At 43.1% G+C, this 232,195-nt stretch overlaps 9 protein-coding genes and 1 pseudogene across 33 annotated transcripts; 8 read left to right on the forward strand and 2 right to left on the reverse strand.

Annotated features, from left to right (window-relative positions):
* The first annotated feature begins 301 nt into the window (after nt 1–301).
* LOC139550426 (uncharacterized) lies at nt 302–17,037 on the forward strand. 2 transcript variants are annotated; one of them, XM_071361312.1, is made up of 5 exons: nt 302–601; nt 2,312–2,437; nt 8,003–8,122; nt 8,220–13,589; nt 14,393–17,037. In XM_071361312.1, the coding sequence occupies exons 4-5, from the start codon at nt 13,404–13,406 to the stop codon at nt 16,091–16,093; spliced, it is 1,887 nt and encodes a 628-aa protein (XP_071217413.1). In that variant the 5' UTR covers nt 302–601; nt 2,312–2,437; nt 8,003–8,122; nt 8,220–13,403; the 3' UTR covers nt 16,094–17,037. The 2 variants fall into 2 exon arrangements, with proteins under 2 accessions (XP_071217413.1, XP_071217412.1); XM_071361311.1 differs by lacking the exon at nt 2,312–2,437.
* Nucleotides 2,875–8,375, forward strand: LOC139551234 (cerebellin-1-like). Its single transcript, XM_071362724.1, has 3 exons — nt 2,875–3,063; nt 8,003–8,122; nt 8,220–8,375. Exons 1-3 carry the CDS (start codon nt 2,875–2,877, stop codon nt 8,373–8,375), a joined length of 465 nt encoding a protein of 154 aa, XP_071218825.1.
* A 1,289-nt stretch (nt 17,038–18,326) lies between the features above and the next one.
* LOC139550428 (chromodomain-helicase-DNA-binding protein 8-like) lies at nt 18,327–45,621 on the forward strand. Of its 8 annotated transcripts, none has more exons than XM_071361316.1 (39): nt 18,327–18,452; nt 19,394–19,537; nt 19,751–20,813; nt 20,983–21,252; nt 21,381–21,491; nt 23,178–23,668; nt 23,764–23,878; nt 24,027–24,251; nt 24,357–24,425; nt 24,542–24,597; nt 24,753–24,870; nt 25,024–25,101; nt 25,249–25,386; nt 25,499–25,620; nt 25,695–25,938; nt 26,118–26,294; nt 26,485–26,727; nt 26,856–27,015; nt 27,260–27,470; nt 27,854–28,049; nt 28,167–28,337; nt 28,441–28,734; nt 28,832–29,052; nt 29,213–29,415; nt 30,379–30,535; nt 30,622–30,711; nt 30,832–30,935; nt 31,051–31,174; nt 31,291–31,366; nt 31,450–31,781; nt 33,582–33,814; nt 41,041–41,697; nt 41,801–41,913; nt 42,099–42,326; nt 42,541–42,636; nt 42,822–42,965; nt 43,110–43,217; nt 43,331–43,435; nt 44,560–45,621. In XM_071361316.1, exons 3-39 carry the CDS (start codon nt 19,839–19,841, stop codon nt 44,905–44,907), a joined length of 7,803 nt encoding a protein of 2,600 aa, XP_071217417.1. In that variant the 5' UTR covers nt 18,327–18,452; nt 19,394–19,537; nt 19,751–19,838; the 3' UTR covers nt 44,908–45,621. The 8 variants fall into 8 exon arrangements, with proteins under 8 accessions (XP_071217417.1, XP_071217416.1, XP_071217415.1 ...); XM_071361315.1 differs by having other exon boundaries at nt 19,394–19,490; XM_071361314.1 differs by having other exon boundaries at nt 19,394–19,479.
* Nucleotides 45,622–45,892: 271 nt separating this feature from the next.
* On the forward strand, nt 45,893–53,572 carry LOC139550430 (TOX high mobility group box family member 4-A-like). Of its 11 annotated transcripts, none has more exons than XM_071361326.1 (10): nt 46,839–46,903; nt 48,862–48,921; nt 48,995–49,060; nt 49,198–49,494; nt 49,607–49,861; nt 50,003–50,353; nt 51,214–51,294; nt 51,501–52,271; nt 52,364–52,518; nt 52,687–53,572. In XM_071361326.1, exons 1-10 carry the CDS (start codon nt 46,898–46,900, stop codon nt 52,742–52,744), a joined length of 2,100 nt encoding a protein of 699 aa, XP_071217427.1. In that variant the 5' UTR covers nt 46,839–46,897; the 3' UTR covers nt 52,745–53,572. The 11 variants fall into 11 exon arrangements, with proteins under 11 accessions (XP_071217433.1, XP_071217429.1, XP_071217430.1 ...); XM_071361325.1 differs by having other exon boundaries at nt 46,883–46,903; nt 50,000–50,353; XM_071361327.1 differs by having other exon boundaries at nt 46,883–46,903; nt 49,201–49,494; nt 50,000–50,353.
* Nucleotides 53,573–54,269: 697 nt separating this feature from the next.
* On the reverse strand, nt 54,270–60,501 carry LOC139551235 (stonustoxin subunit alpha-like; annotated as a pseudogene).
* Nucleotides 60,502–65,824: 5,323 nt separating this feature from the next.
* LOC139551236 (uncharacterized) lies at nt 65,825–85,950 on the reverse strand. Its single transcript, XM_071362725.1, has 15 exons — nt 85,538–85,950; nt 76,450–76,543; nt 75,634–75,734; nt 75,359–75,470; nt 75,103–75,176; nt 74,869–74,999; nt 74,151–74,196; nt 72,947–73,001; nt 72,722–72,822; nt 72,507–72,581; nt 71,982–72,123; nt 68,855–69,292; nt 67,860–67,999; nt 67,344–67,428; nt 65,825–67,214 (listed from the first exon to the last, which is right to left on the reverse strand). Exons 1-15 carry the CDS (start codon nt 85,772–85,774, stop codon nt 65,971–65,973), a joined length of 3,075 nt encoding a protein of 1,024 aa, XP_071218826.1. The 5' UTR covers nt 85,775–85,950; the 3' UTR covers nt 65,825–65,970.
* Nucleotides 85,951–99,498: 13,548 nt separating this feature from the next.
* LOC139550432 (putative nuclease HARBI1) lies at nt 99,499–103,225 on the forward strand. 2 transcript variants are annotated; one of them, XM_071361334.1, is made up of 11 exons: nt 99,499–100,241; nt 100,329–100,505; nt 100,596–100,657; nt 100,740–100,826; nt 100,914–100,955; nt 101,024–101,197; nt 101,277–101,312; nt 101,411–101,965; nt 102,035–102,150; nt 102,247–102,358; nt 102,453–103,225. In XM_071361334.1, the coding sequence occupies exons 8-11, from the start codon at nt 101,494–101,496 to the stop codon at nt 102,821–102,823; spliced, it is 1,071 nt and encodes a 356-aa protein (XP_071217435.1). In that variant the 5' UTR covers nt 99,499–100,241; nt 100,329–100,505; nt 100,596–100,657; nt 100,740–100,826; nt 100,914–100,955; nt 101,024–101,197; nt 101,277–101,312; nt 101,411–101,493; the 3' UTR covers nt 102,824–103,225. The 2 variants fall into 2 exon arrangements, with proteins under 2 accessions (XP_071217435.1, XP_071217434.1); XM_071361333.1 differs by having other exon boundaries at nt 100,914–101,197.
* Nucleotides 103,226–104,062: 837 nt separating this feature from the next.
* Nucleotides 104,063–118,460, forward strand: LOC139550445 (DDB1- and CUL4-associated factor 8-like). Of its 3 annotated transcripts, none has more exons than XM_071361350.1 (13): nt 104,063–104,122; nt 104,962–105,032; nt 105,196–105,285; nt 105,538–106,169; nt 106,317–106,457; nt 107,234–107,328; nt 107,522–107,632; nt 107,724–107,854; nt 108,099–108,206; nt 108,356–108,486; nt 108,664–108,783; nt 108,915–109,031; nt 117,251–118,460. In XM_071361350.1, the coding sequence occupies exons 1-13, from the start codon at nt 104,067–104,069 to the stop codon at nt 117,356–117,358; spliced, it is 1,911 nt and encodes a 636-aa protein (XP_071217451.1). In that variant the 5' UTR covers nt 104,063–104,066; the 3' UTR covers nt 117,359–118,460. The 3 variants fall into 3 exon arrangements, with proteins under 3 accessions (XP_071217451.1, XP_071217452.1, XP_071217453.1); XM_071361351.1 differs by having other exon boundaries at nt 104,073–104,334; XM_071361352.1 differs by lacking the exon at nt 104,962–105,032 and having other exon boundaries at nt 104,102–104,334.
* A 2,350-nt stretch (nt 118,461–120,810) lies between these two features.
* On the forward strand, nt 120,811–158,534 carry LOC139550444 (complement factor B-like). 2 transcript variants are annotated; one of them, XM_071361348.1, is made up of 18 exons: nt 120,811–120,978; nt 121,272–121,475; nt 128,117–128,302; nt 129,012–129,185; nt 129,305–129,397; nt 129,523–129,665; nt 130,069–130,201; nt 130,354–130,479; nt 133,430–133,525; nt 148,880–149,017; nt 149,125–149,234; nt 149,353–149,476; nt 152,802–152,943; nt 153,029–153,105; nt 156,179–156,279; nt 156,639–156,762; nt 156,986–157,035; nt 157,343–158,534. In XM_071361348.1, exons 1-18 carry the CDS (start codon nt 120,837–120,839, stop codon nt 157,523–157,525), a joined length of 2,346 nt encoding a protein of 781 aa, XP_071217449.1. In that variant the 5' UTR covers nt 120,811–120,836; the 3' UTR covers nt 157,526–158,534. The 2 variants fall into 2 exon arrangements, with proteins under 2 accessions (XP_071217449.1, XP_071217450.1); XM_071361349.1 differs by having other exon boundaries at nt 120,836–120,978; nt 121,269–121,475.
* Nucleotides 158,535–167,987: 9,453 nt separating this feature from the next.
* Nucleotides 167,988–219,370, forward strand: LOC139550446 (complement C3-like). 3 transcript variants are annotated; one of them, XM_071361353.1, is made up of 40 exons: nt 167,988–168,138; nt 179,081–179,258; nt 180,142–180,304; nt 180,588–180,658; nt 181,093–181,184; nt 183,052–183,137; nt 183,255–183,342; nt 189,363–189,474; nt 190,850–190,973; nt 191,592–191,707; nt 193,771–194,124; nt 194,219–194,416; nt 195,959–196,120; nt 196,205–196,331; nt 196,540–196,614; nt 196,700–196,894; nt 197,033–197,147; nt 197,544–197,632; nt 207,510–207,649; nt 208,254–208,460; nt 208,566–208,626; nt 209,286–209,366; nt 211,114–211,317; nt 211,683–211,761; nt 212,200–212,356; nt 212,582–212,674; nt 212,884–213,046; nt 214,165–214,322; nt 214,472–214,645; nt 214,751–214,810; nt 214,975–215,059; nt 215,209–215,266; nt 215,625–215,712; nt 216,154–216,243; nt 216,763–216,874; nt 217,522–217,611; nt 218,217–218,297; nt 218,674–218,760; nt 218,872–219,013; nt 219,118–219,370. In XM_071361353.1, the coding sequence occupies exons 1-40, from the start codon at nt 168,068–168,070 to the stop codon at nt 219,221–219,223; spliced, it is 4,932 nt and encodes a 1,643-aa protein (XP_071217454.1). In that variant the 5' UTR covers nt 167,988–168,067; the 3' UTR covers nt 219,224–219,370. The 3 variants fall into 3 exon arrangements, with proteins under 3 accessions (XP_071217454.1, XP_071217455.1, XP_071217456.1); XM_071361354.1 differs by having other exon boundaries at nt 197,036–197,147; XM_071361355.1 differs by lacking the exons at nt 180,142–180,304; nt 180,588–180,658; nt 181,093–181,184 and having other exon boundaries at nt 168,043–168,138.
* The last annotated feature ends 12,825 nt before the right edge of the window (nt 219,371–232,195 follow it).

The following is a 232,195-nucleotide window of genomic DNA, read 5'->3' on the forward strand; positions in this document are numbered from 1 at the left end:
ACACAAACCGTTGCGCCTGGCACCTACTACCATACCCTGTTCAAAGGCACTTAAATATTTTGTATTGCCGATTCACACTTTGAATGGCACATATACACAATCCATGTCTTAATTGTCTCAAGGCTTACAAATCCTTCATTATCCTGTCTCCTCCCTTTCGTCTACACTGATTGAAGTGACAGCAATAATGCATCATAGACTGAGCAGGTGAATCTAAGTGAAGGCAATGTCATGAAAAGAGCATGTGTTCCTAATGTTTTGTACACTCCGTTTACGTAGGCTATTAAATTGAAAAGTATTCACTTGAAGATGGTCAAGGTATGACCTTCAACAAAATAACCTTCAATATTGAAACATCTCAGATGCAATACTTTCCCTGGCACTTTTCATTGTTAGAGAAAAATCGAGTGAGAGCGCAGTGGGTCCTCTGGCATGGCCATTTAGATGCCTGTTTCAAAGGGAGGTGTCTGATACTGTAGAATGGGAGAACAGAGAAGAGAAAGGTTACGAGGAATGTGTTGCTATCACTCTATCTCTAAGGACAAATTACTGACTTCAACTGATATGGAAAGCAAGGAAGACACCTTTCAAACTGAAACAGGTGATATCCTCATCTTTTTTTTTTATTAACATAAACATAGACTCCAGGATTGTATTACAGTATTCAGTGAATAAATGCCTAGTTTTGCAAATCCCTACATTTCTTGTGTTTAAAGTCTCAGATCATTCAGGAAGACTGTTCATCTTCTGACTGTTTATTGAATATTGGGGACCAACTCTATAAAACAAACCGTGTTGGGTCCGTGTGAGGGTCCGTGTTGGGTCCGTTTGGGTCCGTGTGAGGGAGTGCGTGGGTGTTTGAAGAGCGAGTGTAAGGTTGTTTTACAAGGTTGTTTATAACCGGGTTAATCACTAAAGTCGAAGAGAGTGTGATCATCAGAGATGTGTCAGTGTCTTTTTACACTTGAATTTACGAAATGTAGAGAGATTATTTTAGGAAAGGGAATCACATAAACAGAGTATAAAGTCTAAAATGTTGTTCTACATGTAACTGACAAAATAAAGGAAACACCAATTTAGTGTCTTAATAGGGCGTTGGGCTACGATGAGTTGCCAAAACAGATTCAATGTGCCTTGGCAAAGATTCTACAAGTGTTGGAGGGATGCGATACCATTATTCCACAAGAAATTCCATCATTTGGTGTTTTGTTGATGGTGGTGGAAAAAGCTGTCTCAGGGACCGCTCCAGAATCTCCTGTAACAATCTCCCATAAGATTGTGTGACTGAGACGGCCAATGCATATCGTGAAACATCAGCAAGTTAAGCAGTCTTTGTCACTAAAGCCACTGCCAAACGTGCACCAACAATCACCCCTCTTTCAAAGTCATGGATGAAGTGCCATCTTCTCTGTGTGATATACAGTAACCATATATTTAGATGTGAAAAGATAAACACCTGAGGAATTAAGTGAGTAAATGAAAGAGAAGGACAGAGACACTGAGTGATAAGTGTCCACCTGGCCGTGCTGCTGCTCCAGTTTCAACTGTTCTGCCTGCGGCTATGGAACCCTGACCTGTTCACCGGACGTGTTACCTGTCCCAGACCTGCTGTTTTCAACTCTCTAGAGAGCAGGAGTGGTAGAGATTCTCTTAATGATCGGCTATGAAAAGCCAACTGACATTTACTCCTGAGGTGCTGACTTGCTGCATCCTCGACAACTACTGTGATTATTATTATTTGACCATGCTGGTCATTTATGAACATTTGAACATCTTGGCCATGTTCTGTTATAATCTCCACCCGGCACAGTCAGAAGAGGACTGGCCACCCCTCATAGCCTGGTTCCTCTCTAGGTTTCTTCCTAGGTTTTGGCCGTTCTAGGGAGTTTTTCCTAGCCACCGTGCTTCTACACCTGCATTGCTTGCTGTTTGGGGTTTTAGGCTGGGTTTCTGTACAGCACTTTGAGATATCAGCTGATGTAAGAAGGGCTATATAAATACATTTGATTTGATTTGAATTTGATTTGATAACATGGTGGGTGAGAGGAGGAGGGGGGCATGTTGAACATCAGGAGGGAAATAGCACGTGAAAGATGGTCTCTCAGTGGACTTGCTCCCCCACTCCATCTTTCTTTCTCACTACCTCCTGGATTGTACATCCTCCCCTGCTCCCCCACTAACAATATTCTCCTCTTCATCCTCCTCTTCATAAGCTTTTCTGGTAGCCAATGCCAAGATTCCTCACAGGTGCCCTATCTTTACCTTTCTCAATTTATCCCTCCCTCCCTCCGTTTTTCATTCTCTCTCTCAGGTCTTGTGCAATGATGAAGTAGATTGGAACACACCCAAATGTCTATTTGTCCTTGCCATCCTGCCCCCTACTGCCGCAGTTGCAAACAAGCACAGAATCCACAGGAGAGACATCTGTGAGAACAGAGTGAGTGAGAGAGGGAAGGACAGACAGATCATGTGGGGGGAGTTAGAGGAAGTGACTGCATGTGTTCTGAATTTGGCTCCTGCTGCTGAACACTAATAACCCCAAAACCTCCTGGTTGTCAGTCCTACCTGACTCACCTCTGTTTTTATTACTGGGAGAATTCCTACATAGGGTCTACACTAGGTGGTATAGAGACTGCTGTCTTAGATCAGGGTGTTCGACCAAGTTCAACCAATTGAGGACCCTAATGATCCTGCTAAAAATCAGACACAACATCAACATCATTTAGGGCCAGAGTAAACAAAGGACAGAATATCTATTGATTTAAAAGCCGTACACCTCTTTTGCTTGAGCATGTGTATCTATGTCTCTAAGTAACATTCCTCCATAATTGAATCAATCACAGATTTACATTCAAAACATAGCCAATTAAAAGCATGTATCCCAGGCTGGTTCATCCTTCCAACTTCGAGTCCACAGTGCCCCTAGTGCTGCTGCTCCTATGGGGGCCTCTAGGGGCCCAGGCCCAGAATGACACAGAACCGATCGTCCTGGAAGGGAAGTGTTTGGTGATCTGTGACTCCACTCCCAACTCTGAGCCAGCGGGAAATGCCCTGGGCATGTCAGTACGCTCAGGCACGGGCCGGGTGGCCATCTCTGCCACCCGCCAGACCAACCATGAGCCCACAGACATGAGCAACCGCCACCATGATCATCTACTTTGACCAGGTGAACAAATGCAAAGAAACATTGACCATATAAAGTATCACATCAGCAGGTGAAGTTGACTCATGCTTTCTGATTCTGATTAATGAATTCCCTTTGGTTGTTGATTGATTTTTCTTTGATTGATCATTGATGAATGATTGATTTCTATACCTTATCAAAAACATGAGCTGGCGCACACCCAGATAAAATTATTGTATGTAGAAGTGCTGACTAACGGCGAATAAACTATAAGCTATAAAATAAAGAGAGTCGCACACTATAAAAACGTCTCTTTTTCAGGACCCAGTCTTTCAAAGATAATTTGTAAAAATCCAAATAACTTCACAGATCTTCATTGTAAAGGGTTTAAACACTGTTTCCCATGCTTGTTCAATGAACCATAAACAATTAATGAACATGCAACTGTGGAACGTTCATTAAAACCTGTCTAGGACACACGTTCCGCTAGCGGAACCCCCCCCCACATTCCACTGAAAAGGCAGCGCGGGAAATTCAAAAATATTTTTTTGAAATATTTAACTTTCACACATTAACAAGTCCAATACAGCAAATGAAAGATAAACATCTTGTGAATCCAGCCAACAGTTCCGATTTTTAAAATGGTTTACAGCGAAAACACAACATATATTTATGTTAACTCACCACCAAATCCAAAAAAGCACAGACATTTTCTTCACAGCAAAGATTTCACAAAACCCACAAATAGAGATAAAATTAATCACTAACCTTTGAACATCTTCATCAGATGAGTCATATGACATCATGTTACACAATACATTTATGTTTTGTTCGATAATGTGCATATATACAGTGGGGAGAACAAGTATTTGATACACTGCCGATTTTGCAGGTTTTCCTACTTACAAAGCATGTAGAGGTCTGTAATTTTTATCATAGGTACACTTCAACTGTGAGAGACGGAATCTAAAACAAAAATCCAGAAAATCACATTGTATGATTTTTAAGTAATTAATTTGCATTTTATTGCATGACATAAGTATTTGATCACCTACCAACCAGTATGAATTCCGGCTCTCACAGACCTGTTAGTTTTTCTTTAAGAAGCCCTCCTGTTCTCCACTCATTACCTGTATTAACTGCACCTGTTTGAACTCGTTACCTGTATAAAAGACACCTGTCCACAACCTCAATCAAACAGACTCCAACCTCTCCACAATGGCCAAGACCAGAGAGCTGTGTAAGGACATCAGGGATAAAATTGTAAACCTGCACAAGGCTGGGATGGGCTACAGGACAATAGGCAAGCAGCTTGGTGAGAAGGCAACAACTGTTGGCGCAATTATTAGAAAATGGAAGAAGCTCCATGCAAGATCTCACCTCGTGGGGCATCAATGATCATGAGGAAGGTGAGGGATCAGCCAGAACTACACGGCAGGACCTGGTCAATGACCTGAAGAGAGCTGGGACCACAGTCTCAAAGAAAACCATTAGTAACACACTACGCCGTCATGGATTAAAATCCTGCAGCGCACGCAAGGTCCCCCTGCTCAAGCCAACGCATGTCCAGGCCCGTCTGAAGTTTGCCAATGACCATCTGGATGATCCAGAGGAGGAATGGGAGAAGGTCATGTGGTCTGTTGAGACAAAAATAGAGCTTTTTGGTCTAAACTTCACTCGCCATGTTTGGAGGAAGAAGAAGGATGAGTACAACCCCAAGATCACCATCCCAACCGTGAAGCATGGAGGTGGAAACATCATTCTTTTGGGATGGTTTTCTGCAAAGGGGACAGGACGACTGCACCGTATTGAGGGGAGGATGGATGGGGCCATGTATCGCGAGATCTTGGCCAACAACCTCCTTCCCTCAGTAAGAGCATTGAAGATGGGTCGTGGCTGGGTCTTCCAGCATGACAACGACCCGAAACACACAGCCAGGGCAACTAAGGAGTGGCTCCGTAAGAAGCATCTCAAGGTCCTGGAGTGGCCTAGCCAGTCTCCAGACCTGAACCCAATAGAAAATCTTTGGAGGGAGCTGAAAGTCCATATTGCCCAGCGACAGCCCCGAAACCTGAAGGATCTGGAGAAGGTCTGTATGGAGGAGTGGGCCAAAATCCCTGCTGCAGTGTGTGCAAACCTGGTCAAGAACTACAGGAAACGTATGATCTCTGTAATTGCAAACAAAGGTTTCTGTACCAAATATTAAGTTCTGCTTTTCTGATGTATCAAATACTTATGTCATGCAATAAAATGCAAATTAATTACTTAAAAATCATACAATGTGATTTTCTGGATTTTTGTTTTAGATTCCGTCTCTCACAGTTGAAGTGTACCTATGATAAAAATTACAGACCTCTACATGCTTTGTAAGTAGGAAAACCTGCAAAATCGGCAGTGTATCAAATACTTGTTCTCCCCACTGTATATATATATATATATATATAAAAATTATCTCAGTTTACATTGGCGCGTTACGTGCAGTAATGTTTTGATTCCAAAACATCCGGTGATTTTGCAGAAATACTCATAATAAACATTGATAATGCAAGTGTTATTCACAGAAATAAAGATAAACTTATCCTCTATGCAACCGCTGTGTCAGATTTCAAAATAAACTTTACGGAAAAATAATAATCTGAGAACGGCGCTCAGAGCACAATCCAGCCAAAGAAATAGTCGCCATTTTGGCGTCAACAGAAGCTACAAAAACACTATAAATATGCACTTACCTTCGAATAACTTTATCAGAAGGCACTCCCAGGATTCCCAGTTCGGCAATAAATGACTGAAAAGTTCCACAAAGCCCATCATTTAGCCACTTGTTGTTAGCATGTTCAGCCCACGAATCCATTTTCATGACGCACGAGCAATCCCTCCAGACAAAAACTCAAAAAGTTCCGTTACAGGTCGTAGAAACAAGTCAAATGATGTATGCAATCCATATTTAGTATGTGTTTAACATTAATCATCAATAAGGATCCAACCGGAGAATTTCATTGTCTGAAGAAAGAGCATTGGAACGAGAGCACTCTCTCTCGCTCGCGCGAAAAATGGGACTGAGAATTTCTGAAGACCACTCAGTAAAATAGCTCCTATGAGCCCCTCCTTTATAGTAGAATCATATAACCAAAATCTAAAGACGGTGACATCTGGTGGAAGCCCTAGGAAGTGTTTGCTCATCCATAACTATAATGGGTATCATTTGGCACTGTTTTGAAACTCGAGTTCTCACTTCCTGTTTGGAAATCTTCTCAGGTTTTTGTCTGCCAAATGAGTTCTGTTATACTTACAGACATAATTCAAACAGTTTTAGAAACTTCAGAGTGTTTTCTATACAATAGTAATAATAATATGCATGTATTACCTTCTGGGGCAGAGTGGGAGGAAATTCAATTTGGGCACGCAATTTGTTCAAAGTGGAAACGCTGCCCCCTGTCCCGTTAAGACACTAACAGCTTACAGACGGTAGGCAATTAAGGTCACAGTTATGAAAACTTAGGACACTAAAGAGACCTTTCTACAGACCCAGGGTCCCTGCTCATCTGCGTGAACATGCCTTAGGCATGCTGCAAGGAGGCATGAGGACTGCAGATGTGGCCAGGGCAATAAATTGCAATGTCCGTACTGTGAGACGCCTAAGACAGCGCTACAGGGAGACAGGACGGACAGCTGATCATCCTCACAGTGGCAGACCACATGTAACAACACCTGCACAGGATTGGTACATCCGAACATCACACCTGCGGGACAGGTACAGGATGGCAACAACAACTGCCCGAGTTACACCAGGAACGCACAATCCCTGCATCAGTGCTCAGACTGTCCGCAATAGGCTGAGAGAGGCTGGACTGAGGGCTTGTAGGCTTGTTGTAAGGCAGGTCCTCACCAGACATCACCGGCAACAACGTCGCCTATGGGCACAAACCCACCGCCACTGGACCAGACAGGACTGGCAAAAAGTGCTCTTCACTGACGAGTCACGGTTTTGTCTCACCAGGGGTGATGGTCGGATTCACGTTTATCGTCAAAGGAATGAGCGTTACACCGAGGCCTGTACTCTGGAGCGGGATCTATTTGGCGGTGGAGGGTCCGTCATGGTCTGGGGCGGTGTGTCACAGCATCATTGCAGGCAATCTTGTTGTCATTGCAGGCAATCTCAACGCTGTGTGTTACAGGGAAGACATCCTCCTCCCTCGTGGTACCCTTCCTGCAGGCTCATCCTGACATGACCCTCCAGCATGACAATGCCACCAGCCATACTGCTTGTTCTGTGTGGGATTTCCTGCAAGACAGGAATGTCAGTGTTCTGCCATGGCCAGCAAAGAGCCCGGATCTCAATCCCATTGAGCACATCTGGGACCTGTTGGATCGGAGGGTGAGGGCTAGGGCCATTCCCCCCAGAAATGTCCGGGAACTTGCAGGTGCCTTGGTGGAAGAGTGGGGTAACATCTCACAGCAAGAACTGGCAAATCTGGTGCAGTCCATGAGTAGGAGATGCACTGCAGTACTTAATGCAGCTGGTGGCCACACCAGATACTGACTGTTACTTTTGATTTTGACCCCCCCTTTGTTCAGGGACACATTATTCCATTTATGTTAGTCACATGTCTGTGGAAATTGTTCAGTTTAAGACTCAGTTGTTGAATCTTGTTATGTTCATACAAATATTTACACATGTTAAGTTTGCTGAAAATAAACGCAGTTGACAGTGAGAGGACGTTTCTTTTTTTGCTGAGTTTATAAACTCCCAGTAAATGATTGGGTAAATCACCAACGTTTCGGCATCACTGTGCCTTCTTCAGGGTGATTTCTATACCACCACTCCCCATCTCTCTTATTCTCCTGTATTAGTTCTCTCCCTTTCTCTTCTTACCTCAGATCCTGGTGAATGTGGGCAATCACTTTGACCAGGAGAGCAGTGTCTTCCTAGCCCCCAGGAGGGGAGTCTACAGCTTCAACTTCCATGTTGTGAAGGCCTATAACAGACAAACTATCCAAGTGAGATACACACCACAAATACATCATATGTAGCAATCACACGTCTCACATACGGTTAGTTATTTGGCATTGAGACTCTGTGGTTCTTCTTCCCCAGGTTAGTCTGATGGTGAATGGGTGGCCAATGATCTCAGCCTTCGCTGGGGACCAGAATGTGACGCGGGAGGCAGCCACCAACGAAGGCCTGGTCATCATGGAGAGGGGAGACAAGACCTACCTCAAACTGGAGAGGGGAAACTTGATGGGCGACTGAAAGTATTTCACCTCCTCCAGCTTTTTGGTTTTTCCCTTATAGGGAGACAGTCAGCAGGAGGGAGAGGAGGACAGAGGGAAAGGACAGAGAGAAAAGGGGATGAGAGAGGACAGAGGGAAATACGGAGTGAAAGAGCGATAGGGTCGGAAAACGGTTCGACTGAGAAAGAGATAGGATTTCACGTCTAAGAGAGGCAATTATAGATGAGAGATGGAGCGAAACAGAAAGACGTAATGAACATTGATAGCTGCGGGTATGTGAATTGTCTCATACCGTGTCCAGTTTATGTGTAACTTGTCCTGTAGGATGGAGGATTGAGAGACTATTTTTGTTCAGATACCAGAGTTGATGATGAGCAGTATCTGCAATCAATTTGTATCTTTTTCATTTTCACTTTTAAAAGTAATAAGATAAGTAAATCATGTAGCCCTTAAAACATGGCAAGACCTGAATACAACATTCGATTGACATTTGGATCTCTGGTATTTTTACCTGTCAATCTGGCCAGCCCCGTGGTTTTCTGTTTTGTTTAACCTGTTTCTCTTGTGATGGATTATATTCCCTATTGGCATGTATGTGTTTTGCGGAGTGAATACTTCTTATGAAGATTTTAAAAAGTCATATTAAAATTAATATATACATTAGCTCTTTAGAAGTCAATAGAAGTACTATGTGAATTAGATTATTATTTTTGTTTTATGCATGTTACATTGCATGTTACATTAGGTTACAGAGTATCAATATTCACTCTTGTGTTCTTCATTGAACCAGTATCATGACAGCTGTTTGTAAATATAGCTCTCACCACCAGAGTTGGCATGGTGGCAGGGCATTGGCAAGTGTGGAGAGCATTAGCATAGTGAATAACGGATACTCCTCATAGGGCTAACAGTCATGCACAAACAGATGGAGGCTTTGGCGAGGACACAAGCACGTCCTCGCCGGACTCCTGTGGATCAAGTGTGGTGTGCTGTCACAACTAGTCAGTCACGCTTCCCTAGTTAGGGGTTCAGCAGCTAAACTGGTGAAACGCTATTGTATTTGTTAGCATTTATTATTATGGGTTCAGCAAGCATAGGCTGCTAAAGACCTATTTTTATTATTCCAGTTCATTATTATAATGTATATTTCCCTGAGATGGTAATGCCTACAAAGGTGCAACTTAACATGACGGTAAAGTCCCGTGTGCCACACCCTCTCTTGCAATTCCCTGCCAATTGGCCAGATGGTGGCACTATAACAAGCGATTAAAATACAAACTTTGGAAGCTCACACCCCTCACAACGTAACCTACGGTCATGAAATTCGGTACATAGGTCTCTTTCCTCACAAGAAACACCTTTTCCTCAAGGACCCATAACGTCCGCCATGTTGGATTTTCTGCCATTTAGAATTTTGTGAAAAGCACTTAAAATTCTACCACTCTGGCACCGAATGACAAATCTAAAAGTAACTTGATACATGTCATGTATTGGCCAAGGTCTCTGAAAGCAAATTTTTTCTAGACTATACTCAACCTATGCAAGCACATTCAGATCAACCCCACAGTGGCGCTATAACTGGCACATGTTTATATCACTTGATCTGTTTGACCGAGTGATGAAATTTGGCACACAAGCTCAGGGACATGCATCTAGTTAACCTCTAAAGCATGGTTTAGTTTGGTTTTAAGCTCTTTGCTCATAGTGGCCATATTGTTTGAGCTAGAGTCTTGGAAAATGTTGCGTTTAAAAACATGGGTACATGCTGTAGATGCTATGTACCAAATTTGATGCTGATCAGTCCAGCGGTCCTCAATATCATTGAAAATGTTCCAAAATACCTCAAAAGCATATTATATTGCATGATCAGTTTGATTTTTGATATTTGTCAAGTGTAATAAATAGTACAGAAGTAACTTGTCATTGGGGAATCCGTAAACATTTTCCTGATGGTGGCACAGTGGACGCACAGCTGAACCCTGGCAATGCAGCTTGCTGCATTAATTAGTATTCCTCTACTTCTGTAAAGCCAAATTAAAATGCAAATTCCTGTGAGATTATAAGGCCTAGGAGGATGCAACCTGGTATGACGGTAAAGGTCCAAGGGCCACACCCTCCCCTGCAATGTCTTGCCAATAGGCCACATGGTGGTGCTATAACAATCGATTTAACATGCAAACTTTGAAAAGGCACGACCCTCACCCCGTTTGACCTAGTCATGAAATTCGGTATGTAGGTCCCGCTCCTCACAATGAACAAATTTGCCTCAAGGAACCATAAGGTCTGCCATGATGGATTTTCCGCCATTTTTTATTTTGTGAAAAATACTTTAAAAGCTTCTCCTCTGGCACCGAATAACCGATCTGTATGTAACTTCATATGTGGCATCTATGTACAAAGTTCTCCCAACACAAAATTTTCCAGACTAGTACCTAAAACAACATGGCCGCTATTGACCAGTAAGCATTCACATGGGCGCGGTCTGGCACATAATTGCATATAAATCAGTCACGGATATTCATATTGTAACAAAACTTGGTACACATGTTCCAAACACTGTGAAGACTCGACATATTCAAGCACATCGTCCACACAGTGGCACTATAAAGGGCACATGTTTATATACCTTAGTCTGTTCGATTCAGTGATTACACTTGGCACACATGCTCAGGTATATGAGTCTAGCTAACCTGTAAAGTGTGGTTCAGTTATGCCGCATGGTGGCGCTGTTGGACATGAAAAAACATTCATGCAAGCTCATTGGCTCATCATTAAAATCCTGGAAAATGTTGCGTTTAAAGACATAGGGACAGAGATGATGGACACCAAATTTGGTGCCCAGCGGTCCTGAAGAAGATGTTTAAAGTAATCAACATCATTGAGGTATTTTGGACCATTTTCAAAAGTTTAAAACAGGGACGGGAAACTCCAGTCGTCAGGGGCCGGAGAGATGTCACACTTTTTCCTCATCCTTACCAAACACAGCATATTAAAGTAATTGTATTCTAAAGTGAAGATCATGATTAGTTGATTATTGGAATCAGTTGTGTTAGCTGGGGCTGGGGCAAAAGAGTGACACCAAACAGGCCCCTGAGGACTGGAGTTGCCCATACCTGCTTTGAAATGTCATTGGAGACAGACTATTGAGTCATGCCTAGATGGGATACAGTTTTTGTCCCCCCAAAAATGTGTGCCTTTTAGCTAACCCTAACTATTCTACTAACTCTTTAGCTACCCTCCAAGCTCATCATTAAGATCGGGGCCCTGGGTCTGAACCTTGCACTGTGCAACTGTGTCCTGGACTTCCTGACGGGTCACCCCCAGGTGGTGAAGGTAGGAAACAACACCTCCACTTCGCTGATCCTCACACAGGGGCCCAACAACGGTGCGTGCTCAGCCCCCTCCTGTATTCCCTGTTCACACATGACTGCATGGCCACACACGCCTCCAACTCAATCATCAAGTTGCAGACAACACAACAGTAATAGGCCTGATTAACATCAATGACAAGACAGCCTACAGAGAGGAGGTGAAGGCCATGGGAGTTTGGTGCCAGGAAAATAACCTCTCACTCAATGTCAACAAAACAAAGAAGCTGATCGTGGACTTCAGGAAACAGCAGAGGGAGCACGCCCCTATCCACATCGACGGGACCCAGTGGAGCAGGTGGAAAGCTTCAAGTTCCTCGGCGTACACATCACTGACGATCTGAAATGGTCCACCCACACACACGTGGTGAAGAAGGCGCAACAGCGCCTCTTCAACCTCAGGAGGCTGAAGAAATGTGGCTTGGCACCTAAAACCCTCACAAACTTTTACAGATGCACAATTGAGAGCATCCTGTCGGGCTGTATCACCGCCTGGTACGGCAACTGCACCGCCCTCAATCGCAGCACTCTCCAGAGGGTGGTGCGGTCTGCCCAATGCATCACCAGGGGAAAAATACCTGCCCTCCAGGACACCTACACCACCCGATGTCACAGGAAGACCAAAAAAATCATCAAGGACAACAACCACCCGAGCCACTGCCTGTTCACCCCACTATCATCCAGAAGGCGAGGTCAGTACAGGTGCATCAAAGCTGGGATCGAGAGACTGAAAACAGATTCTATCTCAAGGCCATCAGACTGTTAAATAGCCATCACTAGGTGGCTTCCACCCGGTTACGTAACCATGCACTTTGGAGGCTGCTGCCCCATATACATAGACTTGAAATCAATGGCCACTTTAATAATGTTTTCATATTTTTGCTTTACTCATCTCATATGTATATACTGTATTCTATTCTACTGTATTTTAGTCTATGCCACTCCAACATTGTTCATCCTAATATTTATATATTCCTTAATTCCATTCTTTTACTTTTAGGTTGTGTATTTTTGTGAATTGTTAGATATTACTGCACTGTCAGAGCTAGAAACACAAGCATTTTGCTACACCCGCAATAACATCTGCTAAACATGTGTATGTGACAAATAAAATTTGATTTGAACCTGCTGCATAAATTCTCTTAAACCTACAACCTTTGGGGTGGCAGGTAGCCTAGTGGTTATAGTGTTGGGCCAGTAACTGAAAGGTTGCTGCATCAAATCCTTGAATAGACAAGCTAAAAATCTGTCGTTCTGCCCCTGAACAAGGCAGTTAACCCACTGTTCCCCGGTAGGCTGTCATTGTAAATAAGAATTTGTTCTTCTTGATTTGCCTAGTTAAATAAAAAAAATGAATACAACGAAAAGTTATATTTGACAAAATATGTATCCCTTCTAGAAAAACTCACTATTGGGGAAGTAATTATACCCAGGTGCCACATCAATATCATCTCCTAAATTGTGATCATACACGACTGTAATAAAGACCATTTGGAACAAAGCCACAAACACACAGGGGGCTGGGTTACTTCGGTAGAAAGTAACCAATGGTAGTAACGCATTACAAGTAATCCGGATTACGTGGTTACGTAATCAGACTACCGCAGTGTGCTTTGTCTGTTTCCACAAATTGCTGTCTCGCTCTAAATGCAACACATTGTACGGATAAATTGTTAAAAATGGATACCAGTATGGATACCGATACTCTTGCCACATCGTTCCACGTCTGGCGATATCGACAACATTTTATTTTCAAAGAAGTAAAAGACAAGAATATAATCGTTCAATGTGTTCTATGCAAACCCAAAATCCGCATGCTGTCTACCTCCAAGAACTCGACATCAAATCTGAAGAAACATTTAGAGGTTAGTAAATGCTTTCAATTAACATGTTGTATGGCGTGTTAAAAATGCAGATAGTTTATACAAAATGTAGCCAAAGCCCGAATCAACTTTATATACCAGCTGTGGCCTAGCTACTACTCTGCTACCATCTCTTTCCCAATAAAGAATGAAGGCTTCACTGTGTTTTGATTGGGTGGCGGTGTATTTCGTCCAGCCCATAATAATGACATTTCATTGGTTCCCTCATGCGTCGCCATACCCACGAAATACAATTACACGATCAGACAAAAAAGTATATTGGAAATGTAATTCGAACATTCTTAAACATTGCAATGAGTTGTCATTTTCACCTACTGAAAAATAACAACAAAGACAGCAACCACAACCACAAAACATTTGGGAAGGGGTGCGCTCTCAATAGAGCCATGTTCAAGAGCATCACATTTGTTCATTTGCTGACTGACTGATATATTTTGTATTTTGTGACTTGGCTAAGATTGTGTTTTGCATACAAATAAAGAAAGAAAAGGGTGAAAGTAAAGGGATCTTGCTAGTTTCACCTAGCCTGTTTCTTCCTATAAGTAAAGCTGGAGAGGAGGCGAGGATGCCACTTGAGATGCATGAAATGTATATCATATGGGTAAACGGGATTCTACTGGTGGTCAGTGTGTAAGTGTGTGTTCACCTGCAGAAGCAATTGCATAAGGATGGGCTCTGTGTATATTGCAATAAATAGGTTGGGCAAATATTTTGGGCATTACAAATACAACAGATGTTCTGATATGTATGCTTCTGTATTAATGCATTTTATTTTTGTATTTCAGAGAAAGCATCCCAGCATGTATCTAAAGTCCCCTAAAGTTGAGATGAATGGACCAAATGGACCAACCACCTCAGACTCTCCTAAGGAGCCAAAGTACAAGAAATCCAAGCTGGAAAACCTAGTCCATCAAATGACGTCACAGCCAAAAGTGAACGCCCTGGTCTTCAACTTCATGGTGGATGATGTCCAATCGCTGTCTGTCTTGGAACAGCCTGCGTTCAGGAAGCTGATTGAAGGCTTAAGTGGAGGAAAGATGTCCATGACCCGAAATACATTTATCAATAGAATTGAGATGGCATTCTCCAAAATGAAGGATAAACTAAAGGAAAATCTGGACAGTGTACAATCAGTGTGCACTACAGCAGATATCTGGACAGCCCACAACAGAAGCTACATTGGGATGACATGTCATTGGATTGAGAAGAATGAGCTGGAGAGGAAGTCTGCTGCACTTGCCTGTGCCAGAATACGGGGCGCACACACATTTGATACAATTGCAGCCAAGATAAACGAGATTCATGTGGCCTACAATATTGAAAACAAACTTCAGGCTACTGTCACTGATAATGGCAGCAACTTCGTCAAAGTCTTTAAAGAGTTTTCAAAGGGGGACAATGAAAATGATGAAGATGACAATGTTGAATTTGAGGACGTGGGCACCATTCTTGACGGAGCAGATGAGGCCATGCACCTCTTTCTGCTGCCGCACCAGAAATGTGCATCACACGCATTGAATCTGATTGCCTCCCATGACCTAGCGCAAGCTCTATCACAGGGAGAAACTGCCCAAGTGTACTACAGCGCAATGGCCAAGTGTTCTGTAGTATGGAACAGGGTCCACCTATCCCCATTGACTATAGCAGCAGTGGAGGACATAGAGAAAATGAAATTGACTGCTCCTTGTGAGAGTCGCTGGAATTCTGAATACTGTGCAGTGGAAAAGATGGTTTCTCTCCCTGAAACAAAACTAATGGATGTTTGTGACAGCCTGGGGGTCCCAAGACTGCTATCTTACGAGATAGCATTTTTAAAAGAATACATAGATGTCTTCAAGCCACTTGCTTTTGCACTGGACCTCTTCCAAGGAGAGCAAAAATGTTTTCTTGGACTGGTCATACCAACGGTACTCACATTGAAGAAAAAGCTATGTGAGAAGAAAACTCTTACACTCTATCTCTTCGATGTAATCAACCCTGTTCTAGAAGCAATAGATTCCCGCTTCAAACAGCTGTTTGCTAGTCTGGATGCAAAAATGGCAACAGCGACTACTCCACAATTTCGTTTGTGGTGGCTACCAGAAGCTGAGAGAGAAGACATGCATTTGATGCTAGTAGCTGAGGCGACCCCAATGGAGCTGACTGATGGTGCACCAATCGGCAGCGACGACATGCAGTCAGAAGATGAATTCTTCAGTTTCGGACCTGGGACCGGCAACAGTGACACAGAAGAGGAAGTCCGGAGGTACCTAGAGGGAACCAGCAAAAATCTCAGCTGCCTGAAATACTTCCCAAGAGTGAGAAAGCTGTTCCTCAAATTCAACACCATCCTACCTTCAAGTGCTCCTGTGGAGCGCCTCTTCAGTCATAACGGGAACATTCTCACCCCCCAAAGGAATGGTCTGACTGATGATCAGTTTGAGCAAGTTCTCCTTTTGCGTTACAACAGCAAAATATGCATACAGGACAAAATATTCCCTGAATGAAAAAGGAATGTGATTTTTCTCACAGATTATGTATTAGAGGTGTATTCTTTGTTGCGTTTGTTAAGCTGTTTAAAAGTAATCAAAGGCTGTGCGTACTGAGGTTTAAACAGAGATTTATGTTTGAAAAATGTTTGTCTGCGTGACATATTATTATACTGAACAAAAATATAAATGCAACATGTAAAGTGTTGGTCCCATTTTTCTTGAGCTGAAATAAAATCCCAGAAATGTTCCATACACACAAAAAGCTTATTTCTCTCAAGTTTTGTGCATAGATTTGTGTACATCCCTGTTAGTGAGCATTTCTCCTTTGCCAAGATAATCCAGCCACCTGACAGGTGTGGCACATCAATAAGCTAATTAAATAGCATAATCATTACACAGGTGCACATTTTGCTGGGGAAAGTAAAAGGCCACTAAAATGTGCAGTTTTGTCACACAACACAATGTTGCAGGTTTTGAGAGAGCGTGCAATTGGCATGATGACTGCAGGAATGTCCAACAGAGCTGTTACCATTTAATAGAATGTTCATGGCTGTGCTCCTGCCCAGTAATGTGAAATCCATAGATTAGGGCCTAATGAATTGATTTCAATTGACTGATTTCCTTCTATGAACTGTAACTCAGTAAAATATTTGAAATTGTTGCATGTTGCATTTATATTTTTGTTCAGTGTATGTGTATATATATATATATATGTGTATATATTCTGAATATTGAGTTATGTACTAGTTGTTAAATGTCAACATAGTCTACTAGTTGTTAAATGTGAATGTTTACTTAACTATACTTGTCAGAACATTGAGTGTTCTTTACTAGTTGTTAAACGTGACAATCTACTTTTCTTTACTACTTTGCTTAAAAAAAATGTACACAAGGCTAATAGCCTACTTTTTACACGAGTACATTTGAAAATGAGTAACAAAAATAAAATGCAACGTGTTTATTTGTGCTTTTATTAAACATGAGGTTACCTTAAATATTTTAAAAGATGTAATGTAATTTGTATCAAGTAGGGTGGCAAAATTCCAGTAAATTTCCCAAAATTCACAAGTTTTCCAGAAATCCTGGTTGGAGGATTACAGATATCCTGTTATTCCTTCCTGATTCCAACCAGGATTTCTGGAAAACAATGGCATTTGGGCAAGGTTGCTGGATTTTTGCAACTCCAGTATCCAGTAACTGATTTTCTGTGCTCCTACATGGCTTTGGAGACCTCCAAACAGAGGAACAGGTTCACACTCACAGTTTACACACACTATCACCTCTAGGCGGCAATGTTGAGTGTGTGTGTACTGTGAGTGTGAACCTGTTCCTCTGTTTGGAGGTCTCCAAAGCCATGTAGGAACACAGAAAATACATTACTGGATACTAGGGCTGTAAAAATACAGTAACTGTTGGCAACCTATCTTTCATTTAGCAGGCCACTTTTACTATAATGTACCAGTTCAGTTTGTGTGTATCAGGAAAATAAAAACACAAGACAATACCCAGTTTCAACTTAAATAGAGAGCACCATACAGAAAATCATATACTTGGAGCATAATGGGGCAAAGGTGAGATGAGGGCATCTCATCAGGTGGCAGTTAATGGACAACTGGGCATTTGAAAGAATTGAGGTGAGGTGTCATATATTCCTCTGCTGCTAGTGATTTTGTTAGTGAATCCAGTGCTAATAATAATATATTTGATGGATGCACCTTCTAGAGACCATCACAACATAAGCCTCAAGGTGCATTTCAGTTTTGATTTAGTGTACAGAAATAATATAATTAAGAACATTTTAAAATAAGCATTGCATCTCCAGTCTAGGCACAGCTAAAATTTTGAGTGAAGGGTTATAACATTGAATCAACATGGTCACCTTTTGTAGAGGCTGAAAATATAAGAGGTCAAGTTGTATTATTGCCTGGATGGTTAACAAAACATTCCCCATTATTAGATACATTATGCAGGTAATAGGACATATCTTTACTTCTTATTCAAGTTAAACTTTCAGTAAACTGGTGGTTACTCGTTTATTTGGATGTTTGACAGCAAAATCCAACGTGTAGAACCTCTGAGCCAAATTGTCCCAACTAGGCCGCATTTATTGTTTTCTCAACCTAACTATGTCTATTACTGTCTCCCGCCCAGTATTCCGTTCATTATATGATGGACAGCCCTATTCAGCCAATGGTATATTAGAATCCTGCCGGTTTGTGTAAATTCAGACCAATGATAGTCAAGCGGATGGGATTCGATGGGCACACGTTCAATGTTTTCGCTGGCAAGAACGTTAGTTCCTGCTCTTTGCTGGCCGTTTCCTGTAATCGTACAGTGTTGTGAGACGGAGAAAGCCATGTGTGTCGATGGAAAGGTACATTTAGCACCCCTAAATTATAACTGAGAGTCGGGGCAGTGGATAGTATGGTTATTAGGGGATCTTTTTTCTGATGAACAGACGTAGTCCAACCCAAATAGCATTGCGGCCTTACCCGTGTCTGATCGTAGACAGACTATGGTTATTGTGGCACGTTGCCTTTGGTTTGGTCCGGTTTGTTGATGAGATTGAAATAGTGGATGGTAACGTTATGCAGTAAATTATGGAGATGCTGCTACCTATTGACAGATCTATTATATAGTACCGTTTTTATATACCATTTGAAATAGATTTATCCCAAAACAGCCTCATCCAATTCAAATAGCAATTTAATGCTAACGTTATATCTGTACTGAAGCGGGTTTGCGGAGAGCAACACGGTCAGAAAGAAACCATGTTATCCTAGACGGATGTTTTTCGCCCACTTGCCATTTAAACTATTACTTTCCATACAAACACTGTAATTAAAATAGTCTATGATCACAATGAAGGCATGTTTGATTGAAGGAAAAACAGAAACTACTAGTTAGTGTTTGTTGTTGTTATAGCTAACTAGCATCGATGGATCAACTTATGATTCCGGGAAACGGTAAACAATACGGGAATGACGATATAGATAGCTTTTCAGAACCCCTACTTGAAGCTGAATGCATCGATTGTTTTCGTATTATTGAAACAAAGTCTTTATGTTATACTATTTTCACCAAAATCATAAAAATAGGTCAGCAACAGGGCCCCGGTGCGCTAGTTAGCTTACTAACTACCGTACGAACTAGCTTACGTTACTAACTAACTAGATACCACATGACAACTCAGACAATTTCATCCCACAAAGAGCAGCGAGTGTCATGGCACACTTTGCCTGCTACTTTCAGTAAGTATATTGGAATAGTGATTTTCCCTGGTTAAGCTAACCCCTTATTCTCTCTCTTCTTTAGGAAAGAGACATCAGCGAATGATCTCTCAGATGGGGATCATTGCACACAGAGAGAAGTAGGCACTGAAAACAAGGAAGAGGAAAGGGGTGAGGAAGAGGTGGAAAAAATTGTGCGATTCTCCTCTTCCCTGAACCTCTTTCTCTGGTATCTAGCTTAAACATAGATTTTTTTCCACCACCACCCCAATATTTGTCATTAGAGGATACACTGACAAAGCCCAAGTAAATTGTCTGCACAGGACTGAAACCTCAGAATCCATTTTAGTAAGCGATTGACGTTTTGATAGAAATGTGTTTTGGTTATCTAATCACAGAAGGATATTTATGATCTTTTTGTTTTTCCAATTGTTTTTTTTAGGACATACCAGTCAGATCTACGGTTTCCCTATCTTTCTGACTGAGAGCAAGGCTGTTTTGTTCTCTATATCTTCTGTGGACTGGGAAAAATGGCAGATCCCATCATGGACCTCTTTGATGACACGCCACTGTTTAACCTGGATGCCCTGCCAGACGATGCCTTCACAGACCCTGTGGAGGAGGCTCTGAAACTGGCTCTGGGGCAGGTGGACCCCCCCTCCGAACCAACCCCAGACCTCTCCTCCCCAGCGCTCAGCATACCAGTGGCAGCTCCAACCATCCCAGACCCAGTACCTGTGCAGCAGCTGGCCCCAGTCCCGGTTGCCCTCCCTCAGACTGTTTCAATAGCTACAACAGTACCTCAGACAACACTCTCTGTAGCCAGTAACACCAGTGGGGCTGCCACAGTCCTGCTGGGCTCGTCTCTGACTGTCAATAGCTCTACTGGCACCACGCAACACATCACCACACAACAATTCACCACACAGCAGCTTACACAGATCGCACAGCAGCTTACTCCTCAGCAGCTAGCTGCCATCACCCAGCAGGCCGGAGGCCAGGGAGGTGCCAAGATCGTCATCCTGAAAGGACCCGGGGGGCAAGCACAGGTGCTGCAGACTGTTGCTGGGACAGGCTCCCAAGCGGGGAAGGTCACCTTTGCCAGGGTACTGTCTGGAACCCAACTCAGGCCTGGCATGCAGATACTGTCTGGAGGAACGGTCCTGAACCAAGCGTCTCCTGGGCAGGGACAGGTAAAGGTGGGAACTGGGGTACAGAGACTGGTTCAGTCGCCCAACGGACCCCTGAAGCAGGTACAGTTGATCTCCATTCCTCAGGGCCAGTCCCAAAGCCAGACTCAGACTGTCCAGGTGCAGATACCACAAGCCCAGCTTGCCCAGGCTCAAGTGCAGCTCCAGACCCAAGGACAGGCAACGCAAATCCAGCTACAGCCCCAGACACAGGTGCAGCTGCAGTCTGCCATGCAGACACAGGTCACCGCTGCTGCTACAGGCACCACTACAGTCCGACCACAAGGGGTCACCCTTACTACAGTACCACAACAGGTAAGATTGCCCTCTGAGCTCAATTTGGCCTAACCATCAGGATTGTCAAATACTATGTTTTCAGTAGTCAGTAACCTCCATTAACCAGGGCTCTTCACCTCAGGTCTCAAGATTGTACATTTCTAACTAAATTAGCATCTTTTAATTGATCATTTCTCTCTCCTCTCAGGGTGAAGCCAAGAGGATCACCCTGGTGCTGCAGCAGCCTCAGGGGGGTGCGGCCCAGGGGGGTGCTGTGACAGTCGGTGGGTCGGGTCAGCTGCAGCAGGGCCAGCAGCAGAGGCTGGTGTTGGGTAATCTCCCAGGGAAGCTGGTCCTCCAGGGGGGTCAGCTAGCTGCTCTCACCCAGGCAAGGGCAGGGCAGATGGGGGCACAGCCTAAAGTGCTCACCATCCAGCTGCAAGTGCAGCAGCAACCCAACCAACAGGGGGGACCCAAGGTAAGGAGGAGGAGGAGGAGTGGCTTGAATTAGTCGTTAGGAAATTCTCCACTCTGTTAACTAATCAGAAATACTGACCTGTTCTATGAAGACTTTGATCTGTAACTAGAACGGTCTCTGTCCTGCAGTTTCAGCTGGTGTCCGGAGGGCAAGGAAGTAGCCCACAGGTTGTTCAGATCTCCCAGGGCCAAGGTGGACAGAGACTAGCCGTGCCGCTCAAACTGCTGCTGCAACCACAGGTACACACAAACATATACACATACATATATATACATACATACATACCAGTCAAAAGTTTGGACACACCTGCTCATTCCAAGGTTTTTCTTAATTTTTTACTATTTTCTACAATTTTCATTGTAGAATAGTATTGAAGACATCAAAACTATGAAATAACACATGGAATCATGTAGTAACCAAAAAAGTGTTAAACAAATCTAAATATATTTGAGTTTCTTAAAAGTAGCCACCCTTTGCCTTGACAGATTTGCTTACTCTTGGCATTCTCTCAACCAGCTTCACTTGGAATGCTTTTCCAACAGTCTTGAAGGAGTTCCAACATATACTGAGCAGTTGTTGGTTGCTTTTCCTTCACTCTGTGGTCCAACTCATCCCAAACCATCTCAATTGGGTTGAGGTTGGGTGATTGTGGAGGCCAGGTCATCTGATGCCACACTCCATCACTCTCCTTCTTGGTCAAATAGCCTTTAGACAGCCTGGAGGTGTGTGTTGGGTCATTGTCCTGTTGAAAAACAAATGATAGTCCCTCTAAGCGCAAACCAGATGGGATGGAGTATCGCTGCAGAATGCTGTGGTAGCCATGCTGGTTAAGTGTGGCTTGAATTCTAAATAAATACATCTAAATAAATCACAGACAGTGTCACCAGCAAAGCACCATCACACCACCACCTCCCTGCTTCTCGGTGACCTACTCTGCGTTTCACAAAGACACAGCGGTTGGAAGCAAAAATCTCAAATTTGGACTCATCAGACCAAAGGGCAGATTTCCACCTGTTTAATGTCCATTGCTTGTGTTTCTTGGCCCAAGCATGTCTCTTCTTATTGGTGTCCTTTAGTAGTTGCTTCTTCAGCAATTCGACCATGAAGGCCTGATTCACACAGTCTCCTCTGAACAGTTGATGTTGAGATGTCTGTTACTTGAACTCTGTGAAGCATTTATTTGGGCTTCAATTTCTGAGACTGGTAACTCTAATGAATGTATCCTCTTCAGCAGAGGTAACTCTGGGTCTTCCTTTCCTGTTGCAGTCCTCGTGAGAGACAGTTTCATCATAGCGCTTGATGGTTTTTGCGACTACTTGAAGAAACGGATTGACTGACCTTCGTGTCTTAAAGTAATGATGGAGTGTTGTTACTCTTTGCTTATTTTAGCTGTTCTTGCCATAATATGGACTTGGTTTTTTAGCAAATAGTGCTATCTTCTGTTTACCATCCCTACCTTGTCACAACACAACTGATTGGCTCAAACGCAAAGGAAAGAAATTCCACAAATTAACTTTTAACGCGGCACACCTGTTAATTGAAATGCATTCCAGGTGAAGCTGGTTGAGAGTGCCAAGCATGTGCAAAGCTGTCATCAAGGCAAAGGCTGGCTACTTTGAAGAATCTCAAATATAAAATATATTTTGATTTGTTTAACACTTTTTTAGTTACTACATGATTCCATGTGTTATTTCATGGTTTTGATGTCTTCAATGTTATTCTACAATGTAGAAAATGGTACAAATAAAGAAAAATCCTTGAGTGAGTAGGTGTATCCAAATTTGAGTGGTACTGTGTATACACACACGTCTACATGATAGATGTATCGAGTTGCAAATCTCACTTGTCAAACCTTACACGTGTAGGTTATTTTGCCTCTTAACAACTTAACCCGTGTGTGTATCTATCTATATATATCTCCACAGACAAATGCCACCTCGACGGCAGGCAGAGCTGTCTCCGTAGTGAAGGTCATCAACACCTCAGCTGCCGGCTCCGCCCCTTCCACCACCACTATGTCGTCACCAGGGATACGGCTAGCCAAGGCCCAGGAGCCTGTACGTCGTTTGGAGACCCTGTGCAAACAGGAGAAGGCCAACCGTATTGTGGCTGAGGCCATTGCCAGGGCCAAGGCCCGGGGAGAGAGGAACATTCCACGAGTCCTCAACCAGGATGAACTGCCTGCCGGACAAAAGGCTGCTGACCAAGGGGCCGCTGCAACAACCACTGGCACACCTGGAGCCAAGAAGAAGGGAGGAGGGAGTAAGAAGAAGAGCCCAGCGGCGGCAGCAGGGAAGGGCGGGGCTGGTGCAGAAAAGAAAGGCAAAGCCAAGGCAGCAGGTGGGGCTGCTGGTGGGACACTTGGAGGGGCGGCTGGAACCGGCTGCAGCAAGAGCAAAAGCAAGGCAAAGATCAAGTAAGTTGCAATGTTCTCATTGTCTTTTTTGGGGGGTGTTGTATGTATTTCTCCAACTAATTCTCGTTCTCATCCTCCCCTGTCTCTCGCTCCAGTACAATCACTCTAGTGGGGGGTAAGAAGAGGAAGAGGAATGCCTCCTCAGACCACTCTGATGGGGAGTTGAGCCCCGCCTCTCCCTCTAAGGCCCTGGATGAGGACATGCTTGCGGTGAGTCACATCCCTCCTACTGACATACACTTACACACAACGCCCCCCCCCCCCCCCCATATAATACGTACAGTACTGCACTGGATGTTTGTCAAGACTTCCTGACCGATGTCTGACTTTTGTTCATGTCATCTCCCTCTTCCACCAGAAGAGGCGTTCTAACCGTCAGGTGAAGAGGAAGAAATACACTGAGGATCTGGACATCAAAATCACTGACGACGAGGACGAACCGGAGGAGGACGTGGACGTAACCACCACGACGGCGGCGGTGGCGTCCATTACCGGAGGAGGAACGGGGCAGCTGATGGGAGAGCAGCTCAAACAGGAGCTGCAGTTGGACGGGGACAGCCTTTCCAGCATGCAGTTCTTTGTGGTGAGTGGGAGATTTTGATCAGGTTTGAGCTGTTCTGTTGAGTGAGTGTTGGTTATCTTATCACCTGCACATGACAGCTGTATAACACATGTATATGTATCACAGGAAAACCCCAACGAGGAAGATGCAGCAATTGTTGACAAAGTTTTGTCCGTGAGGTTAACTAAAAAGGAGGTGAGTGTGCTTACTGTGCTTTTTTTCTGTTAATTGTTAGTATTTGGGGATTTTGCTAATTTAAGAAGTTACAAATCATTATGTATCATGTTTGTTCCTCTCTTCATATTTTAAAGGTGTCTCCAGGACATTACATCAATGCTGAGGAATTTTTTGTCAAATATAAGAACTAGTAAGTCTCACTCTTTCCTGAGGATGTCTATTGACTAAAATGTCAGTGTGAGATTCACAAAATTGTTTGTGGAGCATCCAAGATCAACAGTGCATGGGGAGTGTCTTCCTTTATATCCATGGCTGACCCCTGATCCCCCCCGTTCTCTCTCTCAGCTCCTACATGCACTGTGAGTGGGCCACTCTGGAGCAGCTGGAGAGAGACAAGAGGATCCATCAGAAGCTCAAGAGATTCAAGGCCAAACATGCACAGATGAGACTCCTCTTACAGGAGGTAAGGGAATAATATGCCGTCTTTCACAGAAACATTTTGGTAACCCTCCGATTGTGAAGTAGATGGGTATGTGTATAGAGGTGTATCATATCATAGGGATCATAGTCGCTGTGTTTTTTGTGCGTCTTATCCTCTCTGTGTTCCTGTCCTTAGGAAGAGGAGCCCTTCAACCCAGATTATGTGGAGGTGGACCGGATCCTGGATGAGTCCAACAGTGTGGACAATGGAGAGGTGAGAGAAGTCAATGACTGAATCTGATCTCTAAAGGACAAGTCTTAATCTGTTCTTGTAAACCATGAATTAAAACCATGAATTGATCTCATTGTGAAAATTCTGAGTTAGGATTATTTGTCTCTAAGTGTGTATTGTATCTCCCAGCCGGTGGTGTATTACCTGGTGAAGTGGTGCTCTCTGCCCTATGAAGATGCTACCTGGGAGCTAAGAGAGGATGTGGACGAGGGCAAGGTGGAGGAGTTCAGGAAGATCCAAGACCGCCAACCTCAACTCAAGAGAACGGTGCGTGTGGGTGTTCACTGGTTGTGTGTTCACCACATTCCATGTGAGTGTTGCCACTGCTTTAGTCCAATATGTCATCATTCCACAGTCTAAACCATTCACTCCTCATTAGCCCCGGCCCCAAGCAGCTGCATGGAAGAAGCTGGAGGAATTCAGAGAGTACAAGAGTGGGAACGTACTCCGAGAATACCAGCTAGAAGGAGTCAACTGGCTGCTCTTCAACTGGTACAACAGGTACTAATGTTTCTTTTATTGAAATCATTTCATATCCCATTCTATCCATATTAACACATCCTCTCGCCCTACAGGCAGAACTGTATCCTGGCAGATGAGATGGGTCTAGGGAAGACCATCCAGTCCATCTCTCTGCTGTCCGAGGTGTTTGGTGCCGGGGTCCAGGGCCCCTTCCTGGTCATCGCTCCTCTCTCTACCATCACCAACTGGGAGAGGGAGTTTGCCACCTGGACTGACATGAACGCCATCGTCTACCACGGCAGCCTGGCCAGCAGGCAGATGATCCAGCAGTACGAGATGTACTGCAAGGATGACAAGGTGTGTGTGTCGCATTCTGTTTGTGTAACCTTAGAACAGAAGAATGGATTACAGTGGTTGCAGTGCTAGTGTTGTTGTGCAGTAGGAACTGTCGGAAGACAATGATTCTCTCGTGTACCAAGAATCAAATTATCTGAACATCGACATCTAGTTCCTCTAACTAGAGTGTTGGATTACAGGATCATCTGATCCCAGGGGCGTATAAGTTTGATGCCCTGATCACCACGTTTGAGATGATTCTGTCCGACTGCCCTGAGCTAAGGGAGATCTCCTGGCGCTGTGTGATCATTGACGAGGCTCACCGCCTCAAGAACCGCAACTGCAAGCTGCTGGACAGTCTCAAGATGCTGGACTTGGTGAGTAATCAGGGGATAGATAGTCTAAGGGACAGGGTGACAAATGTATTACTTGTGATGTGACAACGTTTTGGTCTTATGTTTACAAAGAGGCATAATAACACCCTCTCTACCTCTTTTTCTCTCTGTTCATCTCCTTGTCTTCCTCCTCCACTCTCTATTCCACTCCTCTGTCCTCCCTGGTTCTTAGGAGCATAAGGTGCTTCTAACTGGTACCCCCCTCCAGAACACAGTGGAGGAACTCTTCAGTCTGCTGCACTTCCTGGAGCCAGCTCAGTTTTCATCAGAGTCTGAATTCCTTCGTGACTTTGGAGACCTCAAAACAGAGGAGCAGGTCCAGAAGCTCCAGGCCATTCTGAAGCCTATGATGCTGCGCAGACTCAAAGAGGACGTAGAGAAGAACTTGGCGCCAAAACAGGAGACCATCATTGAGGTAAGATTTGACACTCAAAATTAATAATATTGCACCATATAACCAAGGTGACCTTGTATATGAGTAGCAGAATTATGTTTTTCTTAATGGACCATAACCATCAATCTAATACAACCTTATTTACACAGGTGGAGCTGACAGATGTGCAGAAGAAATACTACCGGGCCATCCTAGAGAGGAACTTCAGTTTCCTCAGCATGGGAGCCACCAGCAACAGCAACGTTCCCAATCTGCTCAACACCATGATGGAGCTACGCAAGTGCTGCAACCACCCCTACCTTATTACCGGTACCTTACACCACAACAACACTTCAATACCCTTCCTCCTCCAAAAACAATACCCTTCCTCCTCCAAAAACAATAACCCCAACAGCGTCTCCTCTTAATGCAGCTAGCCTGCAATCACTTGATGCTTACCACAGCATCTGTTGACCTAACATCACTCCAACTGTTCATCTGTATACGCCAATGTCTTCATACCTTTCCCAGGATGCAGTGGGATAGTAACCCCCCTTCTGTCTGTTCTGTCCAGGGGCAGAGGAGAAGATTGTGGCTGAGCTGAGGGATGTTTACGACCCCGTGGCCCCAGACTTTCACCTGCAGGCGCTGGTGAGATCCGCAGGCAAGCTGGTCCTGCTGGACAAACTGCTGCCTCGCCTGAAGGCCGGGGGACACAAGGTGCTCATCTTCTCCCAGATGGTGCGCTGCCTGGACATCCTGGAGGACTACCTCATCAACAAGAGGTATGCGTACAGCCCAACACATCACTGGGGCCAAACTTCCTGCCATCCAGGACCTATATACTAGGTGTGTCAGAGGAAGGCCCAAAAAATTGTCTAAGACTCCAGTTACCGAAGTCAGACTGTTCAGTAAGCATTTCATGATAAGGTTGTATTCGGCGCATGTGACAAATAAAATTAGATTTATGACGGTCTAGATAGACTGCCTGCCTCATCAGCGGGTATGGGCATGTTGAAAAACAATAGATTTTGTTAGTAAGTTTTGTTTTACTACATTATCAGTCTGTGGTAGTAGACTAGGATGTGGGTGATTTAAAATTAGACAGACTGGATGTGAAGAGTAATCTAGATGAGTAAGAAGTTGTCTTTATCAACGTTCTGCCCAGATACCTGTACGAGCGTATTGATGGCAGAGTGAGAGGGAACCTGCGTCAGGCAGCCATTGACCGCTTCAGCAAACCAGACTCGGACCGTTTTGTCTTCCTGTTGTGTACCCGGGCTGGAGGTCTGGGCATCAACCTGACTGCTGCTGACACCTGCGTCATCTTTGACTCCGACTGGAACCCTCAAAACGACCTGCAGGTAATGTCTGATCTCCCGCTTTTGTGTCTGGTTCCTTCCAATGTTTCGTCCTAGTACCCTTACCACACTGTACAAATGGCATCCTATTGATGTACTAATCCTGCCTTCTCCCAACAGGCTCAGGCGCGGTGTCACCGTATCGGCCAGTCGAAGGCGGTGAAGGTCTACCGTCTGATCACCAGGAACTCTTATGAGAGGGAGATGCTGGACAAGGCCAGCCTCAAACTAGGTCTGGACCGGGCTGTACTGCAGAGCATGAGCGGTAATAAGGAGAGCAACGTCAATGGAGTAAGGAGGTCCAAGCTGTTTACTTAATATGGAGTTTTTTTTAGTCTGCTGTTTGTTTAGATGCTAACTGGTTAATGTCCGTCCTGTTCCACTCGTTTCGTAGCAAATCCAGCAGTTCTCCAAGAAGGAGATTGAGGACCTCCTGAGGAAGGGTGCGTACGCTGCCATTATGGACGAGGAGGACGAGGGCTCCAAGTTCTGTGAGGAGGACATTGACCAGATCCTCCAGAGGAGAGCCACCACCATCACCATCGAGAGCGAGGGCAAGGGCTCCACCTTCTCCAAGGCCAGCTTCGTGGCTACCGAGAACAGGACCGACATTGCCCTGGATGACCCCGAGTTCTGGCAGAAGTGGGCCAAGAGGGCAGACATAGACTTTGATTCCATGAATAGGAAGGTAATGCTGATGTCTCAGGCGTGTGTGTGTTTACTCTGTGCTTGTTTTTTGTGAGAAAAGCTAATTTTCCTTATGTTTTCTCACACCCTCCCTGTAGAACACCCTGGTGATTGACACGCCCAGGGTGAGGAAGCAGACCCGTCAGTTTGCCACCCTGAGGGGCGAGGGTGGGGAGATATCTGACCCCGATAGCGACGATGAGTACCCGCCCGCCAATTCCCGGCAGTCCCGGTCCGCTAGGCGCTCCGAGCGCCACACCGGAAACGGCTACGGCCGCACCGACTGCTTCCGTGTGGAGAAACATCTGCTTGTTTACGGGTAGGTGTATTTGGCTAGGGCCTGGAGTTGTTTTTATTTTCTAGACAGGTGTAGTTATAATACATATGATAGTAAAGTTGTTAACGGAGTTTCTAATAAAGTAAGCTCCACGCTATTGTGTTGAGCCTCCTTTCTCACTCTGCGACCTGTGTTTGTCCAGGTGGGGGCGCTGGAGGGACATCCTGTCTCATGCACGCTGTAAGCGGCGCCTCGGGGAGCGAGACGTGGAGACCATCTGCAGGGTCATCCTGGTCTTCTGCCTGCTGCATTACCGTGGAGACGAGAACATTAAGAGCTTCATCTGGGAGCTCATCACCCCGCCGGAGAACGGCCGGGAACCCCACACACTCCTCAACCACTCTGGTACGGACTGAACCCCACACACTCCTCAACCACTGGTACGGACTGAACCCCACACACTCCTCAACCACTCTGGTACGGACTGAACCCCACACACTCCTCAACCACTCTGGTACAGACTGAACCCCACACACTCCTCAACCACTCTGGTACAGACTGAACCCCAACCACTCTGGTACGGACTGAACCCCACAGTCTCCTCAACCACTCTGGTACGGACTGAACCCCACAGTCTCCTCAACCACTCTGGTACGGACTGAACCCCACACACTCCTCAACCACTCTGGTACGGACTGAACCCCACAGTCTCCTCAACCACTCTGGTACGGACTGAACCCCACACACTCCTCAACCACTCTGGTACGGACTGAACCCCACACACTCCTCAACCACTGGTACGGACTGAACCCCACAGTCTCCTCAACCACTCTGGTACGGACTGAACCCCACACACTCCTCAACCACTCTGGTACGGACTGAACCCCACACACTCCTCAACCACTCTGGTACGGACTGAACCCCACAGTCTCCTCAACCACTCTGGTACGGACTGAACCCCACAGTCTCCTCAACCACTCTGGTACGGACTGAACCCCACACACTCCTCAACCACTGGTACGGACTGAACCCCACACACTCCTCAACCACTCTGGTACGGACTGAACCCCACACACTCCTCAACCACTCTGGTACGGACTGAACCCCACACACTCCTCAACCACTCTGGTACGGACTGAACCCCACACACTCCTCAACCACTCTGGTACGGACTGAACCCCACACACTCCTCAACCACTCTGGTACGGACTGAACCCCACACACTCCTCAACCACTCTGGTGCGGACTGAACCCATTGTCTAAATATTTCTTGCCGTTTTGGATAACTTTGTGTTAATGTATTTTCTCTCACTTTAGCGTTGCCTTCCAGGGTCCTGCGTATATGTTTCAATGTGTTTCTCTGTCTAGGTTTGTCCATCCCTGTTCCTCGGGGCAGGAAGGGGAAGAGGGTGAAGGCTCAGAGCTCCTTTGATGTTCAGAAGGTGGAGTGGATCCGCAAGTACAACCCCGACTCCCTGCTTCTGGACGACAGCTACCGCAAACATCTCAAGCACCAGTGCAACAAGTCAGTGTGTATTCAGCCTCAACCTCTAGAGAGTCCTGAAGTGTTTGTGCTCAGTGTCAGAGCATTAACCCTTTCCTCGTCGTCAGGGTGTTGCTGAGAGTACGTATGCTCTACTACCTGAGACAGGAAGTCATTGGAGAACATGCTGATTCTGTGCTGAGAGGAGCTGATGCCAGGTCTCAACCTATTAAAAATCCTTGTTATCTGCTATACACATGCGCACACACATACGTCTACACACACACGCACACACTCACACAGGTGTATACTGAATCCATCTGTCTGTGTCCTCGTAGGGATATTGACATCTGGATGCCTGAGATGGAGCAGCTTGAGGTGCCATCAGGTTGGTGGGATACAGAGGCAGACCGCTCCCTCCTCGTCGGAGTTTTCAAACATGGTGAATGTGAAAAAGTATTTAGGAGTTTGTTTACTTGTCAAGAATATCTTGTTTATCAGTAGGAACGTGGTGTTTAGTGAGTGTGTTTTGTAGTAACTCCAGTGTGTTGCTCCAGGGTATGAGATGTACACCACTATGCGTGCCGACGACTGTCTCTGTTTCCTGGAGAGAGCTGGTCGCCCTGACGACCAGGCCATTGATGCTGAGCAGCACTCTGCAGACGCAGAGCTGGGAGACGGGTGAGCTACACTGGCTAATCTTATTAGCACCTCACCAAACAACCCGCTAACTATATATTACAGAATTATTTAGAGCTGGCCTCACCACCATTAACTTGAAAAAAAAATTCCCCCAGAGGAGACGATGACAAGTATTCTGAAGACCCGGAGTTCAAGCCTGCGTTAAGGCACACCAAAGACCTATACGAGGAGGTGTGAATCAGTGCTTATTATTCTCATTGATTGATTTTTGTTGCAGAATATTGTTGACATTAATGATAATCCCTCTCCCCCAGGCCGACTCCTTGAACATGGATGATGATATCTGTGTCGAGGACAAGGCAGGGCCTGTTAAAACCAAGGGGCTGCCCTCTGGCCAGTCCGGAGCCTGTGAGTGGCCGACCAGCTCATCACTTACCGCGCGGCTCCGGCGTCTGATCACGGCATACCAGCGCAGCTACAGGAGAGAGCAGCTGAAGGTGGAGGCAGCAGAGAAGGGCGACCGCAGGCGCAGGAGGTGTGAGCAGGCCAGTAAACTGAAGGAGATTGCACGCCAGGAACGCCAACAGAGGTACCAACTACTACCCTCAACTATTAACTCTGCAAGCATATGTGTCCTGAAACTGAGGTACAGTTGTTGATATGTTTGTTTAATGTGTCTGTATGGTGTAAGGGACAGTTCGAAATTTACTGGGTTGGGGGTCCAGAATAGCGGAAGGTTTCATAGCCGAATGTTACCTGCTTGCATGCTCCTCCCCTATCAATACTTCCTTTATGTACTACACTTCTCAGCATGCTTACTATACAGTCAACTCTATTCTGCCCTCTATCCAATGTGACAATAGTGGTAGGTGGATTGTTTGTCCAAATCTGCAATAGGTTAACTAGCAATCATATCAAACATAAAACCAATTTTCAATATAAATCCACAAGAACTTAGAGGACAAGCTGATGGGCAGTAGAGAGGCCATTGTGCATGAAAGAACAGTCAAGATGTGACATGCAGCTCAAAGGTGTCCTATTGATCTTGTTAAGGCTATACAAATGCAATATACTGTAACGGATTTTGTAGATTCTTAAAGTTGATTTGGACATTACATTTATGGGACATTGCAACTCAATAGATGCTTGTAGTCAGCCTGAAGTAAACATTTCTAAAGGTAAGATGGCTATAGCTTATTTGCTCTATAAAATCAGCAATGCGTGCTTATAGTCATTTTCAATGATTTTCCCCAAAAACCTTCCCAATTAAATGTTGACTGCAAAGTAGCAGTAGCATATCATGAGGATTTATATCAATCGGGTGCACATTTGTTTTGCATACTCTGCCATGTGCAGTACAGAAACACTGATAGACTAACACAAATGTACTGTGACTACAACTTGGCTGGGACATGCTTTCAATGGTGCTATCAACCGTCACAATCCTCGCTATATGAGCCATGATACAGTTCCTACGAAGTGGGTTAACTATATTGGCACGATGCAGGGTGTTTGGCTTTTACGCCAGTGACCTGGGTTCACTTCCTTGTCCTGCCGTTTACTACTTTTTTATTTAAAACATTTTTTTCCTTTATGTAACTAGGCAGGTCAGTTAAGATAATTCTTATTTTCAATGACGGCCTAGGAACAGTGGGTTTAACTGCCTTGTTCAGGGGCAGAACGACAGATTTGTACCTTGTCAGATCGGAGATTCGAACTTGCAACCTTTCGATTACTAGTCCAACGCTCTAACCACTAGGCTACCAGGTCTTCTACAAAGGGTGTTTAGTATTATTGTTTAGTATTATGATAAGTATTATCACGTGCGTTTTGCCTCCTTTCTGATCCAAGCAGATATTGATCGACCCTAACGCTTCAGTATAACCCAAATATTTCATTTAACTTTTAAAATGTAGTATCTTTTTGTATGTGGTATAAACACAACCAGTCACAATGTTATAATCTGATTAGGCTACTTCAAAAGTCTCTTGTAGGCTAAGTGCGCACATTCATCCACTCTAATATAATTCCAGCATCCAAACTGCGCAACGGCCATTCGATGAATGGAAAGAGACATCGAAGAGTGTCAAGCCGATACTGAGTGGGAGGGATGTATTTTCTGTTTGTCGAGATTGACATACTCCATTTGATTGAGGTGTTGAAAATGCAAACAGTCTATAATCGGTATGCAGTGATGTCACTTATTGGTTGTGTGGGGTGCATTGGCACAACCTGTTGGTGGAAAATGTGTTGCATATATTTAATATAATTATAAATATAGCGTCAATGTTAAGTCAAGGAGGGTGAGATTATTACTTTTTTTACAGTACAAAGGGAGGGTCATGTGAATTTCGAACTATCCCTAACCGTACATTCTGGTATAAGATTGGGAGTGAGTTTTTAGTGTTTTACTACTTTAACCATCAGTCTTTTGTCTCCTTGCTAGGTGGACCCGTAGAGAGGAGTGTGACTTCTACCGTGTGGTGTCCACGTTCGGTGTGGAGCGGATAAAGAAAGAGGCAGATGCCCCAGAGGGGGAAGAGGCTGAACTGGAATGGGCTCGCTTCCGGACATTTGCCCGTCTAGAAAAGAAGACTGACGAGAGTCTGAGCCGTTACTTCCGCTGCTTCATGGCTATGTGCCGGAGGGTGTGCAACCTGCGGCCCGCCCGCGGAGAAGGTCAGAACTACATCAAAAGTTATTACAGTCAAGGTGTTGATAAAGTGTGTAGTCACATAAAGGTAGACTCAGCAAAATGACATTGCCACGAGCCGCACCGCATATATTGAGATGTGCGAGATGCAAGACTTCGCTCTCACACAGTCACAAACAGTATCTGCGCATGTGCACGGGTTCACTTCATTCTGTACAGCATGCTAGCCACGGGACCCAAACAGCGGAGAAGTTGAGCCTTGCGCTTCAACGCTCTTAGTTATTGTGGAAATTCAGCCACTGTGCTGTTTACTTTCTGCGTCAATGTCATATCATTGAGTCTACCTTTTAAATCAGTCAAATACACCGAACAAAAATATAAACGTAACATGTAAAGTGTTGGTTTCATGAGCTGAAATAGAAGATCCCAGAAATTTTCCAATACACACAAAAAGCTTCTTTCTCTGAAATGTTGTGCACAAATGTGTTTACATTCCTGTTAGTGAGCATTTTTCTTTTGCCAAGATAATCCATCCACCTGACAGGTGTGGCATGTCAAGAAGCTGATTAAACAGAGTGATCATTACACAGATGCACCTTGTGCTGGGGACAATATAAGGCCACTCTAAAATGTGCAGATTTGTCAAACACAATGCCACAGATGTCTCAAGTTTTGAGGGAGCGTGCAATTGGCAGCCACCTGGACAGCTGATGAAACTGGGTTTGCACAACCGAAGAATTTCTGCACAAACTGTCAAACTGTCTCAGGGAAGCTCATCTGCGTGCCAGGGTCTTAACCTGACTGCAGTTCGCTGTCGTAACCGAATTCAGTGGGCAAATGCTCACCTTCTATGGCCACTGTCACGCTGGAGAAGTGTGCTCTTCGCAGATGAATCCCGGTTTCAACTGTCGCGGGCAGATGGCAGACAGCGTGTATGGCGTCGTGTGGGCAAGTGGTATGCTGAAGTCAACGTTGGGGTTATGGTATGGGCAGGCAGGCAGGCATAAGCTACTGACAACAAACACTTTTTATTGATGGCAATTTGAATGCAGAGATACCGTGACGAGGTCCGGAGACACCTTGTCTTGTCATTCATCCGCCTCCACCTCATGTTTCAGCATGATAATGCACGGCCCCATGTCGCAAGGGTCTACACAATTCCTGGAAGCTGAACATTTTCTAGTTCTTCCATGGCCTGAATACTCACCAGACATGTCACCCGTTGTTATTTTTTTAATGCTGCTCTTTAATTACTTGTTACTTTTATCTATTTTTCTTATCCATATATTTTTTTTAACTGCACTGTCAGTTAGGGGCTTGTAAGTAAGCATTTCACTGTAAGGTTGTATTCGTTGTTGTATTCGGCATGTGACTAATACAATTTTATTTGATTGAGCACGTTTGGAATGCTCTGTATTGACGTGTATGACAGCCTGTTCAAGGTGCCTGTAATAACGCCACGACGGCAGTCAAATTTCACGTGACTGTTTAGTTAGGGTAATTGGGCTTCTCCAAGCTATGATGCTGCTGATGGTCATTAGTAGCCTACCAAACTTGCTAACTGCCTGGTACTCCGCACTCTATTGTCTCTCTAATCACTCTGACATCAATGCAAATGTAATCGAAAATCTAATCAAAAACTTAATGAGAGCTAATGTTGTGTAACATTTTCTATAGGCTATGCAATTGCTTGAGAAAACAGTGATGTACTCTATTAAAAGGATCCCATCACCTTTTTAGAGGCTAGGCCTACTATATTTATTTTTCAACTTTTCTAATATTAAGCACATTGCTTCTCTTTACAATATGAGTATAGTCTACCTGGCTGGCATAAAAATTTACCACGGGAAAAGCGTCCTCCATTCGCAATTTAAGTGCATAGATGCAGTGGCGTGCCGTGGGCCTGGGGCCTGGGCCTTCAGTGAGGTACTACACAGTCCCACCCGAATTAATCCACCTCTTATTACCATCATTATGATGCCATGGCTCTAGACACTATACATTTAGACAGAAACGCAGTATAACCAGGCGTTGCGTCACCTTGAAATTGGGTAAACAGTGTTTACCCAAAAACATGACACAATCAATGAGTCTTTTCAATATTTCCCTTCACCTTTTCATTGTGCAGCTCCGTTGCCCTGCGCGCTTGTTCGTTGAGCTGTAGATCCACTCCGGTGTCCCCAAAAGTTTTCAAAAGCACCATTGCTTGTAAGTGCCCAGCCGTACTTTGGTGTCTCGTTGCTGCCTTGGTTAGACAACTCAAGTTTGCAAAGCCAGTGTGGCTCCAAACACCAAATCGATCACTTGCAAATAATAGGCATTCCCAGCAGTACAGTTTGCAGTGCTTCTCGGAGCCTGTGAGCCATTGATAGCGCTCGTAGTTGGAACCCCTTTCCCGCCTGTGACAGGCTTTGTAGCGTCGGCGTCCGGCGACCTCTCCTTACAATGTCTAACTTTTCTTGAAAAGTTCGTCTTGAGAATGGCGTTATAATTATATCCTCGACCAAATCGATATCTTCTCCTCCTTCCGCCATTGTGGGTTGAAAAAACAGCTTAGTAGTACGCGAATTAATTCGTTTATCAAATTCAGTTTCCTAGATCTGCATAGACCTGCCTCTCAATATTGGTAATCCAATCAAAAGACGTGCACGCACTACGCCTGCTAGCTGGCTCCTGTGTAACACTGGAGCCAGCCAGCAGGCGTACAATAGCCAACTCTAAAGCTGATTGGTTGACACAAAATTTTCATTTCCATTCACTATAAGCTACAAGCGCCCGCACTGTTGATTCTGAAGGCCTGAGGGCAGATTTTAGACCCCTGGCAACACGTGATGGCTGAATATGATTGGATAAAAGATCTAACATAAAGACCAGCCCTCCAAATCTCAACCTGGGGCTGGAAGCAGTGCAACCAAGAGGAAAGCTATGAAATGAAGAGTATAACTCTTACTCTGGGGAATAATTTAATACATATTTGTGGGAAAATATATTTTAAAAAAAATATTATATTCTGATGATGTTTAGGCCAGCAGAGAAGGCCTTGCTGGCCCTGACGGCCCACCACTGCATAGATGACATTTTATATAAACGTTTTCCCCTGCCCCTGTTTCGAGACGGGTGCATGATAATGATCCATTCTAAATCAAAACAAATTTCACACTTATATGATTTAGTACATGTAAAGACCAGATTAAATCAAGAATAGTCTGATGGGTAATAACATTAGCCTATCACTTGTGAATGATGACCAGCTTGTGTGCAGTAAGGCAAGAAACAGCGCATGCCATTTTTAAAAACGTTTTCAAATTGTAGTCGCAAACCTCATGTAGCCTAGCCCAAATGCCTATGTGTTTTTAAGGTTTGTATCATAACTGAAGTGTCCAAATAACTTCTTAAAATTAAGCACATTTAATCCGCTTTAAAACGAGTGTAGAGCCTAACTGGCATACATACGCAGCGTGTGAGTTTCAACTTTGGGGGAGAATTTTCACCATAAAAAGGAACCTTTTTTATAATAAAAGCATTAATGCATAATCGCATTTCCAGTCACTTTTGAGAATAGTGTTTTCCAGCTAATTGATTGCATTTTGGAATTTTCGCGCTTATAGCCTACTGCCGTGTGCGCATTGCTGAGCTTATGTGAAGAAATAGCCTAATAGTTTATCAAAAATGTTCAACTAAACGTTCTGATCTGTTGCGTCAGCCTAATAGAGTATAAAAGTTTTTTTGATGCTAATGGTTGTATTAATTTGGGATCTATCGCATCCCATAACTGTCCGACTATGTTTGGAATATATATTTCTCGCACAGGATAGAGTAGGTCAACTATTGTACTATTTATTTATTTATTTTATTTGACCTTTTATTTAACCAGGTAGGCCAGTTGAGAACAAGTTCTCATTTACAACTGCGACCTGGCCAAGATAAAACAAAGCAGTGTGACAAAACAACAACACAGTTACACAAACAAACGTACAGTAAATAACACAATAGAAAAATAGATGTACAGTCGTGGCCAAAAGTTGAGAATGACACCAATATTAATTTACACAAAGTTTGCTGCTTCAGTGTCCTTAGATATTTTTGTCAGATGTTACTATGGAATACTGAAGTATGATTACAAGCATTTCATAAGTGTTAAAGGCTTTTATTGACAATTACATGAAGTTGATGCAAAGAGTCAATATTTGCAGTGTTGACCCTTCTTTTTCAAGACCTCTGCAATCTGCCCTGGCATGCTGTCAATTACACATCCTGACTGATGGCAGCCCATTCTTGCATAATCAATGCTTGGAGTTTGTCAGAATTTGTGGGTTTTGTTTGTCCACCCGCCTCTTGAGGATTGACCACAAATTCTCAATGGGATTAAGGTCTGGGGAGTTTCCTGGCCATGGACCCACAGGACTGATGGTAGCGCTCACCTTGTCTTCTCCGGACAAGCTTTTTTCCGGATGCCCCAAACAATCGGAAAGGGGATTTATCAGTGAAAATTACTTTACCCCAGTCCTCAGCAGTCCAATTCCTGTACCTTTTGCAGAATATCAGTCTGTCCCTGATGTTTTTCCTGGGGAGAAGTGGCTTCTTTGCTGCCCTTCTTGACACCAGGCCATCCTCCAAAAGTCTTCACCTCACTGTGCGTGCAGATGCACTCACACCTGCCTGCTGCCATTCCTGAGCAAGCTCTGTACTGGTGGTGCCCTGATCCCGCAGCTGAATCAACTTTAGGAGATGGTCCTGGCGCTTGCTGGACTTTCTTGGGCGCCCTGAAGCCGCCTTCACAACATTTGAACCGCTCTCCTTGAAGTTCTTGATGATCCGATAAATAGTTGATTTAGGTGCAATCTTACTGGCAGCAATATCCTTGCCTGTGAAGCCCTTTTTGTGCAAAGCAATGATGATGGCACGTGTTTCCTTGCAGGTAACCATGGTTGACAGAGGAAGAACAATGATTCCAAGCACCACCCTCCTTTTGAAGCTTCCAGTCTGTTATTCAAACTCAATCAGCATGACAGAGTGATCTCCGGCCTTGTCCTCGTCAACACTCACACCTGTGTTAACGAGAGAATCACTGACATGATGTCAGCTGATCCTTTTGTGGCAAGGCAGAAATGCAGTGGAAATGTTTTTTGGGGATTCAGTTCATTTGCATGACAAAGAGGGACTTTGCAATTAGTAGCAATTCATCTGATCACTCTTCATAACATTCTGGAGTATATGCAAATTGCCATCATACAAACTGAGGCAGCAGACTTTGTGACATAAATATAAATTTTCATTCTCAAAACTTTTGGCCATGACTGTACAGTGTGTGTGCAAATGTAGAAGAGTAGGGAGGTAAGGCAATAAATAGGCCATGGAGGCGAAATAATTACAATTTAGCATTAACACTGGAATGACAGATGTGCAGATGATAATGATGTGCAAGTAGAGAATAGAGATACTGGGGTGCAAAAGAGCAAGAGGATAAGTAACAAAATGGGGATGAGGTAGTTGGGTGTGCTATTTACAGATTGGCTGTGTACAGGTACAGTGATCGGTAAGCTGCTCTGACAGGTGATGCTTAGTTAGCTGGAGGCTTCGATCTCCTTCTCTTCGGTGATTTTTGCAATTCGTTCCAGTCAATGGCAGCAGAGAACTGTAAGGAAAGGCTGCCAAAGGAAGTGTTGGCTTTGGGGGTGACCAGTGAAATATACCTGCTGGTGCGTGTGCTACTGGTGGGTGTTGCTACTGGTGACCGGTGAGCTGAGAAGGTGGGGCTCATAGACTTAGATGACCTGGAGCCAGTGGGTTTGGCGACGAATATGTAGTGAGGGCCAGCCAACGAGAGCATACAGGTCGCAGTGGTGGGTAGTATATGGGGCTTTGGTGACAAAACGGATGGCACTGTGATAGACTACATCCAATTTGCTGAGTAGAGTGTTGGAGGTTATTTTGTAAATGACATCGCCGAAGTCGAGGATCGGTAGGCTAGTCAGTTTTACGAGGGTATGTTGGCATCGAAATAGGAAGCCGATTTCTAGATTTAATTTTGGATTGGAGATGCTTAATGTGAGTCTGGAAGGAGAGTTTACAATCTACCAGACACCTAGGTATTTGTAGTTGTCCACATATTCTAAGTCAGAACCGTCCAGAGTAGTGACGCTAGATGGGCAGGAGGGTGCAGGCAGCAATCGGTTGAAGAGCATGCACTTAGTGTTTATTGCATTTAAAAGCAGTTGGAGGCCTCGGAAGGAGTGTTATATGGCATTGAAGCTCGTGTGGAGGTTTTTTAGCACAGTGTCCAAAGAAAGGCTGGATGTATACAGAATGGTGTTGTCTGCGTAGAGGTGGATCAGAGAATCACCAGCAGCAAGAGCGACATCATTGGTATGATTGGTATAGGCATGGATTTTTTTTAAGGGGCATTACATCCACACAAAGGTTGATGCCACCGGGAAATTCAAGGCATTGTCAAATTGTGAATTAGAGACTGAAGTGTGCTGAGGAAAAACCAAAGCAGAGCTCATGCCTTTTCATACGACTTTTTTCAAATCATCGTTAGTTGCTTCATGCAGCCTTCGAATGTAATAGAAATCTAAACATATAGCCCAACGTTTGTATCACAACTAAAGTTGCATAAATAACTCTAAATTAAGCATATAGGAGGACCTGTTTCTTTGTTAACCGTTCAACACGCAATAGCTGCATATGCGCACTCCTTCAAATCGTTTGGAGAAAATATCCTTTTATTTTATTATGCTATGTTCAATTGTATTCTTCATATTATAAAATAATGCCACGGAATTCTATGCAAATCTTGTCTGCTAAATGAACGAGTGTAATCTATAGCCTTATGGCATAGCCAGATCGGAGCATAATATTAGAACAATTGAGTATTCTGTTTTTCAACATTTCACAGGTGCAATCAACAGCCTGATCAACTCTGTGTGAAGGAGATGTTGCGCTGCATGAAGCAAATGGTGGTCATACTAGATACTGACTGGTTTTCTGATCCATGCACTTCTTTTTTCTTTTCTTTTTCTGTGACCCAACAGATGCATATCTGTATTCCTAGTCATGTGAAATCCATAGATTAGGGCCTAATGAATTGATTTCAATTGACTAATTTCCTTGTATGAACTTTCCTTGTATGAAATTATTGCATGTTGCGTTTTTATATATTTTTGTTCAGTGTATATTAATAAAGCATGGTGTTTAATATTTTGGTAGATCTGAAGAGAGACAGGTCCCTAACCCCTCTCTCCGTCCCCAGACCCTTCAGAGCTGGGCCAGTCTCTGGCCCCAATCACTGAGGAGCGGGCCTCTCGCACCCTGTACCGCATCAGCCTGCTGCGCCGTCTCCGTGAGCACGTCCTGCCTCACCCTTCCCTGGAGGAGCTCCTCCTGCTGGCCCCGCCCAGCTCCGAGCTGCCTGCCTGGTGGAGCACTCCAGCCCATGACCGGGAGCTCATGCTGGGTTCCACCCTCCACGGCGTCAGCCGCACTGAGCTCTCGGTCTTCCTCGACCCGCAGTTCTCATTCAGCCAGGCCCGCCACGACTACCTCGAGAACCAGCAGAACCAGCCCGCCCCCGCCACTCCCCTCCTCCAACCACAGGCAGAGGAGGGCTCAGTCGTCAAAGACGAGGAGGGTCTGGACAAGGAGTCCCGCATCCTTGGAGCCTCTGAGGCTCTCGGCCACTCAAATACCCAGATCACACTCCTCTCCCGTCCCGATGGGAAGGGCCGAGCCCGGCCCGGCTTGGGATGGAAGAAGAGCAGGGGGAGAGAGCCGAGAAGTGGAGAAAGTAAAGGAGAAAGAAGTGTAGGAGGGATTTCCGATTCGGACTCTGATTCTGGCTCGTCTACCTCCTCCCAGCGATCAGGCAGCTCTGACGGCAGTGGTGACAGTGACACAGAGAGGGAAAGAGGTGAGTGGGGACTGAGTGATATCGAAGTGTGAGGATTGAGATAAGACAACACATTGATGGGGTTGAACAAACATTTATGTTTTTTTTTTTATTCTGTTTTCAGCTGCTTTGAAGATGGAGGAAGATGGTGAGAACAGCTTGCTCTCAATGACTCCATCTCAAGATGGCGCGCCACCAGAGTCCCTTACCGACCCCTTCAGGGTTGATTGGCCCAAGGTATGTAGGTGGGGGACATTTACAGTCTGCAACTATAGAGTATGGATGGATCCAGATATGTGGATGATGTTCTGGTTGCTTGCACATTAGTACTTCAAATACAGTATTAACAGGAAGTTGAATATGAACTGTACAGTAGAAGGGATTGTTGTGTTGGTGGAGTGATTGGCTGGTTTCTCCCTCAGGACCGTGTGTTGATAAACCGGCTGGACAGCCTCTGTACCCTGGTGCTGTCTGGGCAGTGGCCAACAGGGCGGCGCTATGCCTCTGACGCCCAGCTCAACCCAGGCTCTGACGACCTAGGGGCAGGGGATGAGCTCAGCTTTGCACGGCTCATGCGGAAAGGCAACAACACGCCCGGTGGAGAAGGAGCAGACGGACAGGAATCTGAGTTCACCGTCAAACTCCTGAAGGTGAGATGAGAGGAACACAAAGTTTAATCAATTCTGGTGCTGGGGACCCACAGAGTAGTCAGTATTTTGTTCTAGCCTAATAATAACACCTGATTCAGCTTTTTAAGCCATTGAAGTACATTGGGATAAAGCTTCTTTAACTGAGGTACAGATGGAATGACTAAATTGTCTGTCTTTCTCCACCCCCCTTTTTTTTACTGTCCTACTCTCTTAGGAGGAGGGGCTGAAGCTGACCTTCTCTAAGCATGCCTTGATGTCCAATGGGTCAGGGGGAGAGGGGAGCGGACGCAGGAAGCGTAGGGACCAAGAAGTACACATATATACAATACTAGTGCACATTCTCATAGTCAGAGTTTAAGACTGCTCATAATACACAGATGTGCAGACAAAGAAACAAACTCGCAAAAACTGACTAAACAAACTCTGAAATCTACGTACTCAAACATTCATGTAATGTTTGCATTTATCATGCCTCATTCATAATCTTCCACCTAGTTGTCAGATCCAGACGGAGCAGTCCCGGTGGTCGATGCCATGACGGGCACAGTGCTGAGTGGGGAGCGAGCCCCTCGCCGCAGAGACCTGCCCAACTGGCTGAAAGAGAACCCAGACTATGAGGTGGAGGGAGACATGTTGGAGGTAGATTTACCTGGAAGATTATGTCCATGTCTCTCTGCGCCTATGTCTCAATTGAGGCTCTGGGCAGAAGTACTGCACTTTGTGAGAAATACAGTATCATTTGAGATTTTCAGTGACTGTCTCCTGTATCCCGCCCCCCCTCAGCTCCTTGTGAACCGGAAGAAGAGGAGGAGGAAGAAGAGGACTGAGAAGACCGCAGCACTGTCGGGCAGTGAGACGGTTAAGGTCATTGATATGAGGACAGGAAAGAAGGTGAGAAATGGCAAAGGATGAATTACATGGGTGCATTGGGATCCTCAGTCAAATATTTATTTATTTGTGGATGTTGATTGCTTAAGGGTGGATTTTCTTTCCTTTTTATTCAGGTTGGGGCTGCGTATGGACCTATGCTGCAGGATCTGAGGGAGTTTCTGGAGGAGAACCCTGACTGTGCAGTGGCACCAGAATGGGCTGAGATGGTCCAGAGCTCTGTGAGTACCCTTAACCTATTTACAGCACACGTTAGGGCTGGGCAATATGGCCAAAATCTCCTATCCTGATATAGGTAATTTCAAATCCTGATAACGATACATATCACGATATAGCACATTTTCTGTAAATTCAATTAATAAATAGTTTATATGAAATGACCACATGTAAAGGCCTATTTCTTATTACATTTTGAATTATACTCAACAAATAAAAGGCACTTACTCATATTTGATTATTTCTCCTTTTATTTAGAACCTTTGTGCAAATGTTCAATTAAGCATGTAACAAAATATAAAATATGAATGTATAAAATCTAAAGGTAAATAGAAAACATTTCAACTATATATATATTTATATTTTTGGGGGCTTGCCTGTTTGCATGTTATTTTGGCATTAATACGTGTCTTATCAATTTGCATTTGGTACCTTGGGTCGAGTGTTACCACCAACTCACGAAACCCCCGTTTCTTGACCGTGTATATTGGGGCCATGTCTTTGCAGATGTAAGTTGTAACTTCAGCTGTTATCTTCGTGATTCTTTGCCATATGGTGTGCCGCAGGCAAAACCCTCTTGCAACGTTTGAGTTGGGGGTTTGTTTTGAGCATTCGACTACTTTTTGGAGTCTCATCCGTAGACTCTCTTTGTACTGTTTCACATGATTCTTGCGTAGGTGGTAAAAGATGTTAGTGGTTTGAGCCTGTTGTTGGGACCGGCCTGCCACATATTTTGCAGAGGACGGTTTTCTGGTCCGTGTCAGACTTCATACCCAAACCACGTCCATACAACCGAAGTAGCCCCTCTTTTAGGTACGAGCTCTGTGTCTCCGTGCTCTGTGTCACGTTCACTCTCCTCCATGTTTGTGTTGCAAATTTCCTTCCACACGTGAACACAGTGTTGTCCAATTGACAAAAAATATTGCCGTAAAGAGTGTGATTTGCGACACAACGAAATAAACGATAGAGCATAATATTAAACGATAGAAAAACATCTATCGTCACACGATATATATCGTCATATCGCCCAGCCCTAGCACACGTCATTAAGTTCAGTGAATCAGTTCTGCTTCACATTGTAAAATATTTCCAAAAACTGATCCTGGTTCACTCCATTTTGTCCTTCCAGGGCTTTCTGCCAGACAGCCTCTTCCACCGGCTCCTCTCTGCACGCTCTGTCATCCCCAAGAGAGTCCGCCGCCGCCACCACCACCACCACCATGCTCCTCAGCCTGCCCCGCTGGAGGACCCAGTCCTGGGCGGAGGTGAAGAGACCCTGGTCTCAGACGGGGCCTACATGATGGAGGACGAAGACTTGGAGAATTCCCCTTTCCTGACTCAAGCTTTTGATGTTAAGATGGAAGGCGGTGACAGCTTGTCACAAGGGGGATACGAGAGTTCTGACAGGGAGGCCCTTTTGGACAACGTCATCATGGCTCAGAAGGACTCAGACTCTTCCTCCAGCTCAGAGGATTGACCAAGCCCATTTTGTCTGATATAGTCCCAGAAAAATCATGTTATTTTCCCTTTCATGTTATTGCTCACTGTTTATTTTTATCATGATATATATTGAATTTTGGATGAATTTGTTTTTTGTTCTTTTTACTCACTTGGTTTATGTAGATTTTTGGAAAGGACCAGGTTTGCACCCAACTCTTTCCATTCCCTTCATTCATGATATTCCCCCTCCCTCCATGACCATCCCCTTGGCACCCTATCTACCCACACAGTGAGTCCACGCCCAACTCTGTTTCTCAACCCACTGCTCTTCTTCTCCCTCAAACCCATTCCCAGTCTCAGCTTTAAGGGGAGCCCTGCTGTGAAGGCATTTGATCGAAGAACCTCCTAGCTAGTCCTCCAGTATAACTGGACGAGAGGACATGCGTACTGAGCAGACCAGAACTTTGCTCCCATGATGCCTGAGTCTGATGTCAGGCCATTTCTGCTCCCTGTTGAGTCAGTGAACTTGAAGGGGTCCAATTTGTGATGTACATTTTTCTGGTAGGGTAAAGGTGGGGGGGGTACCGGTATATAAGTTACTGATCCAGTGCTAGGAAGATGGGTGTATTGTACAATGTAGAACTGGTCAGTTGTGTGCTATGGTGCAAAGATGACCACGATGAGTTAATATTCTTGTTTTATGACCTGAATGTATCTGATATGAATAACAATCTACAGTGAAAGCAGCCAAGTCCTCTTGTCCTTGTGTATTTGTGTGAAATAGCTGAACACATGCTGTCAAGAAAAAGTAGTTTTTGTCAGGCATTTTCCCTGTTAATTTACAATCCTGAGTTTTAAAAAGGATTAAATTAAGATGTTTTTTGATGTATATTTGGGAAAATCCCACGTTTGTGAATGCCCCAGGTCGCTGGTTTTCAGGGTTCTGACTAGAGTACGACTTTTTCGTATGCAGGTAAGGAGAATTTACGCAGCAGGTTAGAATAATTAAGGTGGCAGGTTGAGACTACGGTTAAGGTTGGCTAAAATGCTTTGTTAACCTACTCCCTCTAGTCACAGGCGTATTTCAGGGGACACGAACAGTGTAAAATTACAATACCAGATATCCATCAAGTGGACATATGCTCTGACATAAACAAGCATGGTGCTGGTCACAATCTATTTACGTTTATACGTGGTCACCGGAAAGCAGTCTAAAGCGAAGAGTTGAATCTGGCGTACCTTATCTGGTGCCTATACTTGAGTGAATTTTCTCCTGCCTTGCAAGCGCCAATGAAACTTTTAGAGATGTCTTTAGTGTGAGCGCGCTGCCATGTTTCTTCAATTCTATCAACGAAAATGGAGAGGGGTATACACGCTGGTCAGCATGATTTTTGTTGTTGTTGTAAAACGTATTAGCCTCGATGTGAATGGTTTAATTACACGCGACCGGCATTGATTGCATAACTGGTTTTCATTCGATATGGCTTTATAACAAACCAACTATCTCTCCATCTCAGAAGGTGGACCTCGCGGGCTAGCCCACCAGCTCGGCCCATCCGGTCCGGTTCTTCCCCTGGACGACAAGTTCTCGCGGCACCGAGTGATACTGATATGCTTCGGGCTCCAATTCATGTGCTATAGTAGCAAATACTGGTATGTATTAGCTCTACTGAATACTCACGCACCCATTTCCGTTATATTGAATTATGTTGAGCAATATTAGTTGGGGTTACTTTTTAAATGGTTCAACTCGTTCTTCAAGATGACAATGAAAATAGTGAATAAAGTATGTTTTTGTTAAACAACCCCCTTACTGTTCTATTTTACTTAATTTGATTATGTGAGTTGTGTGTTGTAAATAGCATTCTTATGGTATGTTTTGTTATCAAATACATTATTACCGATGATAACCAGTAAATAAGGCCAACGGAATCTTAGTGACGTCATTTCCCTGAATCAAGGAAACCCGGAAACCAAGTGTATCAACTAAAACAATTAGAAAATAAGTGGACCGATGTAGTGCGAGGATGGAGGTAAGAGAGGGGACAAGAAGCGTAGGAATTTGTAAAAATGTTTTTATTGAAGATTGAGTATGATTAAGTCTACTGAACGCCTTGATATTTTGTACCGTCTTTCCACTTTTAATAGCCTTCTGTCTATGCTAAGAATTAGCCACGCCAGGTAGCTTGTTAACCAAAACTTCCCCAACACTCATTTTTGACACGTCCATCATGCTGGTTGTCATTTGTAAAGCTGATAAACAACTATCACAGCTATTATCACACCACGTTTTTACTATGACAATATTTAGCTAAGTACAGTAGTTATAGCCTCCCTGTAAACAAGAGTGTATGCATAACGCCTATACTGTGGCAAAACCTTTTCGAAACCTATTCAGTCTGTTGGTGTAGGTGGTTTCCAGTTTCCACTATTATCACACCAATCCATTCCTTAATAATCCACGAGGGGGTGTACAGTCCTCTCTTAGGACAATGGTGACATAATTCCAAATTGACCTATATCCCAACTGCCCAGACATGTTGGATAGGTCCCAGCAAAGTTATATTTCGACGTCCAGTAAGGTGAGATTTGACGATAGACGTTCCAGCGATATTTTCATCAAACTATTTAATGAGAGAATCCTGTCTGCTATCAGGAGCGCCGAGCCAGAGATGCTGTCTTACTCACTGGACAATGGGTGAAATAGCACAGTGTACAATCGCAGCAGCAAGATTGGTGACCTGTTGCCACAAGAAAAGGGCAATTATTTAACCTTTACCTAAATACCTATTTATGTTTATTCCCCCTTTTGTACTTGAACTATTTGCACATCATTACAACACTGTATATAGACACATGACATTTTAAATGTATTTTCTTTCGGAACTTTTGTGAGCGTAATGTTAACTGTACATTTTTGTTTATTTCACTTGCTTTTGCAATGTTTCCCATGCTAATGAAGCCATTTAAATTGAAATTTATAGTTTTGAGGAGATGGGAAATGTATACGTCGGCAGTGTGTCGCGCGGTGCTTTCTGGAACAAGGAGAGCTCTCCTTCAATTAGTGAATAGCAGTCAATTGGGCACTAGCTCAAAACCAAACATTAGCAATAATTTCGTCAAGAAGTACAACAGTACAAATCTTTTCCGATATATAATATAAAGAACTTGTTCTCTGTGATATCGTATAGCTTTGGAAACGTAACATTACGTACTTTCGAGGAAAATAAGCAGGTTTCTCGACACCCTGGTTTTGAGAAGCGATTGCGTGGCGATTAGTCTTGCAACCGTGTTGACGCAGCATGACAACCTGAACACGATTGGTCTACAGGCTGCTTGGTGATGTGTTATACGTTCCTCAGTTCATTGACCAATGGGATTCCTATCTCCTTTTTCTAATATCTGCCTAGAATTAGTTGTCGAGTTTGCTGAGTAGGGACCGAATGAACCCTAGCAACGTGATTTTGACACATTGCCTTATAGTTAGCTAAATATCACAGGGGAACCTAATTCTTATGGGAAACAAAGATTGTTCCCATAATTAGTTAAAAATAACAGCAAACGTGAGCTAAATCGGAATGATTCCCTGGAAGCTAGCATTAGCATTGTTGTCTAGCCTGCTAGCTAGTTAAGTACTTTATATTAATTTCATCAAATACTCAATTAGCTCTCTGATAATGCTGAACAAATCATTTACTTGCAATGTAATTTTGTAAATCAAAGTTACCTAGCTAACATTTGTCAGCTTACATATATTGATGTACAGCTAGTGGTTAGCTAGCTAGCACACCAGTTAAAGTGAGGCGATTGATTCGTCTCGTTTGGCATGATGGTGCTCTCTAACTAGTTTGGAGTTCTTATTGTAGCTCAGTGGCTAGGAGACTGCATCACAAAGAGCTCACCACTCTTGGTTGTTAAATTGCACAATTTTGATTGGTTTGTCACGATGGATCTTCATTTTTACTCTGACCTCTCTGATGGCACCGATCAGAATGCCGACCAGGAGTTCTTGGAAGCACAGGGTTATAATGGATACGACCCAGTTAATAAGGTATGGGGCCTATTTCTAAACAAGGGGAAAGAGAGAGTATTCACACAACATGAAAACAATGTGTGTTTTGCAGTTTCCGGGAGGCAATGATACTTACCTCACCATCTCTGGGGCAGGTCATCCTTTTCTCTCCTCTGAGGTGGGTGTCATGATCCTCAATGCCTGCACACATTCCACAATGCATATTATTCACATTGTGCAGTGTATTCACACCTAAAATGTTCATGTAATCGATTTGTCCCATTAACAGTTGTCCTTCTCCTTCTCTCTGTTTAGCAGACATTCCATACCCCCAGTCTTGGAGATGAGGTGTTTGAGATCCCTCCCATCTCCCTGGACCAGGACTCGGCCCTCAGTGTGGGGGATGAGGTGTCCCATTTTGGGGAACTATCGGGGGGAGCAGGGGGTCCTTCCGGGGCTGGAAGCCTGGCGAGGAATGCTGTGGTTGGGGGCAATGACCCCTCCTTTGCCTCCACCTATGTGAACCCAAACTCTCAGGGCCTGGAGCACCTGAGTCTTAGGGTGATGAGCCAGCCTGGAGGGGGGGCCCTGCTCAGCTCAACACTGGGGGTGGTAAGTGGTGTACTTATGAATATTACTAGAAGACTTTGTGCATCAAGAATGTTTTTTTCAAATTGTAATCATTTTAAGACTTGTGAAAACTCCTGTCTTTGTCTCTCTCTAGGAACTTGGCCACTCCATTGGCTCCCATTTCAGCAGCTCCTCTCCAATGACCATTGATGTCCCACTTGGTGACATGAATCATGGCCTATTGGGACACAATCAGCTAACCACGATTGACCAATCAGAGTTGAGTGCCCAGCTTGGGCTTGGTCTTCATGGCGGGAACATTCTGTCCCGTTCCAAGTCCCCTGACCAGCTGTCTGCCACGCCTTCTCCAGCAGGCTCCCTCCAGGATGATGACATGGATGACTTCAGGGTGAGTGTCTGTTTGTATGTTTGTTTATATGTGTAGGACTTGTTGGTTTGTCCTGTGTTGCTGAAGTCTTGCTAAGTCAACTGATCTGGCCTTGTATCTTTCCCTGTTTCTCTGTCCACTGGTCCCACTGTCACCCAGAAGAGTGTGCTGGTTGACTCTCCAATGTCCCTGTCGGTCTCCCCTGCAATTCTCTCCCACCTCTCCACCATGCCGGGCTCTGCCCCCATGCTCTCCTCCTCCATCTCCCCTGCATTAGTGAGGCGCGGCGGGGGAAAGCCGGCCATGGTGGCCGCTACGGCAGGGCCTGGAGGAGGGAAGAAGGGAAAGAAGAAGAAAGACCCCAACGAGCCCCAGAAACCCGTCTCTGCGTACGCCCTGTTCTTCAGGGACACCCAGGCTGCCATCAAGGGCCAGAACCCCAATGCCACATTTGGAGAGGTGTCCAAGATCGTAGCCTCCATGTGGGACAGCCTTGGGGAAGAGCAGAAACAGGTATACAATACACACTTTTACTAAAAGATATACCGTAAAACTTCAATTAATAGCCCAGGCGCTTATTTGCCTCAATCACTGAACACAACCGGCGCTTATTAAAACAGGGGTGGCAGGTAGCCTAGTGGTTAGAGCGTTGGGCCAGTAACCGAAAGGTTGCTGGATCGAATCCCGAGCGGACAAGGTAAAAATCTGTCGGTCTGCCCCTGAACAAGGCTGTTAACCCACTGTTCCCCGGTAGGCCGTCATTGTAAATAAAATAAAAATTCTTAACTGACTTGCCTAGTTAAATAACAACATTTTAAAATGTATTAGGTGGGTGTCTATTTTGTTCATGCACACAGCGTATTAAAAAAAATACAACCACACTGTTTGTGACCAGTATAAACATTATTAACAAATCCATCGCCGATCAGACTTACAAAGACTAGGCTGCCTATCGTACACCCACGATTTCACTCTTCATCACCGTTCTCTCACCCGTTCCACCTCGTTGCACCGGGCCCCACTGTAGTTGAGCCGGGCATGTCAAACCACACAGCTGTCTGATCCATGGCAATGATGTTGCTTTCCTTTATTTTCTTTTGCCAATCTTTACATTACACACTGCAGGAAACCCGTAAACAATTATTTTGAACCCAGCGTTTATTTGAAACGGGCGTTTATTTGTTGAAATGACGGGGTCCCTATTAAAAGGGACAGGCGGCTATTTGAGACTGCGTTTCATTCAAGTTTTACGGTACACTTAGAACAATTGAAGGACATTGTGGATAAAAGGATATACTGTAATTCATGTAATAAACAGGATTGGTGTTTACTCTTGTCTTAATCTACATAATTATACCCTCTGTCACTATTAGGTGTATAAGAGGAAGACGGAAGCAGCGAAAAAGGAGTACTTGAAGGCATTAGCAGCTTACAGAGCCAATCAGCTCTCACAGGTAAAATCTCTAGGCCTGTCTTTGCTTTGAAATCATGTGACTAGCCATGAAAATGTCTATAAGCTGTTCTTCTCAATTGTCATTTCTCAATAAATGTAATATACTCTTATCTCACCAATTCAATAATATATATATAGAATAATAATACAGAAATAAAATCTATTTTTTTATTATATATATTTTTTCCTCCCCTGGGTTCTCTTCAGCCCTCCATTGAGATGATGGACACGGCCTCTTCACCACCACCTCCAGTGCCTGAGCCAGTGAATGTGGCCCTCCTGGCTCCCGTCCGCCCCTCCCGCCTCCCCCAGCACAACCCTGACCAGAATACCATCACCAACATCTGCACCTCCAATATCATTCTGGACGTCCCCCAGGTCACCACACGCTCCCGCACAGGGGCTCACAAGCCCCTCACCCTGGGCTCCACAGCCACCCCGACCCTGATCCCAAACATCACAGCCACCCTGACCCCCACCATCACCAAGATCATCATCTCCAAACAGATGCTCCAGGCTGGGGCTCAGCTCCACCAGATCCCCACCTCCATGGTGACTGTGCTCCCTGGCGGTGTGCGCACCCTGCTGCCCTCAGCCCCACGCCAGCCCCCACCTCTGCAGCAGATGCAGCATGCCCCTCCTCCCCCGCGGCTCCAGCAGATGGTACACTCCCCAGCCCCGCCTCCCCTCCAGGCCAAGCCCAGAGGAAGTGCTGGACCTGGGCTTCCTGTGTCCATCACCGCGACACCTCCCCCTCCACTACAGATCACAATAGTCCCTGCTTCTTTGCAAGCAGACGCATCCTTGCCCATTATTGTTACGACAACAGCAACCGCCAACTCAATTTGTGTCACCAATTCCACTGTACCTACATCTGCTTACTCCACCCATACAGTGGCTCTGCAATTGGCAAAGTCCACTGACTTGACGGCCAGTGCAGATGAGGATGCGGTTACGGAAGAGTTCACGTCAGGAGAGGTAGGCTGAGGTTTTTCTTCGTAAATTGACCCAATGTGCATGTTAAATATGCTTGGTGTTTTAATCATCAACTTTTCCCTATTTTTCTTCAGATGGAAATGGAGTTCAATGTGTCTCCAGGTGCCACTGATGTGGCTTCTGGCCCTCTGACTATGTGTGTGCGTGCAGGATGCACCAATCCTGCAATAGAGAGCACGGACTGGGACAAAGAGTACTGCAGCAATGAATGTGTCGCCACTCACTGCAGGTGTGTGGGTTTGAATTTAAATGTATGTGTTCCTTTATTTCTGTGAGGAAGGTTGATGTTGTTTTTGGGACGTTTAAGTGAAAGTGGTGTTGGAGTAGGAAAGGGAACATGATTGATTATGTTAATAGACTTAAACACTTGTCTCCTTTTCTCCTTTCTCTCCTTCAGGGATATCTTCATGGCCTGGAGCTCCATCAGGAATCACAACACCATGGTTGTCAAGTAAAGACCAGCATTACCCAGACAAATGGAGGAATGTGTTTTGTTGGGTTGGGTGATAACAGACCTACGGTAGACTGATTGGGGTGAGAGGAAAAGATGGAGTTCGGAGGGGAAAAGAAAAGCACACAGTGTACCACGAAGCGATCCATTGGAAAGAATTTATAAACATTACACATGGGATTCATTTACAAATTCATGGATAGTTGAGACAGTGGCCGAGATGTTTTTATGTTTTATTGTTTGGACGTGCATACCTTTAACAGGTCTAGTCACACTGATGGTGTTAGAAGAGGATGTAGCCATATGAAGGGACCTAAAGTCATAGTGGGATTCCGAAGGGTTCTATTCCAGAGGGTACATTGGAACATAGTGCCACTAGTTGTGACACCCCCATTTGATAGGTTCATTGAAATCAGGTTTGACATAGAAAAATTAGGATCAAAGATTTTTTGTGATCCATGGCAGCCAAAAGCTTAATAAAGTGTGCTATCTTAACTATTTGGATAAATATATATTTGATACCCACCTTTTTTTTGTTGGTTGCCTTTAGGTCCTTGAAAAACATTTGTCAGTGTCTCTTCTTTTTAGAGAAACAGAATCAGGAAAATACAAAACATTTCAGTGAAACTGAAAATATGTGATTTGGAGTAGTGTATCATACAATACTCTTGTTTTCTTTTTACATTTAGTTTAGTGGCCTCTAGGGCCAATACTCTTACTTTTTCATTATTGTGATGGAAATGTTCACTGTGTCCGTGGTGAGTAAACGACAGCAGAAATCAAGGTAAATTTGTTATTTGCATTTTTAATAAAAGAGAGATGAAGATAAGGAGCCCAAACTCTGGTCTCATTTATTGTGAATAGTGTGTTTCAGTGCTAAAGGGGATGCTTCAATCACATCAGACAGAACAACAGACAGTATTCCAGTAAGTTATTTCTGAGCCTCACTGTATAATGCATTTCCCTAATACATCCTTTACAATGGACAATAAGCAATAGTTAAATACACCGATGTTTGTTCATAAACAAAACATTTAATCAAAATGCTATGGAGTCATGTCAACATTTGAATATAAAAGAAACCTGAGACATTGGAATTGTACATTTGGTTCAGTGCTTGGTGAATAGTGTGTCATAAACCTCATTTACACCTTGTGCTAACGTGTTCTGTGATCTGATCAAGGTTCGTCGCTTGTACACATTGTATTAAAATGTGCCTCTTATCCTTCCACTGTGTCCATATTGTGACCAGATTAGCTGGCCTGTATGCAAAATATTTTACAGATATTCTTTCAAAATCATATGAATCTCTTTTAAGACAATTACCTACAGTATGCCATTAGTCCAGCGCTTCCCAAACTCAGTCCTGGGGACCCCAAGGGGTGCACAATTAGCTTTTTGCTCTAGCACTACACAACTGATTCAAATAATCAACATCAAGTTTTGATTATTTGAATCAGCTGTGTAGTGCTAGGGCAAAAAGCTAACTGTGCACCCCTTGGGGTCTCCAGGACTGAGTTTGGGGAACACTGCGTTAGTTAATGGTGCTTCCTGTAACCAATTTTTAAAGGCCTGTATAATGATGATTTAAAGGGTTTGACAATCATATGTTTACACTTGATTGATATCGATGGGCTCCCGACTGGCGTAGAGGTCTAAGGCACTGCATCTCAGTACAAGAGGTGTCATTATAGATCCTGGTTCAAATCCAGGCTGAATCACATCCGGCCGTGATTGGGAGTACCATAGGGCGGAGCACATTTGGCCCGGGGTATGCCGTCATTGTAAATAAGAATTTTTTCTTAACTGACTTGCCTAGTTAAATGAAGGTTAAATAAAATAACCAGACAACGGGTTCTTGACTACCTCTGGAGGTTGTCAGGAAGATCAGATCACAATGTGTATTTTAATCTACACTGCTCTAAAAATGTGAGTACAATCAGAATGTGGGCAAGATCAGGACAAAGGGCACATGTTAGCACCAGGTAGAAACAGGGCTAAAGTAGAACCATTACCGTGTCTCTATAATTGTGACTCTACTTGGAGGATCTATGTGGTAGAGGCCGAATCCCAGGCACAGTCTGGCTGAGCTGAGCCTTGAACTGGTGTAGCTGGGTCAGTTTCATACCCACTTGAGAAAAAGTGATGGTTCCCTTCCCAAAGTCTACCATCACTGCCAATCTGTTGCCCTTCAGGGAATTGGCGATCTCCCTCTTCATCTTGTTGTGGTAGGCAACAGATTGCCCTTGTGTGTGATGCTCCAGGATTCATTTTGTGTGTGATGCTCCAGGATTCATTTTGTGTGTGATGCTCCAGGATTCATTTTTGAGGCCAAAAGTGAGGCCCTCAGTCTCCTAGCATTTAATGCTCTTGTAGGACACAACGATATCCGAGTAGCTCACGGCCTCCACCTCCCAGTAATGTCTCTCAGAGGAGTAGCACTGGGTGGTGAGAACCTCAGGTGCTTTGTCAAAGCGGGGGAAGGACAGTTTGTAACCCAACTCCACAGACTGGAGGTCAGTGGTGGAAAAAGTACCCAAATCTCATACTTGAGTAAAAGTTACCTGAATAGAAAATGACTCAAGTAGAGGTGAAAGTCACCCAGGAAAATACTACTTGAATACTACTTAAAAGTCTAAAACTATTTGGTTTTAAATATATTTAAGTATCAAAAGTAAATGTTGCTAAAATATACTTAAGTATCAAAAGTAAGAATAATTGAAAATTCCTTATATTAAGCAAACCAGATGGCACCATTTTCTTGTTTAAAAAAATATATACAGATAGCCAGGGTCACACTCCAATACTGACATAATTTAAAAATAAAGCATTTGTGTTTAGTGGGTCTGCCAGATCAGATGCAATAGGGATTACCAGGGATGTTTTCTTGATAAGTGTGCGAATTGGACCATTTTCTGTCCTGCTAAGCATTCAAAATGTATGGAGTACTTCTGGGTGTCAGGGAAAATTTATGGAGTAAAAACTACATCATTTTCTTTAGGAATGTAGTGAAGTAAAAGTTGTCAAAAATATAAATAGTAAAGTACAGATATCCCCAAAAATTACTTAAGTAGTACTTAAAAGTATTTTTACTGCTGGAGGTCCAGGGACACGTTGAGAAAAGGACTGGCCGAGTCTATGTCCAGATTCAAGGCACCTAAGAAGACAAATGGACACAGATCAGTGACACACACTGCTTATGTTGGGCTCCTCTGATGTCTGCATTTCTGTGGCCCTTTGGTGAATTTTAAACCATGAATTCTGTAAACAACTACATCACATCTCTTATTACCATGTGGCAGGTGAGCCTGGAATGGGAGGGTTGCTAGTTTGAATCCAGGGACGGACAGGAAAGATTTGGTGGGAAGTGAGCTGGCAAACAGGATTGCTGTTATAAAATCCTAGATGCCATTTCCTGCCATTGTGCCCTTGAGCAAGGCACTTAACCCCCCACAACAACAGCTCCCTGGGTGCCCAGTGTGGCAACCCCCCTCACTGCCAAAAAATCCCTGTGTGTGTCTTTCATGGGGGGTTGGAAGTCAAATTTCGGTTGGACCTTAATTGACCAATAAAGTGATATTAATCTTAAACAAATAATCTTAAACAAGTAATAAATATGTAATGACCTACTTATTACTACAGTACCAGAATCTTAAAGCTTGATTATCTACAAAGAACAACATATCCTTATTACTTCTCACCTGCCATGGAGGAGTAGACATTGTGGAAGAGAGTCTGCCATTTCTTCAGTGTATCTGTGAAATTCTGATTTTAAACAGAGGAACTATAGGCTATGATGTAGATTTTTTTTTCATCAGACAGACACAAACACCTACACATAGCTGCACACACATCTGTGCACACACTCAGGCATACAGGCACACGCCCACGCTCACTCATACACCTTGCCGAAGTCCAAGTGTATGCAGGTCAATGATTGGCAATGTTATTTGGGGCAGGTAAGAGAGCAATGACTCCTCGTGATGCAAGAATGCTATATTCAAATTCAAGACCATAATAGAGGACAATGAACCAGAGGCACAGCAGCACCACAGTAACTGTTAATGCTGGAGTCATTGATATTAGAGGTCCGCCTCTGTGCACAAAGAAAACTATGAATCTCAAAATAAATCAAAAACACTAAAAGCATTAGAGTGAGTATACACTGAACAAAAATAGAAACGCAACATGTAAAGTGTTGGTTCCATGTTTCATGAGCTGAACTAAAAGATCCCAGAAATGTTCCATTCTTACAAAAACCATATTCTTTCTCAGATGTTGTGCACAAATTTGTTTACATCCCTGTTAGTGAGCATTTCTCCATTTCCAAGATAATCCATCCACCAAGAAGCTGATCCCGAAGAAGAAGAAGTTAAACAGCATCATCATTACACAGATGTACCTTGTGCTGGGGACAATAAAAGGCCACTCTAAAATGTGCAGTTTTATCACACAATACTATGCCACAGACATCTCAAGTTTTGAGAGAGTGTGCAATTGACATGCTGACTGCAGGAATGTCCACCGGAGCTGTTGCCAGAAAATTGAATGTTCATTTCTCTATCATAAGCCGCCTCCAACATTGCTTTAGAGAATTTGGAAGTCTGTCCAACTGGCCTCAAAACCGCAGACCATGTGTGTGGGGTCGTGAGCAATTTGCTGATGTCAATGTTGTGAACAGAGTTCCCCATGGTGACGGTGGGGTTATGGTATGGGCAGGCATAAGCTATTGACAATGAACACAATTGTATTTTATTGATGGCAATCTGAATGCACAGTGATACCGTGAGGAGATCCTGAGGCCACATTCTTTTTAACACACAGTCAGTTTTCTCCCCAGAACATTGGACGTCAAGACGATGAGGTTCATCTGCTTCTTGTCCAGACATGGAGCAGTAGTATCTCAGCACCTCATCCTCATGCTCAGGGTACCTCCTCTTGCTCAGGTCTCCTAGGGGTTTGACCAGAGGATGTCCCACGTAGGCAGGGAGCTGCAGGTGATGCTGGACATGCTCCTGCCACAGCGACACCTCACACTTCAGACACGTCTTTATAGCCAGGCTCTGTTTCTCTGGACAGTAGTCACAATACACACTCAGTCCTCTTAGCCTTCAATGAAATCAGAAATCAATCGGTTAAAGCTGCAATATGTAACTTTTTGGGCAACCCAACCAAATTCACATAGAAACACGGGTTATAGATCTGTCATTCGCATTGAAAGCAAGTCTAAGAAGCTGTAGAGCTGTTCTACAGTGGCTTTGGAAAGTATTCAGATCCCTTGACTTTTCCACATTTTGTTACATTACAGCCTTATTCTAAATAAATAAAAAAATCCTCAGCAATCTACACACAATACCCCATATTGACAAAGCGAAAACATTTTTTTTTGCAAATAAAAATAAAATAGAAATACCTTATTTACATAAGTATTCAGACCCTTTGCTATGAGACTCGAAATTGAGCTCAGGTGCATTCTGTTTCCATTGATCATCATTGAGATGTTTCTACAACTTGGAGTCCACCTGTGGTAAATTCAATTGATTGGACATGATTTGACACACCTGTATATACAGTATAAGGTCCCACAGTTGACAGTGCATGTCAGAGAAAAACCAAGCAATGAGGTCAAAGAAATTGTCTGTAGAGCCCCGAGACAAGATTGTGTCGAGGCACAGATCTGGGGAAGGGTACCAAAAAATATCTGCAGCATTTAAGGTCCCCAAGAACACAGTGGCCTCCATCATTTTTAAATAGAAGAAGTTTGGAACCACCAATACTCTTCCTAGAGCTGGCTGCCCGGCCAAACTGAGCAATCGGGGAGAAGGACCTTGGTCAGGGAGTTGACCAAGAATCCGATGGTCACTCTGACAGAGCTCTAGAGTTCCTCTGTAGAGATGATAGAACCTTACAGAAGGACAACCATCTCTGCAGCACTCCACCAATCAGGCCTTTATGGTAGAGTGGCCAGATGGAAGCCACTCCTCAGTAAAAGGCACCTAAAGACTCTCAGACCATGAGAAACAAGATTCTCTGGTCTCATGAAACCAAGATTGAACTGTTGGGCCTGAATGCCAAGCGTCACTTCTGGAGGAAACCTGGTACCATCGCTACAGTGAAGCATGGTGGTGGCAGCATCATGCTGTGGGGATGTTTTTCAGCGGCAAGGACTGGGAGACTTGTCAGGATCGAGGGAAAGATGAACGGAGCAAAGTACAGAGAGATCCTTGATGAAACCCTGTTCCAGAGCGCTCAGGACCTCAGACTGGGGCATAGGTTCACCTTCCAACAGGACAACAACAGGTCTCTGAATGTCCTTGAATGGCCCAGCCAGAGCCCAGACTTGAACCCGATCAAACATCTCTGGAGAGACCTGAAAATAGCTGTGCAGCTACGCTCCCCATCCAACCCAACAGAGCTTGAGAGGATCTGCAGAGAAGAATGTGAAAAACTCCCCAAATACAGGTGACTTGAGGCTGTAATCGCTGCCAAAGATGCATAAACAAAGTACTGAGTAAAGGGTCTGAATACTTATGTAAATGTGCTATCAGTGTATGTTTTTTAGTTTTTAGTTTTATATAAATTAGCAACATTTTCTCAAATCCAGTTTTTGCTTTGTCATTATGGGGTATTGTGTGTCGATTGATGAGTGGGGGGGAAAGCAATGTTATCAATTTTAGGATAAGGCTGTGACTTAACAAAATGTGGTCTGAAAGGGGTCTTAATACTTTCCGAAGGTACTGTATGTGCACTATTTCTATGATTCCCGTTCTGAAGCTTCGTTTTTGCATCTTTTACTTTCGGTTTATGTACATCAATGAGCTGAAAATACAATATTTTTGGTTATGGAAAATATATTTCACAGTAGTTTAGATGGTACAATGATTCTCTACACTTTACTTGCTTGTTTTGTTACACAAACTGAAATTTGGCAAACTATTACAATTTTAGCAACCAGGAAATGGCGGAGCGATTTCTACATAGTGCATCTTTAATCAAATGGATAGGTATGACACAGTCATAGCAAGTCAACCAAACCAATCTAGTGACAGATAGATCAAGACACAAATGATAAATGCAGCAACAGAAGTCTTGGCAAAAGTAATAAACCAGAACTGTGAACAAAGAGAGAGGAGCACCTTCAGGTTCTCTTTAGCCCTCTGCGATGTTAGCCAGGGGTAGCATAGCTTTCCTGGACCCCAATGATAGCCCCCCAGTATGAGCAGTGGAAGGGCATATCCGAGGCGAAGTCTATCAAATCAAATTTTATTTATATAGCCCTTCGTACATCAGCTGATATCTCAAAGTGCTGTACAGAAACCCAGCCTAAAACCCCAAACAGCAAGCAATGCAGGTGTAGAAGCACGGTGGCTAGGAAAAACTCCCTAGAAAGCCCAAAACCTAGGAAGAAACCTAGAGAGGAACCAGGCTATGAGGGGTGGCCAGTCCTCTTCTGGCTGTGCCGGGTGGAGATTATAACAGAACATGGCCAAGATGTTCAAATGTTCATAAATGACCAGCATGGTCAAATAATAATAATCACAGTAGTTATTGAGGGTGCAGCAAGTCAGCACCTCAGGAGTAAATGTCAGTTGGCTTTTTTAGCAGGTCTGTTGAACAGGTCAGGGTTCCATAGCCGCAGGCAGAACAGTTGAAACTGGAGCAGCAGCAAGACCAGGTGGACTAGGGACAGCAAAAATTAAACAGTCGGATTCCCCAGGTCCACACCAGTTCTAAGTCAGCTGCTAGGTAGTCCTGACGCATGGTCCTAGGGCTCAGGTCCTCCGAGAGAGAAAAAGAAAGAGAGAAGGAGAGAATTAGAGAGAGCATACTTAAATTCACACAGGACACCGGATAAGACAGGAGAAATCCTCCAGATATAACAAACTGACCCTATCCCCCCGACACATTAACTACTGCAGCATAAATACTGGAGGCTGAGACAGGAGGGGTCAGGAGACACTGTGGCCCCATCCGATGATACCCCCGGACAGGGCCAAACAGGAAGGATATAACCCCCCCCACTTTGCCAAAGCACAGCCCCCACACCACTAGAGGGATAACTTCAACCACCAATTTACCATCCTGAGACAAGGCCGAGTATAGCCCACAAAGATCTCCGCCACGGCACAAACCAAGGGGGGGCGCCAACCCAGACAGGAAGATCACGTCAGTGACTCAACCCACTCAAGTGACGCACCCCTCCTAGGGACGGCATGAAAGAGCACCAGTAAGCCAGTGACTCAGCCCCTGTAATAGGGTTAGAGGCAGAGAATCCCAGTGGAGAGAGGGGAACCGGCCAGGCAGAGACAGCAAGTTGCTCCAGAGCCTTTCCGTTCACCTTCACACTCCTGGGCCAGACTACACTCAATCATATGACCTACTGAAGAGATGAGTCTTAAGTAAAGACTTAAAGGTTGAGACCGAGTCTCTGCGTCTCTCACATGGGTAGGCAGACCATTCCATAAAAATGGAGATCTATAGGAGAAAGTCCTGCCTCCAGCTGTTTGCTTAGAAATTCTAGGGACAATTAGGAGGCCTGCGTCTTGTGACCGTAGCGTACGTGTAGGTATGTACGGCAGGACCAACTCGGAAAGATAGGTAGGAGCAAGCCCATGTAACGCTTTGTAGGTTAACAGTAAAACCTTGAAATCAGCCCTTGCCTTAACAGGAAGCCAGTGTAGGGAAGCTAGCACTGGAGTAATATGATAAAAAAAAAAATGGTTCTATCACACCCTCCAGACACACCATACAGTAGCTGTGCCCACAGGGCAGCAGTCCTTATGTTCTGGCACACTGGGCATATCAGCATCACCTTCAACTGGGTTCTCCTTGAGGGAGGAATGGTACATTTATTGTCCATCTTGCTCCCTTTCTGTTGTTCAAAGACGATTGGAGCAGAAGGCAGAAACGTAGAGTGGAATCCCAGAGGGTTTAAGGAATTGTCTCTCTGCAGTCTGCTGTGGGTGGAGCTCAAAGTTGCCCGTTTCAATGGTAGCCACCTGCTGAAGTGAATGGCATGTTAACACAGTAGGTAATGAGCCATGGGAAGGTCTGTGCAGCTAAATCACACAAAATAACCTACCTATAAGGTCGTCCGTGAGTCCTTGCCTGTGTGTATTTCTCTGGGAGAGTCTCAGTTGGATACACCTCACGTCCTCTATCCTTGCCTCCTCCTAAAAACCAATTGGAGAAGGTCAGAGTGGAGAGACCTCTGCCTTTCTCATCCAACGAGTTTTGAAGAGGTCGAGGAGAGAGGACGCAAGGAGGGTGAAATTGAGATTCTCCCTCTCTCGGTGTGCAATTCAAGCATTCAAAAGTGAAAGCAAAGCTCACTCATATGTTGCAAAATGCATGACACCAGCTGTATTTCTGTATTTCGAAAGTAATACATCTTGAAAACTTATCGCTGACATGCAAAACATTGGGACTATATCAACAATGGACTAATGAAACAAATACCTTAAGATCGTTTTGGGGTTTTATCCCTTACCATTTAAATTTAAACTTCAACGGGGTAGGGATGTCCCAAGGAAACAGGATAGCAAGGACCAGTTATGGCATCTTTGCGGCTGGAATTTTTGAATATGCTATAAAATAGAATATGCTACTGTAACATACATGAACTTTTGGAACAAAGTGAACAGAGACTGACATCAGAAGTGTCTGGTTGTGTGAATGTTTAAAAGTCATTAGTGAAACCAAAAATACAGGTGATGTCTATTATTGCCAGGCAAAGGGCCAACTTGTGGCTGTGATTGTGTAACAATCAGGAATTCCCACAAGATTACTACAGTACTTACCAAAATCCATATAATAAAACACAGACCTTTGATTAGTATTTTCACACATATTACAAAAACTATTTTCCAGTAAAACATTATTTTTTTTTTAATTGGAACACAGATTACAGCATTTTGGGTTAGAATTTCATACAATTAGTTGACAAAAAAAAGCTATGTAGTAATATATTTCTAATATCTTCAGAAAATAAGCCAGAGACATCCGCTATAATTGCATAATACATATGAAATAACTCCTCTCTACACATTAAAAGGATACATCATACTTCCCATTTTGAACTAAGTCATGTGTTTTTAGAGAAACTTCCCTACTTCTATAAAGGAAAACGTAAGGAGGATGTTTACCTGACAAACACAGCAGTATGGATAAAAAAGAATGAGAGAAAGTTGCTGCATTACTAAAATATTTGGCATAATGGTTTAGTAAGAGTTAGAGATAAAAGTATCAAAGTTCACACCAATCTCTAAAACAATTTATGAACAAAGACACACAAAGGAACAATCTGTTTGTATTTAACAAAGTGAAGATATGTATCATGAACACAGATTGTGGTCTGAAAATAATCACAGCCCAGGTCCCTTGTGTTTTGGCCAACGAAATACAGTGTAAAGACCTAGAGCCAGTTTTCCAGACCCAGATTAAAAGGGATACTTAATTTTGGCATTGAAGTCTCATCTACTTCCCCAGAGTTAGATGAACTGGTGGATACCATTTTTATGTCTGAAGTTGAAGTCGGAAATTTACATACACCTTAGCCAAATACATTTAAACTCAGTTTTTCACAACTCCTGACATTAAATCCTAGTAAAAATTCCGTCTTAGGTCAGTTAGTATCACCACTTTATTTTAAGAATGTGAAATGTCAGAATAATAGTAGAGAAAATTATTTATTTCAGATTTTATGTCTTTCATCACATTCCCAGTGGGTCAGAAGTTTACATACACTCAATTAGTATTTGGTAGCATTGCCTTTAAATTGTTTAACTTGGGTCAAACGTTTCGGGTAGCCTTCCACAAGCTTCCCACAATAAATTGGGTGAATTTTGGCCCATTCTTCCTGACAGAGCCGGTGTAACTGAGTCAGGTGTGTAGGCCTCCTTGATCGCACACACTTTTTCAGTTCTGCCCACAATATTTCTATAGGATTGAGGTCAAGGCTTTGTGATGGCCACTCCAATACTTTGACTTTGTTGTCCTTAAGCCATTTTGCCACAACTTTGGAAGTATGCTTGGGGTCATTGTCCATTTGGAAGACCCATTTGCGACCAAGCTTTAACGTCCTGACTGATGTCTTGAGATGTTGCTTCAATATATCCACATATTTTCCCATCCTCATGATGCCATCTATTTTGTGAAGTGCACCAGTCCCTCCTTCAGAAAAGCACCCCCACAACATGATGCTGCCACCCCCTGAGCTTCATGGTTGGGATGGCGTTCTTCAGCTTGCAGGCCACCCCCTTTTCCCTCCAAACATAATGAGGGTCATTATGTCCAAACAGTTCTATTTTTGTTTCATCAGACCAGAGGACATTTCTCCAAAAAGTACGATCTTTGTCCCCATGTGAAGTTGCAAACCGTAGTCTGGGTTTTTTATGGCGGTTTAGGAGCAGTGGCTTCTTCCTTGCTGAGCGGCCTTTCAGGTTATGTCGATATAGGACTTGTTTTACTGTGGATATAGATAATTTTGTACCCGTTTCCTCCAGCATCTTCACAAGGTCCTTTGCTGTTATTCTGGGATTGATTTGCACTTTTCGCACCAAAGTACGTTCATCTCCTTCCTGAGCGGTATGACGGCTGCGTGGTCCCATGGTGTTTATACTTGAGTACTATTGTTTGTACAGATGAACGTGGTACCTTCAGGCATTTGGAAATTGCTCCCAAGAATGAACCAGACTTGTGGAGGTCTACAATTTTTTTTCTGTAAACAATTGTTGGAAATATTACTTGTGTCATGCACAAAGTATATGTCCTAACTGACTTGCCAAAACTATAGTTTGTTTACAATAAATTTGTGGAGTAGTTGACAAACTAGTTTTAATGACTCCAACCTAAGTGTATGTAAACTTCTGACTTCAACTGTATATACAAAATGATGTGGACATCCCTTCAAGTCAGTGGATTTGGCTATTTCAGCCACACCCGTTGCTGACACGTGTATAAAATCAAGAACACAGCCATGCAATCTCCATAGACAAACATTGGCAGTAGAACGGTCTTACTGAAGAGCTCAGTGACATTCAACATGGTACCGTCATAGGATGCCACCTTTCCAACAAGTCAGTTTGTCAAATTTCTGCCCTACTAGAGCTGCCCCGGTCAACTATATGTTCTTATATTATGAAGTAGAAACACCTAGGAGCAACAACGGCTCAGCCACGAAGTGGTAGGCCACACAAGCTCACAGAATGGGACCGCCGAAGCGCGTAAAAATCGTCTGTCCTCAGTTGCAACACTCACTACAGAGTTCCAAATTGCATCTGGAAGCAACATCAGCACAAGAACTGTTAATCGGGAGCTTCATGAAATGGGTTTCCATTACCGAGCAGCCGCACACAAGCCTAAGATCACCATGCACAATGCCAAGCGTCGACTGGAGTGGTGTAAAGCTCGCCACCATTGGACTCTGGAGCAGTGGAAACGCGTTCTCTGTAGTAATGAATCACGCTTCACCATCTGGCAGTCCGACAGACGAATGTGGGTTTGGCGGATGCCAGGAGAACGCTACCTGCCCCAATGCATAGTGCCAAATGTAAAGTTTGAACATCTCATTCCGAAATCAACGAGCAGGTGTCCACATACTTTTGGTCATGTAGTGTAGTTTCGCAAGCCAATTCTAACTAGCGTTAGAGCAATGACCGGAGATCTTATGTTATCTACTAGCATACTAGCAGTTACTATAGCCTTCCAGTCATTGTGCTAGTTAGCAACTTCCTTCAAACTGAATGCAGTCATAAAAATGGTATCCATGAGTTCATCTGACTGTGGAAGTAGATAAAGGGCTTCATTGCCAAAATCCCGAAGGGTCCCTTTAAGCCTAGTCCAGCATGCGCAATAGAAAAACTCCATTGAAATAACGTTTTGATTTAAAATTAGGCATAATCTGTGTCTGGAAAACCAGCCCTTACCGTATTAGAACATTATGACTGTCAACAACATCAGTGTCCACTGAAGCTTACACTCTGATGATCATTCTGGACAATCCAAACCTATGAAGGATGGTTGACTGTGTCATTTCAGATCTCTCCACTGTCCCCATCTCTCATAATGGCAATTTACCATCATAGCACCTTATCAAAAATAACCAACCGGGTTGGTTATAATGAGGAATGGACATTTAGTAGTTTCAGTTAGAGGTAAGACAGTTTTGTAAGGTGGCCTACAAAAGGCTGCTCATGCTTTTAGCACAGTTCTCTTTCGCCGGAAAATTTGCTATTTCGCTGTCGCTCCCAAGTGATCAATGCTGTGTTTCTCAAGATTCCGGAAGATTCTGAAGCTCTTGGAGCAGAAGGAGCAGGTGAAAGGTCTCTCACCAGTGTGAAAGCGCAGATGAGCCTTCAGATTGTCCCTGAGACGAAAGCTCTTCCCACACTGGGGGCAGCTGTGAGGTCTCTGCCCTGTATGGAACCGTTCGTGCCTGCGGAGGCTTTTCCGCAGGGCGAACGTTTTGGAGCACTGGGAGCAGGAGTAGGGCTTCTCACCAGTGTGGAAGCGCTCGTGCCTCCTCAGGATCTTCCTGCGCTTGAAGCGCTTCCCACAGATCTTGCAGCCATGGGCGCGGTTTGAGGAGAGGACCCCTTGCAGCCGCCAGACACCGTTCCCACACTGAGTGAAGCAGCAGAGGCGTCGACCCGTGTGGAGGCCTTGGTGGGTCTTGAGGTCCTTCGGCATGGGGAACCTCTTGTTGTCATGACAGTTGCTACCATTAGCCTTCTTCCCTCCAGAGTTCTTTCCTCCGGGCACCAAAAGCAGGTTCACCAGCTGGACAGAGCAAGGCCTTGTCAACTTCTGCTCAAAGGAGGTCTGGTCCAGCTTGAAGTCCACCTTCTCCTTCTTTGTCTGGTCCAGTTTGAAGTCCACCTTCTTCTTCTTTGTCTGGTCCAGCTTGAAGTTCACCTTCTTCTTCTTTGTCTGGTCCAGCTTGAAGTCCACCTTCTCCTTCTTTGTCTGGTCCAGTTTGAAGTCCACCTTCTTCTTCTTTGTCTGGTCCAGCTTGAAGTCCACCTTCTTCTTCTTTGTCTGGTACAGCTTGAAGTCCACCTTCTTCTTCTTTGTCTGGTCCAGCTTGAAATCCACCTTCTTTTTCTTTGTCTGGTCCAGCTTGAAATCCACCTTTTTCTTCATTATAGCAGAGGGAGGGTTCGTTACATCCATAAATTTCAACTTACTCTTAGCCTGTACAGGGGCCAAAGCCCCATCTGAGGAGGACGTGCTGTAGGCTGTCCCTTTGGCGGTGCTGTAACTGGCCTGCTGGAGCTCCACCTGGTTAGGCTTTTCTTTATATGTAGGCTGTCGTGTTATGTCCTCCTCCTCTGCCTTTGGGACCATTTGGCAGATGACTTTAGTCTCGCATTCTATGTTTATTCCATTCTCGGTTTCTGTCTTGAGGGGCTGGGGTTTCTGCTTAGTTGGGGAGCTTTGAACAGGAACATAGAGGTGGATTGGATCCACAGTGGCTGGAGGACAGAAAATAAAATAGTTGTTAAATAGTACCCTCAACCCTTTATATACAAAGAGTTTATAACAAATATATTTCAGTGTTTATAGCTTTACTACCACCTCCTAGAATAAATTTGTTTTTTTACCAGAATAGATCACTTGTTTTTCTTCTGGCTCAGTGGTTGTTGAAGATTTTGATTCTAGACTGCTCTCCTCCACCATCTCCACAACCTGACGACAGATGACAAGCCAAAAAGACAACTACTTAGGTTCTGTAATACAGGTGTCAGCTAATCAAATTAGCTTGAAGCCTACAAGTCAAAAGGGCATTAGTCCTAGTAACAAACAACAAACACATCTTATGGTTCACAATGAAGCCCTTTATCTACTTACCCACAGTCAGATGAACTCGTGGATACTATTTTTATGTCTCTACATCCAGTATGAAGGAAGTTTGAGGTAGTTTTGCGAGCCAATGCTAACCAGCATTAGCACAATGACTGGAAGTCTATGGTAACAGCTAGCATGCTAGTTAGCAACTTCCTTCAAAATGCACGTAAAGACATACAAATGATACGAGTTCATCTGACTCTAAGGAAGTAGATAAAGTACCTCATTACCAAAATCACAATGTATCCCTTTAACCCAAACAACTCACTGACCTTCTCTTCTAGAACAGAGCACTTGAGTTCAGCAGGCTGATTAGCCTTCAGCAGGGGGATACGATGTGCAGGACCCTCCTCCTCATTGCTCCCATTCAAAGAACCACTGCCCCCCTCCAAGGACAAGCCCTGTTTTGGGTCTAGAGAATGCATGGGAAAGGGGAAGGGTGGAAAACAAAGCACACAAACATTCCATTTGTTAGACTGCATGGTGCAGATCCGTACTGACAATAATAAAAATAAAGGGATTAAACAAATCAGTGTGTATTTCTTTGTTATTTTTTGCCTCCAAAATGTTGTTTGTTGACATTTTGTCAGTCATCATCATGTTTTGCAGTAACTCTGTCCAACATCAAGTCATAAAATAAATAAAAAATGAATTTTAACAGTACATTCAGAGAGAAAGATGATAAGAGTCATCATGCATACTAAACTGTGTGTATTTACTCAAATGTAGGAAAGTTTAACATATGGCTTTCGTGAGAACATGATTGTATACTTGCTTCAAAGTATCCAGAAGAATTGTTTTGATGAGATTGTGAACAATGTTTCACTGCACTCTCTGCAGAGCAACAATGTTAGCTACAGGACAATGAGACTCCAACGTTTTAATTAAAAAAATGTATGCCAAACAAAAACCATTGACTTCAAACCATACAACTCTATGCACAAAGGCTACTTTGAACATTTTACACAGTAAATACATAAACTGTGCAGATGCAGTCTGGTAACAGAATTATGGTAAAATGTCAGTTTTCATTCTGTTACCAAACTTTATCTGCAGTTCTTCCTGTAAATGTGTTTTTGTAAAATTGTCAGTGGAAATTGTTAAAATTAGTATTTGTGCATTGAGTTGTATGGTTTGCTAAACTTTGAAATCAATGGTTTTTGTTTGGTATACATGTTCATCTGAAAAAATAATCAGAATTTCTGCCTAATTCCGTTACCATGGATTTACCAGTGTAATGAAGTACTACTAAGGTTAGCTAACATACTTTCATGTAGCTCTGAGGACGTTGTTGTCTCCTCATCCACTTGAACTCCGATACTGCGAAGACATTTTTTGCCAGACTTTTTTGCAGCGTCCACTGTTTGCAGGGTTTCATTTTGTTCCCTCCGCCCTTCAATGAGAATAGTGGTTCCCGAAGCAAGGAAGCGACTCTCGAACAGTTTCGTTATTTCCACGACGGCCACCTTTGCAAGTGAATCCAAAACAGACGCAATCTGTGTTTCAAAATTCACATCGTCGGAAACAGACATGCTAACAGCTAATCGTGAGCGCGCGGTAATAAATCTAACTAAAGTCGAACAAATGTTAAAACCAAAAAGCTTAACATGGGGAGATATTAAACTGTGTTTATCATCAACCACATGGTCTGAGAAACAGGGGGCGTGTCTCTGACGTTTAATGATATAAAAAGTACGTGTTTCCACTAGTTACCACAGCCACAAAGTATATCGTAAAAATGTATGAACATTTCATTTAAGGTTAGCAGTGTCGTTAAGGTTAGGTTTAAAATCACATTTTAAGAAGATAAATTGTAGAAATAGGCGGGGTTTAGGATTTGGTGGCTGTGCTAACTAGTGACGACCACACGTACGCTTAGCGTCTTGTGCCAAATATTTTTTTTTCCGGGAATGCGTGGTGCGTAATATGGTAATATCTCATTATGTAATATGGGGGAAAATAAAATAATGCTAACAGTGAGAGATATTTGTTGTTATTATCTTATCTGAGTTGTATGGTACACACACAGTATTGTACAACTAACCTTGTGGGGACACACAATTCAGTCCCATTCAAAATCCTATTTTCCCTAACTTCTAAACCTAACCCATACTCTTACCCTAACCATAACCATAACCATAACCCATAAACCTAACCCTAAAACTAACCCTAGCTCCTAACCCTTAACATAATTCTAACCTTAACCATAAATCCTAGAAATAGCATTTGACCTTGTGGGAACTAACAAAATATCCCCAGTTGGTCAAATGTATGTTTGTTTACTATTCTTCAAATCAAATTGTATTTGTCACATACACATGGTTAGCAGATGTTAATGCGAGTGTAGCGAAATGTTTGTGCTTCTAGTTCCGACAATGCAGTAATAACCAACGAGTAATCTAACCTAACAATTCCACAACTACTACCTTATACACACAAGTGTAAAGGGATAAAGAATATGTACATAAAGATATATGAATGAGTGATGGTGCAGAATGGCATAGGCAAGATGCAGTAGATGGTATCGAGTACAGTATATACATATGAGATGAGTAATGTAGGGTATGTAAACATAAAAGTGCATAGTTTAAAGTGGCTAGTGATACATGTATTACATAAAGATGGCAAGATGCAGTAGATGATATAGAGTACAGTATATACATATACATTATATTAAGTGGTATTGTTTAAAGTGGCTAGTGATACATTTTTTATCAATTTCCATTATTAAAGTGAGCTGGAGTTGAGTCAGTATGTTGGCAGCAGCCACTCGATGTTAGTGGTGGCTGTTTAACAGTCTGATGGCCTTAAGATTGAAAAACAGCTTCTGTCTCGGTCCCTGCTTTGATGCACCTGTACTGACCTCGCCTTCTGGATGATAGCGGGGTGAACAGGCAGTGGCTCGGGTGGTTGTTGACCTTGATGATCTTTATGGCCTTCCTGTGACATCAGGTGGTGTAGGTGTCCTGGAGGGCAGGTAGTTTGCCCCTAGTGATGCGTTGTGCAGATCTCACTACCCTCTGGAGAGCCTTACGGTTGTGGACGGAGCAGTTGCCGTACCAGGCGGTGATACAGCCCGACAGGATATTCTCGATTGTGCATCTGTAGAAGTTTGTGAGTGCTTTTGGTGACAAGCCGAATTTCTTCAGCCTTCTGAGGTTGAAGAGGCCCTGTTGCGCCTTCTTCACAACGCTGTCTGTGTGGGTGGACCAATTCAGTTTGTCCGTGATGTGTACGCCGAGGAACTTAAAACTTACTACCCTCTCCACTACTGTCCCGTCGATGTGGATAGGGGGGTGCTCCCTCTGCTGTTTCCTGAAGTCCACAATCATCTCTTTTGACGTTGAGTGTGAGGTTATTTTCCTGACACCACACTCCGAGGGCCCTCACCTCCTCCCTGTAGGCCGTCTCGTCGTTGTTGGTAATCAAGCCTACCACTATAGTGTCAAACTGGATGATTGAGTTGGAGGCGTGCATGGCCACGCAGTCGTGGGTGAACAGGGAGTACAGGAGAGGGCTCAGAACGCACCCTTGTGGGGCCCCAGTGTTGAGGATCAGCGGGGTGGAGATGTTGTTACCTACCCTCACCACCTGGGGGCGGCCCGTCAGTACCCAGTTGCACAGGGCGGGGTCGAGACCCAAGGTCTCGAGCTTGATGACGAGTTTGGAGGGTACTATGGTGTTAAATGCTGAGCTGTAGTCGATGAACAGCGTTCTCACATAGGTATTCCTCTTGTCCAGATGGGTTAGGGCAGTGTGCAGTGTGGTTGCGATTGCGTCGTCTGTGGACCTATTGGGGTGGTAAGCAAATTGGAGTGGGTCTAGGATGTCAGGTAGGGTGGAGGTGATATGATCCTTGACTAGTCTCTCAAAGCACTTCATGATGACGGAAGTGAGTGCTACGGGGCGGTAGTCGTTTAGGGGACTTCTGGTCCCCACAAGAATAGTTAAACATGCATCAACAAAGTAACCCCTCTATTTGTTTGAAATATAAAAATCAGAAGCATCAGGTGTTTTGAGATTTAGTGCTAGTGAATATCCAATAGTTGTATTTTGAAAGTATTATTTTCACGGTCATTTTTTTGTATCCTTTTCATATTGTATGGATGGCAAAGTTACAGGTGTGGTGTGAATAAAAAAATGGGGCTCTGAGAAAGTACTGTCTTTTATGGATTCAAAGCAAAGTGAAAAAAATGAAACAATATTTTGACAAGATGCTCTGAACAAGGATGTTGAAAACATGAGGATGTCCATATGAGCGGACATATTTAACTTAATGACGTGTTACAACAGAGGACAAGGAAAACTTGAGGAAGGGGATGATGTGATTGGCCAATTCTATTATATTGGCCAGATTTAGACATAGGCCAGTGAAATGATGAGATCAACAATTTACTCATCATCATCGTCATCATCATCATCATCATCGTCATCTGGATCAATTTCATCTGAAAGAACATCTTCAATCCATTCCTCAAGCTCATCTGCACTTGGTAGGTCGTCATCATTGTCGATTTCCATCCATACACTGTCGGCCTATAGAGAGACAAAAAGCAATTCAGTGCCAAAGATAGACTATTGAATGTTTTTTAATGCTAGTGGAACTAGAAATAGAATGATTAGAACGGACGTCACCATTAAAGTCACTGAAAGCATAATGGGTGCACTACCGGCCATTGCGAGTGTAGCCATAGCAGCAAAGCAGGAAGTAAAAGCAGGAAATGTACCCATCAATCTGTGCTGTAATTTGTTGAATCAACTGAACAACACATTGACATTACAAAAAAAATACATTCAGAGTGTACGCATGAGTTTACCAGTTAAATTGCCAGCGTTAGAGGTTCCAAGCCTGTTCTATTCATTCTATTTCTATGAGTAGAACCTCATGACTCCTCATACATGACAGAAACATTACTCACATCTTCAACATCCACAACACCAATCTGGGGAGAGCCCAGGTCAATTCCAAAGGTCTTCTCCCAGTATGGGACAAGCTAAAGAGGATGGATAATATTTCAGGAAGAAATCAACAGCAATCAGAATCTCATATCACTATCCCCCATATTTAATGTGGGAAATTGGATAGATGGATTATATTGTATTGATAAGTGACCATCCATGACCATGATTTTACCAGCGGGAAGTCATCTGGATCAATCCAGACAATGCTGAGGTTGGGATTATCATTGTGCTCCTCTGCTACTTCCTTTAGGATTTCCAGGAACTCAAAACCATCTGGGAAGTCAAAGGTCAAGTGTCAAATGTACATAAAGCCTTATGAAACCCCTCTTGCTGACAATGGTTCACTCCTCCCCCACCCAGCCCTATTGACTCATTAGCCTCCCCTTTGGTTCTGTACCTGGATCATCCTCTTCTGCGAATGCAATGATGTGCTCACCATCGATGTCATCCTCCTAAGAAAATACAGACTCCTTAAACGCACTAACACCAGGTAAGAAAACTGGCATGGGGAATATATAATATATAATATAATACCTACAAGTGTATTTCCATCCTTGTTTGCACATTTAGGCCACATAAATACACTGAACAAAAATATAAGCACAACACGTAAAATGTTGGTCCCATGTTTCATGAGCTGAAAAAAATCCCAGAAAATGTTCATATGCACAAAAGCATATTTCTCTCAAATGTTGTGCACAAATTTGTCTACATCCCTATTAGTGATAATTTCTTATTTGCCAAGATAATCCATCCAATTGACAGATGTGGCATGTCATGAAGCTGATTTAACAGCATGATCATTACACAGGTGCACCTTGTGCTGGGGACAATAAAAGGCCACTTTAGATTGTGCAGTTTTGTTACACAAAACAATGCCACAGATGTCTCAAGTTTTGAGGGAGCATGCAATTGGCATACTGACTGCAGGAATATCCATCAGAGCTGTTGCCAGAGAATGTAATGTTAATTTATCTACCATACACTGCCTCCAACGTCGTTTTAGAGAATTTGGCACTACGTCCAACCAAACTCAAAACTGCAGACCACGTGTAACCACGCCAGCCCAGGAGCTCCACATCTGGCTTGTCTGTAATAAAGGTATTTTGTGGGAAAAAACATATTGTGATTGGCTGAGCCTGGCTCCCTATGCCATCCCAGGCCGCCCCATGGCTGCACCCCTATCCAGTCATGTGAAATACATAGATTAGGGCCTAATGAATTTATTTCAATTGACTGATTTCCTTATATGAACTGTAACTCAGTAAAATCTTTGAAATTGTTCCATGTTGCATTTATATTTTTGTTCAGCATGTTGCGTTTATATTTTTGTTCAGCATGTTGCGTTTATATTTTTGTTCAGCATGTTGCGTTTATATTTTTGTTCAGCATGTTGCGTTTATATTTTTGTTCAGCATGTTGCGTTTATATTTTTGTTCAGCATGTTGCGTTTATATTTTTGTTCAGCATGTTGCGTTTATATTTTTGTTCAGTATACTTAGGTGGATAACAATAAAAATTGGGGAGGCATGCTTACTAAGAAGACATCATCCATTTTGTTTTGTCGGATGATTTTTATGGTAATAGTTGGTATAGCTTACCCAGATCTCATACATGTTATCGGGCTCCATCTTCCTCAGGGTTGGTCTATAAAGAAATAGGACGTCAGATATTTATTTATTGTTCATTGAGCAAGGTTACACTTTTTAAACTTTGAGTCTTACTTTAATGGGAATAGTCAGTTAAGAGTAATTAACACAATACTTAGCATATTTATATGTTTTCGCTTTCTGTAATACACATGACTTCCAGTGACCTATTTGCAACACTCATTTGTGTACGGGTTGATGGTCACTAGACTTATTACTGTCTGTTATGGATTGTTCTCATATCGTTTGATAGGGATTGACGCCGGAGCTACTCAAGGTACAAGGACCGAGGACACACTGATTATTATTGTATTGATGACATTATGAACACTCTGTGATTCTGTAGCAGAAAAGTTACTGTCTTTTGTTTTGACTTTGTACAAGCCTCTTGGGCTGATGTTTAGAGAACATTTAGTACTGTTCGATTAGAATGTAAAGGGGCCCGTCTCCAACAGGCCCGATTATAAATTTTTTCTGGAGGTGTCTCCCTGTTGCAACTGTTGATTTTGATTGATATTATCAACGACTGCTCTCCTTTTGGTTCACCTGAAAATTCCCTTTACACCTAGTTATAGGGTTTTTACAAGTCAAATCACAAAGCCAGGAAAGAACACCTGACCCTTCTCATTATGTATTGTGCCATTCTGGCCACTGTGGCCATGAATCTCACCTGTCGTGATCCTCTATGTACTCGACAAGCTCCTCCTCTGTGTAGGGCTTTCCGGGGATAACTATGGGTTCATCTATAAAGGGTTCATAGAAGTCCACCTCATTCACCTTCAGGCCCAGATCCTTGGCAACCTGGAATACAGAGGATTGGACTGAAGGAACAATGGGATACTTTTAAAGGAGAGTAGAGCTCCAGTGTAATTTTGAGGATGTAGTTGTTAGTAAGGTTCTTCACCTTGGGAGTGAATGTAGCGAAGAACTTGATGTGTGGGTGGAACTCCTCAGCCGCGTCCACATAGGCCAAATAATCTGAAATGTTACGGGCATCTGTTAAGACCTTAGTAAAATCTAGATTTTTTGTTGACAAATACACTGTTAATACACTGTTTTATCCATAAAATGTACACATAACTTATAATATACAGTAAAAACACAGAAATAAAATGTTTTAAATAATACATTATATAATATAATACATTATATATTCTTACGTTCAGACTTTTCGCTCTTAAAGTAGCCAACCAGTTTGATATCCTCCTCAATGTTATGGAAACCTTTAACCTCCGGATCGTTCTCAATGATCTCAACTGGGTCTTCAAGAACCTTGAACAGAGTAAAAGAAGGATGGATGGAGAGAGGAAGATCATGGTGGGGGAAAAGAGTGTGAAACAGTACAGAATATATCAGTGGTGGATAAATAGTCTGTTTCCTACAAATTGTAGCCAGGTAAAAGAGAGCATAAATAGATGACATTACTCTCACATACATCATAGATGAACTCCACAATTGTGTCTGCAGCAAGCTCCCCATCGTACTCAATGATCTCGTTCTCGGTGAAAATGTAGATGCTGTCGGCCTCCTCAAGTCCTGAGGAGATAACAGAATTTCAACTCGGGGCTTACATATACAGTCATACCCTTGAATCCACTAGTGGTCAGGCTTGCTCATGGGTTGCCTTAGCACAGTGACACAAGATGTGCATCTCAAAAGTGTAGTGGCTTCTTCTCCTTGTTCTCCTTACTTCATCATCACTGAGGTGAGATAATTAAAAAGGTGATGTCTCAGTGGGCAATGGGCGTCCACCATATTGCTTTCTCCTATAATATATTTCCTAATTCTGGGAGAGTGTAAGTCTCAGTGACCCCTTCCTTCAAAATAACCTTTTTGAAAAACAGTACTCCGCAAAACTGTCATCGTAAGAGTGAGGTATCTTAGTCAGCAGCCTGTCGAAGTGTGACCTGCACAGCAGCTCGTGCACATAAACAAGTAGAAATGTGAAATAGTGTTCTGCAGCGCCCTCCACAGGGGAAATTATCTACATTGATAGTTGCAGAGGAAGGAGGCAAGACAAGGAGAGGAATCCATGGTTGACTATTGAGATGCATCCATTGAGACCGGTCAAGCAGTTTACTCCACTGAGCACATACCTGGTCAGTGGTGATGTCTAGATTTGATTGTGACACTTTGACAAATGGATCATGTTGAAAGATGGTGACAATTTCACCATAACTGGCCTCAGAACTATAAATAATCCCATGAATCTTGAATATCGGTAATAGTGTCTATTTCTGTGCGTATTTACCTAGTTTCTTAGCAACAACACTGCCCTTCTTCTCATCAACAAGGCCAAATCCAATATCCTCATCGTCAAGGTCACCAAGGACCTGAGCTGCAAGCTGTGAAAAAAAAACACTTTCACATAACTGAAAACACAGTGGCACCCTTATGCCTGAGCAGGAATATCTTCTGTATAATGTACGAAGAACTTATAAGGACTTTTGTGGAGTTTGTTTTTAAGTTTATTTATGAGTATTCTGTAAGGAAATTGATATGCATTCATTTCACCCTCAGCTTTGTGGGTTTGCAAGAGGGACAGGTGTCATTCTCAGTGCACTGTGTACACACTAAAGCAAACAGAAATGTTGTTGTTTTATTTCGCACATTTTCATTCAGTTCCTCCACCATAAAAGCCTGGGACTCAGAGCGCTGTCCATGCACTTTCTAAATCTGTGTGAAACTTGACCCTTATAACTGACAACTGGCTCAACCAACGATGTTGCCACATCCGTGGCCTGCATACGGAGGGGGTGGGATAACAGTTCTGCTGACTGCGTTGGGGTAACTGGGTGCTTGGATAGCAACAGGTGCAACCCTGCTTTCACATATCTCTTCTAGCACTTCATCAAGGAGGTGCAGGCACCCAAACATACATACACATAGACACACAGACTGACATGAAGGATAAGTTATCAGTGCTTCTGTGCAGTTAATTTTATTGCATAGCAAAATCCCATAACCAGGCTGTCATGTTCCACACCATGGCAATGATGATAGCTGGCACTGATGGTAGGCCTAGAGATCCTAGCCAGAAACTGCGGGATGCAAGCAATAGTGGCCCTTGCTTTATGTCTTGGTGTGCAATTTGATATTATCTACCTTTTGGGGGAATTTTATTTGTGAATAACTGTAAAACAGCGGCCCAAATGTCAGCGGTGAATTATTATACTGTATTATAATAGTACAATAGCAGGCTGTCCCAGGAAAGCTGATTTTCAGCTAAAGTCCCCACTATTTACTTGTCAGATTAATAGGTTTTACCTTGTAGACACTTCCCACTGCGTACAAACTGTTTTAAACAAATTTGTTTCCATGTCATTTCAACAAAAAAATTCAATCTGATGATGCTGAATCAACATGGAAAATTGATAAAATTTGCAAAAAGTCATCAACGTGCATGAATTTAGGGACTTTTTGTATTTTTTTCACCCAACCTAAATTCAATGACATGGTTTGACTTTTTGTTGTTTTCACTTTGAATTCACGTTAGATGACAACTCAATCAAATATGAATCAAAACTACACGCTGAACTGACGTCTGTGCCCAGTGAGTTATGTGTCCATATTTGTCATGGGGGGGGAGTGGTATTCATATGAAGAGGTTCTAAGGGGGTCAGGATCTAGATCGGCCTGTTAAATAGATTGAGGGCTAAACTCAGCTAAAGGCTTTTAGCCAAACAGACTACTACAGCTATATAAGGTTGCTGTTTGGGGGCATGAGTTGTGAAGCGGGCAGGTTTCTTGCCTGAGTGCAAGGGGAGAGTTTGCTTCGTGACAAATCAGGGAAGGGAGGAGGGAGGAGCACATACTGTACATCTAAATGAGATGACATGCTATCCTCATCTATCTCATTGCCTGACCTAGATTATACCATAGAAATAGAATAAATAGAATGGGTGTCTCCATTCAAGTCGATGATGGCATAATGGGTGGACTGGCATCAATTCATGAACTAGCCCACTGCAAAGAACATCAGGCTCAGCCTTTCATAAATATGTGGGACTGACTCATAAACGATATGTAAAATCTGATATGGACAGTGTTGTATAACAGTCTCATCGGTTGTTCCCTACAAATGCTGTTTTGAATTAAAAATAAATTGTACCTAGATTAGGAGAAGAAGGCTGCAAAGGCTGCAAAGCCGAAACGTCTGTGTATGCTATCCTGATGCAGTGAATTTTTTTCTCTCAAAATGAAGTAAGATTTGAGACATCTTTTTGAGTGCAGACCCATTACACCTTTTGTTTGTCCTAATTTGCGGGTTTTTTACACACTAGCCAAGCTTCTGGGAGAGCGCGATGGTTCTCTTTTGATTAGCCATTGAGAGTGTACCCATAGCAGCAAAGCAGGAAGAAAAAGCAGGAAGTGTACCCATCAATCTGTGCTGCGATTTGTTGAATCAACTCAAGTGTACCACATCAGTTAGCATCATTTGAATACAGTGGAGGCTCCTCAGATGAAGAAGGGGAGGACCATCCTCCTCAGTGAATTTCATAAAAATAGTGAAACATTATTTTTTTAAATAATTTTTAGATAAAACCATATGCACATCACCAAATAATTGATTAAACACACTGTTTTGGAATTAAGGTCTACAGTAGCCTCAACAGTACTCTCTGGGGTAGCACCATGGTGTAGCTGGAGGACAACTAGTTTCCGTCCTCCTCTGGGTACATTGACTTCAATACAAAACCTAGGAGGCTCATGGTTCTCACCACCTTCCATAGACTTACACAGTAGTTATGACAACTTCCAGAGGACGTCCTCCAACATATCAGAGTTCTTGCAGCATGAACTGACATGTTGTCCACCCAATCAAATGATCAGAGAACAAATCTAGTACTGAAAGCATAAGCTACAGCTAGCTAGCACTGCAGTGCATAAAATGTGATGAGTAGGTGACTCAAATAGAGAGAGACAATAGTTGAACAATTTTGAATAAATAAATATTCAAAATGAAGGATACGCAAGAGATAGAGAGAGAGCTAGCTATATTTTGTTGTATACATTTTTCCACTTCAAGATGCACTATGTAGAAGTCGCTCTGCCATTTCCTTCTTGCTAAAATTCTAATAGTTCGCTTAATTTCAGTTTGTAACAAAACAAGTATAGCGTAGAGAATCATTGTACCATCTAAACCGCTGTGAAATAGTTAGCTAGCTAGCTAGTTTAGCCTACTGAGACACACGGCTCAAACAGAGGGATGTTATGTTAGCTAGCTGGCTACGGCTTTCCAACACTGGAACTCTTCCAAGTCAAGGTAAACTTTTGGTTTTATTAATCTATTCCCACAGGGGCCCTGTATTACTTGCTGTACACTGTACTGCATGATTGTATCGGGTTTACTAACGCGTTAGTTTTAGTAGCTATGGTGACAACGATGTAGGCCAGCATTTCCCAAACTCAGTCCCTGGGACCCCAAGGGTTGCATGTTTAGTTTTTTTGCCCTAGCACTGCACAGCTGATTCAAATTATCAAAGCTTGATGATTAGTTGATTATTTGAATCAGCTGTGTAGTGCTAGAGCAAAAACCAAAACGTGCACCCCTTGGGGTCCCGAGGACTGAGTTTGGGAAACCCTGATGTAAGCTGTGTGTAGCGGTTATGGTATGAAGGTTTGGCTTGGAAAGGTTTTTTTCGCCTGGTCACAGAATAGCGTGTAGCTGCGAGAAGGAATTATACAATGAGCAAAGAGATCATGCTGTTTGTATGTGGCTGTTATGAAAGTGAGCTGTGGTTGGGGGTGATCATGGGTGTATTCATTCCGCCGATTCTGTAAAAATGAATCTTAAACGGAAGCAAAAGGAACAGAGTGCTGATAAACATACCTGAACTTGTCCAATAGAAACTCTTGTTTGCAACTGTTTGGACTAATGATTACACCCTAGATCATCTAGATGCAGATGAAATCTCGCGTCTTGTGACGGCCGGCCGCCCAACAACCTGCCCGCTTGACCCTATCCCCTCCTCTCTTCTCCAGACCATTTCCGGAGACCTTCTCCCTTACCTCACCTCGCTCATCAACTCATCCTTGACCGCTGGCTACGTCCCTTCCGTCTTCAAGAGAGCGAGAGTTGCACCCCTTCTGAAAAAACCTACACTCGATCCCTCCGATGTCAACAACTACAGACCAGTATCCCTTCTTTCTTTTCTCTCCAAAACTCTTGAACGTGCCGTCCTTGGCCAGCTCTCCTGCTATCTCTCTCAGAATGACCTTCTTGATCCAAATCAGTCAGGTTTCAAGACTAGTCATTCAACTGAGACTGCTCTTCTCTGTGTCACGGAGGCGCTCCGCACTGCTAAAGCTAACTTTCTCTCCTCTGCTCTCATCCTTCTAGACCTATCGGCTGCCTTTGATACTGTGAACCATCAGATCCTCCTCTCCACCCTCTCCGAGCTGGGCATCGCGTCCTACCTGACAGGTCGCTCCTACCAGGTGGCGTGGCGAGAATCTGTCTCCGCACCACGTGCTCTCACCACTGGTGTCCCCCAGGGCTCTGTTCTAGGCCCTCTCCTATTCTCGCTATACACCAAGTCACTTGGCTCTGTCATATCCTCACATGGTCTCTCCTATCATTGCTATGCAGACGACACACAATTAATCTTCTCCTTTCCCCCTTCTGATAACCAGGTGGCGAATCGCATCTCTGCATGTCTGGCAGACATATCAGTGTGGATGACGGATCACCACCTCAAGCTGAACCTCGGCAAGACGGAGCTGCTCTTCCTCCCGGGGAAGGACTGCCCGTTCCATGATCTCGCCACCACGGTTGACAACTCCATTGTGTCCTCCTCCCAGAGTGCTAAGAACCTTGGCGTGATCCTGGACAACACCCTGTCGTTCTCAACTAACATCAAGGCGGTGACCCGTTCCTGTAGGTTCATGCTCTACAACATTCGCAGAGTACGACCCTGCCTCACACAGGAAGCGGCGCAGGTCCTAATCCAGGCACTTGTCATCTCCCGTCTGGATTACTGCAACTCGCTGTTGGCTGGGCTCCCTGCCTGTGCCATTAAACCCCTACAACTCATCCAGAACGCCGCAGCCCGTCTGGTGTTCAACCTTCCCAAGTTCTCTCACGCTCCTCCGCTCTCTCCACTGGCTTCCAGTTGAAGCTCGCATCTGCTACAAGACCATGGTGCTTGCCTACGGAGCTGTGAGGGGAACGGCACCTCCGTACCTTCAGGCTCTGATCAGGCCCTACACCCAAACAAGGGCACTGCGTTCATCCACCTCTGGCCTGCTCGCCTCCCTACCTCTGAGGAAGTACAGTTCCCGCTCAGCCCAGTCAAAACTGTTCGCTGCTCTGGCACCCCAATGGTGGAACAAACTCCCTCACGACGCCAGGTCAGCGGAGTCAATCACCACCTTCCGGAGACACCTGAAACCCCACCTCTTTAAGGAATACCTAGGATAGGATAAAGTAATCCTTCTAACCCCCCCCCCCCCCCCCCTTAAAAGAGTTAGATGCACTATTGTAAAGTGGTTGTTCCACTGGATATCATAAGGTGAATGCACCAATTTGTAAGTCGCTCTGGATAAGAGCGTCTGCTAAATGACTTAAATGTAAATGTAAATGTAAGAGTGTGCAAGGTGGTATTGAATAGGCACACAATGTACTTACTCAAGTCCGATTTGGATTTATTTGGCAGTTTTTGCTCCATAACATGTAGAAGTTGTCCTTTTTTAGGTTTAGAAGAAGATTAGTTAGAATAGAAGCTGGTTAGAATAGCTAGCATACAGCAATCGTTTATGGTAGTCAAATTTGTTTTTTAATTGTATCTCTTTACCACATCTATTGCGAGTGTACACATCAGTTTACCAGTCAAATTGCCAGGGTTAGAGGTTCCAAGCCCGTTCTATTCATTCTATTTCTATGTAGTATACTCTCTCTCTCTCTTTCTCTGCAATAGACCAAAACAGAGTGCAGAGTGCACATTAATTTCACATAATGTCATGGCACTACTACCTTTCAAATAGCAACACAGCACTTTAGGATACACAAACATCCACAACAGCAGCACTCGATAAATATAGACCCAGAGCCACACCAACCAAGGACTATTTTGGCAAGGTGCTGATGACGCTCAAGTCTCTAGGATCCGCTGACAGGTACAGTACTGCAGCCGTCTGTCAGCCCAGTCCAGTCAGCCGACACCGCAGTACTGGGGCCTGAACCTCCTGGGCTAGGCCTCGATGTCCCATAACATACAGAGGAGGGGGCAGGCAAGCATTCTCAGATGATGATTAATATATCATTAATCAAAACACCCTGCTGAGTAGACATATGTCTCTCACACACACGGACCTACATACATACATACATGCACACATGTCGGACCTACATACATACATACATGCACACATGTACTAATATACACCCACATGCACACACGCAAGTGGATGTGTTCGTTTCCTGAAGCCTTTGTTTCCACCCGGGGAACCTGGTCATGGCAAAATTCTACAGTAGACTTTGGTATATTTGTTCATTATTCGTTTTCCAGGTGATTAAATGAGTAAAAGAAAAAGAAAACCATACAACTCCTTAAGAGGCACCAGTCCCAAAATAGCTCTTCAGCCATCAGAGCTGTGTTGTGTTTCTCTTCAGGGAATCCTGGGAGCTGTAGTCCAAAGTGGTTAAGTTGTAGTCCTAAGAAGTTGGGCCAGGCCTGGCAGAGCTGGATTTGAGAGGATTAGCTCATTGGCCATCTGAAGAGCATTTATATTTCTTTATAAACCACCAGTCATTCACACCCATTTGTCTTCAGTTTCAGGCCATCCAGGGGTACCTATGGGTTTCACTGCTGAATGAGATAACCTTTGTGCCTCCTGAGAGGGCTACTGATTTCACTGGAGATCAAGAACCAGTATCCCCTTTCAAGGGTGAGAGAGTGCAGGGGTTAAAGATTGAACAATGTAGTTAATTCGAAATGTAGGTTGGCACTTGCTTTGGTGCCAAAACTAATCAAAAAGTGTCTATGAAATCACACAATGCATACCTTCTTGACATCCATATTGCTCAGATATGAGTGAATTAGGAATAGCTGCACATCTCTCACTGAACGTATGGAATTGTGTAGACAGTAGGCCTATGTGGAGTTCTCTAAGTAACAGATTTACAATGGAGTGGTGTAGCCATTGAAATAGAATGTACACATTTTATTTATATGGGTACATTTTTCTTCTATGTGCTGAACGTGACTTTTCTGCAGCTGAACATCTTGAGTGACAGGATGGAGCTTTAACCTTTGACCTTTAGCCTATCGTGAGGGGTTATAGGGATGGCATGTTGGCTGGTAGGAAGGCCAGTTGGAAATCAGGGAGAAGAAAAAGGTCACTTGAGTGTGCGATGGATGTAGCGAGGGGCGTACTTCAAAGAACAGGGTCACATAAACAGCTGTAGTCTGAAGCAGACCTACGGTGTAACTCTGTTGAAATGAGGTGATGACACGTCTAAATGATCATGCTATGGATGTAACCCTCTCACCAGGCTGAACGTGACTGTTCTGCAGCTGAACATCTTGAGTGACAGGATGGAGCTTTAACCTTTGACCTTTAGCCTATCGTGAGGGGTTATAGGGATGGCATGTTGGCTGGTAGGAAGGCCAGTTGGAAATCAGGGAGAAGAAAAAGGTCACTTGAGTGTGCGATGGATGTAGCGAGGGGCGTACTTCAAAGAACAGGGTCACATAAACAGACACACACAACGCACCCGTGGTCACACATGGTCACACACACCCATGGTGACACACACATATCAACATGGACATATGGCCATGTACACACACATATGGATTTACTCCGCACACCCTATTACAATCAATACAAGAAATGTAGAACATTTCTGATAGATGTTAGGAAGATAGAAGAGATTATTCTTATGGATTGTAAATCAGATCAGTCAACGAGCTGATGAATTGGGGTCCTGCTACTTCTGTCCATGTCATGTTTGAGTCATAAATGGTCGACAGTACAGATAGCAGGTCGAACACCTGCTATCTGTACTGTCGACCATTTGCCAGGATTGGTGATGGGATCCCGTGTCCTCACGACTCAGCACCCCCTCCATGCCACAGGCATGTGACAAATGTTTTTGTCTCAGTTGTCAGTATTTCTTATGTCGCTGCACTAATTCCTGCCCCACACCATTCCTTAAAGACAGACCCATCCCTGCCATCTCCCATTTCATCTAAGACCACAAAATCATGAGTCAGTCTTAAAACAATACACCCCAGGGATATTTACAGGAACCCAGAGATTTCTGGAACAGCAGGTGAGTCAACATAGTACCCCTACAGTCCCCTCCAGGCACTAGCGCTTATTTGGCAATTTATAGTATCAGCTGATTATTAATTCCTGTTACTATCTCATGTCTGCCTCTACCCATTTACCCCTGATGACCAAATTCATTCACTAAAAAGCCTTTCAAATTCAGTAAACTGTCCAATCCATGCAATAGTCGGACCCTTGCAGCTTTTGCTTCTTATCTATTGCCTTGAACATCTTAATTTAATCAATGTCTATGTTGTGGCATGTTTCAAAGGCCACATTTGAGTTGCCTTACCCTTAACAACAACACTTAGTTATCTGTAAATACTGTCTGTATCCACGTAGCCCCTTAATACACACTATCATGCCTCATCCAGTTGATTAATTACAGCAGTGATGGTGCATCCCTACCCAGGCACTGTGTGTCCCACTTCTACCTCCCAGTTACCCATCCCCTCTCCTCACCATCCCCCACTCAGTTGTCTGAGTCCTTCCAGTCGCCTGACCCAGTCCTCCCAGTCCCCTGACCCAGTCCTCTCAGTCCCCTGACCGAGTCCTCCCAGCCCCCTGACCCAGTCCTGCCAGTCACCTGACCCAGTGCACTCAGTCCCCTGACCCAGTCCTCTCAGTCCCCTGACTCAGTCCTCTCAGTCCCCTGACTCAGTCCTCCCCACAAGATGTTGGTGACACCTTAATTGGGGAGGAAAGGCTCGTGGCAATGGCTGGAGCGGAATCAGTTGAACGGTATCAAATACATCAAACACATGGTTTGATGCCATTCTAGTCGCTCTGTTCCAGCCATTATTATGAGCCGTTCTCCCCTCAGCAGCCTCCACTGGTCCTCCCAGTCCCCTGACCGTCCTCCCAGTCCCCTGACCCAGTCCTCCCAGTCCCCTGACCCAGTCCTCCTAGTCCCCTGACCCAGTCCTCCCACCCCCCTGACCCAGTCCTCCCAGTCCCCTGACCTAGTCCTCCTAGTCCCCTGACCCAGTCCTCCCAACCTCCTGTCACCTGACCCAGACCTCCTAGTCCCCTGACCAAGTCCTCCTTGCCCAGTGACCCACCTCCAGGGCCAGTTCCTCGATTTCAAACTGTTTCTGGGCAACGGCATCGGATCCGGGATGCTCATGGTAGTACAGAACCATCACATCATGCGTCTTCATCACAGACTTGTAGTTCTTGGTAGTCAGCTCGATGACCCGGTCCATCCCATCGTACTCAGGGAAGTCCAAACCCTGCTCACCCCATGACAGTCCCCCGCAAGACAGAAGGACTGCCATAAGCACCCAGCTCCAATTCATGTTTCTTTGCTTATTTGGAAATTAATTGTAGTTTCAGTGAGTTAATTTTTTTTTTTAAATCTTAAAAATGAGGAAGGACTTCCGATCCCCACCACCCAGAACAGAGCAAGACCAACTCCTGAGCCCCCCTTATTAAACCCCCTCACACGGGGAGCTGGAAACAGGGCAGAGAGAGCAAGAGGGGGTGGGCTCAATTATGGATGTAGGTGTGTGTGTGTGTGTGTGTGTGTGTGTGTGTGTGTGTGTGTGTGTGTGTGTGTGTGTGTGTGTGTGTGTGTGTGTGTGTGTGTGTGTGTGTGTGTGTGTGTGTGTGTGTGTGTGTGTGTGTGTGTGTGTGTGTGTGTGTGTGTGTGTGTGTGTGTGTGTGTGTGTGTGTGTGTGTGTGTGTGTGTGATATAACTTTACAAATTGAAAGGGGAGAAGTGAATTATAAATAAAAGTCTGCTACATGATCTCCCCCTCTGTATTCAGTGACAAGCAGTGCTAATTCCTATTTAGTCACCCCCACCCCACCGGCTCTTGTGGAGGGATATGAGGGGGAGAGGGATTTAGAGATGGGATATGTGTACTGTAAGGGGACAGTGTGACAAGGGGAGTGTTGACCCGAGATGCCAAGCATATCTGGTGTCATTGACTGTAGAAAATTAAGGCTGTTTGCTTAACCCATGGTCTGCTATGTTTCGTTTGTCTCTGTGTTACTGTATCTGAGAGAACGAGAGGGAGAGTGTTTAGTGAGGAGCGGTCATATTAATACTTACACAATACGACTTTTGTAAGCATTATGTATTTCAAACAACTGTGGAGTCCTATCCTAATGTGTATTTGGGGGTGTTAGTTGTACAGGAGAAAAACACAATATTTTAGCTACATGGGCCAAGTGTGGTTGATGCGTAAACTCATGCAACTGAAATGCACTGCCTACTCTTCGGCAACAGCAGCCTCTAGTGGTGTAATATGGCAACAAATATGTGCAGTAATTTGGAGCCAAGCAGCCTCTCAGGATCGCTAGTTTTCTTTGATTGATGATTTGATATGTTTGGCACATATACCATTGTATTGTAACCAACAGAAACTGAAGACTTGGATTTAATTTAAGAACCTTTATTTTGGTCAGCAATTAACATAGAACAGATCAAGATTGGTTAAAACATTTTTTAAATATATATATATATATACAGGACCAGTCAAAAGTTTGGGCACACCTCCTCATTCAAGGGTTTTTCTTTATTTTTACTATTTTCTACAAAACGATGAAATAACACACATGGAATCATGTAGTAACCAAAAAATTGTTAAACAAATCAAAATATATTTAATATTTGAGATTCTTCAAGGTAGCCACCCTTTGCCTTGATGACAGATTTGCACACGCTTGGCATTCTCTCGACCAGCTTCACCTAGAATGCTTTTCCAACAGTCTTGAAGGAGTTCTCACATATGCTGAGCACTTGTTGGCTACTTTTCCTTCACTCTGCGGTCCAACTCATCCCAAACCATCTCAATTGGGTTGAGGTCGGGTGATTGTGGAAGCCAGGTCTTCTGATGCATCACTCTCCTTCATGGTCAAATAGCCTTTACATAGCCTGGAGGTGTGTTGGGTCATTGTCCTGTTGAAAACCAAATGATAGTCCCACTAAGCGCAATCCAGATGGGGTGGAGTATTGCTGCAGAATGCTGTGGTAGCCATGCTGGTTAAGTGTGCCTTGAATTCTAAATAAATCACAGAAATTGTCACCACAAAGCACCCCCACACCATCCCACCTCCTCCTCCATGCTTCACGGTGGGAGCCACACATGCGGAGATCATCCGTTCACCTACTCTGCGTCTCACAAAGACAGCGGTTGGAACCAAAAAGCGCACATTTGGACTCATCAGACCAAAGGACAGATTTCCACCGGTCTAATGTCCATTGCTCGTGTGTCTTGGCCCAAGTACGTCTCTTCTTATTATTGGTGTCCTTTGGTAATGGTTTCTTTGCAGCAATTCAACCATGAAGGCCTGATTCACTCATTCTCCTCTGAATAGTTGATGTTGAGATACGTATGTTACTTGAACTCTGTGAAGCATTTATTTGGGCTGCAATCTGAATTGCAGTTAACTCTAATAACATTATCGTCTGCAGCAGAGGTAACTCTGGGTCTTCCTTTCCTGTGGCGGTCCTCATGAAAGCCAGTTTCATCATAGCGCTTGATGGTTTTTGCGACTGCACTTGAAGAAACTTTCAAAGTTCTTGACATTTTCCGGACTGACTCACCTTCATGTCTTAAAGTAATGATGGACTGTTGTTTCTCTTTGCTTATTTGAGCTGTTCTTGCCATGATATGGCCTTGGTCTTTTACCAAATAGGGCTGTCTTCTGTATACCCCCTCTACCTTGTCACAACACAAATGACTGGCTCAAATGCATTAAAAAGGTAGGCCTCCCGAGTGGCGCAGTGGTCTAAAGCACTAGCTGGGGGGGGGAGAAGAGAAAAACCTGCATTAAAAGGAAAGAAATTCCACAAATTAACTTTAACTTTCACCTGTTAATTGATTCCATATGTGTTATTTAATAGTTTTGATGACTTCCCTATTTTTCTACAATGTAAAAAATAGTCAAAATATAGAAAAACCCTGGAATGAGTAGGTGTGTCCAAACTTTTGACTGGTACAATATATATATTTAGCTAAACAGGTGGGGCTCTGTCCCACCTGCCCTAAATGACGGGTCGCCACTTAAACTTAACAAGAACTTGCACTTGACTTGCAGATGTTGTCATAGGTTTCAAGCTCCAACAATGGAACAATATCTAGCAATACAATTACAATACACCCATAATCTAAAAGTTTTTTAAAAAAGAACAAAAAATGAAAACATCAGAACGAGCAATATCAGAAGGAGCAAAGTCAGAATCCTGATTTATTTTTATTTTATGTATCATTTTTTTTTAAATTGCATTTATTTGTATCCTCATTAGCCAACGCCAATGGAATACAAATGCATTCGGAAAGGATTCAGACCCCTTAACTTTTTCAACATTTTGTTACGTTACAGCTTTCATCTAAAATGTATTAAATGTTTTTTTCACCTTAACACATTTACATAAGTATTCAGACCCTTTACTCACTACTCTGCTGAAGCACCTTTGGCAGCAATTACATCCTCCAGTCTTCTTGGGTATGACACTACAAGCTTGGCACACCTGTATTTGGGGAGTTTCTCCCATTCTTCTCTGCAGATCCTCTCAAACTCTGTCAGGTTGGATGGGTAGTGTCGCTGCACAGATATTTTCAGGTCTCTCCAGAGATGTTCGATCGGGTTCAAGTCCAGGCTCTGGCTGGGACATTCAGAGACTTGCCCCGAAGCCACACCTGCGTTGTCTCGGCTGTGTGCTTAAGGTCGTTGTCCTGTTGGAAGGTGAACCTTCGCCCCAGTCTGAGGTCCTGAGCGCTCTGGAGCAGGTTTTCATCAAGGATCTCTCTGTTCTTTTTTCTGTTAATCTTTCCCTTGATCCTGACTAGTCTCCCAGACCCTGCTTCCGAAAAACATCCCCACAGCATGATGCTGCCACCACCATGCTTCACCATAGGGATGGTGCCAGGTTTCCTCCAGATGTGACGCTTGGCATACAGGCCAAATAGTTACATTTCGGTTTCATCAGACCAGAGAATCTTGTTTCTCATGGTCTGAGATTCCTTTAGGTGCCTGTTGGCAAACTCCAAGCGGGCTGTCATGGGCCTTTTACTGAGGAGTGGTGGATTGGTGGAGTGCTGCAGAGATGTTTTTTTTTCCGGTCACAGCTTGTAGACTTATTTACGTGCTGCTGTGCGGTTTGTTGCTAACGTTTCTTTGCTACCTGCCAACATTACGGTTTTGATTTATTTTATTTTTTCCCCTCGCTCAACTTTTTTAATTCAACTTTTTCACCCTGGATGTTTTATCTGGACATGGTTCTTCACGACCTACACCAGCCGAAGCTAAGTAGTAGCATTATCATTATGCCTTCTAACCGCAGTCGCTGTACTCATAATATACAGGAGAACGATCGGCTTATGGCGATGATAGCCATGCTGCAAGCCCAGCTTCAGACGCAATCGTTAGGCAAGGGTCATTTCAGTGTAGGAAAGGATGAAACAACGTCTGTGCCACCAATAAGTACAGATTGTAGTAAAAATCCCCTCGCACAGTCCCCACAACCGGACAATGTACTCATGGCTTCTGGGAGGAAATGCTGTAGGAATGCTCAACTGTTGTCGCTCATTCAGCCGACAGAAACTTTCAACCGGTTCTCCCCATTAAGCAACGAGTCGGAGTCAGAGGCCGAGCCTTCTCTGGTCTCTCCTCCACCCGTTACGGGGTCTGAGACGCCAAAGCCTCCCACCATTAGCTCTGACAAATTGAACACCCTAGTCATTGGCGACTCCATTACCCGTAGTATTAGACTTAAAAATAATCATCCAGTGATCATACACTGTTTACCAGGGTCAGGGCTACCGACGTGAAGGCTAATCTGAAGATGGTGCTGGCTAAGGCTAAAACTGGCGAGTGTAGAGAGTATAGGGATATTGTTATCCACGTCGGCACCAACGATGTTGGATGAAACAGTCAGAGGTCACCAAGCACACCATAGCTTCAGCGTGTAAATCGGCTAGAAAGATGTGTCGGCATCGAGTAATTGTCTCTGGCCCCCTCCCAGTTAGGGGGAGTGATGAGCTCTACAGAAGTCTCACAACCCAATCGCTGGTTGAAAACTGTTTTCTGCCCCTCCCAAAAGATAGAATTTGTAGATAATTGGCCCTCTTTCTGGGACACCCACAAACAGTACCGAGCCTGGCCTGCTGGACGGACTCCATCCTAGCTGGAGAGGTGCTCTCATCTATGAACATAGACAGGGCTCTAACTCCTCTAGCTCCACAATGAGATAGGGTGCAGGCCAGGCAGCAGGCTGTTAGCCACCCTGCCAGCTTAGTGTAGTCAGCTCAGCTACCCCCATTGAGACCGTGTCTGTGCCTCGATCTAGGTTGGGCAAAATTAAACATGGCGGTGTTCGCTTTAGCAATCTCACTGGAATAAAGAGAGATGTTGTGATATCTCACATCTCAAAATAGGGCTACTTAATGTTAGATCCCTCACTCCCAAGGAAGTTATAGTCAGTGAACTAATCACTGATCATAATCTTGATGTGATTGTCCTGACTGAAACATGGCTTAAGCCTGATGAATTTACTGTGTTAAATGAGGCCTCTCCTCCTGGTTATACGTGTGACCGTATCCCCCCCGCATCCCGATAGCAAATTTCAATTTACCCCCCAAAAATGACTGTGTTTTTGTCTTTTGAGCTTCTAGTCATGAAATTTATGCAGCCTACTCAATCACTCTTTATAGCTACTGTTTTACAGGCCTCTGGGGCCAAATACAGGGTTCCTCACTGAGTTCCCTGAATTCCTATCGGACCTTGTAGTCATGGCAGATAATATTCACATTTTGGTGACTTTAATATTCACATGGAAAAGTCCACAGACCTACTCCAAGAGGCTTTCGGAGCCATCATCGACTCAGTGGGTTTTGTCCAACATGTCTCTGGACCTACTCACTGCCACAGTCATACTCTGGACCTAGTTTTGTCCCGTGGAATAAATATTGTGGATCTTAATGTTTTTCATCATAATCCTGGACTATCGGACCACCATTTAATTACGTTTGCAATCGCAACAAATAATCTGCTCAGACCCCAACCAAGGATCATCAAAAGCCGTGCTATAAATTCTCAGACAACACAAAGATTCCTAGATGCCCTTCCAGACTCCCTCCACCTACCCAAGGATGTCAGAGTACAACAATCGGTTAACCACCTAACTGAGGAACTAAATTTAACCTTGCATAATACCCTAGATGCAGTCGCACCCTTAAAAACAAAAAACATTTGTCATAAGAAACTAGCTCCCTGGTATACAGAAAATACCAGAGCCCTAAAGCAAGCTTCCAGAAAATTGGAACGGAAATGGCACTACACCAAACTGGAAATCTTCCGATTAGCTTGGAAAGGCAGTACCGTGCAGTATCGAAGAGCCCTCACTGCTGCTCGATCATCCTATTTTTCCAACTTAATTGAGGAGAATAAGAACAATCCCCCCCAAAAAAATTATACTGTCGCAAAGCTAACTAAAAAGCAGCATTCCCCAAGAGAGGATGGCTTTCACTTCAGCAGTGATAAACTTATTTGACGAAAAGATCATGATCATTAGAGAGCAAATTACGGACTCCGCTTTAAAGCTCAGTTGTCCTGAGTCTACACAACACTGCCAGGACCTAGGATCAAGGGAGAAACTAAAGCTTTTTAATACTATATCTCTTGACACATTGATGAAAATAGTCTTGGCCTCTAAACCTTCAGGTTGCATACAGGACCCTATTCCAACTAAACTACTGAAAGAGCTGCTTCCTGTGCTTGGCCCTCCTATGTTGAACATAATAAATGGCTACCTATCCACCGGATGTGTACCAAACTCACTAAAAGTGGCAGTAATAAAGCCTCTCTTGAAAAAGCCAAACCTTGACTCAGAAAATATAAAAAACTATCAGCCTATATCGAATCTCCAATTCCTCTCAACAATGCTAGAAAAAGCTGTTGTGCAGCAACTCACTGCCTTCCTGAAGACAAACAATGTATACGAAATGCTTCAGTCTGGTTTCAGACCCCATCATAGCACTGAGACTGCACTTGTGAAAGTGATAAATTACCTTTTTATCATCACCAGACCAAGGCTCTGCATCTGTCCTCGTGCTCCTAGACCTTAGTGCTGCTTTTGACACCATCGATCTCCACATTCTTTTGGAGAGATTGGAAACCCAAATTGGTCTACACGGACAAGTTCTGGCCTGGTTTAGATCTTATCTGTCGGAAAGATATCAGTTTGTCTCTGTGAATGGTTTGTCTTCTGACAAATCAACTGTAAATTTCGGTGTTCCTCAAGGTTCAATTTAAAGACCACTATTGTTTTCACTATATATTTTACCTCTTGGTGATGTCATTCGGACATTCGAACATTCAAACTTTCACTGCTATGCGGACGATACACAGCTGTACATTTCGATGAAACATGGTGAAGCCCCAAAATTGCCTTCCCTGGAAGCCTGTGTTTCAGACATAAGGAAGTGGATGGCGGCAAATGTTTTACTTTTAAACTCGAACAAAACAGAGATGCTAGTTCTAGGTCCCAAGAAACAAAGAGATCTTCTGTCGGATCTGACAATTAATCTTGATGGTTGTACAGTTATCTCAAGTAAGACTGTGAAGGACCTCGGCGTTACTCTGGACCCTGATTTCTTTTTTGACGAACATATCAAGAATATTTCAAGGACAGCTTTTTTCCTTCTTCGTAACATTGCAAAAATCAGAAACTTTCTGTCCAAAAATGATGCAGAAAAATGTATCCATGCTTTTGTCACATGTAGATTAGACTACTGCAATGCTCTACTTTCCGGCTACCCGGATAAAGCACTAAATAAACTTCAGTTATTGCTAAACTTGGCTGCTAGAATCTTGACTAGAACCAAAGAATTTGATCATATTACTCCAGTGCTAGCCTCTCTATACTGGCTTCCTGTTAAGGCTAGGGCTGATTTCAAGGTTTTACTACTAATCTACAAAGCATTACATGGGTTTGCTCACCCATCTTTCTGATTTGGTCCTGCCGTACATACCTACACATACGCCACGGTCACAAGATGCAGGCCTCCTTATTGTCCCTAGAATTTCTAAGCAAACAGCTGGAGGCAGGGCTTTCTCCTATAGAGCTCAATTTTTATGGAATGGTCTGCCTATCCATGTGAGAGACGCAGACTCTGTCTCAACCTTTAAGTCTTTATTGCAGACTCATCTCTTCAGTAGGTCCTGTGATTGAGTGTAGTCTGGCCCAGGGAGGTGAACGGAAAGGCACTGGAGCGACGAACCGCCCTTGCTGTCTCTGCCTGGCCGGTTCCCCTCGCTCCACTGGGATTATCTGCCTCTAACCCTATTACAGGGGCTGAGTCACTGGCTTACTGGTGCTCTTTCATGCCATCCCTAGGAGGGGTGTGTCACTTGAGTGGGTTGAGTCACCGACGTGATCTTCCTGTCCGGGTTGGTGCCCACCTCGGGTTCGTGCCGTGGGGGAGATCTTCGTGGGCTATACTTGGCCTTGTCTCAGGGTAGTAGGTTGATGGTTGAAGATATCCCTCTAGGGGTGTGGGGGCTGTGCTTTGGCAAAGTGGATGAGGTTATATCCTGCCTGTTTGGCCCTGTCCGGGGGTAATGTCAGACAGTTCCACAGTGTCTCCCGAACCCTCCTGTCTCAGCCTCCAGTATTTATGCTGTAATAGTTTGTGTCGGAGGGCTAGGGTCAGTCTGTTATACCTGGAGTATTTCTCCTGTCTCATCCGATGTCTTGTGTGAATTTAAGTATGCTCCCTCTAATTCTCTCTCTCTCTTTTTCTCTTTCCCCTCTCTCTCTCTTTCTCTCTCTTTCTCTCTTCTCTCAGAGGACCTGAGCCCTAGGACCATGCCTCAGGACTACCTGGCCTGATGATTCCTTGCTGTCCGCAGTCCACCTGGCCGTGCCGCTGCTCCAGTTTCAGCTGTTCTGCCTGCGGCTATGGAACCCTGACCTGTTCACTGGACATGCTACTTTGTCCCGGACCTGCTATTTTGGAACCTCTCTCTACCGCACCTGCTGTCTCTAACTCTGAATGATCGGCTATGAAAAGCCAACTGACATTTACTCCTGAGGTGCTGACCTGTTGCACCCTCTACAACCACTGTGATTATTATTATCTGACCCTGCAGGTCATCTATGAACATTTGAACATCTTGGCCATGTTCTGTTTTAATCAGGTGGCCAGTCCTCAGAGCCTGGTTCCTCTCTAGGTTTCTTCCTAGGTTCTGGCCTTTTTAGGGAGTTTTTCCTAGCAACCATGCTTCTACATCTGCATTGCTCACTGTCTGGGTTTCTGTACAGCACATTTGCTAAAATTTCTAAACCTGTTTTTGCTTTGTCATTATGGGGTATTTTGTGTAGATTGATGAGGAAAATATTTATTTAATCCATTTTAGAATAAGGCTGTAACATAACAAAATGTGGATAAAGGGCAGGGGTCTGAATACTTTCCGAATGCACAGTATATGAATGTGAATAGTGTGCATGGACATTATATTAATAGAAGAGGTGTATGCAGCATTAGCTACATAGGATGAGCCATGACTAGAATACAGTGTATGATGTGGTAAAACAGTATGTAAATGCTATTGAAGTTACCAGTGTTCAATGAAGAGCTCCAAAAGTATTGGGACCATGACACATGTTTTGTTGTTTACATATACGTGAATTTGTCCCAATACTTTTGGTCCCCTAATATGGGGGGGACTATGTACGCAAAGTGCTGTAATTCCTAACTGGTTCACCTAATATGGATGGAAATATCCTAAAATTAAAGCTGACAGTCTGCACTTTAACCTCATAGTCATTGTATAATTTAAAATCCAAAGTGCCGGAGTACGGAGCCGAAACAACAAAAACTGTGTCACGGTCCCAATACTTTTAAAGCTCATTATACAGTTGAAGTCGAAAGTTTACATACAATTAGGTTGGAGTCATTTAAACTCGTTTTTCAACCACTAATTTCTTGTTAACAAACTATAGTTTTGGCAAGTCGGTTAGGACATATACTTTGCATGACACAAGTAATTTTTCCAAAAATTGTTTCCAGACAGATTATTTCACTTATAATTCACTGTATCACAATTCCAGTGGGTCAGACGTTTACGTACACTAAGTTGACTATGCCTTTAAACAGCTTGGAAAATTCCAGAAAATTATGTAATGGCTTTAGAAGCTTCTGATAGGCTAATTGACATAATTTCAGGCAATTGGAGGTGTACCTGTGGATGTATGTCACGCCCTGACCTTAGTTCCTTTTTCATGTCTCTATTTTGGTTTGGTCAGGGCATGAGTTGGGGTGGGCATTCTATGTTTTGCATTCTATGTTTTGTATTTCTTTGTTGTTTGGCCGGGTGTGGTTCTCAATCAGAGGCAGCTGTCTATCGTTGTCTCTGATTGAGAACCATACTTAGGTAGCTCTTGCCCACAGGGGTTTTGTGGGTAGTTGTTTTCTGTTTTTTGTGTCTGCACCAGACAGAACTGTTTCGGTTGTTCGCTTTGTTGTTTTTTGTATTTCAGTGTTCAGTTTTTATTTAATAAATGATGAACACTTACCACGCTGCGCTTTGGTCACCTTCTTCTTCAGACGGCCGTTACAGAACTACCCACCACCAAAGGACCAAGCAGCGTGGTAGGAGCGAGCAGCATTGGTTGGAGAGTTGGACATGGGAGGAAATCCTTGACGGCAAGGGACCCTGGGCACAGACGGGAGAGTATCACCGTTCCAAAGAGGAGCTGGAGGCAGCTAAGGCGGAGCGGCGACGCTACGAGGAGTTGGCTCGAGGAGGCGTGCACGAGACGCAGCCCCAGAAATGTTTGGGGGGGGAACACGGGGAGATTGGCGGAGTTAGGTCATAGACCTGAGCCAACTTCTCGTGTTTGCCGTGGGGAGAGAGTGACCGGGCAGGCACCGTGTTATGCAGTGAGGCGTAGGGCAAAGGACCTTGTGAAGATGCTGGAGGAAACCGGTACAAGAGTATCTATATCCACAGTAAAACGAGTCCTATATCGACATAAGCTGCAAGGCCACTCAGCAAGGAAGAAGCCACTGGTCCAAAACCTCCATAAAAAAGCCAGACTACAGTTTACAACTACACATGGGGACAAAGGTTGTACTTTTTGGAGAAATGTCCTCTGGTCTGATGAAACAAAAATAGAACTGTTTGGCCATAATGACCATCGTTATGTTTGGAGGAAAAAGGGGGATGCTTGCAAGCCGAAGAACACCATCCCAACCGTGAAGCACAGGGGTGGCAGCATCATGTTGTGGGGGTGCTTTGCTGCAGGAGGGACTGGTGCACTTTACAAAATAGATGGCATCATGAGGCAGGAAAATAATGTGGATATATTGAAGCAACATCTCAAGACATCAGTTAGGAAGTTAATGCTTGATCGCGAATGAGTCTTCCAAATGGACAACCACCCCAAGCATACTTCCAAAGTTGTGCCAAAATGGCTTATGGACAACAAAGTCAAAGTATTGGAGTGGCCATCACAAAGCCTTGACCTCAATCCCATAGAACATTTGTGGGCAGAACTGAAGAACTGAGTTTAAATGAATTTGGCTAATCTGTATGTAAACTTCCGACTTCAACTCTACATAGGGCAGCAATCTTTTTTATTTATTTACTTTTATTTAACCAGGTAGGCTAGTTGAGAACAAGTCCTCATTTACAACTGTGACCTGGCCAGATAAAGCACAGCAGATTGACACATACAACAACACAGAGTTACACATGGAATAAACAAACGTACAGTCAATAATACAGTAGAAAATTTAAAAAAAAGTCTATATCCAGTGTGTGCAAATGAGGTAAGATAAGGGAGTTAAGGCAATAAATAGGCCATGGTGGCGAAGTAATTACAATATAGCAATTAAACACTGGAATGGTAGATGTGCAGAAGATGACTGTGCAAGTAGAGATACTGGGGTGCAAAGGAGCAAGATAAATAAATAAATACAGTATGGAGATGAGGTAGTTGGATGGGCTGTTTACAGATGGGCTATGTACAGGTGCAGTGATCTGTGAGCTGCTCTGACAGCTGGTGCTTAACGCTAGTGAGGGAGATATGAGTCTCCAACTTCAGTGATTTTTGCAGTTCGTTCCAGTCATTGGCAGCAGAGAACTGGAAGGAAAGGCTGCCAAAGGAGGAATTGGCTTTGGGGGTGACCAGTGAGATATACCTGCTGGAGCGCGTGCTATGGTTGGGTGCTGCTATGGTGACCAGTGAGCTGAGATAAGGCGGGGCTTTACCTAGCACAGACTTGTAGATGACCTGGAGCCAGTGGGTTTGGCGACGGGTATGAAGCGAGGGCCAGCCAACGAGAGCGTACAGGTCGCAGTGGTGGGTGGTATATGGGGCTTTGGTGACAAAACAGATGGCACTGTGATAGACTGCATCCAAGTTGTTGAGTAGAGTGTTGGAGGCTATTTTATAAATGATATCGCCAAAGTCGAGGATCGGTAGGATGGTCAGTTTTACAAGGGTATGTTTGGCTACATGAGTGAAGGAGGCTTTGTTGCGAAATAGGAAGCCAATTCTAGATTTAATTTTGGATTGGAGATACTTAATGTGAGTCTGGAAGGAGAGTTTACAGTCTAACCAGACACCTAGGTATTTGTAGTTGTCCACATATTCGAAGTCAGAACCGTCCAGAGTAGTGATGCTGGACGGGCGGGCAGGTGCAGGCAGTGGTCAGTTGAAGAGCATGAATTTAGTTTTACTTGCATTTAAGAGCAGTTGGAGGCCATGGAAGGAGAGCTGTATGGCATTGAAGCTCGTCTGGAGGTTAGTCAACACAGTGTCCAAAGAAGGGCCGGAAGTATACAGAATGGTGTCGTCTGCGTAGAGGTGGATCATAGAATCACCAGCAGCAAGAGCGACATCATTGATGTATACAGAGAAGAGAGTCGGCCCGAGAATTTAACCTTGTGGCACCCCCATAGAGACTGCCAGAGGTCCGGACAACAGGCCCTCCGATTTGACACACTGAACTCTATCAGAGAAGTAGTTTGTGAACCAGGCGAGGCAATCATTTGAGAAACAAAGGCTGTGCCGCTCTGTCATCTTGTCAACTAGGTAGCATGATGCATCATTCAGAAACGTACAACATCTCTTTTCCATAAAATCCTAACCTTTTCCTAACCTCAACCAAATTATCCTATCCTGCTAAGTTAATTATCCTAACCTGCTGTGTTAGTTCTTCTAACCTGCTATGTAAAATCATTTCAGACACAACCGTAGATGCCATTAGTTACCAGTGTCACCACACATGTTCCAGAATGCAATCACTTCACCCGATGCAAGCTACACCCAACCCAGTGCCCGGGTGAGATTAATCGAATACCCTCAATCTTCTCTGCTGCCTTAGACTGTTAATTTAAAGGTTGGTGGTTTGAAATCACCCAGGCCCGAAAGCTTTTCTGAGTTACTAAATCGTAATAATAAATGGCATAACAATTGATAGGGTATAATTGGTATGTGGATCAATCAATCATGCGTATAACGATGCCATTTTGAGTGTCCTACAGGTGGGAAACAATTTTCACCTAAAATCACTTTTTTACATTGTAATGGGAATTTTAATGTTTGTTGCTTTTCTTATAACTAATTTCTGTGTTCTATTCATGTGCTGTTCTATAAACCAATTTCTGTGTTCATGCAAGTGGCTGACTGAATGAATCCTCCCTATCAGTAGCTGCAATTTGGCAGTGCGCCCAGACCTTGTTTTGAGAACGAAAGATATCTCAGTTTCAAGGTCTCAGCTTAGAGAGAAGAAGCCTCTTGAGCTATTGGTCTGCCACATGTTATGAACCTGTATTGGTCGTCACATGAATTAAACAAAATGGTAATGCTTAATTAATTATGCTAAATCATGCAAATATAGCTTGTCTGTTATAGCCGTGTAAAAGGCAAATGCTGGGACTGCCCAGGGAGAGCTCCTGATTGGCATGTGTACGATGGTGCATTGAGTTGGTTGGAACCTCTCCAGCGCGCTGACAAATAAACAATGATTCATTTCAGATTGACTTTGAGTGTCCCTGGGCCTGTTGCACAAAAGTAGAATTAAGACATCCGGGATAAATGACTCAGCTGAGCTCAATGAAGCCAAAACATGTGCGTCCAGGCTTAATTGGTTGCACAAAGACCAAGCCAGGATGAGCAGACACGGATTCATTAAGCCAGGTGAAACCAATCCTGGATAGGTGCGCGCTCACGGCTCACTCAAATAGACCCCGCCACAGATCACAGATTAACTGATTTACCATGGCAACTAGAGCCGCGTACTTTTCCCCGTCGGAAGCACAAATCCTCATGGAGGCATACGAGGAGGTAAAAGATATAATTAAGAAGAAAGGCAACACCGCCACAGTGATAAAGCAAAGAGAAAAAGCGTGGCAAAGTATTGCAGACCGCCTGAATGCGTAAGTAGTGCACAATTACACACTCACCGCTCCGCTGAAACATCACAATTACAATTCAAATATTTAATTCACATCTCCAAAAATGCAGTTGTACTGTAATTATGAAACGGTTAAATTTTTTATTGAAATGCACTGCAGATATGAGTGAAATTGTGTAAAGTAACTCCATCACACTGTATAAAGCTATGATACATTTTTTGATATTTTTACTGAAAACAAGACAAAAATACCAAGTAATTTTTTGCAGTGTGACTCCATTAAATGTGTGTGTGTGTGTGTGTGTGTGTGTGTGTAGATTAAACATGAACGGGCCAAAACGGACATGGCAGCAGGTCAAAATCAAATACAAGAACATTCTGCAGAATGGTATGGTCCCTGACTAATATTTAACAAAGCACAAGCATATATTGTACCCAGAAGGTGCCTGCTCACACATTGTCTGTACTGTTTTAGCAGTGAAAAAGAATACCCACAGACAAGGCACGGGTGGTGGGTCACCAAAGGCTGACCTTACCCCAGCAGAGGACATGGCCTTGGAGCTAAATAAAGGCAGGCCCGTCTTAGAGGGGATCCCTGGGGGGAAAGAGACGAGCATAGGTTCCTCCCAAGATGCCACCCGCTTCATTCAAGGTATGTCCTTCCATCTCTACATGGGATACAACCACATTCATATTGAATCAATTTGGACTGTCTGACTTTGGTTTACCTATTGCCTTGCAGTGTCTGGCAGCACTGTGTTCCTGTTAGAGCCACCAGCACAAGCACCAGACGATGCTGATCCAGTGAGTACTCCATCAAAGGCATACTGTAGGCCTGGCATGTCTTGTCTACTAGCTTCAATATGAATCCGATTAAATGTGATAGGGTGAAGGCCCCAGTGCAGCAGCAACAGCACATGATGGAGACGATGATGAGGAGGAGACCATCTCTCTGGATTCCAGAAGGCATGAGGTATCATGTTAAGACTGTGAAAGTACTATTTACTCTACAATGGTGAGGAGTCCTCATCAAAATCAAAAAATCTAATTTCTTTTACAGGACCCAGATGCTATACAGTGGGAAAACCAGCCTGGCAACATAGTGCGTATTAATAAAAGGACACCACATCCTGCCAAATTCCAGCTGCGCTAATTGTATTGTGTTCACAGAGCTCACAAGCTATCAGAAAGTTGTATGGCAACCACCTCCGGCGCCAAATAGAACTGGCAGACATAGACATTCAGTACAAGAAGAAAAAGATGGAAAATCTTGCACTGGAGTCCGAAATAAAAAAGAGGACAATTAGGAAACTGGACCTTGAAATAAAAAAACTTGAGAGGGAGGTGAGATATGCCTTCAATGTACACTGTATGCTAACTGTAACACAAATGTATTAATCATTATTTTTCTTTCCTCCCCCAGCTCCAAGAAGATGACACAGCTCAAAATAAAAATTAGGTATATTCTCGTAAAGTCAAGTGAGCCATGACATATGAGCTCTTATTGTGAGCACACAGGACGGTGGCATCTTTCTAAGGTTTTTTTTATTTTCCCAGCAATCAGTACAACCAAGTCATCGTTATAAGGCATCGCCCTCTTTTGCCCACCCCCCCAGCACCAGGTGTGGCCACTAGCCTATATGAAGGCCCAAAATTGTGTGTTCCTTTCTGCTCTGACAATGGCATGCCCATTCGTGCGAGATGTGGTGGATGAAGAAGCACTTGTGCTGAGGAGAGCCTTCAGGCGAGAAAGGGTCTTCAGGGACCGGTTGGACCCACTGGCCTTCCCTGATGACCATCTATATGAAAGATACAGGTTTTCTGCAGATGGCATCAGGTATCTATGCAGACTACTGGGTCCCAGGATTAAGCACCGCACTGCACGGAGCCATGCACTGAGTGTGGAGCAAATGGTTTGTGTGGCCTTGCGCTTTTTTGCTAGTGGAGCCTTCCTGTACTCAGTGGGGGATGCAGAACAGCTGAACAAGGCCACAATTTGCCGCACAATAAGGAGTGTGTGTCTGGCTATCAAAGCATTAGCAGATGTCTTCATCTCCTTCCCTGGCCACAGAAGACTCTGTGACATCAAAGAGGAGTTCTATAGGATTGCAGGTAAGAGGATCTACAAATTACAGGACAACTGTTAACACATAGTAGGATACTCATTACTTTGTGTGACAGGTTTCCCCAATGTCATTGGTGCAGTGGACTGCACACACATAAGGATAAAAGCCCCCTCAGGTGCCCATGAGGCCGATTTTGTGAATAGGAAATCCTTTCACAGCATTAATGTTCAGGTGAACATAACTTTTTGATATTGTCCATTGACGAACACTCTGCATTGCCAGTGATGTGCATTGATTGGTGTAATATTCCTCATCTTATGATTTCAGATGGTCTGCAATGCTGACTGTGTGATCAGCAATGTTGTGGCAAAATGGCCTGGCTCAGTCCATGACTCCAGAATCTTTCGGGCCTCTGAAATCTATCAGTGCCTATCACAAGGTAAGCCACACAACCCCTATTTATAACCATCATGGCTGTGTCAAGAATATCACTGTGTTTATGAGGTAGTAATGATGAGATTTTGTGTTGACAGGTGAATTCTCTGGTGTGTTGCTGGGAGACAGGGGGTATGGCTGCCAGCCTTTTCTCCTGACACCTTTCACAGACCCCCAGGAAGCACAGCAGGCCTACAACCATGCCCATGCCAGGACCAGGGCCAGAGTTGAAATGACCTTTGGCCTCCTGAAGGCACGCTTTCACTGCCTTCACAAATTAAGGGTCAGCCCTGTTAGGGCATGTGATATTACTGTGGCTTGTGCTGTCCTCCACAATGTGGCCTGCCTGAGGAAGGAGAGGGCCCCCAGAGTGCCACCAGCCATGGACTGGGACAATCCGGCAATCTTCCCTGATGACGACAGTGGTCGGCTGCTGAGGGACCAATATGTGTTGAATTATTTTAGTTAGTATGTGTGCTTTCAATTTTGGTTAAATATGTCCTGCGGTGGCAGAGGAATTTGTTTTTTTTTGGGTTCGTTTTTTGACGAATTTGGCCTCTTATGATGTTTGTGCGGTATACTGTGTGTAATACAAGGCTGCAGGGAGGCTACTGCATCCATTCATTTGTCTGTTCAGTTGATGTGTATGGATTTGTCCTGCATTTATTTTAGTGTGCAGACATGCAGGGTGTGTTATATACAGACCTTTGAATGTGTATGTATCATTTTGTATAATATGCTTGGATTCTGTGCTTTCCATCTTGTAGAGTCACTGTGACTTCAGTTTCGAAAGGAGCTGATGGTTTACCTGCTTTGTTTTGTCCTTATTCAATAAAGGAACATAATGTTACACATTGTGTTTTTATATTCATATGGAATGTGTATTTGTTTATATGACAGAGTACTAGGGCCACACTGAAGAAAAAGGATAAAGTCATAAATTTATGAGGCTGGTTCTTTCTGCAGAAAAGCTACATATTGTTTTTACAGTTTTGATACTTATGACAATGTGATACTTAATATTCTGGCACATCAGCATGTCTTTGTTTATGAAACCATACTGAAGTACAATTTCACGAAATGCCCCACATCTGTCATTTTAACAACTGTCCTCCTTTAAAACAACTGGTTACAATATTATGACTTGTGTTTTTTTCCCCTCTGTGGCCCTAATATTCTATCATTTTATATATAGCCTTATAGTCTATGGGAAACTGTAAATTATCTAATGATAGCAACATCATCTAAAAATCATTTTTTATCCAAAATCATTGAAATTAATGATCACAAACGTTTAAATAATAACAGTGGGTCTAGTTATATGTGATAACAATGTATAGTGAGCAGTGAAATAACTATTGGTTTCCATTTGTGGTGACTGCTGACTGACATTAGGGATGAGATTAAATAGATCCTGGAATTTAGCCTGGTCTGGAGCAGGCTAGCTCCACAGAATAAATCTCCATGGTAATTTATACCATAACATATCCTCCTGCCCCCTATCCATCTTTAGTGCAACCGGATTACGGATCAATTGAGCCAGGATCACCAAGATATCCTGGCTTAATCCCTTATCCTAGTTTTGTGCAACAGGCCCCCTGTGTAAGAATTTCCACAACAACATATTCACAATATTTACATTTGATGACACGGTACATTATTTATACACAGACCCACATTTCCGGCGAAAGAAATCCTTCGCCGGAAAAGGAATGACCGAAAAACAGAAGCTGAACAGTCAAAACATAAACAGAGCTAGCACACACTCGTGAGCTCACATAGTCTTTAATTTGACTGTTTCTTTTGACACGCATCCTTCATGTCGTGTGTTTTTACTCCAAGATTTTCTGTCCAAGGTGCTATAGCTAGCTAAGTAACGTTAGTATAGTAGGTTGAAGACAATAAATCTGCGCCGAAGATTAGAACAAACGACGTACTGTAGCTAGCTCCGCTCATCGGGCCTAAGACTTGTAGTTAGAGGTAACAGCTTTAGCTAGCTAGCTAGCATGCCAGCCATAGCTGTTTACTAATTTTAACTGGCGTGAAATTGGTCAAATTCCTGAACAAAGTTGAACTAAATGTACCAAAATATGTACATTTGCTAATCCAATCAACTAACAGAATAAGTAGTTAATATCTCTACAGCAGAATGGACATGGTGGCCAGTCAGCTGTTTTGATTTTTGTTAAATGTCAGTGTTGCTGCAGCAGCTAGCTAAGATTAGTTTGACAGCTAACGTTAGCTAGCTAACTTACTTCCAATTCCAAGCTACAGGCTGCAAGTCCTATGTTAGCTAACTAGAGACTGGCAGCTAGTTTCATGTTTTAGTGTGCACTCGATTTAATTTAGTTGCTGATATGTTAGCTAACTAGGTTGGCTAGTTTGCAAGATTTCCAATCATACCGTGACTTGAGAACATAATTCGTTCATCAGTCACAGCTAGCTGACTTGTTGAGTGACATGTCTTGCTACCTTGCTTTAACAAAGGCCATGTCAGTTGTTTGGACATATTGCAATTACTGGCAATATATATATTTATTATTATTAGGAGTCTTCAAAAGCAGCCGGCAGACTAATTCATTTGACCCTGCCTCGGTTTCATTCCAGGCTCTCCTCCTGTCCACACGAAGAGAGAAGCAGGATGGCTGAGGCAGATGGTAAATCCAGTGAGCTTAATGGTGAGGGATCACGTAGGCCTTACTGATCACCCAGGCCTCACTGTTGGCCGACTTGGAATACGAACATACGCTGTTGTTGAACTACTACTAGTAAGCCACACTACCAGAGCCAGCTATGTAAGACTAATGTGAATGTGTGGCCATATCTGTGTGTGGTTGTCAGGTGGGTCTGAGGAGCCAGATCCAGGAGAGGACCAGTGTGGGGAGGGAGATGCTTCCACAGCCACAGAGGGGCAGTCTGGCTCTCAAGCAGGTAATCAATCATAGACTCAAACCAGAGGGACAGTCTGGATCTTAAGCAGGTAATCATAGACTCAAACCAGTGCAGTATAAGAGGACTGTTGTTGTCATAGTCCAACATGTAGCCACAACACACAGGACACTATAACTTTGATATTATACACTCTACAAACAATTTGTTTTACAGTGGATAAGTTTCCTCCCTGCTTCTTGACAGAGGCACTTTTTTTGTCAATGTGTGACAACTTCCTCATCTTTCCCTCAGCTCCCAAAAAGGCAGGAGACAGCGCAAAGGACAAGCCAATGCCAGATGCAGAGGGTGAGAAGGTGCCTGGCGAGGGAGAGGAGGAGGAAGACACAGACAGCATGGACGGCAGCGGCCTCTACTCCCTGAACGAGGAAGGGGAGCGAGATGGTGAGGGGGGTAGAAGAGAGAGAGTGAAGGAGAGAGATGCAGGTAAGAGGGCCGCCAGAAAGAGGAACCGCCCGAGCGGTGGCACCGCTCACCACTCCTCCAGCTCTGAAGTGGAGGATGATGAGGAGGAGGAAGAGCAAGAAGAGGAAGACGAGCAGGCCATGGACGTGTGGCTGGGGGAGGAGCTGCGTGATCTTGGCAGGCCATCATGGCGGGCGGTGCCCTCCCTGCAGTTGAGGGAGATTGGCCGGGGCTCACACCAGTTTGTGAGACGTGTGTGTGGCGCGCGGGGGCTGGTCCAGAGGCTGGAGCTACAAGGGCGCCTGGAGAGACACACCGGCTGTGTGAACACCCTGCACTTCAACCCCTCAGGCACACGCCTGGCCTCTGGCAGTGATGACCTACGGGTGGTGGTGTGGGACTGGGCACGTCGTCGGGCTGAGCTGGAGTTTGACAGTGGGCATAAGAGCAATGTCTTTCAGGTGAGGAGGAGAGCATAGAAAGGAGGGGAACACTTCTGGTGTTGTTGACAACCATTGAGAAACCATGTGAAAAATATGAAAGGAAAGCTAGAAATATGGTTCAGGACCTTTTGAGAGATGTTGAAATGTACCTTTCTTCCTCCAAAGGCCAAGTTTCTTCCCCACAGTGGAGACTCAACTCTGGCCATGTGTGCCCGGGACGGTCAGATCAGAGTGGCTGAGCTCTCTGCCATGCAACGCTGCAAGAACACCAAGAGAGTGGCTCAGCATAAAGGGGCAGCACACAAGGTATGGAGACCGTGTGTATACCACACAAGGTATGGAGACCGTGTGTATACCACACAAGGTATGGAGACCGTGTGTATACCACACAAGGTATGGAGACCGTGTGTATACCACACAAGGTATGGAGACCGTGTGTATACCACACAAGGTATGGAGACCGTGTGTATACCACACAAGGTATGGAGACCGTGTGTATACCACACAAGGTATGGAGACCGTGTGTATACCACACAAGGTATGGAGACCGTGTGTATACCACACAAGGTATGGTTGTATTGAGTTCATGACTCTGGCTACTGGTCTTACTGGCCTGACTTTGGCGGCGTCTCAAATCAATCAATCAATCAAGTTTATTTTATATAGCCCTTCGTACATCAGCTAATATCTCGAAGTGCTGTACAGAAACCCAGCCTAAAACCCCAAACAGCAAGCAATGCAGGTGTAGAAGCACGGTGGCTAGGAAAAACTCCCTAGAAAGGCCAAAACCTAGGAAGAAACCTAGAGAGGAACCAGGCTATGAGGGGTGGCCAGTACTCTTCTGGCTGTGCCGGGTGGAGATTATAACAGAACTATGCCAAGATGTTCATAAGTGACAAGCATGGTCAAATAATAATCATGAATAATTTTCAGTTGGCTTTTCATAGCCAAATGACACCCTTTCCTCCGTACTGTGGGGAATGGGTTGTCATTTAAGATGCGGCCGTTCTAAGCCTTTTTTAGCTTTTTTAGCTGAAAGCTGAGTTGATTTAAGTGTGTTGTGTTTACTCTGTGTGTGTCAGCTGGCCCTGGAGCCAGACTCTCCCTGCTGTTTTCTGTCGGCTGGGGAGGATGCCGTGGTGTTTGGCATCGACCTTCGCCTCGACCGGCCTGCCAAGTGAGTGTCATCACTGTCTGATATGCAAGTGTTAACGCCATTACTGCAAGATCGCCTGGACGTTACTGTACTAAGGCCATTCGTTTTTCCTGATCATGTGACCAGTCTGGGAAAAACTTAAGTCAAAGTTTAGAACATAACAGCCTTTTAACCCTTTTTCTACTATTTGTTTCCTCTTTTCTTTTGATCTTAGTAAACTGGTGGTGGTGAAGGAGGGGGATAAGAAAGTGGGGTTGTATACCATCTTTGTGAACCCTGTCAACACACATCACTTTGCTGTGGGAGGGAGAGATCAGTATATCAGGTTAGACTCAAATCCCTCTTGTGTCCGTAAAGCAGAGGAAGTGCATTGTCTTGGATTCTCTCTTACCTCTCCTCACCTTCTATCTCTGTAGGATCTATGATCAGAGGAAGATAAATGAGAATGATAATAATGGCGTACTGAAGAAGTTCTGTCCATCTCACCTGGTGTCCAGCGAGTCCAAAACTAACATTACCTGCTTACTGTACAGTCACGATGGAACAGGTAAAACACAAGGACTCAAGCACACTTTTATTTGAAGTTGGAGTTTCTCTGGCTCTTGCTGTTATGACTGTCCTCATATTTGTCCTCCCCATCAGTGACCAGGGATAGAAATGCCATGAATAGAGCGGAGGTGATTCCTTATTCTACATATGAGAGGAATGTTTGTTCTACATAGAAATAGCCTATCTGTACGTTCCAAAATGTTGCGTCCAGCTGAATGCGCCCCATGTCTGTATCGCTTCAGAGCTCCTGACAAGTTACAATGATGAGGACATCTACTTGTTTGACTCCAGCCACAGTGATGGTGCAGATTACTGCAGGCGATACAAGGGCCATCGCAACAACGCTACAGGTACTGGGTTAAAAGGGGAATGAATGATTATGAACTAGTCAATTATAAGTAACACGAACACTGGTGTTTTACCATGCTATAACTGTGACTTCCAGTATAATACTCTCTCGCTGTCTTTTCCCCTCCCCCTCTATTTTTCCATCTCACAGTGAAGGGGGTTAACTTCTATGGTCCTAGCAGTGAGTTTGTGATCAGTGGCAGCGATTGTGGACACATCTACCTGTGGGACAAGGTCTCAGCTCACATAGTCCAGTTCATGGAGGGAGACAGAGGAGGAGTGGTGAGAGGGAGAAATGGTGTGTGGGTGGGAAGATGTATGATGGCCAAAGGAAATGGCTTGATAATGGGCAGGTGCAAGTAAAACCCTTAAATGAAATTGAACAGTATCAGTTTCACAGTTATATGCTCACTCACTAATCTGTCTGTCATTTGACTCTAGCTCAACTTCTTCTCCTAGGTGAACTGCCTGGAGCCCCACCCTCACCTCCCAGGTCTTGCCACCAGTGGTCTGGATCATGATGTTAAACTTTGGGCCCCCACTGCCGAGAACCCCACAGGGCTCAAGGGCCTCAAAGACGTACGGTGGTTCATACCATTGATTCCACACACACAAACCTCAACATATCCCAAACATCCCATGGCATATAGGCTTGGATTCTGCATACCAAAGCTGTGAGTGTTGATGTGACTGGTGTTGTGGTCGTTCAGGTGATGAAGAAGAACAAGCGTGAGCGTGACGAGGACACTGTTCGACATGGAGATCAGTACGACACACAGCTCCTATGGTTCCTCATGAGACACATGAGAAACAGACGGTCCCAGAGGGTGAGTGGAACACACCATAACACTGTAAGGGGTGTGTATGCTAGAGCTAGACCGATATATGATTTTTGGATCCGATTTTAGTGCAAATATTTACCGATAACTGATACCTATTTTTATTATTATCACTGGATAGTACCAAAAATATTATTTTATTTTTTAATGGAAAAACTGTTACTCTAGTGAAAGGAGGATGAACTGCGCTGATTCCAGCAAAAAATTAGCCTCTGAAGACTGAGCTGCCTCATGCTATCCAGCTGGAAAACGACATACCCATACATTGACAATGTGTACTATCTAGCTTCAGTATGTGTTAATCGATTGTAGGGCAGTAGCTACTGAATTCTGTCACTTGAAAGGAAAAGCATAAATCAAGCGCTACTTTGAACCTGCTATGTTTTTGTAGTGTCTCTGAAAACATTTGAATGACAGAGCTTGAGGAATACCCTTCGCAAAGAGCAAATATAACACCAGATTTCACAGGCTTCACTAAAGAGCTGTAACGTTAACACTACTACAGAATTGAACGTTCTTGAACGTTCTTAGCACGGCACTTGCTTTACATTTGGGCATAGTATCCATTGTTTGTCACGGCTCCCAACACCCTACTATTACATGTAACCGTATATGGCCAGTGCTAATTTTGGTCAGTTTGAGCTGACAAGCTTCTATCCTCTCAGCACTGACTAGAAGCAGTAACAGTTAGTTCACAGTTGTTCACTCTCTCTGACTGGTGTAGTTGCGTTGGCTGATAGTGTCCTGTCTTGCTGTAGCGCTCCAAGGCATGATAGCCTTATAGCCATGTAAAGAGTGCCCTCTCCTGGACAAATAATACAAACAAAAAAATTCAAGTCTAATTCTGTAAGCGTTTTCTCTGTCTTATATCACTCCTTTTCGGTGGATTAAACATTGATACAAATACATCAGTAAAAGGCTAATATTGGCAGATTTTTTATTTTGATATCAGTCAACTGATAAATAGGTCGGGCTCTAGTGTACACTTATTACTATGAAATTATTAACGGGGTACCACTTGCTATAAGGCAACAAGAAACTACAAAAATATATACAATTTAACTGTAGTTGTACTTATCATTATGAAGGCAATTAAGTTCTTAAAATGACACAGCAATGCATTTTTGGAGATAGTAGATATTTTATAAAACTACAATTTATTTTATGAAATAATCAGGGTAAAGCAATGAATGGAAAAATTGATGTGGCAAAATGATGTACTTATGTGATAGGCTACAGAATCTGTTACCTACATGGAATGGTGATTAGAGAGCCTAAGATCAAACAAGCAGTTATTCTTCATATTTCAGAATGAAACAAGGCAGGGATTACAGGAGGAATATAGACAGTAATAATAGAAGTGACATACAGGTTACATGTTGAATTTTAAATCAGGGAAAGAGGTGAGATGGAGCTGGATACTCTCAGGTATATCCTGAGTCCAAAGCAAAGGAGTCAGAAGTCCAGTATCTCAAGGTCCCCGAAGGGGGTAGTGCTTGAATAATTCTGTAGTTCAGAAATGACAGTAACCATATGGCTGGTTTACAGTCTGAACAAAAGGAGTGGTATTCACATATTCCGTTTATAGTCCTGGACAGGAAGAGGTGAGGTGTCCCGTCAGCAGAGCTGTGATTGGCTCAGGTGAGTGAATAATTCCTGGGACCGGGTCAGCCCCCATTCATCGACTGCATTGTTTTGTGACTTATGGCAGGGCATGAGTTAATGAATTGTCCACATAAATGGAGGTGACTTTGTACACTCGTAACGTCTTCCACTGCCTGTGTGAAGACCGTGATTTCACAGATACCAAACGGTATACTTTTCTGTTTACCAATGAGGGTAATATCAAATCAAATCAAATTTTATTAGTCACATACACATGGTTAGCAGATGTTAATGCGAGTGTAGCGAAATGCTTGTGCTTCTAGTTCCGACAATGCAGTAATAACCAACAAGTAATCTAACCTAACAATTCCACAACTACTACCTTATACACACACACAAGTGTAAAGGGATAAAGAATATGTACATAAAGATATATGAATGAGTGGTGGTACAGAACGGCATGGCAAGATGCAGTAGATGGTATAGAGTACGGTATATACATATGAGATGAGTACTGTAGGGTATGTAAACATAAAGTGGCATAGTTTAAAGTGGCTAGTGGTACATGTATTACATAAAGATGGCAAGATGCAGTAGATGATATAGAGTACAGTATATACATATGAGATGGGTAATGTAGGGTATGTAAACATTATATTAAGTGGCATTGTTTAAAGTGGCTAGTGGTACATTTTTACATAATTTCCATCAATTCCCATTTTTAAAGTGGCTGGAGTTGAGTCAGTATGTTGGCAGCGGCCGCTAAATGTTAGTGGTGGCTGTTTAACAGTCTGATGGCCTTGAGATAGAAGCTGTTTTTCAGTCTCTCGGTCCCTGCTTTGATGCACCTGTACTGACCTCGCCTTCTGGATGATAGCGGGGTGAACAGGCAGTGGCTTGGGTGGTTGTTGTCCTTGATGATCTTTATGGCCTTCCTGTGACATCGGGTGGTGTAGGTGTCCTGGAGGGCAGGTAGTTTGCCCCCGGTGATGCGTTCTGCAGACCTCACTACCCTCTGGAGAGCCTTACGGTTGTGGGCGGAGCAGTTGCCGTACCAGGCGGTGATACAGCCCGACAGGATGCTCTCGATTGTGCATCTGTAGAAGTTTGTGAGTGCTTTTGGTGACAAGCCGAATTTCTTCAGCCTCCTGAGGTTGAAGAGGCGCTGCTGCGCCTTCTTCACAACGCTGTCTGTGTGGGTGGACCAATTCAGTTTGTCCGTGATGTGTACACCGAGGAACTTAAAACTTTCCACCTTCTCCACTACTGACCCGTCGATGTGGATAGGGGGTTGCTCCCTCTGCTGTTTCCTGAAGTCCACAATCATCTCCTTTGTTTTGTTGACGTTGAGTGTGAGGTTATTTTCCTGACACCACACTCCGAGGGCCCTCACCTCCTCCCTGTAGGCCGTCTCGTCGTTGTTGGTAATCAAGCCTACCACTGTAGTGTCATCCGCAAACTTGATGATTGAGTTGGAGGCGTGCATGGCCACGCAGTCGTGGGTGAACAGGGAGTACAGGAGAGGGCTCAGAACGCACCCTTGTGGGGCCCCAGTGTTGAGGATCAGCGGGGTGGAGATGTTGTTACCTACCCTCACCACCTGGGGGCGGCCCGTCAGGAAGTCCAGGACCCAGTTGCACAGGGCGGGGTCGAGACCCAGGGTCTCGAGCTTGATGACGAGTTTGGAGGGTACTATGGTGTTAAATGCTGAGCTGTAATCGATGAACAGCATTCTCACATGGGTATTCCTCTTGTCCAGATGGGTTAGGGCAGTGTGCAGTGTGGTTGCGATTGCGTCGTCTGTGGACCTATTGGGTCGGTAAGCAAATTGGAGTGGGTCTAGGGTGTCCGGTAGGGTGGAGGTGATATGGTCCTTGACTAGTCTCTCAAAGCACTTCATGATGACGGAAGTGAGTGCTACGGGGCGGTAGTCGTTTAGCTCAGTTACCTTAGCTTTCTTGGGAACAGGAACAATGGTGGCCCTCTTGAAGCATGTGGGAACAGCAGACTGGGATAAGGATTGATTGAATATGTCCGTAAACACACCAGCCAGCTGGTCTGCGCATGCTCTGAGGACGCGGCTGGGAATGCCGTCTGGGCCTGCAGCCTTGCGAGGGTTAACACGTTTAAATGTTTTACTCACCTCGGCTGCAGTGAAGGAGAGCCCGCAGGTTTTGGTAGGGGGCCGTGTCAGTGGCACTGTATTGTCCTCAAAGCGGGCAAAAAAGTTGTTTAGCCTGTCTGGGAGCAAGACATCCTGGTCCGCGACGGGGCTGGTTTTCTTTTTGTAATCCGTGATTGACTGTAGACCCTGCCACATACCTCTTGTGTCTGAGCTGTTGAATTGCGACTCGATTTTGTCTCTGTACTGGGACTTAGCCTGTTTGATTGCCTTGCGGAGAGAATAGCTACACTGTTTGTATTCGGTCATGCTTCCGGTCACCTTGCCCTGGTTAAAAGCAGTGGTTCGCGCTTTCAGTTTCACGCGAATGCTGCCGTCAATCCACGGTTTCTGGTTTGGGAATGTTTTAATCGTTGCTGTGGGTACGACATCGTCAATGCACTTCCTAATGAACTCGCTCACCGAATCAGCATATTCGTCAATATTGTTGTTGGACGCAATGCGGAACATATTCCAATCCGCGTGATCGAAGCAGTCTTGAAGCGTGAATTCAGATTGGTCGGACCAGCGTTGAACAGACCTGAGCGCGGGAGCTTGTTGTTTGAGTTTCTGTTTGTAGGCTGGAATCAACAAAATGGAGTCGTGGTCAGCTTTTCCGAAAGGGGGGCGGGGGAGGGCCTTATATGCGTCGCGGAAATTAGTATAACAATGATCTAGGGTTTTTCCAGCCCTGGTAGCACAATCGATATGCTGATAGAATTTAGGGAGTTTTGTTTTTAGATTAGCCTTGTTAAAATCCCCAGCTACGATGAATGCAGCCTCAGGGTGTGTGGTTTCCAGTTTACAAAGAGTCAGATAAAGTTCGTTCAGGGCCATCGATGTGTCTGCTTGGGGGGGAATATATACGGCTGTGATTATGATTGAAGAGAATTCCCTTGGTAGATAATGCGGTCGACATTTGATTGTGAGGAGTTCTAGATCAGGTGAACAGAATGACTTGAGTTCCTGTGTGTTGTTATGATGATCACACCACGTCTCGTTAATCATAAGGCATACCCCCCCGCCCCTCTTCTTACCGGAAAGATGTTTGTTTCTGTCGGCGCGATGCATGAAGAAACCAGCTGGCTGCACCGACTCCGTTAGCGTCTCTTGAGTTAGCCATGTTTCCGTGAAGCAGAGCATGTTGCAATCCCTGATGTCTCTCTGGAATGCTACCCGTGCTCGGATTTCGTCAACCTTATTGTCAAGAGACTGGACATTGGCGAGTAGTATGCTAGGGAGTGGAGCGCGATGTGCCCGTCTCCGAAGCCTGACCACGAGACCGCCTCGTTTGCCCCTTTTTCGGCGTCGCACAGGGTCGCCGGCTGGGATCAGATCCATTGTATTGGGTGGAAGGCAAAACACTGGATCCGTTTCGGGAAAGTCATATTCCTGGTAGGAACGATGATGAGTTGACGTTAATCGTATATTCAGTAGTTCCTCCCGACTGTATGTAATGAAACCTAAGATTACCTGGGGTACCGATGTAAGAAATAACACATGAAAAAACAAAATACTGCATATTTTCCAAGGAACGCGAAGCGAGGCGGCCATCTCTTTTCGGCGCCGGAAGTTGGATGTAATTAACAGTAATAACTGTTAATTGTCAGAAAAGCATATCGCACACATTGTAAAATTCAGTCTTATTACACACGTATCTCAACAATGTCATTTTCAGTCCGTTTACATTGTTTCATTGAGGAAATAAGAATTTGTCCCTGGATGCTCTCCATTTTTCTCAATGGAAAAGTAGTTTGGCTGAGTCTTATTCTTCAGTCTTCATTGGGACCCTGCTGGGTCTCTGTCTTCAACAGGCCGTCTGAGTACCTACCATTCGATTAAACTTACCACCCTTGACCTGATAGGAGCTTTGGTGTAGACTAGAGGTGTGAGATAAGCAAAAGAGGGGAAGGATGACTCCTGCTGGGAGCTTGTTATGAGTGCTCCCCTCCTTTGTTCTCTGGTCAGTGAAGAGGCCCTTGTGTATTCTCATTGGCATGGATGTTAATTTGACGCTCCTTTACTTCGCCACCTGTTGGCCATCCTTTCAGTGCAGGACTGTTGAAGCTGATGGACAAATGGATCAGAGCATCAACAGCATTTGACATCACCTTTTCTTCTCCCCACATTTGATATGAACTTGTAAATGTATATTTGATCAGGGTAGAGGAAGGACATGAAGCTAGTGAGTGGGTCTTAAAATAATTTAATCCTATTTAAGGTACTTATAGTTGATTCTCGGTTGTCATTTATGAGCAACACTAAAATGGGTTCTTGGTTGTAAGCGGTGAAGAGGGTAGGGGACCTAAAGAAATAAGTGTGGTTTACAGGTATCAGTCTGCCCAAAATCTACATTAAGGAGGACAGGTTTAGTCGTGTTGATAAAGATGTTATCAATGAGGGGTTTAGCGGAAAACAGTGGACGCTGTCTGTTCAATGTCTAGAAAGGAAAAGGGTTAATCACTCACACGCCTCAGAGTTGACATGGATTGGAGTCACTGCATTCTGAATTCCTTCAGTGAATTCACGCACATGTTTACCATCTGTACTTGGACGTTGTCATGGGTCCTAACCAATGATGTGTATAAACCCTGGATGACTGACAGGGGGCGCTGTATTAAAACCACAGGGCTGCCATCTTGGCAGCACTCAATTGTAAAAAAAAATATATATTTTGGAAGCTATAGAAATGCATTAGTCTACATTTGTTTTTGACACATTTGTTCTACTACAGACACCTTAATTAATGCATATGTTTAAAATATTATGTGAGCTAAACATAAAAAATAAAACATTTTCCTGAAGGAATGTTTTTTTTTTGTACTAATGTTACTGTTCTCACTACAACAACAAAAATAAATACATGTAATTTTGTCCTTAACATTTAATTGAAATACTGTAGAATTCCATTGTTTCCCTAGGAGGACCTTCAAGACAGCATCAGCAATCCAGAGTTTATATACGTCATTGGTCATACCTCGACAAATTCTGACAGAGGGAACTTTGAGTGCTGAATGCAGGTTGACTACGAGGAACGTACCCTCAAGTTTTACGAACAAGATTAAAAGATAACACACAACCAGGAATTATTTTATGCCTAACCAATACGATTCTGAGTCTACCTAAAATGCAGTTCACCCCGCTGGAACTCTTTCTGAGTTGCTTTGTAAAGGGGCTGTAACTGGTTAAAACGGGCAGCAAACTATGCAGCTTTTGCCTCTTTAGGGACATCTTGCGTCATCTGGCCAATGGTCTCTTGAGCAGGGTATTATAAGTCGTTCCTGAGAGGCTATACATACCCCTGCAAGAGTTGCATGTACACATAAAAGAGCTTGTTGGCTCTGGGAAATACATATACAAAATGATGAATGGTTCTGCATTGGGTGTGTACTGTAAATACAAAGGGCTTTATGGCCTTGGAAAAGGTGTGCACCAATTATATTGGGTGGCAGTAAGAAATCACTGAGTTCCAGTCAGATGGTTGAAATCAAAAAGGGAAATAAGATCAATGTTAATAACTAAGACTCATATGGTATGCGCAGAGATTAGTGTTCACTTAATGTCTACACCTACAGACTGGGAAAAGAGTGGGTTATTAACCATATGGGTTTACCTTATCTGACCTGGGGCAAATTGGGTGACAAGTGGAGGTTGTGTACCCTGTGATGCATAGGTTTTGATCACTAACAATGCTAATATGGTCCTGAAACAAAAACAGTACGCCTAACTTAAAGAGCAGGGCACTTTCAGACATAATAGTGTTAGATTTTCACCTCATGTAATTGTTAATCTAAATGATGGTTCAAGGTCAAGCTACACTAGTATGGGCAATTGAGGTTGAGCAGTGTCATTTGCTAGCAGAAAACCATTAGCAATACAAGTGGACCTCGAATATTAATTGGGTAAAACAATGTTACACCTAATTCAAAGAAGGTTATCAAAAGTCACAGCTTATCACTTACTACTAGAACATTTTAATTATGACTCGGTCTACTGTAGTCTCAGCGAGGGAGTTTTTCACTCAATTAGCAAGGGGTCTGAAACATCATCAGTAGGATCACACCACAAGGGGAAACTTTTAAATAATAGCGTTGGCTCATTCAACACCAAAGCAACAATTTGATTTGTTATAGCAAGCCAAATCTTATGCAGTTTACACACACAAATGATTAAGGATGACTAACTTCTAGGGTAAAACCTTAACACGTCACGAGAAAAATGTAATGAGCCTACACTCTGGTTGGAGGTGAGTGGCTGAGACGGGGAGGGAGGATGCTCCTCTGCACCACCCACCACGTCTCTTCCAGTAATCAAACCAGTACATCTCTCTCTCCCCTCTTTTTCTCCAGGAGTATCTACAGGGACTTTTGTGTTGAGCATTCTCTGTCTCTCTCTTTCTCCCGCTTTATTTCTTTCCCTCTTTTTTTTCTCTCTTCCCTAGACACGTCGGGAGGGTGCAGAGGGAGAGACTGATGAGTCATGGAGCTCTCCAGATTCCTCTGATGAAGAGGATGGAGGGCCAGACCACGTCCAGTGCATGTCCTCCTGAGCCAAAGACATATACAAGCCAGCCACACACACACACTGCATTGCCCTAGTATTGATGCATATATGCAGGCACTATTGGCTCACACATGAACACTGGGAGACCATGAAGTAACAGTAAAAAGGTACACGCACACACACACACAGAGACATACAAACAACTGAGAGGGAGGGTGACTAGTATAGACAGACACAAAACCTCACTTCTAATCAGACAGGGAGTGATTGTAGACAGTTGTGTTCATGCACAGTCTGAGGGGAGGGGGCTGATGCACTCTCAACACTGATTTTATTCTAAATGGGGTTCTAGGGAGGCTGATGAGTGCTCACATCCTTACACAACCAGTTAGACTCATCTACACCCATACATATGCTCTGCCAAGCCAGAGAACATAAGAACTTCAACATCTCACAATCAGTTGGCCGTCACCTGCAATGCACACGTTACCCCACTCTCTTTCCCCTCTACTTTTCTGTTAGGGGATTTGAAGAGAGTGGGGGAAGAAAGGGGTTGATGTACCTTCAGACCTTTGGATCAACCCTAAAATGTGATTCACTCCATTTTGTTTTTCAAGGGCCAAACCAGAGCCCCTAACAACCTCTCTAGGGTTAGCCTCAGAACATCCGCATGTGGTCTGTATTTTTGTATTTTTTTTCACTCCCTCAGCCCAACGCCTTCCAACAACCCCCCCACTCCCATCCCATGCTACTGAGTGCACTTTAATCAGGGATGTTTGGGTTTCTTAGACAAGTGTACGCTGGAGGGGCAACCATGCATTGTTATGAAACATTGGCTATGTTGGCTCCCCAGAACACCTCAGTAAAGTAAAGGTGCGTCGTAAAATGAGACAGGTATTTGACTAGTTGTTTAGTTTGGGATATGCACTTAGCAGGAGTGTCTTGAACAGAGCTCCAGCTGAAAGATTCCCTTTCCTTCCACCAACTTAACCCCCTCCCTCCTTTACACTCCTCCGGGACGAGCACCCTGACCTAAGCCTCTACCTCCCTAAAGGCCTTCCCACGCTGTACGTCAAAATCTGTATTTTACCATTATTACATGTCACACTGTGCGATGTTACCAAATTAAAATCTTGATATCAACCTGGCCAGATTGTACAATTTGCTTCAGTTCTGTTGTCACATTCTGCGATTGGCTATTACAACTGCAGCACTGTGTTTGATCTGTGCATGAGCCAGCACCAGCAGTGCAAGCCTCCCAAGCCAATTTGGAGAAAATTAAAGTGCGCATCTTAGAAATAGTTTTCACATACAAACGTATATATGTCTGAACTCAGAATCAAATGGGCATCCCAATAATAACATGGTCGTTGTGGTGGAACTTTTATTTTGATTGCCGATTTTGTGCATTTATCAAAACCCCATCAAGTAGCCTGTTTTCAGATGTCATGTAAACAAGATTATTAGGGAAATCGTTCTTGCAAAGCATGTAAATGTTTAAATCAAACTATTATATTAATCTGACTTAATGTGTGCATAATCAGTGTCAGCCATGTTGTTATTAGTCGTAACACCAGCCACACAACACGATAAAGGCCAACATTTCTGACACGGCTAGAACTTTGTCGAAGCCATAGACCCTGTAACACTGAACGACCCAAGATGTCCAACAATTGTTTACGACCTAAGAATTTGACCGCGATGTGGATATTTTGGCTGTGATGGCAATATCGTGGCATAAGACGGCTGAAATCGTAGTCTGTGCGAGCCTTATCCCATCTTTCTCTGAGCGTACACGTCTTTGAGCTGGAGGGCTGCTGAGGAACACCTGAATGGTCTCATTGTATATATATATATACAGTACATCCAAAAGGATTCTCACTTTTCTGTTTGAGGAACCCTGAATCTACCTATGGCTCATGCCAGCTGTCAGTCTCTGCCAGAGTTCAGACTCCGTAAAGGAGAAGCGGGGGGTTGATCAGTCTCTGGAGATCAAAGCATCTGGGTAGCAGTGCTGATCTTGGATCTGTCCATATACTCTTATTCATTATGATCTGAAACTGATCCTGGATCAGCACTCTTACTTTGAGATGCTTTGTGGTTTCGGCCCAGATGTAGAGACTGCTGTTTGGCTCTCTTTGGCCTTTGTGGGATTTAAGAAGCCGTTCCTCAATCTGTATTTGAGGCCATCTGCCCTGTCAGACCTTCCGGGGGGACAGGAGGAGGGAGGATCGATCTGCTTGCCAGTTGTTTTTGTTTGAGAGCGATAAAGTCCAGCTTTTTCTCTTTTTGTGTGAGATTATAAAAGTTTGAATTCATGTACATATATTAAAACTGTATAGAAATAATCTTTAGCAATGTTTGACTTAAGAAAATGTCAAAATATTTGATTGGTATTGATGCAGGGGTTTATATTATATATGAGGATGAAGTACTTTTAAAATGAAGATACGAGGATGGCTTTAGTTTGTTTTTCTTCTGTAAATGACAACCCCAATTGTTACAGTATATCGGTAGGATTCAGTTAAACAATGAATCAAGTTTGGTTCCTTCTCATTTTCAATTTACAATTTTCTCTGTCCTGCTGGCTGTTTTTATTTGTTCTTGTATATATATTTAGGCTTTTGATCAATGATTTATCCCACTGCTGCCTAATATTGTGTTCTACCGGGTCAGTTGGAAACATGTATGATTTGTGCAATAAACAGAAGACTGTCCCTTGTTATTTTGACATGGGTTGTTTTTAACTTGTTCAGGCATCAGGCTCGGTTATCCAACAACTGAAGACACTTTTATAAAGATTCTTTTAATGTATGATTTTAATGAGATATATTTTTTCATTCTCCTGTCCGTGTTTATTACTTATTTTGTTTTATGTGAAGCACTGTTACTTCTTTTGAAAAGCACTATATAAATAAAGTTAACTAGGAAGGAACTCAATTATTTAGAATGAAACGGTATAGAATTTCACCAAAAAAATGCTTACTTTACACATGATTGTATAGTGGCTTTTACCTAAACTTGCCCGAGGTATGGGGAACCGAACAAGTATGGATATATGATAGACCACCTGGCTTCCAGTGAAGTTAGTCTGTGTGCTTTAGCCATTTCTTCTAACTTCTGTTATTTGTTGAACAGTGGAGGAGTTGCGTAATGCACAAACTGATCTAACTAGTGGGCTAGAGACTACCCACATAATTGCTCAAACAGAAATCCACACACCCTTCAGCAAATCACTGGCTCTTGTCAGCAAGATAAAGGCACAAATGAAGAAAATATTTGAATCAATATCTTCTTCACTGAGGAATACCTGGGAGACTGTTGGCAAATAACTATGGGTCATTACCTTGTCTCAGAGCTCTCCTTTTACCGTAAAAGCAAATCCATGAGTGATGGGTCCAAGCCAAAGTCAAGTTTTTTGCTGTGTGTGTATGTTTAACAGTGGCCTAGTTAAACAGTGACCGTATTATTGATATAACAGTGTTTGCTACCTTTTCGATTCTCAGCATAAATTCTCAGGCTCCATGTTTATGCCCACAAATAACGCACATTCCCAAATGCTCAACTCTAAACCTTGTCTCAACTACTGCAACTCTGAAGACACAGGGATGAGACCTGAAATATTGACTTTGATATACTCCTTAATTCTCTGCCTTGTCTGCACTGGTAAGTCATTGGTATATGTTTGTATTTATGTTAGGCTGTCTTACTCCTTAAGGTGTTGAGAAATATAATCATACTTTGATAGAAAATAAAAGTATTGCAATAGTGTGTATATGACTATTAGTAAAGGCAAGAGGGACAATTGTTTTTTCCTGAACCCTAGCTTTGCCTCAGACCTGTACAGAGCCATATATACTTGTCTTTATGCTGTACCTATAATGTTATGTTCAAACTATCTTCTGCCAATTACACAAGCACACACCCTCATGTCTCTCTCTCTCCATCTCTCTCAGTAGTCTCGTCTGGAGTTTCTGTCTGCAGTACTGATGGCATGTCCATTCGAGGAGGGGAGTACAGTCTCTCAAATGGATCAAATGTGGGCAGTGAGCTGTTGTACCACTGTCCTGATGGTTATTACCCTTACCCCAAACGTATGCACAGATGTCTGGGCCATAATCGCTGGTCCCCAAGCCCCAGTCGACGAGGCAGTGAGTGCAGGGGTGAGTATGGTGAATTGATGTTCAATTTGGATAACTTCATTCTGTACCCCTGAGGGTCTTTGACAACCATCCCCAAAAGGTCCACCACCCTTGCCCAATCTGCCTTCTCATTCAAAGCAACAAAAAATGGAATGGCCTTCTCTCCTCTCTGAAAGCGTGTAGTAGTTTCCAAGCCTTTCTTGTCTGAGGCCAAAAATTATCAAGTCCAATCAGACATACTCACATTGATTTAAACCTAAAAGTTCACTGACTTGTTTTTATGCAACAGAAGACACATTAAAACCAGACGACTCACTGGACAGACGTTTTACATTTTCAAATCAAATGTTTGTACCTCCAATAAGTATGTTATGCTCGGTTTACAAATGCAACAATGGTATGGTTAATTAAGACAGAAATAAAAGTAGGGAGGTTGGTCATGGAGGATGGTTGGGCGTGTACTGCGAACATCTAGCAATCCAAAGGTTGCATGTTCGAGTCTCGTTGGGGACAACTAACAATTTAGCTAACCCTTCCCCTAACCCAGGTTTTCCTAACTCGGTCATGAGGACCTCAATGGTTGCACATTTTATGATCACGTTTTCATTGTTTTAATCAGCTGTGTAGTGCTAGGGCAAAAACCAAAATGTGCACCCCTTGGGGTCCCCAGGACCAAGTTTGGGGAACGCTGCTCTAACCCTTATTCTAACCTTAACCCAATTCACATAACCTGCTATGTAAAACCTCCTTACCTTTGTTGTAAGTTCTCCTTAACCTTAAATTCTCCTTGTAATTCTCATTTATGACTCCACAAGCAGCCTGGTCTCAGAGAAAGACGTAAAATATTATACGTCCTCCAAGACTCCTCCAAGATGTATGATAGGTGAGGTCATCCAAGTAAAGGCCCTTTCTCACCAAGTCCATTATTTTCGTCAACTCAATATTAGGAAGGTGTTCCTAATGTTTTGTGTATGTGTATATTAGCTTATAGGCCTGCTAAAGTGAATCTTTGGCGACCACCTGTGCTATAGGCAACCCTAAAAGACAGACAAAAAAGTATTCGCTGGAGTTTACCCTTATCAATAAGTGGTTGCACTGATTTAGATAAAGCACCCAACCAAATGTAAATGTTGCGTCAAAATAACCACCCATTTCTTCACTAAAATGTAATAACGGCTGATCATTAGCCTATGGACAAGTTGCATGCCTGTATTTCAGTTTTTTTAAATGGTTGTCAATTAATCTTCATATAGCCTATATCACGGCTTTGATGGATCCTTTTAGGTGGGTGGGTTTGTGTACGATTTCGCAAGTTTTCTATGTCCATTCAGAAAGTTTCCTAAAATAGGCCTAGCTTGTCTAGACTTCATCTCTTTAATCAGATCGAAAGAAAATTATAGGCAGCAGCAAGTGTAATGATGGTCAGCATATATGTTCGAGGAATGACGACTGGTGGCAGTTTTGCATTTCCTCTCTTATTAAATGGGGTGCAACTGAATGAAAACGTGATTCATCCTACAGTATAGAATGAATCAGATCTTTTTTTTTACAGTAGTGTATGATTTTTCTCTCATTACTGCGTCCTCTCTAGCCAATTTGAACAATGAGAATGAACGCAGCAGCATTGGTGACATTCTGCGAATTTGTCTGAAAGTGGAGTGAAAAACTCCTAGGACTTGGTGTGAATGGTTTAGTGCATCAAAATCGGAATCTGTATTCATTCAGAATTTCAAAGAAAAGATCTCAGCGCAGTTGTGAATAAAGGCCTTAAGACTTATGACACTAATTCGTACGATATTGTACGACCGCTATTCCATTTGTAATGTAACGTTATATATCATACTATACAGAGGGAATAACATTTACGTACCAAATCCTACAAATCCTTAGAATTGATTAAAACACAGTGCAATTTCAAAAGGTGCAATAACTGGGATATGTGTGTTGGTCAATTTCCTCAACAAATGACCAGGTCTATATATAGTTATCAAACATACATTAGTAATGGAAAGGAAACTGACTCTTTGTTTAAGTATTAAAAAAAAGACTCCTTTAGTAATACAATTTGTAGGCAGAAGTTGGTACAGACTACAGTATAACAGTATATGATAGTTTCTCCCCCAAGTTCTGCAAAATGTCTAAGACATCCTGTAACTCATATTGCCTCCCCAATCCCCTTACGTAACTTTCCCTAGCAACAACATTTTAATAAATCTAACCTCCCCCTGACAGCAGGAACCATCTTATCAGCAAGTAAAAACTCAGAAAATGGGTTTGACTGAAACTTGACCTTTCATCACAAGTATAGAGTCATAACAATGTGAACGAGTGTAAGCATCTTCTGACAGGTGGCTGGTTTCATCAGGCTGTGGCAGCCTTGTGTTCTCAGAAAACCAGCTAGCCACGGTAGGATCCAGACAGGAGGAGTCTGAATGTAGACGCCTTCTGATAGTGTCTGAAGGTCAAAACACTCAAAACAGGTTTTAACACACACACAGAGGTCTCCTGAAGAGGAGACCTTACAGTTTATCATAACATCATTTATTAACCCTTTAAAATGTATAAGGCATTGGTTTAACCTTCTTCATGTGCAATATTTAGATTTTACTTTGTGTTATACCACTCATATTATCAGGTCCAATAGCAATGATTGCAATGACTTTTATTTGCAATGTCTTGACTTCTGTATTGAAACTTGTCTCTATGTCCAGAAATCTGTTTTTCTTTATGTCTGGTGTATTCGGGAAATATTCAGACCCCTTGACTTTATCCACGTTGTGTTAGGTTACAGCCTTATTCCTAAATTGATTACATTGTTTTTCCCCCCTCATAAATCTACACACAATACCCCGTAATGACAAAGCAAAAACAGGTTGGCTGTGTGCTTAGGTTGTTGTCCTGTTGGAAGGAGAACCTTCACCCCAGTCTGAGATCCTGAGCGCTCTGGAGCAGATTTTCATCAAGGATCTCTCTGTACTTTGCTAGACTTGACTAGTCTCCCAGTCCCTGCCGCTGAAAAACATCCCCACAGCATGATGCTGCCACCACCCTGCTTCACCGTAGGTATGGTGCCATGTTTCCTCCAGAAGTGATGCTTGGTATTCAGGCCAAATAGTTCAATCTTGGCTTCATCAGACCAGATAATATTGTTTCTCATGGTCCGAGAGTCCTTTGGGTGCATTTTGGCACACTCCAAGCGGGCTGTCATGGGCCTTTTACTGAGGAGTGGCTTCTGTCTGGAGTGCTGCAGAGATTGTTGTCCTTCTGGAAGGTTCTCCCATCTCCACGGAGGAACTCTGACAATCAGGTTCTTGGTCACCTCCCTGACCAAGGCCCTTCTTGCTCAGTTTGGCTGGGTGGCTAGAGTCTTGGTGGTTCCAAACTTCTTCCATTTAAGAATGATTGAGGCCGCTGTGTTCTTGGGGACCTTCAATGCTGTAGACATTTTTTGGTATCCTTTCCCAGATCTGTGCCTCGACACAATCCTGTCTCTGAGCTCTACAGACAATTCCTTCAATCTCATGGCTTGGTTTTTGCTCTGACATTCACTGTCAAATGTTGGACCTTTATATAGACAGGTGTGTGCTTTTCGAAATCATGTCCAATCAATTGAATTTACCACAGTTGGACTCCAATCAAGTTGTGGAAGAATCTCAAGGATGACGAATGGAAACCGGATGCACCTGAGCTCAATTTCGAGTCTCATAGCAAAGGGTCTGAATACTTATGTCAATAAGAAAATGCTGAAAACCTGTTTTCGCTTTGTCATTATGGGGTATTGAGGATTTGTTTTATTTAATCCATTTGAGAATAAGGCTGTAACGTAACAAAATTTGGGAAAAGGGAAGGGGTCTGAATACTTCCGAAAGCACTGTATTTTGTCTGTTTGTATATAATGTTTTCATGTTTATATGTTCACCTGCCCAGAGAATGATGGAAATGAGCTGTTAGCTAAATCTGGTGCAAAGCATAATTTATCTGCCTTTATTTTGTACTTATTTTTGTTGTTGTACATTGTCCCTGTCCAAATAAACAAATAAATAATACAAAAATATATCACAGCTGCCCATGTGCCTTAAAGTTGATTATGTGGTTGTTACTGACAAGAAGCACATGGCTGAGCTTTTTATTCACCACTTCATTTAGTCAGGATTTCTATTGGACTCCATGCCTCCTTGCCCGTCCAACATTTCCTAATCTCCCACCCCTTCTAATGTGACTAGCCCCGATGCTCCTCCCTCTTTTTCCCCTGCCCCGCTACAAAGTTTCTCCCTGCAGGCGATCACTGAGTCCAAGGTGCTAAAGGAGCTCCTTAAACTTGACTCCCAAAAAACATCTTGGCCAGATGGTTTAAACCCTTCCTTCTTTACAGTTGCTGCCCATATAGCCAGCATATAGCCATATGCCCATATAGCCAGCACATAGCCAGCACATAGCCAGCAGCATACCACCCTGCATACCACCCTGCATACCACTGCTGGCTTGCTTCTGAAGCTAAGCAGGGTTGGTCCTGGTCAGTCCCTGGATGGGAGACCAGGTGCTGCTGGAAGTGGTGTTGGAGGGCCAGTAGGAGGCACTCTTTCCTCTGGTCTAAACAAAGATCCCAATGCCCCAGGGCAGTGATTGGGGACACTGCTCTGTGTAGGGTGCCGTCTTTCGGATGGGACGTTAAACGGGTGTCCTGACTCTCTGAGGTCATTAAAGATCCCATGGCACTTATCGTAAGAGTAGGGGTGTTAACCCCGGTGTCCTGGCTAAATTCCCAATCTGGCCCTCAACCATCACGGTCACCTAATAATCCCCAGTTTACAATTGGCTCATTCATCCCCCTCCTCTCCCCTGTAACTATTCCCCAGGTCGTTGCTGCAAATGAGAACGTGTTCTCAGTCAACTTACCTGGTAAAATAACGGTAAAAAAAAAAAAATAAAAAAAAAAAATAAAAAAAATATAATCGCCAAGCCTATCTCTGACCTTTTTTTACCTGCCTCTCCTCTCTAAGGAGGTTTCCATTGCTTGGAAGGCAGCCACGGTTCGTCCTTTATTTAAAGGGATAGATAAAGCTGATCCTAACTGTTATAGGCCTATTTCTATTTTGCCCTGTTTATCAAAAGTGTTTCAAAAACTTCTCAATAATCAACTGACTGAATTTCTTGATGTCTATAGTATTCTCTTTGGTATGCAATCTGGTTTCCCTTCAGGTTATGGATGTGTCACTGCAACCTTAAAGGTCCTCAATGATGCCACCATTGCCCTTGATTCTAAGCAATGTTCTGCTGCTATTTTTATTGACTTGGCCAAAGCGTTTGATACGGTAGACCATTCCATTCTTGTGGGCCGGCTAAGTAGTATTGGTGTCTCTGAGGGGTCTTTGGGCTGGTTTGTTAACTACCTCTCTCAAAGAGTGCAGTGTATAAAGTCAACATCTGCTATCTCACATCAACAACATAGCTCAGGCAGTAGGAAGATCTCTCATCCATTTATATGCAGATGATAGTCTTATACTCAGCTGGCCCATCCCCATATTTTGTGTTAAATGCTTTACAACAAAGCTTTCTTAGTGTCCAACAAGCTTTCTCTGCCCTTAACCTTGTTCTGAACACATCCAAAACAAAGGTCATGTGGTTTGGTAAGAGGACTGCCTCTCTCCCCACATGTGTGATTACTACCTCCTGAGGGTTTAGAGCTTGAGGTAGTCACCTCATACAAGTACTTGGGTGTATGGCTAGACGGTACACGGTCCTTCTCTCAGCACATATCAAAGCTGCAGGCTAATGTTAAATCTAGACTTGGTTTCCTCTATCGTACTCACTCCTCTTTCACCCCAGCTACCAAACTAACCCTGATTCAGATGACCATCCTACCCATGCTAGATTACGGAGACGTAATTTATAGATTGGCAGGTAAGGGTGCTCTCGAGCAGCTAGATGTTCTTTACCATTCGGCCATCAGATTTGCCACCAATGCTCCTTATAGGACACATCACTGCACTCTATACTCTTCTGTAAACTGGTCATCTCTGTATACCCGTCGCAAGGCCCACTGTTTGATGCCTATTTATAAAACCCTCTTAGGCCTCACTCCCCCCTATCTGAGATATCTACTGCAGCCCTCATCCTCCACAAACAACACCCGTTCTGCCAGTAAAGGTCCCCAAAGCACACACATCCCTGGGTTGCTCCTCTTTTCAGTTCGCTGCTGCTAGCGACTGGAACGAGCTGCAACAACACTCAAACTGGACAGTTTTATCTCAATATCTTAATTCAAAGACTCAATCATGGACACTTACTGACGGTTGTGGCTGCCTTGCGTGATATATTGTTGTCTCTACCTTCTTGCCCTTTGTGCTGTTGTCTGTGCCCAATAATGTTTGTACCCTGTTTTGTGTTGCTGCCATGTTGTGTTGCTACCATACTGTGTTGTCATGTGTTGCTGCCATTGTTGTCTTAGGTCTCTCTTTATGTAGTGTTGTCTCTCTTGTCGTGATGTGTGTTTTGTCCTATATTTTTATTTATTTTATTTTTAATCCCAGCCCCCGTCCCCGCAGGGGGCCTTTTGGTAGGCCATCATTGTAAATCAGAATTTGTTCTTAACTGACTTGCCTAGTTAAATAAATAAAAAAAGAATATTCACTAATATTCTCCCTCTATCTCGCTCCCAACAGTCATGACATGCCCTTATCCCAGTGAGCTGAGAAATGGTGAGGTGTCTCCTGGTCTATTGCGGTATGTTGTTGGGGACCAGACCACTTATGAATGCCATGACGGTTACGTTTTCGCCGGCTCCGCCTCCAGAGTCTGCCAGAGTAATGGGAAGTGGAGTGGTGACACGCCTATCTGTGATCATGGCTGTAAGTGAAAAGATCTCTTTGGTCCAAACTCTTACAAATCCCTTTACCAACCCCCAGAGATCCTGAAAGGCCCTGTGCAGTCAAAAACATTTTCCTGTCTTTTATGTATATTTCCACACTATTATGTTGGAATAACACTGTGAAAATGATGATTATGCCCTTTTAGTGTAATTGTTGATTGACAAAACCACCTGATATTTCTGCCTGTTTTGGTGGGATGGAGTTTTGGCCTTCCATGGTGACATCACCATGTGGTAAATTACTTAATAGACCAATAAGAAAGAGAGTTCCAAACCTCTCTGCCAATAACAACAAATGTTTTGTTTCCCCCTCCCCACTCAGGCCACTCCCAGACAGTCCTAGCAAAATTCTTGCTTGAGAAATTGGTCTTTGCTAAGAAGCTATTTTTGTTTCTTTTTGACCATTTCAATTGAAAACAATCACAGTAAGGTACTTAATTGTTACAGAGAAATGACTTGTAATGAGATAAAAATGGCTGCATCGGGCCTTTAAGGGTTGATTAGGTCATGAGGACTGTAAGACATAGGGGACGTCTGCATCTCAGATGTAGAGCTGACTGTGTTCCAAATGGCACAGAGCATTAGTCTATTGGAATAACGTGTTTTCTAAAGGTAAAGTTTTTGTATATAAAGGTAATTCCTCCGGTCCATTGTTTCCTTATCTTACTCCACCTTATCCCACACCCTAGCTGGACATTGCCGTGACCCTGGCGTTCCCCCGGGGGCCAAGCGCAATGGAAATATGCTTGATATAGGTGACCGGGTGACCTATGAATGTTCTTTAGGACTGATGCTGCTGGGATCGAAGGAGCGGATATGCCTGGAGGGTGGAGACTGGTCAGGAACTGAGCCTGTCTGTTACAGTGAGGAACCATAAACCCATCCCTCACATTGTCAATAAATCCATGTAACACATAATACACAGATGCAGTTAGAAGCAGTTAAACTAGATACGTACAGTTTGAACATTTACATTTTACAGGTAAAAACTACTATGACACCCCAGAGGAGGTGTCCAAGTACTTCTCTACATCCCTCGAGAATCGTCTGGCCATATCTGTCCTGGATGACAATAGTGAGTTGCCAAGACCCATATGTAGTGAATGACATTGTTCCTCTTTTTGTTTTGTTTTATACACCCCGTGCTACATTTTCTTTGCTTTGAAATCTGAACCATGCGAATTGAATATTGTCTTACAGCTGATGGGCAGCAAATACAAAGGTCCATCCAGATGAGGCAGGGAGGCAAGCTCCACATCTACATTGCTCTGGATAATTCAGGGAGCATAAGCAGAGATCATTTTACTGTGGCCAAAAACTGCGTTACAGCACTCATCAACCAGGTACAGTATTACTAGTATTAAGACAAACAGACAGCTCAGATCTGTTGTACAATCTTTACAATACATTTAGGGCCCTATTCAGACTTGAGGAAAGTTTACTTAACATGGATTTAAGTAATACGATGTTGACTTGAGTCCATGTTTTATTGACTCATGTCCATGTTAAGTCTACTTATCTCAAGTCTGATTAAGGCCCTTAGTAATATATAATAATATATGCCATTTAGCAGACGCTTTTATCCAAAGCGACTTAGTCATGCGTGCAATACTTTACTTTCAAGTAACACAATTGCAGTACAAATGATCAGTTATTTGTTTTGATATCAAGAAACTTTTGTTTTGTTATGCTTTGGTTGTGTTTCTTTTCTCTCACACTTCCTCCTCTCCATTTTTGACTGGGCAGATATCTTTTTTTGAAGTCATCCCAAGGTACGGAATTCTGAGCTTTGCTTCTGAGGTCAATGAGATTGTTGATATCTTCTCTCCTTCCTCACACTCAGACATGGTTTTACAGAACTTAAGTAATGTCACCTATGGTAAGAACACGGTTTTTATTATTTGACCATCACAATCTACAGTATGTAAATAAATGATGTATTATTGTTAGTTTTTTTCCCTTTTATGTCTGACTGGCAAACATGTTGGTGGCAATGCATAGTTCTCAGAGTAAGATTTCCTCCTTCAACAGGTAAATTAAATGGTACTGGAAGTAACCTCTCAAAGGTATTTAAAAAAATCCTTGAAAAGATGGCTGTCTTTAAGGAACGAAATGAGCTTGAAGACACACAGCAGGCCATTATTATGTTTACAGATGGTAATGTTGTTGTGTGTGTGTGTATTTGGTTTTACTATCCTTGTGGGGAACATAAGTCCTCACAGTTAGTGTGGACATTTCCCGGTCCCCACAAGGGAAAAGGATATTTTAGGTTTAGGTGTTAGGTTTAGGGTTACAATTAGGGTTAGGTGTTAGGTGTTTGGGGTTAGGTTTAGGGTTAAGGAAAATAGGATTTTGAATGGGAATCAATTGTTTGGTCCCCACAAGGAAAGTAAAACAAATGTGTGTGTGCGTGTGCGTGCACCAGTCAATGTTTGGACACACCTACACATTCAAGGCTTTTTATTTTTTTCCTACATCATAGAATAATAGTGAAGACATCAAAACTATGAAATAACACATATGGAATCATGTAGTAACCAATCAAGTGTTAAACAAATCAAAATATATTTTATATTTTTCAAAGTAGCCACCCTTTGCCTTGATGACAGCTTTGCACACTCTTGGCTTTCTTTCAACCAGCTTCATGATGTAGTCACCTGGAATGCATTTCTATTAACAGGTGTGCCTTGTTAAAAGTTAATTTGTGGAAATTATTTCCTTCTTAATGTGTTTGAGCCAATCAGTTGTGTTGTGACAAGGTAAGGGTGGTATACAGAAGATAGCCCTATTTGGTAAAATACCAAGTCCATATTATGGCAAGAACAGCTCAAATAAGCAAGAGAAACAAGAGTCCATCATTACTTTAAGACATGAAAGTCACTCAATACGGAAAATTTCAAGGACTTTGAAAGTTTCTTCAAGTGCAGTCGCAAAAACGCTATGATGAAACTGGCTCTCATGAGGACCGCCATAGGAAAGGAAGACCCAGAGTTACCTCTGCTGCGGAGGATAAGTTCATTAGGGTTTCCAGCCTCAGAAATTGCAGCCCAAATAAATGCTTCACAGAGTTCAAGTAACAGACACATCTCAACATCAACTGTTCAGAGGACACTGTGTGAATCAGGCCTTCATGCTCGAATTGCTGCAAAGAAACCACTACTAAAGGACACCATTAAGAAGAGACTTATCATTTGTTTTTTCAACAATGACCAAACACACCTACAGGTGTAATTGCTGTAAGGGCTATTTGACCAAGAAGGAGAGTGATGGAGTGCTATATCAGATGACTTGGCCTCCAATCACATGACCTCAACCCAATTGAGATGGTTTGGGATGAGTTGGACCGCAGAGTGAAGGAAAAGCAACCAACAAGTGCTCAGCATATGTGGGAACTCATTCCTGGAAAAGCATTCCAGGTGAAGCTGGTTGAGAGAATGCCAAGAGTGTGCAAAGCTGCCATCAAGGCAAATGGGGGCTGCTTTGAAGAATCTCAAATCTATTTTTATTTAACACTTTATGATTACTACATAATTCCATATGTGTTTCATAGTTTTGATGTCTTCACTATTATTTTACAATGTAGAAAATAGAAAAAATAAAGATAAACCCTTGAATGAGTAGGTGTGTCCAAATTTTTGACTGGTACTGCATGTGTGAATGTACAGTGGGGAGAACAAGTATTTGATACACTGCCGATTTTGCAGGTTTTCCTACTTACAAAGCATGTAGAGGTCTGTAATTTTTATCATAGGTACACTTCAACTGTGAGAGCCGGAATCTAAAACAAAAATCCAGAAAATCCCATTGTATGATTTTTAAGTAATTAATTTGCATTTTATTGCATGGCATAAGTTTTTGATACATCAGAAACCTTAATATTTGGTACAGAAACCTTTGTTTGCAATTTCAGAGATCATACGTTTCCTGTAGTTCTTGACCAGGTTTGCACACACTGCAGGAGGTTGTTGGCCACGGTCTCACGATACATGGCCCCATCCATCCTCCCCTCAATACGGTGCAGTCGTCCTGTCCCCTTTGCAGAAAAGCATCCCCAAAAAAGGATGTTTCCACCTCCATGCTTCACGGTTGGGATGGTGTTCTTGGGGTTGTACTCATCCTTCTTCTTCCTCCAAACACGGCGAATGGAGTTTAGACCAAAAAGCTCTATTTTTGCTTCATCAGACCACATGACCTTCTCCCATTCCTCATGGCAAACTTCAGATGGGCCTGGACATGCGCTGGCTTGAGCAGGGGGACCTTGCGTGCGCTGCAGGATTTTAATCCATGACGGCGTAGTGTGTTACTAATGGTTTTCTTTGAGACTGTGGTCCCAGCTCTCTTCAGGTCATTGACCAGGTCCTGCCGTGTAGTTCTGGGCTGATCCCTCACCTTCCTCATGATCATTGATGCCCCACGAGGTGAGATCTTGCATGGAGCCCCAGACCGAGGGTGATTGACCGTCATCTTGAACTTCTTCCATTTTCTAATAATTGCGTCAACAGTTGTTGCCTTCTCACCAAGCTGCTTGCCTATTGTCCTGTAGGCCATCCCAGCCTTGTGCAGGTCTACAATTTCATCCCTGATGTCCTTACACAGCTCGTTACCTGTATAAAAGACACCTGTCCACACACTCAATCAAACAAACAGACTCCAACCTCTCCACAATGGCCAAGACTCTGGTCTTGGCCATTGTGGAGAGGTTGGAGTCTGTTTGTTTGATTGAGTGTGTGGACAGGTGTCTTTTATACAGGTAACGAGTTCAAACAGGTGCAGTTAATACAGGTAATGAGTGGAGAACAGGAGGGCTTCTTAAAGAAAAACTAACAGGTCTGTGAGAGCCGGAATTCTTACTGGTTGGTAGGTGATCAAATAATTATGTCATGCAATAAAATGCAAATTAATTACTTAAAAATGTGATTTTCTGGATTTTTGTTTTAGATTCCGTCTCTCACAGTTGAAGTGTACCCATGATAAAAATTACAGACCTCTACATGCTTTGTAAGTAGGAAAACCTGCAAAATCGGCAGTGTATCAAATACTTGTTCTCCCCACTGTATAATACAATTAAAGGTAGATTTAATGTATTTAATTCTCGCCATTCCTGCAGGCAAGACTAACATGGGGGGAAGTGCAGAGCCCACTGTTATCAGGATTAGGAACCTGATGGAAGAAATACATGGCAAAGACTGGCAGAAGTATCTGGGTAAGATCAACTGCTGAACACTCTTGTTATAAATGTGCTCTTTTCACCTTATGTAGCCCCGCCCACTTGACCCAGTTCTTGATTGAATGCTTTTGTCTTTCAAACAAGCAAAACCAAACAAGTAAAACCATTGTTACGGTGCCTTCAGAAAGTATTCACACCGCTTGACTTTTTCCCCATTTTGTTGTTATTACAAAGTGGGATTATCAAAATTGTCATTTTTTGGTCAACAATCTACACAAAATACTCTTGTCATGAAAAATAATAAGAATATATCTTGATTAGATAAGTATTCAACACCCTGATTAAATACATGTTAGAATCACCTTTGGCAGTGATGACAGCTGTGAGACTTTCTGGGTAAGTCTTTCCACACCGGGATTGTGCAAAATTTGCCCATTATTCTTTTCAAAATTCTTCAAGCTCTGTCAAATTGGTTGTTGTTCATTGCTAGACAACTATTTTCAGGTCTTGCCATAGACTTTCAAGCAGATTTAAGTCAAAACTGTAACTCGACCAAAACTAAGTCGAACGTTCACTGTCTTCTTGGTAAGCAACTCCAGTGTAGATTTGGGCTTGGGTTTTAGGTTATTGTCCTGCTGAAAGCTGAATTCATCTCCCAGTGTCTACTGGAAAGCAGACGGAACCACATTTTCCTCTAGGATTTTTCCAGCGTTTAGCTCCATGGTTTGTTTTTTTAATCCTGAAAAACACCCCAGGCCTTAACGATTACAAGCATACCCATCACATGATGCAGCCACCACTATGCTTGAAAATATGGAGAGTGGTACTCAGTAATGTGTTGTTTTGGATTTTCCCTAAACATAACACTTTGCTTTCAGGACAGAAAGTGAATTGCTTTGCCACATTTTTTGCACTATTACTTTAATGCCTTGTTGCAAACAGGATGCATGTTTTGGAATATTTTTTAACCTGGACAGGCTTCCTTTTCACTTTGTCAGTTAAATTAGTGTTGTGGAGTAACTACAATGTTGTTAATCCATCCTCAATTTTCTCCTATCACAGCCATTAAACTCTCTAACTCCCATGGTGAAATCCCTAAGCAATTTCCTGCCTCTTCAGCAACTGAATTAGGAAGGACACCTTTTGTCTTTGTAGTGACTGGGTGTATTTATACATCATCCAAAGTGAAATGAATAACTTCACCGTGCTTTAAGGTCGATGTCCGCGCCCCCGCTGAAATATAATTAGCATATTAAAAACATCCCCATAAAAATCTGTCAGTTTAAGATAGTTATCTGCATTGCATGCGTCTCAATCCACCGCATCCGCCTATGTCACACTTCCACATCTGCGATGAAAGGTGACAGAGAAAGAGTGTGTTTGTCAGACCATGAGTCATCCCAAAAATCGGTCTTCTCACAAAATCTGTATCGTGACCGCTCTCTTGAACGATGGGACTCTCACGAACACGATGGTGTTCTCCGTGTTCGCCTTCAAGCTACTCGTCTGAAGTCGGTACAGCCAATTTGCTAACTTCTGTCTGTATTGTAATATGAGCAAAGGTGAGACTCTCACAAACGTATCGGTTGTTTTGCTCTAAGACACCCACAGGCCTCACAAGACTTGTCTTAAAGTCCCCTGGTACCAGTTGAATGGAAATACAGTGCCTTCGGAAATTATTCAAACAGCTTAATTTTTTCCATATTTTGTTACAGCCTTATTCTTAAATGAATTACATATTTTTTTCAGCAGTCTACAATACCCCATAATGACGAAGCGAAAACAGGTTTTTAGATTTTTTTGAAAATGTATAAAAAAAGAAAAAAGAAATACCTTTACATAAGTATTCAGACCCTTTGCTATGAGACTCGAAATTAAGCTCAGGTGCATCCTGTTTCCATTGATCATCATTGACTGGTGTCAACCTGTGGTATATTCGATTGATTGGACATGATTTGGAAAGGCACACACCTGTCTAATATAAGGTCCAGTGGTGGAAAAACAACCTAATTGTCATACTTGAGTAAAAGTAAAGATACCTTAATAGAAAATGACTCAAGTAAAAGTGAAAGTCACCCAGTAAAATCCTACTTGAGTAAAAGTTAAGTATTTTTTTTAAAAATATGCTTAAGTATCAAAAGTAAATGTAATTGCTAAAATATACTTAAGTATCAAAATCATTTCAAATTACTTATATTAAGCAAACCAGACGGCACGTTTTTCTTGTTTTTTTCATTTACAGATAATCAGGGGCACACCAACACTCAGACATGATTTACAAACAAAGCATTTGTGTTTAGTGTGTCTGCTAGATCAGAGGCTGTAGGGTTGACCAGGGATGTTCTCTTTAAGTGTCTGAATTAGACCATTTTCCTGTCCACCTAAGTATTCAAAATGTAACGTGTACTTTTGGGTGTCAGGGAAAATGTATGGAGTAAAAAGTACATTATTTTCTTTAGTAATGTAGTGGAGTAAAAGTGAAAGTTGTCAGAGATATAAATAGTAAAATAAAATACAGATACCCCCCAAAGAACTACTTAAGTAGTACTTTAAAGTATTTTTACTTAAGTACTTTACACCACTGATAAGGTACTACAGTTAGTTGACAGTGCATGTCAGAGCAAAAACCAAACCATGAGGTTGAAGGAATTGTCCGTAGAGCTCCGAGACAGGACTGTGTCGAGGCACAGATCTGGGGAAGGGTACCAAAAAATGTTACCAAGAACACAGTGGCCTCAATCATTCTTAAATGGAAGACGTTTGGAACCACCAAGACTCTCCCTAGATCTGGCCGCCTGGCCAAACTGAGCAATCGGGGGAGAAGGGCCTTAGTCAGGGAGGTGACCAAGGGCCTTAGTCAGGGAGGTGACCAAGGGCCGTAGTCAGGGAGGTGACCAAGGGCCGTAGTCAGGGAGGTGACCAAGGGCCTTAGTCAGGGAGGTGACCAAGAACCAGATGGTCACTTTGACAGAGCTCCAGAGTTCCTCTGTGGATATGGAAGGACAACCATCTCTGCAGTACTCCACCAATCAGGCCTTTATAGTAGAGTGGCCAGTCGGAAGCCACTCCTCAGTAAAAGGCACATGACAGCCTGCTTGGAGTTTGCCAAAAGACCACATTTAAAAAAATGTAATTTCATTTATTAAGTAGGCAAGTCAGTTAAGAACAAATTCTTATTTACAATGTCGACCTACCGGGGAACAGTGGGTTAACTGCCTTGTTCAGGGGCAGAACCACAGATTTTTACCTTGTCAGCTCGGGGATTCGATCCAGCAACCTTTCAGTTACTGGCCCAACGCTCCAACGAGTAGGCTACCTGCCGCCCCTAGATAAATACTCTCAGACCATGAGATACATTCTCTTTGAACTCTTTGGCCTGAATGCCAAGCGTCACGTCGGGAGGAAACCTGGCACCATCCCTTCAGTCAAGCATGGTGGTGGCAGCATCATGCTGTGGGGATGTTTTTCAGCGGCAGAGACTGAGAGACTTGTCAGGATCGAGGGAAAGATGAACGGAGCAATGTACAGAGAGATCCTTGATGAAATCCTGCTCCAGAGCGCTCAGGACCTCAGACTGGGGCAAAGGTTCACCTTCCAACAGGACAACAACAAGTCTCTGAATGTCCTTGAGTGGCCCAGCCAGAGCTCAGACTTGAACCCGATCAAACATCTCTGGAGAGACCTGAAAATAGCTGTGTAGCAACACTCCCCATCCAACCTGACAGGGCTTGAGAGGATCTGCAGAGAAGAATGGGAGAAACTCGCCAAATACAGGTGTGCCAAGCTTGCTTTGTCATTATCGGGTATTGTGTATAGATTGGTAAGGACAAAAAAACAATAATACATTTTAGAATAAGGCTGTAATGTGGAAAAAGTCAAGGGGTCTTTATACTTAACGAATGCAATGTAAACTCAGCAAAAAATAAACTTCCCTTTTTCAGGACCCTGTCTTTCAATGATAATTCGTAAAAATCCAAGTAACTTCACAGATCTTCATTGTAAATGGTTTAAACACTGTTTCCCATGCTTGTTCAATGAACCATAAACAATTAATGAACAGGCACCTGTGGAACGGTCGTTAAGACACTAGCAGCTTACAGACGGTAGGCAATTAAAGTCACAGTTATGAAAACTTAGGACACTAAAGAGGCCTTTCTACTGACTCTGCAAAAGAAAGATGCCCAGGGTCCCTGCTCGTCTCCGTGAACGTGCCTTGGGCATGCTGCAAGGAGGCATGAGGAGTGCAGATGTGGCCAGGGCAATAGATTGCAATTTCCATACTGTGAGACGCCTAAGACAGCGCTACAGGGAGGACGGACAGCTGATCGTCCTCGCAGTGGCAGACCACGTGTAACAACACCTGCACAGGATCGGTACATCTGAACATCACACCTGTGGGACAGGTACAGGATGGCAACAACAACTGCCCGAGTTACACCAGGAACGCACAATCCCTCCATCAGTGCTCACACTGTCCGCAATAGGCTGAGAGAGGCTGGACTGAGGGCTTGTAGGCCTGTTGTAAGGCAGGTCCTCACCAGACATCACCGGCAACAACGTCGCCTATGGGCACAAACCCACCGTCGCTGGACCAGACAGGACTGGCAAGAAGTGCTCTTCACTGATGAGTCGCGGTTTTGTCTCACCAGGGGTGATGGTCGGATTCACGTTTATCGTCGAAGGAATGAGCGTTACACCGAGGCCTGTACTCTGGAGAGGGATCGATTTGGAGGTGGAGGGTCCGTCATGGTCTGGGGCGGTGTGTCACAGCATCATAGCACTGAACTTGTCATTGCAGGTAATCTTAACGCTATGCATTACAGGGAAGACATCCTCCTCCCTCATGTGGTACCCTTCCTGCAGGCTCATCCTGACATGACCCTCCAGCATGACAATGCCACCAACCATACTGCTTGTTCTGTGTGTGATTTCCTGCAAGACAGGAATGTCAGTGTTCTGCCATTGCCAGCGAAGAGCCTGGATGTCAATCCCATTGAGCACGTCTGGGACCTGTTGGATCAGAGGGCCAGGGCCATTCCCCCCAGAAATGTCCGGGAACTTGCAGGTGCCTTGGTGGAAGAGTGGGGTAACATCTCACAGCAAGAACTGGCAAATCTGGTGCAGTCCATGAGGAGGAGATGCACTGCAGTACTTAATGCAGCTGGTGGCCACACCAGATACTGACTGTTACTTTTGATTTTGATCCCCCCTTTGTTCAGGGACACATTATTCAATTTCTGTTAGTCACATGTCTCTGGAACTTGTTCAGTTTAAGTCTCAGTTGTTGAATCTTGTTATGTTCATACAAATATTTACACATGTTAAGTTTGCTGAAAATAAACGCAGTTGACAGTGAGAGGATGTTTATTTCTTTGCTGAGTGTATATATATATGGAGTGCCGAAACAAGAGGTTAAATAAAGGTAAAAAAATATAAAAGTTACCTGATCTTTCTTATATCTCTCACATATACACCACCGGTCAAAAGTTTGGGGTCACTTAGAAATGTCCATGTTTTTGTCCGTTAAAATAACAGCAAATTGATCAGAAATACAGTGTAGACATGGTTAATGTTGTTAATGACTATTGTAGCTGGAAACGGCTGATTTTTAATGGAATATCTACAGAGGCGTACAAATGCCCATTATCAGCAACCATCACTCCTTTGTTCCAATGGCACGTTGTTAGCTAATTATTATTATGATATATTTTTTTGATTGAACCTTTATTTAACTAGGCAAGTCAGTTAAGTACATAATCTTATTTACAATGACGGCCTACACCGGCCAAACTCAGACGACGCAGGGCCAATTGTGCACCGCCCTATGAGACTCCCAATCACGGCACGTCTGGGACCTGTTGTGATACAGTCTGGATTCGAACTAAGTTGTCTGTAGTGACGCCTCTAGCTGAGATGCAGTGCCTTAGACCACTGCGCCAATTGGGAGCCCAAGAGCCTAATCCAAGCTTATCATTTTAAAAGGCTAATTGATCAGTAGAAAACCCTTTTGCAATTATGTTAGCACAGCTGAAAACTGTGTCCTGATTAAAGAAGCAATAAAGCGGACCTTTCGACTAGTTGAGTATCTGGAGCATCAGCATTTGTGGGTTCGATTACAGGCTCAAAATGGCTAGAAACAAAGAACTTTCTTCTGAAACTCGTCAGTCTATTCTTGTTCTGAGAAATGAAGGCTATTTAGTGAGTTAGTGAGGGAGATATAAGTCTCCAACTTCAGTGATTTTTGCAATTCGTTAGAGTCATTGGCAGCAGACAACTGGAAGGAAAGGCGGCCAAAGGAAGTGTTGGCTTTGGGGATGACTAGCGAAATATACCTGCTAGAGCGCCTGCTATGGATGGATGTTGCTTTGGTGACCAGTGAGCTAAGGCGGAGCTTTACCTAGAAAAGACTTATAGATGACCTGGAGCCAGTGGGTTTGGCGACGAATATGTAGCGAGGACCAGCCAACGAGAGCATACAGGTCGCAGTGTTGGGTAGTATATTGGGCTTTGGTGACAAAACGGATGGCACTGTGATAGACTGCATCCAATTTGCTGAGTAGAGTGTTGGAGGCTATTTTGTAAATTACATCGCCGAAGTCGAGGATCGGTAGGATAGTCACTTTTACGAGGGTATGTTTGGCAGCATGAGTGAAGGAGGCTTTGTTGCGAAATAGGAAGCAAATTCTAGATTTAACTTTGGATTGGAAATACTTAATGTGAGTCTGGAAGGAGAGTTTACAGTCTAGCCAGACACCTAGGTATTTATCGTTGTCCGCATATTCAGAACCGTCCAGAGTAGTGATGCTAGTCGGGCGGGCGGGTGCGGGCAGCGATCGGTTGAAGTTCATGCAGTTAGTTTTACTAGCATTTAAGAGCAGTTTGAGGCCACGGAAGGAGTGTTCTATGGCGTTGAAGCTCGTTTGGAGGTTTGCTAACACAGTGTCCATAGAAGGGCTGTATACCGAATGGCGTCATCTGCGTATTGGTGGATCAAAGAATCACCCGCAGCAAGAGCGACATCATTGATATATACAGAGAAAAGAGTTGGCCCGAGAATTGATCCCTGTGGCACCCCCATAGAGACTGCCAGAGGTCTGGACAACAGGCCCTCCGATTTGACACACTGAACTGTATCTGAGAAGTAGTTAGTCAACCAGGCGAGGCAGTCATTTGAAAAACCAAGGCTGTTGAGTCTGCCGATAAGAATACGGTGATTGACAGAGTCGAAAGTCTTGGCCAGGTCGATGAAGACGGTTTCACAGTACTGTCTTTTATCGATGGCGGTTATGATATCGTTTAGGACCTTGAGCGTGGCTGAGGTGCACCCGTGACCAGCTTGGAAGCCAGATTGCATAGCAGAGAAGGGACGATGGGATTCAAAATGGTCGGTGATCTGTTTTGTTCACTTGGCTTTCGAAGACTTTAGAAAGGCAGGGCAGGATGGATATAGGTCTGTAACAGTTTGGGTCTAGAATGAATCCCCCTTTGAAGAGGGGAGGTGACCACGGCCGCTTTCCAATCTTTAGGAATCTCAGTTGCTGCGGGGGGTGCAGAGCTGTTGGCCGGGGTTGGGGTAGCCAGGTGGAAGGCATGGCCAGCCGTAGAGAAATGCTTATTGAAATTCTCGATTATCTTTATATACTTGATTGATACTTGATGTGGAATAGAGTTCCATGTAGTCATGGCTCTATTTAGTACTGTGCACCTTCCATAGTCTGTTCTGGACTTGGGGACTGTGAAGAGACCTCTTGTGGCATGTCTTGTGGGGTATGCATGGGTGTCCGAGCTGTGTGCCAGTAGTTCAAACAGACAGCTCGGTGCATTCAACATGTCAATACCTCTCATAAATTCAAGCAGTGAGGAAGTCACTCTCTCCTCCACTTGAGCCAGGAGAGATTGACATGCATATTATTAATATTAGCTCTCTGTGTACTTCCAAGGGCCAGCCGTGCTCCCCTGTTCTGAACCAATTGCAATTTTCCAAAGTCCTTTTCTGTGTCACCTGACCACACGACTGAACAGTAGTCTAGGTGCGTCAAAACTAGGGCCTGTAGGACCTGCCTTGTTGACAGTGCTGTCAAGTTGGTAGAGCAGCATCTTATCATGGAAAAACTCCCCATTTTAGCTATTGTTGTATCAATCTGTTTTGACAATGACCGTTTAAAATCAAGGGTAACTCCAAGGAGTTTAGTCACCTGAACTTGCTCGATTTCCACATTATTCATTATGAGATGTAGTTTAGGGTTTAGTGAATGATTTGTCCCAAATACAATGCTTTTAGATTTATAAATATTTAGGACTAACTTATGCCTTGCCACCCACTCTGAAACTAACTGCAACTCTTTGTTAAGTGTTGCAGTCATTTCAGTCGCTGTAGTAGCTGACGTGTATAGTGTTGAGTCATCCACATACATAGACACTTTCCTCAAAGCCAGTGGCAATTCATTAGTAAAGATTGAAAAAAGTAATGGGCCTTGGGGAATTCCTGATTCTACCTGGATTATGTTTGAGAGGCTTGCGTTAAAAAACCCCTCTGTGTTATGTTAGACAGGTAACTCTTTATCCACAATATAACAGGGGGTGTAAAGCCATAACACATCAGTTTTGCCAGCAGCAGACTATGATCGATAATGTCAAAGGCCGCACTGAAGTCTAACAAAACAGCCCCACATGCTTTTTATCATCAATTTCTTTCAGCCAATCATCAGTCATTTGTGTAAGTGCTGTGCTTGTTGAATGTCTTTCTCTATAAGCATGCTGAAAGTTTGTTGTCAATTGTGTATAGCTACGTTTGCTAGCTAGTTAGCAGGAAAATCTCCTCAACAAACTGCACTTTCAATTTAGGTGTCTACAATCTCATTATGTTCAATCTGTAGATCGATGTGCCTCACAGAGTGGAGTCTGTCATTCACATCGGCACCATACAATGCACCCTGGACCGAAGAGACAGACAAATAGGAGAAATGTGTTTGACCCTCTGTTAAATTACAAATTTCTCGAGGTAGGAATATGATCAGTGGCTCATTTGAGCGAAGACAACCTCCCGAGTTATGGCATCGGCCAGTATTAAAATTTGACATGATGAGAGATGTTTTTGTGATCTAAAAGTTGTATTCCTATTAACTTCCAGTGTAGTGAGAGCAACTTTTCATAATGCTACATCATACAGGCCGAATTTCTGCCTGCTTGAAATAACTCAGATGCACATGAAAACATGAAAAGGCCCAGGGAATCGATAGAACACCACTCAGAGATGCACAAAAAACAATATAACATTCAAAATGGGGGAATGTTTCCTTTATGACACTGCTCAGACAAACTCTGAGCCAGGAGTAAAATCCTCTCATAAAAGTTTATCTCATCTGGTAATCTCGACAGTTTGAGGTACTGAAAAGATAGTGATGATGCTCAATGACATTGTTGCAAATAATGGGGAATAACCAATTGCGATGAGGCATTGCCAGCTGTGAACTCTATAGCATGCTTCAGACAACCACAGTGACTGTCACTGTAAATCAAATGTTGAAATGGTAAAACGTTTGATAACTATAATTTTCGCCTGACACAATAACTTTGCCTACTCTTAATTTTTGCCTAATATGTTTGCATGCATAACGTTATTAACCAATGCTGACATTTTGAATGAAGTGGTAGGCATTACACTGAATCATACAGTATTATACCGGTTGAAAGTGGAATTTTGATGATATTCCCATTATATCAAAACACTTGTTACTCCTGTTCAATAACTTTTTAAATAGCTTTTGCATGCGCTCTAAAGGGATAACGTGAAATAACATGATATAGGTTAATGAAAAAATTTGATTATTTATTAGCTTAGTGGTTATACGTATTTAGACATATGTGAATTAGGCCTCATGTAAAATCATTGTCAAAAGCGCAAGAGATACTGTTGCATGTAGGTCTACATTATTTATGGGTTGATCATATAGAAATATCAAAACATTATTTTAACAACTCCAAAGCAATTGCCTGTTTGTGGTGCGGGAACCACTGACTCTCTGCCTTTTTCTATAATCAAGACACCTGCTGGTTAGTCTGAACAGCTCATGAGATCTCTTAAATATCTGTCGACTAGGTGGAACTCTTATGATAATTTTTTACCCATAAGAGTAGGAGTAAAATGTCTTTATTCTCAGCACATACGACCGATTTTGTACTCTGAGACACTTTGTGGAAACGGGTCCAGGTTCGGATGTTTTTAGGACGTTCTCAGGACGTTCAGTGTATTAGTTGTCAGGATGTTACCTGATGGTCCCAGAGAAAGGTTCCCCCGAAAAAATAAGCTGACCACCTAAATTATTCAAATACTGACCTATATTGTATGTTCAAAACTATTGGGAAATTATATAATTTTATACTAATACAATTGCTCAGAGAAAGAGTTTTTTAATTTTTTTTATTTTAATTTTAAATTTTACCCTGTTTTCTCCCCAATTCCGTGGTATCCAATTGTTAGTAGTTACTATCTTGTCTCATCGCTACATGCGTCCTCCGAGCCATGCGTCCTCCGAAACACAACCCAACCAAGCCGCACTGCTTCTTAACACAGCGCGCATCCAACCCGGAAGCCAACCGCACCAATGTGTCGGAGGAAACACCGTGCACCTTGCGACCTGGTCAGCGTGCACTGCGCCCGGCCCGCCACAGGAGTCGCTAATGCACGATGAGACAAGGATATCCCTACCGGCCAAACCCTCCCTAACCTGGACGACGCTAGGCCAATTGTGCGTCGCCCCATGGACCTCCCGGTCGCGGCCGGCTGCGACAGAGCCTGGGCTCGAACCCAGAGTCTCTGGTAGAGAAAGAGATTTTGAGGACAAACAAATTACTTTTTAAACAAAAGGGTAGGGGTCAAAATTATTGACACCACTAAAGATTCTTATTAATAAAGTAGTCAAAAGTTTAGTATTAGGTCCCATATTCCTAGCACGCAATGACTACATCAAGCTTGTGACTCTACAAACTTGTTGGATGCATTTGCAGTTAGTTTTGGTTGTTTCAGATTATTTTGTGCCCAATTGAAATGAATGGTAAATAATGTAAAGTGTCATTTTGGAGTCACTTTTATTAGGAACATATTATATTCTTATTTATAAACACTTCTACATTCATGTGAATGCCACAATGATTATGGATAATCGTGAATAAATTGTGTATAATGCTGAGTGAGAAAGTTACAGAGATTCAAAGATCATACCCCCAAGACATGCTAACAAGGGAGTTTAGCATGTCTTTGGGGTATGATCTTTGACCCTCTAACTTTCTCACTCATCATTATTCAGGATTCATTCAGGATTATCTGTAATACACTCACTATTGAAAGGAAAGAAGAGGGCGCTCAACCAATGTGTGTCGAGGTTCGACCCAAAAATGTAATCATCATTGCAAAGGAAAAGGCACAACACTCGCTTACCATTAGCACAACTTCCTCCAGCTAGACCAGACGAAGGTACTTAATGTTGGAACCAAAGCACAGAGAGACAATCTGTCTGCACATTTTAATTCACGGGCAATAAAGATACAACACCTAGGTGTTATTTTCTATTCTGAATTCAATTTCAAATCACACTAGGAATGTGACCAAAATAGCTTTTTACCGCCTGAGGAACATTGCAAAGGTGTGGACGTTTCTCTCTCAGGCTGATACAGAGAGACTAATCCATGCCTTTATTACAAGCTGGCTTGACTACTGTAATGCTCTCCTGTCTGGTCTACCCAAGAAACCCATTGGTCAACTGCAAAACATACAGAATGCTGCAGCATGGGTACTGACCAAGACCAGACGGAGAGCACATTTTACACCGGTTTTAAGAGTACATTTTAAGATTCTTCAATTGGTTTTTAAATCAATCCACGATATATGTCAAACATGCTTTTAAGTTATGTACCCTGTAGGTCCCTCAGGTTCTCTGGCCGTTTATCTATCCCAAAGCCTACCAGGAGGCGTGGAGAGGTAGCCTTTAATTATTATGCCCCCAGCCTCTGGAATAGCCTGCCAGAGAACCTGAGGGGGGGGCTGAAACTGTGGACTTATTTAAAAGTTTTTAGCTTTTCTTTTCCTTAGGGTGCTTTTCAGTGATTCAGTTTGTATTGTTCTTGTTTTGTTTTTACCCTCTAATGTTTGTTGTGTTGTAAATATGTAATTATCTATTGCATTATTTTTTTTTTAAATGGCGCACTTTGTGTTGCATTTCATGTCTGAAATTTGCCTTATAAATAAAGCTCGATTTTATTATTTGAGCGAGGTTAAAAGATCAAACGTTTCGGCCTACAATGGCTTTCATCAGTCGTTATTGCTCATCTTTATCAAAGGTTAATAATTTTGGATACCATTGTATCTGTGCAAGCACACCCTACTTCCATTACACATCACCGCTTGTTACTGTTGCCGAGTCCATCAAGGCCCTGATTGGTGAACCACTGATCCATTCAGAGCTCTTTGTCTGTTGGCAAGGTTAGGGACAGCCACGCACACAGTGCTTTTAACATAGTGTTTTCAACTGACATAATTTACATACATGATTACATTGTGAATGTTAATTTATGCACTATTATTATTCAACATGTCTTCACCTGGGATTTGAACTCACAACTTCTTGGTTCACGGCATTCAGATCTTCCTGCTACACCTGTTTTGCTACACTTTTGCACTTCAAAGTAAATCTGAGCTCTGTTAAAAATACTACTTGTGAAAAGCTTTTCAATTTATCATAGTGATTCAGGAGTAACATTAAAACAGAGTAATATACCCCACCAACATAATACATAATATTCAGAAAAGCCTCAAATTGTTCAATGATTAGAGAATAGTCAGATTAACTGATTTAGCAATGCGGATGGCACTCTTTTGCTGCAGAAATGTGTTCTAGGTAATAAATGTGTATGTGACTTCTGAGAATGCTACAGACCCAGTGGTTCCGCAGAAACATCAGTGTACTCCAAATCCAGAGGCTGTGAGTTAAAATCCCAAGTGGGGTCATATTGAAAAGTCAGTACATTAAAAGTGATCATGTCAAATGTAATAATTTTGTAATTAACTTTTGTACACTATTTTTGCTGAACAGCGTCCCGCTTACCTTAACCCCCCCCATCCCATGTCATTATTTTACTTATAAAACAAATGTTCTGGAAACATCTTGAAAAGGTCCAGACATAGTCCTCAGTGACGTCCTGGTAACTTACAGGGAACTAGACAAAGGTCCTCTAGAGAACGTTTCCTTAGTACCATCACGCAACGTCCTAATGACTAGTCAAGTTACTGTCCTGAGAACGTCCTAAAAAAAGTCCTGACACCTCAGAATCCCCTTTGGTCGCCAATAACATTTACACATCCTCAAATTTTACTTGGTGATATGGTGCTGCTACTGATTGACAACATAAAGAGACAATACAGACAGTGGAGTTTAAACAAAGTTTGCATACATTATATACAACTAGTGATTATACGCAACTCAGTGATGTCCTGGTAACTTACAGGGAACTAGGCAATGGTCCCCAAGAGAACGTTCCCTTGGGACCATCATGCAATGTCCTAATGATTAGTCAAATTAATGTCCTGAGAATGCCCCAAAAAGACCTGACATGGTCTTCAGTGACATCCTGGTAACTTACAGGGAACTAGACAAAAGTCTTCCAGAGAATGTTCCCTTGTAACCATCATTTGACATCCTGAGGACTGGTACAGAGTGTCCTGAGAACGTTCAAAAACGTCCTTTTTTATTTTAATAAAACATTTTTTACCCCTTTTTCTCCCCAATTTTCATGGTATCCAATTGGTAGTTACAGTCTTGTCTCATCACTGCAACTCCCGTACGGACTCAGGAGAGGCGAAGGTCAACCAAGCCGCACTGCTTCTTGACACAATGCCCACTTGACCCGGAAGCCAGCCGCACCAATGTGTCGGGGGAAACACCGTACACCTGGCGACCGTGTCAGCATGCACTGTCTGCCAGTCTGCCACAGGAGTCGCTAGTGCGCGATGGGACAAGGACATCGACATCCCTGCGGCCAAACCCTCCCCTAACACTGACGACGCTGGGCAAATTGTGCGCTGCCCCATGGGTCTCCCAGTTGCGCCAGGATGCGACAGAGCCTGGACTCAAACCCAGAATCCCGTGTGGCACAGCCAGCACTGTGATGCAGCCTTAGTCCACTGCGCCACTTGGGAGGCCCCTATAAAAATGTCCTTGATGACATGTCTGGAACATAACCCTCTTGGGGACCATGACACAACGTCCCGGTGTAAGCAAACTAGGACATGCATGGAACATGCTTGTGTGGTCGTTGAATGTCATGAGAAGAACGTTCTGTCAGAGCCAAACAGGGTTGTTCCCTAAGGGTCATTCAAAGACCTTATTGTGACATTCTATCGAAAGGAAACCAGGACCTGTACTGGATGTCACCTTGTGTTTTCTGAATATCCTGAATATAATGTCCTATTGGAACCTCCTGGGGATCTTTTTGTAATATTCCCTAATGGTCATGCCACAACCTTAAGTAAAGTTCCATCTGTAACAAGCCATGACCTGTCTGCAATGTCCCCTTGTGGTCATTGAATGTCTCAAGGACAACGTCTTGTCAGAACCAAATAGGAACCTATTTGTAACGTTCCCTAGTGGACTTATTATAACGTTATTCTGCTGTCACGTTCCTGACCTGTTTTCCTTTGTCTTGTATTTATTTAGTTGGTCAGGGCGTGAGTTGGGTGGGTTTGTCTATGTGTGATTTTCTATGTTGGGATTTTGTGTTCGGCCTGGTGTGATTCTCAATCAGAGGCAGCTGTCAATCGTTGTCCCTGATTGAGAATCATACTAAGGCAGCCGGAGTTTCACGTGTGTTTTGTGGGTGTTTGTTTCCGTGTTAGTGTTTTCACCACACGGTACTGTATAGGTTTCTGCACTTCGTTTATTTGTTTTTGTAATTCAGTGTTCAGTTTTCGTTATAATAAATCATTATGAACACTAACCACTCTGCGTGTTGGTCCGATCCGTCTCGCCTCTCCTCGTCCGAGGAGGAGGAGGAATATGAAAGCCGTTACATCTGCGACCAAACCGGGACCTGTACTGAGCGTCCATTTATGGTCCCAAGGTTAATTTAATGTTTTAATGTTCCTAGAACATTCTCAGAATGGATGGGATAACAGTGGGATAACTTCTCTCTGAATACCTAAAAGGGACCTCATGGGAACATGGCCAAATGTCCTTAGGACGTCCCCTGTTTGCTGGGTGCAATGTAGTCGGGCAGGAACTCAACCAATGTGAATACTTAAACTCAAGGAGAAATTTAAAAAAAGATCAGCACACAGGAAATAAGAGGTGAAGGACACGTGTCGTAGATATCATAAGCTGTCTGTCGCTTTTCTTTCAGATATTTATGTTTTCGGTGTGGGGGCAGAAATGAACGAGGAGGAAATCAACAAGTTGGTGTCGAAGAAGAGTTCAGAAAAGCATTTCTACAAACTAAGGGATGACACCAAACTGACATCCTTGTTCAAGATGATTATAGGTCAGTGTAGGATTGCATGGGTGTTCATGTAGTGTGTACAAATTTAATTAGTGCACATTGTTGTACATGATCATAGGTGTGTTTTTTCTCTCTCTGCTTCTCTATAGATGAGAGTAACAGTGTAAAACTGTGTGGTCTATCCTGGGACCGCGATGGTGATGATTCCACTTCATCCAAACGGCAAGAATACCCTTGGGTAGTCACAATCTCTGTCTTGGTGAGTCAATTAACAACAAATAGATCTTATAGAAACATTTTACATGAAAGAGGAACTACTATGTAGCTACTGTGTAGGCATGCTACAGTATTTATCTATTTCTCCTTCTTCCATTCAGGTCGGAAATGAGCATAGCTCTTGCATGGGTGCCCTTGTTACACCTAGATTTGTCCTTACAGCTGCTCACTGTTTCAGGGAGAAGCAGATAGATATGATTAAAGTGAAGGTCTCTGACCAGGAAGGTACTGTGCTTCTCTGAACTTCTCTGGGCAATGTGTACAATGTACAATTCAATAATGGTGCCGGAGGGGAGGGCTGCCGTTTTACAGGCTCCTAACCAACTGTGCTATTTTTTATTTATTTTTTCGCATTGCTGTAAACTCATTTTGTACACAATGTTGTTGCTACCATCTCTTATGACCGAAAAGAGCTTCTGGACATCAGTACAGCGGTTACTCTCCTCAAAATGGACAAATATTTTTTCTTTAATGAGTCCGACGCGGAGGATATACTGCTTTGTCGAGACAAGGACCAAATCCCCGTCATCAGTGTGAAGAAAAGACAGAGAAAAAGGGGGAGGAGGGCGGGGTGCCTTGTAAGAATTTGCAGACGAGTAGGTAAACCACCACTACCCTCTGAATTTATTGGACAACGTGCAATCATTGGAAAACAAACTGGACGATCTACCATTGACTATCCTACCAACGGGACATTAAAAACTGTAATATCTTATGTTTCACTGATACTTGGCTGAACGACGATGCGGATAATATAGAGCTGGCTGCCTTCTCTGTGTTTCGGCAGGACAGAGCAGCTACGTCTGGTAAGGCGATGGGGGCGGGACTGTAAGTTTCTGTTGGTCAGTAACTGCTGGTGCGCGATGTCTAATATTAAAAAAGTCTTGAGGTATTGCTTGCCTGAGGTAGAATACCTCATGATAAGCTGTAGACCACACTATCTACCAAGAGAGTTTATATTATATTATATTATATTATTCGTAGCTGTCTATTTACCACCACAACCGATGCTGGCACTAAGACCACACTCAACGAGCTGTATAAGGCCATAAGCAGACAAGAAAATGCTCATCCAGAAGCGGCGCTCCTAGTGGCCGGGGACTTTAATGCAGGCAAACTTAAATCCGTTTTACCAGCATATCACATGTGCAACCAGAGGAAGAAAAACTCTAGACCACCTTTATTCCACACACAGAGATGCATACAAAGCTTTCCCTCGCCCTCTATTTGGCAAATCTGACCATAATTATATCCTCCTGATTCCTGCTTACAAGCAAAAACTAAAGCAGGAAGTACCAGTGACTCGCTCAATACGGAAGTTGTCAGATGCTACGCTACAGGACTGTTTTTTTAGCGCAGGCTGGAATATGTTCCGGGATTCATCCATTGGGATTGAAGAGTATACCACCTCAGTCACCGGCTTCATCAATAAGTGCATTGACGACGTTGTCCCCACAGTGATCATATGTACATTTCCCAACCAGAAGCCATGGATTGCAGGCAACATTTGCACTGAGCTAAAGGCTAGAGCTGCCGCTTCCGGACGCTTATAAGAAAGCCTGCTATGCTGTCAGGTGAACCATCAAACAGGGCAAGCGTCAGTAAAGGATTGAGATTGAATGGCTTTGACGCTCGTCGGATGTGGCAGGGCTTGAGAACTATTACGGACTACAAAGGAAAACCCAGCCGCGAGCTTCCCAGTGACGCAAGCCTACCAGACGAGCTAAATGCCTTTTATGCTTGCTTCGAGGCAAGCAACACTGAAGCATGCATGAGAGCACCAGCTGTTCCGGACGACTGTGGGATCACGCTCTCCGTAGCCGATGTGAGCAAGACCCCATACACAGGTTAACATTCACAAAGCTGCGGTGCCAGATGGATTACCTGGCCGTGTACTCAAAGCATGCGCGGACCAACTGGCAATTGTCTAAACTGATATTTTCAACCTCTCCCTGGCCGCGTCTGTAATACCTACATGTTTCAAACAGACCATCGTCCCTGTACCCAAGAAAGCGAAGGTAACCTGCCTAAATTATTACCGCCCGCGAAGCACTCACGTCTGTAGTGCTTTGAATGGCTGGTCATGGCTCACATCAACACCATCATGCCAGGAACCCTAGACCCACTCCCAAGTCGCATACCGCACCAACAGATCCACAGATGACACAATCTCAATCGCACTCCACACTGCCCTTTCCCACCTGGACAAAAGGAACACCTATGTGAGAATTATTTTCATTGACTACAGCTCAGTGTTCAACACCATAGTGCCCACAAAGCTTATCACTAAGCTAAGGACCCTGGGACTAAACACCTCCCTCTGCAACTGGATCCTGGACTTCCTGACAGGCCTGACAGGGGGTAAGGGTAGGCAACAACACATCTGCCACGCTGATCCTCAACACTGGGGCCCCTCAGTGGTGCGTGCTTAGTCCCCTCCTGTACTCCCTGTTCACCCACGACTGCGTGCCCAAGCATGACTCCAACACCATCATTAAGTTTGCTGTCGACACAACAGTGGTAGGCCTGATCACCGACAACAACGAGACAGTCTATAGGGAGGAGGTCAGAGACCTGGTGCCAGGACAACAACCTCTCTCTCAATGTGAGCAAGACAAAGGAGCTGATTGTGGACCCATAATCGACGGGCTATAGGGGAGCGGGTCGAGAGTTTCAAGGTCCTTGGTGTCCACATCACCAACAAACTATCATGGTCCAAACACACCAAGACAGTTGTAAAGAGGGCACAACAACACCTTTCCCCCCTCAGAAGACTGAAAAGATTTGGCATGGGTCCCCAGACCCTCAAAAAGTTCTACAGCTGCACCATCGAGAGCATCCTGACCGGTTGCATCACCGCCTGTTATGGCAACTGCTCGGCATCTGACAGTAAGGTGTAACAGAGGGTAGTGCGTATGACCCAGTACATCACTGGGCAAAGTTTCCTGACATTCAGGACCTACTGTATATACTAGGCGGTGTCAGAGGAAGGCCCCAAAAATTGTCAAAGACTCCAGTCACCCAAATCATAGACATTTCTCAATGCTACCGCACGGCAAGCGGTACCAGAGCGCCAAGTCTAGGACCAAAAGGCTCTTTAACAGCTTTTACCCCCAAGCCAGAAGACTGCTGAGCAACTAATCAAATGGCCACCCGGACTATTTACATTGATCCCCTCCCCCCTCCTCAATTTGTTTTTACACTGCTGCTACTCTCTGTTTATTATCTATGCATAGTCACTTTACAAATTACCTCGACTAACCTGTAACCCCACATATTGACTCGGTACCGGTACCCCCTGTATATAGCCTCGTTATTGTTATGTACATTTCTTGTGTTACTTTTTGATTGAATAGATTTGTAAAAAATATTTTGTAACTCTATTTCTTGAACTGCACTGTTGGTTAAGGGCTTGTAAGTAAGTATTTCACGGTAAGTTTTACACCTGTTGTATTCCGCGCATGTGACAAATAAAATTTGATTTGATTTGATAATTCATTGTAATGCATTTGTTAAATTCAAATAAGATCATATTTGTCTGTTGATTCAGATATGACGTTGGAGCAGAAACCTATAATTCATCCAGAATATGATGTCTTTAAGAAGAAGGACAAAGGGGTTTCAGAGTTTTATGACTACGATGTGGCACTCTTGAAGTTGAATAGTGATGTCAAAGAGTCTAAATATATCAGGTAAGTCAGGACATGGCAAGCCCAAAATATGGCATGGTTTATGAGGACAGAGGACAACTCTGAGAAATGTAGCTGTATTTTGCAGGCCCATCTGTATTCCTTGTACTGAATCCTCCATCCGTGCGTCAGGTCTCCATACATCAACAACCTGTAAGGCGCAAGGTGAGTGACATCATTTATCTAATGAATGTAAGTGTGTCATAACTACCCAAACATAAGCACACAAAATATGAGCAGAAACGATTTCTAGCGCCAATTATCAATAAGCAGAGGGTGCGCAACCATATTGAACCATCCGTCCCCCAGGACACCTCTTAACCTTTTTTTAATTTTTTTATAAATAGATTAATTCGTATAAATACAAATCTGTTTTCACATCAATACATGGGGTTCATTATTAGGATACTTAACATGATTTACATATTTAATAGTGTCAATGGACAACTTGTTGACCTGCTTCTTCTTTTTATTTCTGTTTTTAGTTGTTTAAACAATGTTTGAGGGGCCAAAAAATATTTTTGTCTTCCAAATCTTATTGTTTACAATGCATATTATTGTCCACCATAGATCTTTAGTACGCCTCTTTCCCATAGCCAAACAACCATAGTATAACATTCTGCGCATGTGTTTCTTTACGCACACATTTTTTTACATAGCTCCTGCTCACCCTCCCCCCCACTTCTTGTTTCTCATTTTACTCGCACTGTTTTTAACCCTTCCTATCATCTTTAAATTATTGGGGGTCTTGATTTTTGACCAATGACTAGTCATCAGCATTGGCATGCAAAAGCAGGCTCACATATTCAGATTAGGGACGGATCGAAATTTACTTGGGGCAGGGGTGGTCCAAAATAGGGGAGGATTGTCTAACTTTTGTTTTTACTTTGGGAAGGGTTGTGTGATGTTTTTTATTGGGCACATGGGACGATATTGCGTTTTTTCCCTGGTTTACGTTACCTCTTTTGCCGGTTTTATTACTATATAATTTCTTCCATCCTATCCAAATTTCTCGATCCAACATTAATAATAACATTGATTGGATATTCTCTGAACTCTTTGGCCTGAATTCCAAGTGTCACGTCTGGAGGAAACCTGGCACCATCCCTACGGTGAAGCATGGTGGTGGGGATGTTTTTCAGCGGCAGGGACTGGGAGACTAGTCAGGATCGAGGGAAAGGTGAATGGAACAAAGTACAGAGAAATCCTTGATGAAATCCTGCTCCAGAGCGCTCAGACTTCAGACTGGGGTTAAGGTTCACCTCCCAACAGGACAACAGCCCTGAGCACACATCCAAGACAACGCAGGAGTGGCTTTAGGACAATCAATCAAATGTATTTATAAAGCCCTACTTACATCAGCTGATGTCACAAAGTGCTGTACAGAAACCCAGCCTAAAACCCCAAACCGCAAGCAATGCAGGTGTAGAAGCACGGTGGCTAGGAAAAACTCCCTAGAAAGGCCATAACCTAGGAAGAAACCTAGAGACTAATCAGGCTATGAGGGGTGGCCAGTCCTCTTCTGGCTGTGCTGGGTGGAGATTATAACAGAACATGGCCAAGATGTTCAAATGTTCATAGATGACCAGCAGGGTCAAATAATAATAATCACAGTGGTTGTCGAGGGTGCAACAGGTAAGCACCTCAGGAGTAAATGTCAGTTGGCTTTTCATAGCCGATCATTCAAAGTATCTCTACCGCTCCTGCTGTCTCTAGAGAGTTGAAAATAGCAGGTCTGGGACAGGTAGCACGTCCGGTGAACAGGTCAGGGTACCATAGCCGCAGGCAGAACAGTTGAAACTGGAGCAGCAGCATGGCCAGGTGGACTGGGGACAGCAAGGAGTCATCAGGCCAGGTAGTCCTGAGGCATGGTCCTAGGGCTCAGGTCCTCCGGGAGAAAGAAAGAAAGAGGGAAAAAAAGAGAAAGAGAGAGAGCATACTTAAATTCACACAGGACACCGGATAAGACAGGAGAAATACTCCAGATATAACAGACTGACCCTAGCCCCCCGACACATAAACTACTGCAGCATAAATACTGGAGGCTGAGACAGGAGGGGTCGGGAGACACTGTCCCGGGAGACCCTGTCCAGGGGTATCGTCGGACAGGGCCAAACAGGCAGGATATAACCCCACCCACTTTGCCAAAGCACAGTCCCCACACCACTAGAGGGATATCTTCAACCACCAACTTACCACCCTGAGACAAGGCTGAGTATAGCCCTGTTGAGTTTCCTCTGTGCTCTTTTCCTCTCCTCAGTGTTGGGGGCTCCTTAATCCTTCTTTGGGTTGTGTGCCCTGTTACTCTGCATTTTTCTTACATAACAACCTAAACTAGCCTACATGCAGGATTTGTACTTTCTAATATAATCCGTTACAGTTACCAGTTACCTGACACACATTCTAATCAGTAACTTTTGGATTACCCAAACTAGTAATGTAATCTGATTAGTTTCAGTTACCCTTGGATTACTTTCCCCTAAAGAGGCATTAGAAGAACACAAAAAGGATCCATCAAACGCATTTGCTGTGTCATCATAGTGGTTTCAAGTGGAACAAACTTAAAAGTGCACCTTTTTTTAACACTGAATTGAATGTCATTGAGAAAACAAAGGTTGCATAATGTATTTTTTCCGCAAAAATCCTTTCTGAATTTAAAAGTAATCCAAGAAGTAATCATATACTTTTTCAAAACTATCTGTAATCTGATTAAAATATTTTTGCTGGTAACGTAACAATTACAGTTACAGGTTTTTTTGTAAACAGATTACATTACTCCCCAACAATACCTACATGTAGCCAAGCCCTGTCTGCAAATTGCATTGGGGCAGAACAATCTGCGATTTAACATTAAATAACATACAATTGTTAGTTTGCTTCTCAGTGACCAAGCAACACTGCACTATTTGATGGACAGCACACCATTGAAATTCGCCAGAGTAGCCTACTGTTCCACCTCTGTGCAATATGTCAATCATGTTGTTTATTATCAACAAAGGTCGTTTATAGTTAGAACAGACTAAGAAATTTGTACAACATGTCAAAGTTTTTACAGCAGACAAAGAGATCATTGCCATGGGAGATGAGGGGAACAGAAAAGAGGGATCAGCATCTATAAAATTGTGTCCATAAAGCAGCACATGCTCAGAAAGTACGGTTGTTTAGCTATCGTTATTAATATTCAATGTGCATTTACTGTAGTATGCTATCTAATGGTAGTTGATCTTTCTTTGCCCAGAGGAATTCCTATTGAATCAGAATTCTGTACCTGCCAGATTCATGTCTGAGTGGAAGGGTCAGATGTACGAGAAGGATGTTCAAATCAAATTGAAAGAAAAGGTGAGAATGTTTGTGTGAAAACCGTCTCGCCAGCAGATTCAAACAGATTTTTCGAATTTTGCTTTGAGATGGCCATGAGCAGGCTGGAATTCAATCAAACATGCCATAGCAATGTTTATGCAGTGTCTAGGCTTACACACTTTCACCCAAAAACATATAGTTACTTTTTATTCATAAACTTGTAAGGATCTGCCGGTGAGGATGGTCTACTTGCTAATACAAGTAGTAGTAAGTCTGGAAAGTACTTTAAACAATTCCACAATCTGATTTGTCCATGGGCTATAAGAATAAGAGTTACGGCGTGAATACCACAATGATGGGTTCTGTGAACTCTGACAGTCTCTGTTCCTTTTTCACAGAGGGAGAGCTGTATTAAGGATGCAGAGGAAGCTGAGGGCATTAAAAACTACAAGGAGGCTGTGACTAAGAACTTCCTGTGTACAGGAGGGACAGATGACAAAGTTGAGGACATTGCCTGCAAAGGTACATTCAATCAATGTATCAAGGAAATGTATCACTATGCAAACTAAACACAGTATTACAGGAAACTTCTGCATACAGTCATTTTTATATTTTCTAGCACATCCCATAGCTGTGTAATATTTATGAATGGTCATTTACATGTATGGTGTCTCACCTGGCAGTGTGCAAATACACGTAGGCTATATGACATTGTATTACATGTACAGTATGTGTGCATTTAAAGGTGACTCTGGTGGCGCCCTGTATCTGAAAAATCTAAAACGTCGGATTCAGGTGAGTGTACATTATATAACCTATACTTCCACGTATAAATACTATGTTTCTTTTATCAGCATGGTGCTGGTTGTATCAAGATAAACAGTAAATCGCACCAGTGACATTCTCGTGAAATGTGCAGAATTAGGTTTCTCTTGAAATGTTGAACCTCTCTAGATGTTTTAAGGCCTTTGTAGTTCAAAGTCTCAATTTGTGATGTACTACTATTCCTTTGAATGTGTTTTGGGGAGTTAAACTTGGCCACGTTAAAATAACAATTCACTGTCTGTATATTATTAAAGTAATCAACTTATTTTTGTCTTAGGTGGGTGTGATCAGCTGGGGGGTTAAGGACCTGTGTATGGGTAATAATATCCCAAAGCCTCTTTCAACTGCAACTACTAGAGATTACCACATTAACCTATTCCGAATGCAGGAGTTCCTCAAGAAGCACCTGGGAGAAAAAAAAAATGAAACTAATTATGAGCCTTTAAAATTTGTTGACTGATAATCATATGTGTAACTTGCATACATACATGCTAAATACAGTAGGCCTATATCAACAATTCAAATAGAATGTAGAAGTTGTGCCCCTGCAGAAGATGTGAAGAGTAGTTCATTATTTTCAGTCAATGTGATTTTGTTTGTATGTTTATTGTAGGAATATGAAATTTATGTCTGCAATGGTTTAGATTTTTACTACAAATTAACAGGATTTGATTTAGTTCAAATGTGTTTGTTGACAGTTCAGTCAAATATCTAATGAAAATCTGCCGTCTTTGACCTGTTGTGTAGTTGGTTATGCATCAAAACACAATGATTGTCTTTGGACTTTACTTTGGTCAAGACCCAAAAGATAGTTTTACGGTAAGGGGCATGTCCTGGTTAATTTTCAACCCAGTCAAGTGTTCCGAGAAATGATTATGAATTTTGCCAGTGGAGATAACAGTTATGACAATGATGTTATGTGTGTCATTTTTAGATTACAGTGGCTTTTGGGCATGGCATATTTTTTTTAATCCAATACATTTTTCATTTTTTATTTCAATCTATGTGGGTACGGGCAACTTTGATGGGGGTGAGGGCCACAAATATCCGGAACTCATCATGAGGAGCCACAGTGGTTCGTGGGTCTGCATACCCACATCCATACTCCCCCCTCCACCTTGCGAGAAAAACATTTTAGCAGCCCCCTCCTCATCAAATCAAATTTTATTGGTCACATACACGTGTTTAGTAGATGTTCTTGCGGGTGTAGCGAAATGCTTGTGCTTCTAGTTCAGACAGTGCAGTAATATCTAACAAGTAATATCTAACAATTTCACAACAAATACCTTATACACACATCTAAGTAATGGAATGGAATTAAGAATATATAAATATATGGACGAGCATTATCAAAGCGGCATAGACTAAGATACAGTAGATAGTATAGAATACAGTATATACATGTGAGATGAGTAATGCAAGATATGTAAACATTATTAAAGTGACATTATTAAAAGTGACTAGTGTTCCATTTGTTAAAGTGGTCAATGATTTCAAGTCTGTGTATGTAGGCAGCAGCCTCTCTGTGCTACTGATGGCTATTTAACAGTTTGATGGCCTTGAGATAGAAGCTGATTTTCAGACTCAGTCCCAGCTTTGATGCACCTGTACTGACCTCGCCTTTTGGATGATAGCGGGGTGAACAGGCAGTGGCTCAGGTGGTTGTTGTCCTTGATGATCTTTTTGGCCTTCCTGTGACATCGGGTGCTGTAGGTGTCCTGGAGGGCAGGTATTTTGCCCCCAATGATGCGTTGTGCAGACCGCACCTCCCTCTGGAGAGCCCTGCAGTTGTGGGAGGTGCAGTTGCCGTACCAGGCGGTGATGCAGCACGACAGGATGCTCTCAATTGTTCATCTGTAAAGGTTTGTGAGGGTTTTAGGTGACAAGTAAAATTTCTTCAGCCTCCTGTCTGTGTGGGTGGACCATTTCAGTTTGTCATTTAGTTCAGTTACCTTGCGTTCTTGGGTAATGACAGGGAAGAGAAAATTATTCAGTTTTAAAGTTCATTTCCAATTCTGCACACTTGGTCATGGGGCATAGAGAAGGTTTTGCAGTTTTACAGCTAATTTCCTGCAATTCTACACATTTTGCCATAGGTTGGAGGCAAATGTTTGCAGTTTTTAATATGATAACTGATGATCAATGGGCCCCACCCCTGTCTGTAATTCTGCCATGCTTACTACAAGTTTAGATAGCTTGGCTGCAAGACTAATTTACAATCTAAAAATGTTTTGCTGACATGGGCTAATTGAGTAACTGCTGTTCCCCACCCGAATTTCGAAATTGCACCTTGTGTATTCTATTATTATTGAATCAAATAAAATGTGTCAAATTGGTCCACGGGTCTACAAAAGTGATAGGTCGCCAGTTGCCCATCTCTGTTCTAAATCAACTAATATGGCAGCTGAATTACTCTAAGTCATTTCTACCATTATGAGCAAGATTAGTAACACCAATGATGGTAACACCAATGATAAATCTGTGGTAAATTTAGTAACTCCAACGACACGTTGGATTTAGACATATCAAAATGTCACGACATGATATGAAAGCATGCAATTTATTAGGCTATAGATGAAATATGGTGAACTGTGAAGTTCACCACCCTGTGAACTTCACAGGGTGGTGAAAGTGCACAGTGATGAACTGGATGCTCCTTTCAATAAATGTGAAGGGTCTTATTCTGGTAACATGATGATTGATGCTTGGCTGCTGTTTGACAAATAAAAATTATCTCGCACTTTTGTCCATAATAATCTCATCATGTAGGGTATACTGCACTGTATCTGCAAGCTGTTGGCTATTTAATGATTTTTTAAATTTAACCTTAATTTAACTAGGCATGTCAGTTAAGAACAAATTCTTATTTACAATGACGGCCTACTTGTAAAGCCCCCCCCACCTCGGCCAAACCCTCCCCTAACCCGGACAACGCTGGGCCGATTGTGCGTCGCCCTACGGGACTCCCGATCACGGTTGGTTGTGATACAGCCCGGGATCAAACCCGGGTCTGTCGTGACGCCTACTAGCACTGCGATGCAGTGCCTTAGACCGCTGCGCCACTCAGGAGCCCCCAAGCACACATGCCAATACAAGAGTTGATACTTTCACTATGCCTATGCACAACATTTTGTGACAGAACCAGTAGGCCTAGAGTTGAAAATGCTATGGAAACCCATTTAACTTTTATTTTTGATACGGTACATGGGAATTTATGTCCACTATGTATTTACGCACTGACTTTTCTCCACAACAAGTCAATTTGATAGAAACACAACTCTGATGGGAAAATGCACTGTGGTTTTTATGCCAATTTTAGAATAGTGACATGAAAATCTGTCACCAATTCGATGGAAACCTAGCTATAGACACCCACAAAACAAGCTTGTAAGAATTGTACTTAAACTCCCCCCTCATACTCATCTGGATATCAAGCATTTTAAGCAGCTAGGCTGGCTATCATTGAAAAAAAGAGTAGTATTGATTCAACTTGTTCTGGTCCACAGAATTATCAAGGACTAGCCAGAGACTATAATATTCACTGTTTTAAATATAGGATTCTATCTGGTAAGAACAAATGTCTATATACCGGCGCTGTTGAGTGTAACAAACTACCACAGCAACCCAAAGCCATACCAACCATAAACACTTTTTTAAAATAATGTAAAAGCATCCTAATGTGTGAACTGTAGAACCTTTTTTGTCTGTCTCTATAATGTCTGTATCTATGTAATTGTATATGTATTTATGTAAACAAATAGGGACCATAATGGAAATTAGTCCCCAACATTATTGTGCAATCCTGGTCACTTAAAAAAAATCTTTGTACTCTGTGTAGATATGTATTTTTTAACTGAGACACAAAATCAATCAGTCAATCCAAACTGTGCAACGGCCATTTGATAAATGGAAAAAGACATATGTTACAAAACACCAAAAAGTTGAATGACATTCAGAGATTGTCAAGCCAAGCCTTTGATACTGGGTAGGCCTACTACGTAGGGAGTGATGTATTTTCTGTTTGTCGAGATTGACATAGTCTATTTATTGTGGTGTTGAAAACGCAACACATGACATTGAAGTGCCCGAAGTTGGTACGCTTTATTTATTGGTTGTGTGGTGCATCGGCACAGAAACTTGTTGGTGGAAAATGAGTTGCATATACAGTGGGGCAAAAAAGTATTTAGTCAGCCACCAATTGTGCAAGTTCTCCCACTTAAAAAGATGAGAGAGGCCTGTAATTTTCATCATAGGTACACTTCAACTATGACAGACAAAATGCAAATTATGGTGGAAAATAAGTATTTGGTCACCTACAAACAAGCAAGATTTCTGGCTCTCACAGACCTGTAACTTCTTCTTTGAGAGGCTCCTCTGTCCTCCACTTGTTACCTGTATTAATGGCACCTGTTTGAACTTGTTATCAGTATAAAAGACACCTGTCCACAACCTCAAACAGTCACACTCCAAACTCCACTATGGCCAAGACCAAAGAGCTGTCAAAGAACACCAGAAACAAAATTGTAGACCTGCACCAGGCTGGGAAGACTGAATCTGCAATAGGTAAGCAGCTTGGTTTGAAGAAATCAACTGTGGGAGCAATTATTAGGAAATGGAAGACATACAAGACCACTGATAATCTCCCTCGATCTGGGGCTCCACGCAAGATCTCACCCCGTGGGGTCAAAATGATCACAAGAACGGTGAGCAAAAATCCCAGAACCACACGGGAGGACCTAGTGAATGACCTGCAGAGAGCTGGGACCAAAGTAACAAAACCTACCATCAGTAACACACTACGCCGCCAGGGACTCAAATCCTGCAGTGCCAGACGTGTCCCCCTGCTTAAGCCAGTACATGTCCAGGCCCGTCTGAAGTTTGCTAGAGAGCATTTGGATGATCCAGAAGAAGATTGGGAGAATGTCATATGGTCAGATGAAACCAAAATAGAACTTTTTGGTAAAAACTCAATTCATTGTGTTTGGAGGACAAAGAATGCTGAGTTGCATCCAAAGAACACCATACCTACTGTGAAGCATGGGGGTGGAAACATCATGCTTTGGGGATGTTTTTCTGCAAAGGGACCAGGACGACTGATCCGTGTAAAGGAAAGAATGAATGGGGCCATGTATCGTGAGATTTTGAGTGAAAACCTCCTTCCATCAGCAAGGGCATTGAAGATGAAACGTGGCTGGGTCTTTCAGCATGACAATGATCCCAAACACACCACCCGGGCAACGAAGGAGTGGCTTCGTAAGAAGCATTTCAAGGTCCTGGAGTGGCCTAGCCAGTCTCCAGATCTCAACCCCATAGAAAATCTTTGGAGGGAGTTGAAAGTCCGTGTTGCCCAGCAACAGCCCCAAAACATCACTGCTCTAGAGGAGATCTGCATGGAGGAATGGGCCAAAATACCAGCAACAGTGTGTGAAAACCTTGTGAAGACTTACAGAAAACGTTTGACCTCTGTCATTGCCAACAATGGGTATATAACAAAGTATTGAGATAAACTTTTGTTATTGACCAAATACTTATTTTCCACCATAATTTGCAAATAAATTCATTAAAAATCCTACAATGTGATTTTCTGGATTTTTTTTTCTCATTTTGTCTGTCATAGTTGAAGTGTACCTATGATGAAAATTACAGGCCTCTCTCGTCTTTTTAAGTGGGAGAACTTGCACAATTGGTGGCTGACTAAATACTTTTTTGCCCCACTGTATTTGTAATAATTATACTGAACAAAAATATAAGCGCAACATGTAAATTGTTGGTCCCATGTTTCATGAGCTGAAATAAAAGATCCCAGTAATGTTCAATACGTACAAAAAGCATTTTTTTTGTTTACATCCCTGTTAGTGAGCATTTCACCTGATAATCCATCCACCTGACAGATGTAGCAAATCAAGAATCTGAATAAACAGCATGATCATTACAAATGTGCACCTTGAGCTGGGGACAATAAAATGCCAATCTAAAATGTGCAGTTTTGTCAAACAACACAATGCCACAGATGTCTCATGTTCTGAGGGAATGTGTGCAATTGGCATTCTGACTGCAGGAATGTCCACCAAAGCTGTTGCCAGATAATTTATGTAATTGTAGAGAATCAGGCAGTACGTCCAACCGGCCTCACAACTGCAGACCACGTGTAACCACGCCAGCCCAGGACCTCCACATCCGGCTTCTTCCCTTGTGGGATCGTCTGAGACCAGCCACCAGGACAGCGGATGAAACTGGGTTTGCACAACTGCATAATTTCTGCACAAACTGTCAGAAATCGTCTCAGGGAAGCTCCTCCGCATGCTTGTTGTCCTCACCAGGGTCTTGACCTGACTGCTGTTCAGCATCGTAACTGACTTCGATGGCCACTGGCACGCTGGAGAAGTGTTCTCTTCACAGATGAATCCCAGTTTCAACGGTACCGGGCAAATGGCAGACGTTGTGTGGGCGAGCCGTTTGCTGATGTCAACTTTGTGAACTGAGTGCCCCACGGTGGCGGTGGAGTTATGGTATGGGCAGGCATAGGCTATGAACAGCGAATGCAATTGCATTTTATCTATGGCAATTTGAATGCACAGAGATACCTTGACGAGATCCTGAGGCCCATAGTCATGCAATTCATCAGCCGCCATCACCTCATGTTTCAGCATGATAATGCACGACCCCATGTCATAAGGATCTGTACATAATTCTTGGAAGCTGAAAATGTCCCCAGGTCTTCCATGGCCTGCATATTCAACAGACATGTCATCCATTGAGCAAGTTTGGGATGGTCTGGATCGATGTGTACGTCAGCGTGTTCCAGTTTCCAGAAACTTCGCACAACCATTAAAGAGGAGTGGGACAACATTTTACAGGCCACAATCAACAGCCTGATCAACTCTATGCGAAGGAGATGTGTCGTGCTGAATGAGGCAAATGGCGGTCACACCAGATACTGACTGGTTTTCTGATCCACGCACCTGCTGTATTTGATGGTATCTGTGACAAACAGATGGATATCTGTATTTCCTTCTCGCTATTCGTTGTCTGCAGCTGGCTCTGATCGTAGTTTAGGCTAATGAAACAGGCAGGGAGAGTGAGCTCGTCCGTGTTGTTCGGCGAACCCAAGTCGATTTCCACGTTTGTAAACACAGGGTCGCTACAGTCATTATTATTTGTGGTCCTAAACATTATTTTGAATAATTCTATGAGGTGGAAGGTGTACTCTTTTTACTACTGTACAGGGGGAGGGTCATGCAAATAGTTTTGAAGCTGAGGAGGGGGTGCTTTTTTTGGGGGGGGGCACCTTGAGTTGTACCCAGCCCCCTTCCCCTAGTAAACTTCAAACTGTTCCTTTGTGATCAAAAATAGTTATTCAAAGGGTTATCCTACAGGGACAGCCGAAGAACCCTTAAAGGTTCTAGATAGCACCTTTTTTTCTAAGAGTGTACTGGCAAGTGGCAATATGTCTAAAGATAAGCAGTTAGCTACAATTGCACTGCCTTCAATATTATGGGATGAAGATGTAACATGGCAAATTAATGAACATATTTGTGAGGAAGAACAGAGCTACCCAGCTGGCAATGAGCACTGTTCAGGCAGGCTGCCCTCAAAAGTGATGGCTTGGTGCAGACAGAACCTGCTTTCCATCAGATCCTGCAACCTCTGCTACAAGTAGGTCATATGATTTTGCTTGCTCTGGACACCAGAAAAGTGACATGATATATCCCTAGTTGACTGCTAACATAAATAACTTGCAGTTGTAAAACACAGTTTATTTATCTAGTCTATCTTGCCTTTTGAAAGTCTCACAGTTTATGGCTGTAATGACAGGCTACATTTGCACGGTGATTTGTGCGCGCATGTTCGCGAGTGCACACTTGCACATGCATGCCCGGGGGTAGCAAGTTTTGTACCACTCCTTTTTGGAGGTCTCAGGTCAAAAAGTTTGATAACCACTGGGATAGCGGCAAAAAATGTAGTTGGGTTGTCTATGTGGTAGCTACAGATGTAGCTACCAGTATTTCTTTCAATCAATTTTGACTGGAAATGTGTTGGCCATTGCGAATTGGAATTGTGTTGGTAAGTGCAGCATTTATTCCAGTTCAAAAATAGTTTTGTTAAATACTTTACTCATCAGATTGTGCGGCTTTCCCCTCTTGTAATAATTGCTCAACTAGTTTGTGACCGCAGTTGCAGTTCCAATTAACTTTTTTTTGTTTGAGCACATGCCCCTCAAACGGTCTGTGCATGGCCCTGGACAAAATGGTGTTCTAAGAGGACCTGACTTGTGAGTTATTTTAATAATACCTCTATAAGACTAAAATGTATAATAATAGTAAGAAATTGATTAATCTGATGGTATGAATTATTTGGTGTTCTTTACCAAAATAACAAAACAAACACTTTATTTTTTATTCAATCAACATTTAATAACGCTAATCAACATATTTACAAACATAATGAGAATGATCATGAAGAAGTAGGAAATGGAATGAAAGATAAGAAGAGACCTGGAGATATCTGACTATTAGGAATGTTACACTCAATCGGTGAGGAAAGTCTTTGTTCTCTATGTGGCCAAGGATCAAAGGGAGAAGATAGCTGTTTGTGCATTGGTCCTGAGTTGAATTTCCTCTGTGTTCTTTTCCTCTCCTCAGTGTTGGGGGCTCCTTAATCCTTCTTTGGGTTGTGTCCCTTGTTGCTCTGCATTTTGCTTACATAACAACCTAAACTAGCCTACATGCAGGGTTTGTACTTTCTAATGTAATCTGTTACAGTTACTAGTTACCTGACACAAATTCTAATCAGTAACTTTTTGATTACCCAAACTAGTAATGTAATCTGATTAATTTCAGTTACTTTGGATTACTCTCCCCCTAAAGAGGCATTAGAAGAACACAAAAAGGCTCCATCAAACGCATTTGCTGTGTCATCATAGTGGTTTCAGGTGGAACAAACTTAAAAGTGCACCTTTTTTTTAACACTGAATTTAATATAATTGAGAAAACAAAGGTTGCATAATGTATTATTTTTCCGCAAAAATCCTTTCTGAATTTAAAAGTTATCCGATAAGTAATCGTATACTTTTTCAAAAGTATCTGTAATCTGATTAAAATATTTTTGCTGGTCACGTAACAATTACAGTTACAGGTTTTTTTGTAAACAGATTACATTACTCCCCAACAATACCTACATGTAGCCCAGCCCTGTCTGCAAATTGCATTGGGGCAGAATAATCTGCGATTTAACAATAAATAACATACAATTGTTAGTTTGCTTCTCAGTGACCAAGCAACACTGCACTATTTGATGGACAGCACACCATTGAAATTCGCCAGAGTAGCCTACTGTTCCACCTCTGTGCAATATGTCAATCATGTTGTTTATTATCAACAAAGGTCGTTTATAGTTAGAACAGACTAAGAAATTTGTACAACATGTCAAAGTTTTCACAGCAGACAAAGAGATCATTGCCATGGGAGATGAGGGGAACAGAAAAGAGGGGGAAGCAGCAGTGGAGGGATTAGCAGCTATGTATAAAATTGTGTCCATAAAGCAGCACATGCTCAGAAAGTACGGTTGTTTAGCTATTTAAAAAAATATATTTATCCGGTATTTTACCAGGTAAGTTGACTGAGAACACATTCTCATTTGCAGCAACGACCTGGGGAATAGTTACAGGGGAGAGGAGGGGGATGAATGAGTCAATTGTAAACTGGGGATTATTAGGTGACTGTGATGGTTTGAGGGCCAGATAGGGAATTTAGCCAGGACACCAGGGTTAACACCCCTACGATGTGCCATGGGATCTTTAATGACCTCAGAGAGTCAGGACACCCATTTAACGTCCCATCCAAAAGACGGCACCCTACACAGGGCAGTGTCCCATTTTAAAGAGTGTCTCCTACTGGCCCTCCAACACCACTTCCAGCAGCATCTGGTGTCCCATCCAGGAACTGACCAGGACCAACCCTGCTTAGCTTCAGAAGCAAGCCAGCAGTGGTATGCAGGGTGGTATGCTGCTGGCAAGCTATTGTTATTAATATTCAATGTGCATTTACTGTAGTATGCTATCTAATGGTAGTTGATCTTTCTTTTCCCGGAGGAATTCCTTCCTTCAAATATTATTTAGCCCATGCAGAAGTTGTGAAAAGTTGTGAATTATTTTCAGTTTGTGATTTTGTTTGTATGTGTATTGTAGGAATATGAAGCAAATTTCTGCAACAGTTTCAATTTTTACAATTTTTACTACAAATCAACATTCAGTCAAATATCTCATTGAAATCTGGCATCTTTGACCTGTTGGGTAGTTGATTATGTGACAAAACACAACGATTGCCTTTGGACTTTGCTTTGGTCAAGAACCAAAATATAGTTTTACGGTAAGAGGCATGTCCTTGTAATCATTATCCCAAGTAAGTATTGCGAGAAATAATTAGGGATTTTGCCAGCGTGAATGACAGTTGTGACAATTATCTTTTGTGTTTTACAAGCATCTTATTATGTATACTACTGTGGAAATTGGATAAATACTTCTGTGTCATAGTACATCATGACACTGTACTCAACTTAGTGAAACCCACATTGCAACCAGTTACAAATAGGCCTTATACTGTAAATATAATTATGTTGTCAAATAAACTGTTTACCAGCATACAAAACTAACTTTTCAGTGTGTGTGTGTTAGTGAGAGAGAGATAGAGCTGCTGCATAATTTGGGGGATTTGGATTAGGGATTATACTTTTTGACAATCAAAAGTCATTTTTGCAGTAAGTGGTTGATAGAATGAATCCATCAGATTTCATTTTTGAACACGTAATATTTTTTTTTGCAATTGTTGAAAATTGTGGGTGCATGTTTCTGTCTGTCTGTCTCAGTCTGGTCCAGGTCATTGTTCCCTTGCTATGGTAAACAGTCGTAGCTTAGGTCCTCACTCCAAGTTAAAAATTAACACTGACTGAGTACATTAGAGGGGACTAGGCACTTCATCTGGACAGTGGTTTCATTGCTGACAACATGGGGTGTTCAAAGCTCCTTGCAGCTCTCCCTCTCATCCTCTCCCTCTGCTGTTCATCTCTGGGTCAAACGTAAGTCTCTAAACCTTGTTTTGGCTCCTTGCAGCTCTCCTTCTCATCCTCTCCCTCTGCTGTTCATCTCTGGGTCAAACGTAAGTCTCTAAACCTTGTTTTGTCTCTCGGGTAAGTGGTTACATGATGACTTAGTTATGATCTTATACATTTCTATAATATATAAAAAACAATGTTTTAAGTGAGAATAGGCATTGGTCTGAAGCCGAAAAAGAAATCAATTTTACACGAGCACCACAATGCCTACCAAAGTTTTCCAGCACACAGCTTTGACCTACTACAGTAGCTATGTTGGCATTGTATTTCAAGCTATGTGTAAGCATGTTGATTAGGGTTTAAACCTTCTCAAACAGCCTAATTCATACCCTAAAGATGGATAATGGACTTTACAGTGTCGTGCTATTAAAATGATGTATACCAGTGTGTGTGTGTGTTTGTATATATATACACACTACATGACCAAAAGTGTGTGGACACCGAACATTTCATTCCAAAATCATGGGCATTAATGGTCCCCCCTTTGATGTTGGAACATTGCTGTGGGGACTTGCTTCCATTCAGCCACAGGAGCATTAGTGAGGTCGGGCACTGATGTTGGACGATTAGGCCTGGCTCACAGTCACCATTCCAAATCATCCCAAAGATGTCCGATGGGGTTGAGGTCAGGGATCTGTGCAGGCCAGTCAAGTTATCCAAACCGATCTCAAAAAAACATTTCTGTATGGACGGGGACATTGCCATGCTGAAACCGGAAAGGGCCTTCCCCAAACTGTTGCCACAAAGTTGGAAGCACAGAATCGTCTAGAATGTCATGCTGTAGCGGTAAGATTTACCTTCACTGGAACTAAGGGGCCTAGTCCAAACCATGAAAAACAGCCCCAGACCATTATTCCTCCTCCACCAAACTTTACTGTTAGCACTATGCATTCGGACAGGTAGCGTTCTCCTGGCATCCGCCAAACCCAGATTCGTCCATCGTACTGCCAGATGGTGAAGCGTGATTCATCACTCCAGAGAACGCGTGTCCACTGTCCCGGAGTCCAATAGCGGCGAGCTTTACACCCCTCCAGCTGAAGCTTGGCGTTGCGCATGGTGATCTTATGCTTGTGTGCAGCTGCCCGGCCATGGAAATCTATTTCATGAAGCTCCCGACTAATAGTTATTGTACTGACATTGCTTCAAATCAAATTGTATTTGTCACATACACATGGTTAGCAGATGTTAATGCGAGTGTAGCGAAATGCTTGTGCTTCTAATTCCTACCATGCAGTAATATCTAACAAGTAATCTAACCTAACAATTTCACAACAACTACCTTATACACACAAGTGTAAAGGAATGAATAAGAATATGTACATAAAAATATATGAATGAGTGATGGCCGAACGGCATAGGCAAGATGCAGTAAATGGTATATAGTACAGTATATACATATGAGATTTTTATTTATTTTAATTTGATTTATTTCACCTTTATTTAACCAGGTAGGCAAGTTGAGAACAAGTTCTCATTTATAATTGTGACCTGGCCAAGATAAAGCAAAGCAGTTTGACACATACAACAACACAGAGTTACACATGGAGTAAAACAAACATACAGTCAATAATACAGTAGAAAAAATAAGTCTATATACAATGTGAGCAAATGAGGTGAGATAAGGGAGGTAAAGGCAAAAAAAGGCCATGGTGGCAAAGTAAATACAATATAGCAAGTAAAACACTGGAATGGTAGATTTGCAGTGGAAGAATGTGCAAGGTAGAGAGAGAAATAATGGGGTGCAAAGGAGCAAAATGGGGTGCTGCTATGGTGACCAGCGAGCTGAGATAAGGGGGGACTTTACCTAGCAGCGTCTTGTAGATGACCTGGAGCCAGTGGGTTTGGCGACGAGTATGAAGCGAGGGCCAGCCAACGAGAGCGTACAGGTCGCAGTGGTGGGTAGTATATGGGGCTTTGGTGACAAAATGGATGGCGCTGTGGTAGACTGCATCCAATTTATTGAGTAGGGTATTGGAGGCTATTTTGTAAATGACATCGCCGAAGTCGAGGATCGGTAGGATGGTCAGTTTTACAAGGGTATGTTTGGCAGCATGAGTGAAGGATGCTTTGTTGTGAAATAGGAAGCCAATTCTAGAGATGTTTGATATGAGTCTGGAAGGAGAGTTTACAGTCTAACCAGACACCTAGGTATTTGTTGTTGTCCACAAATTCTAAGACAGAACCGTCCAAAGTAGTGATGTTGGACGGGCGGGCAGGTGCAGGCAGCGATCGGTTGAAGAGCATGCATTTAGTTTTACTTGTATTTAAGAGCAATTGGAGGCCACGGAAGGAGAGTTGTATGGCATTGAAGCTCGTCTGGAGGGTTGTTAACACAGTGTCCAAAGAAGGGCCAGAAGTATACAGAATGGTGTCGTCTGCGTAGAGGTGGATCAGAGACTCACCAGCAGCAAGAGCGACATCATTGATGTATACAGAGAAGAGAGCCGGTCCAAGAATTGAACCCTGTGGCACTCCCATAGAGACTGCCAGAGGCCCGGACAACAGACACACTGAACTCTATCAGAGAAGTAGTTTGTGAACCAGGCGAGGCAATCATTTGAGAAGTCTGCCGATGAGGATGTGATGATTGACAGTCGAAAGCCTTGGCCAGGTCAATGAATACGGCTGCACAGTATTGTTTCTTATTCGATGGCGGTTAAGATATCGTTTAGGACCTTGAGCGTGGCTGAGGTGCACCCATGACCAGCTCTGAAACCAGATTGCATAGCGGAGAAGGTATGGTGGGATTCAAAATGGTCGGTAATCTGTTTATTGACTTGGCTTTCGAAGACCTTAGAAAGGCAGGGTAGGATAGATATAGGTCTGTAGCAGTTTGGGTCAAGAGTGTCCCCCCTTTGAAGAGGGGGATGACCGCAGCTGCTTTCCAATCTTTGGGAATCTCAGACGACACGAAAGAGAGGTTGAACAGGCTAGTAATAGGGGTTGCAACAATTTCGGCTGATAATTTTAGAAAGAAAGGGTCCAGATTGTCTTGTCCGGCTGATTTGTAGGGGTCCAGATTTTGCAGCTCTTTCAGAACATCAGCTGACTGGATTTGGGAGAAGGAGAAATGGGGAAGGCTTGGGCGAGTTGCTGTGGGGGGTGCAGTGCTATTGACCGGGGTAGGGGTAGCCAGGTGGAAAGCATGGCCAGCCGTAGAAAAATGCATATTGAAATTCTCAATTATAGTGGATTTATCGGTGGTGACAGTGTTTCCTATCCTCAGTGCAGTGGGCAGCTGGGAGGAGGTGTTCTTATTCTCCATGGACTTTACAGTGTCCCAGAACTTTTTTGAGTTTGTGTTGCAGGAAGCAAATTTCTGCTTGAAAAAGCTAGCCTTGGCTTTTCTAACTGCCTGTGTATATTGGTTTCTAGCTTCCCTGAAAAGTTGCATATCACGGGGGCTGTTCGATGCTAATGCAGAACGCCATAGGATGTTTTTGTGTTGGTTAAGGGCAGTCAGGTCTGGAGAGAACCAAGGGCTATATCTGTTCCTGGTTCTAAATTTCTTGAATGGCGCATGCTTATTTAAGATGGTGAGGAAGGCATTTAAAAAAGAAACAGGCATCCTCTACTGATGGGATGAGATCAATATCCTTCCACGCTACCCCGGCCAGGTCGATTAGAAAGGCCTGCTCGCTGAAGTGTTTCAGGGAGCGTTTGACAGTGATGAGTGGGGGTCGTTTGACCGCTGACCCATTACGGATGCAGGCAATGAGGCAGTGATCGCTGAGATCTTGGTTGAAAACAGCAGAGGTGTATTTAGAGGGCAAGTTGGTTAGGATGATATTTATGAGGGTGCCCGTGTTTACGGCTTTGGGGTGGTACCTTGTAGGTTCATTGATAATTTGTGTGAGATTGAGGGCAGCAAGCTTAGATTGTAGGATGGCTGGGGTGTTAAGCATGTTCCAATTTAGTTCCAAAACCTTCTTGCCACAGCTCGCATTGATGTGCCATCCTGGATGAGCTGCACTACCTGAGCCACTTGTGTGGGTTGTAGACTCCGTTTCATGCTACCACTAGAGTAAAAGCACCGCCAGCATTCAAAAGTGACCAAAACATCAGCCAGGAAGCATAGGAACTGAGAAGTGGTCTGTGGTCACCACCTGCAGAACCACTCCTTTATTGGGGGATGTCTTGCTAATTGCCTATAATTTCCACCTGTTTTCTATTCCATTTGCACAACAGCATGTGAAATTTATTGTCAATCAGTGTTGCTTCCTAAGTGAACAGTTTGATTTCACAGAAGTGTGATTGACTTGGAGTTACATTGTGTTGTTTACGTGTTCCCTTTATTTTTTTGAGCAGTGTATATGCTTGCATATATTAAATTAAGCTTGAATACCACCATATAGCTAGCTATATACAATAGCCTAGGTTTGTTCGCAAACAATTATTAAGACTGGCGGCATGGTGCAAGCAGCTGTGTTGTTGCCAAGCAACCTACCTGGTGTCGGAACTCTGAGATTCGGCTGAAAATATGTTGGTATTGTAATGAAACAGCGCTTATAAACCCAGGGTCGTTACAGTATTATCAGAAATGCTACATAAAGGTAGCTCATTCTTGGTTCTTAACAGACAAAAATGAGAGAGAAATTATAAATGTAATCAAAACTACAAACATATTCAGTCCGAAAGCTGGCAAGTCTAATGGTCACTTTATGGATGCTGTAGTCTCCACCGAGGTAAAGAAAGATTCAGGTTGGTTATTCGCCTGTAGTTTTCCTTACGTCCTCCAACAGCAGTTAGGGACCGTCAACAGTGACAAATCAAATTTTTCAAATTTCATTAGCTCTAGCAAACCCGATGGCATAGACACACATTGCACACACTTTTTTGTTGTGGTTGATTTACACCTCGCACTATTTAAAATCATTTATTTACATTTTTGAATTTCAATAGCTCCTTGGTCATTTGACCTACTGTCACGTTCTGACCATAGTTCTTGTGTGTTTTGCTTGTTTTAGTGTTGGTCAGGACGTGAGCTGGGTGGGCATTCTATGTTGTGTGTCTTGTTTGTCCGTTTCTATGTTTGGCCTAATATGGTTCTCAATCAGAGGCAGATGTTTTGTGTTGTCTCTGATTGGGAATCATATATAGGTGGCTTGTTTTGTGTTGGGGATTGTGGGTGGTTGTTTCCTGTCTCTGTGTTTTCTCTGCACCAGATAGGGCTGTATCGGTAAGCCACGTTTGTTATTTTGTAAGTGTTCACAGTTTCGTGAATCATGTTGAACACGAGCTACGCTGCGTCTTGGTCCGATCCCTGCTACACCTCCTCTTCAGACGAAGAGGGGAAAGGCTGCCGTTACACATTGCACACCCTTTAGTTTGTCCATTTTCAACTCACACGTTTTTACATGATTAAAAAAAAACAAAAAAAACACAATTTCAATAGCTCCTTGGTCATGTGACCTTCTGGACTCAAACAAGTTTCAGAATGTACAATCAGTGTGCCTACACATTGCACACCCTTTAGTTTGTCCATTTTCATCTCACACGATGTTACATGAATTTTTCAAACTTTTGAATTTCAATAGCTCCTTGGTAATGTGACCTACAGTGGGGAGAACAAGTATTTGATACACTGCCGATTTTGCAGGTTTTCCTACTTACAAAGCATGTAGAGGTCTGTCATTTTTATCATAGGTACACTTCAACTGTGAGAGACGGAATCTAAAACAAAAATCCAGAAAATCACATTGTATGATTTTTAAGTAATTAATTTGCATTTTATTGCATGACATAAGTATTTGATCACCTACCAACCAGTAAGAATTCCGGCTCTCACAGACCTGTTAGTTTTTCTTTAAGAAGCCCTCCTGTTCTCCACTCATTACCTGTATTAACTGCACCTGTTTGAACTCGTTACCTGTATAAAAGACACCTGTCCACACACTCAATCAAACAGACTCCAACCTCTCCACAATGGCCAAGACCAGAGAGCTGTGTAAGGACATCAGGGATAAATTGTAGACCTGTACAAGGCTGGGATGGGCTACAGGACAATAGCCAAGCAGCTTGGTGAGAAGGCAACAACTGTTGGCACAATTATTAGAAAATGGAAGAAGTTCAAGATGACGGTCAATCACCCTCGGTCTGGGGCTCCATGCAAGATCTCACCTCGTGGGGCATCAATGATCATGAGGAATGTGAGGGATCAGCCCAGAACTACACAGCAGGACCTGGTCAATGACCTGAAGAGAGCTGGGACCACAGTCTCAAAGAAAACCATTAGTAACACACTACGCCGTCATGGATTAAAATCCTGCAGCGCACGCAAGGTCCCCCTGCTCAAGCCAGCGCATGTCCAGGCCCGTCTGAAGTTTGCCAATGACCATCTGGATGATCCAGAGGAGGAATGGGAGAAGGTCATGTGGTCTGATGAGACAAAAATAGAGCTTTTTGCTCTAAACTCCACTCGCCGTGTTTGGAGGAATAGAAGGATGAGTACAACCCCAAGAACACCATCCCAACCGTGAAGCATGGAGGTGGAAACATCATTCTTTGGGGATGCTTTTCTGCAAAGGGGACAGGACGACTGCACCGTATTGAGGGGAGGATGGATGGGGCCATGTATCGCGAGATCTTGACCAACAACCTCCTTCCCTCAGTAAGAGCATTGAAGATGGGTCGTGGCTGGGTCTTCCAGCATGACAACAACCCGAAACACACAGCCAGGGCAACTAAGGAGTGGCTCCGTAAGAAGCATCTCAAGGTCCTGGAGTGGCCTAGCCAGTCTCCAGACCTGAACCCAATAGAAAATCTTTGGAGGGAGCCGAAAGTCCGTATTGCCCAGCGACAGCCCCGAAACCTGAAGGATCTGGAGAAGGTCTGTATGAAGGAGTGGGCCAAAATCCCTGCTGCAGTGTGTGCAAACCTGGTCAAGAACTACAGGAAACGTATGATCTCTGTAATTGCAAACTAAGGTTTCTGTACCAAATATTCAGTTCTGCTTTTCTGATGTATCAAATACTTATGTCATGCAATAAAATGCAAATTAATTACTTAAAAATCATACAATGTGATTTTCTGGATTTTTGTTTTAGATTCCTTCTCTCACAGTTGAAGTGTACCTATGATAAAAATTACAGACCTCTACATGCTTTGTAAGTAGGAAAACCTGCAAAATTGTCAGTGTATCAAATACTTGTTCTCCCCACTGTACCTACCTCAAACAACTTTCAGAATGTCCATGGAGTGGCGGTCACGGGCTCACGAGGCATCCAGTGCGGTAATGTGACCAATCCCGGAGAATCTGTCGGGAGCCCCGGGGAGAGTTCCCTTTTCTTTGTGAAGGGCAGGGTGCCCTGGAATGGGTTCGCCCCGAGAGAGGGGCCCAAGCCCTGGAAAGCGTTGCGGTTTCGGCGGCATCCGGTGAGCTCTCCCTGGCCCTTGAAAATCCGGGGGAGATGGTTTAAATCTCACGCAGGGCCGTACCCATATCCGCAACAGGTCTCCAAGGTGAACAGCCTCTGCATGTTATAACAATGTAGGTAAGGGAAGTTGGCAAAAAAAGATCCATAACTTCAGGATAAGGATTTACTAAGGGCTGTGTCAGTCGGGCTGGGGTGCGAAGCGGGGCTGGGACCGTGCCGCGGTTAGGGGAGCAGTCGCTCCGTCACCCTCCACTCACCACCATTGGAAGTTCGTTGTGCAGCCCATCTTGCGGTCTCTCGTGTGTGGTCTCGCAAGCGGCTGCGTGCGGGGGTTCATTGAGGTGGTGTCTGTCGGCGGGCCTAAGGCGGACTGGTGGGGGGTTGGGTCCAGCGGTTGGCGGCGGCAACTCTGGACGCACGCCAGGCCCTTATCGCGGATCTCCCCAGCTACGGCGCTCGCCGGCCCCACACAATGTAGGTGGGAAGGTCTCCTCTACGCTCACTAGACTTAAGGCGGAGACTAAACCCATTGCCCCCACAGTGATAAGGCATTGCATGGATCTGGCTCATGCCCTACGAAGTGGGGAGAGGTATCTCCAGCTTGTCTGGGGAGGGAGGCCTACATCTGATGTGGGTAGTACCATCCACGCCCATTGATTTGCTGCGGAACCATAAAACGGACGGAAGAAGCCTAGGTTTCCACTGGGCACAGATCACTAAATGTCAACTTGATGAAATTCAAAGGAGCGTACCCACCTGTTGCGGTCACACTCAAATCACCCATGGGGTGACTGTGACCCCCCCCCCCCATGTCAAAGTGAGGAATATCGATGAAGCGCTGGTAAAGGTGGTTCCCATGGTTCTGTCCCGGAGGGCTAAATGCATGCTTTTCAGCCGATCGCTACCAGCACCTGCCCGCCCGTCCAGCATCACTACTCTGGACGGTTCTGACTTAGGATATGTGGACATCTACAAATACCTAGGTGTCTGGTTAGACTGTAAACTCTCCTTCCAGACTCACATTAAGCATCTCCAATCCAAAATTAAATCTAGAATCGGCTTCCTATTTTGCAACAAAGCATCCTTCACTCATGCTGCCAAACATACCCTGGTAAAACTGACTATCCTACCGATCCTTGACTTCGGCGATGTCATTTATAAAATTCCTCGTTTGGCCGCCTTTCCTTCCAGTTCTCTGCTGCCAATGACTGGAACGAATTGCAAATATCACTGAAGCTGGAGGGTCATATCTCCCTCACTAGCTTTAAGCACCAGCTGTCAGAGCAGCTCACAGATCACTGCACCTGTACATAGCCCATCTGTAAATAGCCCATCCAACTACCTCATCCCAATACTGGTATTTATTTTTTTGCTCCTTTGCACCCCAGTATCTCTTCTTACACATTCATCTCCTGCACATCTATCCCTCCAGTCTCTATCACTCCAGTGTTTAATTGCTAAATTGTAATTATTTCGCCACTGTGGCCTATTGATTGCCTCCCTTATCTTACCTCATTTTCACACACTGTATATAGTGTTTTTGACTGTATGTTTTGTTATTCTATGTGTAACTCTGTGTTGTTGTTTGTGTCGCACTGCTTTGCTTTATCTTGGCCAGGTCGCAGTTGTAAATGAGAACTTGTTCTCAACTTGCCTACCTGGTTAAATAAAGGTGAAATAATGTTATAAAATTTTTAAAAAAGTCTGACTGGGCAAGCAAATGATTGAAAGGGGATGATTATTTTCTGTTGCTTCTTCAGACACCCGGTTGATGGTGCCGCTAGATACTGAGAGGGGTATTTGGTTCTCAAGCTTATAAGTATTGCGCTGGCACTTGATGTCGATTGGGTGTACAAACCCAGTTAAAGTCTGCTGAAGGTTAGTAGCGGCAACTGATGTCCAGTTTGTAAGACAGAAAAGTCTCTGATGATACCACCGGGTGTTACTCGGGCTGGGGGCAGCACTCAGGCTGTGGAGGTTGGGTTGGGGACTTAGTCTCTGAGCGGATAAAAGCGGAAAGGTCACCAGGTGCACAGAGCTTGTTTCAGGTTACCAGATGCACAAGGAGGCCTCCATCAAGGCGGGGGGCACTTCGAGTCCAAGCAAGGGCAGCCGGACTCGGGGGCTGGGGGCAGCACTCAGGCCATGGAGGTTGGAGTGGGGACTTAGACTGTGAGCAGAAAAATGCAGGCGGGTCACCAGGAGCACAGAGTCTGTTTCGGTCAATGGGGGCCTGCCTGGAGGTCAGGAAGGCCCCAGGGAGAAGGGCCAAGTGAATAGGTGTGTGAGTGACACTGTCCTTCAGGGGGGCAAAGCAGGCAAATTAATGTAAAATCGTGTGAGATGAAAATGGACAAACTGAAGGGTGTGCAATTTGTAGGCCCACTGAGTGTACATTCGGAACCTTGTTTGAGTCCAGTAGGTCACATGATCAAGAAGCTATTGAAATTCTAAAGTTTGAAAAATTCATGTAAAAACGTGTGAGATGAAAATGGACAAACTGAAGGGTGTTCAATATAGAAGGGTAATCAGTGGACATTCTGAACCTTGTTTGAGGTCATTAGGTCACATGAGCAAGGAGCTATTGAAATTTGAAAGTTACATTTTTTTAATGTAAAAACATGTGAGATGAAAATGGACAAACTAAAGGGTGTTCAATATAGAAGGGTAATCAGTGTACATTCTGAACCTTGTTTGAAGTCAGTATGTCACATAACCAAGGAGCTATTTAATTTTTTTATTTAGAAAAATGTTTGTAAGATTGTGTGAGATGAAAATGGACAAACTAAAGGGTGGGCAATGTGTAGGCCCACTGAGTGTACATTCTGAACCTTGTTTGAAGTCAGTAGGTCACATGACCAAGGAGCTATTGAAATTCAAATGTTTAAAAAAGTTTGTACTTTGTTTACGCTCCCTAACTAATTAAACTAGGAATACAAAATGCTGCTCACATTTCCGCATGTTTATTAGCTTTGCAAAGGGAATTAAGGTCCAAATCGTGAAAATATGACCTGTGCAATTTTTCCAACATCATGACACTTATTTGGAGTCTGTGGCTCAAGTGGTTTGAAAGCGCAAATATCCGTCTGGCTTTATATCGGTGTAGTCTCATTCTTATCCAAGGCTAGATATTGAGCTCATTCTGGGCAAAACATTGTCTGACAACCCTAACGCTAAGGACTCTGTTTAAAAATCCGGTATTTGGTTCTCGGTAATGGACAGAAGGTTCATGATGAGAGGCGAGGAGTGTGTTGTGTATCTCTAATCAAGTTGATTTGCGAATTGTCATCGAGATTGGTGTCATATTGGTTTAGATATGATGGTAGGGAGATTTGAGCACTGAGCTTCAACCAGTGCCTATATTGTTCACCATAAAGCAATGCTGAACTGATCAATGGTTTGCAAAAAAAAAAGAATTGACAACATCTGTCAAAATGTCGCAAATATTTAGCTGTTTTAATATTTTATTTCAAGCTCACCTACATTCTAAACTATGAGTACTATTTTGGTAATGTGTCCGTTTGTTGCAGGTACATAATGGTGGCCCCAAACATCCTTCGGGTTGGCAGTGAGGAGAGCATATACTTGGAGAGCTCAGTGGGTGGTGAGGTGAACCTTATTGTGATGGACTTTCCTTTGAAAAGATATAATCTCTATGAAAAAAAACAGATCCTTGGAGACAACAACCAGGCTCTGCATCAGCTAAAGGTAAGATATTTGATTTGGATGAATTTCACATGCTCACAACACAGACCTAAGCCAAATGTATACGCTACGCAAGTTAACATTTGTGCTGCTGCACACTTTACATATTTTTGTGGCGCAAGTATGCAGGGAAGACATTTTGCATGGCTGCGTTCTTGCATTGCGTACTTACATGATGTATACATTATTATTTTAAATTCCATGCATTGTTTACAGTATATCTTCTTTTTTTTAATAACACATCCCTTCTCTCAAGGTAAGAATACAATTTAGATTGGGGTAAAAATCTCAAACCATCCCTTTAATTGTCCCTGTAAGGCTTTACAGTAAGGCATACTTTATAAAGATTTACAAGATTTATAAGTGGTTTATAGATTGTTCACTATTCTCATTTATAGTTTATAAATCAGTTATAAAGCCTTATTACAGTGATTAGCAAACTCCCCAATGGGTGCTCATTTTGGGGTTTTGCCATAGCACTACACAGCTGATTCAAATAATCAAATCGTGATGAGTTGATTATATGAATCAGCTGTGTAGGGCTAGCCCTTTGGTGTCCCCAGAACCGAGGTTGGAGAAAAGCTGCCTTATTACATATTGTTAAGGTTATTAACAAATGTGTGCTTGTCATTCTGGTCCTTTTGAAATAGTGAGATAAAACATAATAAAGGGTACCTTATGTGTAGTGCTACTGTTACCATTGTGCATTTGGGAAAAATGTTTCGTTAGCTATTAATAATTATCATGCTTTCGAACAAGCTTCACTAACATCCATTCTCTCGCTCTCGCTCTCTCTCGCTCTCTCTCGCTCTCTCTCGCTCTCTCTCGCTCTCTCTCGCTCTCTCTCGCTCTCTCTCGCTCTCTCTCGCTCTCTCTCTCTCGGAAGCTTGATCAAAAATACTTCAAAAGAAATGTTAGAGGCAATCAGTATGTGCACCTGAAAGCAACATTCGGAGGCAGACAATTGGAGACAGTTGTTTTGGTGTCCTTCCAGTCAGGTTATGTCTTCCTCCAGACAGATAAACCTATCTATAACCCTGGAGAGGACGGTAAGTATGCAGCAAACCTATCCCGTGCCTCATTCAAAGTGCTCCATCATTTTGCATATACAATATTTGTTTTTTAGTGTATTCAGTCAACAATGGCAGAATGTCTTAACACATACATCACCATATTATTAAGGTGCAATGCATACAAAAAATTATCATAGGCAGTTATGAAGCCTACAAAGGTAATTCATATCAAGAGAGCTTCACATTAGGTTTAATTTTAGACTTTACTTGAATAATCCTCCCATTTGTGCATAATAAAAATGTGGTTTCCCCTTTTCAGTTAAGTACAGGCTATTTGTCACAAACCTTGAAGCAAAGGCAGCAAACGGTACTGTTAGTGTTGGTTTAAAGGTAAGATAAAATTATGCAATAGCCTACTTTACAGGTATCAAATATTTGGAAAAGCACAGTGATATAGATCAACACAGAACAATTTTTGGAAAAAATCAGATGAATGTAGGATTATTTTATGAGAGCGATTTTGTAAGTCACTGTTGTTACTTCTAAAATATGTTGAATCAGTTGTTTGGAATTAGAATAACAATTGATTATATACCTAGCAACTACTTAGCTCTAATCTGATTGGTCAGATGTTTGTTAATTGTTGCAAGAGAAAAGGAAGTAGGGCAGTTAATTCATGACTGTAACAGGGTATTGACTAGATGGTAGTGGATGGTAGCCTACATATATATTGTTTACTGGATCAGCTGGTGTAAGAATCATTTCAAGGTGCTCCTTAAAATATTTTTGTAATGTTAATTATTTTATTTTCTGCTTTTCAACAGAGTGTTGATGGCACTATAATCTCGCAGCCCAAAATGGGCCTGAGTGTCAATGGACTTTATGCAGACCAATTTTTGCTCCCAGATATAGTCAAGTAAGATTAATCACCGTGTGTGTGTGTGTGTGCGCGCAGGGGTATAAAGTACTTAAGTAAATATACTTGAAAGTACTCCTTAAGTAGTTTTTTGGGGTATCTGTACTATACTATTTATATTTTTGACAACATTTACTTTTACTCCACTACATTCCTTAAGAAGATAATGTATGTTTTACTAACATTTTCCCTGACGCCCAAAATGACTTGTTACTTTTCGAATGCTTAGCAGAACAGGAAAATGGTCCAATTCACACCTTTTCAAGGGAACACCCCTGGTCATCCCTACTGCCTCTGATCTGGCGGACTCACTAAACAACAAATTATTTGTTTGTAAATTATGTCTCAGTGTTGGAGAGTGCCCATGGCTATCCTTAAATATATATTTTTTTTTTTACAAATTCTGCCATCAGTTGTTGAATCTTATGTTCATACAATGTTAAGTTTGCTGAAATTAAATGTAGTTGACAGTGAGAGGACGTTTCCTTTTTTGCTGAGTTTATTTTGCTGGGTGACTTTCACTTTTACTTTAGTCATTTGCTATTAAGCTAACATGTGGAATTTTAAGATGGTCATACCAAAGATCATTTAGCTATTTTATTTTCAAATTTAAAACCCAATTTTAAAAGTTATTTTTTTTTAAATACATTAAAAAATGATTGTATGCAACATTGAATTTGGCATTACTGATATTAGCCAATAGAAACACATTGAATAACAGAATCACCACATGGAAAAACAGATAGTCCCCCCCAAAAAATATTTTCAAAATGTATTTATCCCCTTATTTTAGTGCCTAAAATATCTCCATTTATACTTCCATTCATTTTTAAACTGGTACCTGGACCTTCAGATTAGGCTTGTGGGCGTCCTAGTGCAAAATGGAGAACATCATCGTGTTCGTGAGAGTCTCAGCTTTCAATAGAGTGGTCATAGTAGGCAAAACCGTTTGTACGCTACAGATGTGTTTGTGAGAAAAAACGATTTTCGCGATGTCTTATGTTTGGACAAACACCACTCTAGCTCTGCCACCTTTCACCCCAGATGTGGAAGGGCGATATTGGCGGATGAGATGGATTGAGACGCAGCCCATGCAAAAAAAAACATCTCTCTCACTTAGACAGATTTTTAGGGGGATTTTTTGTATTATGTTAATTCAATTTCCGCCGGGCGCGACCATTGTATGCCAATGGTTAAGGGTATCTTTACTTTTACTGATGTAACGGTGGTCCTCCTCCTCTTCAACCGAAAAGGAGGAGTATTGAGGGAACCAAGGCGCAGCGGGTTGTGAACACATAATATTTATTAAAGACAAGACGAAAACACGAACTTCACTAATAACTAACAAAACAACAAACGGAGTAGACAGACCTGAACGACGAACTTACATTAAACACGAGAACAGGGAAAATAGCCTACACATAAAAATGACGATGTACAACACAAACCGAACAGTCCCGTATGGTGCGACAAACACTGACACAGGAGACAACCACCCACAACAACACAGTGAAACAACCTACCTAAATATGACTCTTAATTAGAGGAACGCAAAACACCTGCCTCTAATTAAGAGCCATACCAGGCAACCCTAAACCAACATAGAAACACACAACATAGAATGCCCACCCAAAACTCACGCCCTGACCATCACACACATACAAAACAACAGAAAACAGGTCAGGAACGTGACAACTGAAGTATGACAATTGGGTAATTTTTCCACCTGTGTCTGTGTGTCTGCGCGCCCATGAATGTGGCAAAAAAGTGTTAAATTTATTTTGTTACTCCACATTGCAAATGTGAAATTAGAAGTGGAACATTATTTACAATGTGTAAATGATCTAATGTATTCTATTCCCTTCAGGGAGGAAGGAACGTGGACCCTGGAGGTGAAATTACAGAGTGAACCTGACAGGGTCTTTAACACCTCATTTGATGTGAAGAAACATGGTGAGACATCCATTCAAACACAACATTATAGATTATCGATCTAACAGCAGGATGTTTTTATTTCATTTTTTACTGTCCGCTGTCATTATGTCATTGTATTTTTTGTTGTTGTTATAGTGTTGCCAACATTTGAGGTCACATTGAAAACCAGGAAGCAGTATTTACATGTTCAGGACAAAGACTTTAAAGTGGATATAGAAGCTAGGTGAGTTTGAAAAACAATATCCAGCCTAGGGTGCTTGATCTGATGCCCTCTGGGAAATGTATTTTATTTGACATTTAATTTAACAGATAGTGAGCGAAGATGACAATGGGGAGAGAGAGAGAGGTTGTGTCACAGGGCAGTAGGTGTCACATCCTGACCATAGTGCTTATGTGTTTTGCTTCTTTTAGTGTTGGTCAGGACGTGAGCTGGGTGGCATTCTATGTTGTGTGTCTAGTTTGTCTGTTTCTGTGTTCAGCCTAATATGGTTCTCAATCAGAGGCAGCTGTCAATCGTTGTCCCTGATTGAGAATCATATATAGGGGGCTTGTTTTGTGTTGGGATTTTGTGGGTGGTTGTTTTCTGTGTCAGTGTTTGTGCCACACGGGACTGTTTCGGTTAGTACGTTTGTTGTTTTGTATTTTGTCTAGTTTTCATGTTCATTAAATAATGGAAACTTACCACGCTGCACATTGGTCCTCCGATCCTTCTCGCCTCTCCTCGTCCGATGAGGAGGACGACTTAGACTGCAGTTACAGAACCACCCACCTAACTCGGACCAAGCAGCGTGGCAACGGGCAGCAGCGACAGCAGCAGCGGCCAACTACACAGGACTCCTGGACATGGGAGGAAATACTGGAGGGGAAAGGACCCTGGGCAGAGCCAGAGGAGTATCGCCGCCCCAAAGCAGAGCTGGAGGCAGCAAAAGTGGAAAGGCGGCGTTTCGAGGAGCTAGCTCGGCAGCAGGAGCCAGATCTGGGATACACCACTTGGGAGGAAATAGACAGGTGGTCGGTTGACCCAGGGAGAGTGCCGGAGCCCGCCTGGGATTCGATGGAGCAATGTGCGGAGGGATACCGGCGAATGAGGTTAGCACGACGGCGCGGTAAGAAGCCCGAGAAGAAATCCCCAAAATTTTGGGGGGGGGCGCTAAAGGGTAGTGTGGCGAAGGCAGGTAGGAAACCTGCGCCCACTTCCCATGCTTACCGTGGAGAGCGGGAGTACGGGCAGACACCGTGTTATACGGAAGAGCGCACAGTGTCTCCTGTACGTGTGCATAGCCCGGTGCGGGTTATTCCACCTCCACGCACTGGCCGGGCTAGATTGAGCATTGAGCCAAGTGCCATGAAGCCGGCTCAACATATCTGGCCTCCAGTACGTCTCCTCGGGCCGGTGTACATGGCACCAGCCTTACGCATGGTGTCCCCGGTTCGCCAACACAGCCCAGTGCGGGTTATTCCACCTCCCCGCACTGGACGGGCTACGGGGAGCATTCAACCAGGTAAGGTTGGGCAGGTTCGGTGCTCAAGGGAGCCAGTACGCCTGCACGGTCCGGTATATCCGGCGCCACCTTCCCGCCCCAGCCCAGTACCATCAGTTCCGGCACCACGCACCAAGCCTCCTGTGCGTCTCCAGAGCCCTGTACGCACTGTTCCTTCTCCCCGCACTCGCCCTGAGGTGCGTGCCCTCAGCCCGGTACCACCAGTGCCGGTACCACGCACCAGGCCTATAGTGCGCTTTGAGATTTCAGTGTGCCCTGTTCCTGCTCCCCGCACTAGCCTTGAGGTGCGTGTCTCCAGTCCGGTACCACCAGTTCCGGCACCCCGCACCAGGCCTACTGTGCGCCTCAGCAGGTCAGAGTCAGTCGTCTGCCCAACGCTGCCTGCACTGCTCGTCTGCTCTGCGCCGTCTGCACTGCCTGCCTGCTCAGCGCCATCTGAGCCATCCGTCTGTCCAGCGCCATCTGAGCCATCCGTCTGCCTAGCGCCATCTGAGCCATCCGTCTGCCCAGCGCCATCTGAGCCATCCGTCTGCCCAGTGCCATCTGAGCCACCCGTCTGTCCCGAGCCTTCAGAGCCACCCGTCTGTCCCGAGCCTTCAGAGCCGCCCGTCTGTCCCGAGCCGTCAGAGCCGCCCGTCTGTCCCGAGCCGTCAGAGCCGCCAGTCTGTCCCGAGCCGTCAGAGCCGCCCGTCTGTCCCGAGCCGTCAGAGCCGCCCGTCTGTCCCGAGCCGTCAGAGCCGCCCGTCTGTCCCGAGCCGTCAGAGCCGCCCGTCTGTCCAGAGCCGTCAGAGCCGCCCGTCTGTCCCGAGCCGTCAGAGCCGCCCGTCTGTCCCGAGCCGTCAGAGCCGCCCGTCTGTCCCGAGCCGCTAGAGCCGTCCGTCAGTCAGGAGCCGCTAGAGCCGTCCGTCAGTCAGGAGCCGCCAGAGCCGCCAGCCAGTCAGGAGCCGCCAGAGCCGCCAGCCAGTCAGGAGCCGCCAGAGCCGCCAGCCAGTCAGGAGCCGCCAGAGCCGCCAGCCAGTCAGGAGCCGCCAGAGCTGCCCGCCAGTCATGAACTGCCCGCCAGTCATGAGCTGCCCGCCAGTCATGAGCTGCCCGCCAGTCATGAGCTGCCCTCCAGTCATGAGCTGCCCTCCAGTCATGAGCTGCCCCTCAGCCCGGAGCTGCCCCTCAGTCCGGAGCTGCCAGAGCCGCCAGCCAGTCAGGAGCCGCCAGAGCTGCCCGCCAGTCATGAACTGCCCGCCAGTCATGAGCTGCCCGCCAGTCATGAGCTGCCCTCCAGTCATGAGCTGCCCTCCAGTCATGAGCTGCCCCTCAGCCCGGAGCTGCCCCTCAGTCCGGAGCTGCCATTAGTCCGGAGCTGCCCTTCAGTCCAGAGCTGCCTCTCTGTCCAGCGCTGCCCTTCAGTCCGGAGTTGCCCCTCTGTCCTGAGCTACCTCTCTGTCCTGAGCTACCTCTCTGTCCTGAGCTACCTCTCTGTCCTGAGCTATCTCTCTGTCCTGAGCTGTCTCCTAAATCTAGGAGGGACCTTTGTGAAGGTTCCTAGACCAGGGTCAGGGGCGAGGGTCGCCACTCAAAGGACGCTAAGGAGGGGGACAAAGACAATGGTGGAGTGGTGTCCTCGTCCTGCGCCGGAGCCGCCACCGCGGACAGATGCCCACCCAGACCCTCCCCTTGAGTTTTAGGGGTGCGTTCGGAGTCCGCACCTCAGGAGGGGGGTACTGTCACGTCCTGACCATAGTGCTTATGTGTTTTGCTTGTTTTATGTTTTAGTGTTGGTCAGGACGTGAGCTGGGTGGGCATTCTATGTTGTGTGTCTAGTTTGTCTGTTTCTGTGTTCAGCCTAATATGGTTCTCAATCAGAGGCAGCTGTCAATCGTTGTCCCTGATTGAGAATCATATATAGGTGGCTTGTTTTGTGTTGGGATTTTGTGGGTGGTTGTTTTCTGTGTCAGTGTTTGTGCCACACGGGACTGTTTCGGTTAGTACGTTTGTTGTTTTGTATTTTGTCTAGTTTTCATGTTCATTAAATAATGGAAACTTACCACGCTGCACATTGGTCCTCCGATCCTTCTCGCCTCTCCTCGTCCGATGAGGAGGACGACTTAGACTGCCGTTACAGTAGGCGAGATTTGAACCTATGCTAACACTGTAGACATGTCAGAGGCTAATATACAGTGCATTTGGAAAGTATTCAGACCCCTTGAATTTTTCCACATTTTGTTACGTTACAGCCTTATTCTAAAAATGTATTCAATTGTTTTTTTCCTCATCAATCTACATACAATAACCGATAATGACAAAGCAAAAACAGGTTTTTAGAAATGTTTGCAAATGTTTTTTTAATAAAAACTGAAATATCACATATTTCATATTCAGACCCTTTACTCAGTACATTGTTGAAGCATCTTTGGCAGCAATTACAGCCTCAAGTTTTCTTGGGTTTGACGCTACAAGCTTGGCACACCTGTATTTGGGGAGTTTCTCCCATCCTTCTCTGCAGATCATCTCAAGCTCTGTCAGGTTGGATGGGGAGCGTTGCTGCACAGCTCTTTTCACATCTCTCCAGAGATGTTCGATGTTCGGGCTCAAGTCTAGGCTCTGGCTGGGCCACTCAAGGACATTCAGAGACTTGTCCCGAAGCCACTCCTACATTGTCTTGGTTGTGTGCTTAGGGTCATTGTCCTGTTGGAAGGTGAACCTTCGCCCCAGTCTGAGGTCCTGAGTGCTCTGGAGCAGATTTTCATCAAGGATCTCTCTGTACTTTGCTCCGTTCATCTTTCTCTCGACCCTGACTCGTCTCCCAGTACCTGCCGCAGAAAAACATCCCCACAGGATGATGCTGCCACCACCATGCTTCACCGTAGGGATGGTGCCAGCCTCCCTCCAGACGTGACGCTTGGCATTCAGACTAAATAGTTCAATCTTGGTTTCATTAGACCAGAGAATCTGGTTTCTCATGGTCTGGGAGTACATTAAGTGCCTTGGCAAACTCCAAGCGGGCTGTCGTGCCTTTTACTGAGGAGTGACTTCAGTCTGGCCACTCAAATTAGCAACAATTTTAAAAAACAAAACTGTTTTCTCTTTGTCATCATGGAGTATTGTGTGTAGATTGATGAGGAAATGTTTATATTTAATCTATTTTAGAATAAGGCTTTAACGTAACTAAATGTGGAAAAGGTCAAGGGGTCTGAATACTTTAAGAAAGCACTGTACGTTTTATATTTAAATAATCTGGTAAACGGTCATTTCAATTCTTGATATTTACCCATTGATTTAAAAAATAATAATAAACTTTCCATGAGCTTAGCACACATTTCTTTCTCCATCATAACCCAAAGTAAGTATTTACAACAATATGCCATTGATAATATATTGAAATAAACATTGTTAATATTGAAGTATACATTATATGAAGCATTGGAATTGTATTGACTTTAATGAATTTCTATAATAAATAAAACATTGACATCCTATAGTATTTACTCTATTTCAATTTTAATTCAAGAAGTAAATCTCAATTGACCCTTCACTAAGCCCCGCCCCAGACTTTTGGGAAACTAATCGCAGTGCTCCAATGGATACCAACTCTTGTCTAGTCCGACACCTCGGACAAGCTTATGTTTAAATCGCATGAAAGCTAGTGAGGGCTATGGCAAGAATGGAGTTTCCTTCAAAAAAATAAATGTTTAAATTACTAAATAGTTGAACAGTACATGTTGTGGAAAATCTTGAGTCAAATATTTACACAGATACCGGAACTTGTGAATTCAATTTAGACTTTATTACACACATAACAGAGCCGAGCCCTTCCATGGAAAAGATTACATTCTCATATTACAGAGTCCTGCCTTTATAGTATTCTGTCTTTGCGTAACGTATAGAGTCCCCTCCCTCTATATGAAAATAGCTTCCCTTGACCTTTCTCCACCATTATCTTTCCATCTCAGGTCTTGCTTGTTAACGCCCACATCTGACAGCTGTATAGGTTATAATGGTAGCGGGGCCCTGGTCCTATATGTTCCATTCCTTATATAGCCATTCTGTCTCAGCTCTTCAAAGTGGACAGTCTAGATGCTGCTAATAATGGAAATGGAATCATAGTCATGAGTTTTGCTCCCACATGCACCACAAGTACTTGCTCCTGTGATTCCTGATTCCTGAAATGCAGAGTCTGTCGGAGTATTTTTGGAATCCAAAATGATACTTTTGTTACATTGCTTGCTAAGTCAGCTGGTTATCTAGCTAGCTCCCAGTCTCATTGACCTCCAAACACTAGCTAGCTAGCCACTTAATATAACTTGTTTTCTCAAAATGTATGTTAGCTAAGTTAGCGATGCTATGAATACAACTCCCATCTGCTGTCAACATCCGGATACGATTAGAGAGCACTAGTTAGCTCCTAAGTTGTTATAGCTTTGACTGCATGCATGCTGACGGTGCAATTCAGTGGCTAGCCACACTACAAACATAATCTGACAAGGTTCCTGTGAATATATTGTAATGACAGTCCACCACAACATAAGCAAAAGTTTCCTGATTAGCATGGGGTAGTCTGTGTTTAATTTCATTGTGTATTAGAAGCACAGTTTGAGATCATTGGGGAGGGCATTTCGCCAATGGTTGAATGGGGAATTGGGTTTCCCGGGAAAATGTTGTCTGAGGTTGCAACAGTTACTAAGGGAGGCGGAGCTTAGCGAAGATTCAATTCCATTTATAACACTGCTACACACTTGTTTCTCAGGTACTTCTCTGGAACGGAGGTTATAGGCTATGCATATGTCATGTTTGGATATGTGTGCAAAAATGGCACGAAAATCCAGTTATCCACCTTACTACAAAGGCACCAATTACAAGTACGTTTTTCTTGAACTGTACTTTACTGATGATGACCTTACAGCAAAGTTATTATGATCACTGAAATGTTTCCACAAGATATGTTATGTATTATTTGGCAGCATATTATTGATCAAGTAATTGTACGATCTCTCAGCAATTCAAACTCAAATTCAAAGCAGTGATTTAGGGCAGGATTTACAATGCCATGATAAAGTGCCCCCTTTCTGATTTTCTGTGTTGTTGCATAGTTTTGATACTGAATGTTTTCAGATCTTCAACCAAAATCTAATATTAGGTAAAGGGAACATGAGTTTACAAATAACACAAAAAAAGTATACTTATTTTATTTATTTAATTAACAAAGTTATACAACACCCAATTTCCCTGTGAAAAAGTAATTGCCCCCTTACACTCAATAACTGGTTGTGCCACCTTTAGCTGCAATGACTCCAACCTAACGCTTCCTGTAGTTGTTGATCAGTCTCTCACATCGCTGTGGAGGAATTTTGGCCCACTCTTTCATGCAGAAATGCTTTAACTCAGCGACATTTGTGGGTTTCCAAGCATGAACTGCTCGTTGGAAGACATTTGGTGAAAACCAAACACTGCATTCCACAGTAAGAACCTCATACCAACGGACAAGCATGGTGGTGGTAGTGTCATGGTTTGGGGAGGGTTTTCTGCCTCAGGACCTGTACGACTTGCCTTAATAGAAGGAACCATGAATTCCGCTCTGTATCAGAGAATTCTGTGGGAGAATGTCAGGACATCCGTCTGTGAGCTGAAGCGCAGCTGGGTCATGCAGCAAGACAATGATCCAGAACACACAATCAAGTCTACATGATAAAAAACAACAAATGTAAAGTTTTCGAATGGCCTAGGCAAAGTCCAGACCTAATCCCAATTTAGATGTTGTGGCAGGATTTGAAACGAGCAGTTCATGCTTGAAAACCTACAAATGTCGCTGAGTTACAGCAGTTCTGCATGCAAGAGTGGGCCAGAATTCCTCCACAGCGATGTGAGAGACTGATCAACAACTACAGGAAGCATTAGGTTGGAGTCCTTGCAGCTAAAGGTAGCGCAACCAGTTATTGTGTGTAAGGGGGGGGGGGGGGGGGAATTCACTTTTTCACACAGGGGAATTGGGTGTTGCATACCTTTGTTTATGAAGTAAATTAAATAAGTATGTAATTGTTATGTTATTTGTCCACTCAGGTTCACTTGATCTAATATTGGGTTTTGGTTGAAGATCTGATAACATTTAATATAAAAAAATATGCAAAAGTAGAGAAAATTAGAAAGGGGGAAAATACTTCTTCACGGCACTGTACCCTTAGAATACTGATTTGTAGATATTCTACATTTAACCATCTTTTTGATTTTGTCTCTCAGACAGGGACAACCACAGCCATACTGACAGTTGCTCAAATCATTGCTGCCGCTAAAGACGTTAATAGTATTGATGATATCCTTGAATGTTCTCTCTATGCAAGAGCTACTGTCTTCACTAGCTCAGGTGTGGTAATACCTATTGTGAATGCTATATGGATTCATCCATTCATATCCATCAGACCAAGGTCAAATACGTATGCAAAATACCTCAAAATGCTAGAAAGTATTTGAGGTGTGCTTGAATTAGCTTTGTGTGTGCATTTGAGTTTGAGTTTATTTTTATTTTTACAGGGACAGTGCACATTAATCAACGTTTCAGTAAAAGTGCCGGTTTTAGCCAGCCGGCTAATTTTCAACCGCAGTCCCTGGAGCTACTCTATTGGTTCCATGGAAAACTAATTCAAGCACAGCTCAAGTATTATATAATCATTGTCATGTGTTCATAATCCCTTTATTACTGTTGCATGTTCAGTTTAATAGATTTTTTTTTTTTAAACATGGAAACACTTATTAAGGCCGCATTGGTTGTCTTTGTTTTTGGACGATAGATAATTCAAAGAGCATCTTCAATCCAGCCTGTGATGGGCTGTTCTACTAGTGACTTTTACTAGTGACACCCATCTTTTTTTCTGTAAATATACATAAGAGCATTTGGAATGTGTATTTGACCCTAATATCCACAGATTATATTTGTTACATCCCATATAACACCTTGTTTTCTCCTGGTCCCTCTCTTTCCTAGGCAGTGACATTGTAACAGCAGAACTCACAGGCATCAAAGTGGTTACATCTCCTTACTCAATTTATTTTACCAAATCCTCCAAATTCTTCAAGCCAGGCCTACCATTTAATCTTCATGTAAGTTGCATACATCACAAGGGTAAACTTTTGTCTTTAGAAAGAAGCAGAATTATACCCTTACCAAGTCCTTAAATGTATATTGTATGTTAAATCTAAAAATAAAAATAAAAACAACACATTTACTTATTATATGTCTAGGAAACGCTTTACTTGACACCCAGCGTCATAACACGTTATGACACTGTCATAACCATGTCATAATATGTCATAACAGCCTACATGTGTAATTACCTGTTATAATATGGTCATAACACTGTCATTACATATTTAGACCTGTTGTGACATATATTGCGTTATTATATGGCTGGTTATGACACTTACATAAGAGTGTCAAAACTCACAAAACCTACCACACAAGTCAAAACATTCCGTTACACCATAGCCTACGTATCAACAGTATGTTTGTTATATATACTTTTTAGAAATTTACCATGTTAAATTTATTTATCCATTATTTTACCAGGTAAGTTGACTGAACACGTTCTCATTTGCAGCAAATTACCTGGGGAATAGTTACAGGGGAGAGGAGGGGGATGAATGAGCCAATTGTAAACTGGGGATTATTAGGTGACCGTGATGGTTTGAGGGCCAGATTGGTAATTTAGCAAGGACACCGGGGTTAACACCCCTACTCTTACAATAAGTGCCATGGGATCTTTAATGACCTCAGAGAGTCAGGACACCCGTTCAACGTCCCATCCGAAAGACGGCACCCTACACAGGGCAGTGTCCCCAATCACTGCCCTGGGGCATTGGGATATTTTTTTTAGACCAGAGGAAAGAGTGCCTCCTACTTGCCCTCCAACACCACTTCCAGCAGCATCTGGTGTCCCACCCAGGAACTGACCAGGACCAACCCTGCTTAGCTTCAGAAGCAAGCCAGCAGTGGTATGCAGGGTGGTATGCTGCTGGCGAATTATAATTGTAATTGTGCAAACATTGATGTCAGACATGCACCTACCCCAATTCTCTGCTGCTGATGACTGGGATGAATGCAGGAGCAGATTTCAGGAGCAGGACAAGACACCCTCTTTCTGACTGATGACAGATATAGGGCATGTACGTGATAGGCCTATCTGGGTTATATGGTTATGATGGTCATAATGCTTCTTGACATTAACATAAAGTGTATTTTCTTAGTCCAAGTAAAGTGACACATGATGGTCATAATGCTTCATGACAGGGTCATGAAGTTATTTAAAATACAATGAAAAAAGCATGACTAATGAATTCATTACAACAAAAACTAAAGATTTATAGGACAAACTTTCAAACAAAAGGGAACTAATTGGCAGGGGAAAAACAAATTTGAATAACTATGGGTTTTGAGACTCTTATGTAAGTGTCATAACCAGCCATAAAATAACACAATGTATGTCACAACAGGTGTAAATATATGGGTCATGACAGTGTTATGACATGGTTATGATCGTGTCACAACTTACACTGGGTGTCAAGTTAAGTGTTACCTATGTTTATTTCTCTTTCAAATATCAAGGAAGTATATTACTTTCGCTATAAAATTATGTTTTCATGCACTTTAATGTTGCTAAAACTTCAGTCTGAAAAAGTTAACTTGGAGCATAGTTTTCTATATTTAAACACATACTGTATACTTTCAGTATATTATTGAAGTATACCAAATTATTCTACAAATTAGACAGTGTGTGGAATTCTGAAAAACATGCATTTGCAAGATAATCGCTAAATAAGAGAAAGGAGGACACGTATTTGTTATGTATTCTGTGTACGCATAAACAATATTATTCAAAATACTAAAAAGAATACATATGAACAAAAAATACACTAAAGGTAATCTATCTTAAGACATGAAGTACATATAAACCAAAAAAGTTCAAAAACACTTATTTAAATAACATTTCAAGCGCGTTTTATTTAAGCAAAATGATACATTAAAGTACAGTATACATTTTTTTAAATTAACTTCATTTACATAAGGGTAACTCAAACACATTAACACAAACGGTCATGCAACCTTTCTCACACTCATGCCCTCTCAACCCCTGTTAAACACACCCTCTCTCTTTCTCTCTCTCCAGGTGTACCTGACTGACACTTCTGGCTCTCCTGTAAAGGGCATTGAAATAGAGAGAGAGGGACAGAAATACTTCACAGACAGCCGCGGAATAGCTCTCATCACCATTAACACTGTTCGCACAGACAAAAAAAAAAATGTCGAAGTGACAACAGCTGTCTCTGATTTACTTGATTCTAGTCACCGGGCACGAAAAGTTATCACACTTTTAGCATACGAGACAAAGACAGTCAAAGAGTACATCCACCTTTCTGTGGACAAATCTGTTGTGAAGAAGGATGAGTCCCTCTACGTTACCATTACCTTCCTTGGAGAAAATGGGGCCCAGGTTTTTCAACATGATTTCATTTCATACATGGTAAAACAACTGTAAATGAACTATGTTTTTCTTTATCGTTTTGCAATTCTATATTTTTGATTTTTATTACAGTCCGGTTTAAATGTTATATTAGGTGGTCAGCAAAGGGCGGATCATTGAAATGGGGAAGTGGAATTCAAAGGACAAAGCTCTCCTCAAAGAAACCTTGAAAGTAACTCCAGACATGCTCCCTTCCTTCCGCCTGGTGGCTTTCTACATTGTGCCATCGCAAGGTTATGACGTGGTGGCTGACTCACTGTGGGTGGACGTGGAGGACCAGTGCATGGGACAGGTAACTCTAAACTATAACTTTATTAACAATATACAGTGAGCTCCAAAAGTATTGGGACGGTGACATATTTTTGTTGTTTTGGAATTGAAATGATACAATGACTGAGGTTAAAGTGCAGACTGTCAGCTTTAATTTGAGGGTATTTCCATCCATATCGGATTAACTGTTTCGAAATTACAGCCCTTTTGTACATAGTCCCCTCCATTTTAGGGAACCAAAAGTGCGTGTTCATATATAGTTGAAGTCGGAAGTTTTCATACACTTAGGTTGGAGTCATTAAAACTCGTTTTTCAACCACTCCACAAATTTCTTGTTAGCAAACTACAGTTTTGGCAAGTCGGTTAGGACATCTACTTTGTGCATGACACTAGTAATTTTTCCAACAATTGTTTACAGACAGATTATTTCACTTATAATTCACTGTATCGCAATTCCAGTGGGTCAGAAGTTTACATACACTAAGTTGACTGTGCCTTTAAACAGCTTGGAAAATTCCAGAAAATTGTCATGGCTTTAGAAGCTTCTGATAGGCTAGTTGACATCATTTTAGTCAATTGGAGGTGTACCTGTGGATGTATTTCAAGGCCTACCTTCAAACTCAGTGCCTCTTTGCTTGACATCATGGGAAAATCAAAAGAAATCAGCCAAGACCTCAGAAATAATTGTAGACCTCCACAAGTCTGATTCATCCTTGGGAGCAATTTCCAAACACCTGAAGGTACCACGTTCATCTGTACAAACAATAGTATGTAAGTATAAACACCATGGGACCACGCAGCCATCATACCTCTCAGGAAGGAGATGCATTCTGTCTCCTAGAGATGAACGTAGTTTGCTAACAAGAAATTTGTGGAGTGGTTGAAAAACGAGTTTTAATGACTCCAACCTAAGTGTATGTAAACTTCCGACTTCAACTGTATATTTATATATGTGTATATATACATGTGTATTAAAGTAGTAAAAAGTTAAGTATTTGGTCCCATATTCATAGCAAGCAATGACTACATCAAGACTGTGACTCTACAAATGTGTTGGATGCATTTACTGTATGTTTTGGTTGTGTTTCAGATTATTTTGTGCCCTATAGAAATGAATGGTAAATAATGAATTGTTTCATTTTGGAGTCACTTTTATTGTAAATAAGAATAGAATATGTTTCTAAACACGTCTACATTAATGTGGATGCTACCACGATTACGGATAATCCTGTAGGAATCATGAATAATGATGAGTGAGAAAGAGGAATAAATATCGTACCCCCCAAAAAGCTAACCTCACCTGTTATTGTAATGGCGAGAGGTTAGCATGTCTTGGGGGTAGGATATTTGTGCGTCTAGCTTTCTCACTCATCATTATTCACGAAACATTCAGAACTATCCGTAATCATGGTAGCATTCACATTAACCATTTCACATCCAAAGTGCTGGAGTACAGAGCCAAAGCAACAACGAAATTGTCACTGTCTCAATACTTTTGGAGTGTAGTGTACATTCAATATGTCACATCACATTTTTTTGTTCTCATTAATGTTCTGATTTTTAGCTAAAACTATCCATAAAGAAATCTAATAAACATCCAGACTTCCGCCCAAGAGAAGAGTTCTCTCTGAACATTGAGGGAGACCCAGGTGCCAAGGTTGGGCTGGTGGTGGTTGACAAGGCTGCTTACATGCTGAGTAAAAAGGGCAATCTCACGCAGGCCAAGGTGACTCACTGAAATCTTGTTACATTTTAATATTCTGCTGCTTGAACCATTTTGACACCCCCCTTCTATCTCACTTTATTTCAGATCTGGGATGAAGTAGAGAGGAGTGACAAAGGGTGCACAAGGGGAGGGGGGCGAAACAACATGGCCATTTTCTCAGATGCTGGCCTCCTGTTTGAATCCAATCAAGAAAAAACAGTACCTAGACAACGTAGGAGCAATCTGCATAATATGATTTTATATACTATTACTACATGCCAGATAAGCATACACTTGTTGAGATGCACTGATCACTGCAGCATTTGAATTACTAAGCTACCGGATAAATACTGTAGTTGATTTTCTCTTGATTTCTTCAATTATGTTAGTTAAGATTAGACCCTTTTATCAGCTTCAGTTGCTTTTCAATCATCTCTTAGGATTCAGTTGTGACACAGAGGTACCTAAAAGGAGGCGACAGGCAGAGTCTTTACAGGATGCCAAATATGAGCTAGGTGAGTAAGGGCTGATGTAACAGATAATAAATAGAATGAGGGTGAATTAACCGATATAGCTGCGTTATGTCATCTACTTCCCAAGCGAGACAGTATGAAGAGGATGCGAAGAGGTGCTGTCATGATGGCATGATGGACTTTCCCTTGGACTACTCATGTGAGAAGCGCTCGCACTACATCACAGAAGGGCCGAAGTGTGTGGAGGCCTTTCTACGCTGCTGTCAAGGAATCCAGAAAGATAAGATACGCTTCACCACCCCAGAACTGATCCTCGCTCGCAGTAAAAGCATTTTTTCTCTCTTTTTTCAGTCTGTCTTTGTCTGACATTTCATAGGCAAATCAATAGATTATGTAAATATAAATGATTATCGAGTTCTCTCACTCTCTTTCTCTTCTTCAATCTTGTTTAATTTTTCAGAAGCAAATGAAGATTTCTTTGATGAGGATGAGGAGGACATTATTATCCGCTCTAAATTTGATGTCAGCTGGATGTGGACCACCGAACTGCTGAGTGCTAAAGAAACGGATGCTGGGTAAAGACAACATTTAACAGACAGTAAAACATGATTGTTCCTCATGTGTTACTGATTATGTAAAATTGATGGATTAATCAGGTATGGCTTTCAGAATTTGGGAACCAGGTAGGTATCTCACATACTCGAGATCTGACCAACCAAAGATAAGATATTCAAAGGGCTTTCAAATGTAAGCGACGCCCCAGTTCAATGCAATTGCAAGCAAATGTTCTGTTTTCTATTAGACCTACAGCATGATGCACCGTCTTCTAATGATGTGGAGGAAGTAGTTGTTTAGATACTTTTAATAATATAATAATAATTTCCCACTGGTTCTGCTAAAGCAATCCCTCACATGTTAAATGCATCCAGCAGATAGAAATGTATATCATTCACTCTCGCTCCCTTATTCAGTATTGTCACACATGAAAAGACTAACATGGTTCTTCAAGACTCCATCACACAGTGGATGGTCCTCGGTATCAGTACCTCTGAAACAAAAGGTGAGTGGCTCCAAGTACCATCTCAATTTCTAGCATGATGGTACGGTAAACATTTCAGATGGAGACAATGTTTTTTCAATGGGGGTCATCCATTATTGATGAATGACAACCGAGATGATGTCCAACAAAAAATCCACAATATATCTGCCTTTAAAGGGTCAATTTGGTTATGCTACATCCATTTTTGTACTTGGTAAAAAACATATGTATGAAAATACACTACATTTTTACATGCATTTTTACTTATCTTATTTATTGTTCATTAGCCTAAAATATCATCTCTCAAGGTTTTGATTTAAAATTGTTATTTAGTCACAGCATAAAATAAATGAAACATGAACCACCATGACTACACAAACGTGGACTATATAATACAATTAAATAAACAAGTTATTAAGAACCCAGCAATTATTATTTTTGATTATTACTATTCTCCATGAGAATTAGAGTGAAAAGTGGTTGTTCAATCCCCTTAGCCCTCATAGGTAAACATGCCTGTTACATGTTAAGTACACTCAGGGACTTTAAAACATCCAAGTAATAAAATAAACTACCGTAAGAGACTATCATATCCATCACATTACCATCCTGAAACCTCTAATCATGGTCACAATGATGTAAAAACTAAACAAATAAAAGATGTCAATAATAATAATATATTAACCTTCAAAAGCTAACTTTCTGCTGATTCATTATCTCAATCAGTCTTGACATTGGTTTAAATAGTCTTCCTGCCCTTGACCAAATACGAACCAGAGTACCTTCAACTGCATAAGGAGTGACAGTGTTGTGTATTGTTGCAATAGTGGGTCTGTCAACACAGTCAGTGCGTAACTGATCAGGTAAGGAATGGTCCGAGTTTGGTAGGTCAGTACGGATATTGTAAGCAGACTGGTCAATTAGCTCACTCATGACACTGTTACGGTCATGGTCAGATTCTTGAAGACTCTCTGATCGAGGCAGACCTTCCAGCTGCAGTATATCTTCCACAGAATGCAAAGGTGGAATATCCTAAGCATCCAAGGATTGCACATCACCCTCCAGGCTTGTGTCACCTGTTCCTTCAGAAGGCAACTCCGACACCCACACTTTTGTTCTGTACTCAGCATCATCATCCACTGCAGTGTCCATGGCAGCTGAGACCACAAGGCCGTCATTCATGTCCTCAGACTCTGTTAATCCAGACATGTTTGTTCCATCATCAACGGCAGCATGGGGAAGAGGAAGAAAGTTGACTGGTATTATCAGGTTGCGATGTAGCGTCTTCTCCTGTCCAGTGGAGTTGTTCTGAATCTTAAGTGTGACTGTCAGCATTCAATCCAGTGACAAGGTAGACAGTATCCTCCCAAAGGTCAGCGAGCTTCCGCTTTCCGCGCTCCCCCTTGTTAGCCAGCAACACTCGATCACAAATCTCCACTGGTGCTCCTCTGACTCTTCTGTCTGTCAGAGGTCAGCATGCCTCTTCAACTGCTGCTTCAACTGCTTCGCTTCAACTGCTTCGCCTCTTCAACTGCTTCGCCTGTGCTGTATTCATGGCTTCTTTCAGATCTCTCCTCAAGGACTGAACAAACTGGTCATAGATGAGCCAAAGACTATGTCAACAGGCAGTCTTGGCGTCTTCCCAAACATTAGCAGGAAAGGGGCAAAGCCTGTGGTCTCGTGGATTGTACAATTGTACGCAAACGTGAGGGACTTCAGCGCCTGAGTCCATCTGTGCTTTGCTCTCGTCGGCAGGGCCCGGATCATGTTTCCCAACGTCCTATTCATCCTTTCGCAGGACCCATTCCCCATACCCAGATGGTACGGCATGGTGTGAGACTTCTGAACACCTGCAACACCCAACAGTTCGTATATTAAAGCGCTCTCAAAGTTGGGTCCCTGATCTGAGTGTATACGGCGAGGCATCCCGTAGACACATAAATAGTTGTTCCTCAATTGATGAGCTACAGACTGGTTCGGACACAAGAAGGCATGAGCCAATTTGGTAAAGTGGTCAGTAACAACGAGCACATCCAGGGACTTGTTTGAAGAATCTTCTGCAGACCAAAAGTCTATGCACACTAGTTCAAGAGGCTCAATTGTTATTATGCTCTCGAGGAGATCTTGCTTCCGGATCAGGAGTCTCGCTCACGATGCATCTCCTGCAGCACTTCACATATGCTTTTACCTCACTATCCAGGCCATGCCAGAAGAACCTCTGTCCTGTCAGGTAGACTGTTCTTTATTGGCCCTGGTGGCCAGCTTCATCATGGACACCCTTCAACAGTGTTCATGGAGGCTGGAACCACATACAGTTACGTTCTCTTTGTAACCACATTCTTCGAAACACGATACAGTACACCTATCTTCATGGTCAACTTGTCCCAACTTCTGAGAAGACACAAGACCCCACTCCCTCTCCGGGATGGTCTTCTCCCCCTTTTCACAAAGAAGATCACTCTGCTGATCACGTTGTCATCACATTGCTTACTCATCAGTAGGTCGTGTAGCATTCCACATTTTGTTAGGTTACAGCCTTATTGTAAAATTTATATAATATTTTCCCCCCTCATCAATCTACAAACAAAACCCCATAATGACAAAGCAAAAACAGGTTTTTAGAATTTTTTGCAAATTTATTATGAATAAAATACTGAAATATCACATTTACATAAGTATTCAGACCCTTTACTCAGTACTTTGTTGAAGCACCGTTGGCAGCGATTACAGCCTCGACTCTTCTTGGGTATGACGCTACAAGCTTGGCACACCTGTATTTGGGGAGTTTCTCCCATTCCTCTCTGCAGATCAAATCAAATGTTATTTGTCACATGCACTGAAAATAACAGGTGTAGACCTTACAGTGAAATGCTTACTTACAAGCTCTTAACCAACAATGCAGTTTTAAGAAAAATAAGTGTTAAGTAAAAAAAATAGATAAGTCAAAAATGTTAATAAAAAGTAACAATTCGGGTTGGATCGGGTTCAAGTCCGGGCTCTGGCTGGGCCACTCAAGGACATTCAGAGACTTGACCCGAAGCCACTCCTGCGTTGTCTTGGCTCTGTTCTCAGGGTCATTGTCCTGTTGGAAGGTGAACCTTCGCCCCAGTCTGAGGTCCTGAGCACTATGGAGCAGGTTTTCATCAAGGATCCCTCTGTACTTTGCTCCGTTCATCTTTCCCTCGATCCTGACTAGTCTCCCAGTCCCTGCCGCTGAAAAACATCCCCACAGCATGATGCCGCCACCACCACGCTTCATCGTACGGATGGTGCCAGGTTTCTTGCAGACGTTACGCTTGGCATTCAGGCCAAAGAGTTCAATCTTGGTTTCATCAGACCAGAGAATCTTGTTAATCATGGTCTGAGAGTCTTTAGGTGTCTTTTGGCAAACTCCAAGCAGGCTGTCATGTGGCGTTTACTGAGGAGTGATTTGTTAGAGTCCTGCAGAGATGGTTGTCCTTCTGGAAGGTTCTCCCATCTCCACTGAGGAACTCTAGAGCTCTGTCAGAGTGACCATTAGGTTCTTGGTCACCTAACTGACCAAGACCCTTCTCCCCCGATTGATCAGTTTGTCCAGGAGGCTAGCTCTAGGAAGAGTCTTGGCGGTTCCAAACTTCTTCCATTTAAGAATGTTGGAGGCCACTGTGTTCTTGGGGACCTTGAATTCTCAGAAATGTTTTGGTAGCCTTCCCCAGATTTGTGCCTCGAGACAATCCTGTCTCGGAGCTCTATGGACAATTCCTTCGACCTCATGGCTTGGTCTGACTTGCAGTGTCAACTGTGGGACCTTGTATAGACAGGTGTGTGCCTTTCCAAATCATGTACAATCAATTGAATTTACCACAGGTGGACTCCAATCAAGTTGTAGAAACATCTAAATAAGGTATTTCCTTTTTTTGTTTTTAATACATTTGCCAGAAAAAAATAAAACCTGTTTTTGCTTGGTCATTATGGGGTGTATTTTGTGTAGATTGAGGATTTATTTTTATTTAATCCATTTTAGAATAACGCTGTAACGTAACAAAATGTGGAAAAAGTTAAGTGGTCTGAATACTTTCCAAATGCACTGTATATTTCCTTATTGAAGCAATGCAATTAGAACAATACTGAATGCAAACATGTTCAACATATTTAGCAAATATGGGGCAGGCTATTTAACAAATTAGTGTAACGGCTTTCTTCTGTGGAAGAAAGAGCGGACCAAAGCGCAGCGTGATTAGTGTTCATCTTGATTTAATGAAACTCAAAAAACTGAACACTACAAATTACAAAAAAACAACAAATGTGAAAAACCGAAACAGTTCTGTCTGGTGCATACACACAAAGACTGAAGACAACCACCCACAAAACCCAACACAAAACAGGCTACCTAAATATGGTTCCCAATCAGAGACAATGACTAACACCTGCCTCTGATTGAGAACCACATCAGGCCAAACACAGAAACGGGAAAACTAGACACACAACATAGAATGCCCACTCAGCTCACATCCTGACCGACACTAAAACAAAGAAAACACAAAAGAACTATGGTCAGAACGTGACAATTAGGCTATAGGCCTAACGGACTAACATTGAAATTGGAGTTGATGACAATGCAATACATAAAAGACTGTAAATACACAACTTGAAGCTACCACAATGGTGTAGTAGAGGGTGTACGCATACGCCATATACCTACTTATTTTGCAGTAGTGATAGCATATACTCTCTTCTTAATCCCCACAATGCGTATCAGTGTAGTGGAGGTAAACACTGTATCAATTAATAGGCTAAGGCTGATGGAACAGATCAGAATGTTTAGCTTAAAATGTTGATAAACTATTATTTATTCACATTTTAGGAGCAGCAATGGAAATATCCGTTTGAAATTTAGAAAGAGAGGAGATCTAAAGATGCAACAACTATCATGGGTTGCTAAAATGACAAGGATAATGCCTTTGTCTGCTAGACAATGAAAGAAGGTTTAAAGAAAACCAATAGAACAGGAGAACGCATATGAGGAAGTCTTTATAAAATAATTTCCTCCATGTTTCTATGGTCGGATTTTGGCTATAGGCTACTTTGAAGCAAGGGAAGACATGTCTCATAATATGAATTAAAATGTCCAGGTTTCAAACAACTAAGAAACAGGAAAAATATAACGATGCTAATAATAGGCCTAACTGTCATCTGGTAGATGAAAAGGCTTTCCCAAAAACCTTTGTCGAGGTAATTTCCTGTATTACTCAATAAAGAGAGAGAGAGAGCCAACCACACACTAGTCAGAGTTAAATTATATATTCCATCTTTAATATATATACAAGCTTCATTCACCAAAGCCCTTTAATGACTCTCAGATCAATTCAGTGTCTATAAATGAATTCTCTGAGAGTGCTTACAAAACAATTCTTAGTTTCATTTATAGCCAAGATACACCCCTCTCAACTTACAAAGAATCCTTTACCCGAAAGAGGAGTATCCTATCACTAGACAGCATCAGCTATAAATCATCTGTCAGTTTGATCTCCCAAGACAAGGTTTCAATCTCATGCTTGATACTTCACTGTCTACCAAAACATTACCTCATCCAATGGCATATATCAATTGACATTTCTAGATACTCCCAAACCTGGACAAACTCAAAATCAGACAGTGAGCCTCTTAGGTCAAATACTAGGTCAAGATAAGGGCAACCTCAGAGGGGAAATACAATGGTTCCAAACACTGCCAAACTCCTTCCCCCTATGAGAAAAGTAGGGAGTGACTGGCGTACAGACATTGTATGAGATAACTAACTGGTTCCCCATTAATAACGCCATCCCGTCACATGGTTTAAGATTATAGTTACAGACACATTCATAAGAAAACAACGTTCCATTCTGTCCTCCTCCCCTTCTGATATTCTACATAGCACCACATGGTTTAACATATACATTGACATATGAAGACAAGCCTGACCTCTCCCCTCTCTGGCCCCAAGTTACTAATCCCTAGCTCAGAAGATTCTAATGACAAGTATCTCACAAGCATATGATGAAAATAACATCTTATCTATCTATGTTACTTAGCTAAATCTGATTCTGCCATGACACCTTCTCAATTAAATGTTAACTAGCTACCAAAGCCTTTTGCAAACTCAATATTATGTGCAGGCACATGCATGGAAAAAGTACTCAATCGTCATACTTGCGTAAAAGTAAAGATCTTAATAGGAGCGCTATTTTCACTTTGGGAAAAAATAGTGCCCAAATTAAACGGCCTCGTACTCTGTTCTAGATCATATGATATGCATATTATTATTACTATTGGATAGAAAACACTCTGAAGTTTCTAAAACTGTTTGAATTATATCTGTGAGTAAAACAGAACTCATTTGGCAGGCAAACTGTCACGTTCCTGACCTTATTTTCCTTTGTTTAACTTTGTTTAGTTGGTCAGGACGTGAGCTGGGTGGGCATTCTATGTTTTGTGTTTCTATGTTGGGTTCAATGTCTTGCCTGATATGGTTCTCAATTAGGGGCAGGTGTTATACGTTTCCTCTGATTGAGAACCATATTAAGGTAGGCTGTTCTCACTGTTTGTTTGTGTGTGTTTGTCTTCTGTGTCTGTTTATGTACCACACGGGACTGTTTCGTTTGTTTAGTCTGTTCCTGTTCGTGCGTTCTTCGTGTTATATTGTAAGTTCACATGTTCAGGTCTGTCTACGTCGTTTTGTTGTTTTGTAGTTATTCAAGTGTGCTTCATGTTCGTCTTGTTTAATAAATTCATTATGTCTTCACAACACGCTGCGTTTTGGTCCGATCCATGCTCCTCCTCAGACGAGGAGGAGAACAATCGTTACACAAACTTCCAAACAGGAAGTGAAAATTCTGAAATGGGTCTCTGTGAAGGGCTTCGCCTATTCAATTGCCTTGTATTTATGGATATGTATGTTATGATATGTATGCACTTCATACGCCTTCCACTAGATGTCAACAGGCAGTAGAACGTTGAATGAGGTGTCTAGCCTGATGTGGGACCGAATGAGAGCTTTTGGAGTGACAGGTCAGCCATATTGGCAGTATTTTGCTACGCACCTGGGTGCACCATATCGTTGTCTGCAATGTCTTAGGTAGACACAAAGAAATGCTCCGTCTGGGACGTTATTGGATACATACGAGAAAAACAGCCTAAAGATGGATTCTCAACTGAGTTTGACCAGTTTATTCGACTTTTATTATGACTTTTTGAATTTTTCGTTCCATGCGTCAAACTTTCATGGACACGTGAGCTCCACTATGCTAGCCAAAGTTGCTAATTCTAAAACAAAACAACGATTTATTGTGGAACAAGGATTCCTGGCACTGCATTCTGATGAAAGTTCATCAAAGGTAAGAGAATATTTATGATATTTCATATTTTTGTTGAATATGTTGACTCCAACATTGCGGAGAATGGCTGAGCGCTCTCTCAGATTATTGTATGCTGTGCTTTTTACTAAAGTAATTTTTTAAAATCTAACACAGTGGTTGCATTAAGAACCAGTGTATCTTTAATTATATGTCCAACATGTATTTTTCAGCAAAGTTTATGATGAGTTTTTCAGTTAGATTACGTGACTCTCTAAAATTTCTCCGGACAATTTGGAGCATTTTTGCGCCATGTTCACAATGTAAAACCAGGATTTGTAGCTGTAAATATGCACATTTTCGAACAAAACATAAATGTATTGTATAACATGATGTTATAAGACTGTCATCTGATGAAGTTGTTCAAAGGTTAGTGATTATTTCTATCTCTATTTGAGGGTTTTGTGAAAGCTATCTTTGCTGTGAAAAAATGGCTGTGTTTTTTTGGATATGGTGGTGAGCTAACATAAATATATGTTGTGTTTTCGCTGTAAAACATTTTAAAAATCGGACATGTTGGCTGGATTCACAAGATGTTTATCTTTCATTTGCTGTATTGGACTTGTGATTTCATGAAATTATATTATATGATATTCCCTGTGGCGCTAGGCTAGGCTATGCTAGTCAGCGTTTCTGATGAGGAGGATCCCAGATCCGGGAGGGGGGGTCGGTAGAGGTTTAATAGAAAATGACTCAAGTAAAAGTGAAAGTCACCCAGTAAAATACCACTTGAGTAAAAGACTAAAAGTATTTGGTTTTAAATGTACTTAAGTATCAAAAGTAAAAGTATAACCCATTACAAATTCCATATATTAAGCAAACCAGATGGCACAAATTGCTTTTTCATTTTTTGACAGATAGCCAGCGGCACGCTCCAACACTCAGACATAATTTATAAACAAGGCCTTTATGTTTAGTGAATCTGCCAGGTCAGAGGCAGTAGGGATGACCAGGGATGTTCTCTTGATAAGTGTGTGAATTGGACTATTTTCCTGTCAAAATGTAACAAGTTATTTTGGGTGTCAGGGAAAATGTATGGAGTAAAAAGTACAATACCACAAAAAAATAAAGTAAAAATACTTTTTAGTACTACTTTACACCACTGGCAGAGCACATGTCCCTTTGCCATTCCAGTCTCCAAAATGCACTTTTCGGATTGTGGTATAATTTCCACTAAACTGTTAAATTGTTTGTCTACATTTTTTGTCATTGTTGTTCTGAACCCACTGCCAGCAGTTAAATTCCGTCGTAGTTAAATTCTCATCTATGCTTCAGAAGCAAAACATGTGTCTTGATTGTTGAACAAAGTCCAGTCATCAGCATTCGTGCGCAAAGGCAGGCTCACATTTTGCGTTATATGACCACGTATCCTCCCTGACCAACCTCCCTTCTTTCGTTTCTGTCTTAAGAAAGTATACCAAACATAACATATCATAGGAATTGGAGGGACACAAAAAACATCTACTCAGAGCAACCAGGCTGAATATTTATGTATTACTCAGTTTACAAAACCGTAGTTAAATAAACACCACTGTATAAGTTATACTGCACATTGTCGAAGAAAAGTTTCAAATTATGTCACACTGTGAGATTATAATGAGGTTAAAAGTATTTGTTGCACTTTGCACAATTATTTTGCACTATGATAAGGTTTCACTTGTTTTATTTTGAAACCATACAATGCTGGCTTAAAGAACAAGTTAGCTTTTCTTTTTTTTAACCTAATCTCACATTTTCTTTATGTAAATGGCATGTTATATAAGTGTCCAGAACCTTTTATTTTTTTATTTTTTTAGCAATTTCACTTGGTTTTGAGAAACTTAGCCCACCAGCGATAGACTTCCTCAGGCTTGTTCTGCGGTGCCGGTTCACAGATAAAACATGATCAAAGGCTCCAAAAACACAACATTTCATCCTTTTAGAACCGTCAATGCACTCAGTATAGTGATGTAGGTGTTGTACACATGAAATTGTGTCCTTCTGAACTTTATCTGCAATGTTATATTCCATTTTGTTGGAAGGAGCGGTACTTTTCCTTGTGCGAGCATGAGAGAGCTTTCTCATACCCATTGTGTTTATAGATAGCATGTGCATGCTCGCTCACGGAAAGTATCGCCAGTATTACTCTCTGGTGGGGTGTCTGGGCACTTCTATAACATGCCATTTACATCAAAAATAGAGATTTGGTTAAAAAAAGCTAACTTGTCCCTTAAGGTTGCATTTGGGCCTATTTTAATTATAGTTTATTCAGATGTTAAATGCACCACCAAAAGCTTAGGTAAATGTTTGCCCAATAGGTTTGAGTTATGATGAAGTAAGACAGTTATACTGCATAAGCTCATGGGAGACTTATGTTGTATTTTTCAAGAATCAAAGTATTGATTGAAATGACCATCAAGCAGCAGAAAATATCACAGGTTGTACCTCTTTGGCCGTTATCAAACAACCTCAGTTGACAATTAACAATTTGTTATTTGACATGATCAGTCTGAAACACAGTCGTTAAAACTATATTTTTCTGTTTGCAGGTGTATGTGTAGCAGAACCTGTAGAAATTACTGTTGTGAAGAACTTCTATGTGGACCTGCGCCTACCATACTCTGTTGTAAACAGAGAGCAAGTGCAGATCAAAGTAGTTATACACAACTATGATGAAGAGTCTCAAAAGGTAGATGTCTTGTTTGAAGTCACTTGATCAGTAAGGCAGTCACTTTAGGCCGATGACATATATAGTCATCGGCCTATAGTAAGTGACTGCCTTACTATATATATGAATGGACAAAGCCATCAATCACGTGACACCATTCATTCCTATGTGAAGACTCAATAGCACATTGAAGCCAAATTAATTCGGTTAAGGTTAAGATGGCGACAACATACCCAGTTTGACCTACTCCAGGAAGTGATGTTGCAGGCCATCTCAGTGCTGCCTCCTCTCATTGAGTAACTCAAGTTGAAGGCCGACTGGGATCATGCAGAATGCCATTATCAACTGAATGATCCTTATAACTTCTGTATGTGATTTAAAAACAATAAGTTCAAGGACATACATCTTGTGTATTAGAAGCCATTATTGGTACCATCATTGTCTTCAATTTCTATTTTTACACAGATTGTCATTTTTCCATTCACTATAATGGGGGATCCTATTTACTGCAAACAAGGCCTGCAGTACTGCGGTCGGCGTTGAACTTCCGTGGCTTCAATGAGAGGGGACATTCTCCCCTGCTTTAGGCACAACTAAAATAACTTCTCCTTATCTCTATTTGTAGGTCACAGTTTTGTTAAAGTCCAGTGAGGATCTGTGCACAGCAACGAATTACAGAGGATCCTACAGGCAAATAATTAATGTGGACAAAAAGTCACAGAAAGTCCTGTACGTCACTGTCATTCCCATGAAACCAGGCAAACATCAAATCACTGTAACGGCCCGGAGCGAGTATTATAGAGATGGCATAGAGAAACAACTTCTTGTTGTGGTGAGGCTGCCTGCACCTGCTCGTGATGCTCACAGTTTAGTTGATGACACATAAAATGTTTCTTTAAAATGTTTCTCTCTCTCCTTGTTTCTTCTCATATCATAGCCAGAAGGAGTGGAGAAGGCCAAACTAGAGGAAAGGATGTTGCAACCAGATTTTATGAATGGTTTGGACCAAAACAGCTGTTTACCCTCCATTAGATCTTAAAAAATAACATGGCTTAAAGGAGTGGTTCAGAACTTTACAACTTGATGTTAGATGGTTCCTCACCTTGAAAGTATTCTATGGGCGAGAGAAACTGTAATCCATGGTTCAGCTTACTTTAAACAGCCACTACAAAATTCAGCTAACTTCAGCCACTACAAACTAACAATCAATGGAAGTATGGCCAATGTATGTTTTTACATTAAAATGGCCATATCACCTGTAAGTAAGATCAAACCAAATATTGAGTTGATTTCAGGCGATTTGTTCTGAGAGAAAAAAACATGCTCAAATGCCTCCATCACATCCATTGATTGTTAGCTTGTGGTGACTAAATTTAACTGAAGTTTGAAGTGGCCATTTAAAGAAAACCGAACTATGGATTACAGTTTCTCCTGGCCCATAGAATACTTTCAGGTTGAGGCTCCATCTAACATCAAGTTATAAAATCCTGAACCACTCCTTTCAAATGTATTAAGGCCATTGTCGAGAATGTGCCAGAATGTCCTCCTGAGATTACACAGAGGCCTAAATCTATGATATCAACAACATTGGTTAATATTATGTAGGTGTGAACATATAATTGGTTATTTTTGTGTTGTTCCCTCTCAAATGAAACAGGGAAGCAGACAGGAGAAGTTTACATTAACCTGAAGAACATGCTTCCAGACACAGTGTCAAGTACTTACATCACTTTAGAAGGTATCCTCAACCTAACAGATTGCTTATTCTAATAATAATAATAAAAGTGTGTTGTGACTAATATATATTTAAAAGAAAACATTAATGAAACAATCCAATGTTTTTTGATGTTTTGCTGTCAGTGTGTAGCCTGGTGGAACCAGCCTCATCGCTGAGTTTACCATTCTGTTTCACTTCGTGTATCAGTCTGGCCTTCCTCCAATAGATGGGTATTTGGAATAATTACCAGTCAAAACACCATCCTCTCAGAAGCAAAGGGTGGGTTTAGGACAAAATGCTACGTGGCCAAACACTGTGCTTTGAATTAGGCCGTCCTCTGATTGGTTGATGGTGATCCAATTGCAGACAAGTTCGTTTTAAATAATGCCCCTCATTACAGACGTTGGCTCAAAACAGAAGTAGGCCAGACTGATATGTGAAGTGAAATAGTGGTGAAATACAACCAAATCAAATTGAATTTGTCACATGCGCCGAATCCAACAGGTGAAATGCTTACTTACAAGCCCTTAACCAACAATGCACTTTTAAGAAAATACCAACAACAAAAAAAGTAAGAGATAAGAATAACAAATAATTAAAGAGCAGCAGTAAATAACAATAGGGTGTCTATATACAGGGGGTACTGGTACAGAGTCGAGGTCAATGTGCAGGGGCACCGGTGTCGAGGTAATTGAGGAAATATGTACATGTAGGTAGAGTTATAAAAGTGACTATGCATAGATAATAACATAGAGTAGTAGCAATGTTACAGAGGGGGGGCAATGCAAATAGTCTGGGTAGCCATTTGATTAGCTGTTCAGGAGTCTTATGACTTGTGGGTAGAAGCTATTTATGAGCCTGTTGGACCTAGACTTGGCGCTCCGGTACCGCTTGCCGTACGGTAGCAGAGAGAACAGTCTGACTAGGGTGGCTGGAGTCTTTGACAATTTGTAGGGCCTTCCTCTGACACCGCCTGGAATGGAGGTCCTGGATGGCAGGAAGCTTGGCCCCATTTCCACTAAATCTCTGTTTCCTTTTCCAGCGAATCACAGGGACCTGGGCCTGGTCGGGTGTCCGTAGTAGTATATCCCTCCCGTCCGACTTGTTGAAGAAGAACTTTTTGTCCAGTTTGAGGAGAGAAATGGCAGTTCTGATGTCCAGAAGCTCTTTTCGGTCATAAGAGACGGTAGCAACAACATTATGTACAAAATAAGTTAAGACTAACGCGAAAAAACAAACAAAATAGCATGGTTAGTTGAGAGCCGATAAGATGGCAGCCCTCCCCTCCGGCGCCATCGTTAACGCAGCGATCTGTCTGGTTCTACCAGGCCCAGTGTACATATGACAAAATAATGTACATGTGGGCTAATAAGCATAATCCGGTATAGGCTGCATATATCGGGGGAACCTGATCAATTGATTACAATTTTGTAGCTAGTGTAAACGATGTAAAATGGCTAGCTAGTTAGCGGTGGTGCGCGCTAATAGCGTTTCAATCGGTGACGTCACTCGCTCTGAGACCTTGAAGTAGTTGTTCCCCTTGCTCTAGAAGGGCCGGCTTTTGTGGTGCGATGGGTAACGATGCTTCGTGGGTGTCAGTTGTTGATGTGTGCAGAGGGTCCCTGGTTTGAGCCCAGGTAGGGGCGAGGAGAGGGACGGAAGCTATGCTGTTACACTAGCATGAACGGTGTCAAATAGATTACAGTATTTGGAATTTGCCTTTCTAAAATAAGAAAACACACAAGTTTAAAATGTTGTCTTGGATTAGGGGACTCCTTGGCAGATACAGTAATCAACTCCATTGGTGGCGCAGTACTGAGTAAACTCATTAAGATGCCAGGTGGCTGTGTAGAGCAGAACCTGGTTTCAATGACTGCCCCCATCATCGCCACACACTACCTGGATCACGCCAATGCCTGGGAGGAGGTGGGAGTGGAGAGGAGAGCTGAGGCCCTTAAATATGTAGATCAAGGTAAGTATACTGTACCATAGAGGCATCACCTGCTTTCTTTGGTGGACATGTGTACATGTTATACCCCTGAAAGGAGGAAATATATAAATAAATCACACGGAGATGTAGCTTCGGCTTCAAGCCACTTGTAATGAGTGAGCTGGGAAGCCCCGTGCGCCCCTATAGGAATTCCTAGGTATAACCAATCGAACTCAGATCAGACATCAATTGAGTACACAGATGTTATTATCAACATTCAGATAAAGGAATAGCTTATTACTTACTTATTGTTATTATTAAGGCACTTTTAATTGTATCACATATAATCAAATGTCGTCCTTTTCTCTTTCTCCAAATTTCACCCCCACTCATGTTGTTTTCCGTAGGCTATCAAAACCACCTTGGTTACAGAAACTCTGATGACACTTATTCTACATATACAAATGTCAGAATACCAAGCACATGGTAAGTGAATTTATCTGTTTCTCATGAATCTCAGTTTCGTCCCACTGGGCCTCGTTTGTCATTGGTGTATGCAGTTGCATGAATGGTTGTGTATCATTGTAGATTGTCTACATGCTCATCAGGTCTCAGATGGCTTTACCTGCATTATGGTGGTTAGTTACAATTGTTAAACACATCATCTTTCTTTTGTGAAACAGAGAGCCACACATCAGCTTTCTGATTCCTAAACTTATGAAAATCAACCCTATGGATAATCACATTTTAAAACGACACGATTTTCAAGTTTTTCAGTTATTTTAAGAATGTTCATACAATACAATTTAGTTCTCAAATTTAAGCTCATACAAACTGAGCCACACAGGACTGCTTACATCAGACTTACTGTATGATATGACTCGTCAGGTTCCAGAATAGACAATACTGTGTCTTGGTCCCCAGGGTGACAGCTTACACTGCCAAGGTGTTTGCAATGGTGTATATGTTTGGGAACGTGGAGGATAATAGAGTGTGCAAACCTTTGGAGTTCCTTGTAAAAAAACAGAACTCTGCAGGAATTTTTCAAGAAGACGCTCCAATCACTAGTCAGAAGCTCACAGTAAAGTTGTTTATCTCATTTATACTTTTTGTCCACTATTAGAAATATAAAACATAAAATCATGTCAAGCAAACATGTTTGGTAAATCCCTTTGAAATGTACTATTTGTCCTGTAGACTTTTGTATATTTCAGGTTATGTAAGCACAAGTTGGGTAAAAAATATTTTACTATGTTCAAAGCTATAATTTCCTTGACTAAAATCTAGTTCTTCCATCTCCACTCAGGGAGCGATATATGAGGAAGGCGATGTGGCAACAACTGCTTTTGTTCTGATAGCCATGCAAGAGACCCTCGGGATCTGTAAGGATAGAGTCATGGTAAATTAAGATAAATAACTTTAAGGTGATGCATGGTTGATGGTTTCAGTGAAGACTAGTGTGCTGCTCAGTAATGTGGACCTCTATTCTGCGATGAGTATGGAATTGTGTTTATTGTTACAGTGTTAAGATTAAGGGGTCAAACTGTTAACAAATTATTAGTCTCATTACGGTGTCATTCTTCTCCTGTGTGTGTGTGTTTCTCATAGGGCCTAGATGGAGCCATGAAGAAAGCCTCAGATTACATATTTAATGCACTTCATGCTCAATCCAGTCCCTACTCTGTAGCCATATCTTCCTATGCCCTGGCACTGACTAAAAAAGATGAATGGAAAGATAAACTCTTAAAAGAATTAGATAGAACAAGCACAGGTAATTTGTTCAGTGCTAATGATATTGTGTTTCTTTCATCCATTGTTTCCCCCAGTTATCTCTTAAAGCCATTTTATTGTGTTCTCAAAATACTGAGTGTACAAAACATTAGGAATACCTGTGTAGGCCGTCATTGTAAATAAGAATTTGTTCTTAACTGACTTGCCTAGTTAAAGAAAGGTAAAAAATAAATAATAATAATTCCATGACCAGGTGAATGCTATGATCCCTTATTGATGTCACTTGTTCAATCCATTTCAATCAGTGGTTAAAGAAGGATTTTTAAGCCTTGAGGCAATTGAGACATGGATTGTGTATGTGAGCCATTCAGAGGGCAAGACAAAAGATTTAAGTGCCCCTGAACAGGGTGTGGTAGTAGGTGCCACGTGCACCAGTTTGAGTGTGTCTAGAACTGCAACGCTGCTGTTTTTTTCAGGCTCAACCGTTTCCTGTGTGTATCAAGAATGGTCCACCACCCAAAGGACATCCAGCCAACATGACACAACTGTGGGAAGCATTGGAGTCAACATGGTCCAGCATCCCTGTGGAACGCTTTCGACAACTTGTAGTCCACGCCACGTTGAATTTAAGCTGTTTTGAGGGTCAAACGGGGTGCAGCTCAATATTAGGAATATTAATTGTATTAGTCTTGTCTGTTAGTCTTATTAGTAATGTATTTTAGTCTTATTAGTCTTGTCTGTAATGTCTTTTCTTTTTTGTTATGTGTCGGACCCCAGTAAGACTAGCTGCCGCCATTGGCGTCGGCTATTTATTTATTTTTAATTTAACCTTTGTATAACTAGGCAAGTAAGTTAAGAACAAATTCTTATTTACAATGAGGCCTACACCGGCCAAACACGGACGACGCTGGGCCAATTATGCGCCTCCCAATCAGGGCCGGTTGTGATACAGCATGGATTCGAACCAGGATGTCTGTGGTGACGCCTCTAGCATTGAGATGCAGTGTCTTAGACTACTGCGCCACTCGGGAGCCCAATAATGGGGATCCTTAAACATCAAATTCTTATTTCTTTGACATTAAATCTCTCTCTGTTAGTTATTTTTCCTGTATCTATCAGACTTTCACCCTGTACCTCTCTCTATCCATCTTTCCTCAGAGGGCACTCATTGGGGTGAAAATAATGATAAAGGGGTGGAGGCAACAGGGTATGCACTTTCAGCCCTCGTGACACTGGGTGAGCTTAAGAGATCAGAGGCTGTGAGTGACTGGCTGGTGGCCAAGAGTCGAGCAAATGGACAATTTGGGAACACACAGGTAACAACACAATATAGACAGAAAATGGTACTACTCATGGAAGTAAACACAGTCTGTCATTTCAATGGTTTACGCTCTTGTCTCCCTCCCCCTCATCCCCACCCCACTCCCTTCTATCCCCTCTACTTGCTTTATGTTTCTCTCTCCAGTGCACCATAGTGGTGTTCCAGGCCCTTTCTCTGTTCCAAAAACAGAAGCCTGCCCCACCGGGTAATGACATAAGTGTAAGCCTGTCTGTCAGAAGCCCTGTCCGCACGAGCCAAAGCAACTCTATCAAATGGAATTTAGACCAGAGATCCAAGTTTATGTCACGATCTGAAAAGGTGAGTTACATTGGACTAGCAAACCAATTTGAACAACACAGGCAAATATGGTGTAGTGGCTTTTGATTGTAGTGGCTTTATTTCATATGCACTTGATTACTGCAGATATCACAGCTGACGGATTTCACTTTTGAAGCAAAGGGGTCAGGGAAAGCAAAATTAAAGGTGTGTGGATCATTCCAGCTGTATTTGGATATTTGTGCAGAATAAACATTTCAGTTAATGTAGTATACTTGATGCGTTTGAATATTCTTCCCAAACTCATGATAAAATTATATCTACGACATACTGTAAGAATTCTGATACTGTCATCATTGTGCTCTTTTCAGGTCCTGACAACATACTACGCCATGCTTGTGAAAGAGCAGTCAGTTTGCAAAGGATTTAACATGAGCCATTCAATAGAAAAGATCCGTATGTTCCTGTTTTTCTGAAGAATAGCTTACTCAACCCCTTTTGTCCAAGTGTCTTTATGTTATCGCTGTTTTTTGATCATATCATATTTTAATTACAACCCTTTTTTTGCCAGTGCACTTTGGATGTAACTGCTCTGTTTGTTGCAGATGAAGCAAAGGCTCCAGAGGGTGTTGTCGGTGTCTACAAACTGACCATATGTGTTAGGTGAGAACTAAGGGAAGTTACAGTATACTGTACGTACATGTGGATGATATGATCCTGTTATGTTAGCAGACAGTAGAGAGCAGACAGTAGAGAGGAAAACTACATAATTACACATTTATCTGCAGCTACATAGAACATACAGGAAACCTCTCATAGATTGAGAACACAGATATTTGAGGATCTCAGATGTTCCCTTGTTGTTCCCTTGTGCATATGCTTACAGTATGTATTGTGGTAGAAGTTTTGGAAGTGACTGATGGGTATAGAAGTACTATATGTAAATGTATTTACAGTAGTGTTGGTGGTGTGGAAGATCTGAATTAACATATTAAATATGTATCTCTCTCTCTAAATGTAGGCCTCTTGAAGGGACCTCCAACAAGATGACCATTCTGGATGTATCTCTTCCTTCAGGTTTTGTGCCTGACTATACAAGTCTTAATGAGGTACAGTCATCAAAACAAAGTAGCAGTATGTAGAAAGTATCCTTTTCATGTATCTATTATTAGTATCTATTATTATTTGACCATGCTGGTCATTTATGAACATTTGAACATCTTGGCCATGTTCTGTTATAATCTCCACCCGGCACAGCCAGAAGAGGACTGGCCACCCCTCATAGCCTGGTTCCTCTCTAGGTTTCTTCCTAGGTTTTGGCCTTTCTAGGGAGTTTTTCCTAGCCACCGTGCTTCTACACCTGCATTGCTTGCTGTTTGGGGTTTTAGGCTGGGTTTCTGTACAGCACTTTGAGATATCAGCTGATGTACGAAGGCCTATATGAATACATTTGATTTGATACACTATACAGAATAAAATGATATACTCCTTCACTAATTGATCATTGAACTCTGAGCTACAGAACATTCCATATTTTTCTGTGTTTGTAGTTGTTGTCTCGCAAGGACAAGTTGATTCACTTCTACCAACTGGACAAGGAGCTTTCTGATAAAGGATCGCTCATTATTCACATATACGATGTAAGTAATTGGGAAACCTATTGAGAACACTGGCAGAGATAGAGACTAAGGGGCATTCTAAGTTAGATAAAAAACTGAAGAAACAATTTCTTTTTTTAAACAACCTGCATTAGAACTACAACAACTAAGAAAGCACCATAGAGCATTATGGATGTAAAAATGTGATTTATTGGCATGCAAATTGGAAGGTACAGGTTACTTGACCAGGAAAAACACTGGGCCCTAAGGTAAGACAAGTTTTTCCTGACCATGTAAACTGATCAGTCGAAGACTTTGTGTCATAACCATAGCCTATACACTGAGTGTACAAAACATTATAAACACCTGCTCTTTCCATGACAGCCTGACCAGGTGAAAGCTATGATCCCTTATTGGTCACTTGTTAAATCCTCTTCAATCAGTGTAGATGAAGGGGAGGAGACAGGTTAAAGAAGGATTTTTAAGCCTTGAGACAATATTAGGAAGGTGTTCTTAATGTTTTGTACAGTGAGTGTATGCCTTTTTTTCCATTCTCTTCAGCTATCTCCTAGTCCTAACTCTGATTACTGCGTACCAGTGACTCTGTATCAAGAATTTACTGTGCGCCTCCTACAGCCTTCTTCAATTAAGGTGTATTCCTATTACCAATCAGGTAAGATCCTTTCAATGTACGGGTTGTCCTTGGTTCGGCCCACCATTGATTTGAGAGTTCAACACAACTGTTTCAAAAAATGCTCTGAATTTCTATTTGAAGTTCTTGTGTCCAACCACTTATGTATCTTTATATTCCCAGTTTTTTAAAATAAAAACACTAAGTTGACTGTGTGCCCCACCAGTCAAAAACCTGGCATGTGCTGCTACTTTCCACCGCACTGATAGGGGACATTTGAATCCCCTGGAATTTATGTAAAAAAATCTTTATTTACAACATCGTGTCAACATTTGAGTCTGATGTAAAATTTAGACTGTACAATTATTAAAGGTGCACTGTGCAGAAATCGCTCTGCCATTTCCTGGTTGCTAAAATTGTAATAGTTTGCCTAATTTCTGTTTATGTGACAAAATATGTAAGTATAGTGTAGAGAATCATTGTACCATCTAAATCATCTTAACCTCTGTGAAATATATTTTCCATAACCAAAAATATTGTTTTTTCAACTGTTTAAAGCTGGTGTAAAAAAACGAATTTGGTTGGGTCGCCCAAAAAAGTTACATATTGTAACGTCAATAAAACGCTTTCACAGCAACAGATATGGAACCCGAACAATATTGACGGAATGATATTCCTCTGTGTTTCAGAAAAGAGCTGCACCAGATTCTACAGCCCCTTTAAGAATAGCACAGACGAGGACATTATCTGTAGCAAGAATGGTTGCGCGTGCATTGACAGTAAGACGCTTTTTTCATACCACCATATATTGGTGGATATTTCAGGGATGTACTGTAAGATAACTATTGAATGGCCATTGTTTAGCTTTACAACTGTACACAATTAAATTAGCAACATAATTGTTTACATTTATTTTATTTAACCTTTATTTAACTAGGAAAGTCAGTTAAGAACAAATTCTTATTTACAATGACGGCCTACCCCGGCCAAATCCTAACATGGACGATGCTGGGCCAATTGTGTGCCGCCCTATGGGACTCCCAATCATGGCCGGTTGTGATACAGCCTGGAATTGAACCAGGGTCTGTTGTGACGCCTCTAACACTGAGATGCAGTGCCTTAGATCGCTGCGCCACTCGGGAGCCCAAATCATTACTACTAACAATTTTTTGCAGCCATGCATTATTTTTATAGTTTCATAAATTTCACGATGGTAATTCTTTTGCTTTTGTAGTATGCACATGTACTATGTTTTCACTTCATGTTTAGCATCTCTGCCTAAGCTTGACTTTTATGTTGCCTGCTTGCCAGTTCTCTTAAGCATTGGGCAACTCTATTGTTTTGTCGCCCCAAGATTGTTTCCAACCTTAATTTTATCTGACAGAAAATTGTCCATCCGTGAAGAAGGCTGAGTCCTTAACAGCTTCTGACCGTGAAGAGGAAGCCTGCGTTTGGACTAACCCTGGTAAAACAGCACTCACATTTCTTTGACTTTCAATCAACCGTTCTGACACATACTACAACCATAGTCGCGGGAAGTAGAAGTACTGATCGTGCTGCAGCACTCCCTGATCATTCAGAATAATTTATAGGAAGAAAAAATATATATATATATTTTATATACAGAAGTAGTGCACTAGGCCTTTACTAGTCCTGTATGAGCGGACCTAAATATCCGTCAGCAGCACAGGGAGAAAATATTCTCAGCAGCAGCAGCACACCCACCCCTAATCATCTTCCCATGGCCATGACTACAATAGAATAGGGATAGCCACAGATGTCTGTTTACCAAAAAAGATTTGGTCAAACCCACTTATTTTCACCCTGTTTTCCGTCTGCAGTTTACAACATTAAAGTAAAACATATTCAAGAGGATGAGAACACCCTGATCAAATATAAAATGGAGATTCAAAAGGCCTATAAACTTGGTAAATACTACAGTTTTTCCCAAAATCATTATTTGTGTTGCCTCGAGAGAATAACAAAGTAAAGAGTGATAGAGGAATCATGTAATGGATATTGCTTATGCTGTCTTACAGGGAATGATTTAAAAGTGGATGTTAAAACGGAGAGAGATTTCTATGCCCACCGCATGTGCCAGACGTCTCTTGGTTTGAAGAAGGATAAATTGTATTTATTCATAGGCAATCCAAAAGACATAATACTGGGTGATGATGGCAGGTTAGGATCACAATTAATCTGTTTGATTTGTTTCTTACATTACATGCCACAGTTCATTTTTAATGAATGATTTGTTTGATTAAACCATTTCTGTTGTTTTTAAGTTATTCTTATATCCTGTCGGGAAACACATGGCTGGAAGAATTTGAATCTGGGGGAGAACAGGCGACATTCCTGAATAAGCTTGAGACTTCTGGCTGCAGCACTTGAACACAGTGGTCCAGTTTGCTGGTTCATCCCACAACTGTGCATGTAGATGACCCACACAGTTAACTTAACTAACTTTGAGACATGATGTTTATCCTATATTGCAAAATAAATGAAAATTAAACTGAAATATCACATTATTATCACAAACATATGTCCTTGTTTTACTTGATCACAATTTATGACATGGTCAGTAGGCTACAAATTATTTTGTTGATCACCTGAATTATCACCTGAAGTCATGTGTCATACACCAGTCAATCCATTTGCACTGTGGGCATCAATCAATATACTGTGTGTAGTTCACAACCTTTTTCAGGATTTTCAACTGCATGAATGGCGAAAGGGCAGGCCAGCAAGGCGAGTTATTCTGCGTTCACGTGCTAGTCAGAACTAAGAAACTGTAGTTATACACGTTCCGCGTTCAACCAGATAGCATGTCGGAAATTTCAGAGTTTCCTGGTTCCGACTAGCAAGTGAACGCGTCATAACTCCAGGTAACTCTGGTCCCTGGAGAATGGCATAGGTTAACCAGCAAACTGATTAAATTAATGGTTGACTCTATATTCAATTGTGAAGGTGTGTAGAAGCTGGCCTAGCAAAGTAGCCTTGTACCATTACACAACCAATGGGAATTTTTCACCTATCACCTATAAAAATAGCGGGGCTATATACAGGGGGTACCGGTACAGAGTCAATGTGCGGGGGCACCGGTGTCGAGGTAATATGTACATGTAGGTAGAGTTATTAAAGTGACTATGCATAGATAATAACAGAGTAGTAGCAGCATTTCAGAGTGGGGTGGGGGGGGGGGGACAATGCAAATAGTCTGGGTAGCCATTTGATTAGCTGTTCAGAAATCCTATGGCTTGGGGGTAGAAGCTATTTAGGAGCCTCTTGGACCTAGACTTGGTGCTCCGGTACCGCTTGCTGTGCGGTAGCAAAGAGAACAGTCTATGACTAGGATGGCTGGAGTCTTTGACAATTTTTAGGACCTTCCTCTGACACCGCCTGGTCCTGGATGCCAGGAAGCTTGGCCACGGTGATGTACTGGGCCATACGCACTACCCTCTGTAGTGCCTTGCAGTCGGAGGCCGAGCAGTTGCCATACCATGCAACCCTTCAGGGTGCTCTCGATGGTGCAACTGGAAAACCTTTTGAGGATCTGAGGACCCATGCCAAATCTTTTCAGTCTCCTGAGGGGGAATAGGTTTTGTCGTGCCCTCTTCACGACTGTCTTGGTGTGCTTGGACCATGTTAGTCTGTTGGTGATGTGGATGCCAAGGAACTTGAAGCTCTACGACAGCCCCGTCGATGAGAATGGGGGTGTGCTCGGTCCTCCTTTTTTCTTGTAGTCTACAATCTTCTCCTTTGTCTTGATCACGTTGAGGGAGAGGTTGTTATCCTTGCACCACACGGTCAGGTCTCTGACCTCCTCCCTATAGGCTGTCTCATCGTTGTCGGTGATCAGGCCTACCACTGTTGTGTCATCAGCAAACTTAATGATGCTGTTGGAGTCGTGCCTGGTCGTGGAATCATGCGTGAACAGGGAGTACAGGAGGGGGCTGAGCACGCACCCCTGAGGGGACCCCGTGTTGAGGATCAACGTGGCGGATGTGTTGTTACCTACCCTTACCACCTGGGGGCGGCCCGTCAGGAAGTCCAGGATCCAGTTGCAGAGGGAGGTGTTTAGTCCCAGGGGCCTTAGCTTACTGATGAGCATTTGAGGGCACTATGGTGTTGAACGCTGAGCTGTAGTCAATGAATAGCATTCTCACATAGGTGTTACTTTTGTCCAAGTGGGAAAGGGTAATGTGGAGTGCAATAGAGATTGCATCATCTGTGGATCTGTTGGTGTGGTATGCAAATTGGAGTTGGTCTAGAGTTTCTGGGATAATGGTGTTAATGTGAGCCATGACCAGCCTTTCAAAGCATTTCATGGCTACAGACGTGATTGCTACGGGTCGATAGTCATTTAGGCAGGTTACCTTAGTGTGCTTGGGCACAGGGACTATGGTGGTCTGCTTGAAATATGTTGGTATTACAGACTCAGACAGGGAGAGGTTGAAAATGTCAGTGGAGACACTTGCGAGTTGGTCAGCGCATGCTCGGAGTACACGTCCTGGTAATCCGTCTGGCCCTGCGGCCCTGGGAATGTTGACCTGTTTGAAAGTCTTACTCACATTGGCTGCAGAGAGCGTGATCACACAGTCATCCGGAACACCTGATGCTCTCATGCATGTTTCAGCGTTACCTAGTTATTTAGCTCGTCTGGTAGGCTTGTGTCACTGGGCAGTTCTCGACTGTGCATCCCTTTGTAGTGTGTAATAGTTTGCAAGCCCTGCCACATCTGATGAGCATCGGAGCCGGTGTAGTACGATTCGATCTTAGTCCTGTATGCTTTGCCTGTTTGATGGTTCGTCGGACGGCATAGCGGGATTTCTTATAAGCTTCCAGGTTAGAGTCCCGCTCCTTGAAAGCGGCAGCTCTACCCTTTAGCTCAGTGTGAATGTTGCCTGTAATCCATGGCTTCTGGGTGGGGAATGTAAACTCAGCAAAAAAAGAAACGTCCCTTTTTCAGGACCCTGTCTTTCAAAGGTAATTTGTAAAAATCCAAATAACTTCACAGATCTTCATTGTAAATGGTTTAAACACTGTTTCCTATGCTTATTCAATGAACCATGAACAATTAATGAACATGCACCTGTGGAATAGACGTTAAGACACTAACAGTTTACAGACGATAGGAAATTAGGACACTAAAGAGGCCTTTCTACTGACTCTGGAAAAACACCAAAAGAAAGATGCCCAGGTTCCTGCTTATCGGCGTGAACATGCCTTAGGCATGCTGCAAGGAGGCATGAGGACTGCAGATGTGGCCAGTGAAATAAATTGCAATGTCCGTACTGTGTATGAGACGCCTAAGACAGCGCTACAGGGAGACAGGACGGACAACTGATCGTCCTCGCAGTGGCAGACCACGTGTAACAACACCTGCACAGGATTGGTACATCCGAACATCACACCTGCGGGACAAGTACAGGATGGCAACAACTGCCTGAGTTACACCAGGAACGCACAATCCCTCCATCAGTGCTCAGACTATCTGCAATAGGCTGAGAGAGACTGGACTGAGGGCTTGTAGGCCTGTTGTAATGCAGGTCCTCACCAGACATCACTGGCAACAACGTCGCCTATGGGCACAAACCCACCATCGCTGGACCAGACAGGACTGGCAAAAAGTGCTCTTCACTGACAAGTCGCGGTTTTGTCTCACTAGGGGTGATGGTCGGATTCGCGTTTATGGTCGAAGGAATGAGCGTTACACCGAGGCCTGTACTCTGGAAAGGGATCGATGTGGAGGGTCTGTCATGGTCTGGGGCTGTGTGTCACAGTATCATCGGACTGAGCTTGTTGTCATTGCAGGCAATCTCAACACTGTGCGTTACAGGGAAGACATCCTCCTCCCTCATGTGGTACCCTTCCTGCAGGCTCATCCTGACATGAACCTCCAGCATGACAATGCCACCAGCCATACTGCTCGTTCTGTGCATGATTTCCTGCAAGACGGGAATGTCAGTGTTCTACTATGGCCAGCGAAGAGCCCGGATCTCAATCTCATTGAGCACATCTGGGACCTATTGGATCGGAGGTTGAGGGCTAGGGCCATTCCCCCCAGAAATGGCCGGGAATTTGCAGGTGCCTTGGTGGAAGAGTGGGGTAACATCTCACAGCAAGAACTGGCAAATCTGGTGCAGTCCATGAGGAGGAGATGCACTGCAGTACTTAATGCAGCTGGTGGCCACACCAGATACTGACTGTTACTTTTAATTTTGACCCCGCCTTTGTTCAGGGACACATTATTCAACACATTTCTGTTCATCACATGTCTGTGGAACTTGTTCAGTTTGTCTCAGTTGTTGAATCTTATGTTCATACAAATATTTACACAGTATGTTTGATGAAAATAAACGCAGTTGACAGTGAGAGGACATAACTTTTTTGCTGAGTTTACGTACAGTCACTGTGGTGATGACGTCCGCGATGCACTTATTGATAAAGCCCAGTGGCTGATGTGGTGTACTCCTCAATGTGATCGGAAGAATCCCAGAACATATTCCAGTCTGTTCTTGTAAAACAGTCCTGTAGTTCAGAATCTGCTTCATCTGACCACGTTTTTATAGACCGAGTCACTGGTGCTTTCTGCTTTAATTTTAGCTTGTAAGCAGGAATCAGGAGGATAGAATTATGGTCAGATTTGCCAAATGGAGGGCGAGGGAGAGCTTTGTACGTGTCTCTGTGTGTGGAGTAAAGGTGGTCCAGAATTTTTTCCCCCTCTGTTTGCACATTTAACATACTGATTGAAATTAGGTAAAACTGATTTGTTTCCCTGCGTTAAAGTCGCCGCCACTAGGAGCGCCGCCTCTGGATGAGTGTTTTCCTGTTTGCTTATGGTAGTATACAGCTCATTGAGCACGGCTTTAGTGCCAGCATCGGTCTGTGGTGGTTTGTAGACAGCTACGAAAAATACAGATAAACTCTCTAGGTAGATAGAGTATCTCATTATAAGCTGTAGACCACACTACCTCAGGCGAGCAAAACCTTGAGACTTCCTTAGATATCGTGCACCAGCTGTTGTTCATATATATCCATAGGCCCCCGCTCCGTGTCTTACCAGAGGCTGCTGTTCTGTCCAGCCGATGGAGTGTATAACCCGCCAGCTGTATGTTCTTAACTTCGTCGTTCAGCCACGACTCGGTGAAACATAAGATATTACAGTTTTTAATGTCCCGTTTGGAGGATATACGTGCTTTCAGCTCTTCCTATTTATTTTCCAGCGATTGAACATTAGCTAGCAGGATGGAAGGCAAGGGCAGATTAGCCATTCGTCGCCTGATCCTCACAAGGCACCTGGATCTTTTTCCACAAAATCTCTGTTTCCTTCTCCAACGAATCAAGGGGATCTGGCCCTGGTCGGGTGTCTGTATTACATCTCTCCCGTCTGACTCATTGAAGATGAACTCTTTGTCTAGTTTGAGGTGAGCAATCGCAGTTCTGATGTCCAGATGCTCTTTTCGGTCATAAGAGACGGTAGCAGCAACATTATGTACAAAACAAGTTACAAACAACGCAAGAAAACAAACAAAATATCATGGTTGGTTAGCTTCTTGAGAATACAGGGGGTGCTATTTTTCCATTAGCATAATTTGCTCTACAGATTAAACTGCCTCTTATTCAATTATTGCTCTTACTATATGCATATAAATAATACCATTGGAAAGAAAACAATCTCTAGTTTCTAAAACCGTTTCAATTTTGTCTCTGAGTGATACAGAAGTCATTTGACAGCACTTTCCATGACCAAGAAGAAAAAAGCAAGATGTGTATGCCAGCTTCAACGCTCTGCCTATATATGGTCGTGCCCCCTATGACCCGAAACACACCTCATTGGCCTTCCTCTGGGTGTCAAGAGGACGTCAGAGGAAAAATATCTTGTTTATCTGGGACTGACGTGAAATGAGAGCTAATTCTTTGGCGTGACCGACAACTTCCGGTTGTCTAAATCGTGCGACTTGTAGCTGCGATTGTCTTCTGTTGTGCGGCCATTATGGATGAAAACTATCTCCGTCTCGAAGTTTGTTTGATACATGTGACCAGATCATCGTAATGTATGTTTTTTCAATATAGTTTAATCAGATTATTTGAATTTTTTCGGGAGTTTTGTGGTGTTCCGTTGTCTGATTTTATTTACGTTTGAGAGATCCGTGCCACTCGACCAGTACCTGTGCTAAATGGAGTGGGAAAGGAACAATTCTGAACGGAACCAACGACTCATCTTGACAAAGGACACTTTGATCAACATTCTGATGAAAGATCAGCCATAGTAAGACCCAATTTACGATGTTATATCATATCTGTTGTGCATGTGAACTGGCCGTGGGCGCCTAGCCGAATCTGCCTGGTATAGCTATGCTAATTTAGCGCTACATTTTGTTTTCGTTATAAAACATTTAATAAATCTGAAATATTGTTTGGATTCACCAGATGTTGGGCTTTCAATATCTGTACGCTGTGTATTTTTCTGAAATGTTTTAAGATGAGTAATTCGTTATATGACGTTGGTCTCTGTAATTGTTCTGGCTGGGTCAGCACTATTTCAGATTGCAGCTGCAATGTAGAACTGTGATTTATACCTGAAAAATGCACATTTTTCCAAAAAAAAACTATGCTATACCATAAATATGTTATCAGACTGTCATCTTATGAAGTTGTTTCTTGGTTAGTGGCTATATATATTTTTATTTAGTCGAATTAGTGATAGCTACTGACGCAGGAAAAAGCTGTTGGGAGTAAAAAAATCGTATCCTTTGCTAACGTGGTTAGCTAATAGATTTACATATTGTGTCTTCCCTGTAAAACATTTTAAAAATCTGAAATGGTGGCTTTATTCACAAGACCTGTATCTTTCATCCGGTGTCTTGGACTTGTGATTTAATGATATTTAGATGCTACAAGTTACTTGTGACGCTATGCTAGCTATGCTACTCAGTGGGGGGGGGGGGGGTGGGGGGTGCTACCGGATCAGGGTTGGTGACTCGTGAGAAGTTAAGAGCCGATAAGACGGCAACCTTCCCCTCCGGCGTCATCACTACCAAGCCCAAACTGAGGGAGGACCCAGTTGACTATTGGATCAGGCTCAACAAAGTAGCAGATTTAGCTGATGACGGTTTACGCAGACAGGGTGAGGATGGAAAACTTAGGTCAGCAAGTGGCCCACGTTTGTGAAACATTCCCCTGATCCTGAGCTCTCCTGCAGGTTCAGCTACAAAGCACTTCATAAGTGGAGCTCCAGAGATGTTCAGGTGAGGATAGACGTGTACCAGAGGGAACAGAGATCCTTAATGAAACAAAGCAGTGTTACACAACTGAAGAGTCATGCCACTGCTCTGCACGACATTGTCCGTGTCACACAACCAAGTTAACAATGAAAAATGTAATGCCTCACACTCCTCTTTTGCTCCTGTTACTACTCAAAGTCAACAGTATCACGTTCCACATACTTCCGTAACTCCTGCCTTGGTTCAACATGCACAGCAGCATTCAGATGAGAGGATGATGGGGAAAGCGCAGCGACAAAACAGTGGTTCCCGTGAACACAACCCCCCTGCACACAACCCTAGGCCTGCAGGGTATGTGATGATACTAGGCACTCAAAACAGTCTCATTGCATGGGAGAGCATCTGTGCTTCCTCTGTTTCACTCCTGGTCACACGAGACATGCATGCTCCAGGCTTTTGTCACAGTCCAGTCTGGCTGAGGGAAATTAGCCGACCTGTATTTTGAGGGAGGCAATACAGGTCAAGGTGAAGATACTCCCAATGCCGAAGCTATATACATGTCAGCCAAACCCTCTAGTGACATGACTGGAGATGTTTTGTACCAGTGCACACTTGTGATAGGAAGAAGAGACATCCTTTTCTACACGCATGTGATTGTTGGTAACAAAGTGACTAGGCGCTATGCTTGACAGTGGCTCAATAGCGTGCACAATGAGTGAGATGGCAGAGCTGAAGTTGATAGAAGCTGGGGTAGTTGATGTGAAAAAACTGTTAAACTCAGATGCCATGCTTGTTGGCTGTGGAGGACGCCTTGTGAGGCCTAAGTCTGCATTCAACATAAACATGGAAGTCTATGGATGCAACTTTGATTAATACTGGGAACCAACGTGATCAAGCACATCCTTAGTGAATCAAAACAATGTGACAATTATTAGAAAGCAGTCTCGGCCCCCTGCATCACAGATGACATGGAATCTGAACAGTTTCTCGCCATGTTCACTGGAATGAACCGCTGGAGAGGTGACGACATCCCTGACAAGATAGGAACACTGAGATGTAACTCAGCATTTGCCTTGACCCTGGTCACGAGTATCTGGTTTGGGGTAAGCTACCGAAAACCACTGTTGTGTCTCTTGGCAGTGCGGGCGGTGATGACAGAACCTACTACGTCTCACTCAGCACCTTAGGGATCATGGTGGAAAGGATTGTTATGCCTCTGTGGGGAGACAGATGGGTCCCACTAAAGCTGATCAACACGTCTGGCCGTCCTGTGTGTCTGAAGCGCAATGTGAAGCGTGCAGACATCTTCCCATGTGTAGCAATGGAGGATATACAAGACGCCGAACCAGAACCGAGTGTAGTCCACCTGGTCAACTGTCCTCAAGCCACGTCTGAGGCCGATGTGACGGGCCACATGAGAGAGACACGTTCCATGGAAGAGAAGCTGAGACTGCAGGAGTGGAGTGCTTTGGACCTCAGCTCCTGGGATGTGTCGGAGAAGTGCAAGAGTCAGCTGGCTGACCTAGTAGTGCGCTATGAGAATATCTTCTCACGTCACCATCTTGATGGTGGAGAAGCTAAAGGATTTGTTCACAGATCACAATTTCCATTTCGAAGAGTGCCTCCAAGTCAATACCAGAAGTTGCGCCAGGTCTTGAGCGAGATGGAGGAAAAAGAGCTCATCTGGAAATCGACAAGTGAGTACGCATCTCCCCTGGTGCTAGTCTGGAAGAAAAATTGAGACCTTTGAACAAGAGGACCCTGGAGGATGCACATCCTCTCCCGCACCAGGTGGACTGCTTGGCTGCGCTCAGCGGCAATGCTCTATTCAGCACAATGGATCTCACCTCTGGGTTCTATTACATGCCACTGCACGAAGATGACAGGAAGTATTCCGACTTCACAACACCAAGGGGGCTCTTTGAATACAACCGTCTACCTCAAGGTCTCTGTAACAGCCCTTGAAGCTTCATGTGCATGATGACCAGTATCTTCAGAGATCAGAACTTCATGAGTTTTCTGTGTTACTTGGATGATCTGTTGGTCTTTGGTCCAGATGAGAAGAAAGCCTTTGAACGCTTGGAGATGGGCTTCAGCAGGCTTCGTGGTCACAACATGAAGTTGGCCCCAGAGAATTGCTTCTTTCTCAGGAAGTCTGTCAAGTTCCTTGTTCACATAATTTATGAAAATGGTGTTGCAGCGTCGAAAGTTGAGCGTTGCAGACTGGACACCTGAACATGAGCAGGCCTTCGAAAAGTTGAAGACATCTCTAGTAGACACGTGGTGTTGGCACATCCTGACTTCTCCCGTCCATTCATGTTGTCGACAGATGCGTCCCTGGATGACATAGGTGCTGTCCTGTCACAGTTGCAAGACGGAGAAACGTGTGCCAGACCCATTGCATTTGCTAGCAAGTCTCAGTCTCAGATGAACTACCCAGCTCATCGGTTAGAGTTCCTGGCAATGAAGTGGTCGATCTGCGACAAGTTCAGTCACTGTTTGAAAGGTTGTGTCTTTACTGTTTGGACTGACAACAATCCACTTACTCGCATTATGACCAAGCTGAGGCTGGACTGTTGCGAGCAGCGCTGATTGGCCAAGTTAGCCAGTTATGATTTTGACATCAAGTATGTTCCTGGTCCTCAGAATATGGTTGCTGAAGCTGAGTCGAGTGCCATTTGTCAAAGGTGTTGGCAATAGACTGCTTCGTGAGCCCCACGAAAAACTCCTTAGTGACGTTCAAGCAGTGTCAAACTCTTCAGTCCAAGATGTCTTCAGGTGGTCAAGTGATCTCAAAGGCATTCCCAAATGTGTAAGCTAACAGAGAACTTCCAGTTCTGTTTACATGTGTTCTCAGTCCTTGGCAGTGGAGTAGGTGTCAGTCACATGACAACTAGGAAACAGGAGCTAGAGCATGTGCTGTGGAAATGGTGCATCATTTACCTCAACTGATACCTATTGGTCAAGACACCTTACCTGCCTACTCTGAGAAGGAGCTCCGTGATGAGCAACTCAACGATGGGACCCTTTCTCGTGTGCTATTCTATGTGGAGAGAAAACGCAGGCCTTCTAGAAGGGAAAGAGCAAGAGAAACAGTTAGTCATCAGATACTTGAAGAGCTTGGAGAAGCTTGTTGTCAGTAATGACATACTGTACAGAGTCTCACAAGATCAGATATCAAAGACAAAGCAGTTCTAGTACGTAGTTCCTGAGTCTCTCAAAGCAGAAGTCCTGAAGGGTGTTCATGATCACGCGGGTCATCAGGGTCAGTTCAGAAGCCTCGGTTTAGCTAGACAGAGATTCTTCTTGCTGCACCTTGACAGAGATGTTAGGGATTACCAACGTTGCATCGTCAGCAAGACAGTTGAGCCTGAGGGCAGGGCTCCACTGGAAAGTAATACGTTGACTAGGCCGCTACAACTGGTTTGTATCGATTTCTGGTCTGCTGAAGATTCAAGCAACAAGTCCATTGACTTGTTAACTAGTGTTAACAGATCACTTTAAAAGAATGGCTCAAGCGTTTCCCTGCAGAGATCAATCAGCTAAGCAGGGTGCAAGAATCCTGTGGGACCGATACTTCTGTGTGTATGGATTTCCTGAGAGAATTCACAGTGACCAAGGAGCAAGTTTTGAGAGTCAGTTGATCAGCGAGTTACTCAGAGTTTCTAGTGTGAGGAAGTTGCACATGACACCGTATCACCCAATGGGAAATGGCAGCGTGGAACGTTTCAATCGGACGCTTGGCAACATGATCCAGGCTCTAGCACCGAACACTAAGTAAGACTGGCCAAGACACCTGCAGACATTGACGTTCATATATAATTATACCACTCATGAGACGACAGGGTTCGCCCCCTTCTACCTGATGTATGGAAGAATCCCTCGTCTGCCAGTAGACGTGCTTTCAGAAACACTCTGAATGATCCAGCTTTTACCAGTTATGACAAGTATGTGTGTCGCTCTCCAAGGATCTGAAGGATGCTATGGTGATAACACAGAAACAAAAGAACAGAACCGACAAACTGAGATTTACAACAGGGGCCCACCATAGAAGTCGGCAATCGAGTACTTTTGGCAAACAAGATAGAAAGCAGTAAGAGGAAAGTGGCAGACCGATGGGAATCGACAATATACACTGTGGTGGACAAGAATCTAGGCACTCACAGATACATAATATGTAATGAAGTCACTGGACAGGAAAGATTTGTCCATCGGAACCTGATCATGTTGGTCAACTTCCTCCCAGTGGACGAGGAAAGTGCTGGGTCTGGCCCAACCTCATCCATGTCTGTCTACCTGATTCCAAGTTCCGGTGCTCACAATGTGATGATGGATTCAGTATCAGATATGAGACACGGTAAAGATTCGTTATCTGGAATGGAGCAGGATGTGTCTGTACAAGGTGTCAAGCAGGGAGAACCAGATCATGGAGAGGAAAGAGGAGAGTACATGCCTGAGGGGGAGAGAGAATACCTACCTGCTGAAGAGAGAGTGGATTCCATTTCTGAAAGAGAGAGAGAGGACTCCTTACCTGATCCGGAGCTTGTGGACTCTGAAGGAAGAACTCGAGATTGGATAACACAGCTACGAAGTAGAAGAGATGAGCATGAGGAATCTCCATGTGTGACCTCAGAACCCCTGGTCTCTCAAGACTCAGAGATTCAGAAGAGATCCAGTGAGCAAACACGCTCTTCTGTCGCCATTGGACAGTCTGAACAGCCTAGGGACTCACAGTTCACTGACACACTAGCGACTTACACTCACACTGAGAATCCTAGTGCAGTTATGCAAATCAGGACCCATGTTGGTCGAATCATCAGACATGTCAACAGATTGATCTACTCTATGTCTAGACAAGATATTCTAAGTGACACTAAGCTTAATATTCAAGCAGTTTGCAAGTCATTGATCCAAGCCTTCAGAGATTAAGCAAAACTAGAGTTGTAATTTACACATAATCATTCAATGAAGATCCCAATTTCTATTATTTTACATGGGCATTGTATTTTATTGGTGAGGTCCAGTAGTACACAGTAGGTTGTGTGGGGTGTAGAAAGGCATCCTACAGCCAGTAGTTGGTTTGAGAGTTTGGCCAATTCTCATTCCACTTCATCCTTTTGGGATACTTAAAATCTTGTAAATGGACCTTATATGTTGTGTAATTTGATGTATATGTGTGCTAAAGTTTGGTGGTTGCTGCTTAAGTTCTGCCAAAATTCAGTGGGGGTGGGTGTAATTGGGTTGAAATGGACATCCTTAGCGACCTGATGATCATTAGCGAGTTGGATATTACTAACACATGTCTAGAGTGCATAAGAGGAGATTACCGCGACTCAACGATCACGTAGAATTTTACTGCGGTCATGACTCATGACTACTAGTGTGGTGGTAATATCCCAGGGCAAATGTTGGAAGACTCTTCTACCACACTTGTCACCGCAGGTAGGCCAACTACATACCGGACTGGCTGAACTTCAGAGCGCTCATCACTGCCGACTGACTCCATTTAGAGATCAAGGTTCTCAAGAGAGCATGAAAACCTACTACTACTACTCTTGCATGCAAATTTCACGCCATTGACGAGTGTCTCTCCGCGTGACTTTGGCTTAAGGAATAATTGTTCACTTCTCTCATTGAAACTCCAAACCCCAGCATGGTCTGCTTTGTCTGTTTCGCAAGTGTTCCCAGAAGTCTTGCGATGTCGCGACTCTGGGTTTAGAAACTCTGTGCATACGTATTGTTTTAGTGACATTGTCAACTAACCCATCTATCCAGGTGCCCATGAGTTGAGTAGGGTCTATCTGCAGACAGCGTACTACATGCTGCGCCCACTACGCATCACTTACAAAAAAAGATTGCCGTTTTGAAACTGCAGTAAAAGTGCAGTAACCGCAGTCGACTTTGGTATTTTGGACGCAGTAATTGCAGAATAACTGCAGTTGAATTGCAGTTATAATACACTCTTAACTGCAGTTACATTGCAAAATTACAGCAGTAAAAAAAACAGTGTTATTTTGGACGCAGTATTTGCTGCATACTACAGTTTTACTGCAGTCTGCCTGCAATTGTTTTTCGTAAGGGGCCCACAGCCAGAGGACACCGACACAGACTGTCCTAAGTCCCGCCAGCCGAGCAC

Source organism: Salvelinus alpinus, chromosome 23 (assembly GCF_045679555.1).
Source record: "Salvelinus alpinus chromosome 23, SLU_Salpinus.1, whole genome shotgun sequence".
Classification (NCBI taxonomy): domain Eukaryota; kingdom Metazoa; phylum Chordata; class Actinopteri; order Salmoniformes; family Salmonidae; genus Salvelinus; species Salvelinus alpinus.

Bases quoted from the DNA above. Each gene is read 5' to 3' on its own strand.
- LOC139551234 (XM_071362724.1), top strand. From the start codon at position 2,875: ATGTATCCCAGGCTGGTTCATCCTTCCAACTTCGAGTCCACAGTGCCC. The intron at 3,064-8,002 runs GTACGCTCAGGC...TTCTTACCTCAG, and splicing joins GAAATGCCCTGGGCATGTCA to ATCCTGGTGAATGTGGGCAA. The intron at 8,123-8,219 runs GTGAGATACACA...CTTCTTCCCCAG, and splicing joins ATAACAGACAAACTATCCAA to GTTAGTCTGATGGTGAATGG.
- LOC139550426 (XM_071361312.1), top strand. From the start codon at position 13,404: ATGGATACCAGTATGGATACCGATACTCTTGCCACATCGTTCCACGTC. The intron at 13,590-14,392 runs GTTAGTAAATGC...TTTGTATTTCAG, and splicing joins ATCTGAAGAAACATTTAGAG to AGAAAGCATCCCAGCATGTA.
- LOC139550428 (XM_071361316.1), top strand. From the start codon at position 19,839: ATGGCAGATCCCATCATGGACCTCTTTGATGACACGCCACTGTTTAAC. The intron at 24,252-24,356 runs GTGAGTGGGAGA...TATGTATCACAG, and splicing joins CCAGCATGCAGTTCTTTGTG to GAAAACCCCAACGAGGAAGA. The intron at 26,295-26,484 runs GTGAGTAATCAG...CCTGGTTCTTAG, and splicing joins GTCTCAAGATGCTGGACTTG to GAGCATAAGGTGCTTCTAAC.
- LOC139550430 (XM_071361322.1), top strand. From the start codon at position 48,817: ATGGATCTTCATTTTTACTCTGACCTCTCTGATGGCACCGATCAGAAT. The intron at 50,354-51,213 runs GTATACAATACA...TGTCACTATTAG, and splicing joins TTGGGGAAGAGCAGAAACAG to GTGTATAAGAGGAAGACGGA. The intron at 51,295-51,500 runs GTAAAATCTCTA...GGTTCTCTTCAG, and splicing joins GAGCCAATCAGCTCTCACAG to CCCTCCATTGAGATGATGGA.
- LOC139551236 (XM_071362725.1), bottom strand. From the start codon at position 85,774: ATGAATTGGAGCTGGGTGCTTATGGCAGTCCTTCTGTCTTGCGGGGGA. The intron at 75,177-75,358 runs GTAAGAATATAT...GTAACATTTCAG, and splicing joins TAAGAGCGAAAAGTCTGAAC to ATTATTTGGCCTATGTGGAC. The intron at 73,002-74,150 runs GTAAGCTATACC...GTATTTTCTTAG, and splicing joins ATAACATGTATGAGATCTGG to GAGGATGACATCGATGGTGA.
- LOC139550432 (XM_071361333.1), top strand. From the start codon at position 101,494: ATGAAGGCCCAAAATTGTGTGTTCCTTTCTGCTCTGACAATGGCATGC. The intron at 101,966-102,034 runs GTAAGAGGATCT...TTTGTGTGACAG, and splicing joins GGAGTTCTATAGGATTGCAG to GTTTCCCCAATGTCATTGGT. The intron at 102,151-102,246 runs GTGAACATAACT...TTATGATTTCAG, and splicing joins TTCACAGCATTAATGTTCAG to ATGGTCTGCAATGCTGACTG.
- LOC139550445 (XM_071361350.1), top strand. From the start codon at position 104,067: ATGACCGAAAAACAGAAGCTGAACAGTCAAAACATAAACAGAGCTAGC. The intron at 106,170-106,316 runs GTGAGGAGGAGA...CTTCCTCCAAAG, and splicing joins ATAAGAGCAATGTCTTTCAG to GCCAAGTTTCTTCCCCACAG. The intron at 107,633-107,723 runs GTTAGACTCAAA...CTATCTCTGTAG, and splicing joins GGGAGAGATCAGTATATCAG to GATCTATGATCAGAGGAAGA.
- LOC139550444 (XM_071361349.1), top strand. From the start codon at position 120,837: ATGTTTATGCCCACAAATAACGCACATTCCCAAATGCTCAACTCTAAA. The intron at 129,666-130,068 runs GTACAGTATTAC...TTGACTGGGCAG, and splicing joins TTACAGCACTCATCAACCAG to ATATCTTTTTTTGAAGTCAT. The intron at 157,036-157,342 runs GTGAGTGTACAT...TTTTTGTCTTAG, and splicing joins ATCTAAAACGTCGGATTCAG to GTGGGTGTGATCAGCTGGGG.
- LOC139550446 (XM_071361353.1), top strand. From the start codon at position 168,068: ATGGGGTGTTCAAAGCTCCTTGCAGCTCTCCCTCTCATCCTCTCCCTC. The intron at 216,244-216,762 runs GTAAGTAATTGG...CATTCTCTTCAG, and splicing joins TCATTATTCACATATACGAT to CTATCTCCTAGTCCTAACTC. The intron at 218,761-218,871 runs GTAAATACTACA...GCTGTCTTACAG, and splicing joins TCAAAAGGCCTATAAACTTG to GGAATGATTTAAAAGTGGAT.